Source organism: Paramisgurnus dabryanus, chromosome 7, assembly GCF_030506205.2.
Source record: "Paramisgurnus dabryanus chromosome 7, PD_genome_1.1, whole genome shotgun sequence".
Taxonomy (NCBI): domain Eukaryota; kingdom Metazoa; phylum Chordata; class Actinopteri; order Cypriniformes; family Cobitidae; genus Paramisgurnus; species Paramisgurnus dabryanus.
In genome coordinates, this window is record NC_133343.1 from 2060596 (window position 1) to 2348953 (window position 288358).

Sequence of the window (288358 nt, forward strand, 5' to 3'; positions counted from 1 at the left end):
TGCTTATGTTGTCCATCGATTTTTCTGTGTTATCTCCTGCTATTAATGTAAAGCTGCTTTAAAGGAATTAAACAATTGTGGAAAGTGCCATATAAATAAAATAGAATTGAAAAAAATGTAATTGTCTTATTTTTTGTTGAATACTCCAAATTGTAAATCAACCAACTTAAGTTTTTAACTTTTTTACAGTGTGTGTTTGTACAGGAGATGTCTTTTAAATGCAAAATTTAGACTTAAGGATTCCTAGAATCTGTTGTGATGTGTCGTCCTGTGCCGTATTAAAATATTTAGATATGCAAATGAGTTTGAAGAGCAACAGGAGAATGGATTTCAGTAAAAAATGCCTACAATTATATTATATGGCTTGGATTATAGCTCATAATCATATGAAGTATATTTATAGTGCTTAGAAATTCTGCAAAAATTCCCTTCCCTGTCCTGCACAAACATAACCTCATGCGTGTTTTAAAGGCGGTGAATCAATTTTTTATTTTGCGATCAAAAACAGCAAACATATAAAGCAATAATAATGGTCTGTGTTGTTTTAGATATGAGATGTTATTATTGTTTATTCTAGCCTCTTTCTTCCGCATTCAGTCTGTAAGAAACTCTGAGAAGTTGAAAAAGCAGCAGATTTATCTTTTCAATACGTGGCTCTTACAAGAAAAAGGCGTCTCACCTAAAAATGATGTCTCTGCTCATGTGTCATGTAGAATTAAGGTGCCGGTTAAATCGTTCACAGTTATTTAGCTATTGTGTGTCTTCATTACATGCTTCAGATATTACAGCGCACATATTTATTCATCTTTGTCATTTTTTTCTGCAATAACTCATGAAGATGTCTTCTGTACTAATGGTACTCTATTTTCTTCAGCACACCTCTCCCTCTCTCAAATATGAAATGGATTCTCTTGAAAAATGAGACGCTTCCATCAGCCGCTCTTTGTGTTTTAATATATCAAACCGATCCAAATTAATTCTCCACTGGAAGGTGTTGGATAAATATGGCCATTTACTTGATCACCTTGAGAGCGTGAAAAAATGAACGCAATAATGCAGATCGCATTCGGTGTTCCTAATGCATTTACATATTACAATGACATGAAGCCTCAAGCTGTAATTTCTTGTTACACAGAGAGAGAGAGAGAGAGAGAGAGAGAGAGAGAGAGAGAGAGAGAGATTGTGTTGAAATGGCATATTAGTTTAGCTTTTGAATTTTAATTTTTTTGCCTTAGAGCCGTGAGACTGACCGCAGCGATCCCTTCCCCCAAATACATTACAGCAGAGATGGGGATCTCCGTCCTGATTTCTAATGGCAGATGAGATGAGTGCTTCTGTTATATTTCTTATTTTACATATACATCAAATCCAGTTACCACACTCTCTTAAAAATAAAGATGCTACCTGCTGTTATAGGAGAACCATTTTTGGCTAAATGGTTCCATAAAGAACCTTTAACATCTGAAGAACCTTTCTGTTTCACAAAAGCTTTTTTTGTTTGGCTGTATGGTTCTATAAAGAACCTTTCCAAAAATGTTTTTGTAGTGGAAAACTTTATAAAAAGGTAAAAAGTCTGGATTAATTTGGCCAATGTTTGGGTCAAATATGGAAATTCTTAATTTATTTCATTTAACCCAACTTTTAGGTTTATCCATATTTGACCAGACTTTGGGTTGAAACCACGCAAAATTTAGCAAAAATTGATGGGTTGTTTCAACCCATGGTTTGGTCAAATATGGACAAACCTAACAGCTGTATTAAACAAACCTAGAAAATGTCCATATACCAACCATGGGTTGAAACAACCCAGCATAGGTTCATTTAAACTCAATGGTTGGGTTTGTCTCATCCAACTTTTTTAATTTTTTGGAGCATGCATTCACATATTTGACTCTGCTATCTTAAAAATGTCATGATATTAAACTGCACCGAGGGGCAACCTTACGATCTCGTTGATGAAGCCACACAACACAGAAGTGTCTTAAACTGCAATTCATCGACGGGCCGCTAGAGACAGGCTCCAAAAGGGGGTCAAATCCCCGTAGACCAGTGGCGGCCGGTGACTTCTTTTTTCGAGGGCCCCAATGCGAAGTTCGTCACAAGATGTATGTTGTCCGTTCTTTTTTTAAAATATGTGTTCTGGGCATCTAGAGATCATGTGTGCATCACGTGTCTTGTCAAAATAAGTGCCTGCTGTGGACACGGCTAAAAGGTTTATGATAAAATAGATGCACACATTTGCCAGATACATAATCTCATGTGGAATCAGAGTTTACTGTTAAGGGAGTGTCTTGCGTGTATTTTGTGAACGAGAGCATCTCTTTTGACAAAAGGCACTTATTTTGACAAAACATGTGATGCACATGGTTTACATGATGCAACAAACACATATTTTGAATAAGCACCCCTCGGATGAGCAGTCACGAGCCGCCACTGCTTTAGACCCCCCCCCCCTTGTTAAAATGCCCAACTTTATAATGCGTTTACAGCCTGGTACAAAAACTGTTTTTGGTCTATATATATAATTTTGCCTTTCATTGCAAATGTGAGGGGGGTGAATTTTTTTGTAACTCATCCATTTTCATTATATTAAACCTTAAAGTTCTGCATAATTAAGGGCGTGGCCATTTGAGTGATTGGTGAACTGCCACTGCTATCACTACCATCAAGCTAGGCGGGTGTGGTTTCAGCAACCAGCCACCTCAGCTTAACCCATGTCCCGCCTCTTTACCCATTTTCGATTATCCGCAAGTGATGCATGTTCACACGCGGCCCAGATGGCGACGGAAGGCACCGCCAAAAATTGACTTAAAAAAAGCTCTTCACAAATCTACGGGTGACATCATGAACACTATGTCCATAAAGAAGTATTAGTATAAATACTGTTGAAAAATGCGAAGTTCAACCTTACCAAGAAAAAAATTTGTTTAAAGAGGCCATGGCATGAAAATCTGACTTTTTCCATGTTTAAGTGCTATGATTGGGTCCACAGTGCTTCTATCAACCTAGAAAATGTGAAAAGATCAACCCAGTAACTTAGTTTTGGTAAACCATTCTACAAACACATGAAAAAATAGGTAGTTGAAATTTGTCTCTCCTTGTGATGTCATAAGGAGCTCTTATTATAATAATACCGCCCCTTAATCTGCACTATCCAACCACAGCACTGCCATTTAGTGCAGAGAAAAGCACAATTGAGTTTTAATTGCAACAAACCACCATCATTGTGATCAGTGATTGAAATTCATCAGCTCATTTGCATTTTAAAGGACACACCCAAAACGGCACATTTTTGCTCACACCTACAAAGTGGCAATTTTAACATGTTATAATAAATTATCTGTGGGGTATATTGAGCTAAAACTTCACATATGTGCTCTGGGGACACCAAAGATTTATTTGACATCTTAAAAAAGTCTTGTGTTTTTAGCCATACTGATATCTCAGATGTCAATATTTGGTGGCTTAAACACCCATGCGAGGTCTCTGTTTAAGTTTTCAAACATTTTGGTAAATTATTTTCCATAAGTGCAGCTTTCGGAATTGTCACTACTAAAATGAAGAAATTTGATATCCATAACGTTGTTTCTTCCTCAAAAATGCACAGACGATAATTAAAATAAAATGAATATATGTGTTCTTTGAAGAACCGTTCCTTTTACATTTGTTGGGTATTATTGCTTTTGGTTTGTGCATTTTTATTCACAGTATGTTATATACCCAACGTATGTTGTCTCTCAAAAATATGTGTCCTTTTTTCACATCCACATATAGACAGAGTATAGACTGATATGTGATGTCTGGACTCAGGGGGTTAGGAAAATATAAACAGATGGTTTAATATATTGGTAATAAAAAAATTATTTCATTTCTGACTAATAATGTCACATCTGTAACGCAAGACTTGGCTTACAGTGTCTCAACTCTACAGAAAAGCTGTTTTGTCATGACACCATGTAAAAGCATATTTGTTAGTGTCAGCACACTTAAATGTCCGCTTACTAAAGCACAATCATCGTTCATAAAGTATGCATGCTTCTGTTGTGATTGTTCAATCCCCTAATGGCCAGGCAGGTGTGAGACATGCAAATATTACCCAGCCTCCACTGGGGCCGAAACCTCCGCATTTGAGTGCATTTATTTATTTTCTGTCCGCGGCCTAGGGCATCGGAGAGCACGTAACCGCTGTTATCTTTAGGAGGCGGCATTACAGACGCACACAAATCCATAAATGTTAGCCACTAATGAAGAGAAAACACACACACACACACAGCAGAGACTGAACCGCATGTTGCCACATCACAAACATGAAGCCCGGGCCCAGGTGGATTGGACGCAAGCTGTTCTCGGCAGCCCCTCCCGGTCCGAACGCACACTCCCAGCATGCCGAGCTGTCAGCCAGGAATCTCTCATAATGAAGGCTAAAATATTTTATTCAGATTTATTAATTTGAAAATGAAGCGTGCCTGTCGGCAGAGGGACAGCGCTTCTCAATCTGTCATCTGTGAGCCGGCGTGCGCTGACATCGCCATACATTTGTCTTGTCGTATCTGACAGTCAGATTCTCCCGGGCGCCTCTCCGTCAGGGATCACCCAGGGATTTTTTGAGAGGAATAAAACACATCCCGACAAGGAACAGCCTCTTTATTAATGCAAATTAGGCCTGAAAACATGCCGGCACCAGGCGCTTGGCTTTAGACACCTGAACGTGTGTGTGTGTATGTATGTGTGTGAGAGAGAGAGAGAAGGTAGTTTTAATAAAAGCAGTGTGCCGGTGGATGAGTGACTGTGGGGTTGAGATCTCCCACACAAATCTGCCACTCTCAGCAGTGACAGAGCCCTGGAGCTACAGAGGGTTTATCTCACCAAAGACCGTCCAGATACAAACCAACACAGCCGCCCACCGGGACTCTCGCTCACCCGCTGTCTTCGCCGCAGTAAATTGGGTGGCCGAAAGCAAACGCTGGCATGGAAGTTACAGTCGTTTGTGGTAACTTTTTCACTTTTCCATCACGTTGAAATACATGTGACTGGAAGTAACAAACTAATAAATTTAGACCTGCATAATCCTATTGACAAATTAATGTATGATGTGACAGGTTCAACATTCATGTCAATGGAAAACGTACAATTTCTGTTTTAGTGGAAGTCATTTTAATAAAGTTAAATTCAAAGTGTTCAAATGTTTATATGATTACATCTTAACTAAATAGTGATATATCACATATAGTGTACAGTGGGGTCTCAAGTCATGCGATTAAAATAGAATTCAAACCTGAAAATAGAGTCAGATGTAAAACAATGAAACATTATAACGTAAAATGATTCTGTCCAATTTCCATGCCACTAACCAAATGTAAGCAAATTGGTGACATTGACCTTACTAAGCCATTTTTAACAAAGGTACAGATGCTTCTCTCTCTCTCTCTCTCTCTCTCTCTCTCTCTCTCTCACTCTCTCTCTCTCTCTCTCACTCTCTCTCTCTCTCTCTCTCTCTCTCTCTCTCTCTCTCTCTCTCTCTCTCTCTCTCTCTCTCACTCTCTCTCTCTCACTCTCTCTCTCTCTCTCTCTCTCTCTCTCTCTCTCTCTCTCTCTCTCTCTCTCGTAAATTGAAGTTGGTGGCCACAGGATTGTTAAAAAGGGTAAGCTGTCAATCAAAGATGACTGAAGTGCTGTTGCATGATGGGATTGCTTGTTTGTAAGATCTGAGATGGGATTCTTCAATTACCCAAATGGATGAGATGTGTAAGGGGAAACAAGACATTCAGGTGGCCTAATTGTTTATTTTCTCCAATAACATGGTGGTCACTTTATTCTGACACAGACAGACCAGCCTGATCTCACGAGAATTCGTATTTTATGGGTTTGGTAAAAAGTGAATGGTACAAAGACATACAATTATTATTAAAAAGAAAACAATAATGAAACCCCAACGTCATGGGGTAAAAACAAATTGCACAAAAACATATGATTATCATAAAAATAACAACAATGAAACCTGCCCCTAACCACGTCATCACAGGGGTCAAAGCAAATTGTAAAAAAAAAAACGCTTATCATAAAAAAACAATAACGAAACCCTGTCCCTAACCCCCAACATCAAAGGGGTAAATGCAAATCACACATAATCATACAACTATCATAAAAACAATAACAAAACCCCGCCCCTAAACCCCAACGTCACAGGGGTAAATGCAAATCACAGATAAACATACGATTATCATAAAAAAACAATAACAAAACCCCGCCCCTAACCCCCAACGTCACAGGGGTAAATGCAAATCGTACCAAAACAAATGCTTATCATTAAAAAAAAAACAATAACAAAACCTTGCCCATAACCCCAACTTCACAGGAGTAAATGCAAATCACACATAAACATACGATTATTATAAAAAAAAACAATAACAAAACCCGCCCCTAACCCCCAACGTCACAGAGGTAAAAGCAAATCTTACAAAAACGTACGATTATTATAAAAAAACAATAACGAAACCCCGCCCCTAACCACAACGTCACAGGGGTAAAAGCAAATCGTACCAAAACAAATGCTTATCATTAAAAAAAAAACAATAACAAAACCCTGCCCATAACCCCCAACATCACAGGGGTATATGCAAATCACACATAAACATACGATTATTATAAAAAACAATAACAAAACCCGCCCCTAACCCCAACGTCACAAGGGTAAATGCAAATCACACATAAACATACGATTATTATAAAAAAACAATAACAAAACCCGCCCCTAACCCCAACGTCACAAGGGTAAATGCAAATCACACATAAACATACGATTATTATAAAAAAAACAATAACAAAACCCTGCCCCTAACCCCCAACGTCACAGGGGTAAATGCAAATCACACATAAACATACGATTATTATAAAAAAAACAATAACAAACCCTGCCCCTAACCCCCAACGTCACAGGGGTAAATGCAAATCACACATAAACATACGATTATTATAAAAAAAACAATAACAAACCCTGCCCCTAACCCCCAACGTCACAGGGGTAAATGCAAATCACACATAAACATACGATTATTATAAAAAAACAATAACGAAACCCTACCCCTAACCCAAACGTTACAGGGGCAAAAGCAAATCATACAAAAACATGCAATTATCATTAAAAATAATGAAACCCCTCTCCTAACCCCAATGTCACAGAGGTAAAAGCAAATCGCACATAAACACGTGATTATCATTTAAAAAAATTACGAAACCCTAACCCCAACGTCACAGGGGTAAGAGCAAATCGCACATAAACATACGACTATCAAAAAAAAAAATAACGAAACCCCGCCCCAGCCCCAACATCACAGGGGCAAAAGTAAATCATACAAAAACATGCAATTATCATAAAAAAAACCTATTACGAAACCCCTCTCCTAACCCCAACGTCATGGGTAAAAGCGAATCGTACAAAAATATTCGATTATCATAAAAACGAAACCCCGCCCATAACATCAACGTCACAGGGGTAAAAGCAAATTTTACAAAAACATACGAATATCATGAAAAAACAATAACAAAACCCCGCCCCTAACCACAACATCACAGGGGCAAAAGCAAATCCTACAAAAACATTCAATTATCATTAAAAAAAATAACGAAACCCGCCCCCAAATGCCAACGTCACAGGGGTAAATCAAAAACATGGGATTATCATAAAAAAAACAATTACGAAACCCTACCCCTAACCCCAATGTCACAGGGGTAAAAGCAAATCATTCAAAAACATACGAATATCATTAAAAAAAAGAAAAATTTCAAAACCCCACCTCTAACCACAAGATCACAGGGGTAAAAGTAAATCGTACAAAAATTTACAAATGTGGTCGTACGAATTAAAAAGAACGCGTTGGACAGACAGACAGAGCTCCAGTCATTTGCTGCTTTACATGTAATAAACCCCTTTCCCTACAATATATCAAGTACATCACAAATATTTATAAACTGCCTTGCACCAACATTACACTGGTGTTACCATGGTACAGTGATGTATAAAATGTAATACAGTTTTGATATTCTTGTCTATATTCTCGCCAGTCTCTTGTCCAGCTTTGCTTGAGAGTTTTAGTGTAATTACAGCGCTGACCTGGCGTTACTTCATTAAACCTTAATTCAAAGATATCATCATCTTTCATTCGCTCATCCCGCCCGTCCTGACTCTTTAGAAAAGAGCTTCTTAAATTTAAAAGCCTTTTTTATGTTGTTGTTTCTCTCTAATCGAGTGAATGGAGTCATAATTTAATATTTTAATGCATGTTAATGTGCTGTTTAACCTTTTCTCTACCATTAAGTATCTGTAAAAGGTTAAACCTTGAACATTGGCCGGTTCAGACACGGCACAATAACATCAAAACATCAATGTCTAATAGATCTGGGCTTCATTGTACAGACCCAGCCTAATGCAGATCATATTCAACAGACATTAAAAGAACGTTCAAGGTATAATACAACTTAACTATCTACTTCTAACAGTTGTGACATGTTCAGGTATTAATGGATATCATTTTGACATCCATTAACATTTATGCATTTGGCAGACATTTTAATCCAAAGGGAACTACAGTTCATTCAAAAATGTTTTTTATTAGTATGAGTGTTGCTTGAGATTAAACCTATAACCTTGGCCTTAAGATAAATTAAATTAAGGAACGTAACATAATACGCTATGTTACAAATGCGTAATCAGTTCTCATGCATTTACAGTTACATTCCTTTACATTACGTGAACCGTTGTTACTATAAGTTAACCTATGCTACGTTGCGTTACGCTAAGTTACGTTACACTACGCCAGTGGTTCTCAAAATATAAACAAACAAATGTGAATAAGGTGTGTTTCCATTAAGTTGTACGAGTGAATAACGGTGGTATTGATAACCTAGTAACCAACAGTATATAAAACAATCCATCTCCCATTTCTTGCATTTACTCTTTTTTCGCCACCTCAAGCGAGCGTAAAAAGTGCAATAAAAGCGATTTTTATTGAAAATTGGTGTTCGTTTTTGATGTGATACTTCATAAAGCGTATAAAGTCATGGTGATGGAAACATGGCTGCTGTGTGCTGTTCACAATGTTGCCATATCTGTTTGTTCATACTCCTGTGAGATTCAATTTCATTTATAAAATGTCTGAAAGTGTTTGCTATGGCTGGTTTACAATTGTTCATTAGATTCAAAACATTTTGCTGTTATTCTATAACTGAATTGTGGACATAAACAGAGCAGAAGTTAAAGTCTATAGAGTGAAACTTCATTCATCTCACTCTGACCCTGAGCCGTGAACATAAAAGCTCTCTGTACACGTTTAAGTGCATGTAAGGAGTGCGTGATTGAATTCTCTCAAGTACTTATGTGTCTCAATGGACAGTTTTCTACTCTGGGACTTTTCATTTGTATCTGTGGCAGTTGTGTGTGTGTGTGTGTGTGTGTGCGTGTGTGCGTGCGTGCGTGCGTGCGTGCTGGAGAACATCAGCTTTCAGATGTTCAGATGTCAGGTGCTTACAGGGTCAGTGGTCAAAGGCAGGTCAGGCACGTTTTACGGCTTGTTTTACAGGCCAGACAGTTTTAAAGACAGTTTATACGGTCATGGCATGGAAAGCAGACTTTTCCTTGGAATAAAAACTTTGATGTACTGGAAATTAGACAAATATTGAATATAAATATAATGCATATAAAATCTTTAATATTCATAACCAACACTCCCATACCCAGCCAGACCATTCAAAAACAACTGCATGGTTTATTCAAAAATTGTCATGGTTATGTTGTCACAATTCATTACTGCATTCACATATCAACATCTAAGGTGTTTATAAGTAAATGTGGGTGGTCAAATATAGATAGAAATATCATAAATATGTCATGATATTGATTACCTGTATAAATGATACAAAGCAAATTATGTCGGAATGTGGACATTTACATATAGGAATGTCAATGTAGAACAGAACAGGAGGAAGATGGGAGGTGAACCAGAAAAAAGAAGAGGAGAATAGGAGGAAGATGGGAAAAACAGGAGAAAAGAGGAGGAAGATGGGAGAAGAACAGGTGAATAGAGGAGGAGAATCACAGAGGAAGATGGGAGGAGAAGAGAGGAGAAAAACAGGTGAGGAGAATAGGAGGGGAGAATAAGAGGAAAGTGGAAATAGAACAGTAGAAGAGGAGAAAAGTAGAAATATGGGAGGCGAACAGGAGGAAAATGGGAGGAGAACAGAAGAAGAGGAGAAAAGTAAAAAGATGGGAGGAGAACAGGAGAAAAATAGGAGGAGAACAGGAGAAAGGTAGAAAGATGGGAGAAGAACATGAGAAAAATGGTAGGAGAAAAGTAGAAAGATGGGAGGGAAAGAGGAGGAAAATGGGAGGAGAACAGGAGAAGAGAAGAAAAGTATAAAGATGGGAGGAGAACAGAAGAAAAATTGGGGGAGAAAAGTAGAAAGATGGGAGGAAAACAGGGGGAAAATGGGAGGAGAGAAGGAGAAAGATGGGGGAAACAGGAGGAAAATGTGAGGAGAACAGGAGAAGAGAAGAGAAGTAGAAATATGGGAGGAGAACAGAAGAAAAATTGGGGGAGAAAAGAAGAAAGATGGGAGCAGAACAGGATGAAAATGGAAAGAGAACAGGAGAAAAGTAGAAAAATGGGAGGAGAACAGGAGAAAAATTGGGGGAGAAAAGTAGAAAGATGGGAGCAGAACAGGAGGAAAATGGAAAGAAAACAGGAGAAGAGGAGAAAAGTAGAAAGATGGGAGGAGAACAGGAGAAAAATGGAAGGAGAAAATTTGAAAGATGGGAGGAGAACAGGAGGAAAATGGAAAGAGAGGAGGAGAAAAGTAGAAAGATGGGATGAGAACAGGAGGAAAATAGGAGGAGAACAGGAGGAAAATGAAAACAGAGGAGGAGAAAAGAAGAAAGATGGGAGGAGAACAGGAGGAAAATGGAAAGAGAACAGGAGAAGAGGAGAAAGATGGGAGGAGAACAGGAGGAAAATGGAAAGAAGAGATCAGAAGAAAAGTAGAAAGATGGGAGGAGAACAGGAGGAAAAAGAGAAGAGAACAGGAGAAGAGGAGAAAAGTAGAAAGATAGAAGGAGAACAGGAGTAAAATGGAAACAGAAGAGGAGAAAAGTAGAAAGATGGGAGGTGAACAGGAGTAAAATGGGAGGAGAACAGGAGAAAAGGAGAAAAGTAGAAAGATGGGAGGAGAACAGGAGGAAAATGGAAGGAGAAAATTTGAAAGATGGGAGGAGAACAGGAGGAAAATGGAAAGAGAGGAGGAGAAAAGTAGAAAGATGGGAGGAGAACAGGAGGAAAATAGGAGGAGAAAAGGAGAAAAGTAGAAAGATGGGAGGAGAACAGGAGGAAAATGAAAACAGAGGAGGAGAAAAGAAGAAAGATGGGAGGAGAACAGGAGGGAAATGGGAGGAGAAAAGGAGAAAAGTAGAAAGATGGGAGGAGAACAGGAGGAAAATGGAAAGAAGAGAACAGGAGAAAAGTAGAAAGATGGGAGGAGAACAGGAGGAAAATGGAAAGAGAACAGGAGAAGAGGAGAAAGTAGAAAGATGGGAGGAGAACAGGAGTAAAAAGAGAAGAGAACAGGAGAAGAGGAGAAAAGTAGAAAGATAGGAGGAGAACAGGAGTAAAATGGAAACAGAAGAGGAGAAAAGTAGAAAGATGGGAGGTGAACAGGAGTAAAAAGAGAAGAGAACAGGAGAAAAGTAGAAAGATGGGAGGAGAACAGGAGGAAAATGGAAACAGAGGAGGAGAAAAGAAGAAAGATGGGAGGAGAACATGAGATTAGGAGCAGAGAATAAGAGGAAAATGGAAGGAATCCAGGACAAGAGAGGAGAAGGACAGGAGTCAAATAGGGGGAGAATAGGAGAAGAGAGAAGGGGAACAGGAAGAGACAAGAAATGGGAAAAGGGAAGAAGAAAATGGGAGGAGAACAGGAGGAGAAAAGGGGTGGACAAAGAAAAAAAGAAAATGGGAGGAGAACAGGAGGAGAAAAGGGGTGGACAAAGGAAAGAAGAAAATGGGAGGAGACAAGGGGAGAAAGAAAGAAGGAGAACAGGAGGAGAGAGAGAGAGAGAGAGAGAGAGAGAGAGAGAGAGAGAGAGAGAGAGAGAGAGAGAGAGAGAGAGAGAGAGAGAAGGAGAACAGGATGGAAAATAGTGCAGGAAGACAGAAGGGAAGAACATCAGTGCAGATGCCAAACTTACATAATGAGGCTTGTAAATAAACAAGCGAGTGATTGATGTGACGTGATGAGACGGACAGCACATGCAGGCTGTGACTACAACAACAACAAGACCCAGAACAGATGAACCAGAACCTCCTGAAGATGGCTGAGCCCAGTACTGTGTCATTTATGGGTTTCTCTTTGTCTCGGAGGCTTCATTGATCTGACTGTAGGCGAGTGATTAGTATGTCTGCTGTAACACAGCTCCTCTTTGTTCTCGCCTGTATTAACTCTTTCAGACTCATCTGTGGAGTCTCCGCCGCTGTGTTGCTCTGAGCGTCTCTGACGTTCCTTCGTGTCCAGGAACTCTAGCTTATATACCACGAGTCTGTTATAACAGAAATGTTGTTTTTAGGATGTGCAAGGTCTTGGAGATTTCACACCCATTAGTTATTACAAATCATATTAAAGGAATAGTTAACCTCAAATTGAAAATTTGCTCCTCAAGTCATCCTAGTTGTTTATCACTTTTATATCCACGTATGGTATATGTACAGTAAGACGATCATTGGTTTGATCATGTTTTGTCACAAAGCATATGACAACTAGTCACTAGTCAAGACTTGTGAGAAGCAATAATCATCTTATGTACTGACGTGGAGCTGGCATGCCGCCATTTTAGACCCTGAATGTGTTTACGTATTGATTGCTAAATATGAATAGTTTGTTTCTCACAAATGTATAGAAGTGAAGTGTGTATTATTCTAGATGTTAAAATATACTTCTTGAAAAGAACCATAAAGGTTAGCTTGATCTCTGGATCCTTCCAGTCATGAGGAATGACCCACGGCACAGACGAAAGTCTCTCAGACCGACCGATCCACTGCATCCCTGTCAGCCCGCGTTCGCTTAAGACACCCACCACAACTATAATGTGTAGGCAAACACACACACACGTGTCTAATGGATCTAGGTCTGCGTTTGTGTGATATAACATATGTTAATATTTACATAAATTTTTTTTTATTGCTTCAGATAAATTCACATACAGCTACATATCTTCACTATAGCCTTCGGTCATGCGTCAACAGCCATTGCTGTTTTGTTCCAGTTTTAAGAAAATAAAATAATTATATTATACTGATGACATGCGCAGGCCTGTGCATTTACAAAATTTAACTGTATTTATTATAGCTATACATTCAACTACCAAACAGAAGTATAAAATAATGACCCCGCTTTAAATACTGTAGAGACGCAGATGATCATCTCATGGTTTTCCATATGGATGAGAGACGAGGAATGTCGCTTCTTCCCCCACTTTTGTGTTGCATTTGACAGTGTCATCTGAAACGGCCACTGTTACTTAAAATAGCCATGAATATATTTCACAGAATCGCATTAGGGTGGCAATACTGTATTACCTTATCATACACACCGAGAAAGGAATTATGATAAGTTCCGTTTGGCTTTCATACATATAATTACCAGAAGAACGAGATTCAATTCTGCTTTTGCATCAGGACTTTATTGTGGATTGGCAACCAAACAGCGCACTTAAATTGTTTATCGCACAAAAGTACACAAGACATTTCCCAAAAATAAACATTGACATTTATTACTGTAACCATAAATACATTGTGAAAGTTAAATTTATAAGTATTTTTCACTCAAACATGTACATTTTAATGTGCTACCAGTTGAAGTATTTTTTTTTTAAAGTTGATCCAACTTTTCACTTTTTAAAGTGTAGGCCCAACATGCAAAATGATGATGATTTTGTAAATGCATAAAGAACGACAGAAGTCTAACTGAGAGTTTATATTGTGTGTGTCAATAATTGATCGCACAATTGTGGTCGGCACAAATCATGTTTATTTTTGTTTCAACTGAGCCGTATTTCATGTAGTCTTGCTGATATTTTCTTTTAGCTTTGTTCGTGTTTTTTGGGAACGAGGAGGTGCATGCAACCGGTTCGTGTTACACATCTGCCAAATTTGTTACTTTGTGACTTTTATCAAGCGACAGATTAATTTTGTAAAAAAAATAAAATGCTTGGATTGGATAAAGAGCCCATGAGGTCAACAATGTGCCATCCATCGCTGTTTCTCTACTCAGTGTTTGAGAACAAATGCCTGACACTAGGGGTTTGCAAATTGGGGTCCGTGGACCCACAGGGGTCCCCCAGAAAATTTAAAGAGAAAAAAAAACAAAGCAGCCAATGATTTAAGTTTGCAAACAATTTTCTGTCTTTATAATATTACAATTACTATTTATGTAACACAGTTTAAATGTTTCTTTATAAAAAAAAGTTTGAAAAACCCTGCCTTACATAACTCCATGTGGTGTATTTTACAACATTTCAGGTGTTTTTAAGAAAGGTGTAACCGTAATAACAATTATACAGCATTTAATCGTGATTATGAAAGTTGAAAGATTTTAAAGGTTGAAGGCCTGATATTACAACGACCGGGCTACTGGCAGATTATTTGCATCGGTGTTGAATTTGAAAGCGTAGGCTTGTTAGGATCAGCTGATGAGCGAAAATGTTTGCTGTGTGTTGGACAAGACAGATGTTTGGACAGTGTGACGGTCTCTTCTGCAACATAAAGGATCTCTCAGGGACCGCGGTTACGCTTGGCAGATGGCAAGATGCAGACTGCAGAGACGCCGCCACAGTGCACACTCTCGCTGCCAGGTACACAACTGTCCTTTCACAAAGCCAAATGAAAGATAAACAGAGAATGCAACAGCAGTTTCGTCGGCGATCGTCTGTAAAGTCGAATGCATTCCAAGAAAATCCGTCTATTAGCCAGAGGGTCATTGCTCAATTTAGATCAGGGAAAGCAGCCCAGAGTGTCTTCCATTTATTTCTGCTGCTGGACTCGCTCTCGGTCTCGAGTTAAAGAGGCATCTCTCAATCATACACACTGGATGGACTGTGTGTGTGCGTGTGCGCGCACTTGTGTGTTTTTCTCTCTTTCCCCGTGGCAGGAGCGGTAGAGTGGATGTGTTGGACCTGGAAGGCACTTTTCAGCCTGGTCACACACACTCGGGCCCTGCTGCTTGGCTGCGCACCATGGGTCACCGGCTTACATTAGAAAAACCCAGCCGAATACATTCATGCGTGTTACTCCAACATACCTGAAAAAACACAACACTGTGCACAGAGTCCAAAAGAGAACAACGCGACATGATCAAACGAGACGTTTGAATAAAAATGTACCGCTTGAAGATTGAATTATTTCATATCGGTATAAAAATGTCAGGATTTGGCACGGTTGTCTGTATCAAATGAAGAACAAAATCATTTGATGGTTAATCTTGGATTAAGCACATTAACAGGGCGAGATCTGAAATGAAACGCAAGGTCGATTGTTTTGATCGGGGCTTTCACACCTCTGTGAGATAAATCTATTTCTTGGCAGCAGGCTGGAAAATGAGACGGAGACACGAGGAGAAAATGGAGGTCTGCCGCTGGTCACAGTGGAAACTAAGACAGACCCCCAATGTGAGTCACTACACCTTTTCCTCATTATATTGGGGTCACAGCCAGTGGCGCCCCCAGGATTGTTTTCATGGGGGGGCACAAAGGGGCCAGTACAAATCTTAGGGTGGCACAATTAAAAAATTTTTTATGCCTGAATCTAATGGTCAACAGTTTTCCCATTGCTTTTAATGCTACTTGTATAGTTGTTCTTATTTATTACTAGTATATGATTTACTAGAGACAAATACAAATAATTTAAAGATCAGATGGTGGAATAGTATTAATCTATCAAAGATGAGTATCGACCGATCATCGTTTGATTTGTGTATTTAAAATACATTATTTTATTACAATGAGTTATATCCAGTGTTATCCAGTTAACATACTGTAATTAAAGTGACATACTTTAGTCCTTAACACGTTTCTAGTCTTCTATAAAGTTTTCTCGACGTGGGCACCAATCTTACCTCTCTCTCTGTCTCTCGCTCTCTCTCTCTCTCTCTCTCTCTCTCTCTCTCTCTCTCTCTCTCTCTCTTTCTCTCTCTCACACACACACACATACACATACACATACACACACACACAAAGACGCGTTTGAAGGGAAAAGCGCGTGTTTTCGGCAATTGCGCAGCCCAATTCGCGTCATTGGCATTTCGCATCGCCCCTTGCGAGGACGCGTCTGTCTGATTGCGTCTTTGCATTGACTTTGTATGTAATCTACTCGCGCAAATCGTTGAACTTGCGTTTGGTGAGTATGCCCCATAATGAATGGAAACACATTATTCCCTTCGCGGCACCGCAGGCAGTGAGTGCACATGCACAAGTGCAGCGGGTACACTGGCAAGAGTAGAGCGAGACCTTCAGCCTATGTGCCGGGCACGGGCGTCATGCACCATTTTTTAAGGGGGCACAGTGTGCACAGCTCACAGAAATGTGTGCATACACAGACATCAAACGAAATATTATAGATTCTTCAGTCTTTTCTATGGCACTTACATTTGTAACAAGCTAAGCGCCCCAGCCTTCATGCAAAAACCTCCAAAACAAAAGTGTTGACTAACTTTTATATCAAATACTATTCAATCGGATTATTGACATATTGGCATCATATTTACATCTGAAACGGCATGTTTTGTTTATTTACGTTTTGTTTAATGACTTCTAATTGTGTCATTAATGCATTTTGCAAAACAACTGCATTATCCTATGAAATTAATGTAATTATAAATCCATAAAGTACATAAACAACGAAAATGACATAAGCTATAGCCACGTGATTGATTTTAATGTTCAATAACGATTTGAAACAATATGTTTAGATAAAATTATTAGAGTAACAGACTTTTTTATTAAATGTTACCTCGTATGTGAGCATGTGTGATTCTGCGCCCCCGTGAACTCTGGCGAACTTTGGCGTTGTGCCAAGAAGATAAATCTAGAAATCTCTACTAATATAAAGTCCAGACGGTCACATTTTAAACTATACATTTTCTACACAGAGGAGGTTAACAGCACATTACTGTCCTGGGGTTTGGAAATGTTGTAAGCGTTTCTTAGACGTTTTTTATTTCCTCAGATAGCCAAATGCAACAGCAAAGCTTGTGAGCGCGCTCCGACGCTGATGACGCCAGAATAAAGAAATTTAACACGATCAAAGCGGCAAAAATGACAAGTGAAAGTGACAATGATGCAGCACAGAATTGATAATATTGCGCATATTAAACAGATTAAAAGACAAGTAACAGATTAATGGATGCTTCTTTGATTTTGAGGTTGCATGCAAAATCCAGTTGGCTCAAAAACCGAGGGTCAGTTTGAATGGGCATGACGTCTCTAGTGCCGGGGTTTAGCCCCGGGTGGCCCCAGCCCAATTTAAACCCTGACAGTGATTATCTAAGTTGAAACAATATGCTCAATATTAATAGAATTAACTGAGTTTTACTTACTAGTTTGTGAGTTTCTTCTGTAATGCATGCAATGGCTGAACAGGAGCGAACAGGACGTCACGTGTACGTCACATGGATGGTAGTGCGGCTGCGCGTAATCGCGGGTAAAGGAGAGGGGAGGGGTTAAGGTTGTATTCTATTTAACACATTATACAAATGTATTTTATTTTTTTACATAGCTTTTAGTGTACATTTTAATGAATACATATTACTACTATTATTTCAATCTAAAAATCTCAAAAAAAAAAAATTTTTTTTTTTAAAATCTCATTCTGTTTGGGGGGGCCACTGGGGGGGCCAGTGACTTTTATGGGGGGGCCGCGGCCCCCCCTGGCCCCCCCTTGGGGGCGCCACTGGTCACAGCCACAATAAATAAGGATAATTAAAAACAAACATATGTTTTTACATTTATTCTTATATATATCTTTTGTAAGAATAGCATTATTTTATATATAAAAAATAATAAATAGTAGTACTTCATATACATCACAAACATTACATTGAATATTTATTACATTGATACTTATATTATACTATCCTACATGAAAAATTACTGTAATTTTTTTTATAATGAATAGGCTACAACAAAATAGGATTTACAATTATTATAATAAAATACTACAGTAAACTGCAATTAATAGACTATAAATAAGGGTAGTATAATATACTACATATTTTATATTTGGGATTATATTTATTATTTATTTTAATATTAGTCGATTATGTTTTATATTCATATTAAAATTTGTCCCAATTTCCTGCACAAAAATATTCACGTGTTCAATAAAAAACACACACAGCACAATAATGTCCACAATAATGAACAGAAATGAAAAGCTGTCTCTCAGGAGGACACGAAAGCGCGTTCCCGCGTCTCATCTCTCGTGCGCAATGATTGACGTGCGCTGAGAGCCGTCTGTGGGCGGAGCAACGCGATCCAAGCGTCCAATCGGACAGCGAGGGCGGAGCTTAAGCATCAGTCCGAGCTGTTAGTGTTACAATGTAACAAAAGCAGCAGGATGAAACATTGAAATAACGCGCGCGTGTGTCAAGCGCTTGCCTTTACGCGGGAACCGATTAGTAGCAGCGCAACGCGGCACCGACAGCTCACGCGCACGGGTCCATTCAGCGTGTAAGGTCCGGCTGACACCGGCGGTAAGCGTGCTCAAGGTCTTGGCAAGAGGAGCACCGGGGTCAGGGTGAGAAACGGGACCGGTCCGGAGAAACCTCCGCCGCAGCGTGACAGGAGAACGTACGGGGCCGACATGGACGAGCAGCCGCGCCTGATGCACGCTCACGCGGGCGTGGGGATGAGCGGGCACCCGGGTTTGTCTCAGCACATACCGGAGAACAGCGACGGTGACGGGAGAAAGCAGGACATTGGAGACATCTTACAACAGATCATGACCATCACAGACCAGAGTCTGGACGAGGCGCAGGCCAGGTGACAACCAACACTTATTACACTACTAAATACACAAGAGTAAAATTAAATAAGTGCCAATAATTATTGAATCAAATAACATAAATAACACATTTTATACATGAAGTTTATATGGAGCAATAATTTACACACATATATAATTGTTTATAAAAAGTGTAATTAATTATTGATTCATTCAAATGATTATTAATAAAATTATTACGTAAATTATTACGTTTTAAAGAAGAAATAATTCAGTTATACTCAATATTAATTATAATGCAAATTAAAAGTGGGCATGCATGCACACTTTTTTACATTTTAGGGTAATTAACCTCCCAGGTGAATAAATACTGTAGTATACTTAAGTATTTACTATAGTAAACAACTGTAAAGTAATCACTACACTTTTTTACTATTTGTAACTATAGTGAACTCAAAATTGTAGTACATACTGTAGCCTACTACTTTAATATTTACTATAGTAAGGTTCAAAACACAGAATTTTACTATAGTAAATACTACTTTAGTTTTTTTAAGTGAGCTGATTTGGTGTATTGTCAGTAAATGTAAAGTGTCATACAATCTCACAGGTATTGTTCAACCTGTACCATAATATAAGAAATCCACATAAAACCTTCACAATCTTACTGTCATTTTGTGTTTGCTTTGTTTATGACAGCTGGCTCACACTACAACTACAGTTTTACTGTGGTATGACTACAGTAAATGTAGTATTTGTGTTATGTTGATTGTCTGCATGGGTTTAGATGTTTGCTATCAGTATATTATTTGGCTGCATATATGCACATCTGATGTTATTGATAAAAGTAGATATTGAATGAGAACACAATAGCTGTTGTCAGTGTCTGGTGACAGACATCAGGGGATTTTTTTTGACATGTGGTGCTCATTTTTTGTCAATAGAAATGAACAGATGCCAAGGTGACAGACAGCATTGAGACTTATATCATATGTGTAATGTTGGCCTTTTACAGAGGTTTTTAATTTATAATTCAATAGATTTGAAAATCTTCTTTTTGTTCAGAAGTGTGAATAGTTCATATTGCAAAAATAAAAATAAAAAAAATAAGATAAATTGCAAATAATTTCTAGAGATGTTATTAAATTAATTCACCTGATAGAGTATTTTTTATTTTAGATGAATTATGTAAACAGTGAACGATTAAACTAGTTCTGGGTTGTTACAGACACAGCTGAAATGTATATAATTAATGAAAATAACTATTATTATTAATTGCATTTTTTGCAAAAAATATTAGTCGTTTAAATAAAAATGCATTTGATTTCACTAAGACTAAGATTAGCCAACAGGCCTAGAAAATAACTGTGTAGCAGAGTGAAATATTGAGCTTTTCAAATGCTTACCGTGGCCTTTCCCTGTGTTTCAGGAAACACGCTCTTAACTGTCACAGAATGAAGCCGGCTCTATTTAACGTCCTGTGTGAAATCAAAGAGAAAACCGGTAAGTGATGTTATGCCTTCGAAATATACATCATGATCGCACGGGCCATTTAGCATTATATCCATCAAAGGATTGCATTGTTGAACATCACTTGGATATTTCGACTGTGGCTCTTTATTTCAGCGTCTGCTCGAAGGTTTCGCGTTGCATTTAAACGTTTGCACGTCGTGACGTATTTACTTACGTAAATAACAGCAGGAAAAAATATTATAATTGGAAACGCAGTGTTGTGTTGTAATGCCATGCTGTGATTTTCTTTATGTATTTCAATTTTTTACATTGTGATTGGCTGGTGTGTGAATGTGGCCTTGTGGGGAAATGAAGGAAACCGTCCATAAACCTCTCATTGGTAAATCCTATTTACAGTATCGCTCTCATACTGTACTCGGTTTGTCTTTTTGCTCCCAAAACATCAATCCGGCCCTGTTCTGGTTAGGAAAGTATAATATTAAATTACAAACCACCATAACTCGCCTAGCTGCGGTGTTTATTTTGGGCTGTTGAATGAAATTTGTGTTTGTGCATTTTTGGAGCTGTCAATCATGGATTTTGTGGGTCTGATGTAATTTTCCAGCCATCAGAATGATTTAATATGTTGTATATGTAATAGATGATCTGCTGCTGGAAAAGGGGCAAAAGTCACATTTGTGGTGAGCGTGTCACAGTGGCTGTAGTATTGGTTTTTTATGCGGCTTCCTCGAGAGGAGGAATTACGTGTGATTTGCACTCGCGAGATATTGAGACGCTATCGCTCGGTGGTGGAAAACGGTTCCAGTGTGTTTCACAGTCATTAGTGCATGAAATAAAAAGGAGTAGATGAGGGATAAAGCAGATTTCTTTATCGTTATCTCTCTGCCGGCCCTGTTCCAGCTGTGAGACGGTGGGAGATTGTTTATTTTGTCTCCTCGGCTGCCTGCCGTGATGCTCCTCGATGATGTTTTCATTGAGTTTCAGGCCCGAGCGCGGCCTGCTGCTAAGCTCCTGCTCTGCGTCCGAGAGAGGAGTGACACACAGCTATGCGTGGAGTTTCACTCCCTGCCGTTTCCTTCTCTGTTTGTTTTTCTTTTCGGAGTTCACTCAGAGTTCGAGCTCACATGAAACGCCGAGCGTTCACGGACGTATCCCAGACTGCACCGCTCCTCTGCGCCCAGTACATCAAAAATATGAAGGGCCAAAAGTTGGAACCTCGTCTGGGTCCCAGTTTGAGCTTCAGAGGACAGCACGGGGTAAAAAGAAGAGTTTATATTTGAGATTTGTTTATCTATCATTGCTGGTATTGTAAAAATGTTATAATTTGTAGGTAACAGCTGTTTTAGTTTAAACTTGAATGGATGAAAACATTTGACATGGGTCACGTCTGAAAATATTTTGGAGTTTATTTCGTGTACGATTGTTGCTTTGATTTGAGAATTAAAGTTTTTTGTTTTGTTTGATGTATGTGGTTTATCGACAAATGTGTGCTAAGGAACATTGGAGATCCTAGATTTATCACAATATAATACATTAAGTTCTCACTTGTGAATGATATTTTAAAATGCAAAATATTTTGTTACAGCCGAAAGACGGCTTATTTGTGTTACTTAAACAAGATATTTAACAGAATAATAAAAAAATTATTGTCTTATCGGCAGTTTTAAAAAAGTTTTAAAAGTTTGCCCTTTAATGTTTAATTCTCTCAAAAATGCAACCCTGTCTGTAAAAATCAGGCTAAAGGCTCAAAATCGCATTTGTAGTACAAAGTTTAATTTCAACCATTAGTTTCACACTAATTTTAATCTTTGCCTTGGCTTTACTCAGGCAATATTCAAGATATCAAGATTATATTTTCACTAAATGTTTTTTACATTATGTAGGATGATATTATTTAGAAAACAGTAAATCTTAAAAAATAAAATTTTCCAATAATTTACAAATTATTTACTATTAATTATTTAAATATTTACACATCACATTTACTATTATTTTGTATCATTTTTAATTATTTATATAAAATAAATCACATTTAAATATAAAATATTTTTAGTTTCACTGGGATTTTCAAAATAAAGTTAAATAATGATTTGTTTGTTTTATTAATTTGATAATCTTCTTCTATTGTGACATTTCAAATGCGTAGTCTTGTGGTTTTTAGTAAAAAATCCTTTTGGGACATTTAAACGAGTAAAACCTGTACAGTCAAATACATGTAGCTTTCGTAAACAGTTTTTTTTACCTCTGCTAAAACATCACAATACAATAAAATCATATAAACGGATAGTTTTGGAAAAGCAAAAAACTGGGAAATAGTTTTATTTACGAGTCCCATTCATGACCATTACAGTGTCATCGACTGTGTGTGTGTGTGTGTGTGTGTGTTTGTTGAACTCTCAGCGTCCTGATTGACACCTGTAGGGAGGACATGAGCTCAGGTCACGACCCGACCTCATGACCCGGCTCTCTGTTTTTACTGGGATACACAGAACCACGGATACAGAGCCAAATCTAAACAGTCGCAGAGGACAGAAGGTGAAACAAGTGCTTTATTTTGCGTTTCCTCTGTCGTCTGTACATTCACTTTCATTCTCGTCTGAGGAATGTAGTCTTTGCAACGGCTATTGTGTGTGTGTGTGTGTGTGTGTTGACACAAGGGGAGGATGTGTTTATCTTTTGCGGGATTTAAAGTGTTTTTATCCTAATCTTTGTGTGATGTAGTGACACCTCAGAAGTCTGAGTGTAAAAACTCATTTGACACTCAATTCTGATTGGATAAGTTGTGCTTCAGGTCACATACACCTGTGAAACACTTTATATCAGAAGTCTTCAACTTTTTTTAGACCAAGGACCTCTTAAAGGATAGAGAGGAGGGGCAGCAGGGACCCCAGCACATGCATCAAATCCAAATATTGGTTTTATCTCATTTTATATGGAACTTTTATTTTAGTCAAGTTTTTATCATTTCTATTATTAGCCTAATGCAGATTAGTTGGATGCATAATTTTGTTTATTTTAAAAAAATGAAATCAAACCATATTTGGAGGAACCAGAGATATATTACCATGGACCCCCAAGGGGCCCCGGACCCCCTGTTGAAGACCCATGCTTTATATTGTACTTGCATTGTTTGACGACAATAAACAAAGTGTATTTACTTGAGGGACTTTTATTGTGCTAAACTTTAAAAAGTTTACTTATTATAAATTTTAGAAAAGTAATAAGCTGCGCATTTCACATCCTTTCCAGAAAATACAACTGTGCGGTTAAACTTCATGTTTAGATGTAATCCTAACAGTTGTTTGCTAGTTTATCGGCATGCATGCTAAAATGTAATCTGGAATGTAATGAGTTTGATTTAGAAATGTTCTGCTTGTTGACACCTTCATGAAAACAGAGGTAACGTCTCTCCGGCCATCTGTGATCTTTGAAGCGTGTAGCCTTGACTGATGTTGGAAATGTTCGTCACCGAATGGTTTTCCAAAAATACACTCTCAGCTGGCTCTCGCGGATTCAACAGCATGCAAAACCGTTTTCATTATTCTTTATAACGATATAAACCCAGCCGGCACTTGAAAGGAACACTGCAAATATCTTTCTTCCCCTTTTGGTTTCCCGACACATGGAAACTCGTCTCCGTGGAAGAGGAATTCTTGGATCTCGTGGAACTTCAGAACGGTGTCAGGCATCTAATTGCCGATTGTCAGAGTTGGTTCTGTGACATCACCTTGAACCTTCAGCTTTGACAGAGACACAGGCACGACACTTCACCGCGGCAGACTTGAGTTTTCAGCACCTGTCAGAGATTTTAGATGGCGTACGGATCATTGTTATCTTCATAAACCTCCAAATGAAGCTCTAATAGAAAGTGTTTATCTGCACAGTGGGTTGTTTTTGTTTATTTGTTTCTTCATCTCTTTTAGTAGTTTTTCTCCACTTAGCTATAAAAAGGTTTTTTTTCTATAATGAGTAAAAAGTTTTACACTTTTGGGTTCTCACTTCTTGCTTCAACAATTTTTTTTGTTGTGGTCTGCAAATGACAAAAAAATCAAAGCTGTTTATCTACTCTATTTTATTTGTTTACAGAATATGCTAGAAAGATTCATTCTTTTCTGAATACAATTTGGGTAATAAAAAATACTAAGGTTTTTTTTATTGCAAATGTAAATATCCCACAACCATTATTTAAAACCGCTGTCAAATCAAACAAATCTCGGCTTGCAGTGTTTTTCCTTCCAGGGCTTTTTAACAAAAGGCTAGTTTTTCTTCTGGCATGCGTTTAAACGCTGTAAGGTTTAGCGCCTGGGGTCGGAGTGATGTAATGTTATTTTTTGATGTGTGAGGATAAGGTGAAAAGAAGGCAGGGTCGGGAATATTTGACAGGACTAAAATGAGCCAGAGATCCGTACGGCTACGTGTGGATTTTTCAGTCCTGTGGGAAGTTCGTCTCCTCTAACCGAACACACCAGCGGCCAAAATATATACGTCTGCAGCTCATTACAACATAAATAAATCATCTACAGCGTTTCTTTGCGTGTCCAAACAGCAGCCTGACACACATTTAACACCTTTATAAAGGTTATACTGCTAACAATAACATGCCCGTTGTCACTGAATGGATTGAAAGGGGGAACATTCTGGCATTTTCTGGATTTGCTCACAAATTGTTACGATTGGTGCTAACTATTTCATCTTGGTTTAGTTTTGTCCAAAAATGTCTTGGCAGTCGATTGAGTTAAGAAACAGATGTTAAAAATCTTTTGGTTTATTTCTAATGCTGGAAATGAAAAGTCAGACTGCAGATCTTGAACAGAGTGCATTATGGGATGCAGGATCTCATGCACTAATGCACAGAAAATGTGCATGTTGTATCATCAATAATAAGGATAATTTTATCCATTAGTTATTTATACCAGATTGTGTTCACCATCAAAGCTGCCAGAGATCATAAGTTGTTGCCTGCCGTCAATACCACAGCTGTAAATGTTATTTGGAGACGACCAGGGCCGGGCTCGGTCCTAAATTGTATTGCAAATTCTTTCATTCGGTTGTTTTTTGCACATGTCCTTTAAACATGCTGATGCAGCATCTCTCCGCGGAGAGGGAACGAGCAGGATACGAGAATCACATCTGTCGGACGGGCTCATCATCCTTGGAGCGGAAACGCTAAAGCCTAATCCAGCACATAATAGAGCCACATGCAGCTGACTGGCGGCGTGCGGCCAACGTGGCGTTTTTTGGAACGGTTTCGCCAAAATGAGATTAGGAGAGCACGCGACAGCAGTTACGGAGAAATCTGTCATCGTTCGCTCTGAGTATACACTGGAGCACAATCGCATTACCTTATGAATTATGCAAATTGTCAGTGGCCTAATTGAGATGTGTTAATCATATTAAGAAGCTTAATAGCTGGAATTTAACTGTGATGCTATTTGGTAATTAAGCACGACGGTGAGTTTGGGGTGTCGTTGATTTAACTGCTTATGGAAGACGACATCACGGCATCTGTCTGCCTGTCTCGTGATGTTATTTCTCATTGTCACCTTAACCTATTAGCTAGAGCTGTTAAGTCGTTTTTGATTTTTAATTTAAATTTTTGATTCAAACAATTACAAAAACAAGATAATCGAGGTAAAAACTATTATGAATTGCATGCTGCTAGACCGATGTGTATGTGAGGAACTTTGAAAGCACCACTGTTTTAACACATCTAGCCTATTGCAACACTTACTTAAAGGGGACATATAATTAAAATCTGACTTTTTCCATGTTTAAGTGCTATAATTGGGTCCTCAGTGCTTTTATCAACCCAGAAAATGTGAAAAAGATCAACCCTGTAACTTAGTTTTGGTAAATCACTCTCTGCAAGCATGTGAAAAAATAGGTCATTGAAATTTGGCTCCCTTGTGATGTCAGAAGGGGATAATACTGCCCCTTAATCTGCACTATCCAACCTCGAGATCAGCTCATTTGCATATTAAAGGACGCACCCAAAACAGCAAATTTTTCCTCACACCCACAAAGTGGCAATTTTAACATGCTATAATAAATTATATATATGGTATTTTGAGCTAAACCTTCACATATATGTACTCTGGGGACACCAAAGATTTATTTGACATCTTAAAGAAGTCTTGTGAAATGGCCTTTTTTTTATAAAATGGTTAAATAAATGCATGTTTTTAAAGCCACTAAGTAATCGTGTTTAAGATTTCCCAAAATAATCGTGATTATAATTTTCGCCAATAATAGAGACACAAAGCATTATATGTTAAAACCACAGTATCTTCAGAAGTATTTTTTAATATAGTAAATTTGTGGGTTTAGTTTTTTCAGAGATGTACTGATAAACGCCCATCTAAGTTTGCGTTTTTTTTTTACTGTACAATTTTTTGCACTTAAATTTTTAAGTAACTACAAGTCATTTAAACTTTAATTTTGTTGAGTTGCTGTAACTTATAAAATAAATTTGAATTAGCTTAATTCGTTTTTCATCACATCACTAGTCAAGATAAAAAAATAAACGTTTATATGACTTGTGAATCCAAGTCGATACTACTTAAATACTTAATAACTCGTCAGTTAAGAAAAAAAGCTTCGCTGCCAATGATGCGTTTTTTCGGCAATCCGTATTTCCGCTATTATCCACCAGGTGGCGCTCTTACCAACTTTTTAAAACCCGTAAGCAATCCCTCAGGTCAAACAGTTCAAACTCAATGTATGTTTTGATCATCGCTCTGAATCTGATCTCTAACAAAAGTCGTTCACAAAAACGCAATTATCTCAGCTTTTTGCTCAAAATTTTGTATTTTTAAAGAAACCTACACATTATTTGAGAGGTGATAAAAAGAACAAATGAAATGTAGGATGAAATGTTTTTTTTCTTTTTGAAATTTGATATATTGCATGTTTATATATTTAAAGAAGAACATTTTCTGGAAGGCATTAAACTTTTGTGAAAATCATAAAAAGTGCTGGCGCTGGCTGTCAATAAAAAAAAATGCTTGGCGGGGAAAGAGTTAAAATTTTAAGTGCAAATTTTCTGTATGTGTTTCTGATCAGTATGACAATAAATAAGCTAAAAATAAATAAAAATATTGATATAAGGATCTAAATAATTGGCCGTTCGATGAGATATTGCGATATGTACGTGCCGCTACATCGCTGTTTTTTTATTGCACATTAGAAATTGCCAGATTTGTGTTCACAACAAGTCTGAGTGCCGTATCTAAAAATTTTACACAGCTACTGCATTTTTAACATAATCTGTCTGAAGTTTTCAGCTAAAGCTCTTCTGCGCTCAGAGAGATCTGAACGATCGCTGTTTACTACCATTAAACATCTCGGCGTGCAGTACATCAACGACACGGCGGCGATTTGATCAGTCCGTTTGCTTTGTTTCATCTGTTTCAGGAAGCTCTTTATAAAGCGTGTAGGTGGAGACACACTTGGCCCAGCGTTACTGCCAGCTTTCTTTATATGTTACGACTTTAATCAAATCTGAAAATTTGTAATGCGCATTAAAGTGAATGAGAAGTGCTTCTTGCTAGCGCGGTTGCCATACCAACCCCAGAGGAGTCGTCTGTCTTTAATGCAAGGTTCAGAATCTCATTTCCTCCCCCCTGTCGCCATCACAGCCACTACAGGCAGTCGCCACATACAGAGAGAGAGGGAGAAGCGTCTCTTCACGTAGTGGAAATGACACAAATTAATATACACTACTTAAACCAGACCAAGATTAATGGTTGCCTTTCACTGCAGTTTAGTCCCACTGTCAGTTGCCGGGTGTTCTGTGGACAAAATCAACACTAATCAACGTTTATCCCCCTTTTGCCCTGGGCTCTTAGGATGCCCACAACCACCCCCCCGTTACGCTTTTCACCTCTCATGCATCTCGGCCATACATCACGATCCCCACAAGCCATACCTCCTCAGTGCGGTACGTCACATTACTGGCATAACCTTTTTTATTTGCATCTTTGCCTCTGATGTTTAACAAGACGCCGTATATGACACTTTAGTCGCTTTATGCATGCTATCGCCTTTCATTCATAGTGCAAGTGGGATTATATATGTTATGCTCGCATAAATCCTGTATTGTGAGAGACTATCTGTGCTTTTGTTTTCATTTTGTTTGCATGTTTTGCATTGGTGTCATTCAGACACTGTACGGAAAACAGCATCAAGATGCCTTAAAATTCTCCTTTTGTGTTTCGTGGTAAATGTTTGTCCGACTTAACTGTGTCCAGACAAAACAGTGATGACTTTAGACTTAGACATCAGCTTCGTATGGTCATAAAGTGTGATTAGAGATTGAATTGATGTGTTTCTCTGTGGTGATGTTACAAATCAATATAGGGATAACTGTTCCCGTGAGCATCCCTAGAGAGACAAGTAATGCCACGCTCTCTCTCTCATCCTTTCTCTTTGTCTCTCGCTCAAATGCATGGCCTTTCTATGCAAATTGCACATAATTAGACATGCTAATATATGTCTGCTGTCTCTCAGTATTTCTGTCTGTCTCCTCATTGTGTCCAGCGACCAAATATTTCTTACACTTCACATTCATTCTTCAAGACCGATCCAGCACAAAACCTGAAGTGTATCATTACATTCACATCAGTACATTATACATGCATTCGTTTATTCAAAGTCACAGTTGAGCATCCGGTCTCGTGTGTCCGTCTTAAAATAGCCCCTTTGACACGGCATTCGTGGCACGGAAGTGTTTTTTTAAGGAAGCATGTTGAGTCTTGTGCCCCCTGAAAGGAAACAAATGTTTGCGAGAAGCAGTGCGGCGGTTTTGGCCGCTTTCCCAGCACAGACGCGAGTGCCATCCCGGAAGAAAAAGTCCTGTCGCACATTTAACTCCAAGCACTTCGAGTTGTGCAGTGGCGTAGATGACCGAACCGTGGTCGTTTAATGCTCGAAACGGACGTTTTATGGTCCGTAACCCCATCTCACCTCGCTTACATGGGGAACGATGAGCTATTTTCTCTCCGGTCTTGTTCTTAAAGAGCTTTGGCGAGCTGTAGTTATGCTCAGTTAGGTCTTAGTGGTTTTGGTAAATGGAGGACATCTCCGTCCAGCTGGCTCAGCACTTCAGAAGACATTGTCCTCACGCAAACCGAGTGCGCTGTCAGGGATGTTAAAGATAAAACAGGTGCTCGCAGGTCATCTCGGGACTTCATTGTCGAAAAGGTTACGACTGGAGACAGGCATGTTTGTGTTATTTGAAACAGAGGCCTTGACAACTTTGATCAGTTGTTGTGGAACGTGTAGTTTGTCTTGTACGCCTCTTTCGCTTTCATGACTTTTTAAAAGAGATTTCGAGATATGCGTTTCCTAGAGTTTTTTTTTTTGCTGAGCTTTCTCCCTTTATTTCTTTGGCAATTTATGACTTGTGGCCCAAAATACATGCATGAGTCATCTGGACTCAGAACCAGATCAGCATAACAAGCGTATGGCACTTCTCTGTCCCGTCACGCTTCATTTACTGCTGGCTGCATCCAGCTTGGACAGATTCAGCCCTACGTACAACTTTATGGGATGTCAGTGTAGGTATGCCAGATTTGGGGGCATTAACAAAAATTAACCAATTACGAGTGATTTCACACTAGATCCTGAAACCTAGTTTATTTGGTGTGAAAGCGAGGTTTCACATTTTTATTATATCACTATGTTATGGTATAAGACAGATCATACAGAATAGTGAAATTGCTCACAACAACATTAACCTGATTACGCTTAATTGCTGGGTTATTTCAACTCATAATTGGTTAAATTATAGACTAACCTTCACTGGGATGTTTTTACTGGCGGTTGAGTCAAATATTGAAATTTTTCTAGCTTAGGCCTACTTTAAACCAGCGGTTGGGTTTGTCCATATTTTATCCAACCATGGGTTTAAACAACACAGCTTTTTTTACTGTAGCATATTCACAGGAGATGGTTCACCAACGCGATCCCATGGCATTGTGATTAATTCGTACGACCACATTTGTACATTTTTGTACGATTTGTTTTGACCCCTGTGACGTTGGGGTTAGGGTTGGGGTTTCGTTGTTGTTTTTATGATAATCGTACGTTTTTGCATTTTGAATTCATACGAATTGGCAATACGTAAAATTTGTACGAATTCTCGTAACATCAGGATAAAGGGGGTCTCACGCTCGAAAGCTCAGCGCCGCGTCGAGTCGCGTCTAGGACAACTCGGAGGTATCGTACACCGGCGAGCTTCGTCAGATAGCGTCTACTTCAAAATGCAAAATATACATTAGCAGCCAATGTTAATCGTTAATGATTTGGGACAAATACGATGTTATTTAATGTTAAACTATGTGAGTGGCGTGACAGGGATTTGAGCAACTTCAACTTCAGTTGTAGCTGGGCGCCGCGGACAGGCGCCACCTGTCGGCGCCGGTGTGCGTATACTCATAGAAAACAATGTTCGAAGTGCGACCCCCTTATGGTTACAGATGCTACACTGCATTAGTCCCATTCGTAGTTGTTGCATTGCATCACTGCAAATTTGCATACATTTCGTTAACAGAACGTGTCCACTTTTCTAAAAACTCCTTACGAAAAAATGTTTCTCGATGCTAGGGCTGCACGGTATTGATGGAAATGCGATATGTGATTATGCTTCACGTTTGTAAAAACAAATTCAATTATATTTTTACGTAACGTAACTTTACGTTTACATCTTGCGTAACTTTTTGAAGTATTAAAATTATTTATTTATTGCAAACCATTGCTATATGCTTACTGCGAAATTTGCCATTTCTTTGGTTGTTTCGGTACCCAGTGCTGTTTTTTTGAATTGGCATGAACAGGAATGAATTGCCATGACATGCGGCCTGCGCAGTCGCTGCTTCTCATCTGCGATCAGCAGTGTTCCTAATGTAAATGGCATTCAACATCACGTTTATAATCTTCTCCAAAGCTCTTAGATTCATCAGACCCGCTGATGGCTTTTCATACGTTCTTCTTCTGGATCACGATAGCTTCATCTGCCGCAAGCGTTTTGGAGGTTAAGGTAACCTTGATAAAACGCTCATCACAAGTGACGCTCGTCTTCAATCCATCTTCCGCCATCATGGAGTATTGAAACGAAGCTGTCAAGAGCAACACAATACCGAGCAGTTAAATGGGCCATTTCAGATGTTTTGTGTACTGCCGAATCTCTCCCGTCTATTTTCCGTCACTTTCTTATCTCCCGTTATCTCTCCTCTCCACCTCATCTACTTTTCCTCCTTCTCGTTTTTTATTTACAAGCCATTTGTGTTGCAGCCAGTAACACAAATTAGGAATATACAGCCGGGTGTCAAAACGAGTGCTCATAAAATATTAACAGCGTGTAGGAAATTTTACATGGCCACATTCTTTTTCATTTTTGGTTTTGTCAGCACATACAGTGCGCTGGCACTGTTATTTGGGTACATTTATCTATTTTAATGCTGCTCAGCTTCAGTAATCTCTCAAGTATTTGGAGAGCCATGGATGTTTACTGGTTTGGCTAGATGTCCCACAAGTATCTTTTGCTTGATCGTGTATAAGTTTATATCTTACGGTGCTTAACTGTTTAAAATTATTTGTTGCCAAATAAAATTGTGACAACATATTTATTGGGATTGGGAATACTGTTCATCATCTTGATAAAATGTATGCAAAAATAGTTTAATCTTAACATGTAGTTATGATATATATATAGATTTTTTTTAGTCAAACATAATTCCTATAAAATTCATGTTATTTCATAGTTTTGATGAGTACTAAAATTCGGAAATAATCTTTATAAAATAAATCACAGATCAACACTCTTGCAGAAACGTTGGCTATAAATGAATACGCATTTTAAACATCGTTTTGACATCTATGAGACATCAATCTGGTCAAATGTATCCTCTGGAAATCAGATGATTGATTTTGAATCTTTTCATCTGCATGCTTTCATGACTGCGTCTGTCCGATTGGGCGGAGATGAACCCTGAACCAGCCTTTTCACGGGGCGACGCCAATAAAGAGCAAGGTGTCAATCATTCGCCCCGGAGCCTGTCCGATGTCCTTCAGGCCCTCAAAGCCGTCACTCAACGTCCCGCCACCCAAGCGCTCGACGCAGACGGCCGAACCTCCTCGGGAGTCACATTCGCATTGATGGGACGTAAATTACGACTTTCTTTAAGTAGGTGTGCCGCTGACAGTACATTTATTAATCAGCTCTGACACGTTTCATTGTTATTCTCGTCCGCTGACATGTTTCATTGTTTTGATTGGTTCTCCTCTGCCGGTTTCGCGACAGACGGCTGAAATGAAACAAGCATCAAATGTGAACGTGTCTTTGAATGTGTTTGATCTCATGAATGAAAGAAAGTTTAATTGGCAGTTTTGTTTTATCGTTGTTAACCTTTTTGCTTTAATATCAAGTGATGTGAGACAAGCTTGTTCAAAGTACAAGTACAACACAAAGTAGCGAACGTAATAATTATAATGCAATTAGCAAAATACTCTTTAAAGTGGTTTTAAGATTTTTTTTTTTTTTAAAGTTATGTTTTTTGGGCCGTTTTTTGTGGCTTTATTAGATAGACAGTGTGATAGGAGAGGACAGGAAAGTATAGGGTGGAGAGAGGGGAACGGGTTCGGCAAAGGACCTCGAGCCGGGATTCGAACTCGGGTCGCCGAGAGTGCGTCTGCACCATATGTCGGAGCACTGCCCACTACACCATAGGCTCCGACAGGTTTTAAGATTTTTTACAGCACAACGCAGCGTAGGAAATCAACTTATTAAAAGTATTTTACATCAGCATTTCTTTGTAGGTTTTGTCGCAATCCCAACTAGGAATGCATAACGATTAATCGCGATTAATCGATAGCAAAATAAAAGTTTTTGTGTACATCATATGTGTGTGTATTGTGTATAATAATTATGTACATGCATGTGGGTACATTTATCTATACAGCGTTATTATACACAGTTCACACACATATATGATGTAAACAAAAACTTTTATTCTGCTATAGATTAATCGCGATTAATCGTTATGCATTCCTAATCCCAACCTTTAGTAAATCCCTGTTTTTTAATTGTCTGAAGTGAACCAATCAGGCAGCTCCTTGTTTATTCTGAAGTGGTCCAGGTGAATTGCTGAATAGTGCGAGGTACGAGTTAATAAATACAATCTCCTTTCACCACAAACGTCTCCGACACACACATAGGCGACAGTAATGATGAAGTCAAGCTCAGCTCAGGTAGCTGTCAGACTGCTGTGATTAATTAAATGCAAAACTAGGCCAATTTGTCACTTTCTTTGGTGCGGTCGGATAAAGAGACTCGCACCGTTGTCTCGTCACTCTCCTGTATGTTTATTTCTTCAATATAGGGGCGGAAGTTTATTCACAACGTCTTAATTGCTATGCGAATCCAAAATTGTAGTTGAAACACGCAGAGCCGGTGAAGCGGCCAAGCCAAACATGCGTGGAAGTGACTGACCCACAGTACGACACTCGCTTTCCAAGATGACTTTTTGCCAATATGACTTTTTGCCTAATAAATCAAGCGCCGACTCTTGATTTATTAGGAATGAGAATGAGATGGTTGGAGATCTTCTTCTAAATGTCAGAGCTCGTGCTGTTGGGAATACGCTTGATCTCACGGCTGGTGTATAGTTAGGTACTCTCCAGGTCTCTGGATCCCTGTTTAAATTTGTCAGCGGTCTGTCAGATATGCTAACACCCCGCGTCATCCGCAGGGTCTCGAATTCACCTCCGATCTGAATCGTTGTTTAGTTTTCCTGGCAGATGACTGTCAAGGCCGGTTTTTCAGAATTTGAAGACTAGACGTTCGGAAAGAGGGTCACCGCAGTCCCGACCCGCACGAGGTACGTCATATAGCTCACGCCTCTATGTCGGGGATGTCGGATTGTTGTTTTAAGGGATGTGGTGCCGTTGACAGCTAGCAGGCTACAAGGAGGACGAGACCAGCAGCTTTTTCATTTGAAAAATCTCACGTGGATGTACACAAAAAATGTATTGTTTTATACGTTTTCACTCCTTGCATGTTTGTTTTCTAATCCAAACTAAACACTGGAAATCACTAACTGATAGTTATACATTATAATTTCGATATTGCCTCAATTTCATTCCATTAAATCCACATTTTGATCTGGAATCACTGAACACTTGAATGCATTTCTTCATGCATGTAAACAGAAGAGGACTGGTTAAGAGAAGTTTAACTTGTCACTTTACCAGTTAAATTTTGTACATCAATCCTGCTGTTTTGACTGGCATAAGTTATGTGAGCTGGAGGGAGTCGTCTCTCTCTCTCTCTCTCTCTCTCTCTCTCTCTCTCTCTCTCTCTCTCTCTCTCTCTCTCTCTCTCTCTCTTTCTCATTGCCGCCAACACACACATTTCTGTTTCCCGTATGCATGCTCTTTGCGTTGGCATTTCAGTTGATCTGTAGTGAAGCAGACAGAGATGCCTGTGTACTTCATATATTCCGTCAGGCACATTACCGGCGAGCCCTGAACGCAGGCACTTTGACGTTAATCATTTAATTGCAGACGTGTATGTAGATGTTGTTGGATTGCCAGCGACATAAAGTGATGAATTCTTTCGGTTCTGAATGTGTTGTAGCGCTATCTTACATGGGGAACCACTAAAATCTTACATCACAGTATGAATCGGTTTATTAATTTCTACTAAACGATTCTTTGTGAGGGTATTTGGTTCAATAAACACCCACTGAATCTTTCTGTTGCACAAAACGGTTGTAGTGGAGAAGATAAATAACAAAATTTTACCATAAAACTCAAGAAAATGATTGGTTTAAGGTGTATTGTGTAACTTTAAGGAGGATCTCTTGACAGAAATGCAATATAATCTACATAACTATATTATTAGTTGAATGAGCCGTTTTTATCTACATACACCGCGGGTCCCCTTACATGGAAGTCGCCACCATGTTACTACAGGAGCCCTAAATGGACAAACTTCTCTATAGGGCATTTTATCACTCCGTTGTCTCAGACAATGACTTGTTTGTCCTGTGGCGGCTACCGTAGCTTTTCTAACTCACATTACAGTTTCTGTACAAACACCGTTGAGCCTCATTTAAGTTGTATTTAAGCATATACGTGGACGTGCGCGTCGCGAATGTGCCGCCACAAACTGCAAATCTTGAAAAAAACCGTTATGGTGTTCCTGATTCTCAACCTCTGGATGTTTTTCATCGCTAAAAGGGAGTTTGGGAATGGGAACTTACAACAAAGCACAGATGACACCAGACAGCGCAGGCTAGCACGAAGGTAAAGCTAATCTTTTACATGATAGCGATGACGCTGGTAGTGACGATTCTCTCAGACCAATCAGTGATCTACAGTGTTTTTGTGTGACGTTTTGGTATCAGCTCTGGTCGCTTGGAACCCCAACCGGGGTGGTACTAAAAAAAGTATTGGGTACTACGTACTGCACCCAGTGGAAAAGCCTCCAAAAGTAAGCTGACCCGACCCAAACCGTGGGGTACTACGCAGTGTAAATGCGCCATAAAGTCCCACATTGCACCTTTTAAAGCATTATATAAAGTGCATATTGTTTATTAAACAATTTAGCAAGTTATTACAAATTGGATTTTTCGTCAATATTGTGCAGCCTTAATATTGACTAAGGTCATGTCAAAGATTGAAATCAATGTGAAATCAAACTTCAATCCTCCTAATCTCATCATCAGATTGTGAGACTTTAACATGGGTCACATTAGCCTGGCTAACACCAGACTAGTCTGGGAACCACATGTTCATTTTATCGTATTTAAGGTGTGGTTTACGAATGCCTAGAGTCGTTTATTGGGCTCTGCAAATGTCTATCAAATGCGTCAGTATGCAGCTCATAGCCAATCAGTAATCGTCTTGCTGCCCCGTCCTTGTTCTGTGATTGGTTCTCTATGCCGTTTATTGGGTGCTACGAGTGTCTCTCAAATGCGTCAGTACGTAGCTCATAGCCAATCGGTGTGTCGCATAGACGTCGTCATCGTCTTGCTGCCCCATCCCCGTTCAGTGATTGGTTCCCTATTTCAGGCGCAAATTTGGGCCATGGTTTCCATGCTAGACTTGCAGCGTGAATAAATTTGCGCTGGGGAAACCCAGACTAGAGTCACATAGAAATTAATGAGATATATTATTAGTGGTGTATAAAGACCTTACATAATGAACCATAATGAATTTATTTACTTCGAATGAGGCGTTTTTTGTTTCTAAGGTAGCCCTAAACTGACAAACTGTAGAGCATCTATAGAGCGCATTTCAACACTCCGTTGTCTCAGACGATGACGTGTTTGTCCTATGGCGGCTACCGTAGTTTCTCTATGCATTTCGAAAGGAAGGGGTGAGCTGTGGACTGAAGCCGTTGGTTGCAATTCACAGTCTCACCGCTAGATGACGCTAAAAATCAACACAGTGGAAGTCGAATAATTTTTATAAAAAAAAAAAAAGACTAGTTTTAAAATTGCTGTCTTTTACACTATACAATATCTTTATTTAGCTGTGGTAAAATCTATTTTAATGCCAGTGTCGCCACATAATTTGATGTATAGGAACTATAAACTCATCATTACACCTTGAACAAGTTTGTGCTGTACTGTTTGCACTCTTCATCACTCTTATGTGTAAATATAAATGTTTCATGTGCAAAGACAGTCCTGGCCAATAATAGCCTCACCAAAATATCCACAGCGTGTATACTGTCACGCCGCCCGTCGCATTTCCATCCGCAGCCTCTGTTTTCATCAGTCTGTAATAACATGCGGCTCGGGGGTCCTGCGGGCGTCTGCTGTGATCTTTCGGGGGCTGGAGGTCTTCAGACCCTGAGCTCGCTGTCCCTTTAGCCCAAACCTTCACTGCTGACAGGGTTCATGTTTATTTCATCTGGTGTCTGCTCTGTCTCGGTCCTCGGCAGCCTGGCGTGTCATTAACGCGGTAGAGAAGACCCTGCAGTGGCGCGGTTAATGAATTCCACTGCGGCTCGGCTCTCCTCACCTCGTTACCCTGACTCAGGGTGTCAAATTAAAACTGCTGAAGAAAAGAGAGAGAGAGAGAGAGCGAGAGAGCATGTGGGTGGCTGTGAGTCGCTTCAACATTGCGGTCAATAATCAAGAGCGTGTGGTTGCTAGGCTGGAAATTGTGGTGGTGTTTGAAGGAAGCCGTCAGATTGATGGTGTTAGCGGCCTGGAGATGTTGATTGTCGCGCACGTCTAATGATTTCTTTGCTGGGATGAATCTAGAGATGGTTATTGAGGGCATTGGATTGAGTTGTCACGAGGGGCAAATTTACGGATAAGTCGCTTTGTATGCTTTGTATTTTTTCAGTGCAAAATCTTATTCCTTAACCCCCCATATCAGTATGCATGACTTTTTTTAAACAAAGCTGAAGTATTATACTGAATTGAACTAAAAGATATTTGTGTATATTCCCTATTAAAGATGCCAGGAATCATTTAACAATGGATGGAGACCAGCACTATAACCCGACATATCCAGATGTGTAAAGTCAAACACATTTTTTTGGTATTTTAAAGAGTAATCAGGCTGCTTCTTCACTTTTGGCCTGTTGACTTTTAGAGACTTTTTAAGCTATTTAATTTGTGTATTAATCGTGTCAAACAGTAGATACACACGGATCACAGCAGAATTCTTACATTTTGGTTTATATTACATTTCCAGTTTCTTGAAGTCGTTCTGTACGGAAAATTATGTTGATGTGATATAACAAGTAATTTTATTCAATTCAATTATATTTACATAATAAAAGCATGATTTAAAGTGAGTTAAAAGACTAAAAAAGGGAAATAATGTTTTTCTTTGTCTTAACTAATCACGTCTAATATTTCATCTCAAGCTTAATGACACTGTTGTCTTATTCATAAACAAGGACACTATCTTTTGAAAAAAAAAAAAATAGATTTTATTTATATTTTAGGATAATTTCCAAGATTGTTTCAATGTGACCTTCATATGACAAAAAAAATAAAAGGTCGAAATTGCATGTTGTATCATATTGTAAACTGAGATGCTTGCTATAAAATTCATTAAACTAAATTACCAGTGTAAATGTCTTTGTGACCCTGGACCATAAAAACAATCATAAGTAAACGATAAATTGTGACGATTATGACGATTATGCCTGTTTTATTGCTTTGGCATTTAATTCTCTTTATTTTTGTTTGTTCGTGAAATAATTTTCACAAATTTTTGTGATTATTTAAATAAATTTTTTTCGCAAGGTTTACCTGGCAGTAAATATTAATAAACATAACACATATTTAAAAGTAATTATTTCATGAATATATCTTTCAAAAACTGAAAATTCTCAATAAGAAATAAACACAATAAAGTGTCTCCCCCTTGTGTTTTTAGAGAGATGTGCAATCATTGCGGTGATCTGAAATTTTCGCAAACTATTGCTATGAGACGATTATTTAATCATTGTGACAGTCCTTCCTGTATCCGATTTTTTTTTTGACGACCCACTTACATCACATTTTAAAAGCGACTCGAATCTGATATCTCCATTTACACTAAACACTTGGAAAAACAATTCAAGGTAGACAACATACTGACCCAGAACCGCTTAAACCACAGAGAAAGTAAAATGTCGCGATAGGCAATAGACACAGACAAAATGATTATACAAGATTATAGAGCTTTAGTTCCGAAACAAGACATAAAACTTTAACTTTACTCCACTAAGTGGTTCTGTCGTCGTCCATTGCCCTGTTAAGAAGAGTCATGTGATCACAGGTGGTGTCCACCTGAGTTGACGTAATTTGCCAGCATCGCATTTTCAATGACGCACAACACGTCTTGAGATGGACATATCCAATCTGTCCGCATAGATTGCGTGAATGCATGTATCAGATTCATATCCGATTTATTTCCACATATAAATGAAGCCTGAAACCGACTGAAGAATACCGGAATCTATGCGCTTACACGTTGGTGGGTCATATCCCATCTGTGCCACATGAGGGAATTGAGTCACTTTAAACATGCAATATTAAATACGGCCAAAATTATCAATTTTTCTTTTATGCCACAAATCATTAGGATATTAAGATCATGATCAATGAAGATATTTTGTGCATTTCTTACTGTATATATATAATTATTATTATTAATATGTGTTGCTAAGGCTTCATTTGGACAACTTTGAAGGTGATTTTCTCAATATTTAGATTTTTTTGCACCCTTAAATTCCAGATCTTGGCCAAATATTGTCCTGTCCTAACAAACCATACATCAATAGAAAGCTTATTTATTCAGCTTTCAGATGATATATAAATCTCAATTTACCCGTTTTGTGTTCCAGGGTCACATTTATATTATTAATGTATCTTAGATTTTTCTCCTCATAAAGATATGCATATACGTCTTTTGGGATGGATTTAACATCTTTAATCAAAATTATTTATTTTGCAAACAAATCAGTGCATTTTTGCATCAGGGTCAATGGAAATAAAGTCGGGGCAAGTAGAAATCTGAAACGCTGGCAGAAAATATGCTGTTGGGTCTTGGCAGGACCGTGTGTGTGTGTGTTTCTCAGAAATAAAACAGAAATATTCCCTCTTTCTCAAATCTCTCTCTCTCTCTGTGTGTCTCAGACAGCACTGGCAGATGGGAAATGGTGTCAATCAATTCATCAGAGCTGTGTGTCTCCTATGGGAGTGTGTATATCAGTATGTGTGTATATCTGTGTGTGTTCGGCGATGTTGATGGGCGGGGCTTAAAGATCTAGAGAGATCCCTGTGTTATAATACAGACCGTCTGAAACGAGAGAAACACTGCTTTACATCTCGTGTCATCTCAATGTTTGTGCATCATTTTGTCCACAAAAATACATTTTTGAGGATGGCATAGATGTGTCTAGGTGCAACTCAATTCCTATAAATAAAAATACTAGCATTGTAGATGATTTATGCTTTCTATTATATCCCACAATTCTAAGCGATTTGGTAGTTTATTGAAAGATTTTGATTTTGCTATTTAAAGCTTTAGTAAAGCAAGACACAAACCTTACCTTCATGTAGCCGTGGTGATTGTGAAGCAAACAATAAATATGGAGCATTAATAAACAATATCTAAATATCACTGAACGGATTTGCATATTGAGAGAGATTAGCCGCATAGGATGCATGATTTATTTTAATTAGATAATAACTGAAAAGTAATGAGACTGTTGTTAGCTTCTCAGCAGAATATAAAGCGCTGGCGTGTGCCTCTCAGGGTCTTTCCTAAACAAACCGCTCGAAAACATCACGCCGGTGGCCTTGATGTGAGTGTTGAAACGCTCTGGTCGCATATGCGAGCGTTGCACTGCGGCTCAGAGGCGATGGGACACGCAACGCTAGTTGTGTTGGCAATTATGGTAATGGGATGCTATTAGGCCATGATTCTGTATGAGTGATCTGGGAGAGGAAAGACCCGGCGCTGGAAACGATAAGAGAGCGCGTGCTTCTCCTTGATACGACTCCAGCAACATCATTTGCATAATGAACCTCTTCAAGTAATGAGGGGGTGTGGCCTAAACCTGCTGTTCAGCAGAGAAAGTATCCAGAATAAACTAAAGGGATTATTTTTATATGCATTTTTAGGTTTGTATAAGCTTGTCTGGTAACCAGGCCTCTCCCATCTTCTTTGACAGCACAAGACTCTAAGACAGGTGTGATTTCTCATGACGTCCATCTCAATAATATCTGTCAGATGATAGGGACCTTTAACAAAAAATGCCTTATAGCTTTGCGAGAGCCAGACGGATGGTGTCATTTTCATTTATCGGATGCTTTTATCCAAAGCGGTGTCTTTAAGTAAACTAATACTGATAAATATCGGTTTATCGGTTCTTTATTAATTTGGCCGAGCAGCGTGACATCTCGATGTCTGAAGCTTTTTCTCTCTGGCTCAGTATTGATGTTTTATTCCTGTTATCTGTGTCGTGGGTTTGGACGAGAAGGCCCGTCATCTCCGCGCCGCTTTCAGTGGATTTGATCGGAGCGCCGTGAACTCTCAGAGGGAGATATTTAACACTCGCGGCTCGCCTCCGGCTCTGCATCTCTCTCTCTCTCGTCTTTTCTCATTCTGCCCTAATGAGAAATCCTCCTAATTATTTCAGTGGCTGTATTGGGGCTGGAACAGGAGCTGTGGGACGTGACTGTGTTGCTGATGAACGCTCGCGATCAATAATTTAAGTCTGAGCGGTAATGACAGGGCTGGTAGAACACAGCACATCTGAGTCAGAGGTTACACCAGCGCCAGATATAGCTATTCATCCTTGTGTGCTTTCTTTCATTTAAATGAATATAGACCAGGTTATTTAAGACTTGTGACTGTCTTTACAAAGTCTGGTCTAGTTTGAAACCCCTAGTGCAAATGCATTATCATTATTATAGAAAATAATAGAGATGCAACAATATTACGTTTTTCCACCAATTCCGGTAGCCTATTATTTAGACTGATATCTACCAATACTAAACCGATATCTACCGATAAATTGCATTAACAAAATCCTCAAGATTTAATTTTTATGTAATGACCATTTAATATTGAATATTAAAGTGGACATTTCACAAGACTTTTTTAAGATGTCAAATAAATCTTTGGTGTCCCCAGAGTACGTATGTGAAGTTCTAGCTTAAAATACCCCATTGATAATTTATTATAGTATGTTAATGTCGTTTTTGGGTGTGTCCTTTAAAATGCAAATGAGCTGATCTCTGTACTAAATGGAAGTGTCCTGGTTGGATAGTGCAGACTAAGGGGCGGTATTATCCCCTTCTGACATCACAGGGGGAGATAAATTTCAATTAGCTTTTTTCCCACATGCTTGCAGAGAATGGTTTACCAAAACTAAGTAACTGGGTTGATCTTTTCTTTTTACATTTTCTAGGTTGATAGAAGCACTGGGGACCTAATTATAGCACTTAAAAATGGAAAAAGTCAGATTTTAATGATATGTCCCCTTTAAAACGAGTGTTTTTTTTTTACATTTTCTATACATCTAACTCAAATTCATGGCATTTTCCTGTACTTTTTTGATAAGATATATTGGCCATGACTATCGACTGATAGCTGATAGTTTGAAAAAATTGCTTTTATCGATGATACCGATTATTGCCTGAAATATCTAAAGAAAAATAATACTAAAAACAGAAAGCCGAGACTCTTTTACCAAAAACATTTTCAAAAGATATTCAAAGATTTATGTCCCCTAGTCAAGCCCCCCATCATTGTTGGGGGCGCCATGATTTCACAAAGTAAGACGTGATCCTGGATCAATGTTTTAATCAAAGAAACCCCAACTTACCCTTAACTCAAACCCTAACCATTTTACCCCTCAGATTAGTGGGAAATAATAGGCGCACTTGAGATTTTACATTTATTTCAGACAAAAAATCTTTTGGATTAGTTTATTGCGAAATTGGAACAAATAATGGAAAATATCGCTTTGTGACAGCGCAACATGAGAATTTTTTAAATGTATGTAGTATTTTAATTTTATTAAAAACCCGGGGACCCCCCATTTTATATTTGTGCTTTATAGTGGGGGTCCCTCAAAGCTTATAGGAGATTCAGGACCACCAACCCCCCCCCCCAAAAAAAAAACACTGCTTTGGTCCTATGTGCATTGTTAATCAGATTAATCAAATGTAATAACTTAAGCTCCGCTTCTGAAACAATGTTTCTAGTTGGCTGATGTCATCTAGCTCTCTTATTTTAAGCCCCTCCCCTTCAATCACCTGTCTCCATTTTGGCATGTAGCACTGACTTCAATGAATGTACAATACATGAAAAAACGTAACTTTTATAAAATGGATATCCCATTTCACTCAAAAATACCTTGTTTCGTGATGACTTTCCAGGTTTAAAGTTCATGTGAAGTTTGAATAGACGCCCATGTTATGTAAAGCAGTCTTTTCCTTCTCTCTCTTTCTTTCTTTCTTTCTCTCTCTCTCTCTCTCTCTCTCTCTCTCTCTCTCTCTCTCTCTCTCTCTCTCTCTCTCTCTCTCTCTCTCTCTCTCTCTCTCTCTCTCTCTCTCTCTGGAGGCATCCATCTTTTAAAGTTACTACCCCTCCGACAGGTCTTGCCTGTAGCCTTTCACTCAATTATTAAAGTCTGTTTCCTTCAATCTTTCTGTCGGAGGCTTTTTCTATGCAGGAGAGGGGCTGAATGTACCCAAACCCCCTTCAGCTCTTCTGACTTTACTCAAATCAAGGGCAGACCAAAGACGATCCTAAAAGCGGCTCAAAACTGCAGGATGGAAGAAGTGTATGATCTGTGACTGCAGCGCTCAAAACCGCTTTCTAAAGGCCATACGCTAATGGTTTTAGTAAATCCAGCTTTGTATCTGTTGTAAATATTCAAAGATTTTGGTGCATGTGGGTTTAATATTTCAGACGTTAAGATGAATTGGGGGTTGTACTATAGTTTTCTGTCACTGCGTTAGATATGTGACTGTGTGTCATATGAGGGATGCATTTGTTTCATATGTGCTCTTTGATTAATGTGTGGGGTCTTGAGTTTTTCCTCTCATTAAAACCAAATGCCTCTTTATTTAAAACATTTGCTATGGAGTTGACTCACAACGCTTTTGCATTTCAGGCCTTGAGGTTGAAAGAAAACAAAGTCTGATACATTTTACATCCCTGACACAACAATTTACCATGGTACACATTGTTCCTGTCAGAATAGCTTCTACCGGGAATGAAGGAATGAAACGAAACATTTTGTAAGACATGCAACATGGTTTAAAGGCCAGGTTGCCACGGTTACTCTCATATGAGATATCCTTTCAAAGCCTTAAAACTAAACTTAAAACATCTGTCAGTATATTTTTGATCATAAGTTTAGTAATTAGGTTTCATGAATATAAAATGCATAACTTTTCATTCATTTTTTGTCTTTGGCTCAGCACACATACAATTTTAGTAGATCTATTATTACTGCAGTTACTACAGTAAAATACAATAATATTGGATCTGATCTGTCCTTTATATTGATGTTATTTTGATGGTAGTGGATACCATGGTAAATTTTTAAGAAGAGGATTGGTTAATGTTTTGGTAAACCCGTTCTACTGGTAATTTCACATTTGACATTAATACATGTCAACATAAATATCAGCAGTTTTTGAGACACCACGGTTTGGGTTCAGTATTGAGTAGTGTTATTCCCAGCGAAAGAAACGGCTAAAAACTATTAAAATGACACTCAATAGTTGCTCTCTTCTTATGGCCTGTTGCCACAGCTGATCTGAGATCTGACAGATTTTAATGTTTAATCGCTGAATTCAAATAGATTTTGCATTACTCGGCGTGCAGTCAATATTCCGTCAGTCTGTGAGCAGGAGGCAGTGATATAATGTCTGATATCTGTACACAAATCTACAGTCGGATCATTGACAGAGAGGAAAACAAGAGTAACACATAGACATCTGCTATGACTTCATTAAATACTTCATCTCTCATTGATGTCTCGTCCAGAAATTTGTGACGATTTTCCACATTGTGATGGTCGGACTGCTTTTTAAGTATTTTCAAAGTTAACTCTTTCCCTGCCAGCAATTTTTTTTAAGTTGAAAGCCAGCGCCAGCATTTCTTAAGATTTTACAAAACGTTAAGCCTCCCAGAAAATGTTCTTCTTTAAATATATAAACAATATATGACCCTCTGCTTTCAAATAAATAAATAAATGTTTCATCCTACCTTCACTTGTTCTCTTTTATTACCTCTCGAATAGGTTTTTTTGTGAAGGACTTTTGTTAGAGATCAGATTCAGAGCGATGAGCAAAACATACATGTAGTTTGTACTGTATGACATCAGGGGTTGCTCCTGTGTTTTATAAGTTGTGCCACCTTGTGGATAATAGTGGAAATATGGATTGTCGGAAAAACTTGTCATTGGCAGGGAAGCGTTTTCTCTTAATTGACGAGTTAACTAATTGACGAGTTAACTCGTCAATAGCGAGGAAAGAGTTAATGAACCAAATTATGTCAGCACAGATTCATAAAAATTCAGCATTTTTGAATTATTTCTATAATTTTCTTCAGAATCACTACTGAAGAATTAAAAAATAAATAAAATCTATATATGGCATAAGGCCTGGTTATGGACAGTTAATAGTATTTGCATTCTGACCATAGTGCTTATTTTCATAAAGGTTAAGCACATTTGAAGCGGAAAATAAGAAAATACTTTAAATAATATTTTTTATAATATAGTAATAATTTAAATAATATATATTTTTATTTTGTACTGTAATGTGACCTTTTTTCATTTTTCTGATTCGTTCGTAAACAAGTGCGTGAGGTGTAGTTATATTAGGCTGGCGATCAGGGAGTGAGTTTCTCCCTTATCTCTACCTTATTCAAGTTTGCAGTTTTGTTATAAATAATAATATAAGGGCTGCATAACAACTAATCGCAACTAATCGTTTGCAGAATGAAAGTTTTTGTTTACATCATATATGTCTGTGTATTGTGTATAACAATTATGTATATATAAAAAAACACACATGCATGTATCAGTGATGTGCGGGTCAATGTATAAACAACCTGCACCCGACCGACGTTTTCAACTAACCCGCCTGCAACTCGGACCGCAAAAAAAAATTGTACCTGACCCGCTTCCTGGCCCGCATTTTTTTAATTGTTTAAAATAGTTAATTGGCATATTTATTTCAAACGACCCGACCGACCGCGACCTGAATATCATAAAAAATATTTTTGGATGACTCGTAGCCGCGGGTGAACGCAGGCACCCACTCATTTTAGATCAACCCGGGCATCACTGGTATGTATATATTTTTTAGAAAAAAAGTGTATAGATTAAGTATTCACATTTATATATAATATCAATTATATATAAATATAAAAATGTATATACACATGTTAATATTTCTTAAATATACACATGCATGTTTGTATTTATATATGCACCTAATTATTATACACAATAAACACACATATATGATGTAAACAAAAACTTTTATTTTGCAAACGATTAGTTGCGATCAGTTGTTATGCCCTAGTTAATATGCATTTAAAATCCCTGTGTCAAATAGCTGAACGATAACTTCTTGTTGCAGTGACACGCTCGTCCTCACTATGGCACTTTTTGTTCACAAAGGATGCGTTCTGTAAATGTTACAGCTATGTTACTAGGTCCCCTTCACCGAAGCGATCCCAGTATCAAGTACGGGACGTGTTTGCGTTCACACAGAAGGCACGCTGGCATTTTTATGTGACTTTTTGTGCTGTGTGAATGGGGTTTTGTGGCATAAATGCTGTATGTAGTCTGATATGAGATTGAAGAATCCTGCTGTGTTTAAACCTGTTACACTGTGAGATTGTTTTCACATCATTTATATGAGCCAAATGCCTAATTGTCTCTAAATAATCACATCACAGTTTGAGATCTCTGTCGGAATGTAGACACTGTTGAAGCAAAACGGTCCTCTAAATGGACAGTGAACAGCAGGACAGGAGTGAATTTCTCCGTTACGTGCGGGTCACAGGCTCTGGTCTGGATGGTAAAAGCATAACCAGACCCTTGAGATGGATAATCATGACAATAAAGACATCAATTACTCCTAGGACGACCATTTCAAAGTGCATTTTATCGTAGAGTCAAGAAGAAAAGGCTTTATTGGTGCATTTTACAGGGACAGAGCATTGTGCTGTGTCCATTTTATGGCCCTGTGGTGACAGCTTAAACTTTATTGAACAAGACTCTCTAACATAAAGGAGGAACATAAATAATCATAAATTCTTTATAGTTTTTCTGTTAGTGTAATAATGGATTGAATGTCCAATTGTTACATCTTTAAGTCTTTTTTTAGTCAACAGTCTGCTGGTTTAAGTCTTTATTGGTGATGGAGAGGGTTTTTTTTAAAGGCTGGTGATGATGCAAATACTTACGTGTCCCATCAGAGGCCATATTTCAGCTGGGCGGTGCTTTCTGGCATCCATTTAAAGGAATTTTCCACTTATTTAAAAAAAAAATCTGATAATTTACTCACCCTCATTTCATCCAAGATGTTCAGTCAAGAAAAACACATTCCCACGGGTCCTTGAAATCCTTGAAAGTTTGTGAATCTTGGGAAAAAATTCAAGGCCCTGGGAAGTTTTTGAAAATATACATACATAGATACAGGTCATTGAAAGTGCTTGAATCTATTTTATGCAAGAAGTTTTCTGGGGAAAAAAATCCATATTATTCCCTGTGTAGTGTAGGATAATATCATAAAAATTCTAGACTTTTTAAGCACACGTGCTAAACTTTTAGCTTTAAATGCTTCTGTATGCGAATGTTGATTCATACCAAAATGTTTAATTGTGTTTGACACATGAAAACGTCTCGGGTTACGTATGTAACTGTTGTTCCCTGAGAAGGGAACGGGACGCTGCGTCTCCTTTGCCATACTTCCTGCGTCCCTGTAAGGCCGTCTTTGGCAATATTTCAGATAGCGATATACTTCCTGGCTCCCGCGTCACCCTGTCTTTGTGGTTAAGCCTCACCATTGGTTGAATTTGATATACACATTCAGACGCACTTACCCCTGGAGGCGTCCCCAAAGTGTCACCGCAGTGACGCAGCACGAGTTCCCTCAAAAGGGAACTGTAACAATGTATCTTAAAAAGTAACACGATGTTACCTTGCTCTCACTTGAAATGTGTCCCCACATTTAGTCCTTGAATTTGAGGGTGTTGCACCTGAAAAGTCTTTGAAAGGTCCTTGAATTTGAAGTTAACTAAGGTGTGGGAACCCTGATTAAATAATATATATATATATATATATATATATTTTTAAAGAATATTTTTACCTGGAATCCTTTATTGTGTTCAGTTGAAAAGTTGTTGTTTGTATATGCAGACATTTAAAAATAACACATTTTAGTGTTGCAATGGCAATACTGCAACATCGTGAAACCATGGAATTTTTGTTATCATACCTCCAAAATCTCAAACGGGCCCGATATGTGCAATAACTTGCTAAATATCTTGATATACAATACATGGTAATGCTTTATGTTAGTTTAAATTAAACAATTAATCAATAAAATATATACAAAATTTAAAAATGTGTTTTAACCAACATACATGTGCCACATCACTTCATTGTACCAGTTTCTCTGTACCGACCTAAAGCTTTAATCAAGCATAACTCTTTTTTTCAGTATCGACATCATTTAGTTATTGCAATATTTTAATTTGCCATATCCCAAACATTTTCTTGCAGCTCTACTAAACACTAGCATTTCGACAAATCGGCCTCCTGTACTGTGCTGTAGGTGGAGGATGATGCTCTCCTCATCCTCAGTCTCATTAAGTGTTTGCTGTTGGATGGAGTTTCAGTCGAATGTGAGAGCAGTCGGGGAGGTAAAACTGTGCAGGAGAAAGCAAACCAGGAAGTCAATAACACCTGAATGTTTTATGAAGGCAGAGCTATTCACTTCACACCCAGCCTGGCGGTATAGCAGGCAGACGAGAGGATGGAGATGTTTTTCTTTTAACCCTAGACTCATTAACGCCCGAGCTGTAGTTCTGTGCTCGTCTATCAGAGCATCTCTCCGTCTTTTCTTCTTATCATTACACGAGTGTGAACAGACTTCAGCATTCGCTTTGAACTCGGTGAAATAATGAGCTTTTATTCAACCAAAGCTCAAGAATACAGCTTTGAATCTTTCCAGGCAAAAGCGCCACAATAAATGTCAAACTGGTTTGAAACCAGGTCAAAACGTGGTCCGTGTTACTCATTGTGTGTTTAGTACCGTCACATCTCTCTTTCTCAGAGATTGTCTTCTGTTGACGGTGTCGGTACGGCTTCATGATATAAATTGCTGAAGGACTTCTGGCACCTGTGTTTCTTCTGTACTGACGGTAGCCAGCGGTCTGTTCCCCCCGTGTCATTAATCTGGAGGGAAAAGCCATTTTTATCATCACTGTTGAAGCTTGCAGAACAGAACGCTGTAGGAATCTAGCACACAAGGAGCAAGGTCACCTCAGCGCTGCTCAAAGACGTCTCATCAGAGATCCCTGGAGTCAAAACACAACACCCTGATGTTGAAACTGATGCTGGTGACAACATGCAAGCACAAGTGTCGGGCGGTATGACTCAAAATGTTAACGCAATATCATTCGTCGTTTCGTATCACGATCAGCTGCTACTTTTAATTAATTCACTCAATTGCAAAAAGGTATTTGATTATTATTACTATTTTTGTTTTAACTCATTCCCCGCCAAAAAAGTTGCACACCAGCATTTTTTGTGATTTTTACAAAAGTTTCACAAAATGCCTTTTAGGAAAATGTTCTTCTAAAAAATAAACATACACAATTATCAAATGAAGGAACAGACCCTCTGCTTACAAACAAACAAACAAACATAATAGGAAGAAAACATTTCATCCTATCTTCATTTGATATTTTTTATCATCTCTCAAATATGGGTAGGTTTCTTCAAAAATACCAAATTTTAAGCAAAAAGCTGAAATAATAGGATTTTTGTAAAGGAATTTTGTAAAAGATCAGATTCATAATGATTATCAAAACATACACAGAGTTAAAAATTAGTTTTTGCTTCAGTTTTTTGTAAACTGGGTAAATTGCGGCATCTAGTGGATAATAGCGGAATTACAGATTGCCGTAAAAACTCGTCAGGAAAGCGTCATTGGAAAGGAAAATTTTATCTTATTTTATTAAATAACTCGTCAATTGCGGTGAAAGAGTTGATTTTATATACAATTGGTGTTGCAATGTATATTGCGATATCGTGCGTGATCATATTATGGTATGTAACTTTGGGGTGGTTTGCGGTAACTGGATGATAATAAGCTACGAATAATCAATCAATTCGTACATATTTTACGAGTTATCTAATTCGTACAATAGTGATTATTAAAATGTACAGTTATCATAAAAACAATAACAAAACCCCACTCCTAACCCCAAGGTCACACGGGTCAAGGCAAATCGTATAGAAATGTACGAATATGGTTGTATCAATTAATACGAATAGCCACCTTGTAAATTGCCATGAGATACAGGACACAGAGAGACTGCTAAGACAGGTTAATTCTTGTTAATTAGCTTGTGAATAATTATGCTGGATTATGGGAAAAATCATAATCACAATTATTTTGGTGCACATTTATGGGCACGGTTTACTTTGTGAGTTTGAAAACATGCATTTGTTTAACTTTTTTGTTTAAGTATTGCAATTGGCTAAACGGGTCAAAGCAGTGGTGCCTTCAAAGTGCCTGACAAACACATCGGTCCAAAAGCACGCAATTTATATTTTAATCGCACAATAATTGTTTTACCTTGATTATCTTGTTTTTGTGAAATTTAAATTTAAAAACGATTAATTGCACAGCCCCGGCGTCAAATGAATGCAATATAAATGCGACACATACACATGGCAGCCATGCAGTTGCACTTACACAAACATGCAGCAGTGAGGTGTTTGCAATTGAACTGCATTTGTTTGCATCTATGTCTACCAATGCCAACATCGTTTCATTTAAAGTGAAAAGCTCTCGTCTGCGGATGTTTATGTTGTTATTGATTAGCCGGCGCATGCGAGTGTCACTTTGCGCGTTTGTGTTGATGGTGTGTGTTTGTGTATATGTCAGGCTTCTTTCACACCGTTCCTCGATCACAGCTCTTTGTCTCCATTAAACACATTGGTGGAGGGCTCATCTCATTTGCCATGCAGATCAACACAAACAAGTGACAAAGCTGCCAAATGAGATGGGACCGGAAGAATGAGCCATTGAGGGACACAGAATAGATATCGGGCTCTTTTAGCGCTGCCAGAACCACAGATCCATTCCTATGAGGTAAAGAGAACGAGGTGCGCCTTTTATTTTAGCACTGAATAAACCGATTCACTTGAGCGTTGTTTGATTATGTATGCGTCCGTCGCAGGCTGCGCGTGTGTGGCCCGTATGTTTGGGTGCTGATAGAGTGTGGATTTGTGTGTTTGGGTGGCAGATAACCGGCTGTTTATAACCTTGGCAAAGTGTTGAACTCTAATCTGGTGGAGGCATATTTCCTCTCAGCGGACGATAAGACACTGCTAGTGACTTTATCACATTCGCTGATACTGTAGAGCAGACACACACACACACACACACACACAATGCACGCTGTTGGGATGCTTTATTTTTAGAAAGCTCGCTCTACCCCCCCTTCATTCCCCCGGTAAGAGCAATCAATTTCTACATCTGCCTTTCCCGGCTTCATGGGGACAATGCGACAAACCCAAAGGCCCCGGTGCCGTCATTAAAGCGTTTATTCTCCAGCTCTTTTGTTTTTATGGAAATCCAGTCACCTTTAAAAGCGAACAAGCAAGTGTTTTGTTAAGCTCCTGTCAATGCTGAGTCTCGCATTGTCTTTAGTGTAGATGTTATAAGGCACAGAGGGAATTTTTGGAGGAAAATCTGATTTTTGTTTTGTTTTGTCGTTATTTTTAAAATTAGATTTGATGTTGGCTGTTATAGAGTAGAGATGCTTGTAGTATCGGGGGAGTTCCTTTAAAGCGATTGTTGGCTACGAGCTATTCATAATAATTTAAAGCCACAATATGTAGGATTTTTACCACTAGAGGTCGCATTTTCAAAACAATAACAAAGGCGAAGCTTAATGATTTTATGAGGGAAAGTGGAACGGTGGGAGATCCGGAAACGTATGGAATTCACTAATCATGTTCCCAGATGAGGTCATGAATTCATGTTTGTATGTTTGATCACATTGTATTATGCCATTGTAATGAATTAGCTGCAAGGCACAACTTCTGCATATGTCCACTCGTGTTGCCATAGTTTCTACAACCAGAAACTGTGTATAGCGTGGATATTAAAGGTGCAGTGTGTACATTTTAGCATCATCTAGTGGTGAGGTTGTGAATTGCACCAACTGTTCAGTCCACTGCACACCCCTCGCTTTTAAAACGCATTGAGAAGCTATGGTAGCCGCCACCGAAAAAACATGTTATCGTCGGAGACAACTTATATCGTAAAAACGTTTGTTTATTAAGGGCTTCTGTGGAAACATGGCGTCACAAAATGCTGACTTCCACGTAAGGGGACCCTCTGTGTATGAAGATAAAAACGTCTCATTCTAAGGTAATAAAAACATAACTGTTCATTATAAAAAGTCTTTATACACCCATGATAATATAGTTTTGTATATTATTTTACATTTCTGTCAAGAGATCCTTCTAAAAATTACACACTGCACTTTTAAGTCACTAAAAGGGTGACAATTACAAGGGAGACAAGGATGAGCCATTATTTTATAAGGAATTTTCCTGAATTTACAAATCCTTGGAAACTTTTTAGATAATGTACGTACACAACTGCATTAAATATATCACACTGTGCAAGTGGTTTTTGGATATTTTATAGCAAATTTTACATATTGTGCACTGTAAAAAATACTTTGCTGCCTTAAAATGTTTTGTTAAATCAACTCAGATTTACAAGTCATGTCAACAGAAATGAGTTGTCACAACTCATAAAATATAGTTGAGAAAAGTCAACTTAAACAACTCACCCGTAGTTATAACAACTCATCTGTAGTCATGATAAATAATTGTAAGTTGAAATGACTTGTAAATCCGAGTTGATTCAACAAAAAATTTTAAGGCAGCAAAGTATTTTTTACAGTGTGGCTTTAACAGAATAGTTTACCCAAATAAAACAAAACTTCTGAAAAAAATGTGCCGCCTTTAAATGTGCCGTGCTAAATTTCATGTCATATATGTATATGTACTGTGATTCATGTTTCTGGAACTCATTGCCCGCCAGCCATTTTTTAAAAAGATGTCTGCCAGCATTTTTTTGTGCTATTCACAAAAGTTTCACAAAATGCCTTCCAGGAAAATTTTCTTCTAAAAATATATAAACATACAAATATATCAAATGAAAGAACTGACCCTCTGCTTTCAAACAAACAATAAACAAAGAAAACGGAAAAAACTTTCATCCTATCTATATTTTTTCTCTGTTTATAAACATTCAAATATGGGTATTTTTCTTTAAAAATAATTTTTTTTAGCAAAAAGCTGAAATAATTGCATTTTTTTTTTTTAAGGAATTTTGTTAGAGATCAGATTCAGAACAATTATCAAAACAAACATGGAGTTTTAAATTAGTAAATAATTTTTTGGCTTCAGTTTTTCATAAAGGTAAGTGCGCCCATTTATCTAGTGGATAATCGTAGTATTGCAGATTAACATAAAAAATCTTCAAAAACAAAATTTTTTATGCAAATGTTTTTTCTTAATTGACCAAATAACTCATCAATGGCACGGAAAGAGTTAATATGAAGCAATTTTTTTTAACTATATTTTTGATAATTATGTTTATAATGTGAACAGCCTTTGCACTTGTTAAACTGTAATCCTTTCCCTTCTTACGGTATAACAAGCTATTTAAAAGACTAATAGTCATTCAAACACAGCCCAGATGTCTAGGCTGGGCTGTCAATGAAAATTTTGTATACGTCTAACCGTAGCTCAAAAATAAATGAAATAAAATCAATAAATGACCTTGTAGTAATCACTGTTAGAAAATGAGACATCTGACAAGTCAAAAACAACATTCAAGTTTATTTTGACTAGAAGTGGGTTATTCACAGCAAGACTAGATTGGTATAGTTAACAACATAGACAGTAAAAAGATGATGGCTATTGCTTGCGAGGTATATACAGGTGTAGTTGGCTGCCTGTAAATGTACATTGCTTTAAGATTATTTTTCTTTCTGACATAATGACACAAATGTCTCATTTCGCTATAAATTGGCATCTTTTTGTAAAAGGTTAAATTATCATGCATGCTGTAAATTACCGCACGTCAAAGATGCCACTCAATTCCATCCATGCTCAGTTTTTCTACTGTGGAAGAATTTCTGCTTTGGAAAAATTGCCCTCCTGCATGCGGTGTACTTAAGGCTAAATACAGGCCATGAGCATTAGCATAAGATTATTCCTGTCAGAATGGAGGAATAAAATCTGTCGGCACGTGTGTGTGTGTGTGTGTGCGCACGCGTTCATCCTCTGTCAGCCGCTCGTATTCTTCTGAGTGAATCCATACTGTGTTTTTCTTTCAGAATTTTTGATTTTTTTTCTCCATGGTGTCTTCTCTCCATTGTTTCAGCTGTACAAGGACTGTCAGTTTTTCCTGGAACTTTCCTTCAGTGCAGACGCTGTGTTACTTTTCTACAAACATCACACGCTTCTGCTGAAGGAGAACAACACGCTGGAAGATGCATAGATGCATCTGTATTTTTATATATATGAAATGCACACATAGACATTCGGTGCCTGCTGCTACTTCATAAATTACAATTACACATTCACAGAGGGAGAGAGAGAGAGAGAGAGAGAGAGAGAGAGAAAGAAAGAGAGAGAGTCTCATGAGGGCTACAGCATCTAGGGCAGAGTGATTTTATCATTCAGTCGGTAGCTGCAGAACGCGGGAGGAATTCTTCAGAGACAGCTGAAGTCGGTTACTACACAGCGCAGTAAAGTTTCTTAGACTAATACAAAAGCTTCAGGGATGTTATTAGCATGCTGCACTTGAGCTCGATGGATTTAATAATATAAAACAGCGTGGACACTTTTAAGAGCGGTGCCTGTTAAACCAGAAATCACAACCAAAGATCCGGTCTCCAACCGGGCACCATGCCCGCGGGCACCAGGTAGAACGCACAGAGTCTGTGAGTTGCCCGCCAAAGCTCATTCTATTAATAGTGTCAATTGATATATTTATATATTACATATTTTAAATTAGCTTGGCTACGTATGTAACATTTTAAACAATGATAAAACATATCAAAATCAAAAAAGAAAAAGTTTTGAGTAGACTATATCAAAAAGTAACCCTCCAGATTGTTTTATCCATTGACGTAGCCCTTGCTCAAAAAAAGGTTGGAGACCCCTTCTCTACAGTATATATGCTCTATACTAGTCTAGGTGTACTCGTTATGCCCTTTATATACTTAAGGTGTAATTTAGATATACTCTAGATTTGTTCCACATTTACTTGTGATGCTCTAAACATACTCGACACACACTAGATAAACTCTACATACTTCAGGTATACTTTAGATATAGTCTAGACCAGTGGTTTCCAACATGGTGCCCGCGGGCACCAGGTTGCCCACACAGGGTCTGTGAGTTGCCCGGCAAAGCGCATTCTATTAATAGCATAAATTTTTTTATTTATTTATTTATTACATATTTTTTATATAAGCGTGGAAGGAATAGTCAATTTTCTTAAAAAAAATCCAGATAATTTACTCACCACCATGTCATCCAAAATGTTGACGCTGGCGCATCACGACCAGACCTAGACGAGAAGTTGTGGTTTAAAAGTGCATATTTTTTATTTTTCTTGTTGAAATGATAGATCCTTATGCCTCGTTTGGGATCGTTTCTGCGAAATAGTAATCGTGAGGTGGAGCCAGGGTATCAAGGCCCCGCCCATTTTCCTGTTTGGCTCAATAACATTTAGACAAATTGAGTCTTCACACCCCTTTTTAATGTCATCTAATAACTAACTTAAACACTTAAGTACATTAACATGATATATAATAACCTAAAACAGAAACTATCAAATGTTTTTGTGTAGTTTGATTTTTAAGTTTGGCTCACGTTTACAAAGGGGGTGGAGTTTATGACCTATACCGCAGGCAGCCACCAGGGGCGAACAACATGTTTTGGCTTCACTTTTCAGGATTTGTGTGGCACGCCTGTTCTAGACATACAGTCCGGGCCTTGATGGCTTCGCTTTTATTCAAATTTATTATTAAAGATGTATTAAAAACTCATGAAGAAGGATTTAGGAGGCTTGGCAAAAAATTATGGTCATGTCTTTGGATAACTGATACAATTATAGTCAATGTATGCCTTATTTCCTTTTAAAATGTTTGTTTTTCTATATGTTTGAACAAAACCCATATTCCATGAAATGCTGTAATTTGGTTTTAAACATTTGATTTTTTTGTCCATTTTGTATCATACACCTCCTATTTGGATGGTTTAATAATCTAAACTCCCCCCGAACATCACTTTTGGCCACTACTGTCCTCTAGATGCTTCAGATGTATAATAGACAAACTTTAGTCATACTCTTGGAATTTTGGATATTTTCCATGGATATATTAACAGGAATATATGGGAATTGTGGCACACAGATAAAGATGAGTCAGATGTTGAGGAAGTTAATATTTGTATGTGATGCAGTTTGTAAAAATGACAAATAATATAGTATTACAAATAATTTCCTTAAGTTTCCAACTTGGAATATTTTCAAAATTCCTGACCTTTGCAACCTTATAGATATACTCTTGCCATGTATGTGACTTCAGACGCTGGCTATGCAAGACTGATTTCATGCATAGTTTGCATTTTGAAATGTTACATTCCCAGTGTCTTCTATAAATAAGTGAATAGCACACTTTTATGTTTTAGCGTTTAAAAATTAATTCTGCAGATTTTCTCAGAAACTCCAGCGTAGAAAATGACTTAAACTCAAACCCATAGAGTAAATCATTTTGCAAGGCACAATGTTTTCAAAACATCAAGGAAAATCCATTATATGACACTTCAAACACCCGAGTGCATGGGACAAAAGCAGGTGAGAATGTGCGCGTATGTGTTTTGTCTGTGAATGATGAATTACGGGGGATCGGGTCCATCATCTCAAGCCCATGAATAGTAATGCGTGACCCCCCCATCTTGTCTGGGAATATTTCTGCCCAGACCCCAGACAGCACAGGCCCTGGGGACAACTCCATCAGGAGGACTTTAGCACACGTGAGACCGAGATAAGGAGGAGTTGGACGTTCATTACATGGCCACTATCTGGGTCACAGAGCAGATGCAAATGTAGGTCACGGGGAACTCCTGTTGTCAATCAACACATAAGAAATGAAAGAGCTGAGCTGAAGTGAAAGATCACGACCGTTCGACTGGACCATCAGAGAGCAGATGAATTGAATATTAGACTGGATGAGCACGGGTCAGAGGTCCCGAGACAAAGAGGACACCTTAAGCAGATTAAAACCTTAAGCCGTCTTCCCAAAGTGTCTTTATAGATATGACTCGGGACAATGTCAGTCTGTGTCGAGTGTCATGAAAGGCACCTATAATTTAAATGCATATGCAAAACGGGGAAAAAAAAACATACAAAAAACATTACACAGCCTAGCAAACTCACATTTTTTGGCTTTTATTTGTAAGGAAACGCACAATTCTTGTTAATCCGTATTAAAGTGTTTGGTTGGTATTTCTGGTCATTGTAAAGTATCTCCTGTTCACGTTGAGGTTTCTGTGTTAACGGAAGGTGACATATTTTGATGTGTTGTATTACACGTCTCTGAATGGCAGGAGGAAAGTCGCACCGCCCGTCTCCCGAAAAAAATAAACCGCGTGGAGGACCCGTGGGAATATGTGCTCTTGGTTTCTCATTCGGTCTCTTTCTGCAGCTGTGAAACTCATCTCGGAGAGACGGTACCAAACAGATGAAGCTTCGCTGGCAAACACAAAGAAAAAGATATTTATGTACCTCCAAATATGAGCAACAATACCTCAATCCAAGAGTTGGTATGCCGATGTCTCGGAGCAGCTTGCTGTACTTTTATCACATTTGTTTCAAGTTCTCAGTTTTACATCTGTAATGTTGTATTGTGGGCGTGTTTTAAATAAATTCTCAAAGAAGGCAGTAATTAAACTGCTTGAGCTTGCGTGGACCACATGGAACAAATTTCATCTTTATTTTTTCTACTATGTAATTCCCAGGAAAATCCAGATCCAATGTCAGTCTGGCTGTCTTTTGAAAAGTCTGTTTGTGTGAGCTGAGTTTTAACTTAGGGGGTTAAACAATATGTGTTTTAATGAGGGGGATGCAGATACCAATTATTACAGATCAAATCGATAATCTAAAAAAATGATTAATATCAGTGCCAAAAATCGGTCCACCCATATTTTGAATGCTATTAACCTAGAAAATATGAAAAAGATCAACCCAGTAACTTGGATTTGGTAAACTATTCTCTGCAAGCACGTGAAAAATAGGTCAATTGAATTTGGCTCCCATTGTGATGTCAGAAGGGGATCTTATTATAATAATACCGCCCCTTAATCTGCACCATCCAACCATGGCACTGCCATTTAGTGCAGCGATAGAGAGAAGGATAGAAAATTATTGACCGCATAATTGAGTTTCAATTTGAACAAACCACTATTATGGTGATCAGTGTTTGCATTTCATCAGCTCATTTGCATTTTAAAGGACACACCCAAAAACGGCACATTTTTGCTCAAACCTACAGAGTGGCCATTTTAACATGTTATCATAAATTATTTATGTAGTATTTTGACCTAAAACTTCTCATACATACTCTGGGGAAATCAAAAATTTATTTTACATCTTAAAAAAGTGACATAAAATAGTCAAGATATACAAATTATGCAGATCAAAATTTAGAGATTTCATTTATATCTGGCAACCATAAACAGCCACACACAAAAGAAAAATGCAGAATTGGCATATAGGAACCATTTCTAAAGGGAAAGGACAAAAAATAGATTATTTTTGCCAACCTCTAACTCTCTAAATCTTTGATGTGTCATTAATCTTAGACCATTTGTGATAAATAAATGATCCCTAAAATTTTGCATTGTTAAAGTGGAATATAATTTTTTTTAGGATGTGACTGTCCTTTGGCTTTGGTCACTGGTCTCAAGAAATTTCCATGGTTTAAAAAGAAGTTCATCTTTGTATCCATAAGTGTTGTTAATCCTGTGGATGTTGTGTTAGAGGAGGCCGCGGTCGTCCCACAAGCCTCGTGTGATGTTTTAATGAGAAGTAGAAACTCGAAGCGCTGAGCGCTCGGCTGCGTTTCCTTAAACTGCCAAGTAAGAGCCCCATTAATAATGCAGCTCATTAAAGTGTGTAATTAATCGGGTGCGGTGTAACGGGAAGGGGCGGAGGGGGGGTCGCATAGGGAGATGCGATGCTCCCTGCAGAGAGAGAGAGAGAGAGAGACTGCAGCGCCACTGCCACACGCCTCCCACTGATGCATTATTTATGTGCCAGAAGAGCAGCAGACTCAAATGAAATGAGATAGATTTGCTCGACCTCAGTCACTGCTGGCATGATCGGAGACTTCTGCTGGCGTTCCGACCATTCCGGAATTCTGCAGAGAGCAAAGTGTGTGTGTGTGTGTGTGTGTGTGTGTGTGTGTGTTTTGTACAATAAAAGACCAGCTTCTGTTATGCAGTCTCTGTGTTGGACTTGAAAGGTCACAGTCTTGGCTGGTGAGGGTTTTTGTTCTTGGGTTGTAAAATCCCAGCAGGTGAATTTCAAGCATTGGTTGCAGACTAAAAACAACCCAGTTAACTTTCTTAATATGTTATTTCATCTGTGTTTGTTATTCCAAAGAATTACATAAAGATTGGATTTTATAAATTTGTTTATTTTGGTTTTTAAAGAGTTTATTAAGGCCATTGAGATATTAGAAGAAGCTCTCGAGGCTACACTTGACCTTTAGCCTTTATGTTTGTGTCAAAAGCCTCTTCAGAAGTGATAGCTGGCCGTGTGCTTATGGTGGAGAGGACTGTACTGTAGTCAGCCATACCTGCTGGTTAAAATGGAGTGTGTGTGTGTGTGTGTGTGTGTGTGTGTGTGCCCGCGTGACGGTGAGAGCAGTGCATCATGGGTAAAGGTCTCGCTTTATAAGCATCTCACCCAACCTTGATATAGTTGATGCAGTCTTCAGCGGGTCGTGGAGAACCCACACCTCCCCAAAGCTCCTCGCTTCACATGCGCTGCTGTAATTTACTGCGACTCGGCTAATCAGAGTAATTATGGCTTAATTACGGTTAATCACTTTTACATAAACTTGTTGGCTGAGAGAATGATGCTGTATGAAATGTGCCAAACACTCGCAGAGAGAGAGAGAGAGAGAGAGAATGAGTGAGTGACAGAGACACTAGCCTGGTTTGAATTCAAGATATGCACAATTAGCGTTATTTTCTAAATGAAATTTCAATTCACTGTTTTAATTTGCACAATTTTAAGGAAAATAGAAATGTGAGCTGGAGTGAGTGAGTGAGAGCAAGAGGAAAAGTGAGATTGAGAGAGTGTGAAAGAGAGTAAAGAGTGAGTGAGATAACTACACAAACTGGGTGAAAGTAAGTGGGAGAGTGAGAAAGTGAATGAGAGAGTGAGTAAAAGAGTGAGTGAGGGAATAAAAGAGTAAGTAAAATAGTGAGTGAGTAAAATGATGGAGAAAATAAGTTAGTGAGTGAGTGAGTAAAATAGTGAGTGAGTGAGTGAGTGAGTGAATAAAAGAGTAAGTGAGTGAGTAAAAGAGTGAGTGAGCGAGTGAGTAAATGAGTGAGTGAGTGAGTGAGTAAGTGAGTAAAATGAGTGAGTAAATAAGTTAGGGAGTGAGTGAGTAAAGTAGTGAGTGAGTGAATAAAAGAGTGAGTGAGTGAGTAAATAATTTAGTGAGTGAGTGAGTGAGTAAAATAGTGAGTGAGAGAGTAAAATAGTTAGTGAGTGAGTGAGTAAAATAGTGAGTGAGTGAGTGAGTGAGTGAGTGAATAAAAGAGTAAGTGAGTGAGTGAGTAAAAGAGTGAGTGAGTGAGTAAGTAAAATGAGTGAGTAAATAAGTTAGTGAGTGAATAAAAGAGTGAGTGAATAAAAGAGTGGGTGAGTGAAAAAAAGAGTGAGTGAGTGAGTGACCGAGCGAGCGAGTGAGTAAATGAGCGAGTGAGTAAATGAGCGAGTGAGTAAATAAGCGAGTGAGTAAATGAGCGAGTGAGTAAATGAGCGAGTGAGTAAATGAGCGAGTGAGTAAATGAGTAAAAGAGTGAGTAAATGAGTAAAAGAGTGAGTAAATGAGTAAAAGAGTGAGTGAGTAAATAAAAGAGTGAGTAAAATAGTGATTGAGTGAGTGGGTGGGTGAGTGGGTGAATGTGTTGTCCAGTGTGTGTTGTTCAGTGTGTGTTGTGGGTGAGGGAGTGGGTGATTGAGTTAGTGATTGAGTTAGTGATTGAGTGAGTAAATGAGTTAGTGATTGAGTGAGTAAATGAGTTAGTGATTGAGTGAGTAAATGAGTTAGTGATTGAGTGAGTGAGTAAAATAGTGAGTGAGTGAGTGAGTGAGTGAGTGAGTGAGTGAGTGAGTGAGTGAGTGAGTGAGTGAGTGAGTGAGTGAGCGAGCGAGCGAGTGAGTGAGTGAGTAAAATAGCGAGTGAGTGAGTAAAATAGCGAGTGAGTGAGTGAGTTTGTGAGTGGGTGGGTGAGTGGGTGAGTGAGTGGGTGAGTAAAATAGTGAGTGAGTGAGTAAAAGCAGGCCAGCTGACAGTCTTGCCTGGGCCCGGGACAAGATAATCTAAGTGGTCCCCCCGCCCCCCGTCCCCCCTACTTTTTACTGGTAACAAGACATTTGGCATTATCAGATTCAGGACCCACGAATATTGCATTATTATACATTGTATTCAACATTTATATAGTAGTTAAATGTAGTACTGACACTATATACTGACACAAAATAACTTTTATTTATATAACGTCAACCCCCTCTTTTGAAAACCCCAAAAAAGTCATACCCAAACTAAAATTAGATACAGTTCATGAAGCCTTTGCACAAAAAGCATAAGCTTAGTTTAGCACACCATCAAAACACAACAAATAGTGGGATTAAAACCATGTTTTTGCTTCAAACTCACTTTATAACAGAATTTGAGTGTTTTAAATAACAATATGTGAGCTGATATAAAGTTGTTGTATTCTACAGTGCTAAAGGCTATGTTTATAAGCGTTGCATTATAATAAATATACTGTATTGGTTATTAAAATACCCAACATGACTGGAAGAACACAGATAGACCATATATAATCCCAACTGAGTTTATTGTCTTCTTGTTTTAATCTGTTACATTATATTTCATTTTAACACAACTCAATGCTATTTTTACATAGTATTTGTTCTGTTGTCTACAAAATAGTGACTAAACAGGACCCATTAACAACCCAGTAACTCCTTGTTTAATCCAATCAGCTCTTTCTTTAAATGTTACTAAAAACGCGCCCTCATCTGACAAAATCATCATTACGTACTGATGTTGCTCTTCTCATCAGCGTCATGAGCGCTTTTTTATTTTAGATACGAGTGGTAGTTTTATTGTATATCGCGTATAGTGCAGACAATTTGTTGCAAATTCAGAAATATGAGAGAAAAGTTTCTGTTACTACAGAACACATGCACAGGGATACCGCATCATAGGTAGGGAGTAGGGGTGGCACGGTTCACAAAACCCTCGGTTCGGTTTGTATCACGGTTCTATGGTCACGGTTCTCGGTTCAGTACGGTTCTTGTTGTTATTTTTTCTTTTAATTTTTAACACTCCAGAAATGTATTATCTTATTAATGTATTAATTATCCATAATTTAGGATACAGTATTAAAAAAAGTTATATCATGTTATCATGCACAAACTGAATTTGACTTTAAGCACATTATTGGGACCATCTCTGAGGAAAGCCAGATGAGATTTTAATAGAGCAAGAGGGAAGACATTGATGATTTCAACATGCTTTTCATTTATTTGGCAAAAAAGAGAATGTGTATTGGCATCTACATGAACTTTGTGTGCATTTTTAGCAGACAAAGATAACTTGCATTTATCAAAATTCTAACTTCAGTGTAGCTCTTAGATTTATCACTGAGAGGCTGCTTTAATACTGAGAGTATATGTGGACGCGAGAGTAACATAACCTTTACACCTGTAATATTTAAATCCGTCTCTTTTGTCCACTTTTGACCACTTCTGTCCTAATTACTTTGAGGGGCAATTTCTGAAATAAGATCGCGCAACTTTCACACGCTAGCAAAATGAAACTACGCGGAAATCAGCCGCTTTAATTGTATCAATGAAAGGCTAAAAATAGCGCTGAATACGAAAAGACGTAAAATGTGTTCAGTACCTCAGATTAGATAAATGGTCGGAGAGAAGGCGATCTCCTGGGGCTGTTCGAACACATTCAACCCATAGACTGCAGTTCAATCTATTGTTTTATTTCCGCTGTCATCATAAGTAACATGAAATAAAAATGTTTTCACACACCAAACTTATACGACGCTGGCGCATCCTCCAACTGCGGGCAGACTTTTCTCTCCCACTTGCTATTTCTACACGTAATATAACCTGCAGTTACTTATACTCCAAACCAGTCACCTCTTCTTTCGCGCGAAAGGGAAACACGCTATCTGAGGTCACATACAGGGCATGAGGCTACATTGCCCATGCCATGAACCGTTGAACCGTGCGACGCACACGCGCTCCGAACCGAGACAAGCGAACCGAACGGTTCGGATTTTTTTAATGAACCGTGCCACCCCTAGTAGGGAGAGAGCTTGGACACAGACTCACACCAGAACGGGTATATGTGGGAAACACTACTGCTAACCTTTTGTTAAGTCACTCATGATGAACTCGATCAGCCGTCTTCTTTGTCAGTAACATCAGTGACTGTTGACGTTTACGCGAAAAAGAAAGTACACGGAGGAACGCAGGGTTAAAAACAGCAACAGATTGTTAGCCAGGTATTTATATGTTTTTATCAAAACGGACATGCACCACATTTACTGTACAACACAGAACACACTATTCCTGGAGTTACATTATTTGCTCAAGGTCATCTTGGGTTTAAACCTGGAAATCTTTTTTGCTGGTTTACCAGTGCTGTGTATGGACTGACAGACTCATGATTCTGCTCTGATAGAGTTGTTTGTCAGTGACCCGTACAGGACAGGTACATTGATGATGAAAGCATGGAGAAGACGTTCAACTTTGTCTGACATGAGCAGTGACCACGCCCCTCACATGCACTCATGATGACATTGGTCATTCTGCCCTTTGTGGTTCTTTGAGATCCAGACACGATCACTGTCGTCCCAGAGGATTGACTTTAATAAAGAGCTGCGGGGCAGGGATTAATGATACGCCTATCTCAGACTCTTCCGCGCCTCAGGGGTGCAGTGGGGGGAGAAATGGACCCCTGATGCTGGGGTCTTCATACAGCTCAAATTTATATTTCTCACCATCCTTAATAGAGTTGACCTTATGTTTTTGTGTACTTTAAGAGTTTTACAATATTTCTATAGCCATGCAAGTAGCAACCAGTATATTGATTTAAAATATTGATTAGTTAGATTTTTTATTTTAATAAAGTACTGACTTTGAGTCAGTAGTTTCAATAATGATTGATATTCAAATCAAAATATTGCAAATGTGCACATCACTATATGCTTATTGCAATGGTTTGCAATAACTCAATTTATTTTAATACTTAAAAAACTATAGTCTGAGTTGTAGATAGATGCAGATAGCAGTGAGACTAGCAAGACAGAGAGAAACATGCATGTTGGTCATATATTTAATTATCATTTAAATTAATGTTATAAACAATATCATATCGTACACCGTACGCCAATGTATTTCGTAAGTTATCGCACATCACATTTATCTTCAAAACCATGAAGCCCTACTGAATATTGTTGAGAAAATGTAAGGGTTTTACATTCACTTAAAAATGTGTTTGTCCTGCGTTACCACCAGTCGATCCCCGAAGCTTTAGTCTTATATGTAGACTCTCCAGCTCATAGATCACATATATGTAATAGATCATATATGTAATAGAGGAATATGTCTGGCCTGAGGCTGAGGATGCTTTCATATGAGTAAAAGTACTTTCTTAATGAATGACCTCTCTCTCTCTATCTGTCTCGATCTCTCATTCCAGCTCAGGCTGTGTCATTACCAGCTACCCTCAGGCCTGTAATGATTATAATTATGATTATTAGACTCGACTCTGGACTCTGGAGTCGAGTACAGGCGTGTTGTGCTGGTCCAATGGACTGGGATCTGCTGGTCTTAGGTTCTTCGAAACACACACAGCACCTGTCAGTTCTGTTTAAACACACTGTCATGCCTGCACAGGATTATTCTTTTAATTGACTTTCTAATTTGTGATTTTATTCCATTTTTAATTTATTAATTTCGCTCACGGCACCTTTTATGCGTTACCTTGATGCGTTGACCTGCTTCTCTCCTCATAGTGAGCTTGAAATATTAGTCTATTTAATATTAGGAATTATTAATGAATCTTGGCACTCACTAATATGGTTACTTGAAATAATTGTTTTTTTCTATGTTTTATTATGTTTTTATATGCCTGTTGGGTTTTGATTTTTCCATATGATCTTCAGGGTTCCCACTGGTCCTTGAAATCCTTGAAAGTTTGTGAATCTGGGGGGGGGGGAATTCAAGGCCCTGGGAAGTTTTTGAAAATATACATAGATACAGGTCATTGAAAGTGCTTGAATCTATTTTATGCAAGAAGTTTTCAGAAAAAAAAAATCCATATTATTCCCTGTGTAGCGTAGGATAATATCATAAAAATTCTAGACTTTTTAAGCACACGTGCTAAACTGTTCGATTTAAATGCTTATATCTTCCTTTATGTGAATGTTGATTCATACCAAAATGCTTTTTTGCATAGTTGTGTTTGACTAGGGATGCACCGAATATTCGGCCATCGAACATTTTCGGCCGAAAATGGCCCAAAAGAGCATTTTCGGCTTTCGGCCGAAAGACTTTTATCACCGAAACAATACGGCCGAAATGTTGTGATGACGCAAACAGAAACTGCGACCTGCACGTGCTTGTCTGAAGCAACATGTATGCGGCGTGGATGTATTTAACCGCAAAGAGGCGATAAAGAGAGCAGTTGTCTGTACGCACAGAGGCACATGCGGATGTGTCTGGTCCAGACGTGATCATCACAGTGAGTACGCCCTTCAAAGATCAGAACTCTTGATGTGAAAACTTTAGAGAGAGTCACGCAAATGTGTCTCATACTGTATAGTCCATTAACATACATGTGCTGAATAAAGCAATGAAAAACCACGTAACGTTTTTATGCTGCGCTGTTTGGGATTCGCCTTCGTTCTCTGTGTGCACACGCGTTTAAGTGCCCTCAATAGTGCACACACGAGTGAGACGCAAACAAGCGAACGTAAAATCTTTCTGTTATTGACAGGGCACATATAAACAAAATTATCTCCAAAGTATTCTTTTTCTAATAAAAACATTTGTTTATGTCTTAAGTGTATGTATAGATTACAGTCATAAACAGTCTCTGCTTATTTAAAGAGACACCTCAATTACTTAAGTCTAACAAAGAGACAAATAGCTCTAAAAATAATAATATATTTAATTTATACATTAAAGGCAGTGTTATGACTCGTTTAATTTGATTTCTGTTCCTAATGCTAATGTTAGCCCTTATTAATGTGCAGCTTTGTTCTTTTTTATAAATGTTTGTAATTTCTTTATTTGTTATTAGATTTTCCCCACCCCCTTTTTGCTGATCTGAAAAATAATCCGATCTGTGCCTCAAAAACTGTAATGTGATCTGAACCGTGAGTTTTGTGATCTGTCACATACCCCTAGTAAAGTTAATACACAGTGATAAAGCCATAAATGCATTTGTACTAATAATTGGCATAATAATTTATTTCGGTGTTTCGGTTTTTCGGCCTTGGTTTTCTCATTTTCGGTTTTCGGTTTCGGCCAAGAATTTTCATTTCGGTGCATCCCTATGTTTGACACATGAAAACGTCTCGGGTTACCCCTGGAGGCGTACCCAAAGTGTCACCGCAGTGACGCAGCGCGAGTTACCTCGAAAGGGAACTGTAACAATTTATCTTAAAAGGTAACACAATGTAACCTTGCTCTCACTTGAAATGTGTCCCCACATTTAGTCCTTGAATTTGAAGTTAACTAAGGTGTGGGAACCCTGGATCTTATACAAACACTGTACCATGGTACAGGTTCAGTACTTTTCTTGTAAAATATTTAGTCAAGGGTGTATGTCAGTACAGTTTTGTGCTTTTTATAATTTTGCATTGTTCAAAATCAGCTTTACAGCATATATGTTGTAAAGCAAGCAGTAGCGAGATAAGGAAAAACTGTATACAGTCCTTCCAGAAAAACGCCATCCAGAGTTTTTTGTAATTGTTGCGGGCAAAATGATCCTGTGGCACTTTTTCTTTCAAATGCGATGAAATATGCAGGATATTTATGCAAATTTATGCAATGAAATTGCGGGAACTTGCCAAAATTGCTGGAAAGCTGGAGCTTTTCATAGATGTTCACGTCGTGTAATTACGTCACTTCCTAACATTCCCATGACAGCAGAGGACATGGCCGCACATGTGTGAAAAAAATGCAAAATTTTTCAACTTTCTGCTAAGATATATATGACTTTTTGCAACGAAAATGCTGGTATTATGAAATCAAGTAAGCCCTGCATATTTTGTGAGCAGAAATCTGCAATTTATGCGGCGAAAGTGCGGCGTATTTTAAAAAAAATTAAATATGCAGACTTTGTCTGATTATGCATTGAATCATGCGATCGTATAATCACATTTTTCTGGAGGGACTGAGTATAGAAATAAAGATAAAATAAGTCATAGAAAAATTATAATATAGATTTGTTCAACTTAAAAAAAAGTAAGTTACCTGCTTGCTATAAAGTTTTGAGTTAATTCAACTTAAAAATATTAGTTAGTTTTTTGTAAAAATTGTCAACTAATATTTTAAAGCTGTAGTACCAACTCTTTTAAGTGTAGTATTATTGCAAATGTGTCATAAGACATTAGCAATACTAACTTTATCAATACTAACATTATTATTTATCAGTATCAATTCCCCAAATTTGCATTATATATTGATTATCCCTTACGAAAATTAACCATGTTTTTTTGTGGTTAAAGTGTAGTAACCATGTTTTTTGGTGTATTGATTTCTATTAACAAAACCATGGTTTTACTACAGTAACCATGGTTTTACTATAGCACCCCCCCTTTTTTTTACTGTAGTAAAACCATGATTAATTTTCATAAGGGATGGGCTGTATATATTTGGTTATCTTCTTTGATAGATTCTGTTTCCCTTTCCTGCTGGCTTGTGTCAGAGATGGTCTGATTAAACAGATTGATCACTGTTGTGTTGGTTTCTTGGTGGTTGTGCTCCACTCATGACTGTATAATGAATAATGTTGGTGTTGAATTAGCACGAAGCTGGCATTTGAACTGTGGTCCGGTGATCTGGACCACCACAGCACACGCCGGTGTCGACCCACCCTGATTTATCAACTGCTGCAACCACACTCGACTCAGCAGCGCAAAACAAACACGGCCAGAGCTGTCAGTGTAAATCTGAGCCAACGGCTTTAACACAGACCAACCAGCGAGGATTAATCTGACAAACACTGCAGCCTCTGTTTTAATGTTTACAGTGAACGATCAGCTCTCTGTAGGCTTTCTGTACTGATTTAAGATGCAAATGTATGGAAATACAGGCTTGTACAATAGTAAATAATAAATACAATCATAATAATATAATAAAAGAATGAAGGAGTAAAAAGTAAGAAAAGAAAATAAATTGCAAGCAATAAAAGAAGCAATTATTTGCAGTATCAAGTAAACATTTTGTATAGAAGCGATCAAATGTATAAGTGTCTTTTTTGCGTTATATTAAAAGTACAAAAGTATGAAACTTGGCCACAGTACAATATGATAATGATTCTTTTAGCCAGCGATACAATGTTAGATAAACTCTCTTGATTCGATTCAGGGGTATATTGATCATTTGATCCTTTATTAAACGAAGTCTGACAGTAGACATACATTTTTATGCATTTGTCTTTTCGCTGCTTTGTTCATGAAATCTGATGCACAATCAGACAGTATTGTCTGTAAATAAAAATGCACACTTTGGCAGAAAAGTGTAGACCAATGTTATGCAAACGTGGATATTGATGTTTTACCTGTGGCATTGATGCATCGTTACACGTGTGATTGATGCATTGATCCATATTGATGTATTGTTACACTCGTACTAATCATCATGTTTTCTTTCTTTTAGTAACAATACCATTCCCCTGTATTGATGCAGTTGGGTAAAAATTGCATTGCATTGAATTGCATTTGTAATTGTATGCATAAATTATTTATAAACTACTGGAAATGATCCTTCTGCTCCCTGCATATCGTACAACTTTCATATTTGCGTGCTCTTGTCCAAACAAGTGTACAAAATAGAGCAGCGCTCAGCGTGTGTGAAACAAAGCAGAGACATGTTACCCACACAAGACTGACAGGTAAACTGAACATCTTTCCTTCAGCATCAGCATCACTTCTATCACAGCATCGCCATGACGACCAGCCATGCCATCCACCTCTTTTGAGAAATTCACATAGGATTTTGTGTTCTTCCGGGTATTGAAAGTCCCGTGTTATCTGGGGGTAAGAAATGTGAACTGCAGGGCAGATTTTGGGAGGAATTGATATTGCCATTCAAACCTGTGGCATTGTAATCCCATACATTGACAGCGATTTCATATAGAAATACCCAACGCTATCTTATGGCAATTTGTATGTATTTTACGAAGTGGCTAATTCGTTATAATTCATAGACCACATTTGTAAATGTTTTGTTCAATTTGCTTTTTGGGGTTAGGGGTGGAGTTTCGTTTTGTTGTTGTTTTTGATAATTGTACACTGCAAAAAAATTACTTTCTTACCTAATATTTTTTATTCTTGTTTTCAGTACAAATATAAAAAATTCTAAAATCAATATGCATTTTCTTTATGAGCAAAATATAAAATAATTAAAAAAGAAAATAAATTGAGTATTTAGACCATAAATATAAAAAAATTCTCATTCCATTGGCAGATATTTTTGCTTGTTTTAAACACAAATTCATTTCAATTTTATCTTTTTGATCTAAAAGTTAGTTCATTTTGCTCATCAAGAAGAAGCATCTTGATTTAAGATTTTTTTTATTTCTACTGAAAACAAGACAAAAATAAGAAAGTCATTTTTTTGTGGTGTATGTTTTTGTACAATTCCCGAATTAGCCAACTCTTAAAATACATACAAATTGTCGTGAGCTAAATTTTTTTATTTACAAATATTAGGGCTGTCAAAAGATTAATCGCGATTAGTTGCATACAAAATAAAAGTTTGCATTTGCATAGTATATTTTTGTGTTTATTGTGTGTTATTATTTTGTATATATAAATACACATATATACATATACAAAATGTTATTTATATTATACAACATTTATACATTTTTTAATCTATATATAATATTAAATATATCTAAATAGTAATAAACAAATACATACATGCGTGTGTGTGTGTGTGTGTGTGTGTGTGTGTGTGTGTGTGTGTGTGTGTGTGTGTGTGTGTGTGTGTGTGTGTGTGTGTGTGTGTGTGTGTGTGTGTGTGTGTGTGTGTATTTATATATAAAAAATAATTACACACAGTGCAAACACATATATTATGCAAAAACAAACTTTTATTTTGTATGCGATTAATCTTTGACAGCCCGTAAAAATATAGTAAAAATTTGTGTCATGCATATCTGTTTGTTTTATTGAAATAATTTTTGTTTGTTTTTAAGAAATTGCTTTTGCACTTGGTACTTATATTTATCATATAGCCACTATTAGACCATAACTATAGTAGTTTTCACAAGATATGATTTACAAAAAATACTACAAGCGTAAAGAAGCATTTAGTAGAGATTTAAGGAGGTGTCTTCAGAAATGCTAATGGTTTTTACTCTTTGACACGGTCCACTCACAGACTGCCATTTGTGTCTCGTGCTTGTTCAATTAAGACTGAAGGTTCAGCTCCAGCGATCTCTGCCTCCTTTTATAGAAGTTCAATTAATATTTCAGTATCTGTGGGAGTCCTGGCACAGGCCGAACCGCTCGGATGTTCAGTTAATGGAAAATGCAGAGGACCAGAATACTAACCGTCCTACAGTACACGAGAAAAAGACAAACACAGGGCTTTTGGAGAGTTGCCACCTTGAGAAGAAGCGCATAAATCGTGCATATGCCTTCCACCAATAACACGAGCGCTTCCAGAGCACTTTCTCGGAAACCAATCGCCTCCGATAAACAAGCCGACGGAGAAAAAACATCCATTGTCCGCTCTGGTTTTTTATTAAATATTGATTTGATTTGTAAAAGGCCACACGCCGAGAGATATAGGAAATGTCGTGAACTCCGGTTTGTTTTGTTTGGGCTCTCTAACAATCTTTTGAGTTGGAGAATGTTTGGTGTTTTGGGTCAGCGGCTGAAGTAAAAGCCATCCGGTATGCCTGACATCTAAACGGAGATCCGGCACAGCGACCCTGATTTATTTGCAAATATCGTTTTTGTTGTGCATGTGGGAAATAACTGGAGACTGGGCTGACAAAACAAGCCTGAGCCGAGTAAATCTTCTGTAATGTCTTAGCCGAAATGTTTGAAGGAGGTCAGTCAAAATCTAATCATGATTCACCATCACTTGATGGAGTTCTGGTCGCCAGGCAACAGCTGTCCAGCATCCTTTCAGGCTCTCAATGCCCATTCAGCTTCATAAAGAGCTGGATAAAAGCTAGTGAAACCGACAGTCCAGATGTTAAAATCTTTTTCTTTGCATGCACCCCTTCCATTAGAGTTTTCAAATCAAAATTTTTCATATTTTGATTCGCTTTGTTCAACTTTTTTTAAACTGGAAACACTTCCAGAAGCCAGACCATTGAAAGTGTTCTCCATTTGTGCTTTATTCAAACCCATCTAACATTAAATCATGCCTGCAGATGAGAAATGGACTTTTTGGTTTAAAAAGAAAACATTGTTAACAAGACTAGGGATAGTTTTCATCCCTCAGCTATCTTGCAGATACTGCAGCGTTGCCCTGCATGGAGGAAAATATTAGCAGGAATCAATTAGTCGGCCATTATGGAGTAAAGTGGCCTTCAGTGATTCGTGTAATTATGACCCACAGCCAAACGCAGGAACCTTTCTCATCATTCTGCATAATTGTATTTATTTAGAAGAATCCATTCAGCACTTTTAATTATGTGCTCAGGTTTACCAGATAGATGAATAAATCATCATTTGTCAAGTGAATTTTCTTTGCATGCGCTCTTTATCCCTGCGCTTTTCACTTTGCAAAGAAACATTCGAACCTAGCACGTGCAAAACTATAAACAGCTTCACGATGCCGGGTCTGTTATTGGCTTGTAAATCTCACTTTTGATTGAAGTATTGCTCAATATGACCTCATCAAAACGCTATGCCTCTCAGTAAAAGGTTTTTACGCTTGTACTTACAGATTATTTGTTCCCGTGCCGTTGTTCTCTTTCGGGCGTGCGTATCGTATCGAGTTTGACTGCTTGGTTTTAGGCCCTTTACTGGCCGAACAGCTTTTCTTTTTAACAGACTGATGGTGTAGTCGCTCGTAGCCAAGTTAAATAAACACCCGCGTATGCGAGGCCGGGGTTTGGCAGAGGGGGAGCGAATCGCTCCGTGAACGAGGGAATTTTTATGTTCCATTATGCTTGACAGTCTAGACGTTTTATAACATTGGATGGAATTCTGTTGGCCTTGACTTTCCGCTGATGTCTCCCTTGTGCTCGCAGTCGACGTTCCGACTTCATCTAAAACATGTGCTAGTTGCATTTACGCTGTAGATGCATTTGACTGTTAATAGAGTGAAATGCAAATACAAAACATTTTGTATCATAGCTGTTGTCTTTTAGATATGATCCAGATCTCAACATCAGCGTCATTTCATACTAGTTTAAGATAATAGGTCATTTTGTCTATAATGATGCAGATAACTAAAGTTTTAGATGTCCCACTTTACCAGTTGTCCCATTTTTATGTTGTATTCACATTGTTTAACTTAATGTCTTTATAAAGTACAAGTTTTGACCTGTGTTCAAAGATTATAGGGGTCATCTAGCTAAGCCCCCCCCGTCTTTATAGGGTTGCCATGACTTCACAAAGTAAGATGTGGTATGCTGGATCAACATTTGTCTGTCAATTCCTCCAGAAAACAGCATGAAGCGCACTTGATAGTTTACTTTTATTTCAGACAAAAATCGTTTGGATTAGTTTATTGCGAAAATGGGACAAATAATTGAAAATATCACTTTGTGGCAGTGCAGCGCGAGATTCATGTAGTATTTTAATTTTAATAAAAACTGGGGAATGCCTTAGGGCTGTCAAATGATTATTCACGATTAATCGCATACAAAATAAAAGTTTGTGTTTGCATAATATATGTGTGTGTACTGTGTGTAATTATTATGTATATTTTACCACACACATACATATATTCATTTATTTTTTATTTATATATATATATATATATATATATTAACTTATGTATCATATATAAATAAATATATATACACATGTAAATGCATACATAAAAATTACACACAGCACACACTCATATATTATGCAAAAAAAATCGCTTTTATTTTGTATGCAATTAATCTTTGCCCAGCACAAATTTTTATATATTTTATATAAATAAAAAAATATATATATAAATATTTTTTTCTTTAATACATACCTGTATGTGTGTGTACTGTGTATTTATATATACATAATAATTACCCACAGTACACACACATATAATATATATAAAATATATGTGATTAATCGCGATTAATCGTATGATAGCCCTAGCTCCCTAAATTGTATTTCTGTGTTTATAGGGGTCCCTCAATGCTTAGGAGGTCCGGGACCACCCCAGCCACCCCTCAGTTTGGTTAAACACAGGTTTCAAATCAAAATGTATTTATAAAGCACAATAAAAACAACAGTAGTTGACCACTGGGCTGTACAAACCTTGCTAAAAAGACATAACATAAAACCGTTTTTTGACCGCAAATACACTAAGGAGGAAAAATAAAACCACTGATGATAAAAGATCCTTATAAGATTATAAGCCTTGGAAAAAAGGTACGTTTTTAACTTACTTGTAGTTTAGTGTTATGAGCTGTTAACATCCAGCAGTAATGGACTGAACTTACTGTGGTTTTATCAGAGTAACAACTGCTCAGTTTTTGCTTGCATTTGTGCCACTAAAATGATTTGCTTTTTATTGCTAAAGCATCATGGGCTGAAGTTTTATTGTATCTCAATTGGTTTACACAAACTGATAAAACGTATAGAGTAAATGCACTGTAAGTTACTTTGGATAAGAGCATCTGCCAAACGCATAAATGTAAATGTAAGCAAAGCATCATTGTTGTGCAATCTTAAAGACCTGAGCCATATCTGGACATCAAAATATCATAGAGGCTTAAGCCGGGCTCACGCTACAAACTATCAGACTGAATTTATCCTGAATTTATCCCAAAAATCTGAGATAAAATCAGGTCCTCGTTGTTTGGCTCAGATTGTCATGTGATGTTGACATTTACAGATCAAATCTTACACCTCCCAATGTGCTCACAAGTAAATCAGGGCCGTTCCGTTTATATAAAATATGTTTTATTTTCAGGATTTTAAATTGTGAGGATTACATCAGTACTTTCACAGTAACCAATGAGATAAGGTGAATGACAAATCTTTTGAAAAAGGGACAGTGAAAGAAACAGCGCTCGCTCTGGCACGATAATCTTAATATTATCTTGTAGTGTGTGATGCACCATTATTTTCAGATGATTAAAAAAATCCTGTAGTGTAAGGCTTTTGATAATTAATCAAACATTTATAGCAACCACCCAGAACACCCTAGCAACCATATAGCAATGCCTTGACAACCATCACCATCTCACAGACATAGCAGCACTTTTTTCAATATCTAAAATATTTATTTGTTTTTAGTCTGCACACATTGTCAATTCACAGTGGTCATGTAATACTAAAGATTCCTCGTACTAAATGCTGGCTTCTGGATTATTTCTGACACTTTCAATTTAATGGGCCGCTCATGCGGCTATAACATTTTTATCCAAACACCCAAAAACATGATCCATGTGCTTCCCCTGTGAGTTTCACGATGAATATGTTTGCTAATGAAACCGGATGTTTCTTTTACCCGTGAAGCGCAGTAACGCAGATTTGCACAGTCCTGCTGAGCCCGAGGCGTTAACCCTTGACCTTTCCTGCTCACCAACAGTCTTTGCATTTGCATTTTGTCTTAAAGAGGAGGTCAGAGTCACAACCCCCCCAAGCGTTTTCCCGCTGGCCTTACAGCAGGCTCCGTTCTCACCGCCGTCACGTCCGAAACCGGTCTGGGGTTAATGCACCAGCGCAGGGTCTTTGTCTATGGATTAATGATGAGTTTTCCTTCATTCCCAGACAATGTGTCCTATAATCATCCTGTTTGACCATGTGTCATAATCTATATCTGACTGTTGAATAGGTCTGATGTTATATGACAGAGGAGAATGTCACTGAAATATTATAGCAAATAGAAAATCAAACATCATGTGACATTCAGAAGTAAATTGAGAATAAATTAATTCATTCCTAAACTTGAATTAGAAGAAAAGATGCACAATTAGTCGAGTTAGATTTTAGGGAATGAACTCATAATAAGCATGTTATCATAAATGCATGTGTGTATGTGAATGTGTGTGTGTTGAAGTATTAAAGATCACAGTTGTCCTGAGTCCATCTGATGTTAAATATAAACTGTAAGGCCCTCTAGTGTCCATCCAGCAGATCACAGGGGAGACACTTTATTCAACAGGACGTTCCTGATATGAATTCAATTAAGTTTTATTCATTGTATCATCATCAAACTTGGCAATGTCAACTGCAACCTTGGCCGTTTTGTTGTTTTAGCCGAAAACAATTTATCATAAAATGGATGGATCAATGTGGCTGCACTATTCAAAGTCTCGTGTGTCCTGCTGTCACGCAATGCATTCTGGGATATCAAACTAACCTCCTTCCTGTTTTTGTTGCAGTGTTGAGTATCCGTGGCGCCCAGGAGGAGGAGCCTCCCGATGCCCAGCTGATGCGATTGGACAACATGCTGCTGGCAGAGGGCGTGTCCGGGCCGGAGAAAGGAGGCGGGTCTGCGGCGGCGGCTGCGGCGGCTGCTGCGTCGGGTGGAGTGGGAGCCGATAATTCAGTAGAGCACACGGATTACAGAGCAAAGCTCACTCAGATCCGTCAGATCTACCACACAGAGCTGGAGAAATATGAACAGGTCAGCACGTTTACACATCACGAACACGAGCGAAAGCCTTTTTAGGTGTTTTATGATGGTGATTACAAATATGTATAATTATGCAACATAAAGTATTAAAACTAGTGCTGGGCAAAGATTAATCGCGATTAATCGCATACAAAATAAAACTGCATAATACATGTGTCTGTGCTGTGTTTAATAATCATGTATATTTATATATACACTCTAAAAAAACAAACGGTGCTATATAGCACCAAAACAATTGCTTTGGATCGTAACGATAGAAGAACCATTTTAGTGCCATATAGCACCGGTGAAGAACCAGTGAAGCACCAGTGAAGCACCAGTGAAGCACCAGTGTAGAACCATATAGGGGCCATATAGCACCACATATGGTTCTACATAGCACTATATGGTTCTACACAGGTGCTTCACTGGTGCTTCACTGGTGCTTCACTGGTTCTTCACCGGTGCTATATGGCACTAAAAATGGTTCTTCTATCGTTACGATCCAAAGCAACTGTTTTGGTGCTATATAGCACCGTTTGTTTTTTAGAGTGTACATTTCAGAACATTTTTATTTATATATCCATTTTTTTGTTTATATATAATATAGAATATATCAAACTTTTAATAAATAATTTCTTAAATACATACATGAATGTGTGTGTATTTATATATACATAATCATAACAACACACAGCACACACTCAGATATTATGCAAAAAATAACTTTTATTTTGTATGCGATTGATCACGATTAATTTTTGCCCAGCACTAATAAAAACTGTTATTTTGGATGGATTCATCTCTACTAGAAACTGATTCTTGCACAGTACGATTTCAGAAACTAATACCATAATGTAAGAGATGTGTAAATGTGTTTCGGTCCCAACAATGAGCTATTGGAAAACAGAAACATACTGTACACTGTAATAAAAAATCCGTTGTTTCATGGTAAAAAAACTGCCAGCTGTAAAGAAAATAACACGTAAGCAACTCTACAGTTTTAAACTGTAAAAAAACAATGAGAACATTTTACCGCAACATTTTTTATATTTTATGTATATTTCATTGCTAAGTTTTGTATGTTTTACATTTTAACGTTTTATATGGTTGCTGATATAAATCTCATTTGTGCCTTATTATGAAATACAGTATGTACAGTACAACATTATGAAATAGACAGCCAGATGATTTATCAAAGTGGTCATTCCAGATCATTGCTAATACTTGTATAGCGATGCACACCACTGATGCGCGGGTTGATCCGAAATGAGGTTACGAATCATCCAAAAATATTTTTAATAATATTCGGGTTGCGGTCGGTCGGGTCGATTGAAATAAAGATGCCAATTAACTATTGTAAACAATTTCTACTTTTAAAAAATGCGGCAAGGGAGTGGGTCGGGTACAATATTTATTTTACATTTTTTTGCAGTTCAAGTTGCGGGCGGGTTAGTTGAAAACGTCGGTCGGGTGCGGGTCGCTTATACATTGACCTGCGCATCACTGATGCACACACGTACAAAGGGTAACACATGTAACATGAAAATGATATTATAAACAAAATAATGGTGTAAAATGTAACATAAAACACCCTAATGTACATATTTGGTAACAAAGCGAGAAGAAACATAATTATTTAAATCAACTTTTAGCAAATGTGAGTCATGCAGGAAAATATAAGTCATACGTCAGTTTACGTTTTTTTACTGTAATTTATTATTTTAACTTAAAAAAACTTTTTGTACAATATTTTACTGTAAAAGTGTGTAAATTCTCTTGTTAAACGAAATACAGATTCTCATTGTAAAACACATGGTAATTCTTAAATTTTATTATCCAAAAACGTACATTTTACAATGTCTTGTTAAATCTATTACAGTTTGTATCTGTCTACGTGAAGGTTTTATAATAAACAGCTTTTTACGGTAGCACAGTTATTTTGCTATTAAAATTACGAACATTTTTACTACGTATTTAAGATATCACTGCATGGGCTAATAAAGTAAATGTTATGAGGCTGATTGTGTACCGTTATAGTTCTTCTTCTCGGTGTTCGACAGCTGGATATATAAATGCCAGCCACATAAAACGGCGCTTTAAAACAGCGGTAAACCGAATGAACGAGGAAGCACTTCAAAAACATCAAACATATTATATTTGTCAAGTGAAAGGTGAAGCCTGTTTTTTGGCCTGTAAAGGAGTAATATTTCATCAGAGACTGCATCAAGCTATAAAATACTCATTAGAAAGTTTATCAGTTTACTACATCAGTATCATTCTTCATTTATAAGCTACGTTTATGAAAAATGACATCAGTAGGTCTTGTACTCGCTCTCAATGTGGCCGGACTTTAGATCCATCAATGATGATATATGATTTAGACATGGCAGGGGTGATGCACTGAAATGCATTCTGGGACTGAGGCAGGTGTCCTCTGTTTGTTTGTTCACATAAGGAGGACATTCATAGCTGTCATAGAGGACCACAAACACTCCTGCCGCCCCAAAATCACCCACGGACCACCCTGTACAAGAGCAGAAACGTCCTTCATCATCCTCGCATTGCTGTTTTTGCCGTTTTGAGTTGTGTGTTTTGTGTGTCTCTCCTCCTGTGCCCATCTGTGTGTGTATCTGTGAGTTATGAGAGCTCTCACGCCAGACAGGCCATTTCAAAATGAACTCACGAGTATTAAAAGTCTAACAACTCAATCAGACCTCAGTTTTATGCATGATAAATGGATACTAGAACAGAGCTGCTATAGAAGAGCGGACAGTATATGGGTGGTGCTGGTTTGAAAGATGGATGAGCTTAAACATTATTTTTATGTGCGTCAGTATATTAAACTGTATAGGGATGGGAATCCGAGCGATTCAGATTCAAGTAAGGCGATTTCAGGTTGTTTTTCTCTGTATAAAGCCAGTTCACTCAGCGTGATTTTTGGCTGTCCCATGGCTGTCTCTTAAGATCATAGATTTTATACAGTGGCATCCAGAGGCGTCATGCCCATTCAAACTGAGGGGGCACATGCCCCCTTGTTTTTCTTTTTTTTTAGCCAAATGGATTTTGCATGCAACCTCAAAATCAAAGAAGCGTCCATTAATCTGTTATTTGTCTGTGTTGCATCCTTGTCATTTTTCAGAGATTTTCGCAGTTTTTTATGGTGTTTTTATCGTGTTACATTACTTTATCCTGGCGGCAGACGTTGCAGACAGCGCAGTCGCAGATGTTATCAGCCTCTGAGCGTGCTCACGAGCTCTTTGCTGTTGCTGATGCATTTTACTATCTGAGGAATTAAAACGTGTAAGAAACGCTCACAACATTTCCAAACCCCAGTACGGTAATATGCAGTTAACCTCCTCTGTGTAGAAAATGTATTGTTTAAAATGTGACAGTCTCAACGTTATATTAATAGATTTCTAGATTAATCTTGGTACAACGCCAAAGTTCACCAGAGTTTACGGAGCGCGGAATCACACATGCTCACATATGAGGTCAAATTTGATGCAATAATGCGATCCTTATTGAACATTAAAATCAATCACGTGGCTATAACTCATGTCATTTTCGTTGTTTATATATTTAATGGATTTAAAACTACATTAATTATATAAAATAATCCAGTTGTTGTGCAAAATACATTAATGCCACAATTAAACAAGTAAATTTATTACAACTTAAATAAATAAAACATGCTGTTTCAGATGATACCAAAATGTAATTTTTAAAGAAAAATACCCATATTTAAGAGTTTATAAGCAGAGAAAAAAGTATAGATAAATATAGATAAGATCAAAGTTTTTTCCCTGTTTTGTGTGTTTGTTTGAAAGCAGAGGGTCTGTTCTTTCATTTAACATATTTGTATGTTTATATATTTTTAGAAGAAATTTTTCAATTTTGTGGAAAAAATTTAGACATTTTGTGAAACTTTTGTAAAATTCACAAAAAATGCTGGCGGGCAACTTTTCAAAAAATGGTTGGCAGGGAATGAGTTAAGAGAAAAGATTTCCCTACCAATGACGAGTTTTTACGGCAATCCATATTTCTACTATTATCCACAAGGTGGTACTCTTACCCAACTTATAAAACCCAACTTAGCATCAACTGATCCAAAAAACAGTAAAAACTCTGTGTATGTTTTGATCATCGTTTTAAATCTGATCTCTAACAAAAGTATTTTACAAAAATGCAATTATCTCAGCTTTTTGCTAAAAATGTTGTGTTTTTGAGGAAACCTACCCATATTTTAGAGGTGATAAAAAGAGAAAAAAAATTGGGGCCTGTTCTTTCATTTGATATATTGTATGTTTGTATATTTAAAGATAAAATTTTCTGGTAGGCATTAAACTTTTGAGAAAATCAAAAAATGTGGGCACTGGCTTGCAACTAAAACAAAAAACACTGGCGGGGAAAGAGTTAAATACATTTTACACTGCTGAGCTTAACGTTGCAATAGTCATGATGAATATTCAGTATTACTACCAAATATACTGATGATGTTTACTATGAACAGTAGACTTCAACATTGTGGAGTCCACATACAGGTCCTACCCAAATGTATTCGATGTCGCATGTTGTCATGATCTTACAAGATGCCAGAAACCACACAGTCTGTAGCAGTCTTAACTGGTTTGTTTTTGTCTTTACAGGCGTGTAACGAATTCACGACTCACGTGATGAACCTGTTGAGGGAGCAGTCTCGCACGCGGCCCATCTCGCCCAAAGAGATCGAGCGTATGGTCGGCATCATCCACCGCAAGTTCAGCTCCATCCAGATGCAACTGAAACAGAGCACCTGCGAGGCCGTCATGATCCTGAGATCGCGCTTCCTCGATGCCAGGTCAGTGCTCGCGCGCCGGCAGATAAGCACATTTGTTTCAGAGCGAATTCGGCATTATCAGACCCCACATTCCCGTTTCTGTTTTTTATGCACATCCGTGTAAACAAATGCCCCAAACCTGAGCTTCACGAGCCCTGTCCAAACCCACACACACGCTACGGCGTGTTGAGTCCATCCCTGCTTCAATGTAATCGCTTGTTCGCTTTGAAACATGCTTGGGATTTGCATACATTTCCTGGCGGATAAATGACACGGGGAGCTTGGAGTCATTTAAATGAGGTTCATGTTTTCTTCAGAGCATGCTCAGTTCCACCGGTTAATCCCTTCTCTGCCTGAGAGCGTGCTGTGATCATTTGCATATTGTGAAGAGGGGTTTTGGGGAAGAAATCGGCTCACGCTCCGTACCGGCCCTTCATTTGTAAAACCCCTAAGCTCAAAGGATTTTAACCCTTCAGATGAGTGATTCAGAGAGGAGGTTACATTCATTGACATGTCATATTTGTGTGGGGTCTGCTTTATGCTTTATGTTCTGCTTTCAAGACAATAAAACACTGGCGTACAGAATTTGTCTTTGCACATTTGAATGCCATTACGTAACCTTAATCCTAATTAAAAAATGTTAAAAGCTCTCTCATTTGCAAGTCACTTTGGATAAATTCATCCTCTAAAGGAATACATGTAAAGTATATGGTTTGCATACAACAGCTAGCCACAAGAGATGAAACGCATCCCATTAAAGGTATATTTCACTGAAAAATGAAAATTGTTTTATCATTTCCTCATTGTCATGATGTTTCAAACATTTATAGATTTCTTTGTTCTGCTGTACAGCAGGGAAGATATAAAAAAAATTAATAACCGATCTGGGGCACCATTGACTTCCATAGTATTACATTTTCCTATTATATAAAGCATGTCAACTATGGTGTAAATACATTAGCAGTCTAAGTAAGTTGGAGGCGAAGGTGTAGTGGGATTTAAGAGTTTGAATCCCGACTCGAGGTACTTTCCTGTCTTCTTCTTACACTGTCTATCAAGTAAAGGCAAAAATAGCCCAAAATATTACTTTAAAAGACAGTCAAAGATTACATGAGGTGCTGTATTTTACATTTATTTTTATAAATGTTTTTCCTTCATTTTATAAAAATTTATTTGACCCTGCGTTTACACCAGCCGCGTTTGAGGCGTCAAATCACGTCTACCGCATCTAGTTTGACGCTTGAACATTTTGAACATTACTTGCTTCAGTCGCGCCTGAAAGCCGCGCTTGAAATTCTAGTCATTGAGACATTCACGTTTAAATTCGCGTCATGGGAGGGGCTACTGCGACTCTGCTCGCTTTCTGTAATTACGTCACTACTAGAGCTCCTAATTGGTTATCGCAGCACGTTTTTCCGGCAAAGTTCAAATTTTTCAACTCGAGCGGTTGTCGCGGCATGAGGCGGAACTAGACATGCGAATGAGGCAGAATCACGTCTATCGCGCCAGACTAAACGCCTCATTCGCGCCGCGAGACCTCCAGACGCGCGTCAACGCGTCTTCACATTGACTTAACATTGAAATCACTCACGCTTGACGCCTCTACCGTGGCTGGCCTGAATGCAGCATTACACTGTCTATCAAGTAAAGGCAAAAATAGACGCTATAAAAAAAACTGTCTAAGATTAAATTTTTATAAATGTTGACATGTTTTTCTTTCATTTTATAAAAATATGGGATGTGCCTAAATTTAGTTTAGAGCCCTGATAAAGGTTTTTTAAGCAAAGAAGATTCAAATTTGTGTAATGAAATCATTATATTGTTGGCTTCTCTCTGCTCAGGAGAAAAAGACGAAATTTCAACAAACAAGCCACAGAAATCCTGAATGAATATTTCTACTCGCATCTGAGTAACCCGTATCCCAGCGAGGAGGCCAAAGAGGAGCTGGCGAAGAAATGCTCCATCACAGTGTCACAGGTGAGATACACCAAACAAACCATCATCTCTATAATCCAACATTAACACAAATAACTACTACAGTAGTACTGTACCAAATCAATTTCAAATATTCTGATAGTAATATATTCTAATAATAATATCCAATTATTAGGAGTGATGTCTGCCGATACCGATAGTTTGGTGGTTTTACAAAGTTATCTCGTCAATTAAGTAAAAAAATCCCTGCCAATGACGCTTTCCTAATGAGTTTTTACGGTAATCTGTAGTTCCGCTGTCATCCACTAGATGGCGATGGATTACCCGATTTATTAAAAACTTGAGCAAAAACTAATTTAATTATTTTTAAACTCTGTGTATGTTTTGATCTTCATTTTGAATCTGATCTCTAACAAATTATTTCACAAAAATGCAATTATTTCAGCTTTTTCCTCAAAATTTTGTATTTTTGAAGAAACATACCCATTTTTGAGAGTTTATCAAAAAGAAAAAAATGAAGATAGGATGAAAAAAAATCTAGGTTTGTTTGTTTGTTTGAAAGGAGAGGGTCTGTTCTTTAATTTTATATATTTGTATTTTTATATATATTTGTAGAAGAAAATTTTCCTGGAAGGCATTTTGTGAAACTTATGTAAGAATAAACAAACCTTTTACTCAAATTAACTTCTTAGCTCTAAATTCTGAATAATAAAATAGTTTTTCTTAAGTTTTATGAAATCCACTTGGATGGGCCCGATGTGTTTTTGTTCACAAACTATTAAGTTAAAATTTAGTTTAATACTATTTGAACATCAAGCTAGTGATGATTTTCTATGTGAAAATGTGCTTTTACCGGCTGATACCGATTATTGTCTGATATATCGCTGCAAATGTTATTATTTACAGCCCATGTCTGCTGCTTTCTTGTGATATATACTCGCAAGTTAAACCTCGACAACAAATCTCAGGGAAAACCAGATGTCGCTAATCGCCTCTTTGCATTTTTCATCTGCATGTGTAAATGCATAATGCATGCTAAATCATTTAATAAATTTAGCTGAAATGATCTTACAATACGTTTGGAGTCACGTTGGCAGGGTGAGTGATGATTCGAGCGGTGTTTGTAATATAAAAAAAACACTTTTAGTCTCTCAAGGGAACAGGAAGCTTAGCGTCAGGATTGATTTGCTTTTCATCGTAATGGTGTTTATCATTAGCTGGTGTATTAGCAGTAATGGATGTCGGGTGTGTTGAGTGAATGCTGTCGTGTTTAGTGTGATCACATACGGTGAAATAGACAAACGTGCCTCTGTGAGGGTGTATCTGGTGCCACATGGTTTGTCGGTTGTGTTTCTTCAATCCGTATAATGTGCAAGTGTTCCTGTAGCTTAATTGCTAGAGCTTTACATTAGCAGCACTAAAGGTCATGGGTTCGAATCACAGGGAACAAACTATTTTTTAAACTGATTAAAAAAATGTATACATTAAATGCATCGTAAATCACTTTGTATTTTAAGTGCAACTATTTAACTCTTTCACTGCCAGCGTTTTTAAAAAAAGTTGCCAGCCAGCGCCAGCGTTTTTCATGATTTTCACCAAAGTTTAATGCCTTCCAAAAAAAATTCTTCTTTAAATATATAAACATACAATATACCAAATGAAAGAACAGACCCTCTGCTTTCAAACAAAAAAAAAAACGTTTCATCCTACCTTTAGTGGTTCTTTTGCAATCAGCTTTTGAATATGGGTAGGTTTTTGCAAAAACACCATATTTTGAGCAAAATCAGAGATAATTCCATTTTTGTTACGGACTTTTCATAGAGATCCCATTCAGAGCGATCTTTAAAACAGACACGGACATGCAGCAGCTTGCCATAGGGCAATACTTCCGGGTTTAAAAAGTTGCGGAAGGGTGCCACCTGGTGGATAATAGCAGTATTGCGGAAAGACGGAAAATCTCGTCATTGGCGGGAAGCGTTTTCTCTTAATTGACGAGATATCTCGTCAATGGCGGGGAAATAGTTAATATGAACTTGTATCCTTTATTTATTCATATTAATTTTATTAATAGTAAAATTGTATCTGAAACTTGCATAATAACGTTGCAGTACACCATAAAGAAAAAATGGGATAGAAATGTTAAATAATGCTTAACAATGTTTTTTCTAAATTCTATTAAAATATATATTTTTAAAATATATAACTAACATATATTTCATATTTTCGGGAAAAGAAAGGATTGCATCTTCCGAAAGACAATTACTACACAAAGCCATATTTCACAGAGAAGCTCGGCAAAATCGCGTTCATAATCGTGGACAAATCGCCTCTTTTGCCGGCTTTACTGATGAGATGCGCATGAGAATTGCAGCCAATTTATCGCCCACCCCTAATTTGCCTTTTTTGATATATTGCACAGCCCTAATCCTAAACACATCCCATCAATGTCTGGTATGTCATCCTTGTTTGTTTTTGCTTTGATAACACATGCCTTTTGTGGACAGGTGTCCAACTGGTTCGGAAACAAACGAATCCGATATAAGAAGAACATCGGAAAGTTCCAGGAAGAAGCCAACATGTACGCGGCCAAAACGGCGGTCAGCGCCGCGAGCGTGTCTGCGCATGGCAGCCAGGCCAATTCACCGTCTACTCCAAACTCAGCAGGTATGAAAGTACACCAGAGCGTTCCCGAACATCGGCATCTCTGCACCGATCGCATTTCTTTATTTAGTAATGTCTTAAGTTTACACACTCGTTGTGTCAGTATTAAATCTCCACTGAATTTCTACTGCTTAGCTTGTCTTCTTTATGGTCTGCTGGTACTTTATGCTCTGTAAAGCAAATCTAACTATAAATCTGCATTTCTGCGCTCCTTGAATTTTTCATTCTCTGTGATGTCTGTGTGGCCTTTCATTTTTTTCTGCTCCTCGCTCTTCACCTCCTCCTCTACCCTTCTCCTCTTCTTTCAGGTTCTGCTGGCTCTTTTAACATGTCAAACTCTGGCGATTTATTTATGAGTGTTCAGTCTTTGAACGGGGATTCGTACCAAGGCTCTCAGGTGGGAGCCAATGTGCAGTCACAGGTATAAATACAGAAACTTCAAAGCATTAAAAAAATAACCTCAGGTGTTTATAAAAACTGCAGCGGATTCCACAGGGGTTATAGTACAGTCCTGGAGGCCACCTGCTAGTGTATATTTGATTTCTTTTTTATTTGTAAATTGCATTTCTGGCCACTTTCTGTTCAGGTTGAAACCTAAATGCTGCCTTGTGTCTGCTGTCTACATAGGCAGATTTCTAACTGAAGTTGAACACTGCATAGTCAGCATGCCACAAAAACCTGTAATTGATTTGGTTAGATTTTGACTCAAGCTAGTGACCTACCACTCCAGTAAGCATGAAAATACAAAGACACAACTTTTGCTCTATTTACCGTCTAAGGGTACGTTTACATGACAATGATGTAGTAAAATACAGACGTTTTTTCTTTGCATTTATTTTTTTTATTTACACGTGTGCACAACAACACCACCAGAAAGATTTTCCGCATTTAAACGGATTCGCGGAAACTGAATAGTATTATGCATGCCAAGACAGTAGATGGCTATGTTATTTTGTAAAGAAACACTACACGCCTGCTCACAGATCTGCAAAGTAGTGTCGCCAACTTAGCGACTTTGTCACTATGTTTAGTTATGTTAAGTCACTATGTTAAGTTTTCAGACCCTGCTAGCGACACAATGATATGCTAATTTATGGTGTAATCTAAAAGCATCGAGCAGTTTTGATAAGACGGACGTTGAGGTAGATTTATTACTACAAGTGACCCTGGAGTATAAAACTTGCAACACAAACAAAGTCCTGTGGGCCGTCATTGGGTCTCATTCATTAAGCATGAAATGTGCGTACAGATGTTCCCCTTCGAGGGAACTCGAGCTGCGTCGCCGAAGCTACGCTATGGGAACGCCCTCTGCGTGATTGCGTCTGAAGCACGTATGTCAAATCAGTCCAATGGTCAAGTGACACGTCATAGGCGGGTGACGTGGGAACCAGGAAGCTATAAAAAGAGCACCCAGCAAGCCAACTTCAGCTCTTTGTGCCTCAGCAAGCGAGTGTGTGTCATTATTATGTCCAAACAAAGTTTTAAGGAGTGTGCTTCCCCGTGTCCTCGTTTCATTACGAGCGAGGACTCGCATCGTCTTTGTGTTATGTGCCTCGGGGCACAACACGCACGATCATCTCTTGAGAGGGGTGGTTGTGCACACTGTGAAAGGATGCCGCTCCGTACGTTGCGCTCGCGGCTCGCTCTCTTCGAGGAGGGTGGTGAGCCGCGTGTTCCCCACGGTTCTGGCCCCGCTGCTGCCGAGGCAGGGCGGAAGCTGCGATCGTGGGGATCACAACTAGATCTCGCGGACGAGCTTGAGACGGGTCTTCCCCTTTCTCAGCCTTCACCCGCGGGATCTAGCGCCCCGTCTCTGGATTCGGAAGCACGCGCTGCGGTTTCTTCCGCCCAGGGCGGGAGCCCAGTTTTGCATGTATCGTCGTCCGAGGAAGTCGATATTATGTCTGTGGACGTGGTGGACGCTGAGGAGCCTTCTCATTCGTCCCCCGCGTTCGATGATTTGATGGAGGTTGTCACTAATGCTGTGGCTCGCTTAAAGTTAGACTGGCCGGCGGAGACACAGAGCGCTCGTCCTCAGAGCATGTTAGACGAGCGTTTTTTAAAGCAAAAATCTCAACCTTCGCGGCGCAACATGCCTTTTTTCCCTGATCTCCACAGCGAGCTGTCGAGATCATGGAAAGCCCCGTATTCGGCCCGTGTTCATACCCCTCACGCCACCATGTATTCCAACATTGTGGGGATGGGTGAGCACGGGTATTTAACGATGCCCCGGGTGGAGCAGACGCTTGCGAGCTATCTCTCCCCCGCTGCGGCGTCATCTTTAAAATCGCCTTCGCTTCCCACGAAACCGGTTAGGTTGACTTCATCTTTAGTGGGTAAAGCGTATAAGTCTGCAGGGCAGGCTGGGGCTTCACTGCATACCCTAGCTGTCTTACAGGCGTACCAAGCAGAACTACTTAAAGATTTGGATACCGAGGCGGGGGGTACGTCTGATGTTTTTAAAGAGCTTCGTCGAGTCACTGATGTGTCACTCAGGGCAATTAAAGAAACTGCTAAAGCCGTGGGTAGATCGATGGGAGCTCTCGTAGCCACGGAACGCCATTTATGGCTTAATCTGTCTGAGCTTAAATCCTCAGATAGGGCATTCCTTTTAGACGCGCCCGTTGCGCCCTCCGGTCTTTTTGGCGATGCCGTTAACACTGTCGTCGAGAGATTTGCGGAGGCTCGTAAGCAGTCGGCGGCGTTCGAACGCTATCTCCCCCGCCGTGCTCTTGATTCTAGGGCTGCTGGGCGGGAGCAGCCATCGTATAGAGCATCGCAGAAGCGTAGTGTTGCCACTCGTGGTCCCCCTCAAAAGAACTGGGGTTCGGGCGGTCGTACTCAGACATCTTCTAAACAGAAACCAGACCTGAGGGCTGTTATTATGGCGAGGAAGGCGTCGGCTAAAAAGAAGTCCTGAGGGACGTAGTGTCATGTTTCCGAGGGCAGCCCCCAATCGGGGAGAGCCGGCAGTCACCTCACAACACGGTGCCCGTCTCTCCTCGATGCCCTCGGGATGTCAGTGTGTTAACCCCGCCGCAGTGTGTGTTTCGGGGCACAGCGGCTTCATATTCTTGTGTGCCTCGTGCGCGCGGCACGCAAGACCTCTCTCCGAGGAGGGAGGCATTAATATCACCCAGGTTGAACCCTGCCAGTTTGGTTCAGGGCACCGGGGAAAGTTTAAGCAGTACACAAAAAGCCAGTCTCGAGAGGCTGGTCCCCCTTATAGAAAATTGGGCAGCGTGGAAACTCCTGCCAAACGTGTCTCAGTGGGTTTTGCAAATAATAAAAAAGGGCTACAAAATTCAGTTTTGCAACCAGCCACCCCATTTCAACGGCGTGTTATCTACCATAGTGGGTGCTGGGCAGGCTCTAATAATGGAACAAGAAGTAGAAACTCTCTTGTGCAAGGAAGCCATAGAATGTGTTCCTCCTCACAACAGGGAGTCAGGGTTTTACAGCCGCTATTTCATAGTTCCAAAGAAAGACGGGGGGTTACGTCCGATTTTAGATCTACGTCATCTGAACCGGTCTGTTGCAAAACTAAAGTTCAAGATGTTAACTATAAAGCAGATCGTCACACAAATCAGATCCGAGGACTGGTTTGTGACGATAGATCTAAAAGACGCGTATTTTCACATATCTATCCTCCCGCAGCACAGGAGATTCCTGAGGTTCGCCTTCGGGGGCGTGGCTTACCAATATCGGGTTCTCCCTTTCGGTCTATCTCTGTCACCCCGTACATTTACAAAGTGCATGGATGCAGCGCTGGCTCCATTACGACTCCGGGGCATCCGTGTCTTAAACTACATAGACGATTGGCTAATTTTAGCCCAATCAGAGAGTATGGCAGCGCAGCATCGAGATGCTGTGCTGACCCATATGAGAGAACTGGGGTTAAGGCTAAATGCAAAGAAAAGCATGCTCTCTCCAGTACAGAGGACAGCTTTTCTTGGCGTTATATGGGATTCAACGACAATGCAGGCACATCTGTCCCCTGCTCGTGTGGAATCCATTCTTTTGGCTGTAGGCAGAGTGAAGTTAGGCCAGTCACACACTGTAAAACAATTTCAGAGGTTGTTGGGCCTCATGGCAGCAGCATCCAATGTGATACCCCTTGGGCTGCTTCACATGAGACCGCTACAGTGGTGGCTCAAAACCAAAGGGTTTTCCCCGAGGGGCAACCCGTTCCGTCTGATCAAGGTCACGCGCAGATGTCTTCGTGCCTTAGATCTTTGGAAGAGACCATGGTTTCTCTCCCAAGGACTGATGTTGGGGGTTCAGTTCCGTCGAGTTACGCTGACAACGGATGCTTCCCTCACAGGCTGGGGAGCAACTATGGGGAGCCATCTGGCTCATGGATTATGGGGGGCCAGACAGCTCAGCTGGCACATAAATTGCCTAGAGATGATGGCAGTGTTCTACGCCCTGAGATGTTTCATCCCTCACCTGCGGGGCCATCACGTGTTAGTCCGGACAGACAACACGTCGGTAGTCGCGTACATCAACCACCAGGGGGGTTTGCGTTCACGCCCTTTGTACAAATTGGCGCGCCATATCCTTCTGTGGACACAGGGGAAGTTGCTGTCCCTCAGAGCAGTGTACATTCCCGGGTGTCTGAATCAGGGAGCAGACGTCCTGTCGAGACAGGGGCTGAGGCCCGGGGAGTGGAGGCTCCACCCTCAGGTGGTGGAGTCCATCTGGGCGAGATTTTACCAGGCGGAAGTGGATCTGTTTGCGTCCAGAGAGACGACACACTGTCCGCTATGGTTTTCTCTCACACTTCCAGCACCGCTGGGACTGGATGCCATGGTTCAGCCGTGGCCGAGGCTACGGCTGTACGCTTTTCCCCCGATCGCTCTGCTCCCGGGAGTTCTGGAGAGGGTTCGTCGCAACAACGTCCGCTTGTTGTTGGTAGCCCCACTCTGGCCGAACCGGATATGGTTCTCGGACCTGGTGGCCCTCCTCGATGGCTCACCTTGGGAAATACCCGTCAGGAGGGATCTCCTCTCTCTGGCGGGTGGCTCGATTCTTCACCCCCGCCCAGAGTTATGGAAACTGTGGGTCTGGCCACTGAGGGGGCCAGACTCATAGAATCTGGTCTCTCAGCTGAGGCTGCTGAGACCATTCTTCACTCCAGAGCTCCCTCCACGAGGAAGCTTTATGCCTTTAAATGGAGAGTCTTTACTTCCTGGTGCAGCAAACACCTGCATGACCCTGTGAACTGCCCAATTGGTACAGTCTTGGAGTTTCTGCAGGAAAAGTTCACCGCAGGGTTATCTCCTTCTACACTGAAGGTGTATGTGGCGGCCATCTCGGCTTACCATGTTCCTTTGGTCGGGCAATCCCTTGGGAGAGACCCGCTGGTGGTTCGCTTCCTTCGTGGCACTCGGAGGCTGAGGCCTGTAGTCCGACCCAGGGTCCCAGCTTGGGACCTGGCCGTTGTGCTGGAAGGTCTGTCCATGGCTCCGTTTGAGCCCATTGAGACCGTTCCAGTCAAGTTTGTGGCACTTAAGACAGTACTTCTGTTGGCAGTCACTTCTCTGAGGAGAGTGGGTGACCTTCAGGCCCTGTCGGTTTCCCCTACGTGCCTTGAATTCGCGCCGGGGATGGTTAAGGCTTTCTTGTACCCAAGGCCCAGCTATGTGCCTAAGGTACCGACTAATGTGCCACGACCTGTCGTACTTCAGGCCCTCTGTCCTCCCCCATTTAGGGATAGGAATCAGGAAAAGCTTAACTTGGTGTGTCCAGTGCGAGCACTGGATGCCTATGTTCACAGATCTTCTTTGTGGAGGAGGTCTGAGCAACTGTTTGTGTGCTTTGGCTCGCCCAAGAAAGGCCTGCCGGCGACCAAGCAGACACTCAGTAAGTGGATAGTTGAGACTATCTCTCTGGCTTATGAGACCACTGGACGGCCTTCACCTATCGCCGTCAGGGCTCATTCTACCCGGGGTATGGCAGCCTCTAAGGCCTTGTGGCTAGGGGCTTCAATGCAGGATGTCTGTGATGCGGCAGGCTGGTCCTCTCCGCTCACATTCGTTCGGTTTTACGAGTTAGATGTTGGTGCTACGCCTGGAGCCCAGGTGCTCATGTCTTAAGCTGTGCGCGTTTTTACACACAGACAGGCATTTGGTAGTATGGTGTTTTGGTACATCGTTCCCATAGCGTAGCTTCGGCGACGCAGCTCGAGTTCCCTCGAAGGGGAACGTCTCGGGTTACGAATGTAACCATTGTTCCCCGAGAAGGGAACGAGACGCTGCGTCTCCCTGCCATACTCCCTGCATCCCTGTCTCGCCTTGCTTCGGCACAATTTAGCTGAAGTTGGCTTGCTGGGTGCTCTTTTTATAGCTTCCTGGTTCCCACGTCACCCGCCTATGACGTGTCACTTGACCATTGGACTGATTTGACATACGTGCTTCAGACGCAATCACGCAGAGGGCGTTCCCATAGCGTAGCTTCGGCGACGCAGCGTCTCGTTCCCTTCTCGGGGAACAATGGTTACATTCGTAACCCGAGACGTTTTTCAACAAATTGTGATTCCACAAAAACTTTCGTATTAAAATGTCTTCTAAATTTATGCAAAAATTCAAGAAACCTAAAACCACTCGTACACAATAATTACGCTATAATCAAATACTAGGCTATAATTAACATTTTTATAATTTTTTCTGTTTTATATATTGTTATAACCGAGCCTCTTAGGTGACATTGGAGTAAAAAATCTAAAGTTTAGTTTCATGTGCTCACGCGAAACCTTCATGTGCATAATTTTGTTTTTAAAGTTTAGTTTAAAAATTTTTTTTGTTAGTTTCACGTGCGCGCGATAGTTTCATTTGCGCATGCGAAACTAAACCCGATAGTTTCACGTGCGCACGCAATAGTTTCATGTATAATATACGGAGCCCCTAAAGGGGCATGGAACAAAAATTAAATAAAGTTTAGTTTTGTGTGCGCACGCGGTAACTAAACTTTTTAATTTTTGCTCCATGTCCCCTTAGGGGCTCTGTATATTATACATGATCTATATTATTATTATTATATACATTATATTATACATTATTAATTAATGTCATATTTGTAACTTATTAATTTTACTCCGGTCGGTGGACAGCACTGGCTTTCTCCAGTGACCGCAAAACCTCCCAAATAAAAAAATGCAAAACTCAACTTTAATGGTAATAAATATGATCACGGATTTTTTCCGAGCTCTTTTGCTTCTATGACAAAATGCTAGCGCTGCGGAAAACCTTTATATGGAGCTGGTTTGCGCGTGTTTTATGCAAATTACCAACCTCGTGCACGTGGCCACTCATGTAGATTACTCCAAATTCACTAACGTAAGAACAAGTATAAGAACAAACTCATGTGCGTACGCACGTGTTGTGAATTAGGCGGAAAATTTTCGTGAGAAGTTCATGTGTGTGTATAAATATGCTTTTTGGTTGTACTCACAAATGCCTATAAACTGAATGACATCATCGTTATCACAAGGCATTGTGATCAAAAACTTTTGAACCCGTCTTCGACAGTTGAGTTTACAGAATCCTAAAATGGTGTTATTGTGTAAATGAACAACCAAACAGAATAAAAACTTCACAAGTTTCAGTTGAAAACGTCATGTAAACAGCCTCTTAGATACGAGTTGTTTTCTTCAAATGTTCAATACCTTAAAATGTTGTCTGTGTAGGCAGTTTACTAGGTTTTGAGTCGTCTTTTGTAACGTATTATTTTTGTTTGTTTGCCATCATTGCTTGTTTATCTAATGCAGATCGTCTTTGACTTTGTGTTGTCTTGTTTCATCATGTTTACTTTTTTGTCTCTTGCTGTTTGTTTTCTTTGACCTTGCTTTCTTGTTTGTGGAGTTGTCTGACCTTGCTTTGTTTGCACGTGACGATTCGAGCGACCTTGTTGTTTTGCGTTTCAGGTGGATACCCTTCGCCACGTTATCAGCCAGACAGGAGGATACAGTGACGGCCTCGCAGCAAACCAGATGTACAGTCCGCAGGGCATCAATGTAAGGCGAGAAAAAAAACACTTCTTCTTGTTTTGCCCTCTACCAATTATTTCCAAGCCATAGGGCTCAGAATGCCACTTAGTGCGACTTGTCTGGAAACAACGCTCACTTACTTGATTGCCCGTGTGTTGCGAACGCCACGGGCGTCGCGCTGCCCGGCGAGACGCGGACACGAGTCTGGCTCACTCGCGCCCCGGCGTCTGTCTGAGCTCATCACGTCCAATCAGATCGACCCGGCACCTGCAGCCACACACCCCGCCGATGGGAAACAGGTGACGCTTGGTACCCCAAAGTCACCTGACCCTGATTATCAGCCAAGGGCCAGCCAGACAAGAAAACACTTTGTGGAAATCTTGCAGCCATATTCTAAAAATAAATGCGGGAGGACCTCGTATGTGTTTAGCTGCTTTTTTTACTTTAGAAAGGGGATGGGAGGGGTGCTGCTGGCAAGTTGGCACAACGAGAAAATTCACAGCGACAAGCCGTGTGGTAAAGGGGAAAATCAATACGACAGACACACAGAGAGCGAGCGCGGACTCGGGACAGCAATCCAAGCACATTGCTCAGATCACGTTCCCGCCGAATGAATGGCCTTGACAGCGCGCTAGGATGAGCAGGGGGGGGGGGGGGTCAGCGACAGCGTCTCTCGATCCTGCTTCCGTTCTGCCGTATGCTAATGAGATCAAACACACGGATGTATTCAAATCCCACCCAATCTTGCCGTTAACGTGTTCGTATGTAGGTCTGGAGCAGGGGATTGTGGGATTGAGAGTATTAGCATATACTGGATGACAGATTTTGCTTTACACATCAATAACTCTGTTTACGTAAAGCCATGTTGATTTAATTAAAATAAATCAAATTAAAACATGTAAGGCAAATTACTATGCAAAAATGACCAATGTTTAATAACTTGGTAATAATAATTTGGTAATAATCACAATAATAAGTTTAAACATTAGGAGTGCAATCGCTATAAAAATGGAGCGTGAATATATTTTTGGAACTAATTAACATAATTTTGCATATGTTATATATGATGTCTGTATATAATCTATTTTAAGTATTTAAATTATTTTGCTTTACTAAGTCAGTCCAAATATAGTTTTAATTTTTTTTAGAGAAAATGAATCCAAAAACGTTTTAAGTTTTAAATGTAAGATCTATCATTTTGACCCCGTTGGCTATTTTTATCTTATGACTGGTCTTGTGGTAACATATTTGCATACACTGCAAAAAATGATTTTCAAGAAAAAAAAAATCTTAGTATTTTTGTTTTCAGTAAAAATATCTAATATAATATAATATAATACAAATAAGTCTAGCTTTTACACCAAAAATATCAAATTTAAGTGATTTTGTGCATAAAACAAGCAAAAAATATCTGCCAATGGGTAAAGCAAATTTAGCTTGAAATGTGCTTGAATTTTTAGATATTTTACTGAAAACAAGACAAAAATACAAAGCATTTTTTTTCTTGAAAATCATTTTTTGCAGTGTACTCATTATAAATCAACTATTAATGACTATGTTTACTCTGCAAAGATGGCATCACGTTGCGTATAGATTTTTTTGTGCCGATATAAAACAAAACGCACATCGAGTCTCATATCAAGTCGACTCTCTGTTCTATTACTGTCAAATATGAGATGCTGTTTTCTATTCAGCACATGTAAATCTAGCTGTTTATTCATGTAGTCAGTGTCATAAAACTGTCATGGCATGAATGTATGTATAAGTGTGTGTTTTATTGCCTGGTTATTATACATGTTGGTTCTGAATCTGTCTCAGGCAAACGGTGGTTGGCAGGGCCCCACGACTCCCTCCTCCGTCACCTCCCCAACAGAAGGACCCGGAAGCGTCCACTCCGACACCTCAAACTGATCCCCACATCCCATCACAACCCTGTTCACCGCACAGAACGGACGGACGAGACACTCCATTCATCGCACACGTTTGTGTGTAAATGACTTTTGTAAACACACGAGAGTATCATCAGACCTTTACGTTACAGTGCTCATGCTACCTCGCAAACATTTATAAAGAATAGCGACAATAAACCAATCATGACAAAGATAATAGGGAGTTTAGTATAGACGTATAGATCTATATCAACCCATCTTATCATTCAATGCCTTCATCATCTTAACAAACATTGCATTACCATAGTGCCAAAGTACTTTGATACATTAACACATCTTAATAAACATTTTTGTGTATATTGTATTTTTACCTCAACCTTTTGTTTATTTTTAAAAGCAGTCCATTGGGTTTATACACTCACGTTGAAAATCATTTTTATGTTTGATTCATTTCTGAAGGTAATTGTAAAATACTTTTTTCGATGATCACGCTTTCATTTCTTCATGTAATCCCGACGAGGCATCCGATAAGTTGAACAAATTCCTATTTTAAATTATAACTCAATTTTGCTCTGCTGCAATAAAAGGCAATCAAAAGAAGCGAACGAATCCGAAATGTGAATTTTCACCGCGCCGTTTTTTCCAGTTTCGCACCACGTGAGCCTGATCATCGGGCGATCTTGATACCAAAAACCACAGACGTGTCCGTTCTTCACATCGCTATCACTTTATTAATATTGTTCATGTTGTAAATTGTGTAATATCGTCGGCATTGGGCGACGGCCCGGTGCGGTAGACTCGAAACCAAAAATCCAGTTCTGTCGTGTTTCTTGAAATGAAAAGAAAATCAAATGATGGCACACAAATGCAGAAATTGTTTGGATATATTTTTGATGCCCTCCTGTTGTGAATAGCCATTCTCGTTTCTTATTTCATATCCGGCTTGTTTACAGGGCAGCCATATATTTAGTTTCCTCACGAGCGTAATGTGAATGAGAATGCGCGCTAGCTTCTATATGTAGATGTGCACCTTTAATCTTCATTTGCTCTTTTGATTACAATCGCGTCCATATACAGACTGAAAAGGAATGAGAGAAGTGGGATATGAGGATATTGCATTGCAGTGTCGATGAACACGAACTGAATGATTTTCGGAGCGAGCGTGAGGTCATCTAGAGGAATTTGACCTCTAGATGGTATCTGCTCGTAGTCTTGTAAGAAACGTTTTAATGGCTTCAGATTCAGGATCCCTTTGCTCATAATGTTTGTATCACTGCCTGCCCAGCAGCACCAACAGGTCCAGAGAAGCCTCATGTGATGATGCTTTTAGTTTTTGCATATAAAGCAGTTTGTAAAACATCAAATGTTTACTTTCTTGCATGTCTTTCGTTCTTTCAAATCCTGCAGTGTTTTTGAATGTTTCTTCTTTTTTTTTTATATCAAGCGCTGAGACGCTCTCTTCTCCAGTTTTAACTTTTAAGATCTCTGCATATGTACAAAAGGAAAAACATTGAACGGCAACCGTTGTCTTTCTGATTCCAACTTGTTTTTGTGAAGATAAAACTAACAAGGTGTAGGTTTTTGGTCCCTTCATTTATACTGGTAATGCATATTCTGAATAAATAGTTTCTTTTGTTGCTATACGTCTCTCTCTGGTGTAATTTTTGTGTTTTAATTTAAATTAAGGTTTTGTTTCTGAAGGAATTGAATGAGAAAAGCCTGTAATCAAGTATGTGAGGTCATTGTTATTTGGATGCATCAGATAGTTTGACCTGTATTGATAGCCAGTAATGATTGCTTTTATGGGCAATGACTGATGATGATTTATATTATACATTTTGATTCTTGTACACTGTCAAAAAAATAGTCAAAATATGTACCCCTGCTGTCACCGGAGTGGTAACTTTTCAAAAACTACAGCTTTGGACCTAAAGTTCATATTAGTACCTCAGATGTATACATATTGGTACCTTAAAAGGGTACACATTAGGACTTTTTAACTCTTTCCCTGCCATTTGACGAGTTATGTCGTCAATTAAGAAAAAATGCTTCCCTGCCGATGATGAGTTTTTCTAGCAATCCGTTTTAACGCTATTATCCAAATTATAAAATCCAGAAGCAACCCCTTAGGGCAAACAGTTTAGACTCGGTGTATGGTTTGATCATCGCTCTGAATTTGATCTCCTTCACAAAAAATGCAGTTATCTCAACATTTGGTATTTTTGAAGAAACTTGCCCATATTTGAGAGGTGATAAAAAGAGAACAAATGAAGATAGGATGAAACTTTTTTGTTGTTGTTGTTTTAAAGCAGAGGGTCTTGTCTTTCATTTGATATATTGTATGTTTATATATTTAAAGAGTGAACATTTTCTGGAAGGCATTAAACTTTTGTGAAAATCATTAAAAAATGCTAGCGCTGGCTGTCAACTTTCGTTAAGAGTGAAAGGGAACTGTCCCAGTGACAGCTAGGCTACATATTTTGACCAATTTTCTGACAGTGTTTCGAAAAACCTTTCTCCAAACTACTATGTTTACAAAATATTTCATGCATCAAGTAAAAGTAGACATTGTACAGCTGCAAAAAGTTTAATCAAATGGGTTCTGCAAATCAATTTAAACGATACCTTTTAAGGTTTGACTAGTAATGAGTTGATTTAACTTATAAAAACATGTGTTGATAATGACTTACTGATCATAAAATTTTTACAGTGTAGCAAATGAACAAAAAGTTGAGTAACTTTGCATTTAGAAATGATTTACTCTTTGAATTAGACAACAGTCAAGTAATGTTATTTTGTTTTAAGACTAACAACTCATATATTGTTAATAAAATTAAAACACCCCTTATACTGTAAAAAGTGAAAGTTTGATCAACTTAAATTACTTTATTACTTCAACTGCACTCAAAAAAAATGATTCATTGGATTAACTCAATAAAATTGTGGGCAGGATTTCCATCCAATATGAATGTGTACCCCTAACTCATAAAAAACTGCTTCACACAATAAAAATATATTGAGTTAGTCCAACTCAATTTAAAGTAAATGGCAATACTCAATTAGTTGCCTCAACTCAATTTAGTGTAGTCTGAATAACTCGATTTAGCGTAGTTTGAATAACTCAATGTAGTGTAGTCTGAAAAACTCAATTCTGTTATTTTATATAAAACATTTTTTTATATCGGACATTAAACACTATTAATATTTCTCTTAATACTTAATTAAAAAAATTACTCTCCAAAAGCAGTTGCATACAAAGCATGCTGGGAAATTATTTTTCCAGAACCCAGACTCAAACTAATTGTGTTAACGCAATAAAAAGAAAATCAATAAATTATAGTACATATTCATTTTGTGTTCTTAATGAGGTATTTTTAATTAATTGAACACAATTTTAATGTGTCATTTCTAAGAAGGGCTTGAATCATTTTTTTGAGTGTGGTAACACTTAAAATATTTAAGTTTCATCAACTTGTACTAAAATGTTTTTACTTTAAGTAAGCTCCTTTAACTTGAAGATTTTTTTTAGGTTTATCCAACGTTCACATTTTACAATGTGTTTGCCCAATACAGTGACCAATATATATTCTTAGTGTTTACTGTAACAAACTATACTGCAACAAAATGTGTGATGTTATTTGAAATGAAGGAGACAGAGAGGATGAAGTGGTTTTTTCTCAGATGAAAGTGTGCATATTGATGATCTGATACTGATGCTGCACATTGTGTTGCTGATTCTCCTCATTGTATTGCTGTAGATCAGGGGTTCTCAAAGTTTACAGTCAAAGGTCCAAATCTGAATTCCCATAATTTTCATAGGTCCGGAAAAACTTTATGTAAATCATTTGTTTATATAACAAATCAACACAAATAGCTTGGGAAAAACAAGTAACCAGGTGCAAAATACAGAGCAACCTAATTAGAGAAATGGCACAGTTTGTTCTCCATCAGATGCATAAACCATGGCAAAAAAGTGTGGTTGGTAGGCAGAGACACTGACCAAAATTAGGGGTGCACCTATAAATTGGCTGATGATGCTTGCTATGCTTCTCAATGAATTACGGTGAAATGGTGCTACATCCAAAAGCCAGGGGGCGCTCTCGGGCAGAAACTTAATATGCGCTGCAAACGAAGACCCAGACACACGGAGCTCCAGGAAATGTCTTAAGGATATATTTATATTGCTGTTCTTCAAACCTTTTCAGGTATTTTCATGATAATAAAGAATATGTTTAAGATTAAGTTTGACGAGTGTTGCTTTTTTAAATGCATGTTTTAAACGACTCAAACCAACAGTGATTGGTAAGGACTGATCAAAAGCCGTAGTACATGAAGTAGCTGTGCATAATATCTGGGTGTGATGGCTACAGCGTGACACAGGAAATTTTTAAATGACTCTGATTTTTAAAGGAATACTCGTAAATCTAAAAAGAAAAAAAAAACTAAACGAATGGTTTACAATTTTAATATGCATTTGTAAAATAGCAAATGCACACATTTAATCAATCACATAGAAATTAATGCACTTATGAAGTGGGCGCGGGTCCGGATCAAGTTGCCGTCGGGTCCGGATCCGGACCGGAGTCCGGACTTTGAGAACCCCTGCTGTAGATGAAAGCATTTGGATTAATTGTATTTTTAAAGGGTCAATATTACATTTTTACAAGATGTAATATGTTTCTCAGGTGTGTCTATAATGTGTCTGTGAAGTTTCTCAAAATACTCATTTATTATAGCATTTCCAAAATGCCTCTATTTGGGCGGGGGCAAAAAGTGCTGTTTTGATGTCTGTACCTTTAAATGCAAATGAGCTACAGCTCCTCACTCCCTTACCAACACAGTGAGCGCTTTCGGTTAAAAAAATATCTGGTTTCTGTGAGACAATAGTATTTTTAGCCACATTAGCGCTACATTGTGCTAACAAACACATTTAGGTAAAGTTAACCAGTCAGTCATTGGCTGTGGTGGGGCTTTATCAGTGTGACATCACATTAACAAGAGAATCAAAACAGCATGTTTAATGAGATTGCTTTGGTTTAATGAGGATTAAAAAAAAGAAGGATAGTGTAGATTTTTTTTTCATTGGGTTGTTGTGTTCACACACTGCCAACACACATTTTTGTCTAAACACCTTGTAATAGTGGATCTTGAATAATATGTGCCCTTTAAGGCTTGCAACGTTAGCAGCATATTGTACAGTGGAAAGATATGCAATGTGATATCTCTCACTTTCTTTTTCAAAATTTGCAGAATGTTGCACATTTCCCCCCAAAATTGATTTGAATTAGTGTTCAACTAATACATTTTTCCAAAATTGATTCTTAAATTATAGTATAAACATTTATTTCTTGGCAAAGAGTACAAAAATATTGCTTGCAGCACTGAGTCACACTATTAAAATGTCTCGGTTTTAATTCTAAGCGCAATATTACTCTTTAACACATTTATTATTGGGTCAATATCTAAAAGACCACTGAAATGCCACTGTTGTGGTCCTCCAATGTCTATAACAGTTATGGTTCCTCATACCTTCAATATTATAAGTTCAGCCTTTTAAATGCTTGTGTGTCCTCCAATGTAGTAAACAGTGTTGTAACAATGCAGTTGATGTAGAGATGTGGAGCTCTCGTATGTGCTCTGATATTCAGTCTATTCTTCAGCGGCTGCACTTTATAAATAAATGAGCTCTCAGAAGAAAGCTTTCTCACTCTATCTGCTGTTTCAGGACGCTCTTCTGAAAGGTCAGAAGCTGAGGGACTGTTGTCTGGAAAACACATTAAGAGAGGAAGATGAATACAAAGCAGAGCGCCACGCATTTATTGATGGCCACCATTTAGAGCATCTCTGTAGTTCATTTTTCATTCGCCATGAAAGAGACCTTGTTCTGAAATTGAATTCAGAGCGGGAACCTTTAGGTGAAGTCAGAATGCAAGATTGAGAAGAGACACAAAACATCACAAACCCCTTAGGAGAGAGAGGAAAAGAGAGGTAAACAACACAATCTTATGATAATTCTTATGTATTTTATAAGGTGGTTTACCCGTATAAATATATAAAACCAAATGTGTATGGGTTAAGTGGTAAGCTATCATTTTTTTCTGAAGTCATACATTTTTGTAGGATTAACTCACAAAATGCCTACGAGTTCCCGTGAGATCAGGTGGGGAAAACATTTAACACTTCTCCAAATTGGACAAACATGGTTTACATATAGTACATATTTTCAGATGGGCTGGTTTGGAGACTTTCTCAGGATTTTTTTAACCATGTTGGGTAAATATTGGAGAGAACACACCGCTGGGTTGAAAATGACCCAATGTTGGGTTAAAATGACCCAATGCTGGGTTAAAAAATGACCCAATGCTGGGTTAAAAATTACCTAATGCTGGGTTGAAAATGAACAAATTCTGGATTAAAAATGACCCAATACTGGGTTAAAAAGGACCCAATGCTGGGTTAAAAATTACCTAATGCTGGGTTGAAAATGACCCAATTCTGATTTAAAAATGACCCAATGTTGGGTTAAAAATTATCCAATGCTGGGTCAAAAATGACCCATTGCTGGGTTAAAAATGACCCAATTCTGGGTTAAAAATTACTCAATGCTGGGTTAAAAATTACCCAATGCTGGGTTAAAAATTACCCAATGCTGGATTAAAAATTACCCAATGCTGGGTTGAAAATGACTCAATGCTGGGTTGAAAATGACCCAATGTTGGGGCAAAAATAAGCCAATGCTGGGTTAAAAATTACCCAATGCTGGGGCAAAATTGACCCAATGCTGGTTGAAAATGGCCCAATGCTGGGGTGAAAATGACCCAATGCTGAGTTGAAAATGACCCAATTCTGGGTTAAAAATTACTCAATGCTGGGTTAAAAATTACCCAATGCTGGGTTAAAAATTACCCAATGCTGGATTAAAAATTACCCAATGCTGGGTTGAAAATGACTCAATGCTGGGTTGAAAATGACCCAATGTTGGGGCAAAAATAAGCCAATGCTGGGTTAAAAATTACCCAATGCTGGGGCAGAATTGACCCAATGCTGGTTGAAAATGGCCCAATGCTGGGGTGAAAATGACCCAATGCTGAGTTGAAAATGACCCAATGCGGGGTTAAAAATTATCCAATGCTGGTGGAAATGATCCAATGCTGGGGTGAAAATGACCCAATGCTGAGTTGAAAATTACCCAATGCGGGGTTAAACATGACCCAATGCTGGTTGAAATGATCCAATGCTGGGGTGAAAACGACCCAATACTGGGTCGAAAACAAAAAAACCCAAAGCTGGGTCAAAAATGACCAAATGCTGGGTTGAAAATGACCCAATGGTGGGTTAAAAATTACCCAATGCTGGGTTGAAAATTACCCAGTGCTGGGTTATTATAACTCATGGTTGCAACAACAACCCAACATTGGGTAAATTTTAACCCAGCATGTGTTTTGCCTAATATTTACCCAACATGGGTCAAAAATAACCCAGCCATTTTTAGATTGAAGAAAGATTTGAACTTTCAGTAAACCAAGACATTGTAAGAACATTCACCATAGGTGAATTATTCAAATCATTGTTATTCAGAGATACCTGATTGTTATATAATACATATCCTTTTTTATAGAAAGTGTTATAACATCCTAGTCGAATGGTTTCAGTAGTAAAGTAAAGTAAAGTATAGCCTGGAGTTCACAGAAGATTATTTATCCCAAAAGTTCTCTATAGTGTCAAATGACATTTTTTATCAAATTTGTCTTAAATAAGCAATTTATGCTTAAAACTCTAAAACATTTTTACACAGAATTTTGCTTTTATAATTTTGTCTTCAGAGCCATCTGTGTACATTATCGCTTTTTTGCATAATGCACAAATATCAATGGCAGCACAATGCACACAAGCCCACCCCTGTGCGATCGACCGGGACCCGGAGGGATGGAATTAAAAACCAAAGCTGATTGTAAGAGAGTCTTTGTTCCTGTGCAGGGATTATGGAAAAGCGGATATCTCATGTGACTATACGGGGGATGAGCTACGTCTTATCTCCTCTTGTCTATACTAAGCAAAGAAATTTGAAGTGTTCTTCACGAGAGGTTTATTATATTGACATGTCGTGAATTCTGTACAGCCGCAGGGACTTGAACTTCTTCAAAGCAGGAACATCAAATTCTTCCCTAATGCCTCCGGTTATATTGCTGAAAAAACAACAATATCAATTCTAATGGTTTCCATTACAAGTACTATTATGAACCACCATTAAAACCATTAAACAAGTCCAGTATGTTGTGTGTTTTAGGCCTAATTTAAGTAGAACCCAACACATTTCACCCAGACAGCAGACGACTCCGGACCGGATCCGCACCGGAACTGCTGACTCTGGTTCGGATCTGGCCCGGAGTCGTCTGCTGTCGGTGAAGTAGAAAGACCCACACAGTTTCCATGAAATCCATCAGAATCTCTATGATGGTTTTGTTTGATGATATAGATTAGAGGACTATGTTAGATTGTAATTTAAGAGGACACACGTAACAGGGCCGATGGATTTGTTAAGCACTGTTGCCTCTGGGGTGTGCTTGCACCCACAGAGAGATAATAAATTCCCTTGATCTGTCTCAGACACCAACTTTTCCCAAAAGAGAAGAGCTCGTCTCCGTTTGTTTGAGGAAGATCCACGCATGGTGTCACTCACGCGCTTCATGTTGATCAAACCGCTCACGCGCTGAACTTTTGAGATGTGGGTGTTGGAAGTTAAACACTGATGCTCGGCAGTGTTTTCCTAAAGAGTTTCAATGTTAATGAATCAGACGTCTGAGAGGAGATCTTTGAAAACAACGCCTCGAGACAAACAAGAAACTTATCTCTTTGAAACAAACTGTGAAAGTGATGCGAGGGTGGCGCGTGTTGTGTTGTTCTGGATGAAATCGGAGTTTCTTTTAAAGACGTCCTGGAGGAGAATTAACCAAACCTGTTTACTGTCTTACTTGTCAAACAATTACAGTTATGCGATCAAACTCAAAGAGAGTAATGTGTTTTTAAGGATTACGATGTATCACAACTACTTTTGGCAGGCTGTTTATATTTTAAACGTTCAATTTGTAATGTTGGATCAGGATAAATTTGTTTGTTTGGGGTAAATGAGTGTTTTTTGTTGTTATTTTGTCAGCAGAGATCTTTTAGTGTGTAACTGGGAGTATAGTTTGTTTTTTACGTGAACACGTACGTGCACGGTTGAATGCACAGCCTGTTTATTTAACTCATTAGCTCTGTCCCAAATGGCGGACTTCATGTGGACTTTCAGACTCGTGGCATTAAACGGACACTCCATTTTTTTTTTAAATATGCTCATTTTCCAGCCCCCCTTGAGTTAAACATTTGATTTTTATCATTTTGGAATCCATTTAGTCGATCTCCGGGTCTGGGGGTACCACTTTTAGCATAGCTTAGCATAATCCATTGAATCTGATTAGACCATTAGCATCGCGCCAAAAATAACCAAAGAGATTTACTATTTTTCCTATTTAAAACTTGACTCTTCTGTAGTTACATTTTGTACTAGGACTGATGAAAAAACTGTGATTTTCTATGCAGATACGTCTAGGAACTATACTCTCATTCTGGCGTAATAATCAAGGACTTTGCTGCCGTAACATGGCTGCAGCAGTCCCCTGCTATTAAAAGTTCCTAAGGGGACTATTTTCGGTTACTGCGTAATAACATAGCGCAGGAGTGTCCCTTTAAATTGCGCGTGCTTGCTTAATTTACTAGTCCATAGGGTGTCCCATCTGTCATTTTTACGATGCAAAGTGTGCTCATCAGCGCCCCCTTGATAAAGTCTTCAGCGAAGCCCCCACTGCTGCAGGCTCCACACACTTTACCAACCCAAAAGTCCTTGCGAAAGAACAATCAGATGACGGATGGGAGGAGTCATTTACGTAGACCTTCATGCGTCGCAGTGCGCATACTATTCCTCAGACGATGATGTGTTTGTCCTGTGGCAGCTACCGTAGCTTCTCTATGCGTTTCAATGCAGGTTTATAATAACATGAGAGTGAGGTAATGATGACAGAATTTTTATTTTTGGGTGAACTGTCCCTTTAACAGCTGCTTCGCTAGATGCGGCTAAAGATTTAGGTTTATATGTGAGGGTCGAATATCTTCATGAACAGTAAAATATCATGAAAACCAACTTGTGAGGACATTTTGGTGCTCACTAGACTTACTTACCAATAGTTATAGTTAACAATCTGTCCACGGACAGCAGATGTAAAATAGACTTTTGGCTAATTATGGCACATTGTACATTTATAAATGTATTATTGATGTGCATTGTCCCTGTTAAATAAACCTGAAATGAAAAAAAAATGAAAGTCTATGAAATGATCTCAGTAATATAGTGAAGCAAAAATGTTTTGTTTGTGTTTAGGAAGAAATCTCATGAGTTTTTATTTCTCTGTAGTATAAGCACAGGGTTTTCAGAAGGATTCACATCTGAGTCTCAAGGCGGGAGGTGGCTGTCACATTGAGTCTCTTTGTCGTCTCAAACACAAATCGGTTTTCGGCCTCAAACCAAAAGAGCCCAGCACTGGCGAATGCCCTGCGTGACACAGACCCAAACTTCACATTAATGGACTTCATTTTTTAAATAATCATAGATTATGGGATTTAAACCACCCATGACAACAATGAAAAAAATCATTGATGTGAGATGTGATGGATATTTACCATGGTCACTTTAAATAATATAAAGATTAAAGGTATAGTTTACAGAAAAATGAAAAGTCTTTCATTATTTACTCACGTTGTTCCAAACATGTATACATTTCTTTGTTCTACTAAAAACAAACATAGATATTTTGAAAAATGTTTGTAAACAAAACAGATCTGGAGCACCATTCACTTTCATAGTCTTATTTTTGGTCACACTTTATTTTACAGTGTCTGTGTTACAGTGTAATTATATAATTAAATACTAAGTGATATAAAGTAACAACATGTACTTACTATAGGGTTAGGATCAGGGTTTGGTTAAGGGTTTAGTTTCATGTAATTATGCATAACTAAACGATATTAGTATAGTAAGTACATGTAACATTCAATTCAATTTTATTTATATAGCGCTTTTCACAATTGGTGATTGTTTCAAAGCAGCTTTACATTAATAGAAGCAGTGGAAAGCACAGAAAATTGACAGATAGCACAACATAATACACAATAGCACAAGCTGCTAAATTTGCTGCGACTATGAATCAACATTATAAGCGAGCGTATTACTAATGTAACGTATAGAAGAGGATGCTAAGTTAAGCCCAAGAAGGCTGCCTCCCCGGGTTGAAAAACCCCCTAGGAGAAAAAAACCCAGGCTTTTAGCCGGGGAAGTAAAAAAAGTCCTAGCAGGGAAAAACCCTTGGGAGATATATATATATATATATATATATATATATATAAGGAGATTAAGCGGACCAAAGTCAGTATTTTCTTGGCTATTATTTCCTCATATGTATTCATTGACACTCACAAAACACAAAAGAGAACTGAATTTTTATACATCATTTGTGTGCAAAAGTAGGAATGTGATTAAATTTAGGAATCCTCTGAGAAGCTTCGTGTGTCTTCCGCCTGACGTGCTAATTGGATGCTCGAAGAATTAGAAAGAGTCCCAAGCCGCTTTCATTTTCACTTTTAAATTGATCATTAAACACCCCCGGCATGTGAAATGAGACTGAATATGTGTGATTTCATGGGATCAGTAACATTTCATACACGATGAGGTGCTGACATTGAGGATCTGAGCTTTAAATATCATCAGGTTATAAACTTCATTGATACAAGACGCCAATAGTAATAGATCAGAAGTGTCACATCATAAACTGCAGTCACACATGAAAGTTTACTCAAATTGTTGTAATTTAAGTTATTTTCAACCTAGAGTTGAGTCAAACCCATATAATGGTTTGAATTAACCCAGAAAATGTTTAGGTTATGTCATATTTTTTTCACTCTCATGTTGTTACAACCCTTTATTCATTTTTTAGCCCCATTCACTCCCATAGTAGGATAAAGAATGCTATGAAAGTGAATGGGGATCATGAATGGTTTGGTTTTGCAGTGTGCATTATTTTCTAATAATTCAACGGTTACGTCATCAATTATTCCTTACCTATAAGATTAAGATTTTAAAGCGTGATAATATCTACACTCTAAAAATGTTGGGGTATTTTCAACCCAGCATCGGGTCAAAAAGGGACGAGCCCAGCTAAATTAATCCAAACGTTTTTATATTTGACCCAACAATGGGTTAAAACAACTAAGCATAGGTTAAATTACAACCAAGCAAGCTGGGCTTGTCCATTTTTGACCCAGCATTTTTGTTGAAAATAACCCAGCATTTTTAAGAGGCTCAGTTATTATATGTGAACTTCATAAAACAATAAAAAATGTCTAATTATGAATTATTAAAATAGTTGCTCTTTGGTTATTTTGTCAACCCTGTGATTGCTGTGTCCATCCTCTATTCAAGAGCATCTGTAATATGTTGTGCTTTTTTAGACAATTGTGATGTAAATTAATGAACAATTGAAGGTCAGGTTACTATTATCAAAATTCATTTAATTTTTCTACTTGTGTTCACTGTAATATTAAAAGTAACTAAGATCTGTTCTTAAGAAATATACACTTATTAAGTGAAATGACACAATTTTCTTCAAATGCCCATATTTGGAGATCATATGTGATAAACTGGTTTGAAATTGTTTCTATTAACATATACATAATGTATGACTTTGTTTTTAATATGTCCCTCTTTAAAAATTAAATAAAAAAGTTTTAAGGGCCCAAAGTTACCAAATTGTAGGAATGAATAATATGTAAACATACAACATATACATAATAAATCATGCTTTTAAACATTTTCTATAAACTGTATATTTCTAAGGTTTTTAGCTATTTTTAATAACCTAAACTTTACATTGTACACCCAAACTTTCCAGTTAAACTTTTATAATTCTGTGAAAAATACTCCATGAAAATATTATAGGGTGATCAAGTAATAGGCCAATGCTGCCATCTAGTGCTTAAAATGGGCAGAATTTTTTTAATACAAAAATTATTTAAAAACTTGTTAAAAAACTGTCATAAATGATTATTTCAACAGACATGTTTATTGAAAATGCACGAGAACAATTTGCATTTCTTCTCTTCCATTCCACACAAATAATCCTTACAAAATGCATCACTGATGTTCATCGATTGTAAGGATGCATAGATGCAGACTTGATGTTAGTCTTGATGTTACTGGGCATTTTCCCTGATGATAGAGAGAGAGAGATACACAGCATTAATGCCAAATAACAACTTTGAAACTTCTATTTGCATTATACAGATTACAAATGTGGTACCTGGTTGACCGGGCTGCTGTTGAGTAACCTGTCCACCCATTCCTGGCTGATGGCCTGAGCTTCCAGCAATAGTGACCTGCTGCAGTGTGGGACCTCCTGACATCATCTGCTGTCCAGGATGACCAGGGGCGACCTGGCCCGGTGGCCTGCACTTGGAAAGACCCTTTCCAAAACCCACTGCGGCAACCAGTGCGTTAGTTTCAGCTGGATTGAAGGATGGTTTGTTTTGACGCAAAGCTAAAGAGAAAAAAAATTGTAAATCTCTGTGCACTCATGAAAATCTGGAAAATATGTAATGAGACAGTTTAACAACCTGAGGTTTCAGAGTCTCTGTCATCGCGAGGGTTGTTGAGCTTCTCCAAAAGGTTCGAGCAAATTTTATTTAATGCTTGAATCTGTTTCTACATACAAAAGCAAAATATAGTACAAATTAAATTGGGACATTGTGAAAAAAGTGAAATGGATGTCATAGTCATATCCATGTGGCCTATGTTTACCTGTGCATTATCAGGTCCGATCTTGGCTGCCTCGGCACTCAGTTGTTTCTCCTGTTCCTCAACCTCGGGGTCGGGTTTGGTCCTCAGATGGTCTGGCACAATCTCATGGCTGAATACAGGAACTCGCTGCTCTGTCAGTTTCTGGATCATGAGTAGAAACAGAACAGTTAAGTTATTGTCCGATATTTAGAAGTTTTAAATTATTGTCCAAAACCGGCTTTACTGATCAGATAGGCATGAGAATTGCAGGCGATTTATCGCCCACCCCTAGTTAAAAAAATAGATCTGATTTCTGTGAATTCAGTCTGAGACAATATCATCTTTAGCCACATTAGCATTACAATATGCTAACAAACACATTTAGAAATGCTTTGGGTAAAATTAAACCTGTCAGTCAGTGGCTGTGGGCGGGGCTTTGTCAGTGTGACGTCACATTAACAAGAGAATCAAAACAGCATGTCTAATGAGACTGCTTTGGTTTAACGAGGATTAAAAAAGAAGGATTATGTCGATTTTTTTTTTCATTGTAGGGTGCTTGTGTTCACACACTGCCAACACATTTATGTCTATTTATGCATAATATGGGCGCTTTCTACGTGTAAATAATCACTGTTATGATTGATTCATCTGTAATGAGGATACTCACAGCCAGCTCTTCATCTCGATCAGGAGACAGCAGCAGTGGGATGATAACTTGTGATCTGTATGATGGAGTCTTTTCATTTCTTAAGAGTTTGTTGATGGTGTTTAACTGCCCAGACAGAAGGGCAAAACTATCCAGGACTGAGGGCCTAAAGTAAAAACATCAGTCAGTTACAGTGATAGTTACTACTTTAATCGGAAGAGAGTTTTTTAGTCTACTCACCACGTCAGTCTGTCAAATTCATTCTCCAGTTTATAAATGAAACTCTGTAGGGAGCCTTTCAAATGAGCCACGCGAGTGATCAGAGACTCGACGGATGCCTCCAACTGCTTCTCCTCTCGTTGCTATTAAAATAAAACACAACCTCTCACGTTTTTACATTCAATAATAACAAATATTGCACATTTTTCCTCCGTGGACATCTCTATGATTAGCATGCTAGCACTCTTCATGAGCAGAATGAACGATTTCAAATGGCGCTGTTCTTCGAAATAAATAAATAAAATATGATATTGGAAAATTTAAAACAGCTGCTAAATGTCACAAATGGATATGTGATTATCTTACCTGCATTTTACAGCCTCTGGATAAACAACACAACAAAGAGCGTTAAGCGGAAGTAAACAAACATTTGCAGCACTAATAGAATCCGACTGCCGACACGCGCTGGACATAAACGTTCCTTTAAGTTTGCGACAGAGGCTATTTAAGCTATTTTTAGTTCCTCTGTTTAATAAAATGTTTCAGTCTACGATTTTAATCTGTTTATATTAGTCTATTTTAATCTTATTTTTATCCATCTGTAGTTTGCATCAATATTTGATTGCCAGACATTTTTGATAAAGAAAAGGTTGCTGATTTGAATGACTGAATTGAATTTAAATGTTTAGTAGCTTGAGTTGATCTTTGTAAATATGAAAGTAGTAAGTTTTGAGAAACTTTATAAGCATGGTTATAAGATACTGCTTTTAAATGTTCCATCTTGTAGAAGAGTACCTTTCTGACCTTTTTTTATTTATTTTTTTATTTGAAATAATAGGAAAAATATTTAGAAAAGTAAAAATTTAAATAAAAAAATTAAATTCTGTAATATTTAAAATTGGTAGGCTGATAATATAAGATCTAATAACAAATGATTGCAAGATGTTTTATAAACTTTTACAGAAAGCATTCACCACGTTGTAGCAAACTTCCTTATATACATACATACATATATGAACATAGAATTCTTGATTAGATTTTACTACGTTGCAGTACTATTTACAAGAATCTCCACAATATATATAAAGCCTATTTATTTATTAAGCGAGAGCTTTTATTTTGAAATCGTGTGCCGGAAGTGAAGAAGTCAAATTGGCTGCAGTTTACAGCTCTGTTGAGTTCTCAGAAATTAAAACCTGTAAACTCAACCGTAGCACTGAAAAACAAACAGCCAGTAATGAGAAGCACGGCATGGCAGAAAGACAGGACAATGAGGTAAAATAAACACTTATTTTCACCGCGTTTCTTTGTTTTAGTCAGTTACTTGCACGGACTTGTTTACAGGTTCAGAAACAGGACAAATAAACAGACCAGGAAAACATTTATATTAGGAAAAATAAGAGACTTCTATTGTGATATTTAAAGTGTAGTTTCCTGTAATTGATACAGTATGTTAAATAAATTAGTTTAACGCAACTAAATAAATTTAACGCAGAGGTTTATATTGTCAAGAAAATCAATTGAATGCATTTCTGTCATGTGCTTGCAGCCCCTCCCTCTTACAAAACAACATCATGCTGTTCTTGACTGACAGTCCACGTGCATACACTAGCATGTATTTACCACTTCTTCAAAACTGTTGGTTAAAACATTAGCATAGTGATGTTATATTGAGTTAAACTGTGTGCTTATAAACGGGTTCATACTGTTTGTCTACGCTGGTCACTGCAATGGGTTTGTGGACATAATGGTCTGTTGTCTTTAAAGGGAATGATGTAATCAATCAGGGTTAATTTATCATTATCAATATCACCAATACAGCAGTAAATATTGACAATTATCTATCTATCTATCTATCTATCTATCTATCTATCTATCTATCTATCTATCTATCTATCTAGATTCTAAAGTTTGTGTTTCTGTGTTCAGGTGGAGGAGGCTGATCAGGTGTATTTGCTGATGAAAGAGCAGTACAGGTTATCACGTAATGTGCGTCTGTCCTGGTTCCTCAGCAGATTAAATCAGGTCATACGACCCAGTTCCCAGTCTGACCTGGTAAGAGAATCAACTAGCATTAACACTTACAGGCCAATGTTATGGTTCTGCAAATTAAACAAACATAATATCATTAACTCTTTTTACATGCAAACAAAACCTAAAAATGTTTATTATCCACATATAAGATTTTAGGACTGACACAAGTGGGAAGTAAAAACATAGTTAGTTTGAATATAATGGGTGTTGCATGATAATCTGGTATGATAATCTCATAATGATAAAATAATGTTTGAGATTAATAGATTAAATAGATTTCAGTTTTTTGTTCTGTCCTCAAATTAAATTTTGTGTTTGACCAACAGCACTTAAGAAAGTCATTATTCAGTATTCATGCAAATCTTTTAAAAGTCATTTCTGAAAGCTCTTTTTCTCCATACCCTATGATCATGTTTTTATGATTTGTGCTCAGCTGAAATCAGAGAACGAGTTGGATGTTTTGAGTGTCCTCCCGAAAGGATGGCAGCCCGGTTCTCCCCCCTCTTCTTGCGCGTGTCTGCTGGTTCCCTCCACACGCGTGATCTTCCTGGCACGCCGGTACCGCCTTATCATTCAGCTGGACCTGAGTCCTTCTACCGGGATTGTGGTAACTGAACTTAATCATCACATGCAGTGAAATGCAAAAATAATCACCCTTGTTCACGCCATTGACTAAATCACAGAGCAATGTTTTGGTTTACATTTACGGTGTTAAATTATAGCGCTTTGAGGTGTAGGTTTGTGTAGTTTTTATTAAAAATGAATTCAATATATATATTGTCTCTTGTCTGTCTCTTTAGGATGATAGCACAGGAGAGATGATCTTTGATGAAGTCTTCCACGCTCTCTCTCGCTGTTTGGCCGGACTGGCGAGACCCTTTGTGGTTCCAGGAACTGGGCACGTGTTTAAGCCTGAGATCTTTATCACCATTTTAGCCTATTCCTCCATCATCGGTCTTAGTTCTCATCAGGTGGGTAAAGTTTCAGGACGTTTTGTGTGCATCTCTATGCGAATCTTAATAATTAAAATGTTACTTTTAACTAGGACTGCACAATATTAACTCTTTCCCCGCCATTATTTAAAAAAATAAAAGTTGCCAGCCAGCGCCAGCATTTTTATGATTTTCACAAAATCATTCCAGAAAATCTTCTTCTTTAAATATATAAACATACAATATATCAAATGATTCAACCCTCTGCTTTCAAACTAAAATCCCATCTTTTCATCCTACCTTCATTTGTTATCTTTTTATCACCTCTCAAATATGGGCAAGTTTTTCTTAAAAAACAAAAAGCTGAGATAATTGCATTTTTGTGAAGGACTTTTGTTAGAGGTCAGATTCAGAGCGATGACCAAAACATAGACGTTTGACGTCAGGGGTTGCTTCCAGGTTGTATAAGTTGGGTTAGAGCGCCATCTGGTGGATGATAGCGGATATACAGATTGCTGGAAAAACTCATCAATGGTGGGGAAAGAGTTAAAGAAAATGCAATATGCGTCATCTTGCTAAATCATGCAATATGCGTATACAGTATTGTTTTAAGTTTGTAAAATCAGTTTAAATAATAATAATATATTTAAAAACAACATGCATATTTCACATTCTTTCTGGGAAAAGAAAGCATCACTCTGTCTGTCTAGCCAGTCTCCCCGCTATGTGCATCAACCTTAAACTTTGACTATGCATATTACATACATTTAAAAAATCATTTAGTTATTGCAAACCATTGCGATGGGTGTATTGTGATATGCACTTTTGCGATTTTTCGATAATTTCAATGTATCTTGCTGCCCTGTGTATCAACAAATATTAATGATAAATTAGTTCCCTTTAGCTTATGCATTAACTACTGTTACATTATTGTAAAGTGTTATTAGTTAAATAAAGAGAAACCCATGGTTGTATTGTGATTGGTGATAACCGAGGTGTCCTGGCCGTCAGGTGCTAGTTCAGGGCTGTCAGCTGGGCTCCATGGATCTGGAGAAGTTCCTGCAGCAGATCTACCAGCAGCTGAGAGCCGTGGAGAGCAACATCGCTGTGGTCCTTCAACAGCAGCAGAATCAGGCAAGACTAACTCATTTATTTGTTCAATAACATCTGTTCATTCAGTCTTTTAAAATATGATTCAGTTATTATGATAACTCGCTTGTTCACGTCTGTGAGCGTTTTGCAAGACACATTGTGCTTTAAACATTAACACAAAATTAAAGTGTTTACAGATGATGAATACATTATTTTACTCCATAAAAAGTGCAGAAACTCGTCAGAAGGTTTGTTTTTTAAACGATAAGTTGTTGTTTATGTTTGTTTAGTTGTGTGGATTTCTGAGTCAGTCCTTCTCTAATGATGCTGTGGAAGAGACTTCACAGAGGAAGCTGGCGGTTTCCATGGTAACAGCGGATGTTGGCCTGGTCAGCATGGTGAGGCAGGGGATTCTAGCACTACAACTTCTTCCTCCAAACTCCGGCGCAGGTCAGTGCAACACCTGCATTAACTCTTTCCCCGCCAGCGTTTAAAAAAAAGTTGCCAGTGACAGCATTTTTTATGATTTTCACAAAAGTTTAATGCCTTCCAGAAAATGTTCTTTATTAAATATATAAACATACAATATATCAAATTCATCCTACGTTCATTTGTTATTTTTATCACCTCTCAAATATGTTTCTTAAAAAAATACCACATTTTTATTTTATTTTTAGATAATTGCATTTTTGTAAGACTAGTTTGAACTGTTTGGCGTAAGAGGTTGCTTCCAGGTTTTATAAGTTGGGTAAGAACGCCATCTGGTGGATAATAGCGGAAACATGGATTGCCGGAAAATATTGTCATTTTGCAGGGAATGCTTTTTCTCTTAATTGACTTGTCAATGGCAGGGAAAGAGTTAATGACCATTACAGTCTTGAAATATGGCAATTATTTTTTCTTTTTTTCTATAGTCAAGGTCACCTTGCAACATCAAATAAGCATTAATAACAGTATAAAACTGTAAAAGTAACATTGTGGCAATAATTAATGTCTTGTTATGTGCTTATATACAGGAATAATAATCATTACGGATGGAGTGACGAGTGTTCCTGATGTAGCTGTATGTGAAACTCTACTGAACCAGCTGAGAAGTGGAACCATCGCCTGCTCATTTGTCCAGGTACTGCAAATCTTATTATTATTATTGTGGCATTTATCTCTTTTATAAGTTTATTATTGATTACAATATACAATATTTATGTCAATTTAACAAGGAGTTTTCTTTAGGTGGGCGGGGCTTATTCGTACAACTGTAGTTTTGGCTACATCCCCAATGTGGAGATAATGAAGTTTATCTCCATGGCAACCTTTGGCTCATACCTGTCCACGTGTCCAGAACCCGAATCTACAGGCCACGAGATGAACGCCTATCACCGCGCCTTCCTCACATACTCCTTCTTCAGGACGGGCGAGTCTATGAACCCAGAGTATTACTGCTGTAAGTCCGGTGCTTTACCTTGTTTTTGTTGTTTCATTTTTGGACATGTAAGCTAGATTTAGATAGATAACACAGTGGGAAAGTTTGCATAAACATAGCTATGAAGTTAATACTGTGTCTTAAGAACGAAGCTGACAACTAGCAATTAGTAAGGACAAAACTGTCTTACTCTTGGCTTCAAATTAGACCAGTCTATCAGTCTAACTTTAAGAAGTTATGACCAGTCTTAAAGAAAAAATGAGATGCATTCACATGCACTCACGCCTGGAGGCGTTCCCAAAGCACCACGATGGCAACGCAGCGCGAGTTCCCTTGAATGGGAACCGTAACAATGTATCTTACAAGGTACATGATGTAACCTTGCTCTAACTTTAAATGTGTCCCCACATTTAGTCTTTGAAATTGAGGGTATTGAACCTGGAAAGTCTTTGAGTTTAAAGTTAACTAAGGTGTGTGTGAACCCTGAATGACTTTTAACCAACTGTTTTTGAGGTTATTGGATGTATGAAGTCCTTTATCACAGATTTGTTATTTTCCTGTAAATCCTCATCGCATCTTCGTATGTCTGCTTTTTCTCAGAAAGTTGCTCATGTTGCATTAGAGAAAGAGAGTTTCATAAATGATCATGAGTTGTGGTTTAAGGTCACTTCTCTAATGGCCATAGGTCATATGATCCTTCTGCGCCCTCCTTCCAGAATGTTCAAATGTTGCCGAGTCCTTAAAATAAGTGTAGCATCTGTCTGACACCGCAGACCATCGCAAGAAACCATAAGTGTTTATTTCACTTTCACTACCAGAGCTCTGGCTGTATTCTTGTATTCAACACACTTCTTATGATGCATTCAAATACACACTAATACAAATACAGCTTTTTCAGGCCAAGGATCCCTTAATGGATAGAGAAAAGGAGCAGGGACCCTCACTAGTACATGTATCAAATTAATACTGGATTTACATACGTTATGATGGTTATGCTACCAAAATATTAAAATAATCATCTTTTGTATACACTCACACTCTGTTACCTACGTAATATTTCAATTTTACTGAATAGAATTTAAACTGTGAATGTTATGCTCTTTATTTTAATAAAGTTTTAATTTTCATTATTACTGTGGGTTTACACCAGCTGCTTTTGAGGCGTCAAAATCGTGTTTACCACACCTAGTTTGCCGCTTGAACAGTTTGAGTTTACTCGCTTTATTTGCGCGTGAAATTCTAGTCATTGAGACATTTCCGCGGAAATTCGCGTCATGAAATGGGCTTCTGCGACTCCGCTCGCTTTCTGTTATCACGTCACTACTAAAGAAAGCTCCTGATTGGTTAACTTGGTGCGTTTTTCCACCAAAGTTCAAATTTTTCAACTCGTGCGTTTGCCACGGCAACGCTCAATTCACGTCTTCACATTGACTTAACATTGAAATCACTCAGCATGCTGCGTTTACACCAGCCACGTTTGAGGCGTCAAAATTGCGTCTACCGCGCCTAGTTTGCCGCCAGGCATTCAGAAGTAGGTGAAATCTGCTTCTTGTGGGAGGGCCAAGTGCCATGCGGTTGTCTCTTTGCCAGATGGCTGATGTTGATTGTGCATTTATCGAGAGAGTTACCGGTTTGTATTTGGTCACCTTACTATAGGGGGAAAATAAACGGCGCGGGTCGATAAACGTCACGTGACTCAAAAGTGAAATGTGTATTACAACTTACCAGGTTGCCCAATGTCCTCACTGACACTCTTCCAAGCGAGGTCCTTTTTATTCCTGTCTCCTTTATAGAAATAAGAACTTGTGTGGTATAGCTTCGGGTGACTGCTTACGGACAATCAAGCGTTGGTTGAATGAGTGACTCCTGGCGGGGCTGCCGCCACAGCAGCAAGCAGGCTCCTGATTGGTTAATGCAGCGCAAAAATCCACCAAAGTTAAACATTTTCAACTCGGGCGTCAGCCGCAAATTCGCGTCAACCGCACCAAAAAAAGCACCATTCGCGGGTACCGCGCCAGACGCTCATTTCGCGCCTCCAGACGCGCGCCAACGCGACTTCACATTGAAATCATTCGCGCTTGACGCCTTTGCCGCGACTGGTGTAAACGCAGCATTAGACTAATTTGATTTTTTTTTTTTTTTTTTAACAATATTTGGAGGACCCTCTTTAATACCACCACAGACTACCAAGGGGCCCGGACCCCCTGTTGAAGACCCATGCACTAATAGATAAAACTGCGTCCTGTGCTACTTTGTTTCTTGTTGATAATAATGGGTTTTGTTCTGAAATACTGTTTCTCAAATGAAATTGTTTGCATATATTAACTTTATGAATGGTATAATATCATGTGTTTGTTCAGTCTCCCAGCACAGATTGTTTAATGAACATCTGGTGTCGGCCAGCGGAAACCCGGCGCTGGTCATGCGCAGGAAGAAACATACAGAAAAGGAAGTTCATGCTGATTTGATCAGCGTGCTGTCTGTCAGACTGAGAGAAGGATACACCATCCGTGAGATTAACATCACTAAAGGTACATTACCTCAGACCTGTGGTGCAAGAACAAATAAGAATGTTTTTTTTATTGACTGTGATATCTGATTATGGACACCCCTCATAAAGTCAAAACATTTAAATGTCCTATGAAATACTCACTGCAAAGATTTTTTTCTTACTTAGTTGTGCACAACAATTATCAAAACATTGTTAATATAATATAGTTAGAAAATGTTTTTGCAGCGTTAAAATCCAATGCAAAGCAAAGTTTTGATAAGAGAATAAAATAAAACATTTATAAATCTAGACTGACAAAATTGTTATTTGGTCACCACAGTCTCTACTTCTGCACTCTTTAAATGAATTAAAATGTAATTAGTTATTTTCATTGACTTTTGTTTAAATGATTAGTCCATTTTCTGTAAAAAAAAAATCCAGATAATTTACTCACCACCATGTCATCCAAAATGTTGATGTCTTTCTTTGTTCAGTCGAGAAGAAATTATATTTTTTGAGGAAAACATTTCAGGATTTTTCTCATTTTAATGGACTTTAATGGACCCCAACACTAACAGTTTTAATGCAGTTTAAAATTGCAGTTTCAAAGGACTCTAAATGATCCCAAACAAGGCATAAGGGTCTTATCTAGCAAAACGATTGTCATTTTTGACAAGAAATAAAAAATATGCAATTTTAAACAACAACTTCTCATCTGTTGTCAGCGTGACCTCATGCAATACGTCATCACGTCAAGAGGTCACCCAGTGTTTACAAGTGTGGAGAAAGAGGAGTGTTCTGAAATTGTTTTATGTGGAATTATACTAATTAATGTCTTTGTGTCAGTTTATTGTTTAAAATGGTTCGCAAATGTGCGTTTCATATTTGTAACACGTGACCTTTCGACATCATTACGCAATTACGTGAGGTCGCGCCAGTGCGTCACAGGACCGGAGATAGATGAGAAGTTGTGGTTTAAAAGTGCATATTTTTTATTTTTCTTGTCAAAAATGACAATTGTTTCACTAGATAAGACTCTTATGCCTCATTTGGGATCATTTAGAGTCCTTAGAAACTGCAATTTTAAACTGCATTAAAACTGTTACGTGTTGGGGTCCATTAAAATGAGAAAAATCCTGGAATGTTTTCCTTAAAAAAAATAATTTCTTCTCGACTGAACAAAGAAAGACATCAACATTTTGGATGACATGGTGGTGAGTAAATTATCTGGATTTTTTTAAAGAATATGGACTAATCCTTTAAATCTCTCTTTCTCTCTAAAGGAGGAACTCAGCTGGAAGTGAAGCTGGTTCTCCTCTGGAAGCACAACATGCGTATCGAATACCTCGCCGTGGCTCCCTGGCCCCTGGATCCGGCCAATCGCGTTACCTGGATGGAAGTGACCATGGAGGGCAGCTATGACATCCTGCACGACATCAGCTGTACCATGCGCAAGCCAATCACGAGCCCCTACCGCACATCTGTCATACGGCGATTCTGGAACACACTGCAGAGGTCAGAAATCATCTCTGAAGATCTCTTACATTAAATGCAGCTTTGCAGGCAGAATGAAGATCGCACACCTGTCTTTCACAACTTCTTTTTTTGCTGACGTTGTAGTTTTATGCAAATCTTTCTTTTGAACAGCATTAACCAGACAGACCAGATGCTGGTACACCTGCAGTCATTTAACTCCATCCCAGAGCATTACACGATTCCTGAAAGCACAAAAAATGGAGTTCCTCTGTTTTATATCCCACCTGGATCCACCACACCGGTACGTTCACACCAAGCCAAGTGAATTATTATTGTAGTGAATCTGCAACCCAAAACTAGGACTGGTGTGATTTAGTGGTTAGCATCTGGGCTAGTAATTGAAGGGTTGTAGATATACAAATAAGAATTTCAAAACACTTAATTATGCTTTAATAAATATGGCATTTCTGCATCTGACTGATGTTAACACCCTAACCATTATCTTGCTCTCCCTCAGGTCCTCTCCCTCCAGCACAGTGGCTCTAAAGACTCCAGCCAATCACAGTTTGCCTTCTACTGGAAGCCCATTCTGTCAATGGATGCCAACGTCTGGCAGCGCTGGCTGCACATGCATCGCATTGCCATGATTCTGGAGCATGACATGTGAGTTCGCCCAGGATCACATTTCTCTGTGTTGACCACTGAAAGGATTCAGAGGGTTTTGTGTGCAACTGCAATATAAAGTCTATGTTTTATAAATCTTTAAAATGGCAATATTGAATGTTTTGTGGCATCAATGTGCATTGTTAGGATTGTAAAGATTCTTTTCTTTCCTGTTATTTGCTTTGTGTCTGTTCAGCCCCGTCCCAAAGCATGTGCACAATGCAGGCAGTAACGGTCGATTTAGTACCATCCAGTGCAGGATCTCGCATTCGGCCCTCACCTCGCTGCTGAGAGATTGGAGCTGTTTTGTCCTGGTGGAGGGCTACTCGTATGTCAAACTCATATACAGGTACTCCACATGTACAGATGGGTGTATCCGATAACATGATCTACAGTCGGATAGTGTAATAATCAGGATTTTTCTTGCAGTGGCTCCGAGTCACCGCCCGTCTCTTTCTACCTGGTGCGTCTGATCTCTAAAGCTCCCTGCATGGTGCTGCGATTAGGTTTTCCTATAGGAACTCTAGCCCACACCAGGAACAAGGTGACAAACTCATGTTTTTTACTGAGATTTGCTTTACAAAATGCTCCCCAAGTGCACTTTAAATATCATGTAGTCTCTACATTAACATGAGCCCATTAAAAACCATTTCATGCCAAGTTCACACATTATAGGATTTTTAACACCTGATTTGCAAGTCATCAAGCTCGCCGACAGTTCGGGCTGTTATTGGGGGCAAATCAGTGGGCAATCAGCAGGCAAACAGTGCTCGCAAATCTTTATGTGCTCGCTTATGCTTCACAGACGCCAGACAAATATCTAGCATGATAAATATCTGGAGCTGTTGTTCCCTTAGATATACATAATAAAGGTTAGATGTCTTACAGCGGAGTCTGTAAAGTCATCACCGGCGGCCATCTTGTCACAGGCAAGAGTTCTGTCGGGCTCTGTGGTACCTAATGTAAAACACTCTTATCTCGCTGAAATCTTGACAGATTTACAAATGGTTTGGTTTCTTACAAACTTTATTTACTTGGCTACACTGCAAAAAATGATTTTCAAGAAAAAATGTATCTAAAAATTCTTAAATTAAGATGCTTTTTCTTGATGAGCAAAACGACCCAAGAAAATAAGTCTAGTTTTTAGAGCAACAATATCAAATTTAAGTGATTTTGTTCATGAAACAAGCAAAGAAATCTGCCAATGGGGTAAGCAAATTTTTCTTGATTTTTTCTTGAATTTAGTATTTAAGAAACATTTCTTTTTTGCTTGCCCCATTGGCATATTTTTTTGCTTGTTTTATTAACAAAATCACTTAAATTTGATATTTTTGGTCTAAAAACTAGACTTTATTTTCTTGGGTCGTTTTGCTCATCAAGAAAAAGCATCTTCATTTAAGCATTTTTAGATATTTTTACCGAAAACAAGACTTTGTTGTACAATGCAAAAAATGATTTTCAAGAAAAAAGTATCTAAAATTTTTTAAATTAAGATGCTTTTTCTTGATGAGCAAAATGATCCAAGAAAATAAGTCTAGTTTTTAGACCAAAAATATCAAATTTAAGTGATTTTGTTCATGAAACAAGCAAAAAAATCTGCCAATGGGGTAAGCAAATTTTTCTTGAATTTTTCTTGAATTTAGTATTTAAGAAACATTTCTTTTTTGCTTGCCCCATTGGCATATTTTTGTTGCTTGTTTTATTAACAAAATCACTTAAATTTGATGAGCCAAACATTTTTCTTGAATTTTTCTTGAATTTAGTGTTTAAGAAACACTTTTATTTTGCAGTGTACAAATGCAAAAAATTATTTTCAAGAAATAAAATATCTAAAATTTTTTAAATTAAGATGCTTTTTCTTGATGAGCCAAACAACCCAAGAAAATAAGTCTAGTTTTTAGACCAAAAATATCAAATTTAAGTGATTTTGTTCATGAAACAAGCAAAAAAATCTGCCAATGGGGTAAGCAAATTTTTCTTGAATTTTTCTTGAATTTAGTATTTAAGAAACATTTCTTTTTTGCTTGCCCCATTGGCATATTTTTGTTGCTTGTTTTATTAACAAAATCACTTAAATTTGATATTTTTGGTCTAAAAACTAGACTTATTTTCTTGGGTCGTTTTGCTCATCAAGAAAAAGCATCTTCATTTAAGCATTTTTAGATATTTTTACCGAAAACAAGACTTTGTTGTACAATGCAAAAAATGATTTTCAAGAAAAAAGTATCTAAAATTTTTTAAATTAAGATGCTTTTTCTTGATGAGCAAAATGATCCAAGAAAATAAGTCTAGTTTTTAGACCATTTTTCTTGAATTTTTCTTGAATTAAGTGTTTAAGAAACATTCTTTTTTTGCAGTGTACAAATGCAAAAAAATATTTTCAAGAAATAAAATATCTAAAAATTTTTTTAATTAAGATGCTTTTTCTTGATGAGCCAAACAACCCAAGAAAATAAGTCTAGTTTTTTGACCATTTTCCTTGAATTTTTCTTGAATTACGTGTTTAAGAAACATTTTTTTTGCTTGCCCCATTGGCAGATTTTTTGCTTGTTTTATGAACCAAATCACTTAAGTTTGATATATTTGGTCTAAAAACTAGACTTATTTTCTTGGATTGTTTTGCTCATCAAGAAAAAGCATCTTCATTTAAGCATTTTTAGATATTTTTACCGAAAACAGACAAAAATACTAAGGCATTTTTTTCTTGAAAATTATTTTTTGCAGTGTACAATGCAAAAAATTATTTTCAAGAAAAAGTATCTAAAATTTTTTAAATTAAGATGCTTTTTCTTGATGAGCAAAATGATCCAAGAAAATAAGTCTAGTTTTTAGACCATTTTTCTTGAATTTTTCTTGAATTAAGTGTTTAAGAAACATTCTTATTTTGCAGTGTACAAATGCAAAAAATTATTTTCAAGAAATAAAATATCTAAAAAATTTTTTAATTAAGATGCTTTTTCTTGATGAGCCAAACAACCCAAGAAAATAAGTCTAGTTTTTTGACCATTTTCCTTGAATTTTTCTTGAATTTAGTGTTTAAGAAACATTTTTTTTGCTTGCCCCATTGGCAGATTTTTTGCTTGTTTTATGAACCAAATCACTTAAGTTTGATATATTTGGTCTAAAAACTAGACTTCTTTTCTTGGGTCGTTTTGCTCATCAAGAAAAAGCATCTTCATTTAAGCATTTTTAGATATTTTTACCGAAAACAGACAAAAATACTAAGGCATTTTTTTCTTAAAAATTATTTTTTGCAGTGTACAATGCAAAAAATTATTTTCAAGAAAAAAAGTATCTAAAAATTCTTAAATTAATATGCTTTTTCTTGATGAGCAAAATGATCCAAGAAAATAAGTCTAGTTTTTAGACCATTTTTGTTGAATTTTTCTTGAATTTAGTGTTTAAGAAACATTTTTATTTTGCAGTGTACAAATGCAAAAAATTATTTTCAAGAAATAAAGTATCTAAAAATTCTTAAATTAAGATGCTTTTTCTTGATGAACAAAATGACCCAAGAAAATAAGTCTAGTTTCAAACTTTTTTTGCATTGTGGAATTAAGTTTATTTTTCTTACTGCAGTGGCAGATATTTTGACTTGTTTTAAGTAAAAAAAGTATTGATTTGCATCCTTTATTTCAATGAACAAGACTTAATATCTTAACCCACTTGATTACCAAGTAAATGTATCTCAATTTAAGAATTTTTTTATATTTATATTAGAAAACAAGACAAAAATACGAAGAAACGCGACATCTAGCCTTTATTATGAATATCTATGGTTGTTCTAGACGACATCCTGTGATGTCACGTGTTGCGATGAGCTACAGCCAATAAGAGCAAAGCATGGGTTGAGGTACCCGCATACGCTGATTCATTTTTCCATCCACATTCTTTCTCTTTTTTTTTTTAGCAAATTATTAATTTCTGACGTCCATTTTCAAGAAAACAATTCTTGTTTCACATGTTGTTTTGTGTCATTTCCCGTTCCAGTTCTCAAATGTTTTTCCCTGACACTTAGTTTGGGGACTGGATAGAGTCGCGGCAGGGATTCATGTAATCTGAACAGTAATGCTATCGGCCGACGTTTAAAGTCATGTAGTGTGAACTTGGCATTAGATCATGTCTATCATTTGATCATTTCTGACTCTAAATCTTTTTGTAGATCGTGGATGAACTTCGACAGCAGATTCTACGACTGCGCTTCCCTCATCGCGTCCAGAATAAAGAGGCCACACCAAAGACCAAACGTAAGATTTTGGGTAACTCGTCGCCCTCGAAGTCACCACCTCTTCCTGCCCCAAAGCCTGCGCTCTCCGACCGGCCATGTGTGGTGCTGCTTAACAAACCTCTTGAAAAATTACTGATCAGGTTGGTGATGTAAAACAGTCTGGCCACCAAAAAATCAGGCCACTGATGTTATTCTAACCTCTACCGACCTGTCACAGGTACGACAAGCTTCCGTCTGATTTCCGCACGCCTTTCATTTTAAACATGGAGCCGTTTGCCCAGCCGTGCCCAGCTATGGGCGGCTCTCTCAGCGTGGCCGCCAGCCGGACCGCGTCCTCCACCATGGCAACGCTCTCCAGATACTTTCTGCATCAGCGTTGGGTTTGGGCCGTGCAGAACGGACCAGGAACCGCTGTATCCCTGCAGGCTGTGGCTCACATCCTCTCCATGCTCTCGGAGTGAGTTTGTTACCATTCATTTACCCATAAAAGGTGTTTGGACCGCTATAACACTTAAAACTGCAATTGCTTTAGATAGCAAGAGCAAATAATACATGATGCAGTGACTGATGATGATTAGGATGTTTTACAGTGGTGTCACAAGTATCCATATATATTTCAAGCTCACTGTTAGTGATGTGTTGACCTATTAGTTAAAGACGGGGTGTGTGAGTCAGGCCGATTACCAAAACACACTTGTAGCCAATCAGCAGTAAGGGGCTTGTCTACTAACCGTCATCGTATGTGTGGGGCGGGTCTATCAAAAGAATGTCCAGATTCTTAATTTAATAAAAGGTACCATGGTTATGAACACATGCATGGTTTAATAGTTTAAGAATTTGATTGGCAATATGAATGTAAAAAAATAAAAACAGTTCAAATGTCATAGTTTCAATAAACTTGAAAAAATCTTTGCCAACAATGTATGGGGAAATTGTTTCACTGCCTCTAAGAATTTGGCACACCAGATGATCCACTACAAATCTATTAATAAGGCTTATCTTACCCCAAGTGTTCTGTACAAGATGAAGTTTAGAAATGATCCCTATTGTCATATTTGTAATAACTCCATTATAGGTTCATATATACACATGTTTTGGGAATGTCCTAGTATACTTTCCCTATGGACCTATGTATCCTCCACTCTCTCGGACCTTTGGTATATGGACATACCCAAGGACCCACTACTTCTCCTGTTATTAGACGACTCCACTCTTAAGTTAAATACTAATCAAAATAGGATACTCCTGGCGGCCAGTACGGCTGCCAAAAAGACTATTCTGAAACTATGGTTTGAACCATCCATCTCTCCAAACTTCATCTGGCTATCTTTCTTCAGAGACATTGTTCTATTAGAATGCACCACGGCCAAACTCAATGGTGCAAAGGATCGGACTATCGAAAGCTGGGAAGAAATGGCAGAAATCCTATTGGACAAATTGAAACGCTGAGGGCATTGATCTTAATTTCCTACTCTATATTGTTTTATACGATTTTCATCTCTGTACTACTTAACCCGTACTTTTGTCTATTTCTGGACGTTACATGTACACACTATGTGTGGCAGTAATCATGGCATCTGCTGTATATAGTTTGGATAAATGTCCATAAATAAATAAAAATATTGATCACAAAAAAAAAATCTTTGCCATTTTCTGTGAATACAGTCAACAATAGTAGACAATAGTAGCATTTAGAAAAGCTTTTGGGTAAAATGAACCAGTCAGACAGTGGCCGTGGATGGGGCTTTATCAGTGTGACATCACATTAACAAGAGAATCAAAACAGCATGTCTAATGACACTGTTTTGATATAATGAGGATTTAAAAAGGAATGGGGGGATTTGGTTAATGGAGGGTTGCCAACACACCTTGTTGTCCAAACTTCTTGTAAAATTGAATTTTGCATAATAGGTGCCCTTTAAATGATTATTTAAATGATTATTTTAAAGCTGCTTTGCAACAATTAACAATTGTGAAAGGCGCTATATAAATAAAATTGAATTGAATATTTTTGTTTACTCAGGATCCGACTCTCTGAGGGCTTCCATTTCGCAGCCAGCGCTGAGGGTATCGTCAACATGGTGATCGAACTGCCAGTACAGGTAAAATCTCTTACTGATATGCCAGTACTGCTCAGTTTTAGTGTTTCGCTAGATTTTTTTTATGTATTTGTTGTATTGTAACATTCAGTCACTGTGTGTGCAGAGTGCACCTGTTGGTTTGGACCGAGAACAGCACACCTGTGTAGTCCAGTATATCCTGTTTCCACCTCACTCAACCTCCACCAAAGACAGGTAACCGAGTCGATCTGAGTCAAATCCAAATTTGTTAAATTGTTGCTGCAGAGCAACAGAAATTAACGGACCATGCATTTAGCTATGCAATAATATGAGGCATCGGTTTAAAGGCGGGGTGCATGATCTCTGAAAGCCAATGATGATATTTGAAGTCAGCTAAACAAACACGCCCCTACCCCAATAGAAGGACCTTCTTTTGATAGACCCGCCCCACGCATGTGCAACCCAGGCAACGATGTCGGTTAGTAGACACGCCCCTTACTGCCGATTGGCTATAAGTGTGTTTTGGTAGTCAGTCTGACTCTCTTTTCCAAAGTGTTTTTAAAAAATCATGCACCCTGCCTTTAAAGGTGCATTGTGTAATTTTAAGAATGATCTAAAATGCAATATAATATATAAACATAACTACAACAGGGAAAATAAGTGTTTAAAACATCAGCATTTTTATCAGTAAGTGGGGAATTCATACAAAGAAATCAGAACATTTAAGTATACAAGTTGAGTCATAATAAATAAAGTAAAATGACACAGGGAATGAGTATTGAACACACTTTATTTAATACTTTGTTAAAAAGCCTTTGTTGGTGATTACAGCTTCTAGACACCTCTTGTATGGAGAGACAAGTTGTCTGCATTGCTCAGGAGTGATTCTGGCCCATTCTTCCACACAAAATGGTCTTTAAATCTTAAAGGTTCCTTGGGCCTCTTTTATGAACTTTGATTATCAGTGGAGTATAAAGACCTTACAAAATGAGCTTTATTGTTTTTATTACCTTAGAATAAGACGTTATATCTACATACAAGTCGCCATTTCGCACCGTCATGTTTCTACAGTAGCCATAAACGGAAAAAAAGCTCTATAAAGCATGTTTTGAAATTACGTTGCCTCAGACGATGACATCTTTGTCATACTGGCTACTGTACCTTCTCTATGTGTTTCGAAAGGGATGGGTAAGCTGTGAACTGTTGGTTGCAATTCACAGTCTTAACACTAGATGGCTCTAAAAATCTACACAGTGAACCTTTAAATGGGGCAACATAAAGAAACGGAGTGAATATCAATGTTTAAGAAAGAAACACATTAGGCTTGTTGTTTAAATAGACTGTGTTTGTACACAAACCGCTTTATCTTGTGTGAATCCAGAAGATTATCAGTTTATAGTCTCCACTTCTTTATAAAATAATTACCATCTGGATAAAAATTTGTGCTTCTTCTCCTGATTTCAGCTATAATACTTGCAGTACTAATGGCCTGGTCTCATCTCACTTCATTTTCTGTGATGGGCTGTAGCTCGTCTGTATGTATAAATGCAGAGGCTTCGTTCTCTGAAGTTCTCTGTGCTCACAGTTTCTCCACAGATGATGATAATGACACAGAGGTGGAGGCTATAGATGTGGACACGGAGCTCAGTTTGGTGACCGAGTGTTGGGTGGAGCCTCAAAGTGGAACCGTATGCAGTTCACTGGATCAGCATCAACACTTTCAGAACCTCATGTACCAGGAGATACCTCAGGCTGTGAGTCATCACATCAATAATAATGATATTAGCAACACATAAATAGTGTTATTAAAGTTTAGGGTCACTTGTTCTTTACTTATCCAATGGGAATTATGTATTATGTAGTCTAGTTTTAGCCTCAGATGATTAACTCTTTCCCCGCGCTTAAGAGAAAACGCTTCCCTGCCAATGACGAGTTTTTACGGCAATCCATAGTTCTGCTATTATCCACTAGGTGGCGGTCTTGCCCAACTTCTAAAACACTGAAGCATCCACTGATCCAAAGACAGTAAAAAATCTTCACAAAAATCCAATTATCTCAGCTTTTTACTCAAAATGTGGCGTATTTGAAGAAACCTACCCATATTTGAGGGGTAAAATGAAGATAAGATGAAAAACAATTGTTTGTTTAAAAGCAGAGGGTCTTCTTTCATTTGATATTTTGTATGTATATATATATTTTTTTTTTTAAATGCAGGCAGGGAAATAATTAAAGATTATTAAAGGACTTCCCATCTATTCTGGCCTCTTATTGGCTGTTTTTCAACCCATTGACGCAATCAAGTGACCCAAAACTTCTGACTATGCTGTAGCCGTTTTTGAACCAAAAAAATGAACCAAATCTTTCGAATGATCATTTTCTTTTGCAATTGTAGATTTTTCCGCGCGATCTGTCGTGCATGTCTACGATGATTACGTTTGAATACCTCATTCAGCTGTGTCAGAATAAAGAGCAAGTGTGTCCTCTCAATAGCGGCAGAGACGCTCCAGGTACCCACCGCATCACACCGAATCAGTTTGTCTGTGAATGTGTGTCGGTTTTGTTTATCTGATATTTTTCTATCAGGTGAGGTCACCACCACCCCTGTCGATGACTGCATACACATCGTGCCTTTCCAGTTTGACCTGATGAAGCTTCTGCCCAAGTGCCAACAGATTGAGCTCTTCTTCTACACCTTCGGTTGGGGTACGACTCAGTTACCCTAACCTGTCCTTTCATTCTTAAATACATTTCCAGATTTTAATCCGAGCGCACTTAAATTAAAAAACAAATTATGACCACATGGATAAATAGTTTAAAATGAACCCTGCAATTTTTCCTTAAAATTAAGAGTAGTCAGTTTTGATTTCATGGGGACTTTAACAACCAAAAAAGCACCCAAAAGTTTCACTCAGTGTTTCTGTCGCAGATCAAGAGGAATCGACACGATGCTCCGCCTCTCTGCCCAATGACATCCTGTTGAGCCTCTTCCACGGCTCTCTCCAGACTGAGCTGAGTGATCGAGAGATCCCATTGGACAGCGGAGATCATGTGGCATTCATGCATCACATTCTGGAGCGGGAAAGGGACGGTCACATGGCTCCGTTCTCATTACCTGTCATTAAAGGTATTCTGTTCATTGTTAAAATGTCTTCCCAGAGACAAATATGTTTGTAAATTCTTGAATTTCTGGATGTCCAAAATGGCAACGGTTGGTTTAATGTTTCATGATAAAAGCATTTGATAAATAAACAGCATCTTGATTGGTGAAGGAGACCATAGGGCTTGAATTAAGTAAAGGATACAAAAACACTTAAGAAAACTTAAGAAAATTCATGCTAATGGATGTCAACCAACGCAAAATGGCATTTTAAATGCTTCATTAGTAATTTGTATTGCCATAAAGGGCTGACCTCAGACCTGTCCTTGTTCTCTTTATCTATGCGTGTTTAGAGGAATGTTTGAGGGGTGCAGAGCGACAGGACACTGTTTTGTCCTTCAACACTGTTGAAAGCAGTAAAGAGGTGACGGGTTCATCCAGTACACTTCAGGTACGACTGCACAAACGCACCCATAACTCATGCACTGACCGGCACAGACCTAAAATACAACACTTTGTATTTGTGTTTGTTCTGACAGAGTTTTAGTAACGCAGATCTTGTGGAGGATGATGGGATAGCGGGCGTGGAGAGAGACGACACCTTGCCTCAGTGGAAATGTTATGCCAAATACATCAGCCATCAGCAGATATTACTCACTTTCCTACCAGCTACATTTACGGGTGCGTTATATGTCAATATCATCTTAATTCTGACTGAATAATCCACGCATCTAGGGATTAAAGGCATCATCTGTTATATTTTTTGTTCACATGTTGTGTATACATGATCCTAAATGTTCTTATATGAGTTTAATAAGTGTTTTGACTCTGCAGATGTGCATCTTTTAATGTCATCTGGACTGGACACCGAAGCTCCCATGAGTAGCAGCCTGCAAGAAGAGAAGGAGACCTGTAGTCATGACAACAGCCAATCACAGGCAATCAGCAGATTAGGAAGCAATGGTCAAGAGGATGCAAGTCATGCTGCTGATGTCAGAGTTGACGTTAGCTCCACAGCGGGACCTGAGTCAACTCTGGAAACATCTAAAGATCAAACAAGTATGAGTAGAGGAAACGCAGGTAGAAAAAATCACTGCATCCAGAAGTGGCGCATTACCGAAAATCATTGTTTGTGCTATTTTCGAAATCACTCCCCTTTATCCTCTTTATTTCAGACATTTTTTCTAATGCGTTGTGCTGGGTTGTTCTGCCAATTGTGAAAAATTTTTGGTCCAAAACTGAACATCTCTATATATTAAATAGTGCTGTTAAACAATTAATTGCGATTAATCGCATACAAAGTAAGTGTTTATATTACACACACACATATTTACATGTGTTTGTTTATTTTTATTTATTTATTTATTTAAATGTATATGTATTTTATATTATATATAATAATAAAATATATGTATAAATTATACATTTTTCTTTAATTTATACACAAAATAATTATACTCCGTACACAAACATATATTATGCAAACACAAACTTTTATTTTGTGTGTGATTAATTTCAATTAATCGTTTGACAGCACTATTTAATATATATAGAGATGTGCAATTTTTAACCAATTATATTTTACAATTGGCGGAACAACTCAGAAACTTTTATTTTGTAGGTGATTAATCGCGATTAATTGTTTGACAGCACTATTTAATATATAGAGAGATGTGCAGTTTTAAACCAGTTAAATTTTTAATTGGCGGAACAACCCAGAAACTTTTATTTTGTGTGCAAATAATAGCAATTAATCATTTGACAGCACTATTTAAACCAATTATATTTTACAATTGGCGGAACAACCCAGAAACGTTTATTTTGTAGGTGATTAATCGCGATTAATTGTTTGGCAGCACTATTTAATATATATAGAGATGTGCAATTTTAAACCAGTTAAATTTTTAATTGGCGGAACAACCCAGAAACTTTTATTTTGTGTGCAATTAATCGCAATTAATCGTTTGACAGCACTATTTAAACCAATTTTATTTTACAATTGGCGGAACAACCCAGAAACGTTTATTTTGTAGGTGATTAATCGCGATTAATTGTTTGACAGCACTATTTCATATATTTAGAGATGTGCAATTTTAAACCAGTTAAATTTTTAATTGGCGGAACAACCCAGAAACTTTTATTTTGTGTGCAATTAATCGCAATTAATCGTTTGAACGGAACCATTTAAACCAATTATATTTTTCAATTGGGGGAACAACCCAGAAACTTTTTTTTTCCGATTAATCACGATTAATCGTTTGACATCACTATCAATTTTAAACCATTTATATTTTACAATTGGCGAAACAATCCAGAAACTTTTATTTTGTATGCGATTAATTGCTATTAATCGTTTGACAGCACTATTTAATATATAGAGAGATGGTGCAATTTACCTTGATGCTGGACAGTTTTTTAGGGGCTTCTAAACTACAGTTGATCAGAACATGGGTTGTTTGTTGTTTAAAAAGATTTACATTTATTCTGTCTATATCTCAGATGCAGGAGAGAAAGACGGCGTCCAGTTCTTGGAGCCCCAGAAGCAAGATTGTCGCATCACATTCAGCCGACAGACGTCTCAGCCAAGCAGCAGTGATGCAGCTCGACCCCGCTGCCCGATCTACATCTACAACTGCACACTAGACTCCCTCAAAGAACAGCTCGTCCATCCACGATCAGGACGGCAGCCCAGAGACGTCTTCTTCAGGTACCGAAACACACGCTTGGTTATTTCCACCACAAAATCGCTTTTTGTATTTGTGTAGTTAAATTTTCATTTTAGTTTTTACCTCAGTGAAGGTCTCAGTACAGTTATGAGCTCTGTTGCAAGTCTAGTGAGTTGACTTGACGTCTACTTAGGCAGCACAGATTCTCACAATGCTTTTCATGAAAAGAAAGACACCTTTTATTGTGCTGCCCACTTAAAATATCAGCTAGGTAGACCGCTCACTATGTTTTGTTACAGAGCTATTGTGTATGGTTATGTGGCCTAATAATATACTGTTTGGTTTTTCTTTGGTCGAGAATAGACCTCAAGAAACAGATTGCTGGGATTTGAATCAGCAGCTCAAATACAGGTAGCCCTGCTTGCTGCTTCCTGATGCTGCGGCCACCCATTTCAGGAGATGAGCCCGTTTTTGTCCCTTTATGTTACTTTAGGGATATCTTGAACTTTTTCTATCTCTCTATCTCTCTCTCTTTGGAGGGTTGAGCTACTGCAGGCTGGAGTCTGCACAATTCTATGGCTATGAGGTCTTAGAAGTAGCCTACAAGAGGAAAATTATAGTTGTACTTTTTTATCTTGACTGAGTCCATATGTACAGTCAGTACAGAGATGTGGATTGTTTTGTGCTGTTTTTTCATACATTTTAAGACCTCATATCCTGCTGAGGATGGTTCTCTCTGTTTTGAAATCTTTGCCCTCTGCTTATGATTCTGATATAAGTCGACTGTAAATTTCTCTGCAACTAAACACTTGAGACTTCCCAAAGTTCCTAAACTCTGACTTTTTCCAGTTTGGTGACCTAGATAAAGCTCTCTTATACACATAAGAAGTGCCACAAGGAAAATATTGCTCATCAGTAAGTCGATTTTTTGAGACTCGAAGCCTTCCCTTAACTTCATCACTATTAGTGTGAATGTCAGACGTGCTTTCTCAGGTTGATCTGAAAAGTAGAAATGAGTAGAAATGGTAATTGTTTGAGAATTTGACTCTTGTGACGCTACAGCTGTGCTTATATTGGCTGTTTTACAATCAAAATTTTATATACAGTGATGAAAATAAGTATTTGAACACCCTGCTATTTTGCACGTTCTCCCACTTAGAAATCATGGAGGGGTCTGAAATTGTCATTGTAGGTGCATGTCCACTATGAGAGACATAATCTAAAAAAATCCAGAAATCACAATGTATGCTTTTTTTACTATTTATTTGTATGTACAGCTGCAAATAAGTATTTGAACACCTGTCTATCAAGTAGAATTCTGATCCTCAAAGACCTGTTAGTCTGCCTTTAAAATGTCCACCTCCACTCCATTTATTATCCTAAATTAGATGCACCTGTTTGAGGTCATTAGCTGCATAAAGACACCTGTCCACCCCATACAATCAGTAAGAATCCAACTACTAACATGGCCAAGACCAAAGAGCTGTCCAAAGACACTAGAGACAAAATTGTACACTTCCACAAGGCTGGAAAGGGCTACGAGGAAATTGCCAAGCAGCTTGGTGAAAAAAGGTCCACTGTTGGAGCAATCATTAGAAAATGGAAGAAGCTAAACATGACAATCTCCCTCGGACTCGGGCTCCATGCAAGATCTCACCTCGTGGGGTCTCAATGATCTCAAGAAAGGTGAGAAATCAGCCCAGAACTACACGGGAGGAGGTGGTCAATGATCTGAAAAGGGCTGAGACCACCGTTTCCAAGGTCCAAGACGTCATGGTTTGAAATCATGCATGGCACGGAAGGTTCCCCTGCTTAAACCAGCACATGTCCAGGCCCGTCTTAAGTTTGCCAATGACCATTTGGTTGATCCAGAGGAGTCATAGGAGAAAGTCTTGTGGTCAGAATGAGACCAAAATAAGAACTTTTTGGTAATAATTCCACTAAACGTGACAATTTCAGGCCCCTCCATTATTTCTCAGTGGGAGAACTTGCAAAATAGCAGGGTGTTCAAATACTTATATTCCTCACTGTATATGTCAATTTTATAATTTTTTATATGTGAATAGCTCAGATGCAAAAGCCGCTAAACGTCACCTCCATCAAAAATGAGAGAATGATATTGACCAAATGCTCTCGGCACGTATTATACGTTCATCGAATACTTTCACTTGAAGTACGGTTAGTTCTGGCCTTAGGCAATTTAGATTTTTTTTTTTTTTGGAAGAATTTGTTAAACGACACAACAATTTTTCAGCAAAGTCCTTTAAGTGCACAGAAGAAGAACCGGATGAAAGACCGCATGCTTGCATTGTATTTTAATTGTCAAGCCTTTTTCCAATTTATCAAATATATTAGGATATTGACCGAATTCTGGAGCATTTTACCTTTATTCAGAAAGGACAGTGAAGAGTGACTGGAGACTTTTTTCCGAAGTGGAAATTTTTGCAGTTGTACTTCAAAGGTTTTGCAGCGAAAGACAAATTTGTTAATTACCGATAAAATGACTTAAAGGCGCTCTAAGCAAATTGAAGCGTTTTAGACCATAAAATTTTTTTTGTTACATACCGGAAACATCTCCTCACTATCTGCTTGCTGCCTGTCCGCTGATCAAACTGTAAAAAACGCGATCTCTGTAGACAGCCCATGCTTCACAAACGGCAATATCAACAAGTGGCCAAACCTAGCATCACAAAACAAAACAAAGTATTCCAGCCAATAAACGACAAAAAAGATTTGGGGTGGGGGTTGGGCGCGTTCATGAAAGCACGGAAGGGAGGGGGAGGAGTTAGCTACACTCCGTCTGTTTGAAAACAGTTTCAAATGTCAACAATAACTAACGTCTCGCAGATTCGCTTAGAGAGCCTTTAAGGCCAAAGTATGGTCCATTTTTTTCACAAGGGTCCACGAATAATGCGCATGACGCAATTTTCGTCAGAAGAGTGTCCACATACTGCGCCTACAGGAGAATGTAGTATGGCCCTGTCCCAAATAGCACACTCTGGACTTGTGGTCCTCCTCAGAGTCCACACTTTAGGGAGACTTTAGGGACCCTTGATCCGAGTCCATGTGGGTGCACCGGAGTCGTATTTTGGGACAGACTCGAGCGTCACGACGGAAATAGGTAGAGAAGTTGCCCGGCAGTGTGAACTTCTCCCTTCCGTCGTCTGATTGGTCTTTCGCAAAGAATTCTTTGTTGGTAAAGTGCGCAAAGCCTACTGCAGTGCGGGCTTTGCCGAAGACTGCATCAAGGGGGCAAAGAGGGCGCTGACGAGCACACTTCGGAGCGTAATAATGACAGATGGGACACCCTACGGACTCATAGACTAAGCGAGCATGTGCAATTTAAGGCCACGAGACCGAAAGTCCACATGAAGTGCGCCATTTGGGACAGGGCCTACGTAGGCCAGGAGATGCATTGCATTTTGTCACAATGTGTTTGCGTCGAAAAGTCTGTGGATACATACGAGTCAAATAAACGATACTTTTGCAAGACTGTGTATGTTTAAAGCACAGAATTGCAATTTATCTTTACGTTTGATTAATATTTCTCGAATAATAAATGATTATAATGAGCTTACTGTCATGAATCGGTAGGTAAGTAGACGATTTTCAACAGTTATCTTTGATCTACTTTCTCAATAACTTTCTCTTATTTTCAATATTTTTTTATTTGTACTACAGCTTTAAAATGTAAACTTTCTGTTTAACGGCCAGCGCACATAGCAGTATTGCAATACATCTACACTTGGCTGTATAAAGGTCCTCATTCTTTATTAGATGATACAAGATTTTGACCTAACACCCGACCTTACATCTGTATAGTTCAATTTGTGGTGTTTAATCTCAACTAATGATGCTTATGGCTGGAAATCTTGCTTGCTGCAAAGCCTGTTGGTATATAAGATTGCAGGCGACTCTGGGCCGAAGCCACACTGGATCCGCTCCCTTAGGCCCAGATCCGGTGCAGATCCGGCCCAGAGTCATCTGCTGTCTGGGTAGCATATAGATGTAAAGATCATCTATACTGTTTATATAAATGCCATCCAGCGTAATCTGGGGTGTTAAAACTTATTTTTTGGGTGTCACTTACAGTCTTTTGCTTTTTTCTGTTGTGTTGGGCTGGTGTCTGGGTTTAAACGTTCACTAAACGTTAAGACGAATGTGGCCTCATGTTTTCTGGTGTGTGTGTGTGTGTGTGTGTGTTTTGGCAGGTCTATTTCTCAGGAGCGCAGTAGCGCCTCCTCTTGGACTGAACTCATGGCTCATCCTCACAAACACAAAGAACTCGCCAACTACTGCAACCTGCTACAAGAGCATTACTTTCAGAGCTATGTTAAAGGTCAAAAAAGGATGATTTTATATAAAAAGATTTGTGTTACAGTGATACAAAGCTGCACATTGTAACATTGTTTTTTGATAACATGTACAATGATTGACAGGTGTATATCGCAGCTTGCAGCAGTCGTACAGCGTGAGCTCTCAGGATTTGTTGACGGCGATGGATTACTGCGAAGAGTCGCTGCAGGAGATCGACATCACTTCCTTCCTCCAGACTCTGTGCGGACACATACGTGTGTTTCGTGAGAAACACGAACTACAGGGATACGTTGAGGTGAGCAGGTCGGGCGACGTTCCCACTACCTTCATCATCGGCGAAGATGAAGACGGAACCGACAGAGCAACACTCATGTCTTCATCCAGGTACCTGCAGTGCATTGTGTTGTTAATGTTGTAGTTATTGTTTGTGATTCATCGATGTTAATTTTTTTTATGTCAAAAGTGTTGAACTGGAAGACGTGAGCGAAGCGGATTCCAGAGGAAAACTCTCTGTTCCCGCTTCCCCTCTGGCACTGGATGAACCCAAGTCTCCCAAAATCCCAGAATTCCCATTGTCTCTCCTGCAGTCCCAGCAGAAGTGTGAGGTGTACGCTGATTTGCACAAAATCATACAGGTATATATAAGAGTACAGATATTAGGAGAGATACTAGAGTACACAATATCACCAAGTTTGCTTGTTTCATTTCAGGATAAGTTCATGGACATTGGTGCTCAGTATTTCAAGACTGTGCCTTCCAATCCGCATTATTTTTTTTACTGCCTTCCATCTTCCAAGAAAGAGGTGCGTTAAACCATTCCTATATATTAGGTTTTTAGTGATTTAAATCATGTTTCAACCCATTTTTATCATAAACCATATAGGAGGAGTCAGACAGAGAGGGCGACAGGAGACCCAGCGATGAGTGTGAAGTGTCTGATGCTGAACTAGCCACAGAAGATGGTTAGATTGAATTTAAATACAACAATGTTAAAACTCGTATGCATGCTGGCATTTTAAAACTGCCCACTAGTAAAGCAAACCATGCAGGTCACACAATGTATTTTTAAGATATTAATATGGCAAAGCATGGTAGCAGATGCAAACGTAAACGTTTTGCATGTTTGCAGAGAACGTGTCCGGCTGCTGCATCGTCACGGAAAGTGACACAGATTTGGAGGTGGAGTATCAGGAATGTGCGAATGGAAAAGCAGAGGATGTTGAAGAGGAAGTTGGCGAGGGCAGGTCACCGTCTGACTCAAACACGGTGAACCAGGACGATGATTCCTTCAGCATTTTGGACGGGGATTCGCTCCTGGAGCCCGAGAGACCCCAGCCGGAGATGCCGCCTCTGTTTGTGCATCTTACCTGTTCGGTTAACATGAAGAGCTGCCATGGATCCATGCCCACACAAACACTGCCCACCTGTTTGGGTAAGACACGGGACCCGTACTGTGGTGTTTTTTATAACTTCTGTGAACTTAATGTGACCGTAATATTAGTCAAGCTTTAGCGGTTTATATTATAAATGTTAAAGCTGCAATTCGTAACTTTTGCACTTATGGCAGTAATATTAGTCAAGCTTTAGCGGTTTATATTATAAATGTTAAAGCTTCAATTCGTAATTTTAGTACTAAGGGCAGTAATATTAGTCAAACTTGAGGGGTTTATATTATAAATGTTAAAGCTTCAATTCGTAATTTTAGTATTAAGGGCAGTAATATTAGTCAAACTTGAGGGGTTTATATTATATATGTTAAAGCTGCAATTCGTAATTTTAGCACTTATGGCAGTAATATTAGTCAAACTTGAGCGGTTTATATTATATATGTTAAAGCTGCAATCTGTAACTTTTGCACTTACGGCAGTAATATTAGTTAAGCTTTAGCGGTTTATATTATATATGTTAAAGCTGCAGTTCGTAACTTTTGCACTTACGGCAGTAATATTAGTCAACCTTTAGCGGTTTATATTATATATGTTAAAGCTGCAATCCGTAACTTTTGCACTTAGGGCAGTAATATTAGTCAAACTTGAGCGGTTTATATTATATATGTTAAAGCTGCAATCTGTAACTTTTGCACTTACGGCAGTAATATTAGTTAAGCTTTAGCGGTTTATATTATACATGTTAAAGCTGCAGTTCGTAACTTTTGCACTTACGGCAGTAATATTAGTCAACCTTTAGCGGTTTATATTATATATGTTAAAGCTGCAATCCGTAACTTTTGCACTTAAGGCAGTAATATTAGTCAAACTTGAGCGGTTTATATTATATATGTTAAAGCTGCAATCTGTAACTTTTGCACTTACGGCAGTAATATTAGTTAAGCTTTAGCGGTTTATATTATATATGTTAAAGCTGCAGTTCGTAACTTTTGCACTTATGGCAGTAATATTAGTCAAGCTTTAGCGGTATATGTTATATATGTTAAAGCTGCAATTCATTACTTTTGCACTTTGTTTTGTAATGATTGGATTACTTCTTACCAAGTGAAATGAAACAATTCCCTTGGTGAAAAGTGGCTGAATGCCGTATGGGCTATCATATGTTAATATCATTATGTAAATGTTGGCGTCTTTCACTTGGGCCCAAAAATCCAAGACCAATTGTGAAGATGCTTGTAGTTGCACTTCCTAACTTTAATATTTTCTGTACCAAATATTTACTTGCTTTTAATTTGCAGCTTCGCAAGTGTAGTGCATGATCCTAAATATATATTTTCTACATTATACATGTTTAGTTTGAATCAGATCACTCAGTCTTTTAGTTATTGCCATGTGTTTTGTGATTTGTTGTTGCAGGTGAAGTTATTTCCTGTCTTGAGAATGCAGAGAATCTTCAGTCGGTGGATCTGAATGAGTTGTCGGTGACTCTTGACATATTTGTGCTTACGTTACCGCTGGAGATCGAAGCCATGCCTCCTGATTTCTGTCACAACAGGTCAGTGCTTCGTGAGTTCTGCTTCAAATCCAAGTGAAGTGCCCTACTTGGCCTGCCTACGTAGGCAGCGCCCTAATCTCATAAGTGACTGATCTGTTATGCACTACGTAGACAGCAACTTTGTGCACCATAAACATAGGACATTCAATTTTTCCTCCATTTTAGTTTTTTCCTCTCAGTGCATTTTGAGTACATATAGTGATTTTTCAAAAACAATTTTATCTTAAAACAATATAAGATAATATATCTGCTCACCAAGTCGTAAGAAAAAAGCAAAAGATGTTTGGTGTATGCAGGTACACCTCAGAGAGCAGCGTGTCTCTGAATCGCTCTCCTGGACAGCCATCATCTTACCGCTCAGACGAGGAGCTCATGGGAGATCTAGACGGCCTCCGAGGGGTCGGTGTAGAGGGGTGAGTATTTAAACATCATTGGATATTAAGTCGTATTTAAAAACACAGGCATTCAAACCCTAATTCACTTCATCTTCTGCAGTATGTCAGGAGATCCTCTGTCCAAACTTCCAGTCCCTCACAAAATGGCCGTTTTGGCCACCATGGATGAGGTAAGAGCCAGTTCCTATGGCTTGGTTACACAGTCAAATGTGAATTATTTTCATATTGTGTTTCTGATTCGTTCAGATCCGCTGGCTACTGGAGGATGAGATCGTCTCGGCACTACGACACTCCTCCGTGATCAACTCCTCCACCCTGCAGAAGGTCTCCGATCACGTGTGCCGCTCCAGCGGCCGACCGCAGTGTTACAGCGAGGTCGTTCCTCTGCAGTTTGTGTTCGGTCCCGAACAATCCCTGGAAAAGTTTCAAGAGGTTCGATGACCTTTATTAGTGTAGATAAGACTCCTCAGAACAGGTGCAGTATAAGAGATTACGTTCTCCCGCGCTGTTTAATAACACACGCTCGCTTTGCCACCGCAGGAGTTCAAGAGGCTATCGATTCCCGGATACCTGCTGAACGCCGAGCAAGACAACTACCACTACGTGTCTCTCAGTCGGCAGCGGGCTCACAGACTTCAGGCTGCAAGACAGCTGTCTCGCATCACGACTGAATACTCGCAGCAGACCGACGTCTGTCCTGAGGTGGGGAATGGATCCACAGCGACCCTCGCCACATGTGACGAAGAACCAATAAAAACAGTGCCAGATGTTAAGGTTATTAAAAACGCAGTGTTTTCACCATAACTAGTTAACCATGACAGCTTCTGAACAAGGAAGGTTTGCTTTTTAAAGTCCTGTATTGCTTTCTCCCAACAGAATGATCACGGAGACGGAGATATCCAGCAGGTGTGGAACGACTCGGACCCGCGACCCACCGAGTCATCTGATCCAATTAAACAAGCAGAGGCGGAAGAGACTCAATCTCAAAATGCATCCGTCCTGCAGATGGGCAGCAGCATGGAGCGATCGTCCGATCACACGTCTCCTCCTAAAACACCTTCTGCCGCCAGTTTGGCCGAGTCCATGCAGTCCGTCACACACAGTGAGTGACCGATAGTGAATCTGTGGTCTGTCCATGCCCTTGGACGGTCTGTCAGCATCACAGCTTATTTTTTACCAAGAAATATTCACACATTTGCTTTTTACCTTTTTGCTTTTAGGCAGTGGGAAACGGCAGCCCAGTCGAGTTCAGAGCGTGGTGTCAAGTCAAGGCAGTCTGGATTCGGATATGCTGGGTAAGATCTGTTTACTTTCTTATGTGCATTACATCATCATTCCTTGTGTTCCTCATCTGTGTGTGTGTGTTTCAGGTTATGATGGAGGTAGCAGTGATTCGGAGTGTGACGGACCCACTATGAACGAACAGGAGAGACGGACGCCCCTCATGCCTGATTTCTGGCTCATCATCAGAATTCATCACGACAGGGTGGAGGTCTTCTCCCACGCCAGGTACAAAGACACGCACGTTTAAAATTCATGTCTGGAACGTGTAAAATACATCAAACCAATAGTTAGCATAGTTATCTTTGGCCTGTTCCAAGCTTTATAATGGTAGAAAACCAGATCCATGACTTTTAAGCCAAAAAAAGTACATCCATCCTTCACAGAAGTAACTCTCGCGTTTTGTGTTGTTTTAGCTACAGATAGGGATAACTCAACATCCTCTTGTCTTATATCGAAATCTTCTGCTAATGTCTTTAAAATCCTTGGTTAAGTCGACTTCTAATTCGTGACTGCCGTTGTTTTGGTCTCTCCGTGTTCGCCGCTACGCCACTACGTCACTATGCATTGCCAGTGGCGTGCTGTGACTTCTCTTCCGGGGAGGCAGGAATGCGAAACTCGTCAAAACATGCATGTGTGTGGCTCGTCATGTCAAAATACGTGTTCGGCGCGTCATGGTAACTTCTGTGCATCATGCGTCATGTCAAAATATGAGCCTGCTGCAGGCGCGTCAAAGGGGTTTATGATAAAAGAGACACTCGCGTTTGCCAGATACTCGCTTTGACATGGTTGCATGTGCATGATGCACATAGGTTCACATGACACGGCGAACACACATTTTGACATGACGCGTGATGCACATTGGTTCACATGACACGGTGAACACATATTTTGACCTGACGCATGATGCACATAGGTTCACATGACACGGCAAACACATATTTTGACATGGCGCGTGATGCACATAGGTTCACATGACACGGCGAACACATATTTTGACATGGCGCGTGATGCACATAGGTTCACATGACACGGCGAACACATATTTTGACCTGACGCATGATGCACATAGGTTCACATGACACGGCGAACACATATTTTGACCTGACGCATGATACACATAGGTTCACATGACACGGCGAACACACATTTCACCTGACGCATGATGCACATAGGTTCACATGACACGGCGAACACATATTTTGACATGACGCGTGATGCACATAGGTTCACATGACACGGCGAACACATATTTTGACATGACGCGTGATGCACATAGGTTCACATGACACCGCGAACACATATTTTGACATGGCGCATGATGCACATAGGTTCACATGACACGGCGAACACACATTTTGACCTGACGCGTGATGCACATAGGTTCACATGACACCGCGAACACATATTTTGACATGGCGCATGATGCACATAGGTTCACATGACACCGCGAACACATATTTTGACATGACGCGTGATGCACATAGGTTCACATGACACGGCGAACACATATTTTGACATGACGCGTGATGCACATAGGTTCACATGACACGGCGAACACATATTTTGACCTGACGCATGATGCACATAGGTTAACATGACACGGCGAACACATATTTTGACCTGACGCATGATGCACATAGGTTAACATGACACGGCGAACACATATTTTGACCTGACGCATGATGCACATAGGTTCACATGACACGGCGAACACATATTTTGACCTGACGCATGATACACATAGGTTCACATGACACGGCAAACACATATTTTGACATGGCGCGTGATGCACATAGGTTCACATGACACGGCAAACACATATTTTGACATGGCGCGTGATGCACATAGGTTCACATGACACGGCGAACACATATTTTGACATGGCGCGTGATGCACATAGGTTCACATGACACGGCGAACACATATTTTGACATGACACATGATGCACATAGGTTCACATGACACGGCAAACACACATTTTGACCTGACGCGTGATGCACATAGGTTCACATGACACGGCGAACACACATTTTGACCTGACACATGATGCACATAGGTTCACATGACACGGCGAACACATATTTTGACCTGACGCATGATGCACATAGGTTCACATGACACGGCGAACACATATTTTGACCTGACGCATGATACACATAGGTTCACATGACACGGCAAACACATATTTTGACATGACACACATAGGTTCACATGACATGACGAACACATATTTTGACATGACGAGCCACACACATGACACCCCAAACACATATTTTTAATTCCTGCCTCTTCAGAAGAGAAGTTGTGGTGTTGGGTTTTGTCCTTTGGCCAATCACATGCCTGCATTGTGTTTTGCTGTAAATATAGAAGAGAGAAAAAAAATCTTTGTCATAACGATTTCAAATTGTTTATGGGCATAACCAGGTCTTCATTTGATTGATTCGAGAACATTCTCACAATGTCTGTGTTCAGATTTATGCTTGCGAACATCAAGGCGAACGTGTGCCTCGAGATTTCTCGCCCTTGACTGTTTACATTTGTAATGATGGTTTACGTTCGCTCGCTTCTAAAAATACACAGCTAACAAGAGCATCAAGGTTTTTTATAATGAGTCAATTGCAAATTTGTGTCCCCGGACATGCAAACATAATTACGTTTTGCGTTTCTTTCTGTGACGATTAAACGCTTTGTACTCTTTGACGTTTGTTTTGTGTCGACAGGAGCTTCAACAGAGGAAAAGAGGAGGAAGAGGAGGAGATCCCAGAGTTCTTGCGCCTTCATCAGCTGGTGGTGAGGAGGATCGGAGAAATGTGCAGAACGGTCAACCAGGTACAAAGCAGACTAGTCTTACAGAGCTTAATCAGGCCAAGAACGTTTGACTGACATGTACAGATGACAAACCACGGGTGGGAATAGACTACACAGGCTTTGTGCTCAGATTGTACACATCAATTATTGCTTACGTGTAGCACAAAATATATTGTCCTGCTGAATATCTTGGCCTTAGTACTTGGATAAGTAATGGGTCCTTAACGCCTGTTCTCAGTTGTTTTTCGCTAACCTTTAAACTTTTTGCTCCACAGCGCCTCCTTTTGCAGGACCTGCATGATAGTCACGTGTGTCACTCACTCCTGGTGGCTGAGAGCGAGGAAGACATCTGGAAACATGAATCTCTCTACAGGCCTCGCATGACCAATTCAGACGGTACAGAAGATGTTAGACGTCTACATAAGAGCTACATATACGCACACACCTGAGTTTTTGTTGATTCTCATGGCATTCAGTAATAACACCTAACGATTGCTCTTTAAATGCAATCACATTCCCACAAAAGCACACTTTGCAAAAACCCACAGGAAGTTCATTTCAAGGTTAACAGGAATGAGAGATTTTGGCAGCTGCGCAGGTCCCCTCGTTCGCTCCAGTTTTATAGCCGCAGTTTAGCGTGAATTACTGCTAATGTCCCAATATCGCTGACTGTTTCGCCTCCGACTGTGCAAATGAATTTGATCCAGAACACAGCGGAGACAAATTACCGAATGCCTCAGTTGTGTCGTACAACTCTGTCGAGTTCAGATAATCCTGCTAATCTCTCCTTTGTTAAGATGAAAGTCTTTATTGCACCTCTTTTCTGTCCCAGACTACAATGCAGATGAGAGCTATCAGCCTCGGGACTACCTCGCCGCCACCATGCAATTCATACCTGGGTACTTTGCTTGCGATGTGGTTTGGAGTACCGTCATTTACATTCACCCGCGCCTCAAGATGGGGCCCAACATGGGCGTTGCACGCGGTAAGCGTGGGGCTGTGTGCCATTCCTCGTAAAGATGTATTTTATATCCCAAATATAAATTTTCCTCTCTCTTTTTTGTTTAGCTATCCAAGCTTTGCGTTCCGTCCTAAATGCCTTTTGTGTGGTCAACCGTAAAAACATGTTTGTGTATCAGGAGCGATCCACCAAATCCGTCTTCTATCTCCGGTGAGTCAATACCTCGTAATCAAGCATATATTTATCCGTTTTCTGCAAATTGTTTTTTATTCCCGTCTCTCTCTCTCTGTAGACTCTCTGAGACTTGTCAGACAGGGAAGTACAGCGATCTGGACAGAAACGTGCACGTTGTTCGCTCTGTGAGTCTGGCACGTAGCCAGGAGCCGCTCGGCTCCGAGGACCTCACGGTAACGTTCACATACTGTCACTTTTCATTAAGCTTTAGGAAACTGGAGCCCTCAGGAGCCATTAGGGCTCCGATTGCCATCTAGTTTGAATGATTTACCTGCTGCTTACAAAGCACCGACCTGTCCTTGCATTTATGGCGCCACATCCTGAAGTGATGAGAGAGATGTGAAGAATTGTGTTGTGTTTATAGACTGAAAACAGGTCAGTGAATGTTTTCCCAAGAGCATCTTTAATGCATCTTACGTGTACACAGGGTCCTCGCTCTTCTCTGGAAAGTTCGAGGCTGGTTGGACAAGTGGACAAACACATATTATTGCTGGTTCATGGCGTGGGGACTGCAGGTGAGAGACAAATTGTGCATTTCTTTCTACGTGCCGTCCGCATAATTGCAAAAGCAATTATGGTGATCAGATAATGACAAAAGCACTCAATCAAAATTTGTGCTAAATGCATTTTGGGTGATTCTCACGAAATCCAGATTTAGAAGGTATCCAGCATCAGAATTGTAAAAAAGCAATTTTTTGCACATATAAGATTAAGGTCGGAACTTACTATAACCATTATTTTTTTGAGGATTTAAAAAATATTTCCTATATAATTATTTAAATTGTTTTAGATTATCATTATCAAAATTATCATTACCGCAACATGATATTACATTAAATATATGCATTTACAAACTCGTGTTTCGGTAATGAGAACTCAAAAGTTGTCTAGGTACTATGACAAACAAAATGTTAACTTTTATCTGGAGAGAAAAAGTAAGAACTGCTTACCTGGTAGCCATCTTGAGTGTCACAGTCAATTATGTCCCTTCCAACATTTTTTTTAGGGCTTGAACAATGATTCAAAATTGTTGCGGAGGATGAGAAAAATTGGTTTTGGACAAATGTATATTCCTTATTATTGTCTCTACATTTACCAATGATCACAAAATACCACATGTTTCTTTACTGTAAATGTTTATAGTAAAACATGCACTGAAGCTTTTTTTTTATAGATTTTTTATTATAAATTTTTTCATGTCAAAGAACCCAAATCCAGTCATGGACACGTTGCGGTAATGAAAATGTTCCCCTTAAATGTTTATAAAATTGTATTTGTTGCTGCTAAATGTGAATGCTAACTGCACAATGTCAATTGTGTCAGTCAAGTTGTGTAGTTGCATTTTATGAATAAGACCTTGTCTGTAATGAGCTTAAATCACATAGTAGGCGTGTTTACAATGTAATAAATGATGACTTGATTGAAATGCTGGCGCTATTTCAGCGCTTTTACTTTCAGGCTAGTGAATGATGTACTGCACCCAAAACAACAGCATTGATTTTGGGCACAATCAGACTCTCAATGTCATATTAAAGCACCTGCATTACTTTTTGGAATAGGTAGGGGGCACTGTTGCTCTTTATCCTGTGTACTGACAATAGGGCTATGATGTCATCTCTGTGCTTTAAATGCTTGTACTTTAACTGCAGGGCTATTCACAGCAATCCTTTAATAGTTTTCCCATTTTGCTTATGTAATGTGACGTGTTTGTGAGTGAAACAGAATATTTGATCAAATAAGTGTATGACCTGGCATTATGAATTGATAGGACATAAACAAGGTTTCTATGTTATGGATGGTTCTGGATGACATCATCGAGAAAGGAAAGTCATTTATTTGATTGAATTTTAATAAAAGACAATAATTTTTCAGAGATGATGAATTGTGCATAATACGTTAAAGGGGTCATATGACTTTCCTAAAAGAACATATTTGGTGTAATGCAATCTGTTTATGCAGGCACACTGTTTTCACATGCCGTACGTTATTGTTGCTCCTCTATGCATTGTCTTTGTAAAACATACATTTTTAACAAGCTCATCGTACTGAAAAGTGCGGTGTGCCCTGATTGGCCAGATCTCCAGTGCGTTGTGATTGAACAAATTATCTTATATAAGAAATAAATCAATGTTGATGGGCTGATATAAAGCGCTGGTTTAATTTGTGATTGACAGGTCCAGAGATCACTGATGAACTAGTTAAGGTTTTGAGGAAGCGTTTGGACGAAGCCACGTTGGACATCATCACTGTCATGCTGGTCAGAAACTGCAAACTGACTCCTGCAGATGTGGAGGTGATTTCGGCTGTTTTTGTGTTCGTCTTTCTCCCGTTTAGACAACTATAAATGAATCTACAGAGCGAAACACGTGACCATCAGCATAGTGTCTGAAAATCTAACAGATATACTGTAACAGCCAGACACGTTTCATATGTAAGCATATTTAAAAGTTGTGTGGCACGTTGTGGGTTTATTTCAAAGCAATCAGATGTATATTTAGACTTGGTGGATGATGAAATGGGGAAAAGATTTTCATGCATTATATGCGTCTTGTTTCCAATGCATTCCCACAATGATCCACAGCTGCAGTGCATTTCTCACCACCTGGCTTTGAGAAAAATGAGTCTAGTTAGTTACTTAGTTAGTTTCTCTGGCAGACGCTCTTGTTTATTACATTATTTATTATACCTTTTAATTCCAGCGTTTCATCTTGTTCTCAGTTTATTCAGCCTCCAGGCTCTCCTGCTACTGAAGTGATGGAGTTCTGCCTGCCTCAGTACTGCATGCCTTGGATCCAGGCTGTCGCTCACTACCTTCGTCAGAACCTCCTCATCTTCCTCCACATACCCAAATACACCGACAGCAACACTGTACACCACTTCAAGGTAAAAACAGAGGATAGCCTTTCATTTATATCGTAGCAGCATTGCTCCTGTGGCTGACCATTGCGTTCATTTGCCATGGGACAGACATACTGAATGTATAGCTTTAATGCACTGTAAGTTGGTTTGGATAAAAGCGTCATGTAAATGTAACCTTTTACTAGAACTAGCAGGTATCAGATTGTTTTAAGGAAGGACATTCTCATTCTATAGCGCATTTAATTGGACCAAAATTTGGATAAGAGTTGCAAAAGATAAGAGTTGCCTCAGGATATGAGTGCAAGATGATGTCATTATTGTTTTTGGTCACTTTCTTAGAATTGAAAAACCTTAAAGATACCAGACATGGACTAAAAACTCAAATAAAATTTCAAAAAGTGGAATGTAGATTTTAAATAATTAACGTCGTCCACCTGTGGTGTACATGTTGTGTTTTAATACGCTTTAAAGGGGACATTTCACAAGACTTATTTTAAGATGTCAAATAAATCTTTGGTGTCCCCAGAGTACATATGTGAGGTTTTAGCTCAAAACATCATATAGATAATTTATTTATTATAACATGTTAAAATTGACACTTTGCAGGTGTGAGCAATGTGCCGTTTTGGGTGTGTCCTTTAAAATGCAAATGAGCTGAGCTCTGTACTAAATTGCAGTGCCGTGGTTGGATAGTGCAGATTAAGGGGCGGCATTATTATAATAAGATCTTCTTCTGACATCACAAGGGGAGCCCAATTTCAATGAGCTATTTTTTCACATGCTTGCAGAGACTGGGTTGATCTTTTACACATTTTCTAGGTTGTTAGAAGCACTGGGGATCCAATTATAGCACTTAAACATGGAAAAAGTCTTCAAGCCATGTGCAAATTCATCTTACAGCACCATTGCTGAGTATTTTCGCCATAAAATTTGGGTTTTCCATAGATGGGCTCATTCCAGTGGTTTAAAATTACCTTGGTTTCCTATGTCACAAGCATTTAACCAATCACATCATTACAGTTGAACAAGCCATAGATATTATGTATGGATGTCGCACATACTCGCGCTAAAAAGATTAGTGCTGCAAATGCGCAGTTCACGTATTCATTGTTTGAAACCGAACTTAGCAGTATTTTCCAGGCTATAAGTCGCTCCGGAGTATAAGTCGCATCAATCACTACACGTCACGTTAATTAAGAAAATGATTTCACAAAATATAAGCCGAAGAACAGACATTTAATCTGGAAAGGCAAGTTATTCAACTAAACAACAGCTTACAGAACAGCAGGCTGAATGAGTGTCCGTACATGTTAACGTAACATTATCAGTTATTTACACGATGCACAATAGCATACAGAACATACCTGGAAGGCTGAATAGGCTAAATTAACCGAACAAGCCAACAAGCATCAAGTTCGCAGACTCGTCATTCCACATCACTGAATTAATTGAATTACATAAATACAGGAGCAGCATATAGCGGACTCTCGCGGCTGTAGACCAGTGGTCTTCACTATTTTTTTCACACTGATAGGTCAGGGTCAATAGGAGAGCCACCTTTACCGCAAAGTATCAAAAGGTACATCCAGTCATAAATAGCATGTCTGCTTATGAATCTGTCAATTTTTTGCAATGCAATAAATACATTAAATCATTCTTTATCATTTACCAGTCAAATTTGTAACTGAGACAATATGATTTCCCTTAATGACAAAAACAGGATTTTAATGCTAAGAATTCTTATAATATGCTTTTGCAGTGCTCCCCAAACCACCAGGGGGCCACCTTTCTCATAATTTGATGCGGCGGTGATTAATTTTATGCATAACACGCAGTCTTATCTCACGGTATTTTGATGTCATATGATGATGGCTCTGTGCAAGCGCTGCATGGGATTGAACACGCTTATCCACGTGCATCTTGATCTAATAGGTATGGTTTTTTTTAACAAAGTTAGCGTCTGCAGCAGAAAAGACAGAAAAAGCGCATATCTGCTTGAGCATATCACTGTATTATTTACTGCCATGCGAGCCACAAATAAAAGCTTGCGAGCCGCGCAATAAAGAAAACTGCTGTAGACGGTAATGATGTCTCTTGGTTTATATGTCAAAATGATTTCATTCTGACTTACAAGTCGCACCTGACTAGAAGTCGCAGGACCAGCCAAACTATGAAAAAAAAGTGTGTCCGGAAAATACGTTATGTCTCTGAAACTGCCAAATGTTCTGTTTAAATTTATATCCATGGTCCGGGGTGGTGCTAAAATGTGGGGGATGGACTAATTTGCATATTAATATCTATGTTCCGAGTTTGTCCAACAAAGTGGAGGCGGGGACATTTTTGCATATTCATAACTATGGTCCAAGCTGCGCGATTGAGTAGAGAGTCTAATTTGCATATTCATAGACTCCTGTATACTACATGAGGCAAGGATGTAGATTTGCATTTATGCTGTTTTAAAGCATCAATAAATTATTGTCACAGGAAAAACTTTCATATATGCTGTTATAATGCCCAAAGATGAGTTTTAAGTGATTAAAATTATAGACTACAGGGGGAGTTTAATAACTCAGAAAAAAATACCGATACTACTTGATTTTGTTATTACCAGCTTCTTTCAGATTCATACACTTCAGTATCTCACAGGCGGTAAATTGCATCCTTAAAAGTAACGGGACATTTTACCCTTTGATCAGTTTCGAGTCTTTTCTTGATTTATTGTGTCAAGTTAAAGTAGTTCAGCTTAATATTCTCCAGTCAATAAACCTCACTCTCTCTTTCTTTCTCTCTCTCTCTCTCTCTCTCCAGCATTACTTTCACACAAGTAGTGAGATGCCTGATCATGATATTTACCTCTACAATAAACCTGGAGGTCAAGGTACAGGAGGAAAAGGTAAGTTATATTTCCCTCAAAAGTGCCCCGCCCACCTGACCATATAACACACAAAACTGAAAAAAGACTACCTTGAGTAAGTGCTAATGTTATCTGATGACTTTGTGGCTTTATCTCGCTTATTTGTTTTTATGCAGGTCTCTGATTAACCCAAACTATTAATTAGACTCTGATTGGTTGCTTTACATGTCAATCAGACGCCTCTTCTATCACGCTGGGCGGGGCTTGTCCCATTAAAGCCGTGAGCAGCAGCCAAACTTTCGCCGCAGTCTTAGATCAGTCTAAGCGTGACTAATACTCTACCAGCTCAACAGGAGAAAAGCTTTGATTTGTTCCTGCAGCGACTTGTTTAGCACCTCCTAAATCTCTCTGTTGACTTCGATACCCCTGAAGTCCCGCAGAGTTACACAGACTTCGCTTGTTTACCGTGCAGAAATAATTTAGTGTGGTTTATTGCATCAGTGTTTGTTGGCAGGACTGCAGAGTTTCCCCGTGTTAAACTGTGAGGTGCTGTCGGATGATATTTTTGGTTTTGCTGACTGGTGAGCGTGTCGTGTATTTATTGCTTCACCCTAATTAAAAATTGGAGGACATTGCTTGATCTCTCTCTCCCTCTCTCTCTTTCTTTCTCTCTCTCTCTCTCCCTCTCTCTCTCTCTCTCTCTCTCTCTCTCTCTCTCTCTCTCTCTCTCTCTCTCTCTCGCACACATATCTAAGATATATAAGGCTAAAAGTAAGATCAAGCTTAGCTTAGTTTGATCCTATAAGCAACGTTTACATGACATAGATGTAGAAAAACGTAAACTTTTTTCCTTTGCATTGTTAAAAAAAATTACATGCACACGACAACACTGTCATAAAGACACGTTTTTACACAGATCTGCAAACACATAAAAAAGTTGAATTATGTGTGCCAGGTCAGTAGATGGCGATGTTACTTAGTAAAGAAACAGTATACACCTGCGCACATAAACATTCTTCCACAGAGCATTAAGTAAGGAATAATTGATGACGGGCTGTTGAATTATAAAAAAATAATGCACACCCAAGGTGGTAATGCAGCATGATGCGAAGCGGTGTGCATTATTTTGAAATAATTCAAAAGACCAAAGTCAATTATTCCGCTTATACCACGGTTACCACAAACATTGCTCTGGTGACAATTTTTAAGACATTTGACAAGTTAGGTGCGCGTTATCACAAAATAATGCAGAATACAGCAATCAAGACCCGTGGTATAAATACAAACAATCAACGATTTTTGTTTAGACAGATGATGAGGTAGGTTTATTATTGCAAGTGACCTGGGACTAAAGTGGCAAAATTGTATAAACTTTGTCGGAGAAGTGTTAATAAACTGTAAACTGTTGTTTATACGGAGATTAACTTTAAAACAAGTCTTCTAAAGTTTGCGTTTTTATGGCAACAAAACATCATTGTTGTTTAAGGAATAGCCAAACCACATAAAACTTTCCTGGTTTTGGTTGAAAACGTTGTCGTGTAATTGGCCCTTTAACTCTTTCCCCGCCATTGCGTTATCTCGTCAATCCACAATACCGCTATTATAGACGGTTTTATCGGACGCACATGCAGTGACGCGATACGTGTCTAGTCCGAACTTTACTTACGGTTTCAGTTTTTTAATGGTCTGACTAGTTGCTAAACTAAACTATTGAACAAATACCTCGTTGAAAAAAACAAATGTTTTGGTTTCCTAGGTAATCTATGTGTCGGTTATTTTGCTTGCTATATAAATAAACTATGTTTAAAGTACTTTGTTGTTATTAATTCTTAGCGGACTTTACCGGAAGTTACATGTGGACCACGAAAGCCACTTGTTTATGTTGTTACTGCTGAAATCGTCTATAGGTGGCGCACTTTTGCAACTTATAAAACCCGGAAGTATCCCCCTAGGGCAAACAGCTGTATGTCCATCTAAGTTTTGAGGATTGCTCTGAATCTGATCTCTATCAAAAGTCCTTTACAAAAATTTAATTATCTCAGCTTTTTGCTAAAATTTGGTGTTTTTGAAGAAACCTACCCATATTTGAGAGGTGATAAAAAGAGAGCTAATGAAGGTAGGATGAAACGTTTTTTTTATTTAAGCAGAGGGTCTGTTCTTTTATTTAATATATTGTATGTTTCTCCTGGCTTTCTATGCCATTTTGCACCTTGTTCTTTTCATGTGTTCAATACTTATTCCCTGTGTCATATTACTTTATTTATTATGACCCAACTTGTATACTTAAATGTTCTGATTTCTTTGTAAAAATTCAATACTTGGCTTGATGGCTACATCTGGTGGAAGTTTTGTCCACTTAGAAATCCCCTTACTGATGAAAATGCTGATGTATCAGATACTTATTATCCCCGCTGTATATGAAAACCGACATGTCAAGCCTATACCGTAGGACCTACGCAAAACCATAATGAGCCTATTAGACTTAAGTCTTATTATAGAACCCACATAAGATGTAAAGGTCGTAAAGTCGGTCAAACCTTGTGCCGTTTCAGGTTATTTTTAGCATCTACATCTCTGCATAACATTAGAAACAAGTCTGAAGTTTACTTTTATAAGGGCCCTGTTCATTTCTGTCTGATCTGAACAGTTTGTGCAGCTCTATTTTTTGGCTCATTGTAAGATAGCATTGCAATGATGGCTGTCGTTCAGGGACAGGCAGTTGAAAACTTCATGGGACTCGTGTAAGTGCACTTAAGCCCTGCATCTCATTTCACAGCCGAAGAGACCGCTGCAAAAACAACAAGTTTAATTCTAAGCGTCGCAGAGAGGATGGAAAACAGTCATAGGAAACATTATGACTGTTTTAGTGCAAAACAATTTCTGACATTTAAAGGCGAAATGAAAACAATATTGTTATGCTTCTGTGGCTCAACTGGTGGAGCATTGCATTAGCAGTGCAAAAGAATTGAGGTTCGATTCCCAAAGAGGACACCAATACTGTATGCATTGAATGCAAATGTCATTTTGGATAACTTGTCTTTCAAATGCATAAATGTGCTCCTGTATAGCTAAGTGGTCGAGCATTGCATTATCAGCACAAATGGTCATGGGTTCGAACACTGATACTGTATACGCTGTAAGTTGCTTTGGATAAAAGCGTCTACCAAATGCATACATTTAAAAATAAATGTATACATGATTATATATTGCATAAAATGGCAACTCACATGTAAGTGCAAAATTCTTTCAATCTAAAGTTTTAGTTTTTAATGCTCATTTGGAGCGTATACGAAAAGACCATTTTGGAGATCTTGAACAGCTGCAGAGGGAAAGCTCTGGCTTCGTCTCATTAGCGTGACGTGTCTTTAACAAGACTCTGAGGGTTCTAATATGACTTGATCCCAGATTGCTGTGAGATAATTGTCAGGTGGAGACAGTGATAGTCGTAGCGGCTCCGGTCTGGAACCACAGGGTTACTTCTGCATCCTCTGCCCACCGCTAATGAACCGAAAGACCCTGCCGAGGCGAGGGCTGCGGTTCCTGTCTGGTGATGCTCCAGCTTTTAAAAGAAACCTTAAGATATGATCTTCCAGCATTATGATGTAAATAGGATAACCTGGAATCATCTCTTTGTGGGTTCATTGATTCTGGATGACCGTAATAACAGTTCTGCAAGGTCAGATTTGATCCTCCAGGGTTTTGAAACGCTGCCAGTTAGAAAGACGTCACTGTGATCGGCCTGGCCGGTACAGTGTGGGTATGGCGCAGGTCTGAATTTCCCACAAGCTTTCACTTGTCTTGAGCGGTGTGTATGTGTGTGGTCCACAAATCATCTATTAACTGCTCACAATGAGACCTGTTCTTGTGCTTTTATTACTTTCCTTTCCCTTGATAATCCTCTAAAATCCATTTCTCCTGTTCTGTCAGCTTCTCTATATTTTTATGTTCCACTGCCAGTATCATGAAAGCTGTGTCTTGGCAAACTACTACACTTATACACAGCATGCATAATTATTAGAAAGATGTTTCTCGGACACTAGAGTATTGTATCTGTTCAAAATTAGATATTGGAGTAAAAAAGTCAGTGTAGTTTAATTTACTTGTATAAAAGCTGCCTAGTTGGCTTAAAGGGCACCTATTATGCCCATTTTTACAAGATGTAATATAAGTCTCAGGTGTGCTCAGAATGTGTCTGTGAAGTTTTAGATCAAAATACCCCACAGATAATTTATTATAGCATGTGGCGTTTTTGTGTATGTACCTTTAAATGCAAATGAGCTACAGCTCCTTACTCCCTTACCAGCAGACAGAGAGCGAATTAGGTTAAAATAGATCTGATTTCAGGGAATATAGCATTAGCGCTACAACATTTTGCTTTTGGGTAAAATTAACTAGTCAGTCAGTGGCCATGGGCGGGGCTTCATCAGTGTGACATCACATTAACAAGAGAATCAAAACAGCATGTGTAATGAGACTGCTTTGGTTTAATCAGTCCTTACAGAAATGAGGAGTTTTTTTTGTGATTGCCGCGGGTAAAAATCCTTGATCTTGCGGCACATTTTCTTAAAAAATCCGATGGAATATGCCGGATCTTTATGCAATTTTCTGCAATGAAATTGCGGGAACTTGCAAAAACTGCATGGCAAAGCTTTTCATTGATGTTCACGTCACATAATTACGTCAATTCCTAAAATTCTCATGACAACAGGGGACATGGCTGTGCTGATTATGCATTGAATCATGCGATCGCATAATCACATGTTTTTTTTTTTTTTTTGGAGGGACTGTTTAATGGGCATTAAAATAGGAGTGGGTAAATTATTTTCATTGTAGGGTTGTTGTGTTGATTTTGCATTATATGTGCCCTTTTAATATTATGTCACAGTTTGACCTATTTTATTTAGCTCCTCCCCAATCACAGCTCATAGGCTGATTTCTTTATTTCAAATTTATGTTTAAGGGGCTTTTCTCTTATTCGGGCAGGATAGTCATTGGCTGATTTCTTTGTGGGTGTGCATCTGTTCCATCTGCTGTTCATTCATTTTTGTCTTGTGGGTGTGTCTGTCAGGTACCATGTCGGAGCTTGTTCAGAATCTCTTCCCAACCTCACAGTTTCAAGGTACAAGACCATCCCTCCAGCACCCGATGGATGCGTTTGTGTGTGTGGTTCTGCTTTAGGTCATGTGATGCTAAGCTTAACGGTAGCATGCAACATCGCTTGCATCTCATTTAATTTTGCATGTCAAATGTTGTGTATAACTCAAACTTGCACATTAGGAACTGATTGGATTGGGAAAATCGTTCTCCTAGGTGGTTGAAGAAGAGGGGATAAAAAAGAGTGCTTGATGATGTCATCAGAGGGGCGGAGTTATTACACTTATAAGTACATTTTCCTATAGAGACAGAGCCCAGTTATGCAAATTTGAAAACCACGCCCACCGGGGGAAAACAATCCAACCGTCTCCATTGACTTTGTATTGCGAGAGGCCGCCTCCTTGTCATTTCTGGCTTATAACAAAAAACAGAATAATGCCTAAAAGCTGCTGTGTGACAATATGTACAGCTAACAACCCAGAAATAAGTTTTTATAAGCTGTCAAGCCGTAAAACCCAGCCTTTAAGGAGAAAAAAGTGGATCACCAACTACGTTTCCCCCTAGTGGACACAGTTCTTCTAATAGAAGTACTATGAAAAGTTGCCTGTTTCCACTTTTGTGTCTTTAAACGCTTGTTTTTTGAGGTCGACAGCTTATAAAAACTTATTTCTGTTTTTTTTGGCTTGTTAGCTGTACACCAGATTTTAGGTATTATTCTCTTTTTAAATTTAATCTCTATTCGTTTTTATAAGTAAATATGCAGAAAACAAGATACGTAGGCCGTTGCTAATTGGAGTTCATTGGTCATTGCAAAGGCCACAAGGGCCTGCTCAATAACAACCATGAGAAATGTTCAAATTATTTGTTGCTTCAAGGGGCAGAGAAATGTGTTGGTAGGGCAAATAACACATCGGGGAGTTTGTGGTGCTGCTTAATGTTCGGATGCTAATTAAATTTTGCACCACTAAAAACAGTTTAATAAAATCTGTTAGTGTGCAGTCAGCTGTAGTCTGTCGTATCTGCATTTATTTAACATTGCTGTGGTAGAGATGAGCTGCTCACACCTGCATGAGACATTTTGCATGTACATTACAGCGTTACTCTGTTTGTTATATATTATTAAAGGAATCTAATGGCTCCAGGTTCTAAGTGCTTGACGTTCCCCTCAGGCTTTAAAGAGGTTTTCAGATCATTTAGTTTTAAACACAGAAGCTCATCTAGTATTTATTCATGTCGATCAGCACAGAAAATACTTTTTCTACTTCTTAAACCGGGAATATGCTGTGTCTGATTTTTTTGCAGATTTTTTATACGCATTACATTTTTTGAGACATGCTTTGTCGTGCGTCGTTTGTTGCGCAGTGTACAGGGGGAAACAAGATGCGATTAACCTCTCCTGACCGGCAATTAGGTGAATTTCTGACCGATATTTTGGTCGATTCTTATGAGAGTTCTGCCTTGCGCCACCTGGTGGATATTCTGTGAAGCACAACACGTTTATTTAAAGGAACAGTATGTAAGAAAATTATATCAATTAATCATAAAATGGCCCTGATATGTCACTAGACATTAATAAATCATGTTCATTTCAAATACTTATATCACTGACAACAGTGGTCAGGCCAGGATATTGTCATTTAAAAAGTGGAGTTGCACCCCTCAACTAATGTTTATGTTGTCATGTTGTGTATTGGCCACCAGTTTTGTGATTCACAATCCTACATACTGTCCCTTTAACTTCAAAGAAACGTGCTGGCTAGATTTTGCGGCACTCAGCGAGACAAATTCGCAAATGCCGCTAGAAAAACGTATATTCTAAACTCATTCCCTGTCAGCCATTTTTTGCAATTTTCACAAAAGTTTCACAAAATGCCTTCCAGGAAAATGTTCTTCTATAAATATATAAACATACAAATATATCAAATGAAAGAACAGACCCTCTGCTTTCAAACAAACAATAAACAAACAAACAAACAAAACTGAAGAAAAAAAAGCGTTTCATTCGATTTATATTTTTTTCTGCTTATAAACTCTTAAATGTGGGTATTTTTCTTAAAGGTGACATATAATGATTGAACAGAGTATTTATCCTTGTTCTGTGATGTGACATGTAGACATTGTTTTTTAGTTTGGGTCTGTAATGCCTTTAGAAGCTTCCTAAAAACCTCTCTCAGATAGCTCTATTACGGTGGGGGATTTTAAACAAGTGGTTTTGCACCTATTTGGCTCCCCCTACTGGCTTAACTTGCAATCTCATTATTGATTGGCTGACTTTGCTGCCACTCAAAAAATGTAGCCAATAATTTTAAAGTGGAGGGGCAGTTAGATGCCTGTGATGTCATAAGCATCAGTTTTTCAGATTGGGCCGTTTTCTGGCTGACATTTCTAAAAGAGGAATTTCTATAAGACTGAGATGTTTAGCATGTCTAGCACTTTTTGGGCCCTATCTTGCACCCAGCGCAATTGACTTTGTCAGTGACGCATGTATCATTCGTATTTTGTACCGGCGCCCAGCGGGTTTTTCCCTCCACAGACGCACGTCGGCAAACTAGGGAATGAACTTGCGCTCCCTGGGCGGTTCAGCGCAAAAAAGGAGGCGTGTTGCGGCGCAAACCATCCCTGATGCTATTTTGCGGTTTCAAAAAACAATTGCGCCACTGACCAGAAAAAAAAAGTTTAAAGTCAGTGGCGCGTTGCGCGTTGTTCATTATGCTATTTTAAGGGCGCATGCTTGACCATAATGTATAGCGTGCACAACGCGCATACACTTTGCATCTAATTTACACAGATGCAACAGTTATTTTTGCAAATCATTAATTGTTACACTTAAAAATATTAATACACGAGATAAGGGGAATCATAGTGGTGAGCGTGGTGATAGTTTTTATTTATTGTGTGGCTGCGTTAAAAAATTCTCATGCAAATAACGATAAAAATATTTTCGTAAGTTTGTTGTGTGGCTGTATAACGTTTATTTTATGTAAATAATAATTAAAATGTTTTCATAAGAAACCTTAATGTATATGAACTTGATTTGTAAGAGTACTTTGGGGTTGGACATTGCTTGCATTTCTTGGGTCCGATTTCAAAGCCCCCAAACCCTTTCAGCGGTGAGGGTGGACGCAGCGATGTCCTCTGCTGGCGTCAGGTCCTGAGGCAGATCCACCTCCCGTTACACGGCGTGCCTGATTTATGCTGGCAAGCTTGGGATTCCCCCGTCTCCTGACATAATTGTAGCGCTTGGCGCAACGATATGCCAGCTGATGAGACAATTGTGGCTATTTCCTCTCACGTCTGTTTAACCTACGCTGATTTGGGCGGGTTTCTCCTATCCCCATACAAAATAAGTTCTCTGTCTTTGACTGCTCTTACAAGAACGTCGGTCTCCTCGGCTGTGAACCGCTCCTGGCGTACGCCTGGTAAATCCGTCATAATAATAGCAACCCGCCATGGAACTTGCGCCCTTGCGTTTAATGGGAATGTTGGATAGCGTTCTGATTGGTTTATTTGACGTTACGCCCAAACCACACCTATGAATAATGAACCTACTTCAGACCAACCCCTTATTGATTTGCGCCCGGCGCAAGAGTTATTTCTCACGCCGGGAAAATAGCAAAAGCGCCCAAGATCCGCCCACAAACTCACTTGCGCGTTGCGCTTCGCACTTGCGTTTCAGATCGTTAAAATAGGGCCCTTTGTATGTTTGTGAATGTGGGTAGACCACCATTATTCAACAAAGACAAGGTAAAAATGGTTTTTCATTCTCTGTCCCCTTTAATAAATAAAAACAATTTGCAAAAAGCTGAAATAATTGCATTTTTGTAAAGGAAATTTTGTTAGATGTCGGATTCAGAATGATTATCAAAGCATACACGGAGTTTAAAATAAGTAAATAATTTTTTTGCTTCAGTTTTTTTATAAATTGGTTAAGTGCGATAATCTAGTGGATTATTGCGGTATTACAGATTAACATAAAACCTCACCAGAAACAAAATTTTTTTATGCAAATGTTTTCTCTTAACTCTTTCTTCGCCATTGACGAGTTATCTCGTCAATTAAGAAAAAACATTTTGCATAAAAAAACACATGTCTCTGAAGAATTTTCATGTTAATCTGCAATATTCTGATTATCCACTAGATGGATAATCCAATCGCTTACCCAATTTATGAAAAAACTGAAGCCAAAACGTTATTTATTCGTCTTAAACTCTATTTATGTTTTGATAATGATTCTGAATCTGATCTCTAACAAAGTTTCTTCACAAAAATGCAATTATTTCAGCTTTTTGCTAAAGAAATTTAATATTTAAGAGTTTATAACCAGAGAAAAAACATATAAACAAATAAAATTCAATGTTTCAGCGTTTTGACTTGTATTTAATACAATTAAATGCATATTTTAAAATTTCTTGTGTTGTACGATAAAAATATTTGCATTGGCGTAAGGGTGAATCGATGACTGATTTTTCGTTCTTGTCAGGTTTCGTAATGTATGTCATCAGCATGCCTGAGCATTCGGTCCAGAGTCATCTCCATCAGCACTGACCACATTCATTATAAATCACTGATGGACTTCATCAGTCGTGCCCTGACTATCCTCCCGACCCCTAGAGTCCAGCAGAGATTAAAGGGTCCTTTTCTTTCTTCTCGTGTAGTCTCAGTGGAGCGCAGGGGCCGTACGGGTCACCCCAGACTACATCACACCTCATCAAGTGCTCTTAAAACATCACAGAAAACACTACGAGAGGGCAAAGAGATGATGTTGAGCTGCTCCATCATTGATTGAGTGATTGAGCCTCGCTCACATGCACACATTTGCTTTTATTTTATTACTGAAGTCATTGATTTTATATCAGGCTTTTGATATGTTCCTCTAACCGTAAACCTCACAATCGTGCATGGCAAATTAGATTGAAAGAAAAAAAATGATTAATGGACCTTTATATCTAGTGAGTACCAGTAAAATGTCTTCACAAGTTCCACCCAGCATTGGGCCAATATAAGTTCATAACGCTGACTTTACTTTGGTGATTTATGTCAGGTGATCATGTCGGATGCATTAGCGTCATGCATTGATCATGTGAAGGATAATTCCACGTTCGCTCTCCACAGTTTGCTGCTAATGCATTTTAATGTGACTGTCATAGCCAAGGTGCTGTTTGTGAGCTTTTTTTATAGCCAGAATTCGCAGGAGTGACGTGCCATCGATCTCCGATGTGCTAATGATGGAAATCTCTCGGCCTCTTTGAGCTTATCAGAACCGTGCCTTCCCAAGGCCTCCCGGCTCTATGCTGTAAACCGAGTCAATACAACAACATAAAACCCATTTAGAGGATTTATGAGCGTTCATACTGAAGTTAGGCGTTGTTTTTTAAGATGTAGTTTGTGTTTATATAATTTAAGGGCGTGTGTATTGACGCATTTGTCTAAAGCGTAGCCCGGTCTTTCTTTCTGCTCCAACTAAATTTATTAGATTTCATTTTGAGGTTGCACAGAGAATTATTTTCTACATAATTCATACCGGTCTTTCCAGATCTATTGTTTAATTCACTCCTCAATCTTTTTCTCTCGTTTACGTCACACACCTCAGGTATCGCCTGTATCACTCTGTCGTTCGTGGATGCTAAAGGCTGCCCGCTGCAGGTTCCGGCTCAGGACGGCAGCGGTCTGGCTCTCAGAGGAGACGTCTCGACCATCTCTCTTCAACCGGAACAGTTTGAGGCCTTGACGACCGTTGTCAAGATGGATTCTCCAAGCCAGAGCTCAGGTTTGGAGATGCTTTTTTACATTTGCAGTCCAATATTATTCTCATTCAGCTCTGTTACAGGTGTACAGGGGGCTATAAATTAAATCCTGTAGTACTATAACCTGAAGAACTATAAATCTAAAAGCCAAATGGCTACAAAGTGGGAATGAGCGGTGAGACACACCAAAGTCCCATTTAGAGAAGTCTTCCCACTCGGCTGCCATATTTGTAATGCCTCCAGGCAACTTTTTTAGTAATACAAAGCCAGGTTTGCTCTACTTCAGTGGGGGAATGTTCTAACTTTAAAGGGACACCCCACTTTTTTTGAAATTATGCTCATTTTCCAGCTCCCCTACAGTTAAACATTTGAGTTTTACCGTTTTGGAATCCATTCAGCTGATCTCTAGGTCTGGCGGTACCAGTTTTAGCATAGCTTAGCATAATCCATTAAATCTGATTAGACCATTAGCATTGTGCTAAAAATAACCAAAGAGTTTTGATATTTTTCTTTATTTAAAACTTGACTCTTCTGTAGTTACATTGTGTACTAAGACCGACGGAAAATTAAAAGTTGTGATTTTCATAAAATTTATAAAAAAGTTAGCGCTACATGCTAGTAAATGCTATATGTTAACGTTTAGGCTAAAGTTCTGCTATTGAAGTTACAGTTATGTTTGCAGGTCCATACCAAAAAAAACAAAAACTTACCACTCAGAAACGTCCATTCACAATCTCCAAACAATTGATTGAGACATAAGGTCTGTTTTTGCACACACAGAGCTACTGAACTGTTCTGAGAAACAGCCAATCAGAGCAGAGCTCAACATTATTATTCATGACCCTTTCAAATAAGGTAATAATAGACCATTTTATCTTACGGCAAATACTAGGGTTGTAAATGGACAATGAACAATTTTAACACATTATTTCAATGCATTCTTTGGCACCTTTAACCAGTCAGTCAGTAGCTGTGGGCGGGGCTTTATCAGTGTGATGTCACATTTACAAGAAAATCAAAACATCATGTCTAATGAGACCGCTTTGGTTTAATTGGGATTAAAAAGGAGGAGAGGGTGGAGTTTTTGTCCAAAGTGAATTTTGCATAATAGGTGCCCTTTAAATGCTCTCCTCCAGTCAATTTTACCATTCTGTGCATACAATAAGGACAGTCGCTAAAACAACACCTTTTCAGCACAAATTTTTCACTTTGTGTCTTTAGTAAATCCTGATGGTAGTTTTTTAATAGCAAAAGAGGCATTTGTGCTGGGGGAAGCTGTAATGACCCTAGGTCTTTAACAATTGATGATAGTCTTTTGACACCTACAGTACTACATCAGATTAAGTAGATGGGCATTGGGACAGGATTAGCAGCTTACAGACACTTATATATAGAAGGAAATAGATGTGCAAAAGAGCATTGTGGGATCTGTAAATTCTTCCCTATAACATGATGAAGTCTCAGACGGGCTGAACAGATGTACCTGCTGTTTTGTGTGAGGAGGTCAGGTTGTGTGAGACCTCCATGCGTGTGATGATGTACACGTGTGACCTCTGATCCGCAGGTGCGGCCGTACGCGTGAGGTTTGACATATGGGAGCAGGGTAACATCAGCCCCCTGCAGCTGATGGACAGACTGAGGGCCGCCCTGCGCCACGCCCTCTGTGATGTCATTATGGAGATGCGAATGTTGCTGAATCCCTTGTGTCTAGAGACATTCTGCCTGCCCGCCGCAACCCAACAGAATGAGAGTACAGGTGAAATAAAAACTGATCAATTAATCATTTTGAATATCATCTCTGCTTCTTGTTTACAGTACGTGCAGTTAAAATGTACACAGCATATTCGTGAGAGGAAGGATTTTTAAAATTGCAATAAAAATATGTATCATGGGCAGATTTTTTGTATGCATATTTCAAATTTTGATAAACATTTTAATTAGGGATGCAAAGTTGAACGTTTCTGCGTCAATACCGATATTTGGTTGAAATATACCATCACATCGGCGGAAATCCTGAGGGGGGGGGAGGGGGGTTGGGGGGACAGGTCCCTCAATCTAATGATTGCCCCCCCCCCCAAAATTATCATTAAAACCATGTATATTAATTAAATATATACTTTAAATGCAAGCCGTGAAGAAAATATGTGTAGTATCATTAACAAACGTCTTTTCGAATATTTTTTATAATATTAAATATTAGAATGTATTTTATAATTTTTTTATATAAATATATTTTTAACTCATTCCCTGTCAGCCTTTTTTGATAAGTTGTCCCCCGCATTTTTGTGATTCTCACAAAAGTTTCACAAAATGCCTTCAGGAAATTTTTCTTCTAAAAATATATAAAATACAAATATATCAAATGAAAGAACAGACCCTCTGCTTTTAAACAAACAAACAAAATGGGAGAAAAAAACGTTTCATCCTCTATACATATTTTTCCTCTGCTTATAAACACTTTAATATCAGATTCAGACCGATTATCAACATGCACAGAGTTTAAAATTAGTAAATACCTTTTTTGCTTAAATTTTTTAATAAATTGTGTAATTGGATAATCGCGGTATTACAGATTAACATAAAAACTCATCAGGAACACGTTTTTTTCATGCAAATACTTTCTCTTAATTGACAAGATAACTCGTCAATGGCAGGAAAGAGTTAATATATTTTAATTTTCCTATTTCTATGTTATTATTATTATTATTATGCAAAATATATTAATTCTTATTTCATATGTTTTTATTATTATTATTTAATGTTATTATTATTATTATTATACATAATATTATTATAATTATTATTTAATATGTTTATTATTATTATTATTATTATTATTATTATTATTATTAATAATATTATTTGTATACATATTATTATAATTCTTATTGAATGTAGTTATTATTATCATTATTATTATTATTTTACATAAAATTATAATTCTTATTTAATATGTTTATTATTATTATTATTATTATTATTATTATTATTAAATATGTTTATTTGTAGTATTATTATTATTATTATTATTATACATAATATTATTATAATTCTTATTCTTATTATTATTATTATTATTATTATTATTATTATATTTATCATTATTATTATTATTATTATTACTACTATTACTATTAGGGTGCGGATATCAATTCAGATGTTCCAGATCGATTCGATTCCGATTCGCAAGCTAACGATTCGATTCTCGATTCAATTTTCGATTCCGGTTCTCGGGTTGGTTTTTATACTCGATTCAAGCATCAACGTCAATGAAGCACCTGAAACTGCCATTTTAAGCACTGAATGAATGAATGACAGGCTTCCCTCTCCCTTCTTGGTAACATCGCGCAAGGCAAAAAAGAGGGTGACATCTAGTGAAGAAGACTAGTAATTAGATTAACGTTAATCTTACGTTAAATGTTTGCAGAAATAAATATGAAAGAAAAAAATTGATTCTGCTCTTTGAGAATCGATTTTGAATCGACCACATTTTAAAAAACGCCCAGCCCTAATTACTATATGTATTGTCTATTTGTTTTACAATGTGTTTTTTGTGCAGCTGCTTTGCAACAATGCAAAACTGAACATTTTGCAATGTTGCAAAGGTGCATTCAATTCTAATGTAATCTTTTTTTCTAAACTAGGATTGAATTGAATGCACCTGTCGCATGGATTAGATGCTGTTTTGTTATTGTAGATCTAAGCTGAAACATATGATGAGCATAATTTTTTGTGTGTTGTTGTCACAGTACCCTTGAGACTTCCTCAGTCGGACGGTAGAGAAGTGAGGGAGAGTTTTCGACGGCCCAGCGGTCCCCACGGGATCAAAAGCAGTCCGTCCCCCATAACCTTCATGTCCACCCCCAGTTCCACCACAACCACAGGAAGCAGCACGCCCGAATCCACCACGCCCACTGGAAAAACAACTCGCCGTAGCTTCTGGGAGATGTTGGTGTGTGTCTTAAATGTGCTTGCTCAGCATGTGGCGTCTTCATTAACAGCAAATTACTCTCATTAATTACGCCTGTCAGCGCCTCTAAAACTGTATTGACGGTCAGCATGAATCAGTTGTTTTGGGACCGGTGAAGTGTGAATGCTGAAGAAAGGATTGCACTTAAGAGCTTTACGTATTTGTTTTATTAACCATTTAATTATGCAAAATATGTCGCTGGACATTGTGTCATATTTCTGCCTCTATTATTTAAAATGAACCTGGCAACTTTAGTGACAAAACTTTCAATTGCATTATTTCTACATGCAGTTTCTGTACTGAAATATTTTTGCTAAGTCTGACATTGAAATCATCTTTACAAGGAACTGTACAGTTAGAGAAACACACGTGTTTGTTTATGTGTTGGTAGAGTAAAACAGAAACTGCTGAGCTTGGCAGTCCAAAGACGACCGATGACATCATACCCGAGCGAGCAGAAGACAGTCGCATGGGCCGACGGAGACACAAGACCGAAAGTGTGAAGCAACAGTGGAACCATGAGAAAGCAATGGCTGTGGAGCAGGAACAGGCTCAGAGGTTTGTTAGAGTTTAAATATTGTATATGGTTTCGATTCGGTTTCAAATCAGTCCGGTATCTATTAGTAGCCAGTATTTCTATACAAATTTTAGTTTGGCAGACATGTTCTGTCGCTTTTAGACCTACTTGTATTGCACGGATCCAATGTACTGTTACACACGAGCATTTTCTTTTTAAGAATTGTACACATTTACACAGTCACTACTAGAGCAATCTTCTGATTGGTTAACGTGGCGCGTTTTTCCACCAAAGTTCAAATTTTCCAACTTGTGCGTTTCCCGCGGCAACGCTCAATTCCCGACATTCGAGTGAACTAGACGCGCGAATGAGGCGGAATCGTGTCTACCATGCTGCGTTAAACACCTCATTCGCGCCGCAAGACCTCCAGACGAGCATCAACGCATCTTCACATTGACTTAACTTTGAAATCACTCGCACTTGACGCCTCTACCGCGGCTGGTGTGAACGCAGCATTAAAGCTACATCTCAAGGGTTCAGACGGTGCGCAAATAGTTCACATTTTCTTTCGATTGAATAGACATATTTACACAAAGTTATCTCTAAATGCTGTGATTATCCTTGTAAAGTGAATGTAAACAGTTGAGAAATAAAATGTATATGTGAACCTGGACCAGAAAACCAATCGTAAGGGTATTTTTTTTTTTTATTGAGATTCATACATCATTCAAAAGCTTTCAATTGATGTATGCCTTTTTATGGGGCATACACACTAAATGCGAGTTCAACAATTGGCGCGAGTAGATTGCATACAAAGTCAATGGAAAGATGAGATCAGACGCGTCCTTGCGCGGGGCGATGCGAATGACTTGATATGGGCGGCGTGTTTGTGCGAAAACACACAACACATAACATTGTGGATATCCCCAATGAACTTGTAACAACAAGACCATGTATGTGTGTGACTTTCTGGCCAAATATGGATGCCATTTTTTGCTGCATCCACTCACAAAAATAAAGTTTTAATATATTTACGGTAGAAAATGGACAAAATATCGTTATGGAACATAATCTTTGCATAATATACTAAGGATAGAAAAGAAAAATCGATCACATATGCAGTGTTTTTTTTTTTTATATACCCGTGCGATTTACGACTTAGGTGGTCCAGATTTACATATGTAACAGTATATTGTTAGTGATTATAATATATACAGATAGTCAAATAAATCCATAGGAATGAGTGTGAGGTTTGTGTCTCTATTTAGGAGACATGTGGCTCGGCTGGAGGAGGGAGATACAGGCGCTCTTCACCAGGTCTATCAGAATACGTTCCTGCCCTGGGTCACCTTCATGAACAAACTGGGTGAGTCTCCACAGATCTGTGTTCAATCTCACTTCTCTTCATAACACAACTTATGATGCTCTGTTGTTCCCTCGCAGGTTGTCCATCCATCCAGTATTGTGTAGCTGAAGTCTCGCATCATTTCCTCCTGCCATCCATCCTCACTGAGATTGTTAATCTGGTCAGCTCTCTAGCCAGTGACACCACGGTCAAAGTGTTTGAAAGAACCAGGTGTGTGGCAGAAACATCAGGCCAGATTTTGTGTTTAAATAGGACGTGCTTCTGTATTCTTTAAAGTAATTTAGCTACGAAATCAGATGTTTTGACCAATGCAGTTTTGATGAGCTGTTCCCCCGTGTGTTGACAGTTGTCCTCAGGGTGACATCTATGTCCCACTGTCAATCATTCAGCACATCAGCCAACCTCCTGCCACCACCAGAAGCTTCATCCTCATTGGTCGCAACTTCAGCCAATGGCATTGCAGTACAGAACAAGGTACACCTTGTGTTGAGACATGTTGGCTAACATTACACACACGCACATTTACAGAATAATTTTATAGGTCTTGAACCAAAAGGAAATTTTGCACGGTGTGTAATGATGCGTATAATACATTATCATGCTTAAATCCCTTTGATTGTAATTTAGTAATACACACATGTAATAAGAAAGTAATACACACAGTATAGCGACAAATTGGGTATTAATGATAATATATGACATTATACTCCCTAACGGGGCAAGTACTGTGATATATTATAGATGTGGCAACAATAACCATCAAGATAAAGATGTATCATAAGCCTTTATTTTAATGCAATGCCTTAATAATTTATTATAATTTATATGTACCCTTAGGTGAACACAGAGAAATGTCCAGGTCACAGTTAATACCGAAATTAATACATTTAGCAAAGTCAAAAAGAAAGAAAAAAAAATGAAAATGAAAGAATTGAATGCATTTAAATATTAATTAATGTTATAATTTAATATGCTTAATATATTTTTTTATTTTGCACTTCTGTTATTCTGTTATAATTATTATTATTATTATTATTAGTAGTAGTAGTAGTAGTAAATAGTTGTGTAAAATTATGGAAAATATATATATTTTAGCATTTTGGTAATGACGTTTTTCTGTAGTCTTAAGGGCCGTTTACACTGGACGATTATGATAACTATAAAAATATAGTTTTAAAATGTTTTCTGAATTTAAGAGAATAGCAGAGTTCACGCCACAACTATAACAATAAAGATAAAAGGAATGATGTTGTTGGGATCACTGACTGAGCAATTTTTTTTCCGACTGACGAATGATAAACCATTAAGAGCCCATCAAATATAAGTTCTCAAGTATTTAAAATGGCAGATAAAGCTAGAAGTATAGTTTCATTTTTACGTATATGCAGGGGTCCGCATACTTTGCATGCACTGTGCGCGGACCGTCCCGATTTTTGTAACCGTGCATAATTCGTATGCATAGGTCGCGCTTGTGCGTACAGGACAATGCAGTCAAATGTAGTTTTTTTGTCGCAATGCATATGCGTCAAACGTCTGTGTACGTGTACGAGTCAAATAAACTATGCATTGTTAGTCTGTGCGTTCGACCGTGCACATAAAAATACAAACTATACACCAGGCTTGACACTGTGGAGAAGCTCATTGCTGAGATCCATAAAATAAAATTACCTCAGGTATCTAGCGCAAGAAAACCAACAATATTAGTCAATCCTGTTAAAGGTAAATAATCACTCACTCTAGATTACTCGTGGGATTTAACTTTGTCTCATGCAAATTTTTAGCTTGAGTTGAATATTTCAACTTGCGCAAAGACGCGTTTGAGGCAAATAGCGCATGTTTTCGCTGCAATTGCTGCAGCCAATTTGCATCATTCGCATCGCTTCGTGCGAGGAACGCGATGCTTCACGTTTTGTTTGAAATGGCATTGCTGAGATCCATAACATAAAAATACCATAAAACTACTAACAGGTACAAGTAATTAGCAAAAAGAAAATCAACAATATTAGTTAATGCCAATTAAGGTAAATCATTTGCCCAAATGTTGCGGTGCCCGAGCAAATTAATAATTTTAGGTTATCGTCCAGTGGTGTGGGCACTAATATAGTTATCTTTATAGTTAAAGTGTGAACGGCCCTTTATTGTCATGGAAATATTGTCATAATGTAAAATATCTTATGCTGCGTACACAACAAACACGAAGCATCACGTTTCTCGATCTAGATTACTTGTGGGATTTAACTTCGCGTCATGCAAATTTTTTGAGTTTGAGGCGAATAGCGCATATTTTCGCTGCAATCGCTGCAGCCAATTTTCGTCATTCGCATTGCCTCGTGCGGGGAACGGATGCTTCATGTTTGTTTTAAAATGGCATTGCTGAGATCCATAACATAAAAATAACATAAAATTACTTACAGGTACAAGTATCTTAAGATATCTTATGCTGCGTACACAACAAACGCAAATCATCGCGTTTCTCGCCCTAGATTTACTCGCGGGAATTAACTTTAAGTTTTTGCTTGATTTGAATATATGTTCAACTTGTGCGAAGATGGATTTTAGGCGAAAAGAGCGTGTTTTCGCGGCAATTGCTGCACCTAATGTGCGTCATTCGTATCGCCTGCGTCTATCGTGTCTTTGCGTTGACTTTTTATGTGATCTATTTGCGCAAAACATTGAATTTGCGTCTAGTGTGTACCCCCTATTACACTTTAAGAAACATTTACCCAGATATTTTTTAAACAGATTTATCAGAACTTATAATAGCAAAACATTTAGGATTGAGTTGAATATCTTCAACTTGTGCGAACAAGCATTTGAGGAATAGCGCATTCTTTCGTTTTAACCGTTGTGCCCAATTTGCATCGCCCTGCATGAGTTTGCATCTATTTGTGTCTTTACGTCGACTTTTTATGTAATCTATTCGCGAAAATGGTTGAATTGCGTTTAGTGTTTACGCCCCATTACGCTTTAAGAAACATTTACCCAGATATTTTTTAATAAGATTCATCAAAACGTATAATAGCGAAACATTTAAGATTTTAATTTTTTGCTGACCTACAGAAATATAAGGTCAACACTGAATTCTGTGGTCAACAGCTCTTGCTTTTAACTGCTTTCTCTCTCTGTGCTAGCACCAAATGCATCCTTTACCAGAGCCCAAGGGTCTCACCATTAGCACAGATAAATCTCATATTTTCCTCTCTCATTACATGAGCTGCCTCATAGCTGTTTTATCAAGTTCAACTCATCTTGCTAACTATTTCTGTTTTACGTTCCATGTGTAATTTTATCGCTTTTTACCTTAAGAGTTTGTGTTTAGTATTAAGTATAGAGTCTTGCTCTTCTGTTATCAGCTTGTACAGTAGATTCCTTTGCTTAAGTTGTTTTGTGCGTGCACGCGTGTGTGTGTGTGTGTGTGTGTGTGTGTGTGTGTGTGTGTGTGTGTGTGTGTGTGTGTGTGTGTGTGTGTGTGTGTGTGTGTGTGAATACAGCATTAACATAGAGTTGTTTCCTTTTGCAAAGCTATGTTTGCTCATCTCTGTTTGCCCACAGAAGACAGTTCAGATGACGAGAACAGTCCAGTTCTAAATAGGTGCACACGTAAGTTTGGCCCCTTATGGGGACTCGAGCGGCCCCTCACAGAACGGCCGTCTCTTCAAATCACACTACCACTACACCACAATCATACTATGAATCCTGAAATAGACTTTGGGTCTCCGCTCTCTGCTATGTCTTGCGCACAATTCGAGTGCTATAAATTTCATCATAGACAGGGTCTGCGCAGACTGTGCATGTGCAGCCTGGTTTTTCTAGCATGTGCATGGGATTGCATACACTTGATTCTTGCAGTTGTAGCGTGCATGAGGACTGAACTTAAAGACTAAATGTGTATTTAAATGTGCACGAGATATAACAGTGTGTGGAAAGTCAAAATATGTACTAGCGATGTATTTGCTTAGTGACACTTAATCTAGCTTTTAAACGTTTGTAGTTTTTTATAACTAAGTTTTAACTGCAATTGAAGAATCACCCATTTACATCATTTTATACTTTAGGTTTTTATCATGTCTATATACACAAATGTTTGAATGAAAGCGAGAGAGAGAATCTCCAGTTTATCTTCTCTACGCTGAGCTCAATCGCTCTATAAATGATATAAATGTCCAGCCTCACGGCTATACAAGCTGCTGCTTTGTTTTCCACTGCTTCTTTCAGCCCTGTTTATGATTAAATTTTAAATGTATTTTTTGCCCTGAGATCATATTATTCAGAAGTGAAGTGATTTGAATAGATTCAAAAGGGATGTTATAAGTTGCTTTGAAATTAATATTTGGGGGGTGTACACCACAGCATTTAAAGTCCTAATGATATCAAATGTGAACAATCCTTTTTTTAGTAATGTGTAAAAAAGTAATTTAATAGTGCAATATTTATTATAATCAATATATTGGTGTAAGTAATTTTTTTTGAAACATTTATGTGCCCTCATAAAGTTAATTTTCTTAAAAAATTCCAGATCATTTACTCATCACCATGTCATCCAAAATGTTGATGTCTTTCTTTGTTCAGTCGAGAAGAATTTTTTTTTTTACGAAAACATTCCAGAATTTTTCTCATTTTAATGGACCCCAACACTTAACAGTTTTAATGCAGTTTAAAATTGCAGTTTCAAAGGCCTCTTAAGTATCCCAAATGAGGCATAAGGGTATATAAAAATATGCACTTTTAAACCACAACTTTTCGTCTATCTTCGGTCCTGCGCGACCTCGTGTAATTGCGTAATGCCGTGGAAAGGTCACGTGTTGCATATATGAAACGCACATTTGCGTACGATTTTAAAGAATAAACTGACACAAAGACATTAATAATAGTACATACAACAACGTCTGAATGGTCCTCTTTCTCCACATTTATAAACACTGGGGCGTAGTTTCACATACATCATCCGTGACCTCTTGATGTGATGACGTATTACGTGAGGTCGCACTGGCGCATCACAGGACCGGAGATATACGAGAAGTTGTGGTTTAAAAGTGAATATTTTTTATTTTTCTTGTCAAAAGTGACAATCATTTCACTAGATGAGACCCTTATGCCTCGTTTGGGATCGTTTAGAGTCCTTTGAAACTGCAATTTTAAACTGCATTAAAACTGTTAAGTGTTGGGGTCCATTAAAGTCTATTAAAATTAGAAAAATCCTGGTATGTTTTCCTCGAAAAACAGAATTTTTTTTCGACTGAACAAAGAAAGACATCAACATTTTGGATGACATGGTGGCGAGTAAATTATCTGGATTTTTTTTTAAGAAAATGGACTAATCCTTTAAACTTCAATCAAAGTGTGAAAATGTACTTCTGCCCTCTTGTGGCGATCTTTCTCTGATGACATCAGCTAGACGGCTTGGGCGGGATTATCTGTTAACTCCACCCCCTCCAACTGTCAGTCTGCTGCCAGTTCCATTTCTGAATGAAACGCCTACTTTTCTATATAAAATCAAAGCACAGTGGAAAACGCAAGCCACGCCCACTATTTTCTTTGTGTGATATTCTGTCACACTTTGAAATACGTCACAACACGGAAGTAAAGTCTATTGCGACTTCCGGTTCATGGAGACTTTAACCGCAACTGAAAACTCAAGACGGACACCAAATGTAGCCGCTTGCCTAGCGATTTGTTTGCCCTGATACGTCTTTTTTATCAGTCGTTGTATGATGTACCGGTTGGTTGTTGTGGTATTTGTCCCGCCCCTCCTCCACTGTGATTGGACAGCTAAGTAAAAGTGAGCATTTCACCCAAAGTTGAACATTTTTCAACTTTGGGCACAAGCGCAAAAACACCTAGCACCAGCTGCTCCTTTTTTTTAAAGCGTGGCACTTACAATTGCGCCTTGGAAAAAACGCCTTGGTGTACACGCCCCCTTATTCTTTCTAATCCATAATGGTGATTTCTTTCTATGTTCATTTATCGATTCATCTCACGTCAGTCTTTCTGTCATTTTTTTTTTTTAAGCTCATAAGGGTCTGCAGCGATTCGAGGCTTTGGAGCACAGTGATTGGCTGAGCTCAGGTCAGGCTGCGAAGGGAGTGGCCCCACGTCAGCGCTTCCTATACATACACGTTGTCAATAAAAAGGTCAGTTAGGTTAAATGTGGTGTGACGCTTTAAGGTTTGGGGTTTCTGTTTGATCTTTCTCCACTCGCTGTGTCTTGACAGGTGACCCTGTACACGTATAACTGGTCAGTGGATCTAGGCGTCTCTCTGAATCAGGGTCTGTGCAGATTGGTGCATTGGCAGAACGCTCGGGCTCATGTGGTCAACTGCTTACTGAGCCAGAAAATGGGTCTGTTTCATCATTACTGCTTTTCTGATACACCTGCTCACGAGGATCTAAAGCAGGTCAGTACAAATGGGATACCAAGTCGTCTTTTCCCAACTTAGATGTAGATCAGTGGTTCTCATACTGGGGGGCTTGAGATGGTGCCTGGTGGGCCCCAGAAATTTTGTTTAAAATGCATTAATTCTTTATAATTGCACTATAAATTGCAACAGCACTAGATTGTATAATTTAATATAATTTTATTTAAATCAAATTCAAATACTATTAGTACAGTATTAGCACTAGTAATATATGAAGAAGCGTGCAGTATTCAAGATATTCAAACTGTTGTGTGCACCGTGCTAAATGTTTTTAGGGAATGAGCTACATTTATGGTATTGCAATTTGTCCGAAAAGTGTCTTCCTTTTGACTCATCGACACACTGAAAATGTGACGTCAAGTCAAGCACATTGCATTATGGGATATATGTTTGGTTTTAAACTGCATAGGTTGTATACTTTGTTTTTGTATTGGTAAAGCGTTGCATTAGCAGTGCTAAGATTGTGAGTTTAATGCCCAGGTAGCTCACAAACTAAAAATAAAATTTGGTTGGTTTGGATAAAAAGCTTTCTTGAAGAAAGCCGAGATAATCCTTTCCCCGCCAGCGGCAGCATTTTTTATGATTTTACAAAAGTTTCACAAAATGCCCTCCAGGAAAATATATTAACATACGATACATCAAATGAAAGAACAGACCTTTTGCTTTCAAACAAACAAAACGAAAAAAGTACCATTTCATCCTATCTTCATTTGCTCTCTTTTTATAACCTCTCAAATATGGGTAGGTTTCTTTAAAAATACAAAATTTTGAGCAAAAGGCTAAGATATTAGCATTTTTGTAAAGGAATTTTGTTAGATATCAGATTCAGAATGAAGATCAAAACATACACAGAGTTTAAAATGTGGTTGAATTAGTTGATGCTTCAGTTTTTGATAAATTGTGTAAGAGTGCCATCTAGTGAATAATAGTGGAATTTCAGATTACCGTAAAAACTCGTCAGGGAAAATGGCATACAGACATACCATATATCAAATTAAAGAACAGACCATCTGCTTTCAAACAAAGAAGCGTTTCATCCTATCTTCATTTATTATTTTTTATCACCTCTTGGATATGGGTAGGTTTTTTCAAAAATACCAAATTTTTAGCAAAAAGCTGAGATGCTTCAATTTGTGTGAAGGACTTTTGTTAGCGGTCAGATTCAGAGCGATCCTCAAAACATACAGAGTTTTACAGTTTTTGAATCGGTGGATGCTTCAGTGTTTTATAAGTTGGGTAAGAGGGCCACCTAGTGGATAAAAGGGCTGGGGAAAATCGATTTGTTGATTCAAAATCGATTCTCACAGGCCAAATTGACAAATCGATTTTTTCACCATTTTATTTCCGCAAACATTGAACGTAGGATTAACGTTAATCTAATTACTAGTCTTCTCCACTAGATGTCATCCTTTTTTGCCTTGTGCGTTGTTACCAAGGAGTGAGAGGCGAGCCTGTCATTCATTCATTCATTCATTCAGTCTATATTCTAATATAATATAATATTCTATATAATCTATATTCATTGAGTTAAATCGAGAATCTGATATAAAAATCGAGCCGATAATCGGATCGAGAATCGAAATCGAATCGATTTGATAGCTTTTGAATCAAAATCGAATCGATCTGGAACATCTGAATTAGGGCTGGGCGATATGATCCAAAAAATTATCGAGAAAATGTTTTCCATATCAGTCGATATCGATAATTATCATGATAAATAACAAATCTTTACTCCTGTCAAATTTAAAGGCAGATTTTTGCTCCTGAATGAAAATTGTAAAAACCAGACAGTTAATAATGGTTTTAAACTACTTTTTATTCAGAATATGACAAATACAAATACTAAAATCTTGTTTTAATGCATCTGTATTAAATGTAAATCTATTTGTTATGAAATCAACACATTTCTGACACAAAAGCAGCAGACTACTGTCCCTTTAAGACCCAAGACAGACTGCTTTAAGTTTCAATATACTGAGTAACAGCTGTTTATGTTCACTTAAACAAGAAAGAAAACTTAGTTCAGTGATCACGCGTGTGTTATACATGTACGAGCTATACACGCTGATAAATGGATGTCAAGAGCGTCACGTTGCTGTGGGAGCGCACATACGCAAACACTATATTCACTGCAGTGGTGGATCTGCTGCTTTTCCTCAGTTTCCTGAATTTGTGAATGTCCTGTAAATATACTTTTAAAGCTGTGCGGACGTGTGCGTGCGCAAGGCGGACGCTGAATGAAAGTACAGTACTGCACCTATTGTGTCTGCTGTGTTTGACAAACCCTGTTTGCGCGTCCAACATTACACACAAGAAAATGTTTCCACGCATTTGGATTCCGTGATTCCGTCCGCGTTATCCGCATCACGAAAATCATAGGTCTCTAATAAATGAATAACTTGCCTCATCTTCCACTCCTTCAAGTCTAACTGACACTGTGATTGTAAACCAAGAGCGCGTGCCGCATCCGGAAGTGCTCGCGCAACATTACGCACAGTGCGTAAACATTATCGATCACTTATCGTTTTATCGAAAAGTTTATATTGGTAAAATTATCGTTATCGAATTATCGCCCAGCACTAATCTGAATTGATACCCAGTCCTAGTGGAAAATAGTGGAAATGTGGATTGCCATAAAAACTCGTCATTGGCAAGCCTCTCTTTTATGGATGCAATGCCATGTGTGCACCTGCCCAGATCACAGCCTGTAAACACTGAGAATGATTAAATCACGCTGCGGGGCGGCACATTGGCTCAGTGGGTAGCACTGTTGCCTCACAGCAAGAAGGTCCCCGGTTCGAGCTCGGGCTAGGGCAGGTGGCCTTTCTGTGTGGAGTTTGCATGTTCTCCCTGTGTCAACGTGGGTAGTCCGGTTTCCTCCCATATGCCAAAAACATGCAAGTTAGGTAAATTGGAGATGCCAAATTGTCCCTCCCCAACCTGTGTTTGGATCGACTTGTCTGAATAAAACTTGTATATGGATTAACTGGTTCTTGCCATGAATATAGCCGTAGATGCTGGAATGACATAAAGAAATAAAAGAAGAAGATATCACGCTGTGTTCACATGTACACTGTTAATACACCTGACAAAACAGAGGAGAAACTTTGTTATAAAATATTGTATTGATTCTCTTGTCAAAAATGTCAGGATGTATCTTTAGAAAGCTGACAGCTTTTGATGTTTTTATCAAGAGTTTTTGTGTTGTAGTTAAAGACCTTTAGAGTAAACTCATTTGACATGTTTTGTTTTATTTGATAAATGCTGTCTTCGTGTAGCTCACCTGGCATTGCATAAGTAGTGCAAAAGGCCATGGGTTTGATTCCCAGGAAACACACGTATTTTGTCATAAATAGCTTTACACAATATGATGTTGCGTTACATTTATTTAAAAGCTTTGCAGGTGTGCTGTAAACTGATGCATCATGAATGTATTTGTATGTTTGTGATTGAAGATTAACACGACTCTGATCTTTCAGAATAAAGTTTCTTTATCATGTCGTTGTTTGGAGTTAAAGCAAAGTTCCCGTGTTCATGGTAAACAGGGTTAAAGTGTGTACGGTTGCTAGTATCACACGGTATGAATGTCTGGAGTTTATTCTGTCAGATGATTGAAGGTTTTGAGATGTTGCTTTCTTTGACAGATGGGTTTCTGATGGCAGACAAACTCTTTTAAGACCCTAGATAGTGAGCAGCGAGACTGTGTTTGATCACTTTGTCGTGTTTGCCCTTTAAGGAAACAGGTGATGGAGCAACACTGAGATCTTTATTGTTTTCTCTGTTGATGGCATCGTGTCAGTCAGCTCACGCATGATTCAGTGTTTGTTTTTTAACCTTTGTGTACTGGATGAGAGAGAGAAGAGAGGTGTAGAGATGCGTGCTGAAAAAATCTATTGATTTTCATCTTCTACATGCGAGTTCAAATATAAGGACTCTGAGTTTGTGAACTGATTTCGTATGTTTATCATTTATGTTAGTAATCTGACAATTGTTTTCACCATTAATCCAGGGTTCTCACGGGTCCTTGAAATACTTGAACGATTGTGAATCTGGGGAAAAAATTCAAGGCCCTGGGAAGTTTTTGAAAATATATACATAGATACAGGTCATTGAAAGTGCTTGAATCTATTTTAATGCAAAAAGTTTTCTGGGGAAAAAATCCATATTATTCCCTGTGTAGTGTAGGATAATATCATAAAAATTCTAGACTTTTTAAGCACACGTGCTAAACTGTTAACTTTAAATGCTTATATCTTCTGTGTGCGAATGTTGATTCATACCAAAATACTTTTTTGCATAGTTGTGTTTGACGCATAAAAACGTCTCGGGTTACGTATGTAACTGTTGTTCTCTGAGAAGGGAACGAGACGCTGCGTCTCCCTTGTCATACTTCCTGCATCCCTGTAACGCCGTCTTTGTCAATATTTCAGATAGTGATATACTTCCTGGCTCCCGCGTCACCCTGTCTTTGTCGTTAAGCCTCACCATTGGTTGAATTTGAAATACGCATTCAGACAACCTTACCCCTGGAGGCGTCCCCAAAGTGTCACCACAGTGACACAGCGCGAGTTCCCTCGAAAGGGAACTGTAACAATGTATCTTTAAAGGTAACATGATGTAACCTTGCTCTCACTTGAAATGTGTCTCCACATTTAATCCTTGAATTAAGGTGTGGGAACGCCGTAATCACTCCATGCCAAAAGATTCGCCTTATTTAAAAACAAATAGAGTATCAAAAATGTAATAGTGTCAAGTCAGTGAAATACCCAAAATTTAATGAATTACTTTTCTGAGGTCTCTGCAGACGTGCATTTAAAAACCTAAACAGATGAACAACATTTACTCCCCTTAAGTTGATCGAAACCCGTTTGACTTACTTTTGTGCATGTTTAGTGCTCAACTATGATTTTTCTTTAAAAAAATGAAAAGTTTTATGTGTGCTGTGTACATTTTATCCTGTTATTCAAGCTTGTTGAGCAGAACATTGAAATTTCCCTAAAAATGTGGACAAAAGGACAGAGCAGTTTGTTTCCTCGTCTGTGATTCTGCACTTTTAATTTGCGTTCAGCTAATGAGTGCTGACAGAAGGCAGAGCCAACATAGCAGAAAATTTGCCCTGACCGTCAATCATCTGTCAAACTCCCAGGGGGCGGAGTCTTGGCAATAAAGTGCAGATAATTCGCCCATCGGGCATATCGGGCATCCAGGGAACTCCGTCCTCCATTGTGGGGCATCTGGACTGACGGCTTATAGAAAAGCCTCCAACGTGTCCTACAGGAGTTTAACCAGCTGTCTAACTTCTAACTCGCCCAAAAGTTCCCAGAAGAACAGAGAAAGGGCCTTGAGATAGTCTGAAGGGAGTTTAGTAGTTTTTAATCTCTTAATTTTGATATGTTGGTCTAGTCTGTGTGTTTTTAACACTCTGGTCATTTTCACGCCACATAGAAGTTTGTTAATTTTGTGGATGGGGCTGATGGAAAGCCCTCATACTGAAAACATCTTTAGACATGTTTAGTGTGTTTCTATGCTGATGAATCGCCATAAAAATACCAATTTGTACAAAGTTTGAATCAGGGTAAGGATAAAAATCAAAAACTGAGTTTTTGACAAGATCACAGTGAGATAGATGAGCTTTCAGCCTGGCTCTTTGAAAAGAAGAATTCAGTCATTGACATCAAAAGAGTCAAGAGGATCTGAAGGCCAAAGGAGATCATGGGAAAAAAATGGAGCCAGCATTGTTTTTCTTTCATTGTTCATTTTCAAAAGCCTGGTTTCCATTGTAGATTTGCGCAAAGCTTTTGTGGTATTTTCTAAATGTCGATAAAAAACTATTGTGAAATTATGCTGTTTCCATCAATTTCAAGTTTTTCTCTCACGATAAGTCGTTCCAAAAATCATGGCAACAGATGTCTTTAGGTTTACGTAGATCGCAGCCAATGCACCAGTCAGTATTTTTATTCAAAGAGACCCTGGTGTGTTATCCAAGCATTAATGGCAAGGGAAGAGTCTTATACTTGGGAGCGATCACGTTTAAGGTGTTTTTGGGAAGTTATAATACATGCCTTTGAAAAATTATCATGTGACCAATGTACGTCTGATGACCTGTACATGTGTTAAAACAGTTTCCATTGCAGTTTTGCGATAAATTCTTTTTTCGAATTGCCTAAAATACCTCACGCAAGCGTAAAAACTTTTTGCAAAATTGTTTCCATTGCAGTTTTCCTTATCGCTAGGAAAGCGAAAAAAAATTCTTTTCCACATTGTATTTGTTTCAGATGTCAGTTTATCGACTAGCCAGACCATTAAACAAACACAGACCGGAAGTTAACATCGGCCAGGCTCGTAACTGCGACAATGCGTGTTTGTCCAATGAAACGTCTATATTTTTCAAATTGCATGAAAAAATGGCTAGTGCTAGCATAATTGACATTGGATGTATTTTTAATTTGCACAATAGAAATGCAACTAATATGGTAGTAACTTTCCTCATTAATTTATGTTTTTTTTTCAGGATCCCAACCCTTTTCTTAGTTCCACAGTCGAGGCAGATGCTCTGTTGAGGAGTCCGGTTCCTCCGGCTCTCGGTAAGGATCAGGGACGGTTAGGCAGCTCAGGTCGTGGTCTGCCACCTTTGGCTTTCCCCGGAGAGCTTGTGCCCTTTGATGAAGCTCTGAGAGATGTAAACACAGTAAGATCATTGACCAATCAGGATGGGGCGGATATAGTCGCCCGCCATGGAGCACAACTTCTGGACGTCAAAGCAGTTGAGCGCAGAGGTACAGATACACCTACAAACAGTGTGTGACTGAAACAGAAGCAGCGTAATGTAATATCAAAGCTGTTTTTTTTTTTTTTTTTTGAAAAATTTACTGACTATTGCAAAGTTGCAACATCAGAAAGTGAAAGCAAGTGATGATGACAAGATTTGTCTTCACTTTTTCAGAGTTGGAAAGACAACTGAAGATTGAGAACTTGTTTGTGACATGGCAGCAGAGATCAGCCCAGTCCAACATGCCAATCTCTGTAAGTTTGGACTTTTTATTTACCTTTATATATTTAGCAGATGCTGTTATCCAAAAACTTTTAGGCCAAAAATGTTGCACTTGCACTTTTGGTTGCCATGCCATCACAAACCAGGTGGCTACAAATAAAAGAAAAATTTTAATCAAGCATATCCAACTCGCTTGGCAAACCAAATAATGCATCAAATTAAGCTTGTGTAACTACAATCATCTTGCATGTTTTTCATTTTCAATAGTTAAAGGGCATGTATTATGCAAAATCCAAAAGTGAATATGCAAAAGTGAATTATTTTCTCTCTCTCTCTCTCTCTGCACTAAATGGCAGTGCTGTGATTGGATAGTGCAGATTAAGGGGTGGTATTGTTAGAATAAGAGCTCCTTATGACATCATAAGGAGAGCCAAATTTCAACGACCTATTTTTTCATGTGCTTGTAGTGAATGGTTTACCAAGACTTAGTTACTGGGTTGATCTTTTTCACATTTTCTTGGTTGATAGAACCCCTGGGGACCCAATCATAGCACTTAAACATGGAAAAAGTTAGATTTCCATGCCATGGCCCCTTTAATCCCCATTAAATCATTTAAAATGGCAGATGTCGATAATGAGAAAAATGCTTAATATCGATGTTGATAATCAACCAGGTTGATAATCGATCAAGCCTTAAAAGGCATGCAGTGAAAATTTCGTTTTTGCGACTGACCATATTGTATGGATAGATGCTACATTTATTGGAGGACAGTATTTAAAGGGCACCTATTATGCAAAGTCCACTTTCACAAGGTGTTTGGACATAAATGTGTGTTGGCATTGTGTGAACACAACCACCCCACAATGAAAAAATGAAACCAAAGCAGTCTTATTAGTCATGCTGTTTTGATTCTCTTGTTAATGTGACATCACAAAAACAAAGCTCTGCTCACGGCTACTTACAAAAGTTTTTCTAAATGTGTTTGTTAGCACGTTGTAGCGCTAATGCCGCTAAAGATACTATTGTCTCAGACTGAATTCACAGGAATCATATATTTTTTTAACCAAAAGCAGTAGCTCATTTGCATTTAAAGGTACACACACAAACTTTATTGCTCCTGCATTTTGGACATCTGTGACCTGTGGGGTAAAAACTTTACAGACACATGCTGGGCACACTTGGGACTTGTATTACATCTTGTAAAAATGTGTATAATATGTACCCTTTAAACTCTATGGGGTGGTTTTCAGGACAGGGTTTATACTAGTCCCAGACTAAAATGCATGTTCGAGCTGCCTTAATTTAATAACATCTTGCCTTGACAAATCTCAGTGCCATCATTTTTCTTAAGATGCACAACAGTGTTGTCTTTTGTTAGGTATGTTTGTAAATAAATGTCTTAATACAACAAAGGCCTAGTCCTGGATTAACCTAAACCCTGTTTGGGAAACTGCCTCTATATGTATCTGTTCTCTGCTGGTTTAGTCACCTGTCACCACAGGTAACCTGCTGTCCTGAGATGCATCACCCGGCTATATTCTCTGAATAAACTTCTCAGAATAAATGACCTTTTTAATGTCTCTACATATATATGAAGTCTCATACAAAGGTGTGTGTGCGTCTGTGCACATGCTGTGAAGTGATGCATTACTGTCTGAACGTTATTATTTTCCATCACACTTTCAGTACATGCTTTTCTGAGTGCCTCATCAATTCTAGATGCAATCCAATGCCTGCGGATTTCAGTCTTATGCACGCATACGGACTCACAGATCCATGTGTGTGTGCACGGCCCGCTTGAGTTTAATGATGTGAGGAGGGAACATTAGGGAATCCTATAGTGTGTGACGTTACTTACATAATCTCACTGTTATCTCATAAATTTTCTTGTCTGCGTTTATGCGTGCAGGTAACAGATTTGGACACGCTGAAGCAGTCGTCTCGACTGGTCCATTACTGCGCCACTCCACTACTCTTTGACTCTGTGTTTCGGAAACAGATTCAGGAGGAACAGGTCGTCCAGCCACAGATGAAGGTCTCCTCTTTATTTATTTTAATGGGATAGTTCACCCAAAAGTGAACATTTTGACATCATTTAACCTCATGTCTGTATTCTGTTGAACACAAAAGAAGATATTTTTTTCTTCCTATGTTTTACTGTCTGATCGCAGAAGAGGCATCGCTCCAGCGACTCCACAGCGTCCGGTAGAGATCGCAGCTACAGTACAGATTCGGCAGACACGCTGCCCAGTCGACTGAAGGACGAGCCGTGGCTGCAGGAGATCTCCAGTATGTTCATGCAACAGTACGTTCAGTATCTCCAGAGCACGGGCTTCATCCTGGTCCAGGTCCGACCGCAGTCGCCCGCCCGCAGGTTTGCCAGCATGTCACTCACTTTACTTTTACTCTATCTTGCTCCAGTTTACCATATAATTACCATGGTAAGATTAGTGTGATGTCAAACCATAACTAATAGTTATTATTAATGTGATAAACTAATGTCTCTCTCTCACTCTCTCTCTCTCTCTTTCTCGTTCTCTCTCCCTAGCATTGCTCGAGCGAGAGCCGCTCTGTTGAGTTCTTTATCTACTGAAGGCAGATCTTCCTTCTCCTCATTTTCATACAATAAACAGAAAAGTGAGGAAAGTCCCAAGGTACAAACTAAATCACACTCATGACATCATCACACACATCAGTTTTTCACACATCATCTGTACAGTTCAGTTTATCGTGATTTGCATCCAGATTTCACCTGTTTCCCCTGTAAGGCCCTGTGTCCACCAGAGCGCTTTTTCTGTGACCAGCGACCTGCTATTTTATGAATAGAGGAGGTCACACCGTTTTTTATGGCCACTATAAATAACATATGGCAATAGGGCTGCACTAGTCCCACCTCCCAGTACAGAGAACCAATCGTCGACCATTATAGAATGACATCTAGGGGTGTAACGATTAATCGTGCAAATGCGCGTTTTCTCATTGAATGAATTACGGTGAAATCCTGGCACATCCAAAAGCCAGAGGGCGCACTCGTGCACTCCATTTGTTCCAGACAGGCATTTTTAATGGGACACACGATTAATCATTACAGCCCTAATGACATCCTCTTGCGGAGGGACTTTGTGCAGTGTAAGGCAGGTCTTGCTTTAACACGACCTGATGGCATTGCAAACATGGCGGCTCTTTGATGCGACTTCCTTAAAAATACTTTGTGGTATGTTTTCAAATGTTTCCAATAGAAGCTTCGCTTTAAAAAATAATGCCAGCAGCTGAAGGCTTTTGTCCTCGTGAGCTTCAGCGATCTACATTTTTTTTCGTTGTCACAAATTTCATTATCGATTAGTTGGTCTGTGATGTCACATGCTCCCGCACCACTTTCAAACAGCAGATACATGCGTCGGCTTTATACAGTGCGAGTTGCATGCTTAAATTTTCTTCATGCAATACGAGCTGCACATTTATCAGCCGCTTTTTCTTTACACCGCAAAACCAGCTTGTTTTAAAGCAAGGCAGCCTTGCCCGAATCGCAGCATTGTCAGGTCCTCGGCCTTTCTGCAAAATTCTGAATTGTTCAAAAAATTGAAGATTAAAATGAGATTATTAATAATCTGTGGCAAAATATCCTCACCAGCACATCCCTGAAGGCTCGACAGTTTTGACATTTTAAGGATGTTTTACTATTTTTTTTATTTATGGCCTAAAATATCAAAATCAAAAAGTTTATATTGATAACACTTTGTAGTAGCGTATGACTTTTGCACGTTTTGCTTTATTTAGCTATAGTAAGTGAAAAATCAAATAGAGTAATATTTATGTTTTTCTCCGATTAGTCGATTAATTGAAAAAAGTATCACTCGATTAATCGGTTATGAAAATAATCGTTAGTTGCAGCCCTATACCAAACCAACCAGCCAACAATACAAAACCCTCAGGCGAAGAAACGCTGTCAAGTCTCTGCATTGCCTGCCGTTTTAAACCGCTTTGATGGACACAGGGCCTAACACCTTTCACAAACCTTTCTAGAACCACTTTGTACTTCCACCCAAGAATAAGCAGATCTCACTGGAAAATCAACTTTACGCTTGACTTTTTACAGCAATAGTTAACCAAATATTATAATGTTCAAGCATCTGGTGCAACAAGTTGAAGTAAAAATGTTTATTTTCTCTTACAGCAGAGCAGTAACTCCAGCTCGACGTCGTATCACCTGCAGAGGGCGCTGCCAGGAGGCATCGTATTAATGGAACTGTCGTTTCAAGTAAGACCTTCATCTGTCTGTACATCTCGTAGCGTTCAGAGATCAGGGCACCGAATCGGCCTCTTAGCACATCAGCAGAGCTTTTCACAAGAACGATGTGAAAGTCTCAATGGAGAAGCGGCTAAGATGTTTAATGTCTTTCACTCTCATACGCTATTTAGGGTTATTAATATTTAACTGCACATATTTGCAAAGGAAATGCCACGTCATCTCCTCCTGAGCTCTTTTCATCTGTGATGGATCTCGCTTTTTCTGCTTAGTCCTTGGTTCAGAGATATTAATGGGACTTTGGTTTATCTACTGAGCAGTTTTATATAGGTTTATGTAGCAAGTGTTTATAAACAAGTGTTTATATTATTTACAAAATAAATAAGTTTATAACACACAAACACATGTTCAGACAGAAAAAAAACCCAAAGAGTCTGACTAAAACAAACACTGATCACCATAATGTTGACTTTAAATAAAATAAAGCCAACATCTAAACCTAAGTTAATAAATAACTCAAAAAAAATTGGCACTGGGTCGAACTCTGGTCTAATTTTCTCAGGTTTGTCTCTGGTCTTTCTTTAAAAAATAATGTATGCACGTCTGGTTTGGGTAAAAGTCATTCAGGTCATTTCAGGTCGGGTACATTTCTTTCGACCCAAAAACACATCAGAGCGCTTGATGCGAAAACGCAGAAAACTAAACCCCATCTGGATTTTTTATGCCGGACGAAAGTTTCTGACGCAGGGTGTAAATGTAATTGATGCTATACTAGGTCGTATTTATTTTATAACGTGTGAATATTTTGGACCCAATGTGCAACGATGTTTACATGTATGTGTTACTCTTAAATATGATGATCACTTTTTCTCTTATTTCTTTCAGGGATCTTATTTCTGTGTAAAGCAGTTTGCATTGGAGTGCTCGAGGATACCAATGGGTCAAACGGTTAATTCTCAGGTAACTGTACAAATAAATCATATACAACACAATGTATATATGTTAGTATAGAGAGAATGCTTAAGAGTATGTACACTACAATATGTTTTCTGTATGTCTGCTTCATGTGCCTGTCTGTAATCTTTGTGGAGTAAAATCTGTATTATTAGAGCGAAAAATTTAATACAGCATCAAGAAAAACATAATTTACTCGCCCTCATGTGTGTTATACATCAAGAGACGCTCTACATGTTTATAGTCAGATATAAAATATAAGCATTTTAAAAGGAAAACCCTAAAATACATTCAAAGATTATGTGTTTTTATGAGTTTTGGATTCTTCAGTGCATGGTAAGAGTTGGCAGATGAAGAGATGTAGTCGATTGGCTGTGATTTTTGACTGATGTTGTGATGTCACGGCATCACTTTTAGCATTAAATTGCAATCTTTTGATGCTGGAATCTTGTCGTGACACAGGACGCTGTTATTGTGTTTTATCGTCTGAGCTTCAGTCCCTGTTCACTTTCACTTACATACAACAGCATCAGTGGATTTTATCTTATGAGAAAGAAAATGAGGATGAGTACATGATGACTTTTTAATCTTAACAACATGTTGAAATCTTCTCCATTGTTAGTGAGATCAGATGGTCAATGGTTGTTTCGTTCTGTCTGATGTTGTATTTAATGTGTAATTGGTCCAGGTTGGTTCTAAATGAGGGGTAATTAAGTGTAAATATTGGTAAATGTCCAGATGTTTGTCAGCAGGATGCATTGGTTTTTTCCTTCAGCGCAAAAAGCCTGTGAGGTGTCTCTTAATCCCAGCTGCTCGTATCCAACAATTAAATCTTAAATGGCTGTGTTTGCTTGCTTCTTTTAAATGCAAATAGAGTTTTGAGGGCAAACAGAAATTATGTTTCTTTAAAATAATGATCATTACACAGAAACAACTTCAACATTAATATTTTTTTTTTTTAAGTTGCACCAGGGGCCTTTTTTCAGCAACTGTGTGTAAGTTACAACTAAAAAATTACATAGTTTTGACATAAGGGGTCACTAATTGACAACTAACGCACTACTAAATGTTTTTGGGTTGCTCCGTTTAACTCTACGTACAAACTAAATATTTACGAAAGCCTATAATCAGGAGTAATGGTTGAGATGAAATAGTGACTGACTAAACTAAATCAACAAGATCTCGTTTTACTCGACAGACCTGATCATGATAATACTGACATTTCTACTCGCTCAAATTTTTAAGAGAGAGCACATTATATGAATTTTTTTTTTTTTTATGAATTAATTATATGAATAAATTACTTCAAGACGAACCGGTCCTAAACCGCACATGCTCACCTCTGCGTGCCGCTCCGTGTTGTGCATGTCGAATAAAATCATATATAAATGTAATTTAGTATGTCTTTTAAAGAATTTATCAGTGTCAATTTAAAATACAGTTTCTGAGTTAAAAATACACCTTCAGTATTATTTACATAAATATACATATACACACCTATTACACAATTTTATTTAAATAACATATTAATTTTTTCTTCACCTTTCTTGTAACGCTGCTTTTTTGCATTGCAATAGTAAAAAGCACTATAAAAATAAATGTGACTTGATATTCCTCTTATGATATTTATAATAAAGCAGTGTAGTATTGAATGTAAACATTTATTTTTTATGTTAATTAGTGCTGGGAAAAGATTAATCGCGATTAATCGCATACAAAATAAAAGTGCATTTTTGCCTAATATATGTACTGTGTGTAATTATTATGTATATTTAATCACACACACACACATACATTTCAGAACATTTTTATTTATATATCCATTTTTATTGTTGATAATTAATATAGAATATATAAAAATATAAATAAATATATATATACACATGTAAATGTTTCTTAAAAACACACATGAATGTGTGTGTATTTATACATAATAATTACACAAAGTACAGACACATATATTAGGCAAAAATGCACTTTTATTTTGTATGCGATTAATCGCGATTAATCTTTTCCCAGCACTAATGTTAATGCATGAGGCAAATTAAGTTTAACAGAAATTTACGGCATTTCAATCATGTGATTATGCATTACTTATCAAGTATGTAGGCCAGGAGAGGTAATGTGCACGTGTCGAACGTCTGTCTGTGTATGCGTACAAGTCAAATAAACTATGCTTTGCAAGGCTGGGCTTTTAAACCGAGCATTTAAATAATGAACAATAGAAAGGCTGGCGCAACCCTACCCAGATGCTGATTTTGCCCCACTTGGTTTTGTGATGTTATATTAGTGCAGTCCACATATCCGACATTTCCATGCAGTATTCGCACAGCAGTTAGCTAGAATGAACCACAGATGGCTGAAAAGGTCATGTTGGTCCGCCTCATTCCTAATCATCTCTTACGTCACTTCCTGTTACTTCACCCTCATGCATCAGTGCAACTCGTCGCGTGACAGGCAAATCTCCGTTTTGTTCATTTTTTTTGTGTGTGAATTGACCTGTAACCTCGCTGTGTGGCATGTTTCTCACCTGCCTCTCTTATGTGTGTGTTGTCTTCTGTGTTTGTGTGTGTGCATTCGGATCTCACCCTTTCTTTCCATCAGGGTTCTCTTCTCAACAAACCTCCTAGCAAGCCGTTGCCCGAGGTGCCCGTGGGCTCCGACTCTGCGGTACGTCTCTGAATACTCGGGGCGGGCCCGTCTCCCATCAATCAGGCTTCAGTCTTTCCCTCAGGCTCCTCCCCTGTGTAGTGCCTGGCTCCTCCCCTTTTCTTCCCAATCATACGATTCTTTCTCGATTCTGTAAATGTCTCTGCAACCTGATTTCCTCAAAAATGAAAGCCAATGATTTCTTTGCTTTGCTTGATGATTACTCTTGGTTTTCTTTTGCTTTTGTTGAATGTTAATTTGAATCTGTGCGTTGTGTGACGTTTCTATGTGAGTGAATCATCACGCGTAAATCTAGATGCAATGATTATATACTGCAAATCTGTGCTGAAGGAACATATAGCAAACCTGATTATACAATAATTGTAGATTCGTTCAGTGATTTTCACTTTTTCAGCTATTTTTTTGGCTAATTTGGGATATTTTTTTTTTTTTTTGCTGTACACAATGGAGCTTTTTGTAAATGACTTGAATGCAAATCCCAAAGCTGTTAAAAGCCAAGTGCTCCATTGAGGCATTTCCACTTTGTCACGGCAAAATCTACCTCACATAGTCCAAATGAAAGATTAAAATGCATGCCTATTTTCCATCGAAGCCTAATTCATGACGTGTGATTGGTTAATTCAAGATTTCCAGAGCTAAATGTTCATGAAGCATCATGAAGGAGTTTGAACTTTGCACCGTCAGTGTTCAATGTGTTGATGAATGCTGATGTCACAAGTCTTTATTTTGAATTTAAGCTCCAGGTTAAGAGTATTATTGCAGACATTAATTGAACTGCTATTAACTTTTCATGCTAGTTTTCACATCTTTATCTTTTCTCAGCTTGTCACGGGAGTTTAAGTCAAAGTCAAAGTTTAAAAAGTATGAAAGGTTCAGTTGTGTGTTTTCTACAAATTGAACCGCTGTCGCTGTGTTTTTTTGTAATCCTCGACTCAAACCTATTTGCATTCGTTCCAGTGTCACGGTCGAGATGAAAGCGGCAGCAGTAATAGCGTTTAGCCGGCGTTTCTATTGTACTATAATTACTACCTGCTTTTCCTCTATACAGTCATTCGCATTTGCCACTAATGCTTTTGTGAGCGCAACTTTGAAGTTAAATTGAATTAAATAGGATACGGTTATTAAATTGATTGATATCACAGATGTGATATTTGCCAAGTCAGAGAGGGTTTGGCTTGTAAGTGAAGGTTTTTTTTTGGTATGTTGACTTTGCAGTGAAGTATAGCCATCTGCAGGAGTTTTAGGTACAGGGTTGTTTCGGGTTGTAGAGGAAAATGTTCAGGAAAACATTCATTTCATTCGTACAGAGAGTCTGGCCACGCTCCATAGCAAAGCGTTACTTCCGTTAAGGAGGGTCCATTGTTGAAGTTTAAAACTATTGGATCTGCCCAGAGTCACTCAGGATCTGCCAAAGCCAATTGCTAACATGTGTTCGTGACGTATATCATGCACCGAAACCGGCCGGAAACAACAAGTCAGAATAATCAGACAAACAAAAGTTAGCAAACCTGGTTCTTGCTCCGGCTTTAACTTCTGTATATTCGGCAGTTTTGCAACAACGGACCGAATAGCTTTTCTCACGTCTTTCTCCGCTGCCATTACTGAACTACAACTCAAACTGACGCACGACCACAACGTCATCATTCTTAGCCACCCCCATCTGTTCGCTGATTGGTCCTGCAGATTTTTGCAGGAGAAAACGAAACTCTATAGAGCCATCCCAGACGTACTGCTGAAGCGAAATGAAAATTAAGCGGAAGCACGTAGGAGGGGGGCGGAGCCAGGCTACATCAGCGGATCATCTCTGAAGTAAAATTAAATGCCTGAATAAATCTAATATAAATCCATTGCTGTTACTATTTGCAATGCTGTAGTTTATTCGCACAACAGGTCATACAGTAGATATAAACCGTCTGCTTGAGGTTAGATTGATTTATTTCGTTTTTTATTTTTATTTATTTCGTTCATACCATATAAACAAGGTGAAATAATGTTTTAATTACATTATTGTTTTATTATAATTTATTTATATTTTGATGTTTTACTATTTTAAAACTGCACAAACTATTTGATTTATGGCAGAAAATATCAAAAGATCATATTAGCCCGATTTAGGGTTTTATATAGCTATAATAAGTAAAAATGTTAAGTAAATAGTTATTAGGTTTTTATCCGATTAATCAAAAAATAATAAATAATAACAATAAATAATAATAAAAATAATAAATAAAAATAATAATAATAATAATACAATACTTGAGGAGAGTATTTGTAAACTTTCCCATTCATTTCAATATCACTTTAATAGCTCGACCGGCATACAGTATGACACTATAAAGTGTGCAACCTGTTAGCTTTGGTCATGGGTACCTGGTTTGGTGTCTTGAATAATTGGATTCGGACAATCAAATGAGCCCATCTAGGAAAAGGTGGGGTGGAAGTCATTTGCATAGGCTATATTATAAGCTAATACATCTGTAATGTTCCTGTAGCTCCATTTGTAGAGCAGGGTGTTAACAGTACAAAGATCTTATTTGATTTCCACACATACTGATTACAGATATATAGCTTAAATAAACAGGAAGTAGCGTTGGATAAAATGTGAATGTTTTATAATAAAATATTACAGATATATGTGTTTAAGCCAGAATACAGTGTTATTTACTTTTATATGGCTGTAAGTGGTATAAGATCATTTATGCCTACACTCACCTAAAGGATTATTAGGAACACCTGTTCAGTTTCTCATTAATGCAATTATCTAATCAACCAATCACATGGCAGTTGCTTCAATGCATTTAGGGGTGTGGTCCTGGTCAAGACAATCTCCTGAACTCCAAACTGAATGTTAGAATGGAAAAGAAAGGTGATTTAAGCAATTTTGAGCGTGGCATGGTTGTTGGTGCCAGACGGGCCGGTCTGAGTATTTCACAAACTGCTCAGTTACTGGGATTTTTACGTACAACCATTTCTAGGGTTTACAAAGAATGGTGTGAAAAGGGAAAAACATCCAGTATGCAGCAGTCCTGTGGATGAAAATGCCTTGTTGATGCTAGAGGTCAGAGAAGAATGGGCCGACTGATTCAAGCTGATAGAAGAGCAACTTTGACTGAAATAAACACTCATTACAACCAAGGTATGCAGCAAAGCATTTGTGAAGCCACAACACGCACAACCTTGAGGCAGTTTACACTCATCTCCACTACAAATAGGAAAAAGAGGCTACAATTTGCATGAGCTCACCAAAATTGGACAGTTGAAGACTGGAAAAATGTTGCATGGTCCGATGAGTCTCGATTTCTGTTGGTAGAGACAGAATTTGGCGTAAACAGAATGAGAACATGGATCCATCATGCCTTGTTACCACTGTGCAGGCTGCTGGTGGTGGTGTAATGGTGTGGGGGATGTTTTCTTGGCACACTTTAGGCCCCTTAGTGCCAATTGGGCATCGTTTAAATGCCACGGCCTACCTGAGCATTGTTTCTAACCATGTCCATCTCTTTATGACCACCATGTACACATCCTCTGATGGCTACTTCCAGCAGGATAATGCACCAAAGCTTGAATAATTTCAAATTGGTTTCTTGAACATGACAATGAGTTCACTGTACTAAAATGGCCCCCAGTCACCAGATCTCAACCCAATAGAGCATTTTTGGATGTGCATCCCACAAATCTCCATCAACTGCAAGATGCTATTCTATCAATATGGGCCAACATTTCTAAAGAATGCTTTCAGCACCTTGTTGAATCAATGCCACGTAGAATTAAGGCAGTTCTGAAGGCAAAAGGGGGTCAAACACAGTATTAGTATGGTGTTCCTAATAATCCTTTAGGTGAGTGTATATGTGACCTTGGACCACAATTTTTTTTTACTGAGATTTTTACATCATGAAAGCTGAAAAAAATAAGCTTTTCATTAAAGTATGTTTTGTTAAGATTAAATAATATTTGTCCCAGATTTGGAATCTGAGGGTGCAAAAAATATTAAGAAAATCACCTTTAAAGTTTTTCAAATTAAGTCCTTAGCAACACTTATTACTACGAATATTTTATTTTTTTTTATATATATTTATGGTAGGAAATGTACAAAATAAAATCTCATGTTAATTTTTAATACCTATAGAGTAGTATAACATCCTTTATGTCCCTGAAGAGTCTTTAGTTTTATCAGATTTATAAACAGACAGATCGGCTGTACTAATGATTCACTACATGTTTGTGTCATTTACATTATATGCATTTATGCGCCGATTTCCAACGTAATACAGAACTCTTACCACCTGCGACTTATGACCCTTGTTGGGACATTTTAACAAAATCCAGCGTTAAACTAACAAACACGCAAAACTCCGCTGCTCGCCCGATAAACAAAACTATATCCATCATTTCCATAATGATGGCTTTCTTCTCCTTAAATCCAAAAACACACTTCTTCTTTCACGCCATCATTGAGTCTTGTGACTTCTAGCATCCTCGGTTATCGCTCTCCCGCTGATTGATGTGTGGGCGTGCTTTTCCAGGGGAAGTGCACATAAAAATAGATGATACCTAACGTCTATGCAAGATGTACCCATGTTCAAAAAAAAAAACTTTCAGAAACTTCTATGAACCCTGGCGAAGTGCATTCGGCACAGAAATACCCTGCCACATGAATGCATGAAATACTACCACGGGGCTGTTAAATGCTTGATTCTGATTGGCTGAGAAATGTTCCATGGGTGTTGATTATTTTTTAATAACCGCACACCTAACCTTTAAATGTCTTAAAAATAAGCACCAGAGCAATCATTTTTGTAACCGTTGTGCTTCGCGTCGTGCCGCATTACCACCTTGGGTGTGCATTATTTTCTTATTATTCAACGGTCCATCGTCAATTATTCCTTACTTAAACAGCATCACCCCCCCCTTAATATCCTAATCATTTTTTTACTTATGCAATGTATTGTTGGCTATTGCTACAAATATACTTGTGCGACTTATGATTGGTTTTGTGGTCCACGGTCACATTTAATGATGTAGGTACAGCATCTGCCAGCAGGTGCATCCTGGACCGCACTAACCAGCCAATCACTGACCTCTTACATAATAAAGTGATTTTTATGATGAAACTTTATAACAGAGCACTAATAAAAAGTTCAGGGCATGCAGTGGATTGGCTTTGGGATGCAGGTGGTAACGGATTCTGCAGAGGGAATTGAATCTTGCGGCGGGTCTGGTTTAATTTGACCATCTGTTGGGGCTTCTCTTTAAATCACTCTTGAGTCATATTGGATTGGGTTTTCAGTTAGTATCACTATTAGGATTTAGAGGTTTTGGAAGGATGTTCCTGCTACTGCTTGCTGTCTTCCTGTGGGGGTCTGGTGTCTTTAATGAAAATGGTTTTGTTAGGCTATATGGCGTTCAAGCGTGTTCTGCTCTTTAAGTAACCGTGTTGGATTTGTGTGTTTGTCTCCTTCAGCTGTCGATGCTGTTCACCGAGGAATGCGATAAGGTTCGAGATTTGATGCACGTTCACTCGTTCAGCTACGACTTTCATCTGCGTGTGGTGCATCAGTATCTGGTGGGATGTCAGATGACCCTGCGGCAAGGCTACCAGCTCACCAGCTTTCTGGAGGATTTTATCGCACATCACCCCGATATACCCAAATATGGACGCAACCACGTTTTTCAGGGTGAGTTTGTTGAAGGGAATCGTTCATCCAAAAATGAAAATTAGCCCATGATTTACTCACCTTAACGTATCCTAGGAGACCTTTCTTTAGCCAAACACATTTAGAGTTACTAATAAATACTTTTGATAAAAACTTAATTATAAAAATACAACATTGTAACTTGCGTGTTACGTTATGTTTATATTCATATATTAGGGAATTTTTCGATATCGACCGGGATGATTACTGCACATCAGCTGTATAACTACATCACTGATCACGCCGGTACTTACGGGATGAAACCCCTGCGCATGTCTAAAGCTGCAGTTACAACCGATAACAAAAAGGGGGCGCCAAGCTCAGACCTGCACGAGTACGCACTGGTAGCTTTGTGGAACAGGTACTAAAGTGTTCTCTTCTAATCCGAACAAATGTTAAAACATTGTTTGCAGTCATTTTAATAATATTATGATCTATGATTTAGCTCTGGCTCTTATAAAGACCTCGATGGACTACGACACCATGATGATTTTGACGTGTCGCTGCTGGTGTGTCATAACGCCACTCCGTTCGAAGAGCAGTCTGAAGGAGAGAGACACCTGCTCAAGTGAGTAGCGTAAAATGATGAGTTGTGCACAACAAAGTACAAGAACAGCTTTGTGTTTAACAATCTTATGTCTAATTCATATAAATTTGTACTTTGCTTTCATTCTAGTGATGTTAGTTTTAAGGGTGGGGCTTTATTGCTTTTTTAGTAATCGTACGTTTATGTACATTTTACTTTGTACTAATTTATACGAATAAGCCACAAAAATAGTTTGTAAAACTATTCGTAAAATAGTTACGAATTTTTATACTCTGCTTTCATTCCGGTGATGTTAGTTTTTGGGGTGGGGCTTCATAATTGCTTTTTAGTAATCCTACATTTTTGTATATTTCACATAGTACTAATTTATCAAATACGCCACCTCGTAAAATAGTTAAAAAAATTATACTCTGCTTTCATTATTGCTTTTTAGTAATTGTACGTGTTTGTATATTTCACATAGTACTCATTTATACGAATAAGCCACCTCGTAAAAAAGTTACGAATTTCTATAATCTGCTTTCATTTCAGTGATGTTAGTTTTAGGGGTGGGGCTTCATTATTGCTTTTTTAGTAATCGTACGTCTTCGTACATTTCACATTGTACTAATTTATACGAATACGCCACCTCGTAAAATAGTTTAAAAAATTATACTCTGCTTTCATTCCAGTTATGCTAGTTTTTGGGGCTGGGACTTCATTGTTGCTTTTTTAGTGATCTTCGTACGTGTTTTTACATTTCACATTGTACTAATTTATACGAATAAGCCGACTCGTAAAATAGTTACGAATTTTTATTATCCGCTTTCATTCCAGTGATGTTAGTTTTAGAGGTGGGGCTTCATTATTGCTTTTTTAGTAATTGTACGTGTTTGTATATTTCACATAGTACTAGGGGTGGCACGGTCCATGAAAAAAATCCGAACCGTTCGGTTCGCTTGTCTCGGTCCGGAGCGCGTGTGTACCGCACGGTTCAACGGTTCATGGCATGCGCAATGTAGTCTCATGCCCTGTATGTGACCTCAGATAGCGTGTTTCCCTTTCGCGCGAAAGAAGAGGTGACTGGTTTGGAGTATAAGTACTGCAGGTTATGTTACGTGTAGAAATGGCAAGTGGGAGAGAAAAGGAAGTCTGCCCGCAGTTGGAGGATGCGCCAGCGTCGTATAAGTTTGGTGTGTGGAAACATATTTTTATTTCATGTTACCTATGATGACAGCGGAAATAAAACAATAGATTGAACTGCAGTCTATGGGTTGAATGTGCTCAAACAGCCGCAGGAGATCGCCTTCTCTCCGACCATTTATCTAATCTGAGGTACTGTTTTACGTCTTTAGCACTATTTTAGCCTTTCATTGATAAAATTAAAGCGGCTGATTTCCGCGTAGTTTCATTTTGTTAGCGTGTGAAAGTTGCGCGATCTTATTTCAGAAATTGCCCCTCAAAGTAATCAGGACAGAAGTGGTCAAAAGTGGACAAAAGAGACTTAAAGAGATTTTAATATTACAGGTGCAAAGGTTATGTTTCTCTCTCGTCCACATATACTCTCTGCAGTATTTAAGCAGCCTCTCAGTGATAAATCTAAGAGCTACACTGAAGTTGGCATTTTAATAAATGCAAGTTATCTATGTGTGCTAAAAATGCTCATAAAGTTCATGTAGATGGCAATACACATTCTCTTTTTTGCCAAATAAATTAAAAGCATGTTGAAATCATCAATGTCTTCCCTCTTGCTGTATCAAAATCTCATCTGGCTTTCCTCAGGGATGGTCCCAATAATCAAATTCAGTTTGTGCATGATTACATGATATAACTTTTTTTAATACTGTATCCTAAATTATGGATAACTAATACATTAATAAGATAATACATTTCTGAAGTGTTAAAAATTTAAAGAAAAAATAACAACAAGAACCGTACTGAACCGAGAACCGTGACCATAGAACCGTGATACGAACCGAACCGAGGGTTTTGTGAACCGTGCCACCCCTACATAGTACTCATTTATACGAATAAGCCACCTCGTAAAAAAGTTACGAATTTCTATAATCTGCTTTCATTCCAGTGATGCTAGTTTTTGGGGCTGGGGCTTCATTGTTGCTTTTTTAGTAATCGTCGTATGTGTTTGTACATTTCACATTGTACTAATTTATACGAATACGCCACCTCGTAAAAAAAGTTAAGAATTTCTATAATCCGCTTTCATTTAAGTGATGTTAGTTTTAAGGGTGGGGCTTCCTTATTGCTTTTTAGTAATCTTACGTTTTTGTACATTTCACATTGTATTCATTTGTACAAATTAGTCACCATTTCCGGGCTGGTTTTATTCTCTTGTGTTTGTGTCAGGCTGTGTTTTTACGTCATCATGACCAGTCAAAGGGAACTCTTCCCCCGTTTGACCGCCGATATGCGACGCTTTAAGAAGCTTCCTCAGATCCACCGTGACCCCGGTGACCTCAGCAGCCGCGTCGCCACAGACCGACTGGACGCGAGCAGCACGGGGGCACGGGAATCCGAACTGGACCTCTGGGAGGAGACCTCCACTACCCCTCTCAGCCCTCCGGCCAGCCCCGAATCAGACACCACCGAGTCCCTTCCACATCCGGGTCAGAGCGAGGACTTTCACGGGCTCTTCTACCTGTCTCCGCTCTTTCCTCTGCTAAACTCCGAGGTGATGTCTGCACGGCGACAGATTCAGAGCATCGTGGAGCAGGCCATGGGTCACTGTCGCAGGGATAACCTCTGGAGGAGACTGTTTCACGGGGAACATTTAGCTCTGGATAAGCTGAAACTCAGCAGGCTGGCCTTCAGTGAGCTGGAGGAGCTGCTGTACGCTGTGCAAAGCAAATCCATCGCTGAGATCGACCCGCAGCTGGTATGTAAACATCACATTACCTCCCTCTCTCATTTCAACCCTTACATTGCAAAAAATGATTTTCAAGAAAATTTTCAATGAGCAAAACAACTCAAGAAAATAAGTCTAGTTTAAAGACCAAAAATATCAAATTTAAGTGCTTTTGTGCAAAAAACAAGCAAAAAAATCTGCCAATGCGGTAAGCAAAAAAATCATGAAAATTTTTCTAAAACACCAAATTCAAGAAAAATTCTAGAAAAATGTGCTTTTTTTGCTTGTTTTATGCACAAAATCAGTTAAATTCGATTTTTTTTGGTCTAAAAACTAGACTTATTTTCTTAGGTTGTTTTGCTCATCAAGGTAAAGCATCTTTATTTAAGAATTTTTAGATATTTTTGCTGAAAACAAAGATTTTTTTTTCTTGAAAATCATTTTTTGCCGTGTAGTTTTTTCCTCTTTCTTTACTCCTCTCTAACAGACAACTTTCATGCATAAGGTCTGAAACTTGAGAAAAATAGCAAAAAAAAACTTTTTATAAACAAATAGTTGAGCTTGATAGATGCAGTCCTTTTGTGTATTGAATTATTTGCCAGGTTCAATTTAACTCCAATGCACACTGCAAAAAATGACTTTCATACTTAGTATTTTTGTTTTGTTTTGAGTAAAAAATATAGACCGTTTCAGCGGTAACAACATAAACAAGCCGCTGTCGCGGTCCGCACGTAACTTCCGGTAAACTCCGCTAATAATAAATAACAACAAATTCTTTAAACATAGTTTATTTATATAACAAGTAAACAAAACAACACATAGATTACCTAGGAAACCAAAACATTTGTTATTTTCGACGAGGCATTCGTTTAGCAACTAGTCAGACCATTAAAAAAACGAAACCGGAAGTAAGGTGCGGATCCAGACATGTATCACGTGCGTCCGATGAAACCATCTATATCTAAAAATTCTTAAATTAAGATGCTTTTTCTTGATGAGCAAAATGACCTAAGAAAATAAGTCTAGTTTATAGACCAAAAATATACAATTTAAGTAAATTTAAATTTAAAACAAGCAAAAATATCTGCCAATGGGGGTGAGAAAAAAATCTAAAAATAAGTGTAAGAATTTATAGTCAGCCTTGACAAAGATTCCACTCCAATTTAGATGTTGAAACAAGCTCATCCCTCTAAAAGGTTTGATAATCATAAAAGGTAATCTCAGTTCAAGCAATACAATTATATAACCTGAAGTAATACTTTCTTAAAAGTAGTATGGGAGCAAATGTGAGACTTCTCGAACCAACACAGATCAAAGAGGGTTCATGATAATAAAAGACATCTATCTAAACATTATCTGACCACTTGGTTGAGCACACAGTTGGGTACTAAGATAGCCTGATCATACAAATCCCAGGACCCATTTAGGCACAGTGGGAGACATAGGGGTCATTTGTAGTATTAGTCTTAATTTACATTTAAAGGGATACTTCATTAGCATTAGGGGTGGGAAAACAGGTTTGAAACTATAAAGTATTAAGACTGACTTTGCTCAGGGTTCACTCCAACTCCGATGAACCCAGAGTGCTTCATGTACTTTGCTACTGCTTCAATTGAATAAACGACTTTTTGATTGAGACCTTCAACGTCATCATTTTTTCTTACAATTGGCGTGCCAACCAGCGAGGGATTTCCGAAAAAAAAGCGGGGAAAGGTAAGAAAAGCGGATTTTCTTCATTAATGCTGTTTTTGTTTTAGGGAACCCCCTCGTTTAAAAAAAATCTAGAAAAGAAAATTGTAAGGAGAGGAAGGAATTTAGTGTGTTTAATTTAGCAGGAGGAGTTCTTAAGCCTATTCTATACAATTCTGTTTGAGATTCTAATGAAACTGAATTAACCCGACGCAGTGTGGTGGCAGAGTTGTATTAGAATTTTTGTTTCTAACGTAATTGAAGCAAAGTGTTTAAGTTTGTGTGTTTCTAAATTAACTGAAACGTGGTGTTGTGTTGTTATAATTTCTGTTAAGATTCTAAAGTAACTGAATCAACCCGACGTAGTGTGGTGGCAGAATTATAACAAAAGAGTTTCTAAAGTAACTGAAACTTCTTGTAGTGAGAGCCCGACGAACTGTGGCTTTGTGAAGTTTAAAACTAAAAACCCGAAGCAGTGTGGTTTTGCTCGACGTACTGTAGCAGAGTTTTAAACGTGATATATAGTATTGTAAGCCCGAAGTACTGTGGCTAGATAGTTTAAGAGATAACACAGAAGCCCGACGTAGTGTGGTTTTGTCCAACGTACTGTGACAGTGTTCAATTTTAATCTATTTGTGAGTATTGGTGAAGCAGAGTTTGAGGCCCAAAGGAGTGTGGCCTCCAAAGTAGTGAGACTTTCAAGTTAAAAGAAACTTGGTTTGGAATTGTTTCTGTTCTTTCTGTTAAGATTCTAAAGTAATTGAATTAACCCAACGTAGTGTGGTTGCAGAATTATAACAAATGAGTTCCTAAAGTAACTGAAATTGTTGCGTACAGAGCCCAACGCACCGTGGCTCTGTGAAGTTTAAAACTAAAACCTGAACCAGTGTGGGTTTGCACGAGGTATTGCAGCTGTGTTTTAAACTTGATAACTGTTGTTACCCCTGAAGTGCTACAGCCAGGTAGACTGTTGTAAAATATAATACAGTGTGGTGTGTCCAACGTATTGTGACAGTGTTATATTTTAAACTGTTTGTGAGCATTTGTGTAGATGAACTTAAGGTTAGACGGACTGTGGCCATGTCTGAAGCAGGAATTTTCAGGTTCAGAGGCCTGACATATTGTGTTGTAATTCATACAGTAAGTGTCCGACATACAGGAACTACCAGACTAACGAATATCGAATAACGAATATAGCAACTAGATAACGTGTAGTCATAGTAAGTGTAAGTTGTAAATACCTATTGAATTATTGCACAAAATTCAGTAAGACGTTTGAAATGGAAAAGCTGATTGTTAAATACATTACCAAGCACTGCTCACATGGAATGTTTGATGGGATAGAGAACGTTGTTGATAAGCCATATGAATGGGCTATCTCTAAGTTTGAAACTTCTAAAATGCCTAAAAATGAAAAAGGAAAGATTGCCAATGCGCTTCAAGCGGTTTTTGCTTCGTACAATGTAATTAGGAAGAGAGTAGAGGAGTTAAAAGCTGAAAATGAGCGACTTAGTGTTGAGGTGATTTCTACAAAAAATTACCAGGCCATTGAAACAATATGGAAAGAAGAAAAGGTCAAGATGCAGAATGAGATTGCACTCCTTAGAACTAACAAGGACATGTTTAAATCATCTGTGGAAATTTTGGCCAACAATTTGGAGGAAGCACAGACAGCTTGTCAATGTATGATAATGAATGGCACAACTGACAAAAATGCTAGTAAGACATTGTTAGATGTTACAGTGTGTAGTCCAGTTTCAGAAATGCCAGATTTGCAGGAAAAAAGTTCTGAGGGTTGGGAAAGAGATTCTCAGTCATTTAGAAGTCAGTACTCTGACTCTACAGATAGATTTCCAATGGCACCAGTTCATGTGACTACAGCTATGCGTGCTAGTGAAGGAAGGGGAGAGCGAATGACCTCTACCATGGTCAAAGCATTTAATCCAACTGAACTAGAAATTGTGATCAAGAACATTGGGAAATTTGACCCTGCCAAGCAGGACCCATTAGATTTTCTAAAGAATCTGGAACAATATGCAGATCTGTATAATTTTACTGATGGTGATGCCTGTGTTGTGCTAAAAATGTGTCTGCCTGATACTTTGTCTGGAGCCTTAACTCAGACAGTAAAGGAAAGAACAGCAAATAAGTCAGAGAGGAAACAGGCACTTCTTGAAGTTTTGGGTATGATGTCAATTGATTGGGATAAAATATCTGAGATGCACATGAGGAAAGGAGAGCACCCAGCAGCGTTTTCAGAACGATTACTGGAGACATTTAAAACTTTCAGTGGCAATCCTGATATTACTAAGAATGATGTCACTTTCAAGTCTGCCTTGATTAACAAATATGATCCACTCACTCATTCTGCTGTGTCAATGCTCGTAACGCCTTTCTCTGAATTTGATGACATTATTGCTAAAATGACACAGTTTTACAACAATAATGCTAATACTAAAATGAAAAGTGCCAAATCTAGACACCCAGTTGCTGCTTTTGGCAGGAAAGAATATTCTAGATTAACTGATGGCTTCCATCATAGACAAAGGAGATTTGCAGGAATAAATTCAGAAGGTGTTATTCTTTGCTATGCATGTGGAAACGCCGGTCACATTGCTAGACATTGTCAAGATAAAGAGAGATATCGAAACTTTGTCTGTCATGCATGTGGAAAAGATGGTCACATTGCTAGGCATTGTTCAGAGAAAAGATGGAAAGATAAGGAAGTTGTTTGCTTTAGATGTGGAAAGACAGGACACAAGGCAAGACAGTGTCACTTTTCACATAAAAGACAGATGGGCTTTCATGATTTGCTTAAGAAAATGGACAATTTAGAAACCCAGTTAGCACTGTTGAATGGAAAGAAGGAAAAAACCTTGCCAGACACATCACTGTGTGAACAATATGACTGTAACTCAGTCACAAGCAGATGTTGATGTGAACTAGAGAATTGTTTTATGATAGTACCACATTTTAGGAAAAATATGTTTACTATCAAAAGGGGGGTGATTCTTGAAGATTCATGAAAAATGATTTAATGTGATTGATATGTAAATTTATTTAGAAGAAATGTTTTAATGGCAATAATTTAAAAAAATATATTTTTTAAAACATTACTGATGTTTGATGTTCTGATTAATCATATGTTGTGATTAATCATATGTGACTTTGATGTTTTGAATGTGGAAAATTCTTGTGGGGGAAAAGGGGGGCAACCTCTTCTATTCTTCTTGTTTCAGGTGTAAGCATGGAGATGTGTAAAATGTTTTACCTTAGGGAGAAAGACGATTTGGACCAGAAGGCCAACAGGACAGGTGATGCCAGGGTACTTCCTCAAGAAAGAGGAATCAGAACTTCTCTAGAGTTACTACTGGAATAGGAAATCCAGACATTTCCAAACCTGCTAAGATCCAGAACGACTGCTAAGATCCAGAACAACAGGTCTAAAAGATCCTGTGACATACGAATCGGAACAATAGCCATGAAAGCTTCATCTAAGGAACTGTTTTCAAAAATGAAAAAGATTGGACAATCGATAGGAGAAGCACAAATAAATCAAACAATTTCCAGAGAGTATGGACAGCAGTCTTCCTACCAAGGTGGAAAACAAGTGGACAAATGACATATATCCATACTATGAAAAGTCTCACTACACATGACACTAGAATGAGACTACAATGTATGCTATGCTTTAAACAATTTTCCAGGAGCAAGGAAATTTTGAGTTTGAGAACATTCTAAAGGTGGACAATCTTGGAACATTACAGGAACATGTTCTTAAAAGAAAGCAAGAACCTTCCTAGATTTTTTTGCAAAGTTGTCATCAGAAGAATGGCGGGAAATAAACACAGATTGTTGTGACAAAACCCCATTCGGTTTCATGTTGCGAGTGTGACATGGTGGAAAAACAACTATTGTGTTGAGCACCAGAAACGGACTTTGATGCTTGTGAAGTTAAACTCACTCATATTCAGAATCATTTCTCTAGGATAATAGTCAAAGATGAGAGAAATGGTGTTACTACAACCTTGAATAATTTTTCCAACTTGTCAATGGTAGCCAATACCTCATTATAGTACTTCATTATGTATAAATACAGAATCAGCATGGTCAATGGGTTATTAGAACTTTCTATATGTGAATGTGACCCAACAACTACTATCCTATTTGTTGAAAATATTCCAGAATTTGATTTTAAATTGCCAGAATTAGACAATGTTCTAATGTCATTGATTTTAATGTGAAAGATAGGGTAATGGGGACTTAGCTATGGCATATTCAGATTTACTTTGGGATGTAAGCTTCAAAACAGCTACGTGTGTATCTTACTCATGGTTTGTAAATGTATTATGCTATGCTGTATGTGTTCTCTATTAAGACGCCAGATTGCAGATACTTCACTGATCACCTTAGGACATTGCCGTTGGCTGTGATGGTTCTTGAATATTTCTCTCCCAAACCCAAGAAATGTTTGTTTCATATTGCCAAATTTTACAAGAGACCCTATGATAATCTTGCCTAAAGGGATGGAGCGATAACCAGTGTGCATGAGGTGATGACCCAAAGACGGGTAAGATTCTCCAGTGGCCAGATGGGGGACAACCTAAGCCAGGGTATTACCGCCACTGGGCACCTGCCCTAATAGTATGGGAGGTGTAATCTTTATGAATGGAGTGGATGTGATGCTTCTCTGCCAAGAGCATCAAACGGGGGACTGTAAGAATTTATAGTCAGCCTTGACAAAGATTCCACTCCAATTTAGATGTTGAAACAAGCTCATCCCTCTAAAAGGTTTGATAATCATAAAAGGTAATCTCAGTTCAAGCAATACAATTATATAACCTGAAGTAATACTTTCTTAAAAGTAGTATGGGAGCAAATGTGAGACTTCTCGAACCAACACAGATCAAAGAGGGTTCATGATAATAAAAGACATCTATCTAAACATTATCTGACCACTTGGTTGAGCACACAGTTGGGTACTAAGATAGCCTGATCATACAAATCCCAGGACCCATTTAGGCACAGTGGGAGACATAGGGGTCATTTGTAGTATTAGTCTTAATTTACATTTAAAGGGATACTTCATTAGCATTAGGGGTGGGAAAACAGGTTTGAAACTATAAAGTATTAAGACTGACTTTGCTCAGGGTTCACTCCAACTCCGATGAACCCAGAGTGCTTCATGTACTTTGCTACTGCTTCAATTGAATAAACGACTTTTTGATTGAGACCTTCAACGTCATCATTTTTTCTTACATAAGTTTTCTTTTTTCTTAAACACTTAATTCAAGCAAAATTTTCTCACCCCATTGGCAGATAATTTTGCTTGTTTTAAGCACAAATTCACTTAAATTTTAGTTTTTTGTCATTTTGCTCATAAAGAAAATCCATCTTGATTTAAGAATTTTTAGATATTTTTAATGAAAAAAAGACAAAAATACTAAGTAAGAAAGTCTGCAAAAAATTATTTTCAAGAAAAAAAATTCTTAGTATTTTTGTCTTGTTTTCAGTAAAAATATCTAAAAATTCTTAAATTATTTTGATTTTTTTCTTGAAAATCATTTTTTGATATAACTTACTATTTTTGTCTTGTTTTCAGTAAAATAAATTCTTTAAATTCATTTTTTCCTGACATCATGTGGGGTGGTTTCCTGGACAGGGATTATCTTAAACCAGGACTAGGCTTTAGTTTAATTAGGAAATATAATTACTTTTAACAAACATGCCTTGCTTAAAACATTACTTGTGTGCATTTTGAGGCAAAATAAATGGCATTGATGTATTTTAAGATACTGTATGTCAGTTCAAGTATTTTTTTCAGTTTGGACAGCTCTTAAATTTATTTTAGTCTAGGACTAGTCTAATCCCTGTCCGGGAAACCACCCCTTAATGTTTTAAATACCCGCCATTGACAAGTTATCTCCTCAATTAAGAGAAAACGCTTCCCTCCCAACTATGAGTTTTTACGGCGATCCATATTTACGCTATAATCCACTAGGTGGCGCTTTTACACAACTAATAAAACACTGAAGCATCCACTGATCCAAAAAACTGTAAAACCTTTGTGTATGTTCTGGTTATCGCTATAAATCTGATCTCTAACAAAAGTCCTTTACAAAAATGCTAAATTTGTTTGTTTTTTAAAAACCTACCCCTATTTGAGAGGTGATTTAAAAGAAAACAATTGAAGGTAGGATTTTTTTTGTCTTAAGGCAGAGGGTCTGTTCTTTATGTTTATATATTTAAAGAAGGACATTTTCTCTAAGGCATTAAACTTTTTTGGAAATCATAAAAATGCTACAACTGGCTGGCAACTTAAAAAACAAAGAAAGATGGCTTAGAAAGAGTGCATGCAAAATTGTACTGCATTTATTACTGTAGACACTGGGGTGTGTGACATTGTGTTTTTGTTGCAGTTTATGTTCGGTACAGTTCGTTGGATAGGTGGTTGAATACAAGCGTGCAAATGTGTGACTCCATTGGGAAAACTCGCTCATTGCCACAGCGCAATAAACATCAGTTAATGAGTGCAGGAAATCAGGCCGTTAATATTACACGCCAACGCCATTTCTTATTTACGCCTTAAGTCATCCCTGCCGGATCAACATGTGCATGTGCATTCACACCGCCTGTCCTTCGCTGACAGTACACTCGTGATCTGATTACACAACAGATGCTAAACTTCCCGTTCCTGCCAAGAGAGCTCACAGTGTTTGCCACAGTGTTGTCATATTTGGCTTAAATAGTAAATAAGAGTTTCTTGTAGGTAAACCTTGAACACTGACATATGCCAGTTTTTGAACATTACCCACGGTTCATCAGCAAAGGCATGCCATTAACATTCACAAGTGCATCTTCACTGAGCTTTAAAGGGCACCTATTATGCCCATTTTTACAAGACGTAATAGAAGTCTCAGGTGTGCCCAGAATGTGTCTGTGAAGGATCAGCTTTATTATATCATGTCCAAAATGACTTTATTTGGGTGAGAGTAATTTATTTGGGTGTTTTAGTGTCATCTCTCTTTTTGGGTCTTCTCTCCTCTGACTGTTGTGTTTGTTTTACAGGACTGTTTTCTGAACATGAGTCCCAACTGGTACCAGACGCTCATCAAAGTTCTGCTCACACGCTTCCCACAAAACTGCAGGCATTTTAAAGATGACGGCGGGATTCAATATCTGGTAAGAGATCCTTACCCGATTCAAGGGTTCAAGCAACTCCAGAGTATTATTTGTATAGTCCAAAGTATATCTGTCAAGTATTCTCAAAAAATGTGCCATGTTTATACCAGCATCACCAAATAAAATTCAAAACCGGTTTCCCAAAAACTCAGTTAACAGTGAAACAGATGAGCCGCCCCAAACTTATATGGTCGGTTTCCTGGACAGGAATAAGCTTAAGCCAGGACTAGGCCTTAGTTAAATTAGGATATTAAAGTTATTTTAAAAGCATAATTTATACATAAACATTACTGGGGTACATCTTGACACACAGCTCTGGATGAGGCCTTGAAGAGCGAGTAGAAACCTGAGGACTCCGCAAAGCTTGAATGTTAAGAATAAAGATAAATAACGCAGATTAGTTAGTTAGGCAGTTTTCATTTAAACTACTTGTAAAGGACTTTTAATGCTTATTTTAACATTTAACAACTGTACAGACGGTTTCTCTTCAATCTTCAAGGATTTGGCCCAGAATCAGTCGATCCAGAATTTAAGTTTCCAGCTAACAGATAGGATGTCATGCGGTTATGTGACCCTGGACCACAAAACCAGCCATAAGGATCTTTTTTTTTTTTATTTAGATTTAGAAATAAGCTTTCAATGTATGGTTTGTTATGATAGGACAATATTTGAAAATCTGAAATCTGAGGGTGCAAAAAACAAATATTGATAAAATAAAGTCCTGAGCAACACGTATTACTAATGATAAATACAGTTTTAATATATTTACGGTAGAACATTCACAAAATATCTTCATGGAACATGATCTGTATTTAATATCCTAATGGTTTTGACGTACAAAAATGTATTATTTTGACCCATAACATTTATTTTTGGCTTTTGCTACAAATATACCCATGCTACTAATGACTGGTTCTGTGGTCCAGGGTCAAATATATAAATCAAGCCTCTTAAATATAACTGAATGCTTATGGCATTAACCACCTCATTCCACTTTAAGCAATGCTTTATTGTTAATATGAAACAAATAAAACTGGTTAAATCTCCTCGTAACTAAACTACAGTAGGTCTGTAAACATGTTTCCTTGCTCTTTAGATTTATATAGTCATGTTATTATTACATCGGTTCACTAAACCCTGTAATTATTGCTTGTGGCTATACTGTATTCAGTCATGTATGCTAAGTCAAGCATCGCTTCTAATTATTGCTTTTACTTACAGTTTGGTTAAACAAACCCATTTTAAATCAAACCCATACTTTTTCCCACTGTACACTACAAACGGCGGACGATAAACAGGAAGTCTTTCATTCCAATCAAATCCAATCAAAACTGTGTTGAGAGGTGCAAATTATTAATCCCATTTTGTTTAACTTTATCAGTAACACTTGAATCCTTAAAGGTGACATATAATGATTGAACAGAGTATTTATCCTTGTTCTGTGATGTGACATGTAGACAAACATTTTTTTTATTTGGGTCTGTAATGCCTTAGAAGCTTCCTAAAAACCTCTCTCAGATAGCTCTATTATGGTGGAGGACTGTGGTTTTACACCTATTTGGCTCCCCCTACTGGCTTAACTTGCAATCTCATTACTGATTGGCTGACTTTGCTGCCACTCAAAAAATGTAGCCAATTATTTTAAAGTGGAGGGGCAGTTAGATGCCTGTGATGTCATAAGCATCAGTTTTTCAGATTGGGCCGTTTTCTGGCTGACATTTCTAAAAGAGGAATTTCTATGAGACTGAGATGTTCAGCATGTCCAGCATTTTTTGTATGTTTGTGAATGCGGGTAGACTACCATTATATTACTTACAAGTAATAAATTATTATTTGAATATTTACACGTTATTATTATTTTTTGCCTTGTCTCCATATGTTCTCTCCAAAAATATTGTCGGTCTTTGTCATATATGCACAGCTGAAATTGTTTATAACACTATAGTGAATATTTGTAGATTGAAGGATCTTGCGCAGGAATGAGCTTCTCTCTCCTGTTGGCACAGATTTACAATTAAACAGAAATTTCATGACGACTACCACTAGGGGGCGAACTCTGACAGTCGTGTCTGAATGTCGTGTACAGTGTGATCAATCACACTTTAGTACTTTAGCTGAAATGACAAAAATGTTTGGGGAAAAACATAAAACTGAATCTTACATTTTTCACATAAAAAATGACTTTAATTTCTAACATTTAAAGGGGACAGAGAATGAAAAACCATTTTTACCTTATCTTTGTTGAATAATGGTAGTCTACCCGCATTCACAAACATACAAAAAGTGCTAGACATGCTAAACATCTCAGTCTCATAGAAATTCCTCTTTTAGAAATGTCACCCTGAAAACAGCCCAATCTGAAAAACTGATGCTTATGACATCACAGGCATCTCACTGCCCCTCCACTTTTAAATAATTGGCTACATTTTTAGAGTGGCAGCAAAGTCAGCCAATCAGTAATGAGATTGCAAGTTAAGCCAGTAGGGGGAGCCAAATAGGTCCAAAACCACTTGTTTAAAATCCCCCACCCTAAAAGAGCTATCTGAGAGAGGTTTTTAGGAAGCTTCTAAGACATTACAGACCCCCCCCCCAAAAAAAATGTCTACATGTCACATCACAGAACAAGGATAAATAGCCTGTTCAATCATTCTATGTCACCTTTAAGAAAAAAACCAATTTAAGTACACTCTAATAAAATGACTTTAATTTTTAAGTTTTATCTACTTGAATTTACAATTCATAACAACTTGACTTGACTAATGAGCAGTTGAAATAAATTATAAAAATAAAGTTGAAGTTATTACTCGACACTGGTCAAGATTGTAAATTCAAGTTGATTAAACTTAAAAAACTCAAGTGCAACAAGGAGTTTTGACAGTGTAGGTCCAACTTTCACTTTCTACAGTCTAAGTGCTATTATATAAACATTTTACTGTTTGCTGTTTTTCTCAGGCTGTTCTGAACCAGAAGTTCACCGACTGCTTCGTACTGGTGTTCCTCGATGCCCAGGCAGGAAAAACTGTGAGTTCTTCTTAAATACTTCACACTTACAGCCCACAAACACACGGCACAAACTTTGAAAAGTTATTTGCGTTTGATGAGAATGAATTACAGTTGGCACTCCCATAAATAACTGTAATAGCTAATAATATGTGTAAGCATTTTACTGATAAGTGAAAATTATTTGAGTAAAAGTGAAGTGCTGGAATATTAATTTAGCTCCTATATTGCTTGATAAAATCAAATAGTTTAATGAATATTTATACATTTTCCGGTAGCACTTTACAATAAGGTTGTTTTAACTAATGGTTATCCATATTTTTACCCAACCATTGGATACTTCAATTCAGCTCAGAATACTTATTGAATAAGTCCAATATTAAATGTGTTCTCAATTTATTTCGGCCAAATATCAAAACAAACAATTCTCTGAAATAACTTTGTGCGAACTTTAACAGGCAAGAGCACTTTTAACCAATAACAAGTTAGATTTGGTGGGCTTGTCTGATTTACTCAAACCATTAGGTATTTGTGTTGTCTGATGTCACACTGCAAAAAAATGACTTTCTTCTGTCTTATTTTTTGTACAAATATCAAAACATTCTTCAATAAAGATGTATTTTGTTAATGAGCAAAATGAAAACAAGTCTAGTTTTTAGACAAAAATATACAATGTAAGTCAATTTGTGATTAAAACATGCACAAATATCTGCCAATGGGATAAGAAAAAAATCTTAACTTTTACCTTAATAAATATTTTCTTACCACTTTGGCATATTTCATTTTGCTTGTTTTCAAACACCAATTTACCTAAATTTGATATTTTTGTATTAAAAACTAGACTTATTTTCCTAGTTTATTTTGCATCTTAAAGGTGCAGTGTGTAAATTTTAGCGGCATCTAGTGGTGAGGTTGCATATTGCAACCAACAGCTCAGTTCACACAGCTCACCCCTTGCTTTTGAAACGCATCGAGAAGCTACGGTACCCGACACAGGACAAACACGTCATTGTTGGAGACAACCAAATAAAAAAGATTGTTCATTAAGGGCTCCTGTAGAAACATGGTGGCATAAAATGGCGACTTCCATATGTGTATGTAGATAAAAATGTCTCATTCTAAGTTAATAAAGACATAACAGTTCATTATGAAAGGTCTTTATACACCCCTGATAATATAGTTTTCTATATAGTTATCCTTCTAAAAATTACACACTGCACCTTTAATGTAAAGGAATAGTTCACCCTCATTATTTACTCATTCTTATGTTGTTTCAAACCTGTATACATTTCTTTGTTTTGATGAACATGAAGGAACATTTTTTGAGGAATGTTTGTAATCAAATAATTTTTGAGCCCCATTCACTTCCATAGTACTCTTTCTTTTCTTTCTTTCTCCTTTATTTACATTTATTTAGTTTCCTACTATGGACGTGAATATCTTCGTGTTCATCAAAACAAATACATTTATACAGGTTTGTTACAACACGAGAGTGAGAAAATGATGACAGAATTTACTTTGAGTAAATATTAAATATTAACCAAAAACTTGAAATTATGAAATGAGTAAAAATTATGATAATATGCTTTGGAATGTGTGTTATCCAAAGAAAAACACTGATAAAATACAAATACATGAAAATTTACTTAGAAAGTAATAATACTTTAGTGTCCATCTCTGGAACTATCCCTTTAATTTTTTTAGATAATTTTACTAAAAGTCAAAAATACTAAGTAAGAAAGTCATATTTTGCCAGCGCACAGTTCATTATTTAATCCCTCTTTTCTATGACTCTTAAGAGTTTAAAGGTGGTTTTCCGAGAGCCGTTACCAGCTCCGAGTCAGTCGAGCAGCAGTCCTCCACCACAGCTGGTCTCCATGTACCATCATCTGGAGTCCGTCATCAATACGGCATGTTACAACCTCTGGACGGGTCTACTGTGAACCTCCTGTATGTCCTTCAGATCTCCGTCAATCACCTGCAGGCTAAATAACAGCGCTTAACTAAAGTGGAGATGCGCTCGGATTGGGCCGCGAGCCGCCTTCATGTCACAGACTGAGACCGAATGCATCTTGCGTGTTAAATGTGCGTCGGCCGGGGTGCTGCTGTTTAAGCAATTAAATCGCCCACATTTGCACAGAAAAGCAACTAAATGGTCTGCTCTGTTGATTGGAGAGGGCGATTATCCGGTGGGTGTATGAAAGTGCTTTGCCAAAACCACACTTTCTCCTTATGTGCATCTACCTGTGTGTTTTTCTGTTGTATTTCATCTCTCATTTCATCAGTTGCTGATGTTACTGTAGATCTCGTTCAGATAAACCGGCTGCATTATGCTACGTTATTATCTGTACTGCCTAGAAGTGCCTTTATTTGTATTTCTTGTTGATGTTAATGCGCGTTAGTGCACTACATCACCACATCGGTCACGTGCATGATGCATGAAGGAAAGCAAATGTATTGGGCTGTTTTTAGCTCCTGTAAGTCAAAAACTGCAGAAGTGAATGAATAGATGTATTTTATTGTTTTCTGTACGCACACTGGACTCATGATGTGAAACGTTCAGCTGAAAGTAATTCATTGAATATGTACATGCTGTATATACAGACAGATTTGTAACAGTAAATCTTAAGTTAAAATGTGATTTCATGTCCAGTGCTTTATGTTTGGTCATGCAAAACTGACATCAGTGAAGTGTCAAAAGTGGAAATTTGCTATTCACTTTTATGTCTTGAGTAAATGAAGATCTTGTCATTTTTATACAAGGTGTCAATTAGGAAACACAAACGCTCCGACTGCAAGTTCACAGATCCTTGTGGCTGGTCCAGTATCTTCTGACCCAGTCCAGACCCGCCTCTGTGGAGCCTGGAGAACCAGTTTTGCACATTAAAAAAAACATTTTGTTATTTAAGCTGTTGTATTATATGTCAGTACTCACGCTGGGGTTTGTATTCACATCCGATATAACCCTGATAGTTCAGTTCCTCCAGCAGTTTAAAGAGATACGAGAAATTCAGCTCTCCATCGCTGTCTGGTTCATGACGATCAGGGACTTGAGCGATCTGGATGTGACCTGCCATGATGTCAAAACACACTTACACTGAAAATGTTTGTAAAATCTACTATAGGTTAACTCTTTTCCCACCATTGACAAGTTTTTATGGCAATCTATATTTCTGCAATTATCCACTAGGTGGTGCTCTTACCCAACTTATAAAACACTGACATATCCACAGATCCAAAAACAGAACATATTCTGTGTATGTTTTGATTATTGTTCTGAATCTGATCTCTAACAAAAGTCCTTCACAAAAATGCTAAATTTGGTATATTTTAAGAAACCTACCCATATTTATTTGAGAGGTGATAAAAGAGAACAAATGAAGGTAGGATGAGACGTGTTTGTTTTTGTTTGTTCAAAAGCAGAGGGTCTGTTCTTTCATTTGATGTATTTGTATGTTTATATATTTAAAGAACAAAATGTTCTGGAAAGCATTAAACTTTTGTGAAAAGCATAAAAAAATGCGGGCAGGGAAAGAGATAAAATAATTATCATGATCACAGCAAAAACATTTCACAATAGGAGGAAATATTACTGAATGCTTATTATAAAATGTTACATTTCAGTCCTTGATTCTGATTGGCCTATAGCTGGGGTTTATTTATGATAAAACATATATTTTTATGCTGCGTTTAAACCAGCCGTGGTAGAGGCGTGAAGCGCAAGTGATTTCAATGTTAAGTCAATGTGAAAATGCGTTTGGAGGTCTCGCGGCACAAATGAGGCGTTTGGCGCGGAAGACGCGATTCCGCCTCATTCAGTGCTTTTTGTGCATTTTGCGTTTGATGCGAATATGCGGCTGACGCCCGAGTTGAAAAATTTTAACTTTGGAGGAATTTGGGTCCGTGTTAACCAATCAGGAGCCTGCTTGCTGCTGTGGTGGCAGCCCCGCCCACCGGAGAGTCACTCATTTAACCTGAAGGAACGCTTGATATTGTCCGCAAGCAGTCACTCGGGGCTATACGACACAAGTTCTTATTTCTATAGAGACAGGAATAAAAAGGACCTCGCTTGGAAGATTGTCAGTGAGGACATTGGGCAACCTGGTAAGTTGTAAATACACATTTCACTTTTGCCCCTCCCACAAGAAGCGGATTTTGCCTCTGACGCGCATCAAATGCTTGCTTTTTTCGCGCGTCTACTTTGCTCTACACGCACGAATGCATTCAAACTGTTCAAGCGGCAAACTAGGCGCGGTAGGCACGATTTTGACGCCTGAAACGCGGTTGGTGTAAACGCAGCATTAGCAATGTGAACATATTTGAATCATTTTGTTGCTCAGGGACTATTTTTTTCCAGCAGAGGGAATACTTTTAGCAGTTTTACTTCATGAATGTTTTGTTGATACAGGATGTGCTATACCATATTATATGTGTCTCTTAAACTCTTTCAGCGCGCATTCCTTTGTGCCCACTCCAAAGACAATGTATGACATAAAACCTTCTAATACTTAAAATTTGAATTAAACAAAACATTTTAAATGATACAATGTAGTGCTGTTGGTTAGTATCCTTATTTTTCTGAGATTTAATTACACAGAATTTAAGCTAAATTAATGCATAAATTAAAACTTTGCACAATCTCCAGTTTGAGAAGCACTGCTTTATATGACAGGTGATTGGAGGAGATGTAATTCTGCGTTCAGACCAGCCGCGGTAGAGGCGTCAAGCGCAAGTGATTTCAATGTTAAGTCAATGTGAAGACGCGTTGACGCGGCGCGAATGAGGCATTTAGCGTGGCAGAAGCAATTCCGCCTCATTCGCGCGAATTGAGCGTTGCCGTTAACCAGTCAGGAGCTTGCTCTAGTAGTGACATGATTACAGAAAGCGAGGGAAGTCGCAGAAGCCCCTCCCATGACTAGAATTTCACGCGCGAATGAAGTGAGTAAACTCAAAATGTTCAAATGGCAAACTAGAAGCGGTAGACGGAAATTTGACACCTCAAATGCGGCTGGTGTGAACCCACAGTAAGAGTGCCTCATGACATCATCTGAAATCGAAAAGTATTTCATAGACGGAGCAAGTAATTGCATTTTAAGTAAGTTAACTGGGTTATAGTTGACTTGCCTGTCATTGGTAAGTATTTCCGTATATTTTGTGTTAAGTTGCCATCCATGATCTGCCAATGATAGATGTCCTAGAAAAAAAAGAGCAGAAAAGATTTTTATAATGTAACATAACACATCTGCTTTTCTTTCACATTGCACTTGATCGTGTGATAATAACTGTGGCTTTATCTTCAGACGGACATGACCAGACAACATTTCTAAAGCAGTCACATCTGTGAGAAGCTTTCAGTGTCCCTGCAGTTTGTCCCCAAACATCATTTATTTAAGAAATCAGAAAGCACGACATGACTGTTTTATAATTACTGTGGAGATCATTTAAAATAACTTCACGTCATCTATTGAGTACAAACACAGGTTTAAATCAGCAGTAGCATGAAACAACAGGTAGATGAATAATAGCACAAATCATTTTTCTCATTAAAGTTTCAGTGTGGTTGTCAGTGAATGTCTGCAAGTGAAAATTAGGAATATTTTTTCTGACAGTGTAACGAACATAAATAATGCATTAATAAATGAAAGGTTTCATGTGAATGTAGCAGACGTACCATTTGTAGTTTGATGTTGGGGTGACCCACTTTCTGTAGAATCCCAGCGGCTACATAAAGTTACAATAAGAAGAAAAACTGTTAAGTTTATTTGTAAATAAAACAAACGTACATCTTTGGAACGACAAAAATGAAATATTTACCTTGATGTGGTGAGTCGAGGAAATATCGCGCATCTGTTATCCGAGTGTTGATCGGCTCAATCAATCCAAGAATTTTTTCCTACGGAGAAAGGAAAATGTTTCTTAAGCCCTATTCGGACGATAATTGTTTCTCATAAGGTATTTTCATCATTTACAGAAGGTAGTCAGTGATTTTAGTCAGCCGAATTATCTTTTTTTTTTTACAAACACCAAGGTTGTGTGGTAATCTAATCGCCGTCCAACTTTATAAAAGGGATGAATGCAAAAGTCATTCTTCACTTCCTTTTAGATCACTGAAAACTGTATGGTCACGCGCTTTGCGTTTATTCTGCACCAGAGAGGAGTCTTTTTCTTTGCCAGCATCTTCATAACTGAAATGATGAGAAATAATGTGATCAAAGTTTCATCTTCGCTCCACTACGGCGAGTGGGAGCTGATATATAAAGAGAATAAATCACAAAATCGTTGAAAATGTCTTTTACCAGCAACAAGTGCTAATTACAATTAAAAATGTATTCAATGATATATATTTCATATACTGTACATATAATCAAGTATCCGGGGCATGTGAATGATCGTATAATTAACCACACATGCAGCGCATTTCCAGGTGTTTCCAATTATAAACACATCCATTTATCTTCATCGAATGCATGAGTTTTATCACGGAGGAGCCAAGCCAAATAAATTTTCACAGACATAAGAAACAATTACAATCCGAATAGGGAATTTTTACGGAAGTTTGAGAGAAAAACCCAGTCCGAATTGGGCTTTGGATAAATCTGACAGACCTGCGGTGCATCTGAAAATACACAGTGTTGCTGTTTAACAGAAAATTACAAACATCCAGCTGTTAAAGAGCAAAACATGAGTGTTTAATGTGTGTGAGGGAGCAGCTAAAATAAATCAATCTAATATAATAAAGCATCTGAAGAACCATACCGGCTATATAAAGTATCGAGAGGCGAATATTTATACAGGAATCACAATAAATCTGTTACATTTCCCTGCGGTTTGTTGATTTTGGTGCAGTGAAAACAAATCAATTATTCATGAGTCTATACTGGACAAGACCCCGAGAGACTGTTTAGGATTTCTTAAAAGTCCCCCTGTGGTGAAAATCTAGTTTTTATTGGTTATATGTCTATGTGGTGTTTTAATATGCTTTAAGACGAACCATGTACAAATTCATCATTGAACACCATTGCTGAGTGTTTTTAAAACACTTTGGTTTCCTACGTCACAAACCTATCACATCAACAAGGTTGAATGAGTGGATCAGTAGTTCGAGTCATAGATATTATGTATGGATGCCGAATAGACTTGACGCTAAAACAAGCTGCTTCAGCTCTACTTTTGTGATGCTTACACGTGCAGTATGAATGCTCAACATCAGTGCAAAACAAAATTAGTGCTGTAAATGCGCTGTTCACGTATGCATTGTGTGAAACTGGACTTAGAAGTTATGTGTCTGAAACTGCAGAATGTAGCATCTATTTACATATATATCTATGGTCTGAAGTGGTGCGAAAGAGTGGATGCGTAGAGTAATTCGCATATATGGCCCAAGCTGTATGATTGAGTAGAGGCGAGGACTATCGGGCTGTCACAATGATTAAAGGATTACTCAATTTTCTTAAAAATAATCCAGGTAATTTACTCACCACCATGTCATCCAAAATGATGTCTTTGTTTGTTCAGTCAAGAAGAAATTATGTTTTTTTGAGGAAAACATACCAGGATTTTTCTAATTTTAATGGACCCCAACACTTAACAGTTTTAATGCAGTTTAAAATTGCAGTTTCAAAGGACTCTTAATGATCCCAAACGAGGCATAAGGGTCTTATCTAGCGAAACGATTGTCATTTTTGACAAGAAAAATAAAAAATATGCACTTTTAAACCACAACTTCTCTTCTTCCTCCGGCTGTGTGACGAGCCAGCGCGACCTCACGTAATTGCGTAATGACCTCGAAAGGTCACGTGTTACTAGGGATGAAACGATTACCGGTTTCACGATTAACCACGATAAAATGTCCTGACTGTTAGTATTATCGTTTAAATAATCACAACAATAGAGACAGAGCGCAGCGCGTCATAACCTGAAAACCACACCCACCAGGGGGAAAACAATCCAACCGTCTCCATTGACTTTGTATTGCGAGAGGCCGCCTCCTTGTCATTTCTGTCTTATAAGAAAAAACAGAATAATGCCTAAAAGCTGCTGTGTGACAATATGTACAGCTAACAACTCAGAAATATGTTTTTATAAGCTCTCGATCCGTAAAACCCAGCCTTTTAAGGAGAAAAAGTGGATCGCCGACTACGTTTACCCCTAGTGGGCGCAGTTCTACTAATATGAGTACTATGAAAAGTTGCCTGTTTCCACTTTTGTGTCTTTGAACGCTCGTTTTTTGGGGTCGACAGCTTAAAAAAAACTTATTTACAGATTAAACTTAAAAACAGAATAATACCTGAAATCTGCTGTGTGACAAGGTGTACAGCTAACAAGCCAAAAAACCCAGAAATTAATTTTTTTTCAAGCTGTCGACCTCAAAAAACGAGCGTTTAAAGACACAAAAGTGGAAACAGGCAACTTTTCATAGTACTCATATTAGTAGAACTGCACCCACTAGGGGAAAACGTAGTTGGCGATCCACTTTTTTCTCCTTAAAGACTGGGTTTTACGGCTCGACAGCTTATAAAAACATATTTCTGGGCTTGTTAGCTGTACATATTGTCACACAGCAGCTTTTAAGCATTATTTTAAGACAAATGACAAGGAGGCAGCCTCTCGCAATATAAAGTCAATGGAGACGGTTGGATGTTTCCCCCCCTGGTGGGCGTGGTTTTCAGGTTATGGCGCGCTGCGCTCTGTCTATATGTGTAAAAAGTATTTAATGAACAAACAAAAAATGTTTGAGAATTAAATGTCAAAGCAATAAAACAGGCAATTAATCGTCACAATTTATTAGACAACTAACCGTCAGCCAAATTTGATAATTTTCACAGCCCTAAGGGACTAATTCAAATATTCATATCTATGGTCCGTGCTGCGCAATTGAGTAGAGGCGGGAACTAATTTGCATATTCTAAAATCCACGTATACTACATAGGCAAGGGTGTAGTTACATTCAAGGTGTTTTTAACTTTTATATATGCTATTATGATCCTTATCGACTACAGGGGGTCTTTAATATTTATTTTTTGTTATGTTTAACAGCTAGAAAATGGGTAGGTTTTGCTAAAATTCACATTGCTCGTTTAAAGAGTCATGCAACATATTGATTCTTTTACATAAACAGTGTTATTACAGCTCTGAGGTCAGTGCTCATGGCCGGACTATTGACCCAGGCTAGGCCTTTTTAAAACCTCAGACAACACGGAGTAAAAAAGTGAACACACAGGTTCCAGGAACAGAGGTTTCAGTTTTAGACTGAATACATAGCAGGGATTGGAAATCTGATGACCATGAATCATTTTGACAGATTAAAATCACAGAGGGTACTTGGAAGTGTAATTCCCACCCTGTCCAGTTGGTGGCAGTGCAGATATTAATGAGCTAATATCAAGTATTACATTGTCTTTAATGTCAGTACATGACGTCTTAGTCCAGCCTCCAGCTTTAGTCACCATATTCAGCATAGGTTTAGCCTCCAGAATAAAAAACTGTTTAAGGAATATTCCATTTTCTTAAAAGAAAAATCCAGATAATTTACTCACCACCATGTCATCCAAAATGTTGATGTCTTTCTTTGTTCAGTCGAGAAGAAATTATGTTTTTTGAGGAAAACATTGCAGGATTTTTCTAATTTTTAATGGACTTTAATAGAGCCCAACATTTAATACTTAACTCAACACTTAACAGTTTTTTTTCAACGAAGTTTCAAAAGACTATAAACGATCCCAAACGAGGCATAAGGGTCTTAACTAGCAAAACGATTTTCATTTTTGACAATAAAAATAACAAATATCTTTTAAAGCACAACTTCTCGTCATGTAGATCTGGTCGTCATGCGCTAGCGTGACCCGACGCAATACGTCATCACGTCAAGAGGTCACAGAGGACGAACGCGAAACTCCGCCCCAGTGTTTAGAAGTGTTGAGAACAAGGACCGTTCCTACGTTGTTGTATGTCAACTGATACTAATTCATGTCTTTGTGTCAGTTTATTGTTTAAAATGGTCCGCAAATGTGCGTTTTATATATGTAACACGTGACCTCCCTACGTCACTACGCATTTACGTTAGGTCGCGCTGGACCGGACGTAAACGAAAAGTTGTGCTTTAAAAGTGTATATTTGTAATTTTTCTTGTCAAAAATGACAATCGTTTTGCTAGATAAGACCCTTTTGCCTCGTTTGGGATCGTTTAGAGTCCTTTGAAACTCCGTTGAAAAAAACTGTTAAGTGTTGAGTTAAGTATTAAATGTTGGGCTCTATTAAAGTCCATTCAAATGAGAAAAATCCTGCAATGTTTTCCTCAAAAAACATAATTTCATCTCGACTGAACAAAGAAAGACATCAACATTTTGGATGACATTGTGGTGAGTAAATTATCTGGATTTTTCTTTTAAGAAAATGGAATATTCCTTTAAGGTGGTCGCACACCGGGTGAGAAGCACCGCGTTGCATCCATGTATCTTAAGATTGAACACATTATTTTCTATGAACGTACACACACCGGAGGCGTCTTCTCACCCAGTGTGTGCCCCCCTTTAGTCGTCTCTCAGAGGCAAAGATCTGCATCAGTTTACGAGTTTGACTGTGCTAACCCTTAAAACAACTAAAGAGATTGGACATCTGCATTTGTTTGGGATCTGAAAAAATCCAAAGCAAGCTCTAAACAAAATGGTTAAGCTTTTATGCTGAAACAACTAAAAACATATCTTTGTCCCTCTGCCAAACGTCACATTACAGTGTGCAGTAAGTGTTGGGTGATCACCTTTGAGAGGACACCTGCCGCATGTTTCAGGTTCTGCACAAAGGTGTCCTCCATCTCCATGGCAACAGCGGTGCGGTCCACCTCCGCAGGCACTCTCCCGGCCATCAAGTGGATCCTGAAGAGAAACATTAGCAGAAGTTTATCTCAGCAGAGGTAAAATACAGTTAAACATCTGTTGGGTTAAGTCTGGCCTGCGAAATCGCATCTGACTGAGATGCCGAGCTTCCCATCGGAGGTTGTGAATGTGTTAGATAAGACATTCAGACATCCGCTGTACCGAGACACCCGCGGGGAAAGTTTCTTTCAGTGCGTTTGAAACCATTTTAGCGAGCGACAGCGTGAACCTTCAAGTCTAGACTTTCATCTTGCATTTTGTATTGCGATGTGAACCTTGCGCTTTGTTTCCCATTATATCAGCTGCGAGTGGGAGGTGATGTTTTACGCTTTACATAATACAGAAAACTTATGGTAATGGAGCGCGGTGAATATAAATCAAGCCTCTGTAATATTTATATTATGCATTAAATGCATTAGGATGTGTCCACGGTGTTACCTGCTGCAGTCCAGGGCTTTAGCGTACTCTACTGCCAGATCCAAACCTCGTCTGAATTCCTGCTCTCTCCCGGGAACGGCACCCAATCCCAAATCTCCATTCTTTAAATCTCCTGCAGGATGAAATAAATCACAAAGCAGGTAAGAAACTACATTTGCATTTCCTGGAGGAAATGTCAGCGCTTGCAAAGCAGCAAAAGGATCTTGAACAGAAGTAATAGGACTGAGGCTGTGTTTATAATGGCATATTAGCATAACAATATCATTAACACTATTGTACTACTGCTGTAGAGTGTATAAAATAGATTTAATTTCAGTGTATATAATGCTTTAGTTTGTACTTGTACATACATGTCTCAGTTTTTTTGGCCTGTGTGTGCACATTAAATGATTTGTCTTGGTTGCTTTATTTGACTGTAGTCCATCCGAGCAGAATTTCATCAGAGATGAATGTAAGTGGTGCTTGTTTCCCACATGATCAGAGAAAGGTCTCACCTCTTCCATTAGACATTTCTCTAGCTGAATATAAAGCACCATTACATCTATGACCAATGAACTGAGCGGTCATCTATTTCAGTCCATAACAAACTCCCCGCAGAGACCTTTAACTATCACATGACAACTGAAATCCTCTCATCTCACCTGCATCTGCATTCTCTAATCAGTGTCTGTCCAGACATCCATCCATCTATTTAGTGCAGTAAATTATCTATCTGTGTATCGTCTGTCTATCTGTCCATCCGTCTATCTGTCTGTCTGTCTATCCATCTACCCATCTATTTATTTAGTGGAATAATTTATCTATCTGTCTATCATCCACCCATTTCTCTCGTTGTCTATCTATCCATCTATTGCAATGATTTATCTATCTGTCCGTCCATCTATCTGTCTGTCTATCCATCTACCCATCTATTTATTTAGTGCAATAATTTATCTATCTGTCTATCATCTATCCATCTACTCATTTATCTCACTGTCTATATAGTGCAATAATTTAGTTATCTATCCATCCGTCTATCCATCTGTCCATCCATTAATCTATTTATCTAGTGCAATAATTTATCTATCTGTCCATCTATCATCTATCTATCCATCTATTGCAATGATTTATCTATCCGTCCGTCCATCTATCTATCTGTCTGTCTATCCATCTACTTATCTATTTATTTAGTGCAATAATTTATCTATCTGTCTGTCATCTATCTATCCACTCATTTCTCTCACTGTCTATCTAGTGCAATCATTTATCTGTCTATCCATCTGTCCATCCATTCATCTATTTATCTAGTGCAATGATTTATCTATCTGTCCATCTATCTATCTATCTGTCCATCTATCTGTCCATCTATCTGTCCATCTATCTATCTATCTATCTATCTATCTATCTATCTATCTATCTATCTATCTATCTATCTATCTATCTATCTATCTATCTGTCTATCTATCTGCCTTTCTATCTGTCTATCTGTCTATCTATCTATCTATCTATCTGTCTATCTATCTGTCTACCTATCTATTTATTTAGTGCAATCATTTATCTGTCTATCCATCTGTCCATCCATTCATCTATTTATCTAGTGCAATGATTTATCTATCTATCTATCTATCTATCTATCTATCTATCTATCTATCTATCTATCTATCTATCTATCTATCTATCTATCTATCTGTCTATCTATCTGCCTTTCTATCTGTCTATCTGTCTATCTATCTATCTATCTATCTATCTATCTGTCTATCTGTCTACCTATCTATTTATTTAGTGCAATCATTTATCTGTCTATCCATCTGTCCATCCATTCATCTATTTATCTAGTGCAATGATTTATCTATCTGTCCATCTATCTATCTATCTGTCCATCTATCTGTCCATCTATCTGTCCATCTATCTGTCCATCTATCTATCTATCTATCTGTCTATCTATCTATCTGTCTATCTATCTGTCTATCTATCTGTCTATCTATCTGTCTATCTATCTGCCTATCTATCTATCTATCTATCTATCTATCTATCTATCTATCTGCCTATCTATCTATCTATCTATCTATCTATCTATCTATCTATCTATCTATCTATCTATCTGCCTTTCTATCTGTCTATCTATCTATCTATCTATCTATCTATCTATCTATCTATCTATCTATCTATCTATCTATCTGTCTATCTGTCTACCTATCTATTTATTTAGTGCAATCATTTATCTGTCTATCCATCTGTCCATCCATTCATCTATTTATCTAGTGCAATGATTTATCTATCTATCTATCTATCTATCTATCTATCTATCTATCTATCTATCTATCTATCTATCTATCTATCTATCTGTCTGTCTGTCTGTCTATCTATCTATCTATCTATCTATCTATCTATCTATCTATCTATCTATCTATCTGCCTATCTATCTGTCTATCTATCTATCTGCCTTTCTATCTATCTATCTATCTATCTATCTATCTGTCTATCTGTCTACCTATCTATTTATTTAGTGCAATCATTTATCTATCTGTCTATCATCTATAAATCCACCCATTTCTCTCGCTGTCTATCAATCTGTCTATCTAGTGCAATCAACTATCTATTGCAATGATTTATCTATCTGTCTATCATCTATCTGTCTGTCTATCCATCTATTTATCTAATGCAATCATTTATCTATCTGTCTATCATCTATCCATTTCTCTCACTGTCTATCCAGTTCAATAATTTATCTGTCTATCCATCTGTTCATCCATCCATTCATCTATCTAACTATAGTGCAATAATTTATCTATCATCTATCCGTCTGTCTATCTATATGCATGCCTATCTGTCTATATATCCGTCTATCTATACATCCTGCTGTCTGTTTATATCCAGACAGCAGACGACTCCTGGCCATACCCGCACCGGAGCTGAAGACTTTGGCGCAGATGTGGCCCATAGTCTTCTGGGATATACCCAGTAGGATAGTGCAGGGTATACGCAGCAGGTATACGGAGTATACACACTTCTTTATTTGATGGCATGAGGTATACCCACTTCTACTTTAAAAAATGGGGGCATAAATTAAGAGTATACCCACTTCTCCATTCACCACTACAGCACTGGATATACCCATCTTTCTATACATCCATCTATCTATGGATCTATCTATTTAACTATTAACAAAAACTCCACATTGTTGTTTTATATGCAATACAGTAATGCATACACTTTATTATTTTCCTAAAATGTAAACTTTCGCACATCCTGCAATAATGATCAGTTAATGTCTCTTTTTCTTACAGTTTTTCTAAATTATGATGTATTTTATGTTTATGCTGTTTTATAGTTATGTAACGGTATATTCTTCATTGTTGTTAATCCCCAAGACACCAAATTAAATTCTGGTAAATTTAGTATGAATGCTAATCTGTCAGTAGCTAATTCATTGTGAGTGTGTTGTGTCTCACCTGGTGGTGTGTTTATAAGCACAAACTCGAGTCCTGTCTCATCTTTAACTCTCTTTAGCTCCGTGATGTCTGTGTCGTAGATCCACGCCGCTTCAACCGCCTGAAAGCCCGCAGACGCGGCGGCGCGCAATCGGCGCGTGATCTCCGGGAACTCGGTGAAGAGCCATGAAATATTCGCGCTAAACTTTAACGCAGACATTTGGAACTCTGCAACAGCACAGACTCGTGCATCTGTCATAAACAGCAACTAAATAACTAACTGAGGGTACAAGGTTCAGTTTATTATTGACTGCTGCTGAGCTCTAAGCACGTGCTAATGTTTACACACTCCTGTGTCTGATGATCGGTCACGTGGTTCTGCGCATGCGCATTATCGTCAGCATTTTGATTAGATTCGATTGTTTTTATTACTCGTTTGCTAAATGTTTATTGTAATATTATTAATTATTATTGCTTGAATAGTAAAAATATTAAGTTGTATCATACTATTGTTTCAATAACTTCCAGACGAGGAATTTACAACAATTTTTATTATAAGAAATTATAATCTCAGGCTTAAAGTAGAATACACGCATCTTAATGTGGCTTTAAAAGGCTATATATTGATCATTTTTTACTTTAAAACTAAAGGAAGATTACACCAAACACTTTGATTCCAATGAGTCATAAAAAGTATAAGCCTAGAGTCACATGTGTAATACAGTAAGATACAGCTGGTGCAGAGACCATTATTCCTTTATGCTTGAGACTGATAACAATGGACAGTGTTAAAAATGCTGAAACTGCAAATCCTTTCTGCTTGGCTGGTGTATATACTGTATGTGTCGAGTAGATGATGTATTGACAGTGTTTAAAACTGACAACCAATTTCAGAGCTGTGTATCTTACAGAAGTACGTGCATATTTATCAAATCACCTCTACTGTGGTCGGTTGGGTCACAGTTTGATATCTTTATTCATGTTTTCTCTTTTCATGTTATATTTGGTTTGACGGATCTGTAGAAGTCTCTGAAGTACTGAACAATGACGCTGCTGTATAACAGATTTTTTATTTCTGATTGACAAGAGACGACATTGCATTGTGTAAATTGAAAGGGCGCTCACTAATTATACTTAATCACAAAAAAAGCTATATCTTATGAAGCAATTTTCTTTTCCACTGACTTTGCCCGTTGGCACTGTTAACTGTGACGCGCAGGTCTGTTAACAACATATACTTTTAATAAGGTAGTCAAATATTTTTACTTTACTTTTTTACTTTAAAGGGTATATTTAAAGGTGCAGTGAGTAACTTTTAGAAAGATGTCTTGACAGAAATGCAAAATAATATACAAAACTATATTATCAGGGGTGTATAAAGACCTTTTTATAATGAACCCATTATGTTTTTATCACCTTAGAATGAGACGTTTTTATCTACATACAAGAGGGTCCCCTTACGTGGAAGTCGCCATTTTGTGCCGCCATGTTTCTACAGAAGCCCTTAACGGACAAACTTTTTTACTAAGTTGTCTCCGACAATGACATGTTTTTCTGGTGGCAGCTACCGTAGCTTCTCTGTGCGTTTCAGGAGTGCGGGGTGAACAGTGGACTGCACCGTTGGTTGCAATTTGCAACCTCACCACTAGATGTCGCTAAAATTTACACACTGCACCTTTAAATAAAGAAAAACGAAATGTTTTGGGTGGTTTAGACTCGTGACTAACTTCTCCGCCTTCTCTTTTCTCTTTGAGGCCCCACTTTTATGTTTATATTTGTCCATCCTTAATGTTCATGTAGGTAGCCGCTGTAGTAACATCTCACACTGTTTTCTTTTTTTTTGGCGCGGCGATGTGTCATGTAATAAATTGTGGCGTAGTAATCTACGGCAGCCGCGGAGTGCAAAAAAAAAAATAAACGCACACAAGAAATGACGGAGAAATTAGACATTACGGAGAAATAAGAAATCACTACACATGATATGCACACAAAAATATATTTATTGCTGCCACAAATAAAAATTAAATTGAAAAAAGTTTTTTATTAAAAGCTGGGGGGGCCCAGGGCCGGCCCCCTATTGGCCCGAGACCATTTGCACGTGCATACTTTGCATGCCCAGACGCTACGCCACTGCATATGAAGAACAATACAGGGTTGATGTGGTTCTATACAGCACAATAGGGTTCTACGCAGGTGCAACACAGATACTATGCTATATGGCACTTAAAAAAGCATTTCACCCGTAGAAACATTATCTTTATTGAAAGTGCGTCATATTTGTAGTCGAAATGTAACATACATTTCGAATTTGGTGCCTATTTGACCGAGAAAAGGGGTGTTTGTAGTCTCACTCCCTCAACAAAGATATTAGACTTCCTGCTTTCAATGATGCAAAATGATGCTTTTCACATCATTAAAAGAAGAAAGTGCAACACTGAAATCTGTATTTCTCCTGTCTCAGCGGCAACTGAGAAAATGATGCACAACCAATCAAAAACATGACTGGGGTTCTAACTATACAAAGCTTAATGCAAATGGGTGAAGTGTGGCTTTAAAATGGTTCCCCTGTGATTATGAGCCAGTGAACCACTTTTAGTGCTATTTAGCATTGTTTATTTTTAAGGTGTAGCACTTTATATATTTAGGTGTTTTACATACATCATATTTTACATAAACTTAATTGCTAATTGATTTGTTTTCATAGAAAGACCTTTAATAAAACTACCATGTTTTTACTACAGTTTAAAAAAACAAGGAAAGCCATAGTTTTGTCAATAATAATAATAATAAAACATGTTGATTTTCATAAGTTTTTGGATTGATTTGTGACATTTTAGTTTCTTTTCTCTTTATTTTTGTTAGGTAGGCAAGGCAAGGCAAGTTTATTTGTATAGCACATTTCATACACAGAGGTCATTCAAAGTGCTTTACATAGAAATGAGAAAACAATATATGAGAGAGAGAGAGATAGAAAAAGTAAAACTAAGAGACACATGATAAAATTACAATAAAAACAAAGATACATGAGAATTTAAAATAACAATTAAAGAAAATAAATGTGATTTTAATAAAAACAGTGTGTACCTTAAAGGATTAAATTGAACAATAAATAATGCCATTCTTTGCTTCTCTCCATTGCTTAGATCTGCATTGAATGTACAAAAGATTTATGTTACAGTGATGGACCTTTAAAGCATATTTTAGGACAACTGCTTGTAAAAGTATATTGTAACAGTAAAAATGGATATGCAAATATGGATATTTCATAAATATGATCTAGATATTGAATCACAACCTTCCAAACATGATATCCCTTCCAGTGTGTGAAAGAGAATGAATTGCCATAGATATAATTTGATGTCTTCAACATTGATAGAATAAGACCATTTACATTTATTTGTAGTGCATTTTACAGTATACTGTGTAGTTTTAAAAGGCATTTTTACAAGATGTAATATAGGTCTACAATGTGTATAGTTTCAGCTCAAAATACCCCACATTCTGTGAATACAGTCTGAGACAATAGTATATTTAGTCGCATTAGCGCTACAATCAGTGGCGTGTTTACCATTTTGGGGGCCCTAAGCAAAGTCCAAGGACCTGGGGCCCCCCATGCCCCAACATTAAGAAAAAAATTCTTGGTTTAAAAATACAAATAGTGCCCATTGTCTTATTCAAAAGAATAAAGAATCATTATCTGTCAAAAACATAAAGGTCTTGGTTTTACCGCAGTGGTTTCCAAACTTTTTCCAAAAGGCCTCCCTTTTGTACAGAAAAATATTTTTAAGCCTATCTCAGATATATCCTTTGCTGGCAAATTCCTTATAGGATGTATTTAAAATGATGTAATTAATACAGTACTGCAACTTCAGTGTGTGATCTTAAAAAAAAATAAGAAAAAAGCGGAATGCTTACCACGCAGACTTTTTATAACTCTGCAATCATTAAATAAAAAATCATTAAATAAGTTAACCGCTTGTGGACAGTAGGGGGCCCCCCCAAGCCCGTGGGGCCCCAAGCAATTGCGTGGTTTGCGTGGTGGGTAAACACGCCACTGGCTACAATGTGCTAACAAACACATTTAGAAAAGCTTTTGGGTAAAATTAACCAGTCAGTCAGTGGCCGTGGGCAGAGCTTTATCAGTGTGACATCACATTAACAAGAGTATCAAAATGGCATGTCTAATGAGATTGCTTTGGTTCAATGGGGAATAAAACAAGGAGAGGGTGGATTTTTTTCATTGTGGGGTTGTTGTGTTCAAACACTGCAATACACATTTATGTCCAAACACCTTGTAAAAGTGGATGTTGCATATATAAAGGGCCCTTTAAAGCAGCTTTACAGAAATGCATGGTCCTGCATCTCATTCCGGTAGTAAAGCATTGAGCCATACAGGATTCAAGTGATCGTGCCGCTGATCATGAACACTAAATGATTGACACTTCTCAAAGGGTTAATAGTGGACAAGTGCATGTTTTGTCAAAAATGTATCCTGATAGGATTTTATTTTGACACTATCTTTCAAGTGGACACATCTCTGGGAGTCACAGTATATTAACAACACATACAACAGGGCTGTTGAATGCTTTATTCTGATTGGTTAAAAATTGCCCAAGGTTATGCATTATTTTTCGATAAATGCAGTCTTGACCTTTCAAATGTCTTAAAATAACCACCAGAGTAATGTGTGTGGTCACCGTGTTATAAGCAGAATTATTAACTTATTAATTATTTGAAAATTATTTGAAAGGTGGCATTGTCAACTTGGGTGTACATTATTTTTGAATAATTGATCGGCCCGTCGTCAATTATTCCTTAGATATATCTTAAATAAAAAAACTTAATATTAATACAAATGTAATTGTGTGATTGCACTTTTCTCAAACAGATTATAACTTTATGGTTGTTCGATATCGCCTGAAACTGATGTCCCTCCATACAGGTGTCCCTCCATACCACTGCGTGATTTTCAAACCTGATTTTGCTCAGTGACTTGCTGTGGTAAACACCTTTAGAGTAGGTTCATAAATTTTTATGAGTATGTGTTTCACACCGAAGGATTTCTCTCACTCATTTTCAGGGACAAAAGGTGATGTAAGCGTACGTAAGTGTCTTGAGTTCCATTTAATCTTGTTTGTAGTAAACAAGATACAAGATGCACACGGAGGTCAGAATACATGTAGAGTAAATGAACCACCTGAGCCCCCTTGAAATATAAAGACACAAGGACAAACTCTCTGAATATACAGAGAGCAAACCACACATGATTCACATCCAGCAATGACTTAGAAAGTTGCATGAAAGTAGTTTGCCTTTTTACCTCCCCTGCGGGACTATCAATCCCTAATGCAACCACATCAAACATCCATTAGAAATGAGGCAAGAGCTTCTGTAAATCTCTAAGTATTTCCGACTGGCCGTTTTCCATATGGAGTTTACCAGAATCCACTCTAAACACATTAAAAGCATTCATGTTTGCAAATCTCGGAGCAAAACACACTCATTGAAGACTCTTTCTGCAGTATAAAGTAGTACAATATGCATTTTTATGTATCAAAAGTGACCCTTCACATTCTGTAAAATCCAGGCTAAAGTCCCACAATGAGATTAAAGGATTAGTCCACTTTCATAAGAACATTTTTCTCCATATATTGACTTCAACTAAACCCAACGGTTTGAAGGTCCAAATTGCAGATTCAGTGCAGCTTCAAAGGGCTCTAACAATCCCAACCGAGGCACAACACAAGGGTCTTATCTAGCGAAATTATCGTTAGTTTCGCCAAAAATAAGACAATTTCTTGTCTTGCACTAGCCCTGGGATGCACGTCCGCATCAATATTAAAGATATCAAGATTATATTTTAACAGAAGATGTTTTTTACATTACGTAGGATGATTTTATGTAGAAAACAGTAAATCAAAAGAAAAAAATAACTTAAGCTGGGTTTTTAAAGGCTGGATCATATTTGTCAAAATATGCAGTTCAAAGAATTTGTATACTTTGGGGTTTGTACTTTTTGCATATTGTTAACATGTATTAATACACACTTACACACCAAAGGAAATGTTGATTCGTGAATCGGACCATAGTTGCTCTTTTATTTAAATGTAAGCAGTAATGTATAATGTGTGGTATTTAAGAGTAAGCTGTATGTGGTTGTGAGTTGGATGATCTGATCCATGCCCCTCAGGAGAAGAAACCCAGTAGGAAACAGGGCTCACTGGAGCAGGAAATTGAAAATGGAAGCGTTCCGACCTCTCGGGTCGGAGTCCTAACAAGCCTGCTGTAACTATGACAGCCGGACCTCCTGGACGTATCAGTCCAATCTTCAGGAAACGCATCCCATCAGACACTACTTCAGCATGGACAGATGTTTAAAGCTTTGCTGCAGGCCCAAAGAGGTTCTTGGGAAAACTGAAGTTATATTTTATATATTCTGTACATTTATCTATGTCGTACATGCCTAGTTCTGGACACTAAAAGCTTAATAAAAAGTTGTAAAAGTTAAATAAAATAAATTTTTATACAAAGTCTTTCCTGGAACAGTCTACAGTACATATAAGTGTTGTGTTTGCTACAACAGATGGTTGATAAGTTTTTCTGTGTCACACATGCTGCATCCAAAATTGCATACTATATAGTAGGTGAAAATCATGCAAGGCAAGTAGTATTTCCAAATTCATAGTAAAAAACAGTACACGGGTGACCGACTACTTCTGGCTAGATTATTAAGTGTACATTCGATGGACACTTCACTATCCCACGAGTCACCAAATTCAACAAAGTGAATAAAAATACCGAAAATGAACCGGGCAGCACTTAATTGGGATGTTTCCTGGACAGGGCTTATCCTGGTCCCAGACTAAAATGCATGTTCAAGTTGCATTCATTTAAAAACACCTTGCACTGACACATCTTAACATATATCAGTATCAGTATTGTTTTGTTTAAAGAAGTACACCAGTATTGTTTTTTGTATTGTTTGTTTGTAAATCTAAACCCTTTCCAGGAAACCGTTGCTAAGTGATTTAGCTACCAAAAAATTAAATCCTCATGATTAAATTGTACATTGGTTAAAGGACATACAGTACGCGTCACATGACAATAATAACATGGCAGATGCAGTAAATCCAAAAAGTATTTATATTGCATCCACACATATACAGAACGTACTGTTTTAACTATAAAGCAGTAGGTACTGTCATGGTTTACAAAGGATGGGACCCAAGTGCAAAGGTAAAGGTGAACTCAAAAGGGTTTAATAACCAAAAGAGCCCACGAGGGGGCAAAAGACATAACAATAACAATGACCAACTAGACAAGACAAGACAACAGCACAATATGACAAAACTATACAGAACTAGGCTTTCTTGACTTGACTATGACAACTATGTTTCACATAGCAACAAACCAGAACATACAAATGATACAAAACGATTCAGCACAGGACAAGACACACTGGGGCCTTAAATAGGGAAACTAAACAAGATAACGAGGGAAGTTCAGGTGTGGGGAGTTAACCAATAATGAATATTAAACGAGGAGACAAGGGGTGGGGACAGAGACAAGACATGGCAGCACACTACCCAAACAAAAGGCCATGTGCTGTCACACAAAACATGGGTACTGCCACGATCCTGCCACATGACCATGAACTACTATGAATAACTATAACAGACTGGCAGAATCATGACAGTACCCTCCCTTTAAGGGAACGCCACCTGGCGTTTCCCAAGGGGGTACACAAGACAATTGACAAGACAAGACTATGACTAAAACATGACCACAGATACAATGAATATAAACTAGAATAAACAGAGTCTAAGGTGACAAACGTAACTAATAATACTGAAACAAAAGTTCATAAAGGTGAGTATCACAGAGTCCAAAAGAAAGTCCAAGGAGGCTTGGGCAAAGGCCTACACGGGAGCTTTGGCTGTCGTGGCTGCGGCTGCGCAGACGGCTGTAGCTGCGCGGGCTGCGGTGCAGACGGCTGTAGCTGCGCGGGCTGCGGTGCAGACGGCTGTAGTGGCTGCGGTGCAGACGGCTGTAGTGGCTGCTGGGCAGACTGCAGGAGCTCTGGCTGTGGCTGGGCAGACTGCAGGAGCTCTGGCTGTGGCTGGGCAGACTGCAGGAGCTCTGGCTGTGGCTGGGCAGACTGCAGGAGCTCTGGCTGTGGCTGGGCAGACTGCAGGAGCTCTGGCTGTGGCTGGGCAGACTGCAGGAGCTCTGGCTGTGGCTGGGCAGACTGCAGGAGCCCTGGCTGTGGCTGGGCAGACTGCAGGAGCCCTGGCTGTGGCTGGGCAGACTGCAGGAGCCCTGGCTGTGGCTGGGCAGACTGCAGGAGCCCTGGCTGTGGCTGGGCAGACTGCAGGAGCCCTGGCTGTGGCTGGGCAGACTGCAGGAGCCCTGGCTGTGGCTGGGCAGACTGCAGGAGCCCTGGCTGTGGCTGGGCAGACTGCAGGAGCCCTGGCTGTGGCTGGGCAGACTGCAGGAGCCCTGGCTGTGGCTGGGCAGACTGCAGGAGCCCTGGCTGTGGCTGGGCAGACTGCAGGAGCCCTGGCTGTGGCTGGGCAGACTGCAGGAGCCCTGGCTGTGGCTGGGCAGACTGCAGGAGCTCTGGCTGTGGCTGGGCAGACTGCAGGAGCTCTGGCTGTGGCTGGGCAGACTGCTTTGGCTGAAGGAGGCAGATCTCCAAAAGCAGCCTGTCAATAAATGTCCATGACGAGTCCACCAATACCTGCTGGGTCCCTGTCTGGCTGAATCGTTCTGTCATGGTTTACAAAGGATGGGACCCAAGTGCAAAGGTAAAGGTGAACTCAAAAGGGTTTAATAACCAAAAGAGCCCACGAGGGGGCAAAAGACATAACAATAACAATGACCAACTAGACAAGACAAGACAACAGCACAATATGACAAAACTATACAGAACTAGGCTTTCTTGACTTGACTATGACAACTATGTTTCACATAGCAACAAACCAGAACATACAAATGATACAAAACGATTCAGCACAGGACAAGACACACTGGGGCCTTAAATAGGGAAACTAAACAAGATAACGAGGGAAGTTCAGGTGTGGGGAGTTAACCAATAATGAATATTAAACGAGGAGACAAGGGGTGGGGACAGAGACAAGACATGGCAGCACACTACCCAAACAAAAGGCCATGTGCTGTCACACAAAACATGGGTACTGCCACGATCCTGCCACATGACCATGAACTACTATGAATAACTATAACAGACTGGCAGAATTATGACAGTACCCTCCCTTTAAGGGAACGCCACCTGGCGTTTCCCAAGGGGGTACACAAGACAATTGACAAGACAAGACTATGACTAAAACATGACCACAGATACAATGAATATAAACTAGAATAAACAGAGTCTAAGGTGACAAACGTAACTAATAATACTGAAACAAAAGTTCATAAAGGTGAGTATCACAGAGTCCAAAAGAAAGTCCAAGGAGGCTTGGGCAAAGGCCTACACGGGAGCTTTGGCTGTCGTGGCTGCGGCTGCGCAGACGGCTGTAGCTGCGCGGGCTGCGGTGCAGACGGCTGTAGCTGCGCGGGCTGCGGTGCAGACGGCTGTAGTGGCTGCGGTGCAGACGGCTGTAGTGGCTGCTGGGCAGACTGCAGGAGCTCTGGCTGTGGCTGGGCAGACTGCAGGAGCTCTGGCTGTGGCTGGGCAGACTGCAGGAGCTCTGGCTGTGGCTGGGCAGACTGCAGGAGCTCTGGCTGTGGCTGGGCAGACTGCAGGAGCTCTGGCTGTGGCTGGGCAGACTGCAGGAGCTCTGGCTGTGGCTGGGCAGACTGCAGGAGCTCTGGCTGTGGCTGGGCAGACTGCAGGAGCCCTGGCTGTGGCTGGGCAGACTGCAGGAGCCCTGGCTGTGGCTGGGCAGACTGCAGGAGCCCTGGCTGTGGCTGGGCAGACTGCAGGAGCCCTGGCTGTGGCTGGGCAGACTGCAGGAGCCCTGGCTGTGGCTGGGCAGACTGCAGGAGCCCTGGCTGTGGCTGGGCAGACTGCAGGAGCCCTGGCTGTGGCTGGGCAGACTGCAGGAGCCCTGGCTGTGGCTGGGCAGACTGCAGGAGCCCTGGCTGTGGCTGGGCAGACTGCAGGAGCTCTGGCTGTGGCTGGGCAGACTGCTTTGGCTGAAGGAGGCAGATCTCCAAAAGCAGCCTGTCAATAAATGTCCATGACGAGTCCACCAATACCTGCTGGGTCCCTGTCTGGCTGAATCGTTCTGTCATGGTTTACAAAGGATGGGACCCAAGTGCAAAGGTAAAGGTGAACTCAAAAGGGTTTAATAACCAAAAGAGCCCACGAGGGGGCAAAAGACATAACAATAACAATGACCAACTAGACAAGACAAGACAACAGCACAATATGACAAAACTATACAGAACTAGGCTTTCTTGACTTGACTATGACAACTATGTTTCACATAGCAACAAACCAGAACATACAAATGATACAAAACGATTCAGCACAGGACAAGACACACTGGGGCCTTAAATAGGGAAACTAAACAAGATAACGAGGGAAGTTCAGGTGTGGGGAGTTAACCAATAATGAATATTAAACGAGGAGACAAGGGGTGGGGACAGAGACAAGACATGGCAGCACACTACCCAAACAAAAGGCCATGTGCTGTCACACAAAACATGGGTACTGCCACGATCCTGCCACATGACCATGAACTACTATGAATAACTATAACAGACTGGCAGAATCATGACAGTACCCTCCCTTTAAGGGAACGCCACCTGGCGTTTCCCAAGGGGGTACACAAGACAATTGACAAGACAAGACTATGACTAAAACATGACCACAGATACAATGAATATAAACTAGAATAAACAGAGTCTAAGGTGACAAACGTAACTAATAATACTGAAACAAAAGTTCATAAAGGTGAGTATCACAGAGTCCAAAAGAAAGTCCAAGGAGGCTTGGGCAAAGGCCTACACGGGAGCTTTGGCTGTCGTGGCTGCGGCTGCGCAGACGGCTGTAGCTGCGCGGGCTGCGGTGCAGACGGCTGTAGCTGCGCGGGCTGCGGTGCAGACGGCTGTAGTGGCTGCGGTGCAGACGGCTGTAGTGGCTGCTGGGCAGACTGCTGTAGTGGCTGCTGGGCAGACTGCAGGAGCTCTGGCTGTGGCTGGGCAGACTGCAGGAGCTCTGGCTGTGGCTGGGCAGACTGCAGGAGCTCTGGCTGTGGCTGGGCAGACTGCAGGAGCTCTGGCTGTGGCTGGGCAGACTGCAGGAGCTCTGGCTGTGGCTGGGCAGACTGCAGGAGCTCTGGCTGTGGCTGGGCAGACTGCAGGAGCTCTGGCTGTGGCTGGGCAGACTGCAGGAGCTCTGGCTGTGGCTGGGCAGACTGCAGGAGCCCTGGCTGTGGCTGGGCAGACTGCAGGAGCCCTGGCTGTGGCTGGGCAGACTGCAGGAGCCCTGGCTGTGGCTGGGCAGACTGCAGGAGCCCTGGCTGTGGCTGGGCAGACTGCAGGAGCCCTGGCTGTGGCTGGGCAGACTGCAGGAGCCCTGGCTGTGGCTGGGCAGACTGCAGGAGCCCTGGCTGTGGCTGGGCAGACTGCAGGAGCCCTGGCTGTGGCTGGGCAGACTGCAGGAGCCCTGGCTGTGGCTGGGCAGACTGCAGGAGCTGGCTGTGGCTGGGCAGACTGCAGGAGCCCTGGCTGTGGCTGGGCAGACTGCAGGAGCTCTGGCTGTGGCTGGGCAGACTGCTTTGGCTGAAGGAGGCAGATCTCCAAAAGCAGCCTGTCAATAAATGTCCATGACGAGTCCACCAATACCTGCTGGGTCCCTGTCTGGCTGAATCGTTCTGTCATGGTTTACAAAGGATGGGACCCAAGTGCAAAGGTAAAGGTGAACTCAAAAGGGTTTAATAACCAAAAGAGCCCACGAGGGGGCAAAAGACATAACAATAACAATGACCAACTAGACAAGACAAGACAACAGCACAATATGACAAAACTATACAGAACTAGGCTTTCTTGACTTGACTATGACAACTATGTTTCACATAGCAACAAACCAGAACATACAAATGATACAAAACGATTCAGCACAGGACAAGACACACTGGGGCCTTAAATAGGGAAACTAAACAAGATAACGAGGGAAGTTCAGGTGTGGGGAGTTAACCAATAATGAATATTAAACGAGGAGACAAGGGGTGGGGACAGAGACAAGACATGGCAGCACACTACCCAAACAAAAGGCCATGTGCTGTCACACAAAACATGGGTACTGCCACGATCCTGCCACATGACCATGAACTACTATGAATAACTATAACAGACTGGCAGAATCATGACAGGTACTTAATCTAATTTAGTATGTACGTTAACGTTTACCATTTCGGACGCAGCAATCGAAAATTGCATTTCTAGATGTGCGCAGAACTTTTTACTATTACGAAATGACGGTGTTTGCATAATCGATGTTATGCGACTAAAACTTAATTTTGTGGTTTTGCGTTAAGTCATTCAATAAACTACTGTATGCCGACGGGTGTGTTTCTCATCATACGGTGGCGTGCAGACTAAAATACGGATGACATCAATGTGCAATTTTAAGGGTAATTGAAACGCAGCTACTTTTTAAAGTCAAAATGAAATAGAAGTAGCGATTGTCTTATTTTCCCCGTCGCGACGTATCTCAGTGTGAAACGCCTTCTGAAATAAAAAAGAGGTAGGACTGAACTTGAAATCGTCCATCGAGAACTGATTGGATCGTTTGAAGTTGGGTCATTTTATTTGCTAATCGCTGCGATATTTTCCTGAGCCCCCCACCTCCTAAAAAGAGATTATTTCAAGGAGGGGAGGAGATTTGCATTTGTAATTAAAGATTATGGGGGCTAGTGGTAGCTGGTCACTGGCGTATTCAAAATATGTGTTCGGAGTGTCATGTGTTGCTCGTCATTTAAAAATATGTGTTTGTTGTGTCATGTGAACCATGTGCCTCATGCATAAATAAGTGACGCAAAAGTGAGCGTCACTTTTATCATAAATCCCTTACATGCGTGTGCAGCAGGCACTTATTTTGACAAGACGCATGATGCACATAGTTAACATGACGTGCTAAACACATATTTTGAAATGACAAGCAACTCAAACGACGGGCTACATTCATGAATTTTTAAAGTGCACCTATTTCATTGCTAAAAACACATTTTGTGTGTTTGGTATAATACAATGTGTTTGCATGGTTTATGGTTAAAAAACACATTATTTTTCACATACCGTACACTTTTCCAGATTTCACTCTCTTCCTGAAACACATGGATTTGAAAAGCTCTGTGTCCCTGATTGGCTTATCTGTACGTTGTAATTGGTCTGAATACCTCTGACAACAGCCGGAAATGTGACGCTCCTTACTATGTTTGAAAGATTCGCTCACAATGCAATGCTAACAGGAGTTAACTTACAGACTGTGAGTCTGAAGCGTGAGGAATTATGATAATTTCGGTCTTTACCACATTACCAATCCCAGGAAGAAAACTGTTGCCTACAATCTGTGAGTTTGTTGTAGTTCAAGAAAAAAGATTTACATTGGATTAACATGTCCCTTTTGTATATCGTTAATTTTATTATCACAAAATGTAAAATCGTGAATCGGACAATAGGTGCTCTTTAAAAAAAACGATGAAGCGCACACGTAAGTCATTTGTAAAAAAAAATACCACAATATTCCAAAATAAGTTTTTTATTTGATTTCGAAGATAAGTCTTCATGTACTTGTAGTACAGTTGGTTAAGCTTGTGGGTTTGATTCCAGGGAACATTTAAAAAAAAAGTTATAGGAATGAAATTGGACAAGTGTCTGCCAAAATCTATTCACATATAAAACCGTTTAAAATAAACATTTTGGCATAATCGTGTTACAAGGTGGTCATATTCTAAGATCAAAATATAACAATAACTGAGACATGATTGAATAAAGTGATTATGTAGTGTAATTGCACACAGTTTTATAAACGGTTTTCAGTTGTAAATATAATTCAGCATTATTTTGGGAATACAGCTCATTCTTAATCAGTGTAAATGATGATTACCTGTGTGCTCTGGACTGGAACGTTCCAGGTTTGATACGTTCTAATTTTCCACAGTCATTATTGTGGAATAATCCACAGTGACCCGCTATACAGCAGGGCATTGTGTTGCCATAATAACCTGGCTTCGGAATGATGTTTTGGGCTCTGTCGAGAGAAACCAGTGCCCGGAATCTTATTACCGTGTAGCTCTGCCGAGCATGTGCTTCCTAACACCGGACCAGAATTACAAATCGAGCCGGAGCAGAATAGGAGAATAATAATATCTGCAGCAACAATGAAATTAATCATGGGTGGAAATGGATTTGCTCTGTAGGGGAGAGTTTGATGCATACAGTAGTAAATGTCACCACTGGAAATAAACTAATAGGCCTATTTCTTCATTGGATATGGAGGATAGTTAAGAGCGTCGAGGTTGTGTCCTTCTTAGTGAGCTTTAAGTTAACAATGCGTGTCCTCCTATTCCTCATATTAGGATGAGCTTTAAAATATTTCGGGCCTGTTCGACAGAATCGCTTAGAAAGGAAATGATTTAAATGCAAATGAAGCGACTAACTGTGCTGCATAAAAAGAACACCATGGCCTTTAAGTTTCATACAAACACTGATAAGACACATGCATGCAGGTCACTTTCAGATTTAAATGACACATATTGCCAGTATTATTTTGATCTCTACCCAAGCAGGTTTTTTTTTTTTTTACCAAGGACAGTCTAAGAGGAAAAGTACTTTTTTTGGTTTAGCGACAAAATCTTGTGTGACAGCATCGTATGATGTTTAACATCTGGTTTTGATGGCTCTTTAAGGCTTGTGCAGACATTTTCACCTTCTCATATGTTCACTCTTTAGTCAATTATTCATCAAGCCGGCCGTTGTATTTGACATGCAGTAATCCTGTTATGTACATGCAGAGCTTGCGTAGAGCCAGTCATACTGTTTTATAAAGGGTAAAAAAGCAAAACCATGCCAGTGTGGATCAATGATTGCTTTAAATTTTCTTAAAATAATACATGTGTTGAGATGTCTTCAGTGTCTTTTTGATGGTTTAGTTAATTAAAAACCTTGCAAATTAATGCTTTTTTCTTTAATTTGAAAGTTGATGAACCAAAACCAAAAGATAAGATTAAAGACAGATTTTCATAGAAACAGATTAACATTATGTAACACTTGAGTTAAAAACAAAAGACCTAAAACAGTAAAACTAATGAATAAATTGATCATTCTGATAAGATGAGCCACACTTAAAATAGGCAATGCACCTAACTGCTCAACAGTTCAATTCTGATTTAATTTGGTATTGGTTTTTATACATTTACCACTGAAAAGACCAGCTTAAACCATCACAAGTTGGCTGCTTGGTTTTAGCTGATTAAGCAGGCTGGTTTTGGACACCAGATTAAGCAGGCTAGAAGCTTGTTTAAGATGGAGGTAGCTTGTTTAAGCTGTCCTGGTAGCTGGTGAAGTTGGTCTCCCAGCCTGGTCAAGCTAGTGGGTCAGCTGGTTTTAGCTGGTGTGTCAGCTGGTCTCCCAGCCTGACCAGCTAAGACCAGCTTAATCAGCTAAAAGTGTCCAAAACCCCTCTAAAACCAGCCTGCTACACCAGAATATCCAGCTAAAACCAGGCTGGAAGCTCGGCTAAGTCAGTTGGCTAGCCTCAGCTGATGTAACTGGTTAAAGCTGGTCCTCCCAACCTGGCAAAACTCCAGCCTGATCAAGCTAGTGGGTCATCTGGTTTTAGCTGGTGGGTCAGCTGGTCTCCCAGCCTGACCAGCTTAACCAGCTAAAATCATGCTTGGAGACCAGCTGAACCACCAGCTTAAACCAGCTTGACCGGGCTGGAAGCTTGGCCAAGTTGGTTGGCGGGTCTTAGCTGGTTTAAGATGGAGGAAGCTTGTTTAAGATGGGCCTCTCAGCCTTGCTGGTGAAGCTGGTCTTCCAGCCTGGTCAAGCTAGTGCGTCAGCTGGTTTTAGTGTCAGCTGGTCTCTCAGCTAAGACCAGTTTAAAAGTGCACAAAGCCCCTCTAAAACCAGCCTGCTACACCAGATTAAACCAGGCTTGGAGACCAGCTGACCCACCAGCTTAAACCAGCTTGACCATGCTGGAAGCTTGGCCAAGTTGGTTGGCTGGTCTTAGCTTGTTTAAGATGGATGTAACTGGTTAAAACTAGTGGATCAGCTAGTTTAAGATGATGGTTCAGCTTGTCTCCCAGCCTGACCAGCTAAGACCAGCTAAAAAAGTAGCTAAAACTCCTCTAAATGCTACATTAGCAAAAACCAAGCTAGGAGACCAGTTAAAACCAACCAGCTTGGCTGGTCTTAGCTGGTCTTCTCAGTAGGGCAGACCAACATGACTTTCAAACATTCTCAAATTCCATTCTAGACATGAAACTGGTTTCCCACACTACTGAAAAAACCCGCTAAAACCAGCCCAAGCTGGCTGCTTGGTTTTAGCTGGTGTGGCAGGCTGGTTTGGCAGGGGCTTTGGACACCAGCTTAACCAGGCTGATGCTTGACCAGCTTAGCTGGTTTAAGATAGAGGTAGCTTGTTTAATCTGGTCCTCCCAACCTGGTCAAGCTAGGGTCAGCTTGTTTTAGATGCTGTGACCAGCTTGACCAGCTAAAAAAGTGTCCAAAACCCCTCTAAAACCAGCCTGTGTTACACCAGGATATCCAGCTAAAACCAGGCTTGGAGACCAGCTGACCCACCAGCTTAAACCAGCTTGACCATGCTGGAAGCTTGGTTAAATTGGTTGGCTGGTCTTAGCTGGTTTAAGATGGATGTAACTGTTTAAAGCTAGTCCTCCTAGCCTGGCAAAGCTAGTGGTTCAGCTGGTTTTAGCTGGTGGGTCAGCTGGTCTCCTACCCTGACCAGCTAAAAAAGTAGCTAAAACTCCTCTAAATGCTACACCAGCAAAAACCAAGCTGGGAGACCAGCTAAAACCAACCAGCTTGGCTGGTCTTAGCTGGTCTTCTCAGTAGGGCAGACCAACATGACTTTTAAACATTCTCAAATTCCATTCTAGACATGAAACTGTTTTCCGAGTGAGAGTTAAAGTCATAGATTAACTTCTGTCATTGCAGTCTTTTGAAATTGCACTTTTCTCGGGAACAGACGTTCGGATAAGGTGTTCGATAAAAGAGAAATCTGCTGGAATGTGTTCGAGGAATCCATAAAAGTGAGCATTCAACCCTGTGAGACTTCTTTAAAAGTGCTCTGTCTCCTAGCGTCAACTACATTATCTGTCAGGCTACAGGCAGTCACACTTATTCTAATGTATGCAGGAGCTAAAAGCAGCATTTCGTTCTGACACCACCTGATAATTACGCTTTTAGTGGATTTTTGTTAAAGAGATCCATGGCCTGACACATGAAGAATAATTAAAGTCTCTCATTTATAATGTCTGCTCAATTAGAAAAGCAAATTTAATTATGCTCATCGTTTGAGCCGGCCAGGTGTATGGATAACAGTCACCATTTGTTTGGTAGGCACTCAGCGGTCACAGATCTGTCAGCAGCAGCAACAGAAGACGGGGAAGGTGGGAGGATCTGAAGCGATGGGAGACAGGAACAAAGATCCGAATCGAACAGACAGATTGAAGAACCTTTTGCTCTTGGGTTTCAGACAATGTTCTCGCGGCTGAGTGAATCTCAGGGGAGAAGTGTGTTAGATCAGACCTGTCTCACCCACATAGAGATCAGCTTTCTTTAGATGCCACGATCAAACTGTCTGGTTCCTTTGGGTGATATAAATCTCATCTGATTTCACAGGCTGTGCTGTCGGCAGTGAGGGCAACAGATTTAATTATAATCAAAGATATCTCCCTTTACTCTTTATCTATGTTAATTTTATTTAACTATGTTTGTATTTATACACACAAATGTCTGGGTTGTTTTTAACCCATGCCGGGTAAATATTGGACAAAACTCATGCTGTGTTAAAATTTACCCAATGCTGGGTTGTTGTTTTGCAACATCGGTTATAATAACCCAACAGTTGGGTTAAAACAACCCAGCATTGGGTAAATTTTGACCCAGCAAGTGGTGTGTTCTGTCCAATACTATTTAACCAGTATGGGTCAAAACCACAACCATTTTAAGAGTGTATTTTATTAATTACTTTACATTAAATTGACATGTATTTAATACATGTACATTATTATTATTATTATTATAAATTAAAGTACTATTATTGTTGTTGTTAACATTTATTAATATTAAATCATATCATATATTAAGAAATCTAGTTTCCATTCTAATCATATTAAACATATATTTAAAAAAAATATACAAAAAATTATTTTAAAGTATTAAATATTGATATAAATTATTATTTTATATAATTAATATTAAATAATTACCTCATGAATATTAATTTAATCACGATGACGCTGTTCCGCAGCCATCGTCCAGTCGCGTCATTTTCTGAATATTAATGAGACGTGCTTTCTCACCGGAAGTGTATACAAAAACTAACAGGTGTTTGTACTGTTCAGGACGACTCCGCAGTCATGCGCTCAGGGAACGCGCGTCGGTCAAAACACAGCAAAGCACTTATATTTGAAAGCTTGTGTAAACAGCACCTAAAGCGATGAAATGACGCGTGAACTCCCTCAGGATCAGGTGAGTGTCATAAACTCAGTTTCACCTCAGACTCGATGATGCAGACTTTCAGTGATGTGACAGGATTGAATAGATATAACTTACAGCAATATCAACCCTGCTGAAATGAAACAAAACCATTAAAATCATCACAAAATTATATTTTGTAGTGTGTTTTAGGATGTAATAACATCTCACTAATAGAACCCAAAACATTACCAGTAGAGACCCACAGAGACCATTAGTGTCCATAAAAACCAATGCAGTTGCCATAAAGTTTAAGTTTGTCATTTGCACAAGATGTCACTGACAATTTGGGCATTGAAATGCTTCATGTCTCAGGCATTAAAAAGGAGTAAGAAAAGAGATAAAACAGCAAAACCATTAAAGGGGACATCATGAAAATCTGACTTTTTCCATGCTTAAGTGCAATAATTGGGTCCAGTGCTTCAATCAACCTAGAAAAAGTGAAAACCCAACCCAGTAATTTAATTTTGGTAATTCATTCCCTGCAAGCATGTGAAAAATAGCTAATTGAAATTTGGCTCCCCTTGTGATGTCAGAAGGGGATCTTAAAGGGGACATATTATGAAAATCTGACTTTTTCCATGTTTAACTGCTATAATACCATATAGATAATTTATTATAGCATGTTAAAATAACCACTTTGTAGGTGTGTGAAAAATGTGCCGTTTTGGGTGTGTCCTTTAAAATGCAAATGAGCTGTTGAAATTCAAACATTGATCACAATGATGGTGGTTTGTTGCAATTACAACTCAATTGTGCTTTTCTCTGCACTAAATGGCAGTGCTGTGGTTGGATAGTGCAGATTAAGGGGTGGTATTATTATAATAAGAGCTCCTTATGACATCATAAGGAGAGCCAAATTTCAATGACCTATTTTTTCATGTGCTTGTAGAGAATGGTTTACCAAAACTAAGTTACTGGGTTGATCTTTTTCACATTTTCTAGGTTGAAAGAAGCAATGGGGACCCAATCATAGCACTTAAACATGGAAAAAGTCAGATTTTCATGCCATGGTCCCTTTAAAACGTTGGCGGGGAAAGAGTTAAAAGGACACATTTTTGCTCACACTTGGCAATTTGAACACGTTATAATAAATTATCTATATGGTATTTGGGGCTAAAACGTCACACATGTTCTCTGTGGACACCAAAGATTTTTTTGACATCTTAAAGTTTTGTGATCCCCTTTAAGTCCACTAGAATTTCTGCTGTATGGTTTCTGTTGTTTTTCCAATTTTATGAGGATTTGACTCGCAACATTATTTCGCTCGTTCCCATGTAAAATAAATGAGCTTGGACCGCAGTGTGAATTGAAAGCCGTTGTGTTGCTTCTCATTAAGATAACATATGAGACTGTTTCTGTGTCATGCTGAAGTTGTTTTTCTAGGGTTTTCCTCCAGGAGAGTTGGGCTGTGTGTGTAGGTGATGTTGTTTCTCATATGTTTCTCAAGGGAACTTTGCTGTTGAATGGCTCATGGCTCACAGAGATTGAGAAAGTGTAGCTGGCATCATTAAGTGTGTCATTAAGCAAAACCATCCCCTTTCATTGCCACTGTGGGGATTCAGATATATAACAACCCGTTTACAAGATCTGGTTTGCTTTAAGAAGAACCAAGGAAACCCAGAAATTATTTACTGTATATGATTGTATGCTTTAGTTATTTTTAAGTTGGACTGAAAGTTTGTAGAGGCTTCTGTGGTGGATTTTCAATGCTATTAGTTATATAGAAAAAGTGACATTATGTAAAGTGGTTTTCTCAACAGTCAAATACTACATTTAAGGAAGCAAGGGTAAAATACAAATGAGATCACTTTATCTCACTTTATCCCCTTTGCAGAAGTTTGATTGACAGGCGACCTGACCAGTCATAACACCATAAAACATTTTATCTGACATGCAAAACCATAGAGAGAGTTAACGCTTCCCATTCACTTTTAATGGGTGACGTCATGCGTTGTCGAACTGAATTGTGGATCTGTCGGCGCCGCGTCACTGCTGTTGCTCGCGGCAAAAGTTGAACATTTCTCAACCAATCAGAATAAAGCATTCAACAGAACAATCCCTCTGCTTTCAAACAAACAAAACAAACTTTTCATCCTACCTTCATTTGTTCTCCTTTTATCACCTCTCAAATGTGGGTAGGTGTATTAAAACATACACATTTTTCTGAGATAATTGCATTTTTGTGAAGGACTTTTGATGTAAAAGGGCCACCTGGTGAATATCAGTAGAAATACAGATTGCCGGGAAAACTCGTCATTGGCAGAGAAGCGTTTTCTTTTAATTGACAAGTTATCTCGTCAATGGTGGGGAAAGAGTTAAAGATTATGAGGGCACATAATTTTTTTTAAATAACAAAGCTCACAGATAAGTAATTTGTAAAAATACCACAATAATCTATATAAAAATGAAGTTTTAATTTAGTAACATTGAAAGAGCTTCATCCCAGACATTATTTCCGGGATGGAAAATATCCTAAATCCGAGTTGTCTGGAACCTGCATAAAACCACTGCAGTTTCGTTCAGTGGCATCCTAAAATCTCAGCCCTCCTGGACACTGATGGTGTAAAGTGAAGGGTAATTCGTGTATCATTTGCCACAACAAATCTCAGCCTGTCAGGAACGATCTTGGGCTGATTTACCATACACATTACTTGTGCGCTTTATCCCCTTAAGTGTGAAACAAGATGCTTCCTTGCCGAGGTTTTTATTTCTGGAAAATACATCAGATATGTCCGTGTTACATTAAGTATAATCACATTAGGTCCCTGTAGTGCGGTGATCTCTCTTTTCCTGCTAGACGGTTCTTTGGAAGAATAATTTCAGAGGTTTGCACCCATAAGCTTTACTTTCATTGTTTCATTGTGCATCAGCAGCAGTACAGATGGCATGTGTTTTGACATGTGGTTAGAGCAACATTTTGAAGGTTTCGCCATATAAACTTGATGATAAAGGCTTTGCATATTGTTACTGTGCTGAGATCTCAAAAGCCGATAATGGCGTTGATCATGAATTATTTGTTTGAAATATTTACAAATGCCTCAAGGGTTTGGATGATGCAAAGTTCTTGTAAGACTGCTGGGGGAGTTCAGTTTGAGATATGCAAGGTGCAGTCTCTCCTGCGCAGCCTGATGTGAGTCACACCGCTGAAGTTTGATGTGTCGTCATCTTTCATCGTCCAATGACAGATAAGCGCTCGCTGGAAATTGACAGGAGAGGTCAACAGCCTCTTGTCAGACAAGTCACAATGTGCTTTACAGACCACGTTGTTGTCACATGTCCTTATTACTTTAGACTTAGGCACAGGTGGAATACCTCACATAAAATAGGTGGTTTGCATTTTTTAATTCAGCCACTTTTGGCAGTTCATTTGAGTGATAGATAAGGAAAACGATGTTAACGAATGCAGTTAATAGTCTTTCCAGTCACACAGAAAGGTAAAGGTCATGTTGAGCACATTGCATTGTGGAATATGCTTACCAGCACAATACGTACGCTCTGTGCTGTGCTTTTCAGCACGTATAAAAGATACAGCCTGGCCTAACTGTTAATGCATAGTATTAATACGTAACTTTCAAAAACACAATACATACTTTTTGTACATTTAAATACATGCTGAAGTGTACAATGAAGATGTATTTGCATCATTTAATCATAGGATATTACAAAATCAAAAATATTTACAAATCTTTCATACCATAAAGACGTTATTAATCCACGAGAACTTTACAATTTTAAAAGTACATTGACGACAAGATGGCTGTAACAAGATCCAATGAGCATTTCATATCACTGCCGTAAAGCAAAATGTCATTAAGCTTCTTAAGGCGCAGTATTTGAATTCAAATTCATAGCGCGAGATTTGAAATTTACGGTGATGAAAACTGGGATCAAGATTAGGGCTGCACGCTAACTCGCGTGTGATTGTCATGTGCATCTCGTCAGTAAAGCCAGTTCCTTGATTAGTAGTAAATCGGCATCACCTGCTTACGGATGGAGCAGCATTTACTACACAAAGCCGTAGTTCACGGATAATTAGGGCAATTTTGCATTAATTATCGTGGATGTATCGCGACGGAACCAACTTTACTGACGAGATGGCATGACTATCGCATGCGATTTATCGTGGAGCCCTAATCAAGATCACTGGATAAAGGGCAACATTTCGATCTGTTCCTTGCAATCGTATGAATTTTAAAGATGTGAATTACAGCGAATAAATAAAATTAACATATTTTGTGAATTTATGTTGTGTTTTGGTGTAATTATTGTTGCATATTCATAGGAGAAAACGCCTTGTTATGTTATTCATTTTAAGGTTTTAAAGTGTAGTCTTGTCTTGTCTTAATATTATGTTATCCTCTGAAAGTCATGAACATCAGGTATATCAGTAAACTGTCTTAAATAAATAAGTCAGAAAATATGACTGAAAACGTGACTTTAAATGCCCACGATTTTAATAATTATGAACAGGAATACATACAAATTTGTATGTCGGAAAAGCTGTTAATATGTTAATAATTAACATGTTAGTCCGGTCAAAATGTCGATATTATATGTTTCAGTGTGTATTAAGTGTAAGTAAATTGGTACAATCACTCTTTACTTAAAAATACACACGTATTATCATAAGATCACGTTGAAAAGATCACGCTGTGTTTTAGGGATGCTCCGATCGATTGGCCGATGATGCTTGCTATGCTTCTCAATGAATTACTGTGCTTTTCACACAGCGTCAACAAAAGCTCTGGCTGCCCTGCAAACGACGCTATAGAAAAGGTGTAGTGGACGATTGGTTGCCGCTGAACGTCTCTGCCTTCGGATTGGTTTCCGCCGAACCGCGTCATAGCTCATTACCATAAAGTTGAACTGATTTCAACTCTCCTCGACGCTCACACCGTACATGATGCGTTGCGTCGCTGCTCACCGTGGCGGTGTGAAAGCACAGTTATGGTGAAATGCTGCTACATCCAAAAACCAGAGGGCGCTCTTGTGCAGAAACTCAATATGCGCTGCAGACGAAGAACCATTGACACGCAGCTCTAGGAAATGTCTTAAGCATATATTTATATTGCTGTTCTTCAAATCTTTTCAGGTATTTTCATGATAATAAAGAATATGTCTAATGATTGTGTTTGACGAGTGTTGCTTTTTCAAATGCATGTTATAAACGAGTCAAACTAACAGTAATTTCAGATCTTTAAGGACTTACCGATGAAAAGCCGTAGTACGAGAAAAAGCTGTGAATAATATTGACTGTGCGATTCAGAATAGTTATCAGCCACGTATTATTAGTGTATACTGGCATTTATCGGAGCACCTTTACTGTGTATATTTACACATACAGAATGCATGCTGGCAACACATGGTAGTATGCTATTTTAAGAGATAGATAGTCATTGACGTCTATTCAGACTGTTTGATGGAGTAATCCACTCGCCCCTTGTGCAGTATTGAGCTTAGTCCCAGTGTAAACATGATGCATTGACTGCAAAAAAACATCTTGACTGATCATTTCTATTAATCACAGATCAGAACGGCAGTACTTAAAGGAGCGAGTCGTAAAAGGCTGTCGACACGCCGCAGAATGTGATAAATGTTAAGTTGTTGCCACAGGGCTAAAGCCACCGGATGGAGAAAAACATTATAATCTCTCACTGCAGAGCAATAAGCTACGGCTGAACTGATTAATTACAGGATAACACAAGCGATTTACTCTCTTTACAAGGATAAATGGAGCTCCGATGGTTTTGGGAGATTTTTCCTGCCTTTTGATAGACAGCTCGTGAGTAGACTTAACATTTTCTTATGGTGAATGATAAAAAAGGCAGAGGAATAATCGACTTAAATTGAATTAGGGCCGAAGCCAGAAAATGATGTGGACTTTGACCAGTAGGAAACCACCTAGCAACCACCTAGCAAGTGGTTGAGACCAAAATTGTGACATTTTTATGCCAGTTCGTTTACACAACAACAGATTTTTGGCGTTCTGAAAACGCAAACTTTTGAAAATGGGTATCAAAGTGCAAGTCTTTGAAAACGATGACGTTATCGCTTTCGTGTGAACGACAAAAATGCAAATCTGTGAAAACGGTGATGTCAGGAACTTGCTTATTATGTGTGCACTTTACATGCCTGCGCAACTACTTGACCACCATTTTGCGTCTAAAACCGTGTGGAAAATGCGACCGCTGCAATCCTTCTTTTAAAATGTGCTTTCCGACGTGGCATTCTGAAAAGTTAAAGTGATTTTATCTGGCTGCGGCACCGACGTGCCTGGAAAAAACAAGTCACTTTCTATTTGAGTGTGCCGCGTGTCTACATTTAAAAATAGCGTATGTTTGTGCGCAAAAGACGCGAAATGTGAACCGCCCCTAAGATAATACAGAGTAATACAGTGGTTTTAATCAGTTACATGAATTGGTGTAGATAAGGATCTTTTATGACAATGTTGTAAAATTTTTCTAAACCCAAAGAAAGTTTTTCAATGCATTATTGTTGTGTAACGTAGCCTGAGATCAACCTAGCTCTTGTTTTGCACACACTGTAAAAAAAATAGTCGCTGCCGTAATCTTACATAAGAAAAAAAAAACAAATATTCATGCCTCTACCCAAAGCAAAATATAATAAAGTAAATGTACTTGAATAATAATTTTTCTACAATTTATGTGTTGTTAACTATCGATCAGCATTGCTCGTATGAGCCATCTAAGCAATGTTCGACCTTCACAATCTTTTCTAAAAAGCTGTGAGCGTATTAAAATGTCATTTTCGTTTTTCCTTTGAAGCCGACTTCTTGCGGCACATGCATTGTGTTTCTGAAGGTCCTGTCATACACAGCATGCACTGGAAATGGCAGAGGATGTGACTGGGAGGACATTAATTGGGAGGTTGTCAGAAGAAGCGAGAGACTCCTTCACATGCCATCAGGGGCTCATCGCAGGTTCGGAGGGGGGGAGATCTGTCTGCGAGCTGTCAGCAGCCGGGATTTCTCTTTTTATTAAGGACTGCTGTGCTGTATCTCGAGGTCTCATCGACAGGCAGGGAAAGAAATGAAAGGGATTGGGCTCCATTATAGAATGTGTCAGGGATTTCTCTCCGTCTCTACAAAAGGCTTTGTGTGCGTTTATGGATGTATATTAGGCTGCATACCGGTCGAAGGAGCTGTGGAAGAAGGTCTGTAAACCCAAACTGTGGTGACGTAAGCCAATGCAAACAGATGGGGCTTTAACACGGATCCTCAAGAGTGTTTGGGTAATAAAACTGGCATTTGAGGCAGACTTCAGAGCCCTCATGCTCTGTCTGTGATTTTTGTCTCAGATATGTGTCAGATCGGATAAACAGAAAAACTTTCAGATATAGACAAAATATCAATGAAATTATATAACATTGGGTTTGACAGAATGAAGGTAATTTCTAATGTTTTACAGCATCTTTTGTCGTAAGCGGCACTTTTTTAACTCTTTCCCCACCAGAAAGAGAAAATGCTTCCCTGCCAAAGTTTTTATAGCAATCCACATTTCCACTGTTATCCACCAGGTAGAGCTCTTACCCAAATTATAAAACACTGACGCATCCACTGATTAAAAAAACAGTAAAAATTTTATGTTTTGATCATCATTCCGAATCTGATATCTATGCAATTATCTCAGCTTTTTGCTCAAAATTTTGTATTTTTTAAAAACGTACCCTTATTTGAGAAGTGAGAAGTTTCATTTGATATAGTGGCAAGAAAAAGTATGTGAACCTGTTGGAATTTCATAGTTTTCTGAATAAATTTGTTATAAAACATGATTAGCTTTTTTTAAGGGTCATTAATTCAAGGGGTTCACATACTTTTTCCACAAGCACTATAAACATTTTTTGGTTGTTCTCAATAAAGACATGAAAGATCAGAATTTTAATGTGTTATTATTAGTGAAGCACCGATGTATCGGCCGCCGATATTTATCGGCCGATTTTTTATAAATTTGAAACCATCGGCATATCGGCAATAGCACGAGAAAGGCCGAAACCGATTGTTTATTAATTAACCGCATAAAGGCAATGAATTGCATGTCTGTTGTTCAATTAACCATTCGCGTGAACTAGACGCAAAAATGAGGCGGAATTGTGTCTACCGCGCCGCGCCAAACGCCTCATCCGCGCCGCAAGACCCTCCAGACACGCGTCAACGTGTCTTCACATTGACTTAACATCGAAATCACTCGCGCTTCACGCCTTTACTGCGGTTTGTGTTAATGCAGCATTAGATGAAGATTACATTTTATGACAAATTTATTCAGAAAACCATGAAATTCCAAAAGGTTCCCAACTTCACATACTTTTTCTTGACACTGTATTGTATGTTTATATATTTAAAGTAGAACATTTTCTGGAAGGCATTAAACTTTTGTAAAAATCATAAAAAATGATGGCGCTGGCTGGAAACTTGTTTTTAACGCAGGCGTGAAAAGAGTTTAGAGATGTTGCCAGATCTTGTTTCAGAAACAAACCCAAAAAGTAACCCCATTTTTTTTTTAAATAATATTATTTGCAAATAAACTAAAAATGTTACTAACCCTGTCACTGAACCACACCTTCCAAATGTATTATCTTGATAAAGTGTCTCATTAGCCCCAAAACCTGGCAACACTGGTTTTAAAATTTTTATTTTTTCTGTCTAGCTATTTTCTGGGAGTATCCCATTTTCATTTAGCTGATTATTTGTAATTTTACTGTAGAAATAAATAGATAATCAATAACTGATTTTTACAAACTAAACCACATTCATGCATTTATTTGAAATGTTTCAGTTTGAATTTCATATAAGATTGTAAAAACACACGTGATACGTTTCTTAAAGAGGTTCTGACAGAGAAAGGAGCATGTTTCTTCTTAGGTAATTTACTTTTTGATCAATTTAAGGAATATGTAATCAAAACTGTAATACATGTGCCATTAGTCACAAGATACACGAGAATCAACATTTTACTGTACAGTTTACAACTAAATAACACAAAATTTCAATCAGTTTTTTGCAGTAGGCATCAGGAGATTTATACAGTGCATGAATTGTATGGACCAACTTTATGATATGTTTGTTGTGATTATTGTGTTCTTAAGAAAATCAGTATGATACAGTACAAGTACTATACTATTCAGTACTATAAACCTTTTGTTTTCCCACAGAAAGTCATATGAGATTCTAACAACATGAGGATGAGTCAGATTTTTGTGTTGAGTAAACTTGAGAAGTCGGGTCATTGATGCCCATACGATTACATACAGTGTTTATTTGGAGTGAGATATAAACTCAAAGACTCGCTTTTCTATGTGAACATCTGAGCAAATATGACAGAGCGGCACATTTACTTATTCACTTTTATTATGCAAAATTAAACACCATTTCACCATCTGCTGTAGCTGTCTAGAGACGTGACTCTGTTCTGTAGATAATGGGCTCCTGCAACATTTAAAGAAAACTGAGGGTCTTTGATAGATGGGATGGGTGAGGATTCATCTTAGCTGAGTCAGTTTTACATCAGCACTATCGCTTTCAAAGAACGGCTTTGATGTGGTTCGATCAACTTTACCGGTCAGTCAAAGTAACATGATGAAGAACAGGTACATGATGAAACATCTGTGCTTTACGCTTTGACTTTAAAGTATGAGGCTCATAAGGAACTGCAAAGTTAGAAGGAAGATAACTTTTCAAAAGCATTTAAAGGGATAGTTCACCCAAAATAAAAGTGTCATCATTTACTCTCCCTTATGTTTTTACAAACTCGTATAAATTTCTTTTTTCTGATGAACACAAAACATATTTTGATAAACGATGGTAAGCACACAGCTGATTGTAACCATTGACTCCCATAGTAGGAAAAACAAATACCATTGAATTCAATGGGTACCGTCAACTCTGTGCTTACCTGTCCCGTCGTTTATCAAAATATATTTTTTTTGTGTTCATCAGAAAAGGGTGAGAAAATGCTGGATTTGATGTTTAAATGTAAATAATTTTTACAAAATGTATGCAGGTAAAAATAAAGCCTTTAAATTATAATATTTTATATGTTGCTTAAAAATAAAAATTGCTTAAAAATACAGTTGAAAAGGTGTTTTTTGTATACCCATACATCTGAAAATAATTTAAAAAATAAAATAAAAAAAATATTTTTGTGTTGCATTGGCAACATCGCAACACCGTGAAACATTGGTATTTTTGCTTGAATTAATATTCCACTTTTATGAAAAAACCCTGATAATTTACTTGCATCAATGTCATCCAAGATGTTTATGTCTTTCTTTATTCAGACAAGAATAATTTTTTTCCTCAATTTATTAGTGTTTATTGGACCTCAACAGTTCACAGTTTCAATGCAGTTTTAAAATTGCAGTTTCAACGCTCTAAAGGATCCCAACCGAGGCATAAGGGTCTTATCTAGCAAAACAATCAGCGTTTTTGGCATGTGACGTTCCAACGTGACCTTACGTATTATGTAATCACATCGAAAGGTCATGCATGATATATGCGAAACAACTGCTCCAGTGTTTACAAGTGTGCAAGTAGAGGACCGTTAAGACGTTGTTGTATGGCTGCATGGCTGCAAGACGAGAAATTGTGGTTTACATATTTTTTTATTTTTTTGCAGAAAATGACGATGGGTTCGCTAGATAAGACCCTTATGGTTGGGATCGTTTGTAGCCCTTTGAAGCTGCATTGAATCTGTAAACTTTTGAGGTCCAATAAAGTAGAATGGTCCCCTTAAAAAACTAAGTTTCTTCTCCACGGATCAAATAAAGACATAAACATTTTGGATGACATCGGGGTGAGTGAATTATTGGGATTTTTTTAATGAAAGTGGAGTAATCCTTTAAGGTTATCATACTGTACCGCCAAAATCTCATACCAGCCCATGCCTACTGTGCATGTACTTTACAAAAGGCAGATTTACTCTGGGTACTTAGGTTAGTTGAATTGGAGATGCCAAATTGAACCTCTCCCAATGTGTGTATGGATTAACTTGTCTGGATCAACTTGTGTATGGATTAACAAGTTCTCGCCATGAATATAGCTATAGATGGTGGAATGGTTTTAAAAATAAGTAAACAAACAAACAATACGCAAAGAAAACTTCAAACATAATCATTCCTGGTTCTAGAACCGGTTCCAAGGACCTGCTTCTGCTTATTTGATGGAAACTCTGAGAATTCGGTCTAGACTGAGCAGTTTGTCAGTGAAAACTAATTTTGACTGTTACTCTGAGCTTTCATTTCTGTCTTCTTTCTAAACATCAGCTACAGAAACATGATGCAAACTTTGATCTTGATGTGACTGACTGATGTTGACCCCTGGTTTTCCAATTAAATGAAGTCTGTGGGTGTTCAGATGTTCTCGTCGTAGTGGACATCACCAGGGACGCTTACTAATTTTGCAACATCTCTCTTTCAATCTGTTTTGCTTGTTTTTCCACCTGCTGTTTCCACAGAAATGCAGATGTGTTTCTGTACGGCGTTCACATCTGGTGCTGCTCGGAGCCTAATAACCTACCGGGTGGAATTGAATTGCATCCACAGCGCTTCGACTGGATTCGTGGCTTTTCTCCACGGGCTGTACCGGCTGCTTTCATTAGATTGAAAATAGAGGGTTCAGTATCTGGAGGTCTTGGGGGAGAGGTCAGAGATGGGCTGGGTTTGCTTTTATTATGGGTTGGTGTTTACTGGTTGTGCATTGCACTTTAGGATATATGAGAGTGTTCACCTTCCTGTCGACCTTCTTGTACTACATCGGCATCGTTAGAAACGCAAAATTGCAGCAATCCTGTAATTCCTTCTGGTCTCATTTCGTGAAATGAACATAATTTATTGCATCTTGACTGGAAATTAAATCTGATAAATATACTTAAGTTTCCTTTTCTAAAAGAGAGCAATTAACTAAAGTGAAAAATTTTAAGATCTGGCTCCGATAAGTGGTGCATATGTCTGATTCAGAGACGTTTTGTGAGTTATGTCTGTATGTATATCCGCACAGCATGTGGTTTATGCAGTAATGCACAGACTGCTTAAGGTTTTTAGTTTTTTCTACCTTTTCTGCCGCATTCATCTGCTGTAATTTTCTCCTGAAAGCGAGGTGTAATTTTAGCTGAATGATAGGTAAACACGGAGATGTTGTCAGGTGTGTGTTTAATTTGTGTAAATGTTGTAATTAGGGTTGATTATTAAAAATCTAAATATAAAAATACTAAAACTGAATGTTTTTCATGTCCAAGGTGGTAGTTTTCTTACACTATTTTTACAGCAGATCTTTAATCAGATGTAAGTAAATCTAGAACTCCTTTGTACAAAAGGTCAGATTTAAGGCTCCATTGAAGCACACAAATGTTCCTCAACGTTCTCCAATCACGCTGGATAACATCTTAAGTTCGGCACAAACTTGTTCATCTCTTTAAAGTAAAAGGTCATGCAAATGCTATGAAATTTCAAGATTTACCGTTCAACATTATTCTCGGATTGCTTGCTAACAATATTTTATGCAAACTTTGCCTGTCTATGCCCAGTGTGTTGTGTTATTATAACATTACATAGATTTCTCTTTTATGCTATATATGATGTCATACAAACGCTGACCCTGTTATGTAATTTAATATTAACCCATTATTAGCAAAAGCTGCAATATATGTCTCTGTAACATTTGTATTAGTTCAGACAGACATAATTTGTGTACAGAGATGGAAAATTAAACTTTCATGAGACTTTCTGTCTCCACTTATGGTAATCTCACTTAATTATGTCGGCTTGTAAGAGAACGACAAGTCTGTTTGTGTTTATTCAAGATTTAAGGCTCTAATGAGATTACCATTACTACTGGACTTAATATACAGCTGGTTAAATTTAAGCATTTGATTCATTCATCTGTCTGAATGAAGGGTCAAGAGTTTAAGCAAGTGTTTCCATTAAAGCTTTGCACAAAACTAAATTTGCATTACTTTCTAAATGTAGGGAAAAAAAGATTGTGAAATTATACTGTTTCACATGTTATGCGACTACAACGTACATGTTCGTGCCCATTTCATCTTCTTTTAACCCTTATGGGTTGTTTTGGCCATTTTTGTTTTTTACGTCTTAATTTGGCCACAACTTTTTCTGTGTTTCAGCAAATGGAATGATTTTTGGTGACAAATTTTATATTTACACATATTTTGAGAAAATGCTTTGAAATTTTTCAAAAACTCAACTATATACCGTGGGCAAATTTACTACCCTTTTGGGTTGTATGTGTACAAAAATGCCACTAAATTAAACAGCTGTAAAAATGTATCAGATGAATATTTTTTTCCAAAAAAATAATCCATAAATCTGTTAATCACCATCAGTACTGATCAAAACTACCAAATGCTTAAAAAAAAAAAAATCATGATTTTAACTCTTTAATTGCCAAGTTCATAAGTGGTGTCCTTGATTTGATGAAAAAAAAAACCACACAAAATTACCGATATTTTCAATATAAAAGTGATTGTGTACTGTATTTTTTTTTTTACCTTTTTCACAGTCTTTGGCTTTTCAAAGATTGGTAAAAACATTGGTTGGATGCATTTTTAGTTTTTGTGCAGCATCAGTTTTTTTTCTCCCAATTAGTTGATTTCCATTATTACGAAATTTTTTGATTGCAAAACCTTATTATCATGCATTCTTGATTGTTGGTGTTTTTTCCTTTTCCAAAGAGGTAAAGCCCGCCCCAATGTTTCTGATCGGTGCCGCGATTTCTCTGCAGTAGAAATGGGCATGCATGGCCTAATTACCAGACTATTTGCAGAGAAAATCTAAATTTGCTGATACTTGCCGATAACAGTCTGGAACTTTATGGGTACTCATTTCAACACACTACGATTTGGGACATACTAATTCTAATTTCGAATACTATTTAGGATGTATAGTATGGGAATTGGGACATGCAATGCATGTTTATTGTCGAAGACACTGTCAGGACAATAAACCAATCAGACGACAGCAGAGTTGTCATGGTTAAGTATCTGCGAGGTCTATAAAAGCAGAAATCATGTTCGTTGTCTGAGCCTTTAGAGAGAAAAACCCATTAGAAAGAGAGATTCATGTGTTTGCCTCCCACACACGCACAATATAACACACATTACACCTAAATTATTCAACTTCAGTGTCAGAACATCAAATCTCCAGGTTCCTTATGCTACACAAGGTGCTTTCATATACACAGTAGTACACATCTGACATATAATATATACAGTATGTCCTGATGATGTAATGCATAGTGATCTTGATGTATAGTAACATGTCTGGATAACAAAACATGTTTGGATAAGATGTCGTTCTAGATCAGGGCTAAAAGACACTTAGATGTTTATCTGAGTCATGGTTTTCTGGACTCTCAATCTAAAAGTCTTTGTTAAGTCAGGCTTGATTTAACTTGACAAAGACATCTTAAGAGAGTGTAGAGATGAAACCAGCGTGATTCTGATGTCCGCATCATAGCCTGATAGATCATCCATGTTAACATCAGGATGAACTTTAAAGCTAATGTGTGTCTTTTTGATGTTAAAATACATTCTTCTCCCCAAGGTTTAATGTGGTGAGACCGCTATAAGACATTGGTAAAACATTGAGACTGTGTAAGGCTTTTCTGTTTGTTTGAGCGGCTTTCCATGTCCACATCTGTTTTAACTAATGGTGTCAGATGAGGACAGTCTTTTTTCTCAGGCTGGGCAGTTTCCTTGTTATATAAACAATTCTTTAGATTTAAAGGCACGTTGAGTAACATTTAAAAGAATCTTTTGACAAAAATGCAATATTAGGGATGTAACAATACATCAAAATGGGTCGATGCAACAATTCAATTTCTAACTATACAATGCATCGGTGCTATACACAAAAATATCTATGAGGTACCTTTATTTTGACACCACTCTCTGCGTCCTCATTCCTTGACATAACTTCCATCTACAAATTTCCGCCAAAGCGCGCATTTTCGTTTATTTTCGTCAGCAAGTAAATGAAATGCAGCGACAAAGCCGTTGTAGCAGCAAAAACACAGCAAAAGAGGCAGAAGACGTTGTGACTGCTATCTGACGCAAATTGTGGGTTTGGAAATATTATGTATTAAGAAAATGGATTGGAGAAACAGATTGGCAGCACCAGCTGAAACACTAAAGACTTTGACTGTTGCCATCATGAGCTTGATTTTATGAGACATTTTTTCCTCATTATTTATTTTTCTTTATTTAAAAAAAGTATATTTTTTCTTAGTTTGTTGTTGTAAATGACTCAATTGGGAAAGAGATTGTGCCTTTTTAAAAGGACACTGCACATTTTTTGAAAAGAAGCTAATTTTCCAGCTTCCCTGGAGTTAAATATTAGATTTTTACCATTTTGGAATCCATTCAGTTGTTCTCAGGGTCTGGGGGTACCACTTGGGGGTGATATTACGCAGTGCCCGAAAATCTCCTACTATTAAAAGTTACCAAGGGGACTATTTTCAGGCGCTGCATAACATCATTGCACCTGCTGCACCCATGTTACGGCAGCAGAGTCATTGATTATTACGCCGGAACGAGAGTATAGTTTCTAGCCATATCGGCCAAGAAAATCGCAACTTTTAATTTTCCGTCAATCTTAGAACACAATGTCACTAGACGAGTCATGTTTCAAATAGGAAAAATATGGAAACTCTTTGGTTATTTTTGAGGGCAATGCTAATGGTCAAATCAGATTCAATAAGCTATGCTAAAAGTGGTACCAGAGATCGGCTGAATAGATAACAAAACGGTAAAAATCAAATGTTTAACTCTAGGGGAGCTGGAAAATTAGCTTATTTACAAAAACAGGGGAGTGTCCCTTTAAAGGGACAGTAAGTAGGGTTTTAAGTGTTTTATCAATCAAAATCATTGTCTATATTCATTAATATGTCCTCGTTGGTTAGGGCTGAAATAGGGCTGGGCGGTATGACGGTATATTCCGTTACTGCGGAATAAAATGTCAGACGTAACAGATTTTTCTAGTCCGTCTATTCTGCGGAATGCAAATAAGTGGGCGTGGCTAACTCTTCCCTCCAGCATGTTAGACTGAGTGTGACGGAGAAACATGTAAAATAGTTCACTTATAAAAAATGAACAAATTATTTGTGTAATTTTTATAATAAGTGCCAGTGAATCCACCGCGCGTCACGCAGCGAGACTCTTGTCTTGCTCGCTCTCGTGCTCTCTCTCTCTCTCTCTCTCTCTCTCTCTCTCTCTCTCTCGCGCGCTCTCTCTCTTCTCATGCAGCAGCCGGCCGGCCTCTCGCGTGCAGAGGTCTCTCTAGGCAAGCGCAAGGAGCTGCGATGCGAAATAAAGGGTTCTTCTCGCACATAATGCTAATAGTTGTAAAGTTTTCTGAACTTTAAGCAAGCTAAGACAAAACTCGCGTTTATATCAGTGATACGTGCGCTGCTGGAGCGACGTAGTTTGACGGGCTATTTGCTTATACAAACATATTTGATCGGAAAGACAAGAGATGCAAATGTTAAGGTATAATAGAAAGTAAAGGGCGTCAAGATCTTAAAACAAACTTTATGATCATCACATCATAGCACCTGTCACATTTATAAAGCTTCGTCTCTCATATAGGCTATACTGTAGGTATTTATCCTGTCTGTAAATTTTTGCATATATTTATACCTGTTCATTTTACATATTGCATATGTTTAATGTAATGTATGCATAAATACAAAATACAATGAAGCCATACTATAGCTTCAATAGTCTTTGAAATTAATAACTCAATTAAAAACAAGATTAAAAACAAGACTTAGCTGTTGTTATCTTCTGGGCATTTTCACATTAACATTATTAACTTTAAATTGCTCATATTTTAAAACTGTGGTGAGCATTTAGTTAAAAGCTATAGTGAGTGGTGTATTTCTGTACATTTTTATTATCAAAAAACAATATAAACTGAAAAACATGTATATCGTCAAATATTCCGTTCCGTGAAATAAAATGACTCATTCCGTGGAATAGATTTTTGGTCATTCCGCCCACCCCTAGGCTGAAAGATACATCAACTTTTCATCGTCATTGCGATATGAACTCACGCGATGAACACATCGCAACAGACAGCCTTGACGCGATGAATGAAGGGAAAACGGTAAGCGCATGTAATAAACGTTTGACCTATCACGTTTAGTCCTGAGGACATGCCCTGCGTCCCAAACCGCATACTTCCATACTATATAGTAGGCGAAAAGCACTACTTCTCGTACTCTTTGCATACTATATAGTATGGAAGTAGGCAGTTTGGGACGCACGGATGGTTTGCGCGTTCATGCTATTAGGCCAATCAGGGGAACCCCCAAGTCAGCTACGCTCAGATTGATTTGTGAGGTGTCAGTTGCGACGCTGTGCCTGTTAGCAAAAACGATGGCGGAGGAAGGAGAGAAGAGTGAGGAAAATGTGTTGTCAGACGAAGACCTTGTGGTGAAAAGGAACAGCACTTCAGCTATATCATGGAATTATTTTGGATTTAGGAGAGATGATGCCGCAAACACAGGTACTGTAGAAGCGGTGATTCACATATTGCGTCTATTGCGCGCTCAAGTTCATTATTTCAAATGTATGTGCGCTCTGGAAGCGCCGCGGTCGCGACTCGCACGTTTTTTCCAGGCTCTTCAAAAACATTTTATCTTTTCAAAATGACACAAGCGCAGCGTGCAGGTCATGTGACAATAACCTACGTGTCTAGCGTTTTCCACGCGTTTTTAGGCGCGACATGTGAATGGCCCCTAAAACATGAAAAAATATCAAATATTTATCGCAACTCACATCGTCATCGCAACATTAAACAATGTCACCGCACATCGCAACTTTTCCTCACATCGTGCAGCCCTATCGTTGGTGTCAAATGACCTCTGCTAGTGATCTGAGTTTTCTTTGTAAGCTTAGAATGTCTTCTCTTTACTTACATTGAACGGGTAAGTCCAAGGAGGCTTCCATGTCGTCACGCCGTATTGATAAACTATAATAGCAGAGAGGGACAAAAAGCACTTGCCTACCAACGTGTTTCCACAACGCGTTTTCATTCAAAACACGTGAACCAGCTGAAACGGACACGGAGATCAGTGATTACATAACTGCTATCGTAGTTGCAACACGCATTTGGAAAAGCGAGGCGCTAGAGAGCACTATTCGTTTGAATGCAAAATACAATTTCACCACTAGATGGGGGGAAATCCTGCTTATTGTCCTTTTAATACGTTTATTTAAACGTTAATATTAATATGTAATATTAAAGATTAGAAAAAATTATAAAATCGTAATTGTATCAAAGAAATATTTAATGCATAGGCAAAAACCGCACAGCTGGCGGAGATAATCGATACAGTATTGTATCGCAATTAACTGTCCGATTTACACCCCTGTATAATATATATAACTATATTATCAATGGTGTATAAAGCCTAAAAAAATGGGCGGCACTGTGGCTCGGTGGAAAGCACTGTTGCCTCACAGCAAGAGGGTCTCTGGTTCGAGCCCCGGCTAGGGGCTTTTCTGTGTGGTGTTTCTGCATGTTCTCCCTGTGTCAGCGTGTCTCCCTGTTCCTCTCACAGGCCAAAAACACGCAAGTTAGGCAAATTTGAGATACCAAATTGTCCCTCCCCCTACCTGTGTATGTATCAACTTGTCTGAATTAAACTTGTGTATGGATTAACTGGTTCTCGCCATGAATATAGCCATAGATGCTGGAATGGCGTTAAGAAATAAAGGAAGAAGAAGAAGACTAAAAAATAAACTGTATTACCTTTTTATTACCCTAGAATGAGATGTTTTTATATACACATCGCTGGTCTCCTTATATGGAAGTTGCTGCCATGTTTCTACAGTGGCCCTAAATGGACAAACTTCTCTATAAAGTGCGTTTCGTCACTACGTTGTCTCAGACAATGCAATGTTTGTGCTGTGGCTGCTATTATAGCTTCTCTATGCATTTCGAGCTGAGCCGTAGATGGCAATTCACAATCTCACGCTAGATGCCGCTAAAATCTACACACAACACCTTTAATTGTAAACTTTTTTTTTTTAAATATAAAGCAATAATCTGGAGATTTGGAGGTGGTCTCTTTTGCCTCAATGGCCTGGCAGTTACCCACAACACCATATCTTTGTAGCATTTTGTCTTTTTGCGTTTTGAGCTGCTGTTTGTGCAAAATTTAAACACTGAAGTCTGCTATAGGAAAGTGTCTGACTGGTAAATGCAATTTACTTCCTTACATCTAGGTCTTGTAAGTCATGTCTCTGAAATTTCTCAGATGTGAAAACATCCATCATTAAACTCCTCAGCTTCTTTATGGTCCAGAAAGTGAACCACAGTTTCGTATCTACCGAGCTCAGCTGCACACGACTGACTTTTCCAAACAGAAAAATTTTGCTTTCTATATTTTTCAGTTCCTCTGTGCTAATCCATTGTGGGAATAAGCCCGAGTTTTTGCGTTTGATGTCTTTAAGGCGTCTGCACGCCCCGGTGAAGGATGTCAGCCTCGCTCACAAAACTTGCCTCATTATCGCGGGCTCCCGCCAACAGAAGAGGCGACGTGAGGTGCTGTTAAACCCGAGGCCCGATGGAAGACACATGAAAGGAATTTTACCTCAAGAATTTGTATGCCAAATGCCATCTTACCTCACTCTAGACCTGCAACATTAATGTGTTGATATTTAGAGAGATGGCTCTGGGCGGAGACGGTACACTTTTGAAGTGTGCAAGTTAGGATGGGAGGACGACTTTTTGTTTAGCAACTTATTATATGCAGCTTACACTGTGCAGGCAGTTTGTCTCGGCTTTGTTTGCAGAATGGATTTAGCTTGGCTCTCTATTCCTTGTCTCTCTATGATGTTAAGAGACATCATGAACTGGTTTTGCAGAAGAGCAATGCCTTCTAATGTCAGTGCTATAACTGCTCAACTGGCACTTTAATTTATACCTATAGCTTCCTATAGCCAATCGTTTAGATGGCGTAAGGGAGTAATAAAGCTGTGAATGACAAAAATAATCCTCCCTGTTTGAAAATATACACCTGCAAAACATGTCCACTGGTTGGAAAGCTTACATCTGACCTCTGTGTATTTTTCTGAAAGAGCTTCTGCTGCAAAGAACAAGGGTCCTATCAGATACGTATATATAGACGCTATTGTCTCATCTCGTATCCCACTGGGAAAAATATACCAAATATACCAAAACTCAATAAACTGTCTAGCCTTACCTCAAGGGTGGATGTCTCCATCGGGTTTGGTTCAGAGCAGATGGCCCTATTAGGCAAAAAAGAGGATTTATTTAGGGGAAGGACGAAAGAGCCATCCATTCAGAGAGATTTTCCTTTCTGCATGCTGTCAAAGGCGTCTTTCAGTCAGCTGTGCGATAGCTTCACGCTCATTTTTTTTTCTTTTATCAGAAGTGCCACCGGAAACGCATGATTCAGGGAAAAGAGAAGAATGTGACATTTATTACTGATGGCTTTGAATGGAAGAAAAAGAGCTTACTGTCACCCACTCTGAAGACTTCTCTCTGACAAGAAAATATTGAAAACTTTTAGTTTTTTTCCCCCTATACCTGTACGCTTAGATTGTTTTAAAGCTTTGTTCCCAACGGTCTTTAACCTTGTCTCCAAGATGGCCTGATCGAATGGTTTGGACCATTCGGGGGAGCAACTACACCAGCTGAGGCCTCTATGGACAGGTCTTATCTGTTTTTAGTGTGAGTTGGGCACAATTCCCAACATCCATAGAGTATTTCCTTATCAGTAAACGTTTTTAAATGTGTATAAGAAAGTTTGAAAGAAATGCTTGGTTGTTTTAGACATCTTAGAGGAGTTACAATAAGAGAAAGATTAATCGTAATAAGATCACGATCTCAATTCAAGCACCCACACGATCTCATTCCTAACGATTCGTCTGTCTATTAAACCTTTGGCAGAAATCTAACCAGAACTTTGATATACAGTATGCGTGGGCGCTGTCGCCAGGGATCATGTAAAGGTTCACTCACAAGCTTCATCTGTGCTTTAAACATGCCATTTAAACATTTACACGCTTTGCTTTCACGGATGCGAAAGTGGTGTTTTGAAAGCACGGATGAAGCTTGCGTTCATGCAAACTGTTATTTTACTATTGCTTTTAAGGAAAATGAAAATTGCTCTACCAAGAGGGATTTATTGTGTTTATACTTCCATTAAAAAATTGTGGGTAGCCCCCGAATTTATACATAAAATTATCACCAAAAATAAGGTTTGTTTTACACTTTTAGTGGTTTTACCAACAACGGCCACTAGGTGTCAATGGTTTACTGTCACAAATGAATAAATTACTGTCACTGCATTTTTATTACTGCTAAAAGGTGAAATATTTAAATATATAAATTCTTAGACCTTTCCAACGATAAAGAGTTTTTTTCGTGATAGATTTACAACATGCAAAATATTGAAGTAAACTCGTGTCCCACTCACCGATCCTATAAAGATAAAGTATATTGCTTGATTATTGCAAGTATTGCAAGTCACTTTGAATGAAATTATTAGCCAAATGCATAAATGAAAATGACACAAAGGTTGTTACAAAGAGAATGAGGCAAAATTATGATGTCTTATGGGATGTCTCCTTTGTTATTGATTTGTTTGGTGGACTAACTACTAAGTCCACGTCCCATTTCTACCCCCTGAAAACTTCCACTTGGTTTTGAGTGCCCTCAACAGTAAAGTCCCCTCAATAAAAATAATATTTCAGCCATGTCAACCTGATTGGTTTTTATATTATTATTATTATTTTTTTTCAGTTGTTTCCACAGATTTACAGTTTATTCGTGACTGCATATAAGAAAAATGGGTATGGGTGAATAAGTAAGGAATAATTGATGACGGGTCATTGAAATTATTCGAAAATGATGCACACTAGAGGTCTTCACGGATCCACCAAGATCCGAAAACCCGAGGTCCGACCTGAGATCCGAGTGGGTTTGGGTCTTAAAGTTTCACGTGTGTCTCGGACACAGGTCGGGTATTAGCGGCATCGAGTCTTGGGTAATTGCAAATTAATGTGTTTTTTTTTCTGAATGGATCCAAGAAGACCCAAACTAATTTTTGTTAAGCCAGACCTGTCAATCAATTTTGAATGCACATTTTAGCGGTAACCTTGGTGTTGTTGTCAGATAACAAATGGAATGAAATGGAGCAGAGGACCATATTGGTTGCGAGACCACCAGGGTTTCTTTATGTCTGACCAGGGCTGCAGGCCGCACACACGTCAGTGCCGTTTACATTCGGGTTAAAAAAAAATTGCTACTGTGTTGGGTCAGAGAGTCAAATTTTTTCGGTTTTGTCTCATGTCGGGTCTTTTAAAAAATGATTATTTATGCACCTCGGGTTTGGGTAAAAGTGATTTGGGTCTTTTGTACATTTCTGTGGACCGGAGAAGACCTTTAATGCACACCTGAGGTGGTAATGCGGCACGACGCAAAGAGGAAAATCCTTGGTTACTTCAGTATTTGTTTAAAAGCAGTGTTGTTCAAAAGATGTTGATGTTGTTGAAAGATGTTGTACTTGATGTGCAGGTACATGCAAGCTTTTGTTTACACACTCCTTTTGACTTTCCAGAGAGCCTGAGAATACTAAGTGTAGTTTATGATGTGTGTAAAGACCACAGTGCCTTTATTTAGCATTAATAAGTGTCCTTAAAAGACTCCTCATCTCCCAATCTGACTCTAGTTTGTTATGGAAACTTGGCTGATGATGCCGTCTTAAATCTTTTCAGGTGGCAGAATGTGGGACCCAGAAGGGTCATCTGCAGTTTGGATGTTGTTGATGCAGTCAACGGTACGACTCTAAGTCACGCTGAGATACCAGGCGAGGTGATATTCTGCCTTGAGAGAAAACATGCCATCCCATTACGTTTAATGATGGTTGGAGGGGAGTCGTTAACTGGGGAACAACATCAGATTTCTCATTGTCCATTATCGTTCCCAAGTGATCTTTCCAAACTACTGTTTTTCCATTAAACTCTCATGCTAACCTGCATAAACATTGATCCGGGTGGGTCTAATAAAGGAACAGATTAACCTGTATTAAAAAAGTCAAGACGGAAGAATTGTTCATTTGTGCTTCTCCTTATTTTTGGCTTAAAGGGCATCTGGAATGTCTTGTTTTCACATACATAAGAACATCTTTTGATCACTAAAGCAAAAATGATTCAAGAAATCATACGGTGGAGTCTGATTTCAAATTGCTCTCGCAATACTCTGATGTCATCCGCATGTTGATGTTTGCAGAGACACGTGAAGTCAAACACAGCCTTTGTAATTGTTGCTGTCATGACAGATTCATTTCAAAACCAGCCACTATAACAATGGCAAGGGCGCGGGGTAGATATTATTGCTGGTGGGCCAGTTTAGGCCCGTGGGTGCCAGAAACCGACCACTGATGTATGGTTTGTGATCAGTGTGTTTCTGTCACATGAGATGTTTTTGGATCACATTAAGATGTCCATCACTATGAAACTAAATGCCTGTAAGGCAATGAATGCAGTGTCTATGTTGTAAACCTATAAGAGGTTTATTAGTTAGCCAAGCAACTACTGATGAGATGAATAGCAATGCTAAACATTTCCTCTAAGTGTCTAACAACTTCTCTCCTGCCAGCCATTGTGTTTGTGTGTGTTTGTCTATATGTCTATCTATGTATCTGTTTTTGTGTCTGTCTATATGTCTATCTGTCTGTCTGGCTATTATGTCTTTCTTTCTGTCTATCTGTCTGTCTTTCGTGTCTGTCTGTCTACCCATCTTTCTGTCTATCGTGTCTGTCTGTCTATATACAGTATATGTCTGTCTACCATCTATCGATATTTCTGTCTGTCTGTCCATCTACCAATGTTTCTGTCTATCATGTCTGTCTGTCTGTCTATATAGCCTATCTGTCTTCTGTCTGTCTACCATCTATCCATATTTCCATCTGTCTGTCTATATATCTGTCTTTCTGTCTGTCTACCATCTATTAATATTTCTGTCTATCTATCCTGTCTGTCTGTCTGTCTGTCTATATATCCATCTTTCTGTCTATCTATCCTGTCTGTCTGTCTGTCTACCCATCTATCTATCCTGTTTGTCTTTCTGTCTGTCTATTTATCTATCTGTCTGTCCATCTATCCATCTTTCTGTCTATCTATCCTGTCTGTCTGTCTCTCTACCCATTCATCTTTCTGTCTATCTATCGTGTCTGTCTGTCCGTCGTGTTTGTCTATCTGTTTATTTATCGTGTCTGTCTGTTTTTCGTGTCTGTCTGTTTGTTTATCATGTCTGTTTTTCTGTCTGTTTATTCTATCCATCTTTCTGTTTATCTATCGTGTCTGTCTGTCTGTCTACCCATTTATCCATCTTTCTGTCCATCTTTCTGTCCATCTATCCTCTTGGTCTGTATCTCTGTCTGTCTACCCATCTTTCTGTCTATCTATCCTGTCTGTCTGTCTGTCTGTCGTGTTTATTCTATCCATCTTTCTGTCTATCTATCTTGTCTGTCTGTTGAATTTGTCTATCTGTTTATTTATCGTGTCTGTCTGTCTTCCGTGTCTGTCTGTTTATCCTGTCGGTCTGTCTGTCTGTTTATTCTACCCATCTTTCTGTCTGTCTATCTTGTCTGTCTACCCATCTATACATCTTTCTGTCTATCTATCCTGTCTGTCTGTCTCTCTATCCATCTATCCATCTTTCTGTCTATCTATAGTGTCTGTCTGTCGTGTTTGTCTATCTGTTTATTTGTCGTGTCTGTCTGTCTTCCGTGTCTGTCTGTTTATCCTGTCGGTCTGTCTGTCTGTTTATTCTATCCATCTTCCTGTCTATCTATCATGTCTGTCTGTCTGTCTACCCATTTATCAATTTTTCTGTCTATCTATACTGTCTGTCTGTCGAGTTTGTCTATCTGTTTTTCTATCATGTCTTTCTGTTGTGTCTGTCTGTCTTGCGTGCCTGTCTGTTTGTCTGTGTGTGACCCTAGGTGTGCCCCAAATCTCATACTTATGCACTATGCCATTTTGTGGTACAAATAGTATTGAAAGAAGTGTTCAACTTGGAAATTCCAAAAACAAGTATTTTTTTATGATTTGCTTTTGCCCCCGTGACAATAGGGTTAGGGGTGTGGTTTAATTTTTTTCTTTATTGTTTTTGCATGATTCACTTCGTACAAATTCATTCCAATTAGCCAACTCTTAAAATACATATGAATTCTCATGAAATCATGCCGGAACTGCAGCTTCACACTTTTATGCATATATTTTTGTCCCTTTGGATTTTTCCCCAAACATGAACAGATCATCACTTGCACTGCAACAGATGTGAAGAATGAGATGCTCTCTGAAGACAATTTATTCAGAGACAAGCAGCTCAGAGACATTTTATATTGTAACAAGTGTGATCAAGGTGTTTAGAGATACAAATTGTACATCATCAATAGTGATTCTCCTTCGGGATACTAATGATTGTGGATTGCCAACCATATCGGAATCCATATGGATTGAATTACAGACCTCCTTTTCAACGCACTTAGATCCAAGTTACTAATGCGCTTACTTGTAAATTAAATATATCATATAATATATATAGCAGATATGTCTAATTGTCATTCTTATTAGTTACTGTCTGTCTGTCTGTATGTCTCTCTGCATGTGTATCTATCTGTCTGTTCGTCCGTTTGTCTGTCTACCTAAAGTATCAAGACATGTTATTGTCTCCTTTATTTTGTTCAAAAGAATAATTTTTTATGAATTGCATAAAATATAAAGTGCACATTTTTTACCTTTTAAGTGTGACAACTAAATAATTTCTCATCTGAGAAATGCTCAAAAGTGACTGATTTAAAACAGATCCCAGGCAGGGATGCGAGAGGCTGCTGTCTCGACCGGCCAATCAAAATCAAGCATTCTAGAGTGCCGTGTAATAATATATAATATGCATAAATGTATAAAAGTGCAAACGTTATTAAACCCATAAAATAATGTGTCGAGATAAAAGCAATGATGTGTTATAACTGTCCTGTGAAAGTGTGCAGCCGGTTGGGTCTGTCAGAGAGAAAGTGAAAGTGGCCGAATAATGAGCTGAACCCAATGGCACATGATGAGCTTTAAGATTAATCCTCCTTCTGACTGGTCTGCAATGCAGTGGTTTCTCTCAGGGCTGTTGGTCGTTGAAGGGTGTTGATGAGTATTTTTGAGGAGATATGAGCGCTGTGACTGTCTGTGTTACTTAACAGGAGCGATGAGTTCTGTTAGACAGCTATAAGAACCAAACTTTCATTAGTGGATGATGGACAGATAAAGAAATCCATGGTTCAGAGTGCAAGAGCGAACTCTCCGTCATAAACACTGTTAGACAATAAAGACTTAAATTGTGCACTGGTGTTATACTGTAAGTGTGTGTGATGGGACATGATCACAATAGTAGGGCCCTATGAAATCCGTTTCATTTTTTCACAAATTCCGTTTTATTTATTCTCAAATTTCTGGATTCTGCTTTTAACGTTTAAATAAAATTTCGTTAATCAAAAAGCATCAACTGAAAACATTAAATAAATACAATTTTACAACAATTTATTGAAAGTTTTATTAAAAATTAAACATAGACGATGTATTTTGGCTGTCACAGTAACCGCAATGTACCACAACCATGCTATTGACATGCAACCAAATCTTTAGTTTTTCTTTTAATCATAAGACTTGTGTTACTTTTCAGGCATCTGTATTAAATGTAAAAATATTAGTAATGAAATTGTCTGACAATAATCTATGATTTGACATTACTAATAAATACAAATAAAACACTTCTCAGTCCTCACTGTATGAATGAAATGTACAGCTGCAAAAGTTGTTTTAAGAGTAGAGTGATTTTTATTTTTGGCTCAAGACAGCTTTAAGACTGCATTGTTTTAAAATCAAAATACTAATAAACATCCATCTCTTTCTGTTCATTTAAACAAGAAAGAAAACTTGGTTTAGTAATCATGCGTGTGTTGACTGCCGATGCTTCGGATGTGAGCCCTCATGTTATCTGGGCTATACACGTATTTAAATAGATGTGAAGAACGTCGTGTTCCTGGTCATTGTTGTCTTGTCGTTTGTTCCGGATGCAGAAAGAAAGTACACTGTAGGCTACCTCTTTTGTCTGCTATGTCCCAGGTTTTGACTAAATCTGATTGCGCTCTGATGAGGTAACACTTGTCATTGTTCGCAATGCATGACGAGAAACAGACATACTTTTCTTAACGTTCAAAATTACATAAAAGGAAAATGTTTCCATGCATTTCTGTCATTTTATTAGCAGATTAACGTTTCCCTGCCAATGAAGAGTTTTTACGGTAATCTATCATTTCGCTATTATCCACTAGGTGGCGCTCTTACCCAACTTATAAAAAACTGAAGCATCAACTAATTTAACAACATTTTAAACTTTGTGTATGTTTTGATAATCGTTCTGAATTTGATCTCTAACAAAATTCCTTAACAAAAACACAATTATTTAATCTATTTGCTAAAAATTTTGTATTTTTGAAATTTTTTTGCTATTTTTTGCCCATATTTGAGAGGTGATAAAAAGAGAACAAATAAAGATAGGATGAAACCTTTTTTTCTGTTTTGTTTGTTTGTTTGAAAGCAGATGGTATGTTCTTTCATTTGATATGTATATTTATAGAAGAAAATTTTCCTGCAAGGCATTTTGTGAAAATCACAAAAAATGCTGGCGGCAACCTTAAAAAAGTCTGGTGGTGAATGAGTTAATGAAACCACGTCAAAACTAGCATATGAAAATGAGTTATACTTGGTTTTAAAAATTGACTGAATCCAAAATTTGCCAAATAAATTCAATTTTTATGTTTGGATTCCGTGATTCCGTCCGTGTTTTCCGCATCGCGGAAATGATAGAGCCCTACAATAGAGTACCGTAGGGATGACGTATTTTTGTTGGCAAAACCCGGAGGCGAGTTGGCATTTTAGCACTTCTGCTTCCATAGTCCTGGGATTTTGGTTAACATAAGATATAAGCCCTCATGTTATCTGGGCTATACACGCATTTAAATAGATGTGAAGAACGTCGTGTTCCTGGTCATTGTTGTCTTGTCGTTTGTTCCGGATGCAGAAAGAAAGTACAATGTAGGCTACCTCTTTTGTCTGCTATGTCCCAGGTTTTGATTAAATCTGATTGCGCTCTGATGAGGTAACACTTGTCATTGTTCGCAATGCATGACGAGAAACAGACATACTTTTCTTTACGTCCAAAAGTACATAAAAGGAAAATGTTTCCATGCATTTCTGTCATTTTATTGGCAGATTAACGTTTCCCTGCCAATTAAGAGTTTTTACGGTAATCTATAATTTCGCTATTATCCACTAGGTGGCGATCTTACCCAATTTATATAAAACTGAAGCATCAACTAATTTAACAACATTTTAAACTGTGTATGTTTTGATAATCTTTCTGAATTTGATCTCTAACAAAATTCCTTAACAAAAACGCAATTATTTAATCTTTTTGCTAAAAATTTGGTATTTTTGAAGAATATTTGCTATTTTTTGCCCATATTTGAGAGGTGATAAAAAGAGAACAAATAAAGATAGGATGAAACCTTTTTTCTGTTTTGTTTGTTTGTTTGAAAGCAGATGGTATGTTCTTTCATTTGATATGTATATTTATATAAGAAAATTTTCCTGCAAGGCATTTTGTGAAAAATGCTGGCAGCAACCTTTAAAAAAGTCTGGTGGTGAATGAGTTAATGAAACCACGTCAAAACTAGCATTTGAAAATGAGTTATACTTGGTTTTAAAAATTGACTGAATCCAAAATTTGCCAAAAAAATTCTATTTTTATGTTTGGATTCCGTGATTCCGTCCGTGTTTTCCGCATCGCGGAAATGATAGAGCCCTACAATAGAGTACCGTAGGGATGACGTATTTTTGTTGGCAAAACCCGGAGGCGAGTTGGCATTTTAGCACTTCTGGTTCCATAGTCCTGTTTTTTTTTGATGGGATTTTGGTTAACATAAGATATTTTCATGTTTTAACGGTCCTTAAAAATGGAGGTTGCTAACAAATTGCTACACAGGACTACAGACTTTTTCTGAGGCTTTAAACATCAACACTCGTAAAGATCTTAAAAACAACGCAACATGGGCACAATTTCTAACAGAGATTTATCCACAGACAATTTCCTTCAGGAAACATGTTTTTAAATGTGTTTAATAATGTTTGAAAGATCTGCCTAAAGCTTGGTGGTGATGACGTTGATATTGAGAGACCATGGTGTAGTTCGCTTGTAGACTAAGGCTGCGTCCGAAACCGCACACTTGTATAGTAGGTACTGAATTAGATGAAGTACCTACTTACTTGGCGTTAAAACAGTAGGTACTGTATAGTATGAATCCTTGTAGTATGAATGAGATTCGGACGTACTACATCCGCCATGTTGCTACATCACGTGACATACGTCATCATCACATCATGTCATTTCAGCGCGAAAACAGCCGCATGCCTCTTCTTCTTCGTTGCATAACTCCTCTCCCGGGGCATCATGGGATAGTGAAGCGTCCATCGTATGCACACTGCAAAATCTAAACGGAAGTAGTAGGTCATCCGGGTACTTTTCGCATACTGTTTTTCGAATACTATGTATTCGGACATACTACTCGCCTCACCTACTGCTTTTTGCGTACTATATAGTATGAAGTAGGCGGTTTTGGACGCAGCATAAGGTTAGCTTTTTGTTTCTAGTAAATGCATTTTAACTTCAATGTTGTGTTCATCTGTGAAGATTATCTTGTTGTCATAAACTTCTGTTAAACACAAAGCTTATTTTTTGCGATTAATACAAATGTCTATGGAAAAAAATGTTTTTTTGGCGAGGGAACCAGTGTCCCACTAACTTCTGGGTTGGCCTAAAGAAATACGTCATTCCTGCGGCACTCTATAGTTGTTTAAATTTGCACATTAAGACATGAGATGCTGTTTAATACTGTGAGCAAAGACAAACAAACGGCAAGATGGCAAAACCATTTCTATTAGGTCTCAACTTAAATCATTAGGGATCACATTACTGGCAAACTACATTCTTCTCTAAAATAAAGATGTTAGAGGAACCAGCAGCAGGCACTTCATTACAGTAATTCACACTAATATTAAAAGTCTGTTCACTATTCAGTACGATGACATGACATGCGTTTTTTTACTCTATTGCTCATTAAAATCCTCCTGTCTGTAACCAGAGGGAAAAAATAATGAGTAGTAGATGCCAGCGTTCTGTAGCCTGACCGTATCCATGCTGCTGGATTTATGACTGTTTGACACCATAATCACTTGTTGACTTTAATCCTACTCTAGAAATCTGACTTTTATTCTGTCATCATTTACTTACACTTGTGTCTTTACAAACCAATACACTCCTGCTGCTGCGAAAAACAAAGACACACAATTACATAAATGCTTTCGTTAATTGATGAGGAAGACATTTTAAGCTATGGAACTTACAGGATGTACAAGATTAATGATACAAAGACTTCTATGTATGACCCTGGACCACAAAACCAGTCATATGTAAGGGATAATCCACGGCTAGCCATGCATTAAAGGGTTTTAATGCACGACGTAGAGGCGAAGAACCACCCGACGCGTAGCGGAGGGTGGTTGTCTCTGCGAAGTGCATTAAAACCCTTTAATGCATGGCTAGCCGTGGATTATCCCGCTTATACCTTGGTTATTTGCCAAGTTAAAGCTGTAAATAATGTTTACAGTGTAATTTTTTAACAGACGGGTAAAAATGACGGTCATTTTCTTAAGTTAAGGCTCGCACTCCATCCGCTTTAAATAAAGTAGTGCTGAAATAAAACCTGTGCACTTTAAAGAGAGACGCACTTATGTCTCGCTTGCTCGCTCGCTCTCTCTGCAAGTGTAACTGTGTTACTATGGTTACCAATGTTTATAGTAGCAGAATAATTTCTAACTGTAATCAAACTGACTGGAACTACCTGTGCATTAAACGGTTTTAACGCACACCTTCCAGCCAATCAGAATCAAGTATTTAAACAGACCATGGTATAATGTCGCACAACACATTGTATGGGTTAAAATTATCAGTTTTTCTTTTATTATAAAAATCATTACGATATTTGTTATATGTTCCATGAAAATATTTTGTTAATTTCCTACTGTAAATATGTAAAAAAATTATTTATCATTAGTAATATATGTGGCTAAGTATTTCATTTGGGCAACTTGAAAGAAGATTTTTTAAAAATGTTTAATAATTTTTGTGTGTGGACTGTTTGTAATTATATATGTGTGCATGTGTGTGTGTGTGTGTGTGTGTGTGTGTGTGTGTGTGTGTGTGTGTGTGTGTATATATAGTTTTTTGTTTTTTGAAGGCTGTCCCAAATTCAATTTGAAGGATGCTTAGAATGAAGCCTCAAAATACATCCTTATTTCTTCGTGTCATATTTTCTAAAATAAATTAATATTTTGTTTTGAATTAAATAACTTCAAATTAATGTATTTTCTTGTTCCGTATTTATTTGAATAAGTCAGAAACGTCTCGACTGTGTCCCACTGACAGGCGCGGTAGGAGCGTACAGCAGGTGACACAAATTATGGGTCCTTTGAAGGCTAGATCGTCTCATTTTAGTTCTCTTCGCAGACTTCTGAGGCTGCCACCGTCAAAGACCGAGTGCCTGTCTTTTGAGGTTGTGTCCTTAGAAGGTCGCAGTCATTGAATTTAGAACCAGCTTATATATGTGTATGTGTGTCCACCGAGGGGCAACCTTCCAATCTGATGAAGCAATTCATAGACTGGCTGCTTGAGGCTGGCTCCAAAAGGGAGTCAATTCCCAAAGACCTCCATGTTAAAATGGCCAACTTAACAGTAGAAAATAATATGTTTATACAGACTGGTACAAAAAGTGTTTTTGGTTTATATAATTCATTTTGTCCTTCATGAAAACTGTGAGGGGGGTTGAATTTTTTGTAACTCATCCGTTTAAATTATATTAAGCATTAAAGTTCTGCATAATTAAGGGTGTGGCCACTTGAGTGACGGCTGAACTGCCACTGCTGTCACTAGACTCGAGGCGGGCGTGGTTTCAGCAACCAGCTACCTCTGCTTCACCCATGTCCCGCCTCTTTACCCATTTTTGGTTATCCGCAAGGGATTCGCGATGACGCCCAGCCAAGATGGCGACGGCAGGCAACGCCTATTTCAAGCTTCAAAAACGATTTTCACAAACCAATGGGTGATGTCACGGACACTACGTCCATATTTTTTACAGTATATGGTGTCCACATCATCTAATGTGGGTCAAATACATATATTATGCAAACACTTTTATTTTGTATGCGATTAATTGCTATTAATCGTTTTGACAGTCCTAGCTGGAAGATCAAGGAAAATGTAATTCTTCATGTCATGACCTCTTTAACAAGCAATACTGAAGCCCCAACCCTGAACTGGAAGGCACTGAGGTGAAAGCAGATTGTACAAAAACATACAAATGAGATCATACAATTTTGTAACCTCGTACCATTTTCTTTCAAAATAAAAGCACACGCACGCTTCAAACCTGTAGCATATTCTATTCACTGTCAATAAAACTATGAGTTTAAGCTATCCTGAGGCATTACCTTATTCAAACCCCTTCAGAAGATTACTCTTTAATGAACAGATTTACTATAAACACCTCAGATTTCTTTAGAAAACAGCTAAAGAGTTTGAATTTTTTTTCTTTTTTTAGAAAAAACTATACTGTCACGGTTCACTGATAGTTTTAGATGGGCTTTCCACCTGATGATTTTTCTACATGTCATTTACTAATAAGAATGCGAATGGTCTGTGTTTATTAAATGAAAATAATTTTCTCCTGAGGCTGTGCATGAACAAACGCTTTCTACAGCAAACCCCGAATGGCCAAATGCACAATCGCACACATTAACAGGTGAACAAGTGTTGTGTTGTCGTATTAATTCAGTCTTTTATTTTTTTTAATTTTCCTTTGTTTAACTGAAGAAGGACAGAGAACTTTATTATCTGACCCACGGTTTGAGGACTGCTCCAGAATGTAGTTCACAAATTACATTATTTATTTTGGGGCTTAGTACTTTTTTAAATCGGGGTTTGATTACTTTTTGGGTGACCGGATCCGTTCATCATCATCTAACGTGGGTTAAATCTGCTCCGTCGCTTCGGCACACGTAAAGACACGCTTTCTATCTCGGGTCCGGACGCTCCAGTGGCCCGTGTGTGAAATTGAATTTCGTGTCCAGTCGAGTGCAGACGGCCGCGCCGTGGGGCCGTGGAACGGCAAAGCCCCCGTTGCTCCCGACTCTGCGGAAAAATGTGTAGAAGTAAAACGCAGCAGGCCGAGAGATGGTGGAGTGACACTCGGCGGCGGTCTGCAGCTGACCTGAGAGGCAAACAGCTGTGAAGTACATCTGCCAATTAATGTGGAGAGCTGCCATGTGTGGCTTTCCACTTCACCTGAGACGCCTGCCGTGAGCTACGCGTGATGGGTGGAAGAGCTTCGTCTCTTTTATGACTTACTGATTTACTGCAGTTTTTCAGTTTGTGTAAACCGGCTGGTGGTAACTTTGCCGCTGTAAACAAGTGGCCACGCGTGTGTTCTGAATACATGTGTGCTATTTCTGCACCTGTGTGTTATTTAATATGAACTTTGTTTCTGATGTTCTTCATTTGCAGAATACAATAGGTACATCAAGATCTATCTGTTACACAAAATGCTCTTTGCTGTTAACTGGCATAGCTTTGCATTAGCAGAGCAAAGGGTTGTGGATTCGGTTCCCAGGGAACACGCATACTGATAAAATGTATAGCTTGAATGTAAGTTGCTTTATGTAGAGGTGCAAACTTTAACTGAATTATTAACTGGACACTATTTGCAAAATGTAAAATTTTAAAAAGGTTTTGTTACACGTGCACCCAAGGCAGTGGGCAACTTTCACTGCAGCGTCTGGGGAGCAACTGGTTTTGATGCTGGTGTTATAAGTGGTTTAAATGGGCATCACTGTGTGGTTGCTAGGGTTGTCCTAGTGGTTGCTAGGGGACGTATCTGATCTTCTGGTCTCTGGTGATGGCTCAGGACCTTAAGTGCTGTTCTGTGGGATCTTGTTTAATCGCCAGATCTCTTGGAGAAGCAGTTATGGAAATTGTAATACTTTTTTTGAATCACTGAGTACATTTTCATGCACAGTCTTAAGGTCTTTACACACCGCAACGTTTAACGTCCACGCTTATCGTCAACGGTTTACGAGACGTTTTTCTGCATTTACACCCAATAGATTTTCACTGTCGATGAGCCGCGTGAGGTGCAAATTCACTCCCTGGACATTAGATGGCGCCTAATACTAATAAATGAAACTAACTATCGTATACCATTTTATAAAAACTCTCTCTCATCAAGATTTTTATAGTCACTGTCGCGTTTGTCATAAAGCTCTTTGTTTTCAAAAAACAATAAGGACAACAGCTCTTCATCTTGCCTCGATGCATCTTCTTGGTTTGTGTTTACATCTTCAACGTGGTATGCATTTTGTGCTTGAGCACCACCAAGTCGTGTTTTACTGAAAATTCAAAAAATAAAACCACCCATCTCATTAGTCGGCCAACTTTTAACATGCCGCTTCAAAAAAAAAAAACGCGTCCGGGGCGTTTTTTTTTTTTAATTACGATTTTGTGCCAGCTGCTTTATGTGTGGATGTGATCACTCACATTTGCGCTCGTTCTTGAGTCACGAGGGGTTAAACGTTGACGATAAGTGCGGATGTTAAACGTCACAGTGTGTAAAGACTTTTACGCCGATTGTTCAAAAACCTGCGGACTCTGTACCAGGTCCAAAATGACGTCATCGAAATATTCCTTTAATTTTTAAAGGTCTGTCATGGACCCAGAACCCCATATGTGATACTGTTTTCTGCAGATATGCATCACTTTGACATATTTTAAAAAAGCTTTAGGTTGTGCCCCGGGGTAGGCCAAATCCAGGCGGAAATCCCCAAAATAGCCGCTGTGCTTGCTTGTGTGGGGTCATGTAAACCCGTAAAACATTTTTCTTTTATCAGGGAAAGCCCATAAACGGCGTAAGCCAAAAACGATCGGCACAGGTAGTTTTTTTTGCTCATTACCCTTATTTTTCATTGCATGTTAACCAGCTTTCTCACCGTTTTGTTCATGTGTGTATATCTCCGTGTGTAAAAGATAAACATCACACATGGACATAAACACAAAGTTACACACAAAAGTCTTAAGCAGTTGGCAAAAAACTGCGAAAATTAAAGCTCATCTTACATTTACAGGTTCTGCAGACATGAGAAGAGATACAACAGTAAAGCTTAAGACAGATTTCCCGTAAGCTTTTTGAATGACAATAGCCCTTTTCACGTAAAATTCCGTAAAATACACAGGTAAGGCATCCTGGATTTTTCCGGAATCGTTATTTTTTTGTTCATTCACACTGCCATGATTACCCGGCATCTGATGGTCCCGGAAAGACACGTGACCTGTTTAAAGTCCTGCACTATCTTCTACGCAGCGTCTGAAGTTTGCATATTATTTATTATTTCTCTCTCCAGAAACCACTCGCGTGCATTTTCGTTTATTATAAGCTCAAATGAGCACGTGACGCGATATTCTTTTATGCTGCTGAATGATCTCTGTTTCAACGCAGTAAGTGACGAGCTAACTTAACTGATATCTGCTTCAGTCCAGTTTGCTGACATTTCTCGTCGTGAATGTTGTAAATCCCTCATTTTAAAGAGTTGAACCAACTTCATGTTGCCATGACATGTGCGTCCTTACTACGGCACGTGTGTCATTGTTATCATTTCCTGATAACTGCTTCAATCTAGTTTGCAACATTTCTCGTGGTGAATGTTTATATGCATGTTATCTCTCGTTTTAAGGAGCTGAACCATAACTTTTGTTGTGATGACGCTAGCATCCTCACTACGACACGCCCATTACGACATTCGTTCGGCTTCTTACACAGAGGGTTATCCGTGTATCTGACTAGGTCCTCTTTCCGGCAACGATCCCAGAAGATTAACGGGACGAGTTTGTGTACACACAGACGCTTGTCTGGCAATTTTACGGGTATTTTCTGGGACCAAAGGTCTGTGTGAATGGGGTTTACTGTATATGTACTATAGGCGGTGAAGTCACTGCCTTCGAGAAACCTGACATCTTCAAATCTCATGTAAACTCAATTGTCTGCATAGCCGGTTTATTGATTTGCATGTAACACATGGTTTCTATAATAAGCAGATTTTTGATAGTTATCCGCTTTTTCTGTGCATGTAAACACACTCGCTAATGCTAATAACAAGCCAATTACACCAGGCTAATTTTGGTACAATAATGCTGCACATATACATTTCTGTGATTTGAATTTATGCATGCAAAGATTTACATAAACACTGTACGTGACTGTGCATCTAACACATAATTCTGTTTTCGCACCAGTTTCGCACCAATTACATTCATTCAGTGCTGGCCGAACGTAATGAGACGGTCTTTGAAGAAGTGTTGAATTATCAATTAATTAGTGCTACTGTTTAAATGCACTGTCATTTTAGCTTTGCTTAATTATGGAGGGGATGAACACAATTTGTTTATTCATTAGATGCAAATGCTGTTGTTTTTTGCGGTCTCATCATGAATATTTATAGAACCTAAAGGACAATTAGATTTATAGAAGTATAGCGTGTTGACTTTTGCTGGTACACATTCTCATGCAACGCAAAAACAGTTATTATTTAAAGAGCCTTAGAACATTACAAACTGGAAGACACTAAACCGTACAGAAGCCCCATTGACATCCATAGTAGGAAAAAAAGAATACTATGGAAGTCAGTGGGGATTCTGACCGATTTGGTTACACACATTCCTCAAAATATCTTCCTTTGTAAGTAATTTATACAGGTTTGTAACAACATGAGGGTTAGTAAATGATGACAATTAGGGCTTCATAACGATTAATGCCGACTAATCATTTTCAAAATAAAAGTTTTTGTTTACATCATATATGTGTGTACTGTGTATAGTAATTAGGTATAAATTAATACACACGCATGTAGATATTTAAGAAGTATTTACATGTGTATATATTTTTTATGTTTATATATAATTTATATTATAAATAACATTTTAATCAATAAATATTTTTTTCTTAAAATTATACATGCACGTGTATGTATTTTCTAAATACATAATTATTATAAACAGTACACACACATATATTACAGTATATAAACAAAAACTTTTATACTGCGAACGATTAGTCGCAATTAGTCGTTGTGCAACCTTAATGGAGGCTGGTATCGATTATTGTAAAAATGTCATTAATTGGCTGTTTAAAAAACATAATATTCACAAGCTGGGTTTCCATCATACTGATGTTATTAGCATTTTGAAGTATCACAAAAGAAACCAGTGATGGAAATGCCAAATTTCTAATACAAATCCTTAATTCGCAAAAAAAGTTTTACGCTCTTTTGAGGTGGTTTTTGACTGAAAAATAGTAAATGCGAATAATGGGAGATGGAAAGACATTTGCATCATAAATTCTGACGTAGCAAACATCAGCTGAAATTGTATTTACCAAATATGGGACTTGACGTCATCGCAATGCGATGTCTCCATTTTCTAAACATGCCTTGTTTTATTTACTGTTGGTTACCAATACCATTGTGATTCGCTTTAACAACTTGATCTTAATCTTTAACGCATCTACAGTAATTCGAATTTGTTTTTCTTTTTTTGTGAATTTTGAAAAGATTCGATTCATATTTGGATTGAAACCCCACTACAGTCTGGCTCATTCCTGAATTATTTCAGCTTATATTTCAGACATATTTATTTCACAAAAAGACAATATGGCCTCTTTGTTGTCTTCTGTTTAGTCTTATTTCTTGTTTCAATCTCCCTTCTCATGGAGGCATCAGTTCTATTTCGTATTGTATTGTACGAGTCTTTGATTTTCCCGCTGGTCTGTTGGCTCACAGCTGCTTCTGTCCGTATGATTGATGTTCTTCTGGTGTGGATGAGACCAGAAGCGACTTTAAACCAGACAAAGATCTTTACACTGAAACTTTCTGTTTTGTGTAAAATGGTCTTATAAAACAATACTATCAACTATCGACATAATTTCTGGGGCAATTAACCAACTTATGAAAAATAGCTATCGTGACAGGCCTATACCTGAAAACATTTTACATAAAGACTACGACCCAAATCGCCCGTGCAGTTCTCCTGTGCATTCTGAGTCCTGGCCCACATTGGTTACTCAACTGCTTTTTCCTATTTTCAAACCATTTTCGCTTCGGTTTAGGGTTAGATTTGGTGTTTGCGTTAGTATGTCACTTTAACTATTGGTTTATACTATTTTTTCTGATTTATTATTTTATATTTTCTAAACTTTAAACAATTGTCGCCTGGCGTTAGGGTTAGAGTTGGGTTTGGGTAAGGATGTCATTTCATGTAAATCTAACCCTAAACCGAAGCGAAAATGGTAAGAAAATAGGACAAAACAGTTGAGTAACCAATCCGTGAGAATGCCACGGAAAAAGACAGTCCGTAGCAGTGCCATGGAAAAATGCGGAGATCCGTGAGAATGCCACGGAAAAATGAGAAAAAAATTCCGTGACTATCCCACGGAAATTCGTGAGATCAGGCTGGATAAGGTTGCAGTTTAATGTTACTGAAAATGTTGCCTTTATCTAAACCTGGGGTCAGTTTAATACCAGATTTAAGGACCCATTCCTAGTGATTATTAAAAAATAAACTCCTACGAGCTCACACAAACTCTCCGTCTTCTGGCCTGTGTTGAATTTGTGATAATGACCAGTTGACTCTGTACTTGATGTTACCTAACAATACAGCATTGTGACTTTCTCTGTAGCAACTGTCAGTGAAAATTTTTCACATCTTTGCTTTAATGAAGATCCAGCTGTTGTTCATTTTGGCCATGCGTGTGGCAGTCACACAGAGGTCTGTTCATCTGTGTGTCTTCTGTGCCTGAAGCGGATCTGTGAGCTGTTTTAATCTGAGATCTGGCCTTGAACTCAGTAGCTCTGAAGAAATCTGTGCTGCTTCGATACCAAGCCAAAACAAGTCAGCACTGCCAGAGTCACGATCAAACCCAAGCGATCTGATAACACGTCTGACTTCAGAGAAATGAGAGAAACAAGTTAAGGTGACCTAAACACAGCGCAGATGATTTAGTGAAATTTAGGGGAGTGGAGATGCACAAAACCACCACATTAATAATAAGATGAAAGATAAACATCTCTGTTTTGGGTTTGAATGATAGCAGAGGAAAGCCCAAATATTGAATAGTGTTTTCATCTGATCTGCTTGTTTTTTATAGAAACACACAGCAGACAAAATAATTTTTTTATTAAAAGTGTGGCAAACGTTCAACCATCAATTACAGCAAATCTGTTGATGTGATGTCTGGTCATGGTTAAGCCATGTCAAGTGACACTGCAATCTGATAAAGTGCAAACCAGTAATGAGTGTTCATTTGAGAGGAAATTGCATGTGATTTTCCATTACTTGCATCTATTAGAGTCCATAATTAAACACAGTTTATTGAGAGACAGCCGGAGGAGAGAGAATGTCAATAACAGCTCGAGGAGAAGTTAGGATCGCACCCTTGTTGTATATCTTCACTATCTAAAATGGCTGTGGTGCTTTTGATAAACGTTTTCGTCTCAATTCTTCTCAGATGATAGATGACAAAGCACGACCATTGCAACTCCCTTATACTTTTGGGTGTCATTTTTGAGCAACATGTTATTTTCATAGACTTATTTACTCTGTATATGCATAATAATAAATTGACTTCTAATAAAAAAATTTGTTCAAGTTACTTTAAAGGTGACATCACCCCACAGTTTCTGCCAAAATCTCATCTGCTGTATAAGAGCTGCAACAACTAAACGATTAAATCAATAAAAATCAATTATTAAATTAGTTGTCAACAAATATCATTTAGCGATGAGTTGGTCTGTGCCATGCACACGCGTCAGGTGCTGTTTCTTCATACAGCGCGAGTTCACTTTTTATATATATATATATATATGCTGTGTGTAATTATTATGTACATATAAATACACACACATTCATGTAGGTATTTAAGAAACATTTAAATATGTATATATATATATATATATATATATATATATATATATTTTATATATATTCTATATTATATATAAATTTAAAAAAATTATATATAAATAAAGTAAATCTGACATTAATATATGTATGTGTGTGTGGTTAAATATACACAATAATTACACACAGTACACACACATATTATGCAAAAAATAACTTTTATTTTGTATGCGATTAAGTAAGGAATAATTGACGATGGGCTATTGTAATAAGCGGGATAATGTAGAGGCAGCCGGTAGTTATTGGGAAATAAGCCTTTTCAGTGTGATACAAGACCCTCCGCTTCGCGTCGGGTCCTGATCACACTGTCGGGGCTTATTTCCCGATAACTACCGGCTGCCTCTACATTATCCCTTACGTAAACCGCACACCTAACCTTTAAAATGTCTTAAAAAAGGCACCAGATCAATGTTTGTGGTAACTGTGGTATAAGAGGAATAATTGACTCCGGTCCTTTGAATTATAAGAAAATAATGCACACCCAAGGTGCACCGCAGGTGTGCATTATTTTCTTATAATTCATTACTGTCCGTTTCCATATGCGGAGGTCGCATATGCAGCGTCATCAAGCCTGGTTTATTTAAGTTAACTAGCCATTACATTTGCACGTAATACGCATATTACAACTATTTACTATAAACAAAGAATAATATTTTACTTTATAATTGTTAATATATTGAAACAAGACAGTCTTGATGACGTATGCAGCCTGGAAAGCGAGCTCCGGACGCTGCAGCCTTCGCATTGAGACACGGCCACTCTAGTAGTGCGCGCGTGCGAGCCGAGGTACTGCCCTCTCATGCAATCATCAACATTATCGATATTATTATATTACAAAAAGACTTGGCGGGACAAAAATAAAACTTATAATAACAATAAAATAATCTGTAAACTCTCGCAGGCCACATAATTAACATAATTTGAAATCTCTCGTGGGCCAGATGAAATAAGGGGGCGGATTTGGCCTGCGGGGCTTGAGTTTGACACCCCTGGATTAGTCGATTAATCGAAAGAAAAAAATTGACCGATTAATCGATTATTAAAATAACCGTTAGTTGCAGCCCTATTAGCTATAGAGTAATATTGCATCCTTTATATCATTCGTTTTGTCAGATTTATAAAAGACAGATCAGCTGTACTGCTTCTTTACGAAAGCAAGCGAGCTGCTGGATGCGTACCATGGGTGAAGCGAGTCACAAGCATGCAACATACACAATCCTTCATCACATTATCCCTGAATAACTTTGATTTATTAAGTATTTTAATTAAGCAATATTTCTTGAATAGGAGTGTAATATGCTGTTGCTCTATAGCAACAGTTTGACAGGAAAAGTATACCAGAAAACAATGGAGTGGTTTTAAAAGCCACTTTGGTGAGGAATTACTTTTTTCTACTACAAATTTGAAGCCAGAATGATAGGTAACCCTTTCAGCTGTTTGTTTTGAATTTCATTATAACTAGACTGAATAGCCATTTCTTACCGTTTCTTGGTCACAAAGTGTAGTTTTATGATTAGTTCAGTCAAGAATATATAGTATATCATTCAATCTGCAGTCAATTGGTAAAGATAGTGCCTATTTAAACATTTGCTTGGAAAGATTCGGACGTGAGATCCAGACGCGGCCAACGTGCGCCATCTTTCGCTTACCCGACTGACCACAGCCTGATCTCGGACACTTATAATTTACAGTTGGCTTTGATGTATCTATGTCTTATGTTAAAAAAATACATTTTATTTGTTTTGAGTTGATCAAACCAGCAGTATTTGGTCTCGTGAATCTGTGAGGCTGTTTACACTTGGCATTAACATGCGTTTTCGTCGATCGGATCACAAGTGGACGACGTTAATGCCAGGTGTAAACGGTGTTCAAAACGTTTTGAACGCGTCCACTTTCGACCACTTTCAACCACATCCAGAGGTAGTCGAAACCACTTTCGATCGGATCGCTTTGGAGTTGCGGAACGCAATGTGGTTGAATGTGTTCTAATAGCCACACGCGACCGCCTTCTCTCCGCCCATTTATCTAATCTGAGGTATTAAACACAAGTTTTACGTCTTTTTTTGACTTCTGCCGTGAACATACGGTGAACAGCTCTATTTTTAGCCTTTCATTGATAAAACTACTGCGGGTGTTCTCCGTAGTTTCGTTTTGAAAGCGTGTAAATGTTGCGCAATCCTATTTCATCAATTGCAATGAAAATTCAGAGAAAGCTCTAACATACACACGTACAAAACACTGTGCAGCATGTATACTTGCTAAATTATATTAGTTTGCATCCACATAAACTCATAAATACTCCCGCTAGCGTTTGAATGACAGCAGAGAGACTCGCCCCCTCACAGTATTCAGCACAGATGCGGTCGAAAGTGGACAAAAGAGACGGATTTAAATACCAGGTGTAAACGTAATGTGTCTCTCTCGTCCACTTGTGATCCGATGGATGAAAACACATCTTAATACCAAGTGTAAACAGCCCCTTTTACTTGTTTATTTTATTTTGTATTTAGTCTTTCTGTTATTGTTTTGGCACAAGGTAAAGTTAATAAAACCATACTTTAGATTTTCCATTTAATCTTAATATGAGCACTCACTTTATTACTGGACTTTGTTCTTGTCAGTATTACATGAAACAGAATAATTGTTTTATATTGTTTTTTCTTTTTTACAAGTCGTAGAGATGTTTCTGCATGCTGCCTATAAATATCAGTGGTGAAATCTCACAACGTGTTTTAATAGTCACGTCACCGGAAAATAAGTAATCAAGTGTCCAAATATGTAGTGTGCCAGTGCTTACCTGCAGTTCCAAATGGCATTTTTGGACCCTTTTAAGGCCACTTTAGGTAAAAGAGAAGCGTAAACAGAGGCTTCAGATAAAGAGAAAATTATTGTTTTCATTGCTTTAGTCACCAATAGGGTTGCACAATGATTAATCGCGATTAATCTATAGCAGAATTAATTTTTTTGTTTACATCATATATTCGTGTGAACTGTGAATAATAATTATGTATTTAGAAATATCCACACATGCATGTATAATTTTAAGATTTTTTTATATATTAAGTATTTATATTTATATATAATATAAATTATACATAAATATACAAATATACTGTATATGCACATGTAAACATTTTGTGTGTGTATTTATTTATACGAAGTTATTATACACAGTACAAACACATTATGATGTAAACAAAAAACTTCATTCTGCAATAGATGTCAAGCCAAGTGTATTTTAATTGTCCACACGAAGTGACGTTATTGCGGTACTACCTTGAGCGTTTACATCCAGGAGCTCTGATCTTCAAAGGGATTATGGCATAGGGATAATCCCTTCCAAATGGGATTCACAGACTGATTCACAAGCTAGGGAACTTTTTAAGACACACGAAAAGTGTTTAAAAACAGTGTTTGTGCCCATGGATGTGTGACCATCCGCTCTGGTGGCAGCTTTTTCCAGTCACAGATATGTGAGCGTATGACTCACGTGTTTAAAGAAGCCTCCCTCACTAATACTAAAATGACCAGTAGGTGGTGGAAAAATATAATCGGTGAAATGATTACTGTGCTGATATTGGTAGAATATCGCATGTCTGGGAAGGGCTCTTAGCCAATCAGATGTGAGAACCATAAAGAACTGTTGTATACATTATATGCTCTTTCACGCCAATTGCCAACAAAACGACATTTGTTGCAGTCTTACTTTTTCGCCCATCTGACGTTGATAGTGGTGCTCTTGTTCTTGTGTCATGTACAAACCCCGATGAAGAGTATTCGGCAAAGAAATACTTGATTATACGTCCAACTAGTTTTTTTTAACTTTGCCTATGTTTAGCCTGAGAATCCAACTCTTTAACCGTGTAAATAAGTCAGAATGCATGAATTGGCATTAGACCCCCTCTTTAACATGCAAGCTTCAAAAACCACATACATCCATCATTAAAAAGTAATCCAAATGTGTGTTTTCATGTCATCTAGAAAAGTTATTCATAAGTTTATAGCCAGAACAGTATGAGCAGAGGTAAATTATCATCAGGACTGCAGTATAAATACAGTATGACTGTTATATATTTGGATGGCAGTTTGAGTTGTAGTTGATTTCTATTCGGCTGACTCATACGTTCTGCTTTTGGACAGGTGGAGGTAAACATAGCCTACAGGAATGGAGCCATGACCACCGCTCATCCAGCTACTGTATAGGCCTGCTGAAAAACATCAACACATGTCACAGGTGGGCTGTTTACCATGACACCAGACCCTTTCTGCAAACCCTGTTTTCTCATTAAAGATT

General features: G+C 38.3%; 4 protein-coding genes across 16 annotated transcripts; 2 read left to right on the plus strand and 2 right to left on the minus strand.

Annotated features, from left to right (window-relative positions):
* Positions 1-18628: 18628 nt before the first annotated feature.
* pbx1b (pre-B-cell leukemia homeobox 1b) lies at positions 18629-97594 on the plus strand. 5 transcript variants are annotated; one of them, XM_065293861.1, is made up of 9 exons: positions 18629-19072; positions 20464-20537; positions 76428-76672; positions 81310-81500; positions 83321-83456; positions 85919-86078; positions 86384-86496; positions 94000-94089; positions 95881-97594. In XM_065293861.1, exons 1-9 carry the CDS (start codon positions 18894-18896, stop codon positions 95971-95973), a joined length of 1281 nt encoding a protein of 426 aa, XP_065149933.1. In that variant the 5' UTR covers positions 18629-18893; the 3' UTR covers positions 95974-97594. The 5 variants fall into 5 exon arrangements, with proteins under 5 accessions (XP_065149933.1, XP_065149937.1, XP_065149932.1 ...); XM_065293865.1 differs by lacking the exon at positions 86384-86496; XM_065293860.1 differs by lacking the exons at positions 18629-19072; positions 20464-20537 and adding an exon at positions 21454-21763.
* Positions 97595-109078: 11484 nt separating this feature from the next.
* On the minus strand, positions 109079-111163 carry med8 (mediator complex subunit 8). Its single transcript, XM_065294028.1, has 7 exons — positions 111044-111163; positions 110699-110820; positions 110480-110624; positions 109834-109974; positions 109650-109737; positions 109337-109573; positions 109079-109245 (listed from the first exon to the last, which is right to left on the minus strand). Exons 1-7 carry the CDS (start codon positions 111047-111049, stop codon positions 109181-109183), a joined length of 804 nt encoding a protein of 267 aa, XP_065150100.1. The 5' UTR covers positions 111050-111163; the 3' UTR covers positions 109079-109180.
* Positions 111164-111794: 631 nt separating this feature from the next.
* szt2 (SZT2 subunit of KICSTOR complex) lies at positions 111795-213054 on the plus strand. 9 transcript variants are annotated; one of them, XM_065293850.2, is made up of 76 exons: positions 111795-111952; positions 112607-112732; positions 113145-113318; positions 113512-113682; positions 114655-114777; positions 115026-115185; positions 115752-115858; positions 115966-116176; positions 118516-118686; positions 119930-120161; positions 120294-120423; positions 120640-120785; positions 120982-121134; positions 121215-121329; positions 124948-125153; positions 125231-125470; positions 127037-127115; positions 127219-127307; positions 128659-128827; positions 129466-129580; positions 129657-129776; positions 130000-130197; positions 130524-130621; positions 130710-130851; positions 131005-131250; positions 132670-132877; positions 133200-133247; positions 137048-137175; positions 137276-137537; positions 137617-137788; positions 137864-137956; positions 138037-138115; positions 138283-138585; positions 139958-140096; positions 140393-140509; positions 140592-140661; positions 140738-140923; positions 141032-141265; positions 141368-141593; positions 141712-141786; positions 141862-142000; positions 144496-144604; positions 144859-144979; positions 145416-145568; positions 145652-145754; positions 145837-145951; positions 146206-146293; positions 147953-148071; positions 148497-148661; positions 151446-151530; positions 156560-156610; positions 162176-162352; positions 163894-164085; positions 166079-166281; positions 166691-166857; positions 168085-168182; positions 168260-168392; positions 168529-168656; positions 171735-171782; positions 174192-174313; positions 174395-174577; positions 181110-181374; positions 181542-181621; positions 183500-183625; positions 183762-183964; positions 184139-184244; positions 185765-185848; positions 186722-186796; positions 189395-189460; positions 194922-195135; positions 195331-195514; positions 195599-195721; positions 198044-198572; positions 207300-207413; positions 210366-210434; positions 212213-213054. In XM_065293850.2, the coding sequence occupies exons 1-76, from the start codon at positions 111929-111931 to the stop codon at positions 212354-212356; spliced, it is 11166 nt and encodes a 3721-aa protein (XP_065149922.1). In that variant the 5' UTR covers positions 111795-111928; the 3' UTR covers positions 212357-213054. The 9 variants fall into 9 exon arrangements, with proteins under 9 accessions (XP_065149922.1, XP_065149923.1, XP_065149924.1 ...); XM_065293851.2 differs by having other exon boundaries at positions 171738-171782; XM_065293852.2 differs by having other exon boundaries at positions 131005-131229.
* On the minus strand, positions 212912-225502 carry hyi (hydroxypyruvate isomerase). Its single transcript, XM_065293859.2, has 8 exons — positions 225154-225502; positions 221723-221834; positions 221170-221284; positions 216228-216306; positions 216085-216134; positions 215538-215607; positions 213349-213483; positions 212912-213275 (listed from the first exon to the last, which is right to left on the minus strand). Exons 1-8 carry the CDS (start codon positions 225389-225391, stop codon positions 213214-213216), a joined length of 861 nt encoding a protein of 286 aa, XP_065149931.1. The 5' UTR covers positions 225392-225502; the 3' UTR covers positions 212912-213213.
* Positions 225503-288358: the final 62856 nt, after the last annotated feature.

Excerpts from the sequence above, each read along its gene's own strand:
- pbx1b (XM_065293860.1), top strand. The coding sequence starts at position 21,469 with ATGATGTTTTCATTGAGTTTCAGGCCCGAGCGCGGCCTGCTGCTAAGC. Across the intron at positions 76,673-81,309 it reads AGCTGGAGAAATATGAACAG|GCGTGTAACGAATTCACGAC; the intron begins GTCAGCACGTTT and ends TTGTCTTTACAG. Across the intron at positions 83,457-85,918 it reads GCTCCATCACAGTGTCACAG|GTGTCCAACTGGTTCGGAAA; the intron begins GTGAGATACACC and ends TTTTGTGGACAG.
- med8 (XM_065294028.1), bottom strand. Across the intron at positions 109,975-110,479 it reads ATCGAGATGAAGAGCTGGCT|AAACTGACAGAGCAGCGAGT; the intron begins GTGAGTATCCTC and ends CTCATGATCCAG. Across the intron at positions 109,246-109,336 it reads ACAGCAGCCCGGTCAACCAG|GGAAAATGCCCAGTAACATC; the intron begins GTACCACATTTG and ends CTCTATCATCAG.
- szt2 (XM_065293850.2), top strand. The coding sequence starts at position 111,929 with ATGGCAGAAAGACAGGACAATGAG. Across the intron at positions 121,135-121,214 it reads TATGTCAAACTCATATACAG|TGGCTCCGAGTCACCGCCCG; the intron begins GTACTCCACATG and ends TTTTTCTTGCAG. Across the intron at positions 162,353-163,893 it reads TTCTCCAAGCCAGAGCTCAG|GTGCGGCCGTACGCGTGAGG; the intron begins GTTTGGAGATGC and ends TCTGATCCGCAG.
- hyi (XM_065293859.2), bottom strand. The coding sequence starts at position 225,391 with ATGACAGATGCACGAGTCTGTGCTGTTGCAGAGTTCCAAATGTCTGCG. Across the intron at positions 221,835-225,153 it reads GCTTATAAACACACCACCAG|GAGATTTAAAGAATGGAGAT; the intron begins GTGAGACACAAC and ends TTCATCCTGCAG. Across the intron at positions 216,135-216,227 it reads CCTCGACTCACCACATCAAG|CCGCTGGGATTCTACAGAAA; the intron begins GTAAATATTTCA and ends AACTTTATGTAG.